At 38.3% G+C, this 224,434-nt stretch overlaps 22 protein-coding genes, 1 long non-coding RNA gene and 1 other non-coding gene across 31 annotated transcripts in view; 13 read left to right on the top strand and 11 right to left on the bottom strand.

The window, feature by feature from the left end:
* LOC136250342 (multidrug resistance-associated protein 1-like) overlaps positions 1 to 32,903 on the top strand; it is a 44,863-nt gene extending 11,960 nt beyond the window's left edge. Inside the window, exons 2-34 of one of the 3 annotated variants that reach the window (XM_066042533.1) lie at positions 2,776 to 3,084; positions 3,136 to 4,538; positions 5,250 to 5,660; positions 5,711 to 5,789; positions 5,846 to 5,924; positions 5,973 to 6,006; positions 18,647 to 18,838; positions 24,435 to 24,563; positions 24,886 to 25,023; positions 25,136 to 25,261; positions 25,315 to 25,376; positions 26,028 to 26,159; positions 26,213 to 26,467; positions 26,516 to 26,693; positions 26,909 to 27,163; positions 27,402 to 27,605; positions 27,660 to 27,894; positions 28,031 to 28,103; positions 28,231 to 28,357; positions 28,398 to 28,574; positions 29,202 to 29,369; positions 29,428 to 29,605; positions 29,668 to 29,731; positions 29,782 to 29,920; positions 29,973 to 30,142; positions 30,693 to 31,047; positions 31,102 to 31,301; positions 31,521 to 31,659; positions 31,704 to 31,805; positions 31,872 to 32,018; positions 32,083 to 32,408; positions 32,458 to 32,652; positions 32,699 to 32,903. In XM_066042533.1, coding sequence (XP_065898605.1) covers positions 18,836 to 18,838; positions 24,435 to 24,563; positions 24,886 to 25,023; positions 25,136 to 25,261; positions 25,315 to 25,376; positions 26,028 to 26,159; positions 26,213 to 26,467; positions 26,516 to 26,693; positions 26,909 to 27,163; positions 27,402 to 27,605; positions 27,660 to 27,894; positions 28,031 to 28,103; positions 28,231 to 28,357; positions 28,398 to 28,574; positions 29,202 to 29,369; positions 29,428 to 29,605; positions 29,668 to 29,731; positions 29,782 to 29,920; positions 29,973 to 30,142; positions 30,693 to 31,047; positions 31,102 to 31,301; positions 31,521 to 31,659; positions 31,704 to 31,805; positions 31,872 to 32,018; positions 32,083 to 32,408; positions 32,458 to 32,652; positions 32,699 to 32,807 — 4,386 coding nt within the window. In that variant the 5' untranslated portion in view covers positions 2,776 to 3,084; positions 3,136 to 4,538; positions 5,250 to 5,660; ... (2 more) ...; positions 5,973 to 6,006; positions 18,647 to 18,835 and the 3' untranslated portion in view covers positions 32,808 to 32,903. Of the gene's footprint in view, positions 1 to 2,775; positions 3,085 to 3,135; positions 4,539 to 5,249; positions 5,661 to 5,710; positions 5,790 to 5,845; positions 5,925 to 5,972; positions 6,007 to 9,986; positions 10,127 to 16,370; positions 16,551 to 18,646; positions 18,839 to 24,434; positions 24,564 to 24,885; positions 25,024 to 25,135; positions 25,262 to 25,314; positions 25,377 to 26,027; positions 26,160 to 26,212; positions 26,468 to 26,515; positions 26,694 to 26,908; positions 27,164 to 27,401; positions 27,606 to 27,659; positions 27,895 to 28,030; positions 28,104 to 28,230; positions 28,358 to 28,397; positions 28,575 to 29,201; positions 29,370 to 29,427; positions 29,606 to 29,667; positions 29,732 to 29,781; positions 29,921 to 29,972; positions 30,143 to 30,692; positions 31,048 to 31,101; positions 31,302 to 31,520; positions 31,660 to 31,703; positions 31,806 to 31,871; positions 32,019 to 32,082; positions 32,409 to 32,457; positions 32,653 to 32,698 lie in introns of those variants that run through there. The other 2 variants (XM_066042534.1, XM_066042532.1) reach the window with 2 other exon arrangements.
* LOC136248418 (NACHT, LRR and PYD domains-containing protein 3-like) lies at positions 1,289 to 3,584 on the top strand. The gene is made up of 3 exons (XM_066040200.1): positions 1,289 to 1,355; positions 2,776 to 3,084; positions 3,136 to 3,584. The coding sequence occupies exons 1-3, from the start codon at positions 1,289 to 1,291 to the stop codon at positions 3,582 to 3,584; spliced, it is 825 nt and encodes a 274-aa protein (XP_065896272.1).
* Positions 32,904 to 36,691: 3,788 nt separating the features above from the next.
* Positions 36,692 to 48,460, top strand: LOC136250344 (multidrug resistance-associated protein 1-like). The gene is made up of 28 exons (XM_066042536.1): positions 36,692 to 36,830; positions 37,767 to 37,958; positions 39,937 to 40,065; positions 40,263 to 40,400; positions 40,507 to 40,632; positions 40,682 to 40,743; positions 41,170 to 41,298; positions 41,353 to 41,604; positions 41,807 to 41,984; positions 42,555 to 42,809; positions 43,259 to 43,462; positions 43,522 to 43,756; positions 44,102 to 44,174; positions 44,258 to 44,384; positions 44,431 to 44,607; positions 45,066 to 45,233; positions 45,289 to 45,466; positions 45,526 to 45,589; positions 45,640 to 45,769; positions 45,822 to 45,991; positions 46,159 to 46,513; positions 46,567 to 46,766; positions 47,016 to 47,154; positions 47,199 to 47,300; positions 47,354 to 47,500; positions 47,565 to 47,890; positions 47,936 to 48,130; positions 48,177 to 48,460. Exons 1-28 carry the CDS (start codon positions 36,774 to 36,776, stop codon positions 48,283 to 48,285), a joined length of 4,617 nt encoding a protein of 1,538 aa, XP_065898608.1. The 5' UTR covers positions 36,692 to 36,773; the 3' UTR covers positions 48,286 to 48,460.
* Positions 48,461 to 52,130: 3,670 nt separating this feature from the next.
* LOC136250343 (multidrug resistance-associated protein 1-like) lies at positions 52,131 to 63,603 on the top strand. The gene is made up of 28 exons (XM_066042535.1): positions 52,131 to 52,278; positions 53,707 to 53,898; positions 54,034 to 54,162; positions 54,326 to 54,463; positions 55,162 to 55,287; positions 55,336 to 55,397; positions 55,617 to 55,745; positions 55,796 to 56,044; positions 56,184 to 56,361; positions 57,398 to 57,652; positions 57,794 to 57,997; positions 58,047 to 58,281; positions 58,330 to 58,402; positions 58,484 to 58,610; positions 58,657 to 58,833; positions 58,958 to 59,125; positions 59,171 to 59,354; positions 59,421 to 59,490; positions 59,539 to 59,662; positions 59,769 to 59,938; positions 60,057 to 60,411; positions 60,468 to 60,667; positions 62,188 to 62,326; positions 62,370 to 62,471; positions 62,525 to 62,671; positions 62,736 to 63,061; positions 63,111 to 63,305; positions 63,355 to 63,603. Exons 1-28 carry the CDS (start codon positions 52,216 to 52,218, stop codon positions 63,461 to 63,463), a joined length of 4,626 nt encoding a protein of 1,541 aa, XP_065898607.1. The 5' UTR covers positions 52,131 to 52,215; the 3' UTR covers positions 63,464 to 63,603.
* Positions 63,604 to 65,241: 1,638 nt separating this feature from the next.
* On the bottom strand, positions 65,242 to 84,519 carry LOC136250331 (multidrug resistance-associated protein 1-like). The gene is made up of 28 exons (XM_066042522.1): positions 84,267 to 84,519; positions 82,739 to 82,930; positions 78,439 to 78,567; positions 78,153 to 78,290; positions 77,939 to 78,064; positions 77,824 to 77,885; positions 77,098 to 77,226; positions 76,777 to 77,040; positions 76,201 to 76,378; positions 71,845 to 72,099; positions 70,768 to 70,971; positions 70,481 to 70,715; positions 70,364 to 70,436; positions 70,141 to 70,267; positions 69,901 to 70,077; positions 69,363 to 69,530; positions 69,129 to 69,306; positions 69,004 to 69,067; positions 68,815 to 68,953; positions 68,593 to 68,762; positions 68,127 to 68,481; positions 67,874 to 68,073; positions 67,517 to 67,655; positions 67,371 to 67,472; positions 66,117 to 66,263; positions 65,727 to 66,052; positions 65,474 to 65,668; positions 65,242 to 65,427 (listed from the first exon to the last, which is right to left on the bottom strand). The coding sequence occupies exons 1-28, from the start codon at positions 84,321 to 84,323 to the stop codon at positions 65,319 to 65,321; spliced, it is 4,638 nt and encodes a 1,545-aa protein (XP_065898594.1). The 5' UTR covers positions 84,324 to 84,519; the 3' UTR covers positions 65,242 to 65,318.
* A 5,430-nt stretch (positions 84,520 to 89,949) lies between these two features.
* LOC136250326 (UPF0193 protein EVG1 homolog) lies at positions 89,950 to 92,102 on the top strand. The gene is made up of 6 exons (XM_066042518.1): positions 89,950 to 90,109; positions 90,170 to 90,232; positions 90,286 to 90,474; positions 91,022 to 91,159; positions 91,791 to 91,891; positions 91,945 to 92,102. The coding sequence occupies exons 1-6, from the start codon at positions 90,019 to 90,021 to the stop codon at positions 92,008 to 92,010; spliced, it is 648 nt and encodes a 215-aa protein (XP_065898590.1). The 5' UTR covers positions 89,950 to 90,018; the 3' UTR covers positions 92,011 to 92,102.
* A 3-nt stretch (positions 92,103 to 92,105) lies between these two features.
* LOC136250322 (uncharacterized) lies at positions 92,106 to 97,043 on the top strand. Its single transcript, XM_066042514.1, has 13 exons — positions 92,106 to 92,145; positions 92,198 to 92,260; positions 92,349 to 93,596; positions 93,879 to 94,037; positions 94,237 to 94,316; positions 94,462 to 94,518; positions 94,764 to 94,889; positions 95,251 to 95,382; positions 95,430 to 95,529; positions 95,862 to 95,900; positions 96,223 to 96,377; positions 96,642 to 96,763; positions 96,833 to 97,043. The coding sequence occupies exons 1-13, from the start codon at positions 92,125 to 92,127 to the stop codon at positions 96,946 to 96,948; spliced, it is 2,418 nt and encodes an 805-aa protein (XP_065898586.1). The 5' UTR covers positions 92,106 to 92,124; the 3' UTR covers positions 96,949 to 97,043.
* LOC136250330 (protein BUD31 homolog) lies at positions 97,029 to 104,417 on the bottom strand. Its single transcript, XM_066042521.1, has 5 exons — positions 104,257 to 104,417; positions 104,133 to 104,190; positions 102,492 to 102,556; positions 102,374 to 102,438; positions 97,029 to 97,346 (listed from the first exon to the last, which is right to left on the bottom strand). The coding sequence occupies exons 1-5, from the start codon at positions 104,348 to 104,350 to the stop codon at positions 97,194 to 97,196; spliced, it is 435 nt and encodes a 144-aa protein (XP_065898593.1). The 5' UTR covers positions 104,351 to 104,417; the 3' UTR covers positions 97,029 to 97,193.
* Positions 104,418 to 104,435: 18 nt separating this feature from the next.
* Positions 104,436 to 105,198, top strand: LOC136250329 (small ribosomal subunit protein uS4). The gene is made up of 2 exons (XM_066042520.1): positions 104,436 to 104,894; positions 104,946 to 105,198. Exons 1-2 carry the CDS (start codon positions 104,497 to 104,499, stop codon positions 105,118 to 105,120), a joined length of 573 nt encoding a protein of 190 aa, XP_065898592.1. The 5' UTR covers positions 104,436 to 104,496; the 3' UTR covers positions 105,121 to 105,198.
* On the bottom strand, positions 105,131 to 106,957 carry LOC136250325 (cleavage and polyadenylation specificity factor subunit 4-like). Its single transcript, XM_066042517.1, has 8 exons — positions 106,776 to 106,957; positions 106,449 to 106,652; positions 106,299 to 106,394; positions 106,150 to 106,243; positions 105,743 to 105,812; positions 105,469 to 105,642; positions 105,390 to 105,419; positions 105,131 to 105,340 (listed from the first exon to the last, which is right to left on the bottom strand). The coding sequence occupies exons 1-8, from the start codon at positions 106,876 to 106,878 to the stop codon at positions 105,206 to 105,208; spliced, it is 906 nt and encodes a 301-aa protein (XP_065898589.1). The 5' UTR covers positions 106,879 to 106,957; the 3' UTR covers positions 105,131 to 105,205.
* On the top strand, positions 106,868 to 111,649 carry LOC136250328 (28 kDa heat- and acid-stable phosphoprotein-like). Its single transcript, XM_066042519.1, has 6 exons — positions 106,868 to 107,013; positions 107,064 to 107,152; positions 108,928 to 109,098; positions 110,656 to 110,789; positions 111,318 to 111,469; positions 111,516 to 111,649. The coding sequence occupies exons 1-6, from the start codon at positions 107,004 to 107,006 to the stop codon at positions 111,554 to 111,556; spliced, it is 597 nt and encodes a 198-aa protein (XP_065898591.1). The 5' UTR covers positions 106,868 to 107,003; the 3' UTR covers positions 111,557 to 111,649.
* On the bottom strand, positions 111,598 to 113,403 carry LOC136250324 (protein polyglycylase TTLL10-like). Its single transcript, XM_066042516.1, has 4 exons — positions 113,312 to 113,403; positions 112,231 to 113,265; positions 111,930 to 112,087; positions 111,598 to 111,882 (listed from the first exon to the last, which is right to left on the bottom strand). The coding sequence occupies exons 2-4, from the start codon at positions 113,060 to 113,062 to the stop codon at positions 111,718 to 111,720; spliced, it is 1,155 nt and encodes a 384-aa protein (XP_065898588.1). The 5' UTR covers positions 113,063 to 113,265; positions 113,312 to 113,403; the 3' UTR covers positions 111,598 to 111,717.
* A 2-nt stretch (positions 113,404 to 113,405) lies between these two features.
* Positions 113,406 to 115,000, bottom strand: LOC136250323 (tubulin glycylase 3A-like). Its single transcript, XM_066042515.1, has 3 exons — positions 113,889 to 115,000; positions 113,699 to 113,844; positions 113,406 to 113,650 (listed from the first exon to the last, which is right to left on the bottom strand). Exons 1-3 carry the CDS (start codon positions 114,949 to 114,951, stop codon positions 113,480 to 113,482), a joined length of 1,380 nt encoding a protein of 459 aa, XP_065898587.1. The 5' UTR covers positions 114,952 to 115,000; the 3' UTR covers positions 113,406 to 113,479.
* Positions 115,001 to 122,830: 7,830 nt separating this feature from the next.
* Positions 122,831 to 126,650, bottom strand: LOC136251846 (polyglutamylase complex subunit TTLL1-like). The gene is made up of 3 exons (XM_066044248.1): positions 125,506 to 126,650; positions 124,487 to 124,632; positions 122,831 to 123,168 (listed from the first exon to the last, which is right to left on the bottom strand). Exons 1-3 carry the CDS (start codon positions 126,632 to 126,634, stop codon positions 123,001 to 123,003), a joined length of 1,443 nt encoding a protein of 480 aa, XP_065900320.1. The 5' UTR covers positions 126,635 to 126,650; the 3' UTR covers positions 122,831 to 123,000.
* An 11,008-nt stretch (positions 126,651 to 137,658) lies between these two features.
* Positions 137,659 to 141,638, bottom strand: LOC136251845 (protein polyglycylase TTLL10-like). The gene is made up of 3 exons (XM_066044247.1): positions 140,451 to 141,638; positions 138,173 to 138,318; positions 137,659 to 138,123 (listed from the first exon to the last, which is right to left on the bottom strand). The coding sequence occupies exon 1, from the start codon at positions 141,575 to 141,577 to the stop codon at positions 140,516 to 140,518; it is 1,062 nt and encodes a 353-aa protein (XP_065900319.1). The 5' UTR covers positions 141,578 to 141,638; the 3' UTR covers positions 137,659 to 138,123; positions 138,173 to 138,318; positions 140,451 to 140,515.
* Positions 141,639 to 150,657: 9,019 nt separating this feature from the next.
* Positions 150,658 to 152,482, bottom strand: LOC136251844 (polyglutamylase complex subunit TTLL1-like). Its single transcript, XM_066044246.1, has 3 exons — positions 151,347 to 152,482; positions 150,894 to 151,027; positions 150,658 to 150,843 (listed from the first exon to the last, which is right to left on the bottom strand). Exons 1-3 carry the CDS (start codon positions 152,452 to 152,454, stop codon positions 150,676 to 150,678), a joined length of 1,410 nt encoding a protein of 469 aa, XP_065900318.1. The 5' UTR covers positions 152,455 to 152,482; the 3' UTR covers positions 150,658 to 150,675.
* Positions 152,483 to 160,576: 8,094 nt separating this feature from the next.
* LOC136250321 (uncharacterized) lies at positions 160,577 to 163,537 on the bottom strand. The gene is made up of 2 exons (XR_010698495.1): positions 160,894 to 163,537; positions 160,577 to 160,844 (listed from the first exon to the last, which is right to left on the bottom strand). It is a non-coding gene; the product is annotated as an uncharacterized lncRNA (long non-coding RNA).
* A 74-nt stretch (positions 163,538 to 163,611) lies between these two features.
* Positions 163,612 to 165,001, bottom strand: LOC136250318 (actin, cytoplasmic). Its single transcript, XM_066042511.1, has 2 exons — positions 164,672 to 165,001; positions 163,612 to 164,612 (listed from the first exon to the last, which is right to left on the bottom strand). Exons 1-2 carry the CDS (start codon positions 164,924 to 164,926, stop codon positions 163,737 to 163,739), a joined length of 1,131 nt encoding a protein of 376 aa, XP_065898583.1. The 5' UTR covers positions 164,927 to 165,001; the 3' UTR covers positions 163,612 to 163,736.
* On the bottom strand, positions 164,830 to 174,659 carry LOC136250319 (developmentally-regulated GTP-binding protein 2-like). Of its 2 annotated transcripts, XM_066042512.1 has the most exons (15): positions 174,531 to 174,659; positions 174,275 to 174,363; positions 173,982 to 174,053; positions 171,896 to 171,985; positions 170,793 to 170,853; positions 170,648 to 170,738; positions 169,641 to 169,713; positions 169,479 to 169,569; positions 169,057 to 169,101; positions 168,788 to 168,840; positions 168,096 to 168,172; positions 167,955 to 168,043; positions 167,841 to 167,905; positions 167,243 to 167,296; positions 164,830 to 167,199 (listed from the first exon to the last, which is right to left on the bottom strand). In XM_066042512.1, exons 1-15 carry the CDS (start codon positions 174,592 to 174,594, stop codon positions 167,113 to 167,115), a joined length of 1,101 nt encoding a protein of 366 aa, XP_065898584.1. In that variant the 5' UTR covers positions 174,595 to 174,659; the 3' UTR covers positions 164,830 to 167,112. The 2 variants fall into 2 exon arrangements, with proteins under 2 accessions (XP_065898584.1, XP_065898585.1); XM_066042513.1 differs by lacking the exon at positions 174,531 to 174,659 and having other exon boundaries at positions 174,224 to 174,358.
* LOC136250317 (fascin-like) lies at positions 165,191 to 167,072 on the top strand. The gene is made up of 2 exons (XM_066042510.1): positions 165,191 to 165,511; positions 165,675 to 167,072. Exons 1-2 carry the CDS (start codon positions 165,310 to 165,312, stop codon positions 166,952 to 166,954), a joined length of 1,482 nt encoding a protein of 493 aa, XP_065898582.1. The 5' UTR covers positions 165,191 to 165,309; the 3' UTR covers positions 166,955 to 167,072.
* On the top strand, positions 174,659 to 193,374 carry LOC136250316 (unconventional myosin-XV-like). Its single transcript, XM_066042509.1, has 61 exons — positions 174,659 to 174,759; positions 174,959 to 174,985; positions 175,038 to 175,148; positions 176,125 to 176,204; positions 176,254 to 176,317; positions 176,372 to 176,481; positions 176,830 to 176,904; positions 176,952 to 177,048; positions 177,100 to 177,206; positions 177,257 to 177,434; positions 177,592 to 177,675; positions 177,723 to 177,800; positions 178,049 to 178,165; positions 178,555 to 178,613; positions 178,665 to 178,788; positions 178,842 to 178,937; positions 179,843 to 179,974; positions 180,548 to 180,673; positions 180,726 to 180,803; positions 181,012 to 181,166; positions 181,483 to 181,528; positions 181,576 to 181,700; positions 181,796 to 181,922; positions 181,972 to 182,058; positions 182,124 to 182,212; positions 182,264 to 182,348; positions 182,409 to 182,586; positions 182,646 to 182,782; positions 182,830 to 183,006; positions 183,057 to 183,217; positions 183,822 to 183,985; positions 184,031 to 184,103; positions 184,163 to 184,348; positions 184,404 to 184,588; positions 185,114 to 185,844; positions 185,896 to 185,955; positions 186,011 to 186,086; positions 186,137 to 186,249; positions 188,003 to 188,115; positions 188,164 to 188,251; positions 188,299 to 188,349; positions 188,392 to 188,503; positions 188,558 to 188,655; positions 188,704 to 188,745; positions 188,809 to 188,945; positions 189,115 to 189,185; positions 189,229 to 189,293; positions 189,348 to 189,426; positions 190,434 to 190,507; positions 190,570 to 190,652; positions 190,706 to 190,836; positions 190,887 to 190,981; positions 191,033 to 191,110; positions 191,167 to 191,263; positions 191,313 to 191,473; positions 191,520 to 191,653; positions 192,025 to 192,161; positions 192,630 to 192,679; positions 192,727 to 192,810; positions 192,941 to 193,075; positions 193,128 to 193,374. The coding sequence occupies exons 1-61, from the start codon at positions 174,757 to 174,759 to the stop codon at positions 193,239 to 193,241; spliced, it is 6,930 nt and encodes a 2,309-aa protein (XP_065898581.1). The 5' UTR covers positions 174,659 to 174,756; the 3' UTR covers positions 193,242 to 193,374.
* Trnav-uac (transfer RNA valine (anticodon UAC)) lies at positions 183,547 to 183,619 on the top strand. Its single transcript has one exon. It is a non-coding gene; the product is annotated as a tRNA-Val (tRNA).
* Positions 193,375 to 196,349: 2,975 nt separating the features above from the next.
* On the top strand, positions 196,350 to 207,918 carry LOC136250315 (unconventional myosin-XV-like). Of its 4 annotated transcripts, XM_066042507.1 has the most exons (16): positions 196,357 to 196,497; positions 196,553 to 196,627; positions 203,664 to 203,730; positions 204,689 to 204,752; positions 205,118 to 205,200; positions 205,254 to 205,384; positions 205,435 to 205,529; positions 205,581 to 205,658; positions 205,715 to 205,811; positions 205,861 to 206,021; positions 206,068 to 206,201; positions 206,570 to 206,708; positions 207,190 to 207,239; positions 207,287 to 207,370; positions 207,501 to 207,602; positions 207,662 to 207,917. In XM_066042507.1, the coding sequence occupies exons 2-12, from the start codon at positions 196,621 to 196,623 to the stop codon at positions 206,607 to 206,609; spliced, it is 957 nt and encodes a 318-aa protein (XP_065898579.1). In that variant the 5' UTR covers positions 196,357 to 196,497; positions 196,553 to 196,620; the 3' UTR covers positions 206,610 to 206,708; positions 207,190 to 207,239; positions 207,287 to 207,370; positions 207,501 to 207,602; positions 207,662 to 207,917. The 4 variants fall into 4 exon arrangements, with proteins under 4 accessions (XP_065898578.1, XP_065898577.1, XP_065898579.1 ...); XM_066042508.1 differs by lacking the exon at positions 203,664 to 203,730 and having other exon boundaries at positions 207,662 to 207,916; XM_066042506.1 differs by lacking the exons at positions 196,553 to 196,627; positions 203,664 to 203,730 and having other exon boundaries at positions 196,350 to 196,497; positions 207,671 to 207,918.
* A 9,405-nt stretch (positions 207,919 to 217,323) lies between these two features.
* Positions 217,324 to 224,199, top strand: LOC136250314 (unconventional myosin-XV-like). Of its 2 annotated transcripts, XM_066042502.1 has the most exons (15): positions 217,324 to 217,940; positions 218,032 to 218,092; positions 218,680 to 218,823; positions 218,875 to 218,934; positions 219,469 to 219,513; positions 220,054 to 220,166; positions 220,215 to 220,382; positions 220,557 to 220,713; positions 220,774 to 220,852; positions 222,535 to 222,671; positions 222,717 to 222,750; positions 222,810 to 222,891; positions 222,975 to 223,099; positions 223,152 to 223,252; positions 223,303 to 224,199. In XM_066042502.1, exons 10-14 carry the CDS (start codon positions 222,668 to 222,670, stop codon positions 223,237 to 223,239), a joined length of 333 nt encoding a protein of 110 aa, XP_065898574.1. In that variant the 5' UTR covers positions 217,324 to 217,940; positions 218,032 to 218,092; positions 218,680 to 218,823; positions 218,875 to 218,934; positions 219,469 to 219,513; positions 220,054 to 220,166; positions 220,215 to 220,382; positions 220,557 to 220,713; positions 220,774 to 220,852; positions 222,535 to 222,667; the 3' UTR covers positions 223,240 to 223,252; positions 223,303 to 224,199. The 2 variants fall into 2 exon arrangements, with proteins under 2 accessions (XP_065898574.1, XP_065898575.1); XM_066042503.1 differs by having other exon boundaries at positions 222,717 to 222,766; positions 223,152 to 224,199.
* The last annotated feature ends 235 nt before the right edge of the window (positions 224,200 to 224,434 follow it).

Raw genomic sequence — 224,434 nt, 5'->3', positions numbered from 1 at the left:
ATGAAGCTATAAATAGGATTTTATTTTACATAACTTACGTGATATAATATATTTTGGTAAAGGATAACTAGCTATTATTGTTGTGACCATTTTTTTTTTTTGCTCTTCAACTTTTTTCAGCAAGGTGCCCCCCCCCCCCCCCCCCCCCCCTCTTTCCAGACTCTGGATCCGCCCCTGGTTCTGGATACGCCTCTGCACATCAAAGATACGTGACTGAAACCGTGTACAGTAGCTAATAGATATATAATATTATATAGCTATACGTAGCTAAAGCAATTATAGTTTGGTATATATTATATTATATTTTATATTTATTTATTGATTAGCAAACACCCCGACAGCTAATGTACACGGTACGTACACATAAGTGCCTAGTTTAAGTTATACAATAACATAAGTGCCTATACAATAATGATTAGTACTAAGTTACAATAAGTGCTAAGTTACAATAGGTGTTAGGTTACAATTAGTGCTAAATTACAGTAAGTGGTAAGTTACAATAAGTGCTAGAATTACAATGAGTACTAAATTACAGCGAGTGCTAAGTTACAATAAATACAATAAGTGCTAAGTTACAGTTATAAAGTAGGAGTAGTTGATCGTTTAAATGTTTCAAGATCAATGGTAGATAGATTTGGATACATAGATCGTTCCAATGGGGAATAGTTCTGGGTAGGAATGATAGAGATACGTGTTTACTGAAGATTGTATATGATTAAATTTCTGATCATGATGGGCTCTGGTAGCAGTTTGATTTAATGGATGGCAGACAGCGATTTGGGACCAGTAATAAATGATTAACTATCTTGTACAATAGGATGAGGCGTGCTTGCTTTCTGCGTTCTTGTAAAGATAGCCAATTTAGTTCATTTAACATGTCCTGTGATACTGTCATGGTAGTGTCTGTTCCAAGGCTTATTTAAGACAAAATGAGCAGCTCGATGTTGAATCATTTCAAGTTTAGAGATGTCATTTGGTGGTGTGGGTCGCAGATGGCACAACAATATTCGATAGATGGTAGCAGAAATTGTTTGTAGGCATATTCTTTGAAGTGTTTATGACAGGAATGTAAATTTCGCTTTAGGAAACCAAGTAATCGATTTGCTTTGTTGCATATGTAGTTAATGTGATCGTGCCATGAAAGTTTATTGTTCAAGTAAACTCCAAGATAATTAATCTTTTCTACTGATTTCAAGGGCACTCCATTCATTTGATATGTAAATGTTTTGTGGTATAGGCGCCAACTTCTTCAGCAACTATTTGTCACTTGTAGAAGTACAAAGTAAAGATGGTAGCTACTCCACCAGTATATTCGCTAACTGCTGAGGACGAACTGTCTCCAGACTTTGACTTTGGTTAAGTTGGTAGTATATAGGTATTATTTTTGTCACTTAGTATAGTTATAGTCACAGCAAGTAGTGACAAGTGGCTTAATTATCTTTAGCATTGACATTTATAACCCGGACCAGTTTTGCTAGGGTAGGACCATTTTTGTTGTCATAGCTGGTCCGCCGACCATTTATGTCGAACATATGCGGTCCGGCCGGACCGTTTCAGTAGTATGCACCCGACCAAATATTTTGTTACAGACCACTAACTAATGTTTAGTTAATGGTTATCTATTTCAGTGGTAGCCTAGACGATGGCTAGTGGGGAAATGAGCTTGCAGGAACACCAGATCTAGAGAGCGTTAACTAAAAACCGCAAATTTATTGTTGATAATCTGGACGCTGACGATGTGATTGATTGACGAGCTAATTCAGGAGAGGATGATTGGCCTTAATGCTGCGCAACGGGTACAACTGGTGGGGATGAGTACAGTGGACAATCAAATTGTTGTTGATCAACTAAGTATCGATGGACCAGGCGCGCTGGAGAAGTTTGTGAGATTTTGAGGAGGAACAAACGACAAGCGTTCATAGCAGAAGAATTGACTCCTTAACACAGTGGGAATACAAGTGGCTTATGACCTTTAGTCCAATTAAATGTGAATTCCTACGAATAACAAACAAGATAAATATCATACCATTTACTTACCACATTGACAACTCCACATCCAAGAAGTCACTCATGCTAAATATCTCGGTAGGTGTAGTCATTGATTAACTGAATGAACACACAAAACAAGTTGCTAGTAAAGCCACCAGAATTAATACATTCCTACATCGTAATCTTTATCAATGCCCTCCCGCAATTAAATGTAATATTTATAAGCAATGGTTCGCGCTATTATGGAGTATGCTTCCTCAGTCTGGGACCCACACACATGTGTTAATATTAATCAATTAGAAGCTGTACAGAGATCTACCGCAAGAATGTGCTATAAAGACTTTTCTAGACTCTCCAGTGTTTCCACAATGTTAACTGATCTTAATCTACCCACCCTGCAGAGCAGAAGGAAAAAATTAAAATTACAAATGCTGTATAAAATCATTCATCGTTTAGCTGATATTCCAGATGATTATTTAACTCCCATTCCCTCCTTTTTACTAAGTGGCTATTTTAATCAACTAAATACTAGAGTGGACAGTTTTAAATTTTCCTTCTTCCCTTCCGTGATTAAACTATGGAATAATCTACCCCAGAACATTGTTAACGTTCCCACATACACTGAGTTTTGTAATGATTTGGACACTTTTATAATTACACCTGTGCATTATAATCATACATGATTCCTGCACAGTACACAATATAATATAATAATAATAATAATTGGAGAAATGTTAGTAAGAAGCCATACAACATTACATCGTGTCATTTTTACTCAACTGACAGGTGTCCATTCAACTACAAACAAACCTCCTACTGGGAAGTACAGTCCAATAGGTGTTAGCAGGTTACAAGCGAGGTACCTCAGATACTTGTCCTCTGATTGGCCACACTATTACGTTCGACTGGCTCTGGTGAAACAAGGAGAAAAGGTGGAAAGAGCAGATAAGAACTTGGAAGAGATAACAAGACTAACACTACAAGGACAAGTTGACAAAATATTGTTGAAGAAGGAACAACTTGGTGAGCTAAGGAACATCTTCCACTACCAGAACAAACCTTGTCCTCGACTGATACTAATAATGGGAGGCCCAGGTGAGTATTACAAAGTATTCATGTAATATGAGTTATATTATAATCGTGCAGGTATAGGCAAGACAACCCTTGCCAATGAGATCTGTGTGAAGTGGGCTAAGAGGGATGGGTTTTTAGCTGAGGACTTTGATATTGTGATCCTGATACCATTAAGGTCAGTCCAACAAAGGTCAATTAAAGAAGTGATGATGGAGCACATTGGAAAGGAGACATACAAGCAAGTGAAGAAATCAGCAGGTAGCAGATGTTTAGTGATCCTAGAAGGATTGGATGAGATGGCAGCTGAACGTCGAAAGAATGATCCTTTTTTAGTACGTGTGGTGAAGGAGTGTACATTGTTGGAGGAAGCCACAATAATGATCACATCAAGACCACATGCTTGTGAGAAGATAGACGCAGGCAGGAAAGTAGAAGTGGTAGGCTTTGGTAAAGAAGAAATTCTAGAGTTTGTGGAGAAGTCATTTACCAACGATGTGAAATGTGTTGAGGAGTTTTTATAGCAGTTGAAGGAGTATCCTCATTTAGAGAGTTTGTCATATGTGCCTATGGATTTAGAGATGATAGTTGATATATTTGAGTGTAGTGAGAAGAAACTTCCATCCACCATTACACAACTGTACCAACTGTTCATTGTGATGACACTAGAGAGACAAGTTAGGAAGGAGAATGAGAGGAAGCAAGTGTGTTCAACTGTAGCAGCAGCTAATAGTGTTGAGGAGAAATTGCCAAAAGTATTAACAGGTGTTCCCAAAGAAGTAGTGAGGACATTATTGTTATTGTGTAGGTTAGCTTATTGTAGTTTCTTTGACTAGTACTCTGAAAGAGGATGGACTAAGTGGAAGGATCCAAAGATCATCTTTACTGTGGTATAGAGGTGACAGCTGAGTGGGACGGGTATGGCCTTTTCAAAGCTACACACACTCGCCATTTACCTACTAACACTATCACATACAATTTTTCACACTTAACCATCCAGGAGTTTTTGTGTGCTGTTTATATTTCAACATTATTACAAGAAGAACAGCAACATCTACTGAGTGAACACTTTAGGGACTATCCTAATGTTTTCATATTTTTGTGTGGAGTAACAGGGTCAATGTCCAGTGAAATGATCCAGTTTGTATTTTCTGGAGAATATAGTGATTGTATAACAGCAGTGAAGTGTTTGTATGAGAGTCAACAAACTAGTCCACTTCAACCAGTTACACCCATCAGATTGGAGATAAGAGGCAGTTTACTACCTTACAATATTGTGTGTATCTCCCACGTGATGTCATATTATCCAGTTTCAGAGTTGCACATGTTAGAGTGTCAAATTGGAGACAAAGAAGCTGAATTGTTAGTAAAGCATTACTCCAACAAGAATGCTACACCACTGGAAGTGTTACACCTCAGGCACAATAATGATCTCACTAGTGATGGGCTGGTACACATAATGAAGATTGTGAAGACAAGTAAGTCCCACTGTTAATAGCTGTTGATACACTGAGTGACCATTGTGTGTTAGTGAATTGACCACACCTCACTATATGTGTTTGTGATGTCTACGTACTGTTATCATTACAGGTAGTGCTTCATTAAGAGTGTTAAAATTTCGTGTTAATCCTAATATCAGTGATGATGGGATGTCATTAATATCGAGTGAACTCCAATACAATAACATTCTGATTGAGCTGAGCGTACCAGTCTGTGGATTAACAGCAAAAGGTAGCCTCAGAGGAGGTTGGATGTGCTTTAAGTGCCACCTAGCCTTAATTGCATTGCGGATTAATTTGGTATTTCACATGACCCTTAATAGTCACAATGCAAAACTGAAAAACAATGGGCGTTAGATATTTAGATCAAGCTTCACATAAGTTTCAAAGCAATTATTTTGTTTTCTAAAAATCGCTTGAGTTCTGATTGAGTGAAATTAATAAGTCACAGTTTGGTGCATGCAACTTCACCAGACTTGTCACATACATATTCTATAAATGAAACAATGATATACTTCACTGAGATCAATGTACTCAATAAAACAAATTTTGTATAATTTGTTTTGAAACATGTCCAGCCTCCTCTGAGGCAGTCTGGTAGTGTTTGGAATTACAATGTAACAAACTGTGTTGTGGTTAATTTATATGGTTTCCTATCATAATTGATTATTGCTGTTATGATCACTACAGGTGCCATTTGTATCAGTGAATTGTTTATGGGGAAGTGTTCTCGATCTACAAGTCCTTGAGATGAAAAGCAACAGTATTGGTAATGATGGCATCGCTGCTATTGCAGGAGCACTTAGTAACAGTCAGATTAGGGAACTGAATGTTAGGGAGTGTGACATTACTCTTACTGGAGCAAGATCACTTGCAGAAGGATTATTAGTCAACAACAGTGTTAGAATATTAGATGTGTCAGGTAATTCCATCACTGTGGAGGGAGCTCGTCTGATACTACAGTCAGCTGTGAACAATGGAGTCTGTCAAGAAGTTGTTATTTATGATAAAGTGTTCAGTAAACTAAGGGGTGATGAAGACTACCGGAATGATGATGAAGTGAAGAGGATGATGATCACATTGGAACAGAGGAAGATAGTGGTAATAAGAGGTTGTGCTGCATGTTGTAATACAGATTGTAATGGTAACAGACATCAAGACAAAAGGAGACCACAGAGCAGGAAAAGTGGTGAAGAATATGTCACATGTAGTGAAGTTGATGACCAACTTGTAAGACAAGAGGTTGTGTTGTGTGATATACATATTGATTGTTGTCATGGTAATAGCAGTTGCAACAAGAGAACACACAACACAATACTAATAGTGAAAATGATGATCAACTTGTAAGACAAGATGAGACCACAGGTAGGAGGTTGTGTTGTGTGATGTGGTAATGTATTACCATGACAACAGGTCAGAATGTCCAAGGAAATAGTGGAAAATTCAGGTATGAGTGTGTGTATCACTGTTGTCATGGTGATTATTGTTGTCACGGTAATAGGACACATCAATGCACTTAATTGAATGACTTGATTACTGATTGATTGATTGATCAGTATGTCATGGTTACTTTAATGTAGAGATCAACACATGTACATGATAATCTCCCAGCCTGTTTCTTACCTTTAAGATAGCACCTGCCTTAGCATTAATTTTCCAAGCATCATGGACCAGAGTACATGCCAGAGGTCTGGAAGCAGCTGCAGGCTTCAGTTGTTCCTGTCAGATCCCTGTAACTACTCACCTGTATATGCACTAAAATAATAGAACATATTGTCTACTAAAATATGTAATAGTTATACCACGGGCACGAGTGATTTGCCTGACATACGCACAAGCCCGAGGGCGAGTGCGTATATACAGACAAAGCACGAGTGCCCGTGGTATAACTAATATGTTCTACTTTAGCATGCAGACTTGCTCAATTGGCAAAATGTTTAGTTACTATACCCTTCTCTTATATAGGGAACCAAGTAGGCTGTGATTGTGGGATTGAATTTTGCCAAACAAACTGTGATCGTGGGATTCAATTTTAATACATCAAACAGTAGTTTGATTTTACTTTTGCTAATATAGCAATGTTAAGAGACTAGTGTTAATTATGTTACTTTAATCACTACATTTACAAAAGCAAAAAAACCTGCTATTGATGTATTAAAATTGAATCCCATAATCACAGCTTGTTTGGCAAAATTCAAACCCACAATCACAGCTTGCTTGCTTCCCTATATATGAGAAGAGAGATAAAGTATAACCAGTGTTGGGCAAGTTACTTTGTAAAAGTAACTAGTTACATATTACATATTACTTGCAACTGAACTATTTAGTTACAGTTACATATTACCCATAAAATAAAGTAACTGTAATAATATTACATATTATATTACTTTGTGTCCACAGCCTTAAGCTGTCACGTGTGAAACTATCACCTTATCACATGACATGATTGCGCTGTTGGTCAATATGCAAATTTTGGTTATAAGTAAGAAGCTGGTGAATAAGCTTCATTCAGTAGGCCTCGCTACTTCGCTGTGGCTGAGCATTACTCAGAGGATAACTAACGAGATTAGTAACTTCGTTACTTGTAGTAATAATATTACGTAATATTAGATTCGTTACAGTAACTATATTACTTAGGTAACGCACTACATTTGTAAGTAAAGTAGCTTGCGTTATATTACCTGTTTTTATAGCGTATTTCGTTATATTACTTTGTTACCACAAAAGTAATAATATTACGTAACGCGTTACATAAGTAGCGCGTTACTCCCAACACTGAGTATAACATCAAAGAAGTCTAATGATTTCTGGATATAGTGTGTACTCCTATTAGGCGTGCAACGTACTGACTTAATGAGATATATGCACTGGTACAGTGCATATATCTCGTTAAAGCAGTGGGCTTAACGAGATATACACACTGGTACAGTGCATATATCTCGTTAAAGCAGTGGGCTTAACGAGATATACACACTGGTACAGTGCATATATCTCATTAACTTTTCTGAACCAGTGCAATATGTGATATACATGCACTGGCTTTCCTTTGATCTGAGGTGTGAAAGTGGTACATATATATATATATATATATATATTACTATTATTCATTTGTAATTGCTCTGTCAGCAATGGCGATATATATATATATATCAAAACATTTGTAAAGATATGAAGTCACAGTGATGAATTTGAACAGCATGGATTTCATATGAATAGAAGCTGTGATACCCACTTAATTACCACTGTTAATGACTGCTGAATGTCTAAATAGAGGAGGCCATAACTGTTGACTTCAGCAAGGCATTTGATAAAGTCTCACACACCCATTTATACCAGAAACTCTCTCATACTTTCATTATGGAATTGGCTCCAAGGTTTTCTAACCAACAGATCTCGAAGTTGACAACATAACAAGTCATGCCACTCACGTACTTCCAGGCATGCCACAAGGAACTGTGTTAGCTCCCCTATTGTTTCCAATATAATAATATCAATGATCTCCCCCTGTTGTTCATAACAGAGTAAGACTCTATGCTGATGAGTGATGATGTCCTGTTGTTTTACTCGAAGGAGGACACTGCAGTGAGACTTGGATGCCCTTGAAAATAGACCATCAAGTGACAAATGCCTTTCAACCCCTCTAAGTGTACAAAAATAGTCCAACATCACAGATTGTCCTATAAGAGAAATCACAACTACCAAGTATCTTGGAGCATTAATTGACCCATAAACTTTCAGGGAATAATCATATACAGCCATATAATTATTGCAAATAAGGCTGCACAAGTAAATAGTTTTTTTGTATCGTAATTTAAGACAATGGCCCTCATGCATTATGTTACAACTTACAAGTCAAATGGTTTGCCCAATTCTTGAATATGCCTCTTCTGTCTAGGATACCCATGCTAATGTAAACATTCAAATTTAAGGCATGAATTTGTTCAAAGATGCATTGGTAGATTTTGCTTAAATGATTTCTCTCCATATTCCAGAAGGAGCATTATGTACAAGATAATCAATGGAAATTTACATATCTCCTCCAACCCCTTGATCCCCAATCAATGTAATTCAAGAAATGGATATTAGTTTTATCCAACTACATGCTAGAATAGACTCTTATAAGTTCTCCTTTTCCCTCCACTGTAATGGAACCTCCTCCCCTCTGTAATTAACTCCCCCTCTCTTAATCAGTTTTGTAATATGATTAATACCCGTGTCCTATAATCTCTTGATTTCTGCACAGTAATAAATATAAATAAATAAAGTGTATATTACACCTTGTGTGATCATGTCAGTGAAAATGGGCTATGCACCCTCAACTCTTTTCCCCAAAAGATTGAGGTACTCTAATAGAGCAGTCAGCCACTTAAGTGATTACTTGATTAACCTGTAACAACTGTCTAAAATCCTTTCTATTTATTTCCTGGAGATATCTCTATACTTGTAATAGTCATATCTTCATTGGCTAAAAGAAGCCATTCCCACATTCTGCAGCAAGCACACCCCTTCACAATGCCTCAGGACATACGTAATTAAGGCTAATTATCCAAAGAAGCACAATTTCAGACAAATTATCCAAAGAAGCACAATTTCAATTTCTGAGCTATATTGCACGTATCAGATAGCTGTGTGACATCTTTAACCAGGATGTAGGACCAGGCGGGATCAGGTGTCCTACAGACTTCAGCATTTGCACTGCAAAGCCTTAATAAATATGTGTTGTAATTACAGCAGCAGATATAAGCACCCACGCTTATAATCCAGCGGAAGGTCAGATGTAGTCTGTTCAAAAGAGAGCTGCTAGATATGTAATGTCCGATTTTAACAGATACAGCAGTGTTAGTGAAATGTTATGTGGGACAGCTTGAAGAAGAGACGAGATATTCAGTCTCTATGTGTTCTTTATAAAATCTTAAATGGTTTAATAGACGTTTCACTCCCAGAATGCATGATTAATAATTATCTCTCTTATCACTAGAGGTCACAACAAAAGATTTGTTACAATATATTCGACAGTTAATAGCTACAAGTTCAGCTTTCTTCCACGAGTAATCCCTCAGTGGAATGCTTTACCAAGTGTCACTATCAATGCACCAACTCTACAAAATTCTCTACATTTGTACACCAGTGATCTCTTCAATTACTTAATTATTTATACTTAATTAATTTACTTACTTACATTCTAATTTAATTTGTAACCAATCATTGTACTATGCTCATGCATATGAGTCTTACAATTATTTATAAAATATAATAATTATACAATCAAGTAGTAATAATAATAATAATAGTCTACTATCAGTGCAGCATGCATGCATAGCTTTACAGAAATTGTCAGAAACCGTTTCTGCCCATATAGCTAGGTCTATGCACTCATCAGACAATGGTTTACGCATAGATAAATAGACGCCTCAATACCATGTGGGTGGCATCACGTGACCTGTCTCACTGAAAATCGCTGCATTGCCAGTCCTCAGTAACCAGTGGCACTGTCATGGTCAGTTATAGTAATGGCAATTGAACGAGAACTTTCTAGTGGATTGTGTCGGAGTTATGATGTTTTCTGGGTAAGAATGGAAGTGTAAATACCGGTAGCTATGTGTGCAAGTTTAAGGAAAATAAGTTCGATTAATAGGGGTCATAGAAAAAAAAAGTAGGGAAACAAGGGAAGTCACCTACACCTGCAGATATGCTAGCGAACACGATTTAACCCCTAATCCAGTCAATATACCCAAGACCTAGTCTCGCGTAGCCAGACCACTACTTTACTTTTGTGTGTGGGTAGTCTCGCATGCCAGACGGGTTGTGTGGGGACGGTTATTTGTCGCCCCCACACCGGCAAACCGTCTGCCGCACGCGAGACTATAGTGTGGGGGTGGAAAAAGTAGAGTCTGGTGCACCTACATTAAGAAATCTGTGTAACGTTCCACTGCAGTCAGGGTGAATGTTGATTGCTGCTGATTGGCGAAGCCCTAAGCTTCTTAGACCTGTTAGAAAGTGTGGGCCACTGTAGCTGAAGGGCGCGCGGGACGCCTAAGAAGTTTAGGGCTTCGCCAATCGGCAGCAATAAACAATCATCTTGACTGGAACGTTATATAGAATTCTTAACGCAGTGTACCGGACCCTTCCCCCCCGACGCCCACACAAAAGAAAAAAAGCGGTCTGGCTATGCGAGACTACGGCACTGAATTAGGGAATTAGTATCCGTAAGGCCACTCCAACAAAATTCCTTATTTCCCATTTCATTGGCCTCGAAAATACGTACATGCGGGCAGGCGGTCCATTATCCATTATTCATTATAGATATTTCCACAAATTTTTAAAATTTATAGCTAACGTACAGGTAAGAATACAGTAGAAATATTTAGGGTCCGCAACACGAAAAATTGATATCCTCCAATCAACTACCTAACTATTGTCATGTGTTAGGCTAAGTGTAACTTGAATAACACCAGCGTGCCAGCCAAGTTTGTCATTTTCTTCTGGTAGAAAACGATACAAACGTCTTGAAATCACGTGATTTTTCGTTGCAGCGGTTCGTAGGGTTCTTCGTATACCACGATATTCACTCTCAACATTGTTCAAGTAGTCTATCATCAACTCAAAGTATCGGTGGTTTGATTTCATTGGTCAGTTTCTGGTGGCAGCACGATCTGTGCGCCTTTTTGGCGACAAACAAAATGTTTCTTCCTCTGGAGCACAGGACAAGCAGAGCAGCAACTGCGCCGTGGGTCAGCAATTACCAGTACTAGGTAAAGTACCTCCATGTGGAGTATGGTTATAATTGAAGGTTGTTAGCCATCTGGCTGAGCCATCTATATGCTGAAATTTGGCCAAAATGACGTGATTTTTGGAAACAAATACCAGAATTGTTGATAAATCAGTGTAACAGTTTCCAAAAGCAAGAATACGAAGTTTATAAACACCTAACAATACAGCTATCTTACTCAGTAAACACATAGAGCAATCCAATGTATGAAATAAGCACTGACGTGATCGAAATTCAAATCGCGTAAATACCCATGAAATTGCTTTCATTTCTGAAAAGGAACCTTGAAGTGCACTCCTTTTGTAAATATTTATGTTAACTGTTCACTCAAGTGTGGTCTGGGCCAGTGCAGGTGTGTCTTGTACTGTGATGGCATCATAGGGAGAGTCTTAGACTGCTGGGCTAATCGAGATGCTGAACCTAATGCATACAAACTTGATTTCAAGTGATTTTAAGGTCATTGGAATAAATTATGACTGTATTTTCAGCGATTTGAATTTCAATCACGTCAGTGCTTATTTCATACATTGGATTGCTCTATGCGTTTACTGAGCAAGATAGCTGTATTGTTAGGTGTTTATAAACTTCGTATTCTTGCTTTTGGAAACTGTTACACTGATTTATCAACAATTCTGGTATTTGTTTCCAAAAATCACATCATTTTGGCCAAATTTCAGCATATAGATGGCTCAGCCAGATGGCTAACAACCTTCAATTATAACCATACTCCGTGTGCAGGTACTTTACCTAGTACTGGTCATTGCTGACCCACAGCGCAGTTGCTGCTCTGCTTGTCCTGTGCTCCAGAGGAAGAAACATTTTGTTTGTCGCCAAAAAGGCGCACAGATCGTGCTGTCACCAGAAACTGACCAATGAAATCAAACCACCGATACTTTGAGTTGATGATAGACTACTTGAACAATGTTGAGAGTGAATATCATGGCATACGAAGAACCCTACGAACCGCTGCAACAAAAAATCACATGATTTCAAGACGTTTGTATCGTTTTCTACCAGAAGAAAGTGACAAACTTGGCTGGCACGCTGGTGTTATTCAAGTTACACTTAGCCTAACACATGACAATAGCTAGGTAGTTGATTGGAGGATATCGATTTTTCGCGTTGTGGACCCTAGCTAAGAACCTGAACAGTGAAAAGCTAGCTAAATGGGCTTTTTGAATACTAAACTAGTTATTGCTATGCAATCACAGGTAAATAATGAATAAAATGTTTGGTTGACAGCAATAATGAATGACCATGCGGGAAGAGAATCTGCATGCGGGCGGGAAATGGAAACAATGAATTTTCTTGGAGTGGCCTAAGAATACAGTAGAAATATTTAAACTAAGAACTTTAACAGTGAAAAGCTAGCTAAAAGGGCTTTCTGAATGCTAAAATAGTTACTGCTATACTGCCTATGCAGTCACAGGATAAATAATGAATATTGACAGCAATACTAGATCTATCTATAGCAACACTAAAGAGACAGTTAAACAACATCTTCTGGGCCATGTTCACTTCAAACTTTGATGACAATAATTACTGTACTTATCATGTTGTATGTCCTTGTCATAGGTGTAGTTCCACCCCAATTACCCCTTTGTTAATTAATTAGTTTACTTGTAATTTTTAGTTGCTCCCTTGTAATCTTAACTTATAATTGGGTGCTGATAGCTCTTATCAGCACACCAGCTGCTGTATTTTATAGTCTAGTTTAGTTTTATACCAACCCCCCAGTTTGTATCCATGTCTTTCAGCAGCAAAATCACAATAATAATAATAATAATAATAATAATAATAATAATGAATGACCATGCAGGAAGAGAATCAGCATGTGGGCAGGAAATGGGAAACAATGAATTTTCTAGGAGTGGCTTAATCTATGTAATATAGTGTATAATTCGTAATTGTAACATAGTAACTTAGTATCTGTAATATGTGTGATATAATATTGTATAATTCGTAATTGTAACGCAGTAATGTACTGTAATATTGTGTGATTGTACATCCTAGGCATATCAGCTGTGCTGCCTGCCTAGTAATTAATAATAAAGAATAAAGATTAAATGTTCACTAGTATATCTGCAGGTGTAGGCAACCTCCCTTGTTTCCCTACTTTTTTTTTCTATGATCCCTAATCGAACTTAAAATTTCTAATTTTTCCTTGAACTTGTTTGTTTACTTTTTTTGTAACATTATTATGACTGGTGAACCCACGCATACCGCATCAAAAGAAAGGATGGCACCAGAATTAATGTTTTAGTCTGAACGTGTGCCCCAGGTATCAAAAACTGCTTTGAAAGTGCAGTGGCCATTACACTTTGCTTTCAGCTATGTTCAGCCCATTACACAGCACTACAGACGAAAAACAGTAGAAGAAGTGCCTCTGCAACAATCTAGTTACTACGAAAATATGACGATTCGTGCACCTTGTAACAAAATATTTGGTCCGGGTGCATAATTGGTCCGGCCGGACTAAACATGTCTTGCATAAATGGTCCGGGCAGACCAAATGTGACAATAAAAGTAGTCCTACCGAAACAAAAATGGTCCGGGTCGAGAATCTAGTTGTAACTTGCTGCTTCACGTCTACAAATCACTTTTTATAACCATCTATGGTGTCTTTCCATTTAGGAACAAAGGTTAACCTTTGTTTCTAAATGGTTAACCATTAACCTTTAATGGTTAGCCATTAACCATTAACCTTTGTTAGTTGCAAACCATTTAGAAACAAAGGTTAAGGTGATAGATGTTAGTGTCACAAACAAAATATGTACAGGAAAGTTTTACCCTGATAACAGAAAGCCGATATATCTGAACATCCCACAACATGAATATGCTATAGGTGCATTTCTTCAAGCAGGAAATCACTGGGTGTTATATTATGTATAAATGCAAGGACGTTCACTACAACTTATTTGGATCCAAAAGGAGAGAAGAATGTGATGAAGTGTCAATTAGGAAAGCATTGGGGAAACTTTGGAAATATTCAGCATGCACAAGGAAACTGGAAAAAGACTAAATGTAAATGGAATGTGGTGTCAATGCAGCATTGCCTGCAGAGTTCGAGGGATAATTCCTCCTGTGGAGTATATGTCATGATGTTTGCAGAGTGTATTATACAAAGGTAGCCATTACCAACCACGTGCAAAATGAGTGATATCTCAAAGCTTCGTAATAATTAGCATTGTTTTAGTAATGCATTTGACTTTAGTTTTAGTTATAGCTGTAGGTAGAAAAAAGTTTTAATTAAAAGTTTTAGTTTTAGTTACCACCATTGATATATTTTAGTTATAGTTTTAGTTTAAGATGTTAGATTTTTATAGTTTTAGTTAAAGTTTTAGTTTTAGTTGCCATCTTTAATACATTTTAGTTGTAGTTTTAGATCTTAGATTTCAAGAGTTTTAGTTTCAGTTATCCATACAGTACCATATAAAACAAGTACCATAGTACCAAGAATAAATAATGGAAGAGTCTTGATAGTACTAAATATGATCATTTGGTCTTTTCTGGCCAAAAATATCACTGCTGCATGTATACCCACATGGCTTTTGGATGTAGATACAAATATGTAAGTCAGTTTAAATGTTTGTTGCAATGATGGAGTTTAAACAAGGTTAATGTTGGGAGGCATGCAATGATGTTACTTACTGACAGCTTGTAGTTGATGACCAGCTGCAGGTAGATGCAATAGGGTAAATGGGTTTCACAATGCAAAGTAGGCAGGAAATGGTGAGCATTATTATAATCAGGATAACTCCATTATAATCAGGATAACTCTCAATAGCATGTGACAGAAAAGAGTGCACAAATGGCCACATGGAAAGTTGGAAAAAGTCTGTCCCCACCCAAAGCCCACCCCTAGATCTAGGAGACTACATTCAAAATATGTGTATATTATTGTGAATATATAAGCAGTGCAATTAATAATAAAACAAACAAAAATTATAAACTAAATTGATAAATAATAAATAAATAAAAGATACATGTCAGGTTGGCGGAGGATATGCACCCACATGCGAGTCTCATGGGGTAGACTTTGCCCCATTCCACGAGTTGCCTCCAACCCAAAGGTTAGCTTGAAGTGCTGGACAGTGCAGGGTTTCATTAGGATTGGTAGGATGACGTTAGAAATTCCTGTGGCGTCAACTATAGGAGAACTGTGGAACCCTGCACAACTTATCAAAACAACCACCATCACTAGACAGTGGTGGACAAGTGCCACATGGCAAACAATGTTTGTGTTATTGTATTGAGTGATAAAAATTACACACCTGCATGCAAATTTAAAAGCATAATAAGTCTGCTTGTTTGTTGCAGCAAAACATTTTCTGAAAATACAAGATACACAATGTGGCAATTAAGGTGCCAAGATAGACATGGTAAGCACAAGATCAACAGAATGTACTAAGGTACCAAGCAAGTACCAAAACAATTGTAGTAAATATGAAGCAGTCAGTGCATACCACTCTTCAATAATTTGATGCAACCCACCATGTTTGGTTTATGCAATAATGAATGCAGCAGCTTACCTACATGATTTTTTGTCAAAAAACAAGTGTAATGCAGTGCACATGATTTCAATAATAAAACTCTTAATATTAAACTCTGTGATAGTTTAAGTTAGCTGCGTCCTGCTTGACAACATTGCAGTAGTAACTTTTTTAGCATTAAACCATTGTGATGAAATATCTTTATAGCAAAACACTTTTAGTTATTTTATATACAGATAGTATGTGTATAGTGAATAATTAGCTAATATAGCAAGGTACTTTAGTTTTAGTTTTAAACAATTATATGTTGGTAGTAAGTACTTTTAGTTTTAATTATTTGTATACTTGGCAAGTACTTTTAGTTTCAGTTATTTGTAAACATTAAATGATATTTTATAACTTTCTGCGTAAAAATTGAGGCAGCTGTAGTTTTAGTCTTTTGACAAATCAGAAAAACTTAAGTATTAGTTTCAGATAACTAAAAGTAAAAGTCCTAACTAAAACCACTTACTAGTAATAACATGGCAATTGAGCTACTTAATGTTTCAGAATCACTGGATAATTTTGTCATGCTTGTGGAATGCAAGATATGGACAGTGGTTGGATCAGATGTGATAATTGTGAATGGTGGTACCAATTGAAATGCGTAAACAAAAACGTGTGCCAGCAACTCACAATTGAAGAAGCAAAGACATCAAATTTCAGTGGACCTTGGTGCACAAAAACTGGGTATATACATTTAAGTGCATATAATATTATGCTTATACAGTGTTAGTAACACATGCATGACATAGCTACCTCCTCAGAAATTGATTATATGTGCCGCTGATTCTTCTGCAATACTATACAGTCAGCAGAAATTGTCTTTGATTTAATTTATATTATATCTACACCAACAATAAATCACATGGTTTGAGCTATAGCTAGCTATCTCATGAAACACTGTGTAGTTCTGCTAAGGAGTTTTAATTTTATAATAATACTGTTAAATAGTAATTAGGCTTGGATAATTTTTGACCACTATAGTTATGCTGGAATGGTTATAGCATAGATGTAGAGAGCATGCCTTGTATATGCCTTCGATTATAGCTATAAGTGTGTATGCGAACATGGACCATTTTTGTTCAGCCCGGACCATTTTGTACTGGCATAACTGGTCCCAGTGGACCAATTATGTAAGCACATGTGGTCCGGCTGGACCATTTGTGACATCAAAAATGGTCCGCCCAGACCTTATATGCCCGGACCACTTGTGTGTTGACAGCCCCCAACTCTCAATTACTGCCTTGAAAGTTTTGCCACAGTGGTGTACAAGAGAATAGCCACTCTGCTGTCAGAAAAAGTGGGCAATCTTACAGCAAGACCCTGTACTGGCTAAGATGTAAACTGAGTTTTTCCCTACTCTGAGCAGCCATCACTTGTTTGAGAGGTTCTAGATTTTCCTACCACCACTATGGCTTCAAAGAGTCTGCGGCTATTGACCTTGTGTGCGCAGAGAGTAGGATCAGTTCATTTACTTGAATCTTAAATATTAGTCTCTTTGTGTGTTTTTATTTGCTTGTTTGTTTTTATGCTGAAGCAGAGTTGTAAGTTACTGCGGTAATAAAAAAAATAAATTTAAAAAGTGCAGCGGCCATCACGCTTCACTTTCAGCAACGTATGTTCACCCCGTTACACAGCGTTACAAATGAAGAACAGTGTTAGAATCGTATGCAATCAGTCCAGTCACCACAGAAAATACAGACAATTCCTGTTTACAAATGTACTGTAGGGAAGCCATGCATCGCGCTACTGCAAATCGACACTTGGCTGTCAGCATGGGACGCAAAGGAGTAAGTCCATGATGCGTGCATTGTACATACTGTGGTATGCCAAAAGGCGCATCTCAGGATGAAGCGACGTCGAACAGTGAAAAAATCAAGCCCATAGCCTTAGCCGTTATCAAGGTACGCTGCAGGCAGGCAGTTAGTCAGTAGAAAATTCCATTAAATAATTAGTTTTTTTTAATTTTGTAACAATTTATTGGAAGCCTTTAGGATCATACTGAAGGCACTTTTGGGCTTGGTTATACCTAACCAATACTGCCAAGGTGCGTTGTGAAGCTGGTTTTTGGGTGAATTCTTTGGCTAGGAAAACCCAAATCTCCATGATCCACGAATATATTATTATGTCCGCGCATATACAGGTACCGGTAAATATCCATTTGCAAAAAAAGCTGGAGTTGGTATCTTCAGAAATTTATAATTAAATTATGCATACCATTTGTTGTATTTATCCTCGATAGAGTTTCACTTAGTATAAATTATGCACCTATAATTGCTTGTTGTTTGAACCCCACCTATTGCATCGTTTTTTTGGGGTTTTTTTGCCTCAATTTGGCTTACCACAAGTGAACATTTTGTATATGGTATATTGATAAGAAACAAATTTCACTGCAGAATTATGTCTGTGACTACGGTCAATATTGATTTTGATGGTTGTGAATATTTCCTTGTCTTCCATTTATTTCAGCATGTTAGTGCTCTATTTATTTATTCACATAGATTTTGACCACTCTAGAAAAAGTGCTTGACTGCTGCCTCTGCCTGTCTGTTGACCATCAATTTTTACCATGGTCACAGATCACAGTACTGTGGTTAAGGAGTGACATCCCCTTTGTAGCAAGAGTTTATAATATATTATGTGATTCCCACCTACTGTAAATCTGAAACATTTGTATATACTTTCATGAATTGTATACCGGAAACATTATAGTAAATTTTCACAACTGGGAAGGGATGCTCAACACAGAACTGGTTCATTACATGTCTTATGATATTTCACAGCCACACCGTAGACCTGACTACGTAGGAGTCAATGATACATGGCATGATGAGGTGGACTTGTCACAATGTTTTCAGGACACAGCAGTCCTCTACTCCATCTGTGTCATCTTCTGGCTATTAGCTGCCTTGAGGTTTGTGTTTCTTGCAAGACGTCCTCCACTGTCATACAGCTGGCTGAGTGTGACAAAGATGGTAAGTTATGTAATTACAGTTGCAGTTCAATGGGCAGATTATATGGTATGGGTGGCACATCAGGAGACAACAAGGTTGTTCAATTTATAGTAGTAGTAGTAGTAGTAGTAGTAGTGGTAGTGGTAGTGGTAGTAGTAGTAGTAGTTGATATTGTTCCAATTGTGTTCGGCCACACAGGTGTCATTTCAAAACATCAATGGCAGCATTTGAAGAAGATCCCATTCTTTAATGACTTTGTTTTTGATAATCTTCAGAAGGCAGCATTATTAGGAACTATTGCTATAATGAGATCTATTAATTTTTCTTGTGTAACATAGGTATTTTTACCTGTTATACAATGTGTGTCTGTACAAATGTACAAGTGTAATGAAACCAAAGTAGTAAGCAGTAGTAGTAGTAGTAGTAGTAGTAGTAGTAGTAGTAGTAGTAGTAGTAGTAGTAGTAGTAGTAGTAGTAGTAGTAGTAGTAGTAGTAGTAGTAGTAGTAGTAGTAGTAGTAGTAGTAGTAGTAGTAGTAGTAGTAGTAGTAGTAGTAGTAGTAGTAGTAGTAGTAGTAGTAGTAGTAGTAGTAGTAGTAGTAGTAGTAGTAGTAGTAGTAGTAGTAGTAGTAGTAGTAGTAGTAGTAGTAGTAGTAGTAGTAGTAGTAGTAGTAGTAGTAGTAGTAGTAGTAGTAGTAGTAGTAGTAGTAGTAGTAGTAGTAGTAGTAGTAGTAGTAGTAGTAGTAGTAGTAGTAGTAGTAGTAGTAGTAGTAGTAGTAGTAGTAGTAGTAGTAGTAGTAGTAGTAGTAGTAGTAGTAGTAGTAGTAGTAGTAGTAGTAGTAGTAGTAGTAGTAGTAGTAGTAGTAGTAGTAGTAGTAGTAGTAGTAGTAGTAGTAGTAGTAGTAGTAGTAGTACTATTGGCAAGTTACTTGTAGAGCTTGTCTGCTGAACTGCCGAGCGATGCTCGTTCTGTTACAAAACCAGTTCGCGGGAGGCGCCCCTGGTCCCGTCTGGAGAATGTCGAGCTGATGTGGTGCTACTACGAGGCAAGAGCTGATGGCAGAGGCTATCAGAAGAGACTGAAGACATTATGGGATAACCGTAACCCGGATAAATCATTTCGCACTGAAAACAATTTAGCTTGTCAAGCTCGTGCGATTATTAACTCGAAGCTGCTATCTGATCATGAGTTACAGGATATACAGCAGCACCAAAGAGCAGATGATGAACAATTACCAAATGAAAGTAAACTTGAAACATCCCCGGAGGGCTCATTGCAAATGAGAGATACTTCTATTGATGCTGTGTTGCGTCCTGTGCCATTGGAGGACGAGCCAAGTGAGTTTGTACAGTTAGTGGGCTGTGTGGAGGACTGTTTGTCTGATGTTACTATTACTGAGGAGCTGAAAATTGCGTTTAAGCGGTTACATAGCTGTCTTTTAGAGATTGACACTTTGGACCTTGCTGAGAGGCAGGCATTGCCAAAATTGATTGACAACAAAGTTGGTAAGAAGTGGCTACACATGATGAATAAGTGTATAGATGAATGTGTTCAGAAACAAATTATTTCAATCTCTCAGTGTGATTGTTTAATATATGCAGGTGCAATGGCAGTCATCAGGTTGTCTGGCCAACATGTTGAAAAAGGTGGGAGGAGGGGTCGACAGGATGTTTGGAAACTCCGTCTGGAGTCACAGATAAAGAAATTTAGAAAGCACATATCACAACTGTTGGCTATCCATCAATCTCCTGTGTTAACTGCTCGATTACGACATTTGAAAGCTCACTTGTTTAAACTCTATCATATAATGGATAACCCAACTTTTTTAATTGCTATAGAAACATTGAAACAGAAAGTAACTAGCTTAGCTACTAGAATACGGAGATACCAGACTAGATTACTTAGATTTTGGCAAAACAACACCTTCAGGAGAAATCAGAAAGTGTTCTATCGCAGTTTTAGTCCTGATTCTAAACATAATTACGTTGGAACTCCTGATAATTTAGACCTGATAACCTTTTGGAAAAGTATTTTTGAACGAAACGCTTCTGCTAACTTGGATGGCTCCTGGCTGACGCAATTAAAGGAAAAGTTTAATAAGGAAAATATACTTGATGGAGCCATACCAGCTATAACATCAGAGGTGTTTGCTGCTGCTATTCGCAAATTGAGGAATTGGGCTTCTCCAGGTCCTGATGGCATCCAGGGATTCTGGTGGAAGCGGTTCTCCTCGGTTCATGACTTTTTGTGTAGTGACTTTCACAAGTTACTTGTAGGGGACATGGCTATACCTCATTGGTTCCCCATTGGTCGGACCTTGTTAATTCCAAAGTGTCATGATTTGTCTAACCCCCAGAACTATCGACCAATTACCTGTCTAAATATTGTTTATAAACTATGGACCAGCTGTCTTACCTTTCTGGTATCTCAACATTGTGAACACCATCAACTTATCCACCCTGCTCAGAAAGGATGTTGCAGAGGCCAGTATGGATGTGCTGATCACCTTCTATTGACTAATAGTGTATGGCGTCAAGTGAGATGTAAAAACAGATCCCTGGCTGTTGCCTGGATTGATTATAAAAAAGCATATGACTCTGTCCCACACAACTGGCTTCTGGAGTGCATGCGTTTGTTTAACTTTCCACCTGTACTGGTGGCTTGCTTGGAGAGATTGTTGCCATTGTGGAGGACCACTTTATATTTACAACTACCTAAAAGTGCCACAACACAATTATCCAAAGTGTCTGTTAAGTGTGGTATTTTTCAAGGAGACACCCTGAGTCCATTGTTATTTTGCTTGGCTCTAAACCCACTTAGTTATTTGTTAGATGCTCTTAAGGGATATAAGATGTCTTCAAGGTCGAATTTAACACATCTGATGTATATGGATGACATTAAACTATTTGCACAGAATGATAAGTGTTTACAGCCGCTTATAGACATTGTCAGAAAGTTTTCTGATGACATTCAAATGCAGTTTGGATTCCAAAAATGTGCCAAGATGTCTGCAACCAGAGGGAAAATTGGTCTGACTGGGCCTTTACCAACTCTAGATAATGTGATTAATGAACTCGATTATGGCCAAACCTATCGATACCTGGGGTTTCCTGAGGCTGGCGGTATTGATCATGCTGCTAGCAAGTCAATTATAACTACTGAACTTCACAGACGATTGAAACTGGTATGGGGATCTTTGCTTTGTGGGCCACTTAAAGTGCGTGCTACCAACAGCTTTTGCATTCCGTTGCTCTCTTACGGATTTGGTATTGTTGACTGGACCAAAACGGAGATTGCCCAGTTCGATATCACTGTCCGTAAGGTACTTACTGCTGCCAATAGCCATCATCCACGTGCGGCTGTTGAAAGGTTGTACTTGACTCGTAGAATGGGGGGAAGAGGTTTAGTGAACATTGAACAACTTTATCAACGACGTTTGGTTTTATTGGCCCACCATCTGCGGGCATCGAGGGATGATTTTGTACAGGCCTGCTGTGAGCTGATGTTGCAGAGTCCCTCACGTAGGTCTGTATTTTCTATGGCTGATGATGTTGCTTCTTCACTAGCTTTATGTGATGTGTTGAATTTTAGCTCGGACCAGTTAAGGACCGCTGTGGTAACTTCTCAGAGGAAGAAACTTTTGAACACATTGTATGCCAAACCATTGCATGGTAAATTCTTTACATGGGTACATTCATCCGTTATTAACACTGCACGTAGTTTTCGATGGTTGCAGTGTTCGATGCATGGTGAGTCCGAGAGCAGCATATTTGCTATCCAAGATCAGGTCTTATGTACAAGATCTTATCAGGCCAAAATAATGAAAATACCTGTCCAATCCATTTTGTGTCGTTTGTGTCAGGAGCAGGAAGAGTCAATTCAACATCTGTTATCTGGCTGCCCTGCACTTGCATCAACAAGCTATCTTCGTCGACATGACATGGTGGGCCGGGTTCTCCATTGGCATCTGAGTAAGTGTTTCAAGTTACCATTATCTGCTAAGCACTGGTATGACCATCAGCCCTTGCCGGTGGTTGAGAATGATTCTGCAAAGGTCCTATGGGACTTTAGTTTACAAACTGATGTTCATGTTCCTTCGAATCGACCTGACCTTGTACTGTTCCTGAAACATGAACATAGAATAATGTTTTTTGAAGTATCTTGTCCTGCGGACGTTAATGTACCTAATAAGGAGCAGGAGAAACTAACCAAATACCAACCACTTATCCGGGAGTTTTCTGAGTGTCATGGTCAGCCTGTTAGCATCATACCTGTTGTTTTTGGTCATTCAGGTGTGGTGTCAGTTAATCAACAGGATTACTTGAAGCAAATCCCAAATTACAATGAGAACTTGTTTAATAGCCTCCAGAAAGCTGCTATCTTGGGGACCGTAAACATCTTAACATCTTTGAACATTGGCTGTACTTAGGCTTATGCTTGTATTGTCATTGTATTTCTGTACATACTGTACATGTGTGTCAATTCATTTGAATGAAAAGTAGTAGTAGTAGTAGTAGTAGTAGTAGTAGTAGTAGTAGTAGTAGTAGTAGTAGTAGTAGTAGTAGTAGTAGTAGTAGTAGTAGTAGTAGTAGTAGTAGTAGTAGTAGTAGTAGTAGTAGTAGTAGTAGTAGTAGTAGTAGTAGTAGTAGTAGTAGTAGTAGTAGTAGTAGTAGTAGTAGTAGTAGTAGTAGTAGTAGTAGTAGTAGTAGTAGTAGTAGTAGTAGTAGTAGTAGTAGTAGTAGTAGTAGTAGTAGTAGTAGTAGTAGTAGTAGTAGTAGTAGTAGTAGTAGTAGTAGTAGTAGTAGTAGTAGTAGTAGTAGTAGTAGTAGTAGTAGTAGTCCCAAACTAACAAACTAACAATTGTACATGTGTTTTTTTATGAATGAAAATTCGTAGTAGTAGTAGTAGGCAGAGGTGGAGCATTAATAATACCCTATATACAAGTATGGCTACCAATCACCAGCATGTCAGAAACAATGGTCACCTGTCTTATAAAAGCACTTTGTCATAGTAACAATGTCAGGTAAGTTTAAACACAACTAAGGTGTACTACATTACCTCAGTAATAGGACCACTTCATTATTGAGGCCAAATAAGCGGCCTATTACAGCGTTTGAAACCGAGTCACTACTGCTGACCCAGATGACCTGATGATAAAAATCCGAGTCAGACCGGGATGTGACCCTTAAACTGAGGCATGGGCTATTAGCTATGTTTTGGACATTTGTCTATTGGCGTAGAAGTATAGTCACAGTGTATATTGCAGGACAGTATAGTACTGATCTACACATGATCACCTTAAGTAGCTGTGTTTTTAAGTCTAAATATATGATATGGCTACTAAATCAAATGTTACACAGAAAACCTGAGGCCACTTTCCTTTATGGTTGCATTAATGAAGTTTTCAATACAAAGGCCACCTCATTAATGGGATCTCTTATTTTAGGTCAAATAGGTGGCTCTGTTAACAAAGTGTTAATTTTTATGATGTAAATTTAATGAGCAGTTATCCTAACTAACAATCTCTGCTTCACTTTGTAGTGTTGTGAAGGTCTCTGGGCCTCCAGAAGTGGTTGACTAGCAAGTGTTTGTTTATAAAGCATGGTTTTTTGTTCTAGGTGTTATGTTGTATGATGATGATAACATCATTGTGTGATCTGGTGAAGACTGTGATGGACTGGCTTAAGGACAGTGATAATGTACCCAATTACCAGTTAATATCTCCCATCATCCTGTTGATTTCTGCAGTAAGTGTGCGTGCGTGCGTGCGTGCGTGCGTGCGTGCGTGCGTGCGTGCGTGCGTGCGTGCGTGCGTGCGTGCGTGCGTGCGTGCGTGCGTGCGTGCGTGCGTGCGTGCGTGCATGTGGTGTAGTATCTGTTTCCTTGAGCAAGAAACTATTTTTACTAATATCACTCCACATAACAGATGAGGGATCAGGATAATTATTTAGCACCTGAGCAGTGCACAAGTCATGTATATGGCAGGCAGAGGCTGTACTTTTGCTTTGCTTGTGTGCATGCATACACCTATTATTTCCATGTGCACATTTTACTGCTTGTCACATGTAGGCACTAATGATAGCAGTGATAACAAGTGAGATACGTCAAGGTATCCCATCTTCTGGAATCCAGTTCTGTTTCTGGGGAGCACTAGTTGTGTATGCTAGTATTAAACTGCGTAGTCTCATCTTAGTGAGCCAAGACCAGGTACAGCTTTCAACTATAGTTCCAGGATTTTGTACTTCTTTTTTATTGTGAAATATGTATTGAAGTGTGGAGTAGTTGTTTTATTAATGGTTGCCTTTTTTTTTTGCAACAGAGTGAAGTGGAAGATGTGTTTCGTTTTGTCACCTTTATCATCAACTTTGTTGTCTTTCTGGTTCAGTTTGTACTGAGCACTGTTTCAGACAAACGGTCAAAATATCAGCTTGTTGGAGAAGATAATGTAAGGGGAATACCCTATAGTGGTATAGGCAAGAATATTTACAATTTTCACAGAATCCTAGTCCAGAGTTGTCATCAAGTTTCTTGTCCTACTTGACCTGGTGGTGGTTGAATGGGTATGGAAACTGTGTTGTGATTGTATTATAAGTGTGAGCCAGGGATTGGTATGCTGGAGGGAGCTTTGTTGCAATTGCAAATGTCTGTGTAGCTAGGAGCTGAAGCCTCCACTCTAATAGAACAGTCATATCAAGTGGTCTAGTGCAGCTGAGGAGTATGATTACACATCAACTATAGAAATTATTTACTCATGCAAAGACATAAGGAAACACTTGTCAGCACATAATAATTACCTTATATATATTATAGCTGGAAAGTTTGGCTGGAGGAAAGTTTGGCAGATTTGGCGAGTGAGTGGTGTTTCACCAAACTTATAGTGAATTTGCCGCAATAGGATTTGACGAGAAAAGGTTTGGCAAATTTGTTAGTAGAAAATGCAGATATGTATCGGAGAAATGATTTGGCGGATAAGTTTTTCCCGCCAAGCTTTCCAGTAGCTATGCAGTATTTGACATGAATGCTTAGTACACATGTATGTTTTTAGTGTAGAAGTTTCCACAATGGCATTGTTAACTTGCAATGGCAATTTTCAGGCAAAATGGCTGCCATAGTTAATCTTACAAGGCTAACTTTTAAAAACCTACTGTGAGAACATGCCCTCCAGACCCCTACCAAGAATCTGCTTCACATGTTGCATGTACATTCCACAGGATGATCATTACTGGATGGCGTAGAGCCCTCCAGAACTCAGACTTGTGGTCACTCAATCCTAATGATAGGTCAGAAACATTGGCTCCAAAACTGGCAGAGAATTGGCAGAAACAAATGAACAAAACAACAAGGTCAACAATTGATGATGTAATGATGACTGTTATGATGTAATGTCTATTAATAGAACTACTTATCATTCTGACTACACACCATCTCCTGAAGATGATACTGAAGTTTTTGAGCTATCTCCAACTCATGCTTTAATAGATGATAATAATTTTGCATCAACTGGTACAAGAGAGCAACCTGCTAAACAAGCGACATCAAAGCCATCATTGTTTCTGGCTATGTGCCAGACATATGCACTACCTTTTTTGGTAGCCGGATTTCTCAAGGTCATCACAGATTTGCTGAATTTTGTTGGGCCACTAATACTAAAGTATGAGCTAGTTTTTCCAACATATGTAACATTGTTTGCTTGTCTCAGGTTACTGATAGAGTATACTAAGGATTCTGATGAACCGACATGGAAGGGATACTTCTATGCCTTCTTATTGTTTATAACTGCCATAATGCAGTCACTGGTGTTGCAACACTATTTCCATCGTTCATTTTTGCTTGGTATGCACTTGAAGACTGCTGTCATTTCTCTTGTTTATAACAAGGTGATTGATTGTATACTGTTGGAGGCTATTGTAATCTCCACTGTGTCCTAAATGTTATACAGTTGTGGGGGGGCGAAGGAAATGACGTCTCGTGGTGCACATGTACCCTGTACTGTGCAATTAGTTCCAACTGCCATGAAATTAGGGTTTTTAAAAGCAATGCTACTTAAAGATGTTTGCGTTGTATTAAATGCTAATGTGTGTTCCTTGTTTAGTCACTACGACTTAGCAGTAGTGCCCGACAACAAAGTACAGTAGGAGAGATAGCCAACTTGATGTCCATCGATGCTCAACGTTTCATGGACTTGATGTCCTACCTTCACCTCATCTGGTCAGCTCCATTTCAGATCATACTGGCTATCATCTTCCTTTATTTCACAATGGGACCATCTGTGTTTGCTGGTGTGGCAGTGATGATATTGATGATACCATTCTATGCTGTTATAGCATCTATTAGTAGAAGATTACAGGTATACTGCCAAGCAGTTAGTGAGAAAATGTGGCTTATTTTTTGGTGATATTTTTGGGCAAGATAGTCCAAGCCTCCGCGATCCCTACAATACAGTAGCGTATGATGAACAATGGTGATATAGCGAAGTTTTATTAACTTCTAGAATTCTAACTTGTCTATGCACACACTACAAAGTGTGAATACATAATGTGCCTCATGGTGTGAACTCACAGTTTACCTTATTGTTTGTCACTTAGGTTAAACAGATGGCACAGAAAGATCGTCGTATTCGTATAATGAATGAAATACTGAATGGTATTAAAGTGATCAAATTGTATGCATGGGAGGACCACTTTGAGAAGGATGTAGGGAACATACGAAACAAAGAGTTGTCAATCTTAAAACAAACTGCATATTTAAACATTGGAGGATCGTTTAGTTGGAAATGTGCGCCATTCATGGTAATCCGTCTTATACGTACTTTGCTATAAATGTTTTCAATTTTCTTTTTAAAGGTATCTCTAGCAACTTTTGGGATATTTGTTCTTACTAGTGATGAAAGTCTGACAGCTGAAAGAGCTTTTGTGGCACTGTCACTGTTCAATATTCTTCGATTTCCAATGTCCATGCTTCCACGTCTGATCTCCAGTATTATACAGGCCAGTGTGTCACTGAAGAGATTGACCACCTTCTTACAGAATGATGAACTTGATCCTGATAATGTACACAACATTGAGGAAACAACTGTTGGTATGGTAACTGTAGGGGAATCTGGGCCACCTCGACCCAGGCTCAGGCATTTACAATATTACATGCTTACTACAAATAATGACATCAAGATGTACTAATAAGCCCCTGGCATGATGATGTCATTGTGTTGCTATAGGTGATGAAGATGCTGTAGTCATACAAAATGGGAGTTTTACATGGGATAAGACTGAAAACACTATTTTGGAAAAGTGTGTGTAATATTTGTTTATGTGTGCATGGCAGTGTATGTATGTATGTATGTATGTATGTGTCTCTTTTATGTGAATGTGATGTACTAGTGTTAGTAGGTCACTTTGTTACTGTTCTTATTCACAGTATCAATCTGAACATCAAACCTGGCCAGTTGGTGGCAGTAGTGGGTCATGTGGGAGCTGGCAAGTCATCACTCATATCAGCTCTCCTTGGAGAAATGGAGAAGATTACTGGACATGTCATAGTCAAGGTAATTTGGTGTGTTTACAAATGTTATTAATTTTGATTAGGGACATGTGGCTTATGTCCCACAACAAGCATGGATACAGAATGCAACAGTACAGGATAATATTTTGTTTGGGAAACCACACAATACAGTACTGTATGACTCAGTCATTGATTGTTGTGCTCTTGGACCTGACCTGGAGATCTTACCAGGAAGAGATCTGGCAGAAATTGGAGAAAAGGTTACTACATTATAGGGTTGGGCAATATTTAATTTGTGACATGCGATTATTCATGAGCTACGTATTTAATGTGATTATTGCAATGTTCTTGTGAAAATTGAAACATAACCCAAATAATTATTGCTATGCAATAATATTGCGAAGGCCATAACATGTTCCAAACTAAATAAGAAACCAAAACTTTAAGTTGTGGCAAGTTTTCCTCAAACCAGCAATTAATTTTCTGTGTTGTACCAAAATTTACCCTTGTGTAAGAAGCATGGTTCCTACACGTGTAGGGCAACATTAAGAAATTTTGTAGGAAATATTCCCACACTGTTGAATTTTGTAATAAAAATTCCTACACTGTAAGAAGATGTCTTACTCTTTGTGCCATCTGTAGGAATCTTTCTTACAAAATTCAACAGTGTAGGAATATTTCCTACAAAATTCTGCAAAATTTTCAATAAAGCACTACACATGTAGGAACCATGCTTTCTACACAAGTGTAAAATTCCTTCCTGCACTTTACCCCAAAATTATGATTTCTTATTTAATTTGGAATAATTATGTTCTATATAATGTGATAATTCTATTGTGGGATGGACACACACGCACACACACTTGTAAGGACAGTTTCCATTACAGGGTATTAATCTTAGTGGAGGTCAAAAGCAGAGAGTGAGCATGGCCAGAGCAGTTTATCAAGAAGCTGATGTTTACTATTTTGATGATCCTTTATCAGCTGTTGACTCTCATGTTGGAAAACACATCTTTGACCAAGTGATTGGACCACAGGGTCTGCTGAAGGAAAAGGTACTAGAATATTTTAAGAGTAATATACCATTCTATTGTTTGCCTTCCTATCTTTCAGGCGAGAGTATTTGTCACTCATAGGTTGTCATACCTACCACAATGTGATGTAATTGTTACCATAGAGAATGGTAGGATCAGTGAGATGGGTGCCTATGCTGAACTGATTGACAACAATGGAGCTTTTGCTGAGTTTGTGCGTGCCTATGCCTCAATAGAAGTGGAAGAGGAAGAAGCAGGTATCAATACTTAAGTTGTATTATCAAGTTGATGACTAAAAAATTGCTTTCTCGTTGCATAGAAGCAAAAGCATGTGTAGGAAGTATCGAGGATTTACTAGAAGCACAAGCTTCAGCAGAAAATTTGTAAGAGAAACTGATCTAATGGTGGATATCTATATGATTTAACATTGTAGACTTGAAGGGGAATCCTCAACAGTCGACGATACAGAACTGAACATTCAGTCTGACCAGCCAAAATCATTGGAAGAAAATCAAGGAGATGTGAAGAAGACTTCTCAACTTGTTCGAGAGGAAAAGGCTAAGAGTGGTAACGTATGGATATAGATCTGGTCATCTACTTACTCAATAGTTTACTGCTCTGTAGGTTAAACTATCAGTGATATGGGAGTATATCAAGTCATGTACTTTTATTATGGGGTTCCTTACACTAATCTTATATATTGGCTATAATGGCTCTTCAGTGGGATCCAGCATTTGGCTGGCTAAATGGAGCACTGATGAAGACAATGGACCTGGAAACATGACCCATTCTACGTTAGTGTGTCACTTTGTAAACAACTTATATGCAATGGATACCTGTGTAAACTCCAAGGGTGTATACACAGACATCTTTGTTATGTAAAACCCATATTGTATGATGTACTGTATTGGGGGGAAAGTAAATTAGTTTGCTTGACAATGTGGGAAGTCCTGCAGCAGCCCACCTTCTTTCACAAGCCATGCCCACTTAATGGGATTGTATATCTCTGCCTGTAGTCATACATGGAGCTACACCCATTTATCAGTATGGTGTGTTGCAGAAGTCGGAAAGCATCCAGGAAGCCATGTCTATTGCTGTGTGTGCATTTATATGGCATTGCCATGTGTATATATGTGGACAAATGCAGCTTGTTTATGTATACAGCTAAGCGCTTTGGAAGGCATTGCCATACTTTTGTCCGCTGTGAAAATTAACTGTGAATAAATTTGTTTACCCTCTACCGCAAAAGTTTCATCCATTAAAACTTCCCTCTGGATGGTATGTCCTTCATTCAGGATGCATTTTGTTTACTGATGGTAGCTGTTATTTGTTTGTCTCTTATAGTGGTGAATATCTGGGGATATATGCTGTGTTTGGAGCAGCTCAAAGTGTCCTTGCAATATGTTCATCATTCTGTCTTGCAATGGCTGGCATCTTTGCTTCAAGACTGATCCACAATCGACTATTGGTGAACATCCTACGACTACCAATGTCATTCTTTGATACTACACCATCTGGAAGAATTCTGAATAGATTCTCAAAAGACATTTACACAATTGATGAAATGATTCCCAAGTCCCTCATATCGTTTCTTTTTACTTTCTTTGCTGTTATAAATATTTTAGTTGTAGTCAGCTATGCCACTCCACTATTCATGGTTGTAATCCTACCTCTATCAGTTCTTTATTTGTTAATTCAGGTAACAGACATGTAATTAATGAAGTAGTAACTTACAGTTTGTTTTTTGTTGCAGCGGTTTTATGTGGCCACTTCACGTCAGCTAAAAAGACTGGAGTCCATCCGCAGGTCACCAATCTACACACACTTCCAAGAGACTCTTCTTGGCTTGTCTAGTATTAGAGCATATCGACATCAAGAGAGGTTTATTATGGAGAGTGAGCACAGAGTAGATGAAAATCAAGCAGCGTACTACCCTGGAATCTGTTCCAACAGGTACACTGTTCATCTGCTACTTGTGCTGAAAACTGAACCATCATCTATTTTACTGTATCTCTAAAATAAAAACAATTCATTTACAAAATGTTTTACAGGTGGCTGGATGATCAATACTGCCAACTAACAATAGAAACATTTTTTACAACGTGTGTCTGTGTGTGCATATAGGATTGTGAGCTTATAGCTCTTTACAATGTAAACTGTTTCATTCTGTAGATGGTTATCCATTCAATTAGAGTTAATTGGCAACTTGATAATTTTATTTGCTGCATTGTTTGCTGTGATAGAGCGTAACTCTAGTGGTGATGGTATTGATCCTGGTTTGGTTGGTCTCTCAATTTCCTATGCCTTACAGGTAAGCATTTCAAGTCAGGCTAGCTGTAATATTTTGTTGTATAGGTGACTCAGTCACTGAGTTGGATTGTCAGAATGACCAGTGAACTAGAGGCCAATATAGTAGCTGTAGAGAGGACTAAAGAATATGCTGAAGTGACTAATGAGGTTTGTAGTGCAATAGAGTGCGAGTATGTGTGTGTTGTGGTGTACTATTTGTGATGTGTTCAATAGGCACCAGCCATTGTTTATGATCATCGTCCACCTCATAATTGGCCAAGTACAGGCAGGGTTCAGTTTGAACGATATTCCACTAGGTATAGAGAGGGACTTGATCTGGTGCTTAAGGAGGTGACCTGTAACATCAGAGGTGGAGAAAAGGTGACTAGTTAGATGATGAAACTACAACTAACACTGTTACCTCCTAACTATGTACATTTTGTAGGTTGGCATTGTTGGCAGAACAGGAGCTGGCAAGTCTTCAATGACATTGGGACTGTTCCGGATCATTGAGGCAGCTGGGGGCTCCATCATAATTGATGATCACAGCATTGCTACATTTGGGTTACAAGACCTTCGGTCACGCATCACTATCATTCCACAAGACCCTGTGTTATTTGCTGACACATTACGGGCCAATTTGGACCCTTTTGACAAGTATACAGATAATGAAGTGTGGAAATGTCTTGAGAGTGCACACTTGAAAGAATGCGTATTGTCATTGGATGATCAGTTAAGTCATCAGATTGCTGAGGGTGGAGAGAACTTGAGGTGAGAATTGGTATTGCTGCACCTAAACAGAGGTTTCTTGTCATGATAGTGTTGGACAACGTCAGTTAGTGTGTCTGGGTCGAGCCCTGCTACGCAAGACCAAGGTACTGGTCCTGGATGAGACCACAGCTGCTGTGGATATGGAAACTGATGATCTAATCCAACGTACAATCAGGACAGAGTTTGCAGATTGTACAGTAATCACCATAGCCCATCGCCTCAATACCATCATGGATTATGACAGGTAGGGAATCCTCTTAACTGATCTGATGTGATAGTGTTGTTTTCAGAATTCTTGTTCTTGAGGCAGGAAGGGTAGTTGAGTTTGGTAGTCCAAAAGAACTCTTAGAGAATAAAGAAAAATTCTATGAGATGGTTAAAGCTGCTGGACTTGTTTAGATATCACCTTAATCATATACATCATTGTGACACATGGTTATTAGGAATTGTGTTATCATTATGTCTATTGGAATGACAAGGCATCAAGTGTTGTTATTATTATTATGGGGTGTTATATAAACCCTTGGTATATAGCACCTTACAATTATACCATGCCAAGTAACAGTGCAATAGGCTGAATTCAGTGGCCATCCTTTGGCTAACATGTTTTGTAGCGGAATTGAGTTCTATGTTTTCTTACACATCTAGCTGCCAGGTCCCTGTAGCCACTGGCAAATTAACTTTACAATGGTACTATCTTGAACAAGGACAATTTCTTGAGCAAGTCAACCACAAGAAATCTGATTCTGACACCAGTTTGGTGCTATCAAGAGTATATAATGTGGTATACTCTTGGTGCTATATATAGCCTTAAATTTCAAGTATGTACATAGCCAAGTACATAACTAGGCACCATGCCTAGATGGCTTTGTGAGTCAACTCCACTATATTTGACATTAGAGAGGATAAAGATATTACTTTTCCACAGCAAATGAATAATTTTCTCAATGGCTAGCTTTTTAAAAAATGCGACCAGAAAGAGCAAATTAATTGTGTTAGTAAAAAGGTTTGAGCATAATTATGAGCATTTTTAAGTGCTACAGCATAGCATTTAATATAGGGAAACTTAAAAGCATATACGTATAATAGTCTGGTGCCAACAATATAATATTTTTATTATCATGGCTATACTATGTACATGCATGTGTAATCAAATCACTATTACATTGTTATAACATCTCATTTAAGAGAATCAATTTCTGAGTCAGATGAAATCCTCTTCATCATTCCGCTGAAATCATGTTCATTTTCCTCCACTTCTTCCTGCTATCCTTAGGTCAGGTGCATGTAGACATATGACAATGGAAGGCTATGGTCAGTGCTTGATCAAGAGTATTATATCTCTTAAATCTGTAAGTAGCTATTTAACAATACAGTGAAAATAACTTAAAATATATCTCAAAGGCTCTAAAATCTGATATTTTTTTCCTGAGACGTGTCCCCAGAATAATAAACATGCTTGTTGCATATTTCAAAATTCAAAGTTGGCCCCCTAACGTTTTGACCTACTCCACCATGCATCCCATTTACTACTTCCAGCCATATCCAATCAATGAAAGGTAATCCTTCAAGGATGTATAGAGTTGTTTTATGTCAACTACTGTGTAGGGTTTTCACAAGGCAAGAAGTACTGGTGCAAACAGTCTGTATTCAGAAGACAAAGACAAAATTAATGAATGCACTGGCATGATCTTTTATTATTGGATACCTTCAGCACAAGCTGGCCACGTACAGAGCCACTTTGGTTCACATAACAGAGAAGTGGATGGTGTCAGCCTTTGACTGGTCTGGCAAAGCTGCACTGTCTAGGTCCACATTCTTTACAGATATATAGCTGCCAATCAATTTTTGTGGTTGCTGATCCTACTAGCTGGTGTCTCTTTAAATGCTCTGGCAGAAGGAGGAGATGACCCAATTTCTTGAGGATGTGTGCTTTAGTTATGTATACCTAAGTACAATTCATTTAACAATCTTACATGTGGGATGGAATCAAATGCTTTGCAGAAGTATTATATATGACACCCATACTATCACCATGCATGCACTCTAAAGAACGCTAGTCAACTTATAAGAAACACTTGAGTTGTGTTTTACATGGTCTACATGGCACAAACGTGTGTTATACTTCAGTTCATAGGCGGTGGAGACAGGGGAGGCATCCCACCCCCCACTTTTATGCCGGGGACACTGTTGGCAAGCAAAGATCGAAATACTCTAATAGAACAGTTAGGATCTGGATACTCTAATAGAGAAGTCACAGTATTCAGAGAAGCAGTGTAGCAAGCTACTTAGCTACGTATGTGTAGTTATATATAATTGGTGGAGAACAGCTATTGTCAGCAGACTGTGACCTTTTGTTTTTTGTTTTTTTTTGGTCTCTGGCCTCACTCTTTGGCCTGCTCCACCGCCCCTGCTTCAGTTATTAACTTGTTGGTCATGACAGGGGCGGATCCAGGGGGGGGGGGGGGGGGGGGGCTTTGGGGGCTGAAGCCCCCCCCCTTCATATTTAGGCTTTACTTGATCAATATGCTGAGTATTATAATGAAATTTTGTCTTAGCATAATTATATGATCACTAATAATACAAATACTCATAAAACCACCTTATAAACGTCTTTCCAAGGTATTATCAGTGGATTTATGCTAAAATTTATGCAACAAGGACCCGGATCAGCAATGGAGGTTTACAAGATCGAGATACTCTAATAGAGCAGTCAGCTAACTACTCTAATAGAACATTCACTGGAAACATGTAGTTGGTTCTGTTATGGAATTTTTCCAAATCTGCCTGCACCTATACATGCAATGAAATGAATTGGTCTGTTTAAAGGGCTTCATTCATCTACTTGTGTATGACAATACTTAATTCAGGTTCACAATTTCCATTGAAAATGCTCTCAGATTCAATCTTGTATTGTTCAAATTTCAAAATTTTCCACTTTCAACATTATTATTCTAACATGCACCTATTTCAGTGTTGTGCAATTGTGAGAGGGGTGCATCATGTACTTGGTTGTCTGTACCTACCCAAACTTTTCCATTAGCAAAATGCTTCAGAGAGCCATACCTATAATCTAAAGGCAGTATATAAAATATCTACAGGCAGAAAATATTATGAATTTTATGTGGAAATGTCTCCAAATTGCAGTGTTTTAGCATCTATTTTTCAAAATTTTCCTGGGGGGGCATGCCCCCAGACCCCCCTAGCAGGGGCGGATCCAGAGTTTCGAAAGAGGAGGGGCACCTTTCTGAAAAACAGTTGAAGACCAAAAAAACTTGCTGAAAACCAGTTGAAGACCGAAAAAAAAAAAAAAAAAAAAAAAAAAAAAAAAAAAAAAGGTCACAACAATAATAGCTAGTTATCCTTACCTACTATCTACTATATCACGTCTGTTATGTAAAATAAAATCCTATTTGTAGCTTCATAGGTAAGCTACACTGCCTCATGAACATTGTGACTGCTTTATTAGAGTAATTGACTGCTCTATTAGAGTATATCGATCTTGTATGCAATTTCTTGAAGGGGGGGGGGGGGGGGGGGGGGGGGGGGGGCATTTGCCCCAAATGCCCCATCCTGGATCCGCCACTGCCTAGTTCCAGCATGCTTCGCATGCTGGGAAGTGTGCTTCGCTACCTCTACCCAAGAGATTAGTACCTTGAGTTAGCCCCCCCCCCCCCCCCTTTTTATAAATCCTAGATCCGCCCCTGCATGAGGTGGTCAGTTGAGCATGAATCTTTGATCACAGATTCAAAGACATCATATCATGCAAACGAGTCACTGGCTGACGCTCGGGACACTGAATGCATGGCTCTGCCGATCATGAGATCCATTCTTATACATGAGCAGACCTCCAATCCAATGGAAGCACTCCTATCTCAAATGAATGTTAAAAATATTAGTCAGTTGCACTAAAAATATTACATTGGCATTGAACACTGATTTGTAATAGCTATAGCTAGCTAAATGTCAATTATTTTGTAACTGATACCACATGGGAATATATACTGAGCCACTAAGCTGGCATTGACTATTACCGGCAACGCATGAGTTCTGTAGCTAGCTAGCTATGTCGTGTCAGTTATAATTAGCTATGTGTTGTAAGGTTGCAGCAATCAACAGATATAAGCGCCCGCGCTTATAATTTAAGCCCTATCCGCAGATGAGGGGTCTGCTACCAGTGCAGCACGAGTACATGTAGCTCTACAGAAAATTTCACTCACTCAGAAATCATTTCTGTCCATACACATCCCATCAGACAAAGGTTTACGCCTCAATATCATGTGAGTGAAGTCACGTGATCTGAAATCACTACATTGCCAGTCCTCGCTAATCAGTGCAGTGGCAGTGTCGTGATCAGTTATAGTGATGGCAATTGAACAAGAACTTTCCAGTGGATTGTGTCTGAGTTATGATATTTTCTGGGTAAGTATTATAATCAGAGTATTTAATGTCCGCGCATGCTACAGGTAAATATCCCCTTGCCAGAAAAGCTGTGTTAATTAAGCCTCGAGTCGGGCCCAGATCATCTTCAGAAATACACACCTTGTATTTCTGTATGTAACAACAATTTTCAATGGAGTTTCACGAATTTTAATTATGCGTCCATAGCTACAATTGCTTGTTGAACCCCGCCTAGTGCATCGGTTTTATTGAGGTTTTTTTTTTTTTCTGCCTCAGTTTGGCTTACCACAAGTGGGTATTTTGTACACAAAAGGTATATGGTATGTGTATCTCAAGAAACAAATGCTTATAAGGTTAAAATATGAGGTTCCACTGCGGCATTATGATCTATGATCATGATCACATTATTCAGTGTTATTTGTGTACTTGTATGTGTGGGTGGTGTAATGTATGCTATTGTCTTGCTTTGTGTTTATCTTGTATATTCTTGTATGCTTAGTTGTTGTTTTTGGATTTTTGTATCAAGGAGGAACGGCACTGTGCCGATTGTTGTCAGTATAAATAATAAATCATCAAATCATCATCCATGTATGGTCAATATTGATTTTGATGATTGTACCTTGATTTCCATTTATTTCAGTATGTTAGTACACTGTTACAGATTTTGACCACTCCAGAAAAAGAGCTTGACTTGTTGCCCCTACTTGAAGTTGCCTGTCTGTTGACCATCAATTTTTACCATGGTCACAGATCATAGTACAGTGGTTATGGAGTGACACCCCCTTTTGTAGCAAGAGTTTATATGAACTCTTGTTTGTAGTGATTCCCACCTACTGTAAATCTGAAACATTTGTATAGACTATAAACTTTCATGAATTGTATACTAGAAACATTATCATATAATAAATTTTCACCGGGATGCTCAACATAGAACTGATGTTTTATGATATTTCATAGCCACACCATAGACCTGACTACATAGGAGTCAATGATACATGGCATGATGAGGTGGACTTGTCACAGTGTTTTCAGGACACAGCAGTCCTCTACTCCATCTGTGTCATCTTCTGGTTATTAGCTGCTTTGAGGTTTGTGTTTCTTGCAAGACGTCCTCCATTGTCATACAGCTGGCTGAGTGTGACCAAGATGGTAAGTTGTGTAACTACAGTTACTGTTCAAGGTACGGGGTATGTATGGCACATAGGCAGCAAAATGTGACCGGATCTGCGAAAACTGGACACAATCGTGCATTTTTTGAAATTCCTGTTTATTAAATATTTATAATCTACTTAGCCAAGTGTACCATCTAGCAAAGTTTCAGCCTCATAGGCCAATAACTTTCGGAGTTACAGCCCTACAAAGTAGCAACAACAGAAAAGTCGATTTGCACAGCAAGTATAGGAAAAATAAATTACAGGCACTTACTAAAACTATTGTAACTTACGAACGGATTGACATACTGAGCTGAAATTTTGACCATTGTGTTTGCCATGAATAGGGGAATCACTTACTGGGTACTTTTTATCACCTTTCTTTACTGCATACAAAGGAAACATTCATGAAGAAAAATTGATCACACATGATTGCTTTGACATGCTGTAAACAAACACTCATAATTTGCATATCCTTGGGTCTACTGCAACGAAACAAAAAATTTTCCAACTCTTGAGTAGGCGAATAAGATGATATCCAGGTTTATTTTCCTTCACTAAGATAAAGGCGTTCAAAAAATTTACGGAATTTTTTCAATAATACACAAGTTTTTCACCCATTGTATTCTTTATACTGTACATTTATGCTTGTGCGATTGTGTCGGGTTTTCACAGATCCAGTCATAAATATGGATTCAAGCATACCTACTGACTGCAATACAACTGATACATACATGAGCGTGACTACAGCCTACAAACACTAATCCTGATAAGTGAGTGTGGCTTGTGAAAGAAAGCTGGGCTGCAGCAGGACTAGACTATGACACGTCACCATCATCAAAATCAATTCATTTCACATGTGATCCATGATCCAATCTGGGTCAGACCCGGTTGACCTTGATGCTTTGATGTTGTCCTATTATTGAGGCTTCGCTCTACTTGAGGAAATGATTTATGGAATATGTGAAATATTACACGTATATATATTCCTTGGATGTGTTTTACTGAAGTGGATTGCAGAGGAGTGAAAGACGATAATGTAGTAATGTTATCTGTGGATATTTTCTATATGTCACTATGGAGGTTGTTAGCCTGCCAGCAACTATGAGGTGACTAAAGTTGCTTGCTTGTTAAGTCCTTGGGTACAGTTCTGTAAAGAGTACAGTAGAATACAGTTAAAGTACAAGTAAGTACTGTCCTTGGCAATTGAGAATTTCTGCATCATTTGTCCTGTGTGTAGTGTGTCTTGCAGTACATGCATATGAACTCTTGCTTAACAGCATAGTATAGAAAGAAACATGTACATGTTATAAATACAGTTCTCATAGATGTGCCATGGCATGGCAAAATCACGCCACCTCGTTGTAGTGACAAGGTCTAATGAGTCCAGGTGTATATTCCATTTTATTTTTAATGTATGTTAATATGATCCTTGTTTGTAAGGCCAGTGGCCACATACTGCAGGACCAATCCAATAAAACTAATACAACATTCCCTTAGTAAGCAACCATTACATGAGTAATTAGTATGTGTGATGATTAAGAAAAGTTTTAACACTACTTTACATAATCATCTGTTTGCCACAATAATTTGCTGCATGTGACTGTTCTATTAGAGTATCTCAATCTTTCATCCAAGATCTGCATTGCTCAGTGTCCAATTTAAGTATTGAAACTGTACTAATTTTTCGTACGTTATGCTTAGTGCTTTTATAGTCTATTGTGATATAGCTGATACATAGCTAATTACAGAAAACCTGTGGCCACTTTCCTTTGTGGCCACATCAATGAAATTTTCAATAGTAGGCCTAAGGTCGCCTCATTAATGGGATCACATATTTTAGGTCACGTAGGACCTGTTAAAAAGGTTTGCTAATTTTTTAGGTAAAGCTGGTCCAGCAATTCACAGCCTGCAGAAGTAGTTGACTAGCAATGGATGTTAAGTGTTTGCATACTATCGCATGTTTTTTGTTATAGGTGTTATGTTGTGTGGTGATGGTGACATCATTGTGTGATCTGGTGAAGACTGTGATGGACTGGCTTAAGGACAATGATAATGTACCCAATTACCAGTTAATATCTCCCATAGTCCTGTTGATTTCTGCAGTAAGTGTGTGTTGTGTGCATCTGTGTGTGTGTTGTGTGCATCTGTGTGTGTGTTGTGTGCATCTGTGTGTGTGTGTGTGTGTGTGTGTGTGTGTGTGTGTGTGTGTGTGTGTGTGTGTGTGTGTGTGTGTGTGTGTGTGTGTGTGTGTGTGTGTGTGGTGTATGCCTGATTTACATTGTGTTATCACACCCTGTAGGCACTAATGATAGCAGTGATAACAAGTGAGATACGTCAAGGTATCCCATCTTCTGGAATCCAGTTCTGTTTCTGGGGAGCACTAGTTGTGTATGCTAGTATTAAACTGCGTAGTCTCATCTTAGTAAGCCGAGATCAGGTACAGTTTTCAACTATTGTTCCAGGATTTTGTACTTCTTTTCCTTACTAAAGTGTGGAATAGTTATTTTATTTCAAGTTGCCTTTTTTTTCTTTTTTTACAACAGAGTGAAGTGGAAGATGTGTTTCGTTTTGTCACCTTTATCATCAACTTTGCTGTCTTTCTGGTTCAGATTGTACTGAGCACTGTTTCTGACAAACGATCAAAATATCAGCTCATTGGAGAAGACAGTGTAAGGGAATATCCTGTAATGGTATTGCAAATATTTACAATTCTCACAGAATCCTAGTCCAGAGTTGTCATCAAGTTTCTTGTCGTACTTGACCTGGTGGTGGTTGAATGGGTATGGAAACTGTGTTGTGATTGTATGGTGGGTATGGACCTGAGATTGTTATACTGAAAGAATGTGAAAGAGCTTCAGGAAAGGGCTGAAGCCCTCACTCTAATAGAACAGTCATATAGTACTCCTATTAAATGGTCGAGTGTTCACAACAAATATAGAAATTGTTTTTTGTTTTTTTTTCCTTTAATTTTCTGATGAGTGTCTGTTTATTAGTTACTTTATGTGTTTGGTATATATCCAAGTTTTTTTAGTATTGAAGTTTACAATAAGGTTGTTACTTACACTGGTAATTTTCAGTTAAAATGACCACATTCAATTTAAGGAGGATAAATTTTGAAAATGTTTCTGTGGGAGCATGAACCCTAACAAGAGTATGCTTGGATGTACATTGTATAAATCCTATTAAGTGGTATCTATTTCTCCCAGGATGATCATTACTGGATGGCGTAGAGCCCTCCAGAACTCAGACTTGTGGTCACTCAATCCTAATGATAGGTCACAAACGTTGGCTCCAAAATTGGCAGAGAATTGGCAGAAACAAATGAACAAAACAAGGTCAACAACTGATGATGTAATAATGACAAATATAAATGTAATGTCTATTAATAGAACTAGTTATCATTCTAACTACACACAATTTCCTGAAGATGATTCTGAGTCTTTTGTACTATCTCCTACTCATGCTTTAATAGATGATAATAATTTTGAGTTTGAAACACCACCTGCTACAGGAAAACAAACCACTTCAAAGCCGTCACTGTTACTGGCAATGTGTCAGACATATGGACTGTCGTTTTTGGCAGCTGGATTTCTCAAGATGATCACAGATTTGCTGAATTTTGTCGGGCCACAAGTACTAAAGTAAGAATTTGTTTTGAAGTATGTTTAATCCAACCACCACAAAGTGAATGTTCAATGTCTCTGGCCTACTAACAAACAACTAAATAGTATAGAGAATTTTAAAACTAGGACCTTAGTGTACAGTGACCAGATTAAGACAGATCTCATTAAATTGATTATATGTGGAGTTATAAGTGTGTAACACATTGTCTGCTTGTCTCAGGTTACTGATAGAGTATACTAAGGATTCTGATGAACCGACATGGAAGGGATACTTCTACGCCTTCTTGTTGTTTGCAACTGCCATAATGCAGTCACTGGTGTTGCAGCACTATTTCCATCGTTCCTTTTTGCTCGGTATGCACTTGAAGACCGCTGTCATTTCTCTTGTTTATAACAAGGTGATCACATAATGTAAAGATTGTTATATACTTTGCATATGATTTGTTTCTGCGTGTAGTAGTCATGTTTGTTTGTGATTTATAAGATTGCAGCAAATTGTATACCATGAAGTTTTAAGACCCACCACTTTAGCATCTAATCCACATGTGATGAAATGTTTTATGAATGTCTTGGTCCTTGGCAGTTATTGTTCTTGATCTCTAAAACTGTTTACAAAGCCTATTTATTTGCGAAGGTTCTTGCATAGTGAAACTTCTTTCTCCACTAGGTGCTTATAGATACACATAGAGGTATATAGAAATCCTTCATTTATAATCTGTGATTAGAAAGCCCTAGAATTGAGTTGTTTGTTTGTTCTATACATTGTTGTGTGCAACAAAGAACTTCATCTACTTTTAAATTGCTTGCGTACTGTGGAACATCCAGTACTACAGCATGAAACCTTCACAACATTTGTGTCCATGACTACTAAAATCCTATACTAATATGATATGTGTTGTGTCAGTGACTGCTGTTGTACGCATGTGCTACCATTAACACACACCATATTACACATGTTCATTGTTTAGTCTCTCCGACTTAGCAGCAGTGCCCGACAGCAGAGTACAGTTGGAGAGATAGTCAACTTGATGTCCATTGATGCTCAACGTTTCATGGACCTGATGTCCTACCTTCACCTCATCTGGTCAGCTCCATTTCAGATCATACTGGCTATCATCTTCCTCTACATCACAATGGGACCATCTGTGTTTGCTGGTGTGGCAGTGATGATATTGATGATACCATTCAATGCTGTTATAGCATCTATTAGTAGAAGATTACAGGTAAGAAACCATGGCCAGAATAATACACGTGATACTGTGTCACTGTTAGACAGTCACACCTACCCAGTAAAACACTGGGAAACTTGTGCACTGTTCAGTTATTAGAGCCAATATAGATAAATGTTCCTGGGGCAGCGGCAGCAGAAGCAGCAGCAGCACAAACAGTCCACAGAATAATGTATCATGTGACTCACTAGTGAAAGCATGGGCACTTGAATTCCCACCCGGACTTTCCCATTATGTGACAGTTAACATTCACCAGGTCACTGGGTAGACACACACACACACACACACACACACACACGCGCGCGCACACACACACACACACACGCGCGCGCACACACACACACACACACACACACGCGCGCGCGCACACACACGCACACACACACTAATAAAAGTTGTGTCACACAGTGTGAATTCACAAGTTATGTTTGTTTATCACTTAGATCAAGCAGATGGCACAGAAAGATTGTCGTATTCGTATAATGAATGAAATACTGAATGGTATTAAAGTGATCAAATTGTATGCATGGGAGGACCACTTTCAGAAGGATGTAGGGAACATACGAAACAAAGAGTTGTCAATCTTAAAACAAACTGCATATTTAAACATTGGAGAATCATTTAGTTGGACATGTGCACCATTCATGGTAATCATCTTAATTTGCTGTACAGAATATAAATACTCTATGCTTTTTTTTCTCTAAAGGTATCGTTAGCAACTTTTGGAACTTTTGTGCTTACTAGTGATGAAAGTCTGACAGCTGAAAGAGCTTTTGTTGCACTGTCGCTGTTCAATATTCTGCAATTCCCAATCTCAATGCTGCCGTATCTGATCTCCAGTATTGTACAGGCCAGTGTGTCACTGAAGAGATTGACCACCTTCTTACAGAATGATGAACTTGATCCTGATAATGTGCACAACATTGAGGAAACAACTGTTGGTATGGTTACTGTAGGGGCATAGCCAAAACCTGGCCTATCACACTGGGCCCATCAATAATGTTAACTGCTAGCAAAATCAGGATACCCTAATAAAGCAGTCACCCTTAATATAACAGTCAATTTTTACTGGTGCTATTCTCAGATTCAATTTTGTAGAGACCAACATTTCAAAAATTTTCAGATCACCCTAGGCTTGCTTCTTGTTAAGAGTGCTTAGCACACCAAAGTACACATTCTCTCCTAATAATTATTGCTTAGCTATAATTTCATTTCCTGGAATCACAAACTCTGGCTAAGCCGCCTGGGTGACTGTGTATGATGATGTCACTGATGTGTTGCTATAGGTAATGAGGATGTTGTAGTCATACAAGATGGATGTTTTGCATGGGATAAAACTGGAAGCACTATTTTAGAAAAGTGTGTGTAATGCTCTGTGTGTGTGTGTGTATGTGAATGTCGTAAGTGTTAGTAGGTCACTTTGTTACTGTTCTTATTCACAGTATCAATCTGAACATCAAACCTGGTCAGTTAGTGGCAGTAGTGGGTCAAGTGGGAGCTGGAAAGTCATCACTTATATCAGCTCTCCTTGGAGAAATGGAGAAGATTGAAGGCCATGTCATAGTCAAGGTAGGTCTAGCAAGTTACTGCTTGTTTATAACATACTTATTATTAGGGACATGTGGCTTATGTCCCACAACAAGCATGGATACAGAATGCAACAGTACAGGATAATATTTTGTTTGGGAAGCCACACAATACAGTACTGTATGACTCAATCATTGATTGTTGTGCTCTTGGACCTGACCTGGAGATCTTACCAGGAAGAGATCTGGCAGAAATTGGAGAAAAGGTTGCACTGCAAACATGCACGCACTCACACTTTCAGCTGTCATCTACATTGTGTGGTTCATGTTGACTCGTGATATCAATGCCCTGAACAAGTAGTAGCAGTGATGTAAATTGTATTGTAAGTATTGTGATCTAGTGTTTTATTCTAGGACTAGTGCTCATAAGGAGTGTGTCACAGGTGATAATCATAGACAGTTGCCATTTGCTAGTCCTAGGTCTCCATTAAAATAGTGGGGCAATGTGGGTGAAATCCTTACTCAAGGAACAGTGCATTAACTGAGACCATTTCATTACTAGATCACTGCCAATGCTCTGGCCACTTGAATACTATAGCCTCACACACAAACACACACACACACACACACACACACACACACACACACACACACACACACACACACACACACACACACACACACACACACACACACACACTTATAAGGACAGTTTCCATTACAGGGTATTAATCTTAGTGGAGGTCAAAAGCAGAGAGTGAGCATGGCCAGAGCAGTTTATCAAGAAGCTGATGTTTACTATTTTGATGATCCTTTATCAGCTGTTGACTCTCATGTTGGAAAACACATCTTTGACCAAGTGATTGGACCACAGGGTCTGCTGAAGGGAAAGGTAAGATACATCAAATTGTCAAGAATTAATATACCATTTAATCTCCGTATTTCAGACGAGAATATTTGTCACTCATGGGTTGTCATACCTACCACAATGTGATGTAATTGTTACCATAGAGAATGGTAGGATCAGTGAGATGGGTGCCTATGCTGAACTGATTGACAACAATGGAGCTTTTGCTGAGTTTGTGCGTACCTATGCCTCAATGGAAGTGGAAGAGGATGAAACAGGTATTCTACTTAAGTTATGTCTGAGTGTTATGACTAAAAATTTCCCTCGTGTTGTACAGAAGCACAAGCGTACACAGGAAGCATCGAGGATTTACTAGAAGCACAAGTATCAGCAGAAAATTTGTAAGAGAAACTGATCTAATGGTGGATATCTATATGATTTAACATTATAGACTTGAAGGGGAACCCTTGACAGTCGATAATGCAAAACTGAACATTCAGTCTGATCAGCCAAAGTCTTTGGAGGAAGATGACAAGAAGACTTCCCAACTTGTTCAAGAAGAAAAGGCTGAGAGTGGAAATGTATGAGTGTAGATCTGGTCCTCTTCTTACTCAATAGTTTACTGCTCTACAGGTTAAACTATCAGTGATATGGGAGTATATCAAGTCATGTACTTTATTAATGGGATTCCTTACACTAATCTTCAATATTGGCTATAATGGTGCTTCAGTGGGATCCAACATTTGGCTGGCTAAATGGAGCACTGATGAAGACAATGGACCTGGAAACATGACCCATTCCACGTTAGTGTGTCACTCTGTTAATGATTTTATACATAGTTCATGTGCACATACTCTCTGGGGGGTAGAGAGGTATATAATAACATTTTTGTTATGTGAAGTTTTATTTTGTGTGTGTTTGGCCTCTATGTAGTTTTGCTGATTGATCAAGGTTTTGTTCTGTTTTATAGTGGCGAATATCTAGGAATATATGCTGTATTTGGAGTAGCTCAAACCATCCTTGCAATTTGTGCTTCATTCTGTCTTGCAATGGCTGGCATCTTTGCTTCAAGACTGATCCACAATCGACTATTGGTGAACATCCTACGACTACCAATGTCATTCTTTGATACTACACCATCTGGTAGAATTTTGAATAGATTCTCAAAAGACATTTACACAATTGATGAGACAATACCACGCTGTTTATCAGAATTTCTTCTAACTTTCTTTGAAGTTATAGACACCATAGTCATAGTCAGCTATGTAACTCCACTATTCATGGTTGTCATCCTACCTTTATCAGTTCTTTATTTATTAATTCAGGTAACTGACATGTAATTAATAAAATAGTACTTACAGCAAGTTTTTTGTTGCAGCGGTTTTATGTGGCCACTTCACGTCAGCTAAAAAGACTGGAGTCCATCCGCAGGTCACCAATCTATACACACTTCCAAGAGACTCTTCTTGGCTTGTCTAGTATTAGAGCATATCGACATCAAGAGAGGTTTATTATGGAGAGTGAGCACATAGTGGATGAAAATCAAGCAGCGTACTACCCTGGAATCTGTTCCAACAGGTGCATTGTTCATCTGCTACTTGTGCTACAGCAGTATCATGTATTTTGCTCTAATGTGTATTAAATTTTTAAATCATAGACCTTATGTAGAAGACACCATTTTGTTAAAAAGATACTAGGCAAGAGATTGCCGACAACACTGTAATAGTGGATAAAGTTCGGTATTTAAATTGATTTTAAGTTGGTAGTACACCCATACTACCAGTATCTGTACTAGAGTATAACAGTACACACTGTTTCTTTGTTTAGGTGGTTGGCCATTCGGTTGGAATTGATAGGCAACTTGATAATTTTATTTGCTGCATTATTTGCTGTGATAGAGCGTAACTCTAGTGGTGGTGGTTTTGATCCTGGCATGGCTGGTCTCTCCATTTCCTATGCCTTAAAGGTACCCATCCACGATAGGCTCTAGTTTTAACATTTGGTGTGTAGGTAACCCAATCATTGAATTGGATTGTCCGAATGACCAGTGAACTAGAGGCCAACATAGTAGCTGTAGAGAGGACTAAGGAATATGCTGAAGTGGCTAATGAGGTTTGACTGTGCTAGTATGCTGTGTGATGTACTATTTGTGATGTGTTGAATAGGCACCAGCCATTGTTTATGATCATCGTCCACCTCATAATTGGCCAAGTACAGGCAGGGTCCAGTTTGAACGATACTCCACTAGGTATAGAGAGGGACTTGATCTGGTGCTTAAGGAGGTTACCTGTAACATCAGAGGTGGAGAAAAGGTGACCAATTAGATGATGAAACTACAACTAACACTGTTACCTCCTAACTATGTACATTTTGTAGGTTGGCATTGTTGGCAGAACAGGAGCTGGCAAGTCTTCAATGACATTGGGACTGTTCCGGATCATTGAGGCAGCTGGGGGCTCCATCATAATTGACGATCACAACATTGCTACATTTGGGTTACAAGACCTTCGATCACGCATCACTATCATTCCACAGGACCCTGTGCTATTTGCTGACACATTACGGGCCAATTTGGACCCTTTTGACAAGTACACAGATAATGAAGTGTGGAAATGTCTTGAGAGTGCACACTTGAAAGACTTTGTGTCATCATTGGATGATCAGTTAAGTCATCAGATTGCTGAAGGAGGAGAGAACTTGAGGTGAGTACTGCACATAGAAGGATTTCTTCATATTTATAACAATAGTGTTGGACAACGTCAGTTAGTGTGTCTGGGTCGAGCCCTGCTACGCAAGACCAAGGTACTGGTCCTGGATGAGGCCACAGCTGCTGTGGATATGGAAACTGATGATCTAATCCAGCGTACAATCAGGACAGAGTTTGCTGATTGTACAGTAATCACCATAGCCCATCGCCTCAATACCATCATGGATTATGACAGGTAGGGAATCCTCTTAACTGATCTGTTGTGATATTGTTGTTTTCAGAATTCTTGTTCTTGAGGCAGGAAGGGTAGTTGAGTTTGGTAGTCCTAAAGAACTCTTGGAGAATAAAGAAAAATTCTATGAAATGGTTAAAGCTGCTGGACTTGTTTAGATATCACCTTAATCAAATACATGCTCTGCAATGATCAATATAATTTACAGTGTAATCAAAAATAATCTATTATATCATCAAACTAATGATCTATTGTATTTGTATAGCCTTGTCGTGCCACATGATTAAAATGTAGAAATTGTGTTGTCATTTTCATACAGGGCCAAAACGTCAATATAGGTATCCACTCTTGTTTCTATCAGGTGTTATAATTCTTTACTTAATTGATACTGGGCAAAGTCAAGTACAACTAGTCTTGAATATATTAGTAGAGTAGCTTAGCATCAAATTTTTGAGGAAATCATTACGAAGCACCAGTTTTTTGCATTTTTATAAGGGGTGCCACGCCCCCATTATTGGTCACTAGTTGCAAAAAAAATCTGAATACTCTAATAGAGCAGTCAACCATTAACAGATATATTGTAAATATCTCCTTTAATAAACTGTAGGCCTGTAGCTAATTAAAAACACAATAAGAACAGTCTAAAATGTCATTATAATCCTGGGGAAGATAACCCCAGAATGGCATCCTAATGTTCTGTATTGTTCAAACTTCACTGTAATTTCATTTTCAAATTTACCCTATCCCCCACACTGCACATTAAGAGTATAGGAATAAGAAAAGCAACACTTTCTTTGGCTTCTCTTAAGTTGTTTATTAAGTGTACAGTAAGTCTAATTTTCAACCTGTTTGCCCTTAAACTTGCCAATCTCATGGTAGGACAGCATATTGTAACAGTTTACATCTTTGGTATGCTTCCAACTATGTTTATATGTGACATAATTACGTTGATAATTTAGAAACCTGGGGAATCTAGTTTGTAAGCATTTTTTGAGTTTTTAAAATTACATTAATTCAGCTACTGCATGTCATGGATAGTGTAGCAATTGATTACAACCCCTTGGAGTAGGTCCACCCTGTTATGACAATACATTTTAGATGACACAATAGAGTGTTACTTGAATGGAAAGTCTACAAGGCAACCCAAGATTCAGAAAGATGCATGCAGAAACATACAGTATATTCTCAGCAAACAAATCTATGTACCTGGTTATAATGTAGGTACTTGAATGCAAAGTAGTCAACAGACCGAATTGTCCATGTGGTTACTTCAGAGCTTATGATCCTCCATGCAAACTAGTTTACTAGTGAACATTGTATCACGACAATCTATTCTAAAGTGGTGGTGGCTCTGTGGCACTTAATAAGCTATATGTTACAAACTGTTTTCCACGACCTAACTTGCTTTCAAGGGAATAGCAAGAATGTATATTTGGTGGCAAGTGTATAGTAGCCACCCAAGAAAGCTGTCTAAAATTCCGTGCATCTTTCCCAACACCTTTTAAAGTTTTCAGCAATGTGAAAGATTTAGTATTGTCTCTAGTTCAAAGTACAGTAGTCTTGCCAGCCACCCTGTATTTTATTTCTTTTTGTCATTTGGTTGGGAAAAAAGCTTTGCGATTTGGTCTTTTTTTTCGACCAAATAACAAAAAATACAGGCTGGCTGACTGGCGAGACTAAGTTTAAAGATGCAAGGGTGGGTTGTTCAGCAAATGAACCGAGAAATCTACCCTTGCATTCTTATCATAAAGAGATAAATCTTTTACATTGGTCGAAGCTTTTAAAGGTGCCGGGAATGATGTATAAACCTAATTATGTGTGGGTTGAAAATCAAGTAGTCCCAGTATAGTACATTAACGATATGCCATACACTTGAACGTGTAGTTAGTTTTCCTATTTTATTGAATTATATTTGGCATTCAATATGTACAAACTTGTCAACTGCACTGTGTGCATGAGCTATATACTTTAGCTTGAGACAAAAATTGTGTATTACATAGTCCAAATGCGTGTTGATGCATTGACCACAGCACGGTTGTAAAAATGCATCTTAAACAATGGTATTAACTGTCACTAACTGGTCTAAGAAGGCTACTCAAATTGCACATATGCAAAATTACAGTGTCATTTGCTAATTCATTTGACAAGTCTGTACATATTGAATGCAAAATATAAAATAGGAAAACTACGTAAGTGTATTTTCCCTCATGTTCAAGTGTATGGTATACCGTGAATGTACTATATATGCTGGGGCTGCTGATGGCCATTTTGTTTTCAGCCCATGCAAATTAGGTTTGGTGGGAACCCCTTCTAATATTGACAAGTACGCCATAAAGAACTTGTATACCAAAAATGGTGCTTTTATCTGCTCCGTAACAAAAATTTTGTTAAGCTACCCTACTATATTTGAAGTATGACAATTATCCTTATACTGTCTGACACACTGTATATTGTTGTAGCTATGTAGCAGTTATAAATTTAGAGTCTAGTGTAGTGCTGTGGCTCCATACCACCCTACATTGTGGCAGTGCCACTCTTGTCTAATACCTCCTGCTGCTCATGTGACTTCTACTAATGTCATCTCTAGTAACTATACTCAGTGTGTTAGTGTTTGGATAGTAATAGTTTCTGATAACCTCAGTATTACATCGATCATTGCATAATTTATATGCATGCATGGTTTGCCTGATTTTAACATTTCCAATCAGGTCATGATCAGATATGATATTGCTGGTGCTTCAGTATTGCATGCATTAGAGGTCTCCCTATATTATTATCATTATCACTTACCATCAAGGGCAGGTTCTCCCCTTCAAAAAAACTGAATTCAGTATGCATGTCATGCAGTTGGTGCTGTAATCATGCTTTCATAACTTTGATAACAAAATTCCATAATATAAGTTCTAGCTGTTGAGTACTTCAAGTTAAGCAGCTATATGTATAGCTGTGCATTTTGAGAAGCTTCTGTGATTATTTATAGAACTCGAATGATTTAAATATTACTGGCGTAGTTATTAGGGAATAGCTAATTGTATAGCTGATGGGCAGACAGCACAGGATGGCACGTGCACTAAATACATTGGACCCGGCATTAGTTAACTAAACAAAACCAACAAGTGATATTAGAAATTCCTGTGTGAAAGTTTGGAGTCCCACAGGTATATTGCTGCATGCCCTTAATGTTTCTATTAATTATACTAATGACATTGATGAAAACATCTCTATAGTTCAACTTTTTGCTGATGACTGTGTGGTGAACAGAGTGCTGGATTAATTCAGAACAAGACTCATTATGCCTTCAACCATCATTGGACTGAGAAACGGCTTGATGCAACTAAATACTGACAAATGTGTATAGTGCTAAGATATAATGCAATGTTGTTATATGCTTATCTCATCATTGTAAGCCCACTACTTAGAATATGCAGCCAGTGTCTGAGATAATATTATTATGAATGTTTAAGAAACTGAAAAGTCTGTTTATAGCAGCCGGCAGAGGCAGCAGCAGAGGAAACAGTAGCAGCAGAGGTAACAGCAGTAGCAGCAGCAGAAGAAGAAGAAGCACACGCAAAAACATCGGTTACTGTGCAGCCACACTTATTTAGATCACGGCTACTCGTTTGTTGTTTTTGTTTGCTTGTAGATAGTCAATTTTTTAAGTCAATGTTTCTGTATTGCTTTTTGTATTGTGTATGTGTTTTGGGGACCACCTTGTACAGGCTATAAGCCTTTTGTGTACCCTTTCTTTAGATAAAATTGATAATAATAATAATAATAACAGAGGTAGCTAGTCGCGTGCGCCATCGGCTGGAACACGAGACCAACGGCTGCAGTGAGGAGGTGGTCGGACTTCTCCAAAAATATCGCTACGCGAGATAATCGTGAACTGTACACCACGATAAACAGTCTAAAGTGGGTAAGATTTGTGGAGGCGTTTCGTAATTATAGCTATTTTACGGAATCATGCGTTGCGTTCCGTAAATTATTGTATTACGTATTTTAGGTAATAACTCCGGCTGTAACTAGAGAGTCACAGACACGGAGCATAGGTGGTGGTCTTCAGGCTAAACAGTAACACAGCGCCTTGAATGGTGCGAATCGAGCGAGAGCTTTCTAATGGATTGTGTTTGATGAGTGCCGATGTTTTCTGGGTAAGTGTACTTGTCCGGATACTACGGGTAGTACCGTAGACGTCCGTTTATCAATCTAATCGTAATTTGGTCTTTAAAAAACGCACTTACCTTAAGGCCAACATGTATTAATTCCTTGTTTCCCAAAAGAATGTGTGGGCGGGCAGTTATTATTAATGGATAAAATTTTATTATTTTTGAAAATCACCAAAACTGCAAAAATAAGTATCAGATAGCCATCTGGCTGCCTCAGTCAAGAGAAATGAACCATCTGTAGGGCCAAACAACCTGCAATATAATTGGCTTTGCTTGTGAAAACAGTCGTATTTGTCAGAGATGCCAACCTCTGAACAATTTAGGAGTGAGACCTCAAACACTACCAGCAATGTGGACCAGACTCATGTGCAGCTCCAGGATTTTTGGTAGTGAAGACCAAAAAAAAAAAAGGTCGCTGCATCCTCAAAGTACAAAAATAAGTACTGGTCTGTCCAATTTTAAGCATGGGGCTAATTATGAAGCAGATCAGACGTGAGAAATGCATGAAAGAGTGAGAAACTGAGGGTTAGGCATGAGAGCATGAGATTACTAGCCAAAGAGTGAGACTCACGCCTAATGCGTGAGAGTTGGCATGTCTGATTTGTGTGCTGAGATATGCTAACTTCATAGACAAACGCTGGAAACACAAATTACAAATAATTTTCACATTTCTAATTATTTATAAATACCAGTTACAATAATAATTACCAATGCGGGTAACAAAACTAGACGCAGGCAGGTGACAGAAAACAAGGTATTAACAAATGTTGGCCTAATGTATTATATAAGCTATATCATGGTTTTCAAACATTAGTATTACAGCTGCAATGGCCTAAACTTTCTTAAGCGTAGCCTGAGCTGTTTATCTGAGATCAAAGCATCAGCTTACCTTCATCCATCAATGGAATATGCTGCAGTTGTATGGGACCCGTATCATCAAAACAAAATCCAACAGTTAGAGAAAGAGCAGCTAGATAGGTTCTCAATTGATATAGCTCAGTCACATCTATGATACAGCACCTCTCTTGGCCAATGAAGCCTCCAGTTATGAAGGAGAATAGTAGCTAGATTACAAACTCTCTTTAAGAGAAAGCATCAAGATTACTCACTATCAATATTCCTCCCTATTTTATTTCAATGGAAAGATCGGCCAGGTTATATCATCCAATAGCAAGGCATTTCAATTTCCCAAACTCATCTACTCCTTCACACCAGCAAAGTTTATGCTCCAGAACAATTAAAGATTGGAACAATTTGCTGTCAAATATAATTGAATGCGACATCATTGACTCTTTCTCAATAGAACTTCAAACAGTAACTACATAACTAAATATTGTGATTAAATTGTAACTTTTTCCTGGGCATATCAGCTGTGCAATAATAATAAAATAATTATAAGCATATATTTCACAGCCACACCATAGACCTGACTACATAGGAGTCAATGATACATGGCATGATGAGGTGGACTTGTCACAATGTTTTCAGGACACAGCAGTCCTCTACTCCATCTGTGTCATCTTCTGGCTACTAACTGCCTTGAGGTTTGTGTTTCTTGCAAGACGTCCTCCACTGTCATACAACTGGCTGAACATGATAAAAATAGTGAGTATCATAATGTAATTTTTAGCTAAACATTTCTATTAACACCCGTATTGTAGGAATTTGTTTCTAGACTCCTCCACCACCATGATATTGTAATATGTGTTTTAATACTAGTTACTTAAAGTGCTCCCACAGGTGTTATGTTGTATGGTGATGGTGACATCATTGTGTGATATGGTGAAGACTGTGATGGACTGGCTTAAGGATAGTGATAATGTACCCAATTACCAGCTAATATCTCCCATCATCCTGATGATTTCTGCAGTAAGCGTGTGTGTGTGCGTGTGTTGTGTCTGTGTGTGTGGTGTGTCTGTGTGTGTGGTGTGTCTGTGTGTGTGGTGTGTCTGTGTGTGTGGTGTGTCTGTGTGTGTGTGCTTGTGTTTAGTAAGTATGTATCTAAGCTTACGTATCTTATCACATCGTGTAGGCACTAATGATAGCAGTGATAACAAGTGAGATACGTCAAGGTATCCCATCTTCTGGAATCCAGTTCTGTTTCTGGGGAGCACTAGTTGTGTATGCTAGTATTAAACTGCGTAGTCTCATCTTAATAAGCAAGGACCAGGTACAGTGCATAGTGACAAGTTTGTATACCTGCTAACATGTGTGTACAGTGTGAATATTATACTACTGAGGACACATAGAGAGTGTGCATGTGAAATGTATTACAGCGTAAAAGCAACAATATCTTATAAAAAATACTGAACAAGCATTGATACATTTGTGAGGTCAGAGGGTGAGGAAAATTTGGTGGGAAGAAACTTTAAGCAAATTTGCTACAATATTTTGGCAAGAAAAAGTATGGCAATTTGTTAATAGCAAATACAGATTTGTATTGGATGTATGAATTGGCAGGTTTTAGTTTGGTGAACTCACCAAATCTGCCAAACTTTCCTGGTCATTTATTCAGTGGTTTGATGTAGAACAGAATGTGTTCACTAGGTTGGTGGTTGTATAAACTAGGATAGAGCTCTGTACATGTGGTCAACAGAAGTCCACAAAGTATTGAAACTATGAAAAATTAATATTGAGCTTGTCTTTTTCTTAGTGCTCAATGTTTGTTTTCAACCTAACTTTTCCTACCTAGTGTCTGACAGAGATTCTCATTGATGACCAAGTAAGCATGCTCACCCTATTGAAACATCACAAACAGCAGACTAGCAATGGTTGTTAAGCATTTTTGTACACACCACAATACTTGTGTGCAAACTCTTTATTGCAGAAAATTTACACTACTACTACTTTTTCTTCACATGATAACAGGGTGAAGTGGAAGATGTGTTCCATTTTGTCACTTTCATCATCAACTTTGCTGTCTTTCTGATGCAGCTTGTACTCAGCATGTTGTCAGAGAAGAGATCGGTGTATCAGCTCATTGGGGAAGATGATGTAAGAGGAATACCTGTGATAATTTGACATGAATTACAATACTTTCAGAATCCTAGTCCAGAGTTGACAGCAAGGTTCTTGTCTAACTTGACTTGGTGGTGGCAAAATGGGTATGTATTTGTGTTGCTACATTAATTTCTGTACTATCTGAGCAATATTGCATATGGAAGCACTGAATCAAAACACTCTATTAATGCAGTCAGGCAATAGTAACTACTCTAATAGAACAGTCACTCAGTTGCAATGCTATTCTATATGTAGAAGTAGTTGGTAATAATTGTGATAATGGATACACAACTTAGATAAGTGATTTTTTCCCTTTCTCCCAGGATGATCATTACTGGATGGCGTAGAGCCCTCCAGAACTCAGACTTGTGGTCACTCAATCCTAGAGATAGGTCACAAATAGTGGCACCAAAACTGGCAAAGAATTGGCAGAAACAAGTAGACAAAGCAAGGTTGATGATTCAATGATAACATATTGCATCGTATCTATTGTTTGAAATAGCCATCACAACCAATACATACCAGCATCTTTGAAAGATAACAAACCTTTCGGCGTATCTCCTACTCATCCTATAATAAATGACAATAGTTTTGCATTTGAAATACCACCTGTCACAAGACAGCAAACCACAAGACTAAGGCCATCACTGTTACTTGCATTGTGTCAGACGTATGGACTAACTTTTGGGACGAATGGATTTCTTCAAGTGATCAATGACTTGTTGAGTTTTGTTGGACCACTAATATTAAAGTAAGGAATTACTGAGTATGAAACATACAAACCCAGCTCTAAAAGGAGAACAATGCATATCACTTATTATGAGTAATAATTTATTCATATTTGTAGGTTTGTAACATCATGTCACATTCAGATTGTTTACTTTCTCCAGGTTGTTGATAGAGTATATTAAGGATTCTGATGAGCCTGCCTGGAAGGGATACTTTTATGTCTGCTTGTTATTTGTAGCTTCTGTGGTACAGATACTGGTGTTGCAACAGTACTTTCATCGTTGTCGGTTGCTTGGCATGCACCTGAAGACCTCCATCATCTCCATTGTTTATAACAAGGTGAGTAAGTAGACCATTATTGTCCATGCAAAGACAGGCGAGCTGAGCTGTGAAAAAAAGGTGCGGCGTACAAAACACCTAAGTTGTAAATCAAAGATGGTAGCCAATAGTTAAATGACTGCAATAATGTTAATGTGAATATATCTGCATATGCTTTATTAAGATTAATATTATTGCAGCCATTTCTGGGCATTAATTTCACAACTTTTTTTATACCAGGAGATCAGCTTTTGTATGGATTTCACTTTTTTGAGCTTGCTTTTACCCACACTTCTTCTTATCCTACAGGCACAATGAATATTATTTTTCATTTGTTATTTGTTAATATTTTTGTAATACTCTATCAGAGTGCAGAGGATTTCTGATAAGTGCACATGCTCTACTGTAATTCACTTTTTGCCATTGTAAAATAAATTTTGTATGTGAAATTAATATTTTTCTCAAACATTTTGTACACAACTAGCTATAAATTATAGCTACGTATCTAGCTACTGGATTGGAGCAACAGCTACAGATCACAAGTAAATAGCAGAGTTGAGATACTCTAATACAAACAGTCGCCATGGCATTAAAAAGTGTACGATAAATGTCAATAAAGTTGTCCAGACTGGGGACCTTCACAACTGACCCTTAACCACTAAGCCACCGCTGTCGGTCAATCACTTAATTTCTACCTTATATATCAAAATTCTGCACTTAATGGTGGCAGTGAGTAAAAAAGATTGTCAGGCACGTTCTTTAATGCTTGGCGCGTTTTAATTGAATAGCCAATATTAAGTAAGCCACATAACTTTAGCTCATGAACACTTCATTTGAATCTTTTTTGCATTTGCATAATATTATTTTCTTTGTTCATTTTTTGCATTCCCATGATTGTTGTATACTCACTGAAAGGAGACCAATTGTAAAAATATGGGTGTATGTTTTCAGGTCAGATTAGTAGATAATTTGCTTGGGTGTCACTATACATTCAACTAGATGTGTCTGCTAGTGCACTGTCTATTGCTAGAATCCTAATATATATTTGTATGCTTAGTCACTGAGGCTTAGCAGCAGTGCCCGACAACAGAGTACAGTTGGAGAGATAGTCAACTTGATGTCCATCGATGCTCAACATTTCATGGACCTGATGACGTACCTTCACCTCATCTGGTCAGCTCCATTTCAGATCATACTGGCTACCGTCTTCCTTTATTTCATAATGGGACCATCTGTGTTTGCTGGTGTGGCAGTGATGATATTGATGATACCATTCAATGCTGTTATAGCATCTATTAATAAGAAATTACAGGTAAGAAACTAAAGGGGTTGAATATGATACATACAATACCATATAATATGCCCTTATATGGGAACTGCACCACAGTATATACTAACAGTGTATGTACACACAAAGCTACACACACATACTAAGTCACTGTCTTCAACTTAGGTTAAACAGATGGAACAGAAAGATCGTCGTATTCGAGTGATGAATGAAGTAGTCAGTGGTATTAAAGTGATCAAGTTGTATGCATGGGAGAATCGCTTTCAAAAGGATGTAGAGAACATACGAAAGAAGGAGTTAGCCATCTTAAGACAAATTGCATATTTAAATGTTTTAGAAACGTTCAGTTGGACATCTGTACCCTTCATGGTAACTACCCTACTTTGTTATAAACAGTTTTAATGATATCTTTTTGAAGGTATCTCTAGCAACATTTGGGACATTTGTTTTGACTAGTAATGAAAGTCTGACAGCTGAAAAGGCTTTTGTGGCTTTGTCATTATTCAATATTCTTCGATTTCCAATCTCCATGCTGCCATACCTGATCTCCAGTATTGTACAGGCCAGTGTGTCACTGAAGAGACTAAGCACCTTCTTACAGAATGATGAACTTGATCCTGAAAATGTGCACTCCACTGACGGAACAGCTGTTGGTATGATACGTAGCTGTGTATTATGATGTCACTGATATGTTGTTATAGGTGATGAGGATGTTGTTATTGTACAAGCTGGGAGTTTTGCATGGGATAGGACTGGAAGCACTATTTTAGAAAAGTGTGTGTAGTATGTAACTATCTGTACATAGTACTTCATTCAAGTGTTAGTAGGTCACTTTGTTACTGTTCTTATTCACAGTATCAATTTGAACATCAAACCTGGTCAGTTGGTGGCAGTAGTGGGTCAAGTGGGAGCTGGAAAGTCATCACTCATATCAGCTCTCCTTGGAGAAATGGAGAAAATTGAAGGCCATGTCATAGTCAGGGTAGGTCTAGCAAGTTACTGCTTGTTTATAACATACTTATTATTAGGGACATGTGGCTTATGTCCCACAACAAGCATGGATACAGAATGCAACAGTACAGGATAATATTTTGTTTGGGAAGCCACACAATACAGTACTGTATGACTCGGTCATTGATTGTTGTGCTCTTGGACCTGACCTGGAGATCTTACCAGGAAGAGATCTGGCAGAAATTGGAGAAAAGGTTGCACGTGTGTACAACACATGCACACACACACGCACACACACATACACACACACATACACACACACACACGCGTGCGCACGCGCGCACACACACACACTTATAAGGACAGTTTCCATTACAGGGTATTAATCTTAGTGGAGGTCAAAAGCAGAGAGTGAGCATGGCCAGAGCAATTTATCAAGAAGCTGATGTTTACTATTTTGATGATCCTTTATCAGCTGTTGACTCTCATGTTGGAAAACACATCTTTGACAAAGTGATTGGACCACAGGGTCTGCTGAAGGGAAAGGTAAGATACATACAATTAATATGCTATTTAGTCTCCATATTTCAGACGAGAGTATTTGTCACTCATGGGTTGTCATACCTACCACAGTGTGATGTAATTGTTACCATAGAGAATGGTAGGATCAGTGAGATGGGTGCCTATGCTGAACTGATTGACAACAGTGGAGCTTTTGCTGAGTTTGTGCGTACCTATGCTTCAATGGAGGATAGTGATAAAGAGGGGGAAGCAGGTATTCTACTGGCATAATGCTTCAAAGGTACTTTTATTGAAAAATTGCATATTGTATGTATATTAGTGGGAAGGAATCCTGGATACAGAGACAACCCTCATAATTTGCTAGTAGCACAAACTTCACCAAAAAAATTGTAAGATATTATCTAGTTGCGTATTTTATATTTATGATTCAACACTAGAGTTGATGATACAAAATTGAACATTCAGACTGATCAGTCCAAATCATTGGAAGATAATCAAGGAGATGGAAAGAAGACTGAAACTTTTCAGCTTGTACAAGAAGAAAAGGCTGAGAGTGGAAATGTACGGATTAAGCTCTGGTTTGTTTTTCACATGTTGCATAAATTTGTTGCATTAGTAAAAGGAAGGCCAGAACTACCTAGTGATGCAATGCTACACTGTTTCACAGGTTAAACTATCAGTGATATGGGAGTATATCAAGTCATGTACTTTATTAATGGGATTCCTTACACTAATCTTCAATATTGGTTATAATGGCTGTTCAGTGGGATCCAACATTTGGCTGGCTAAGTGGAGCACTGATGAAGATAATGGACCTAGAAACATGACTCACTCCACGTAAGCAGTTTATGATTGCCACAAAATAAGTTTAGGAAACTTGACTATGTCAAACTTGTATTATGTCTACTTTTGGTACACAATTTACTGCTTGTTTTTTTTTAATTTATTTATTTAGTGGTCAATACCTGGGGGTGTATGCTGCATTTGGAGCAGCTCAAACCATCTTTGTGATGTGTGCTTCATTCTCTCTTGCCATGGGTGGTATTTATGCCTCAAAACTTATTCATAGTCGTCTGCTACTGAACATCCTACGACTACCAATGTCATTCTTTGATACTACACCATCTGGTAGAATTCTGAATAGATTCTCAAAAGACATTTATACAATTGATGAGATGATTCCACAGTCTCTGTCAGAGTTTCTTCTAACTTTCTTTGCTGTTATGGACACTATAATTGTTGTCAGCTATGCTACCCCATTGTTTATAGTTGTCATTGTTCCCTTAACAATTCTGTATTTATTAATTCAGGTAACAAAACTTATCATTGAAATAGTATCTTATAAAAAAACACTTTTTTGTTGCAGCGATTTTTTGTGGCCACTTCACGTCAGCTAAAAAGACTGGAGTCCATCCGCAGGTCACCAATCTACACACACTTCCAAGAGACTCTTCTTGGCTTGTCTAGTATTAGAGCATATCGACATCAAGAGAGGTTTATTATGGAGAGTGAGCACAGAGTGGATGAAAATCAAACAGCTTACTACCCTGGAATCTGTTCCAAAAGGTTTCATCTTTAATCCAATGTGCATTGACTGTATACTATCAAGAGTAAACTATTATTTACTCTTGATACTATGTATGTATAGTTAGAAAATTAAAATTTCAAGAGAGAATTAAAATTTCAAAGAGGAAACATTAATACGTTTATCATGGCTGTATATATCACTGCTGCCACTAACTACTCTTGATGAATTAACCCTTTAAATAAAAATGCTGTACATTTTGCCCCTTTACCAATACAATATTACCTCTGACTAAAAGACAACCTAAAACACTTCCTGGTCCAATAGTGCATGTGCTTCACTGTACATATATGTAAGGAAATTTTTAAACTAGATTTACAAATGATTTTTTACTTTTAGATTTGTTGTTATCAATATGCAGTATGGTACGAGCAGGGTTTGGGTTGACCCATGATAAAATAACCTGCCTCGATTCCCTTCACATGCAATGTTCTGACAATATTGGTTGGGTAAAATCAGATCAACCCGAAACATTTCCATCAAGTTGCTGCAGATTTTTTTTTAATTTTTGGAGTATTCTACTGTCTGCTTGCCTAGCTGATGCATTCGGTCAAAAATATAATGTGCGCACTATTGTCATAATTACCTTTCATCCTTTTTTATACCATATTATAGTAAAGAAAGATAATGATAAGGATTAGTTCTCTGCCAATAGTAGGGCTTCCACTTATGACTAGCATGTAGAATACGGTGTACATGTTTTTGATGTTTCGGATATACAGAACTGTTGTTCTACATTGACAAGAAGTATACATGTGTGTGAGAATATTGTTTAGAGACAAGTGTGTACTTCCAGCACAGTTAACCAGCTAAGTTCAACTGCTTGCATTTCTAAACACATTTCTTTGCTGTGACCAACACTATTCACTGCTATTCCTGTTAGAGATTGTGTTACATCCATTTTGTGTAGTGAAATAGTGTTAGTTAGGGATTTGTTGTCATTATTGCTTTGTGTGCTTTCTGTTTAAGGTATGGTCTTTCAAGTTCAGATAATTGGTGAAGACCCATTTTTGAAAATCTGGTTACATTTTTGCATGATATATAGCAGGGTGTTAGTGGTCATGATATATAGCAGGGTGTTAGTGGTCATGATATATAGCAGGGTGTTAGTGGTCATGATATATAGCAGGGTGTTAGTGGTCATGATATATAGCAGGGTGTTAGTGTGGAAAAAGTTCACAAACAAACAAGTAAATGGAAAACTTAAGAATTTCTAGGAACAATCTATAAAAAGTACTGAAACTAATTGGATTGGAGTACACAGCTAGTACGTATTGTCCGATTACTGCAAAACAATAATAGGAAGTGAGTGTCCCTACTGTGCATCTTGTTTGATTGTTGAAACTCCACAGCACAGTAGGGTTATTACTGCTTATTGCTTTACAGTAATTAGACATTATGTACAGCTTGTTTCAGTACTTTTACTGAGTGCTACATTGTTCCTACATTCCTATTTACCTGTACGTTACTACTTAATGATGGATACAATTTCTTTGTTTAGGTGGTTGGCCGTTCGATTAGAGTTAATTGGCAACTTGATCATTTTATTTGCAGCATTGTTTGCTGTGATAGAGCGTAACTCTAGTGGTGGTGGTATTGATCCTGGTTTGGCTGGTCTCTCAATTTCCTATGCTTTAGAGGTAACTATTCCAACAAAGGTTAACTTTGACAGTTGTTCTGCAGGTGACTGACTCATTGAATTGGCTTGTCAGAATGACCAGTGAACTAGAGGCCAACATAGTAGCTGTAGAGAGGACTAAGGAATATGCTGAAGTGGCTAATGAGGTTTGACTGTGCTAGTATGCTGTGTGATGTACTATTTGTGATGTGTTGAATAGGCACCAGCCATTGTTTATGATCATCGTCCACCTCATAATTGGCCAAGTACAGGCAGGGTCCAGTTTGAACGATATTCCACTAGGTATAGAGAGGGACTTGATCTGGTGCTTAAGGAGGTGACCTGTAACATCAGAGGTGGAGAAAAGGTGACTAGTTAGATGATGAAACTACAACTAACACTGTTACCTCCTAACTATGTACATTTTGTAGGTTGGCATTGTTGGCAGAACAGGAGCTGGCAAGTCTTCAATGACATTGGGACTGTTCCGGATCATTGAGGCAGCTGGAGGCTCCATCATAATTGATGATCACAGCATTGCTACATTTGGATTACAAGACCTTCGGTCACGCATCACCATCATTCCACAGGACCCTGTGTTATTTGCTGACACATTACGGGCCAATTTGGACCCTTTTGACAAGTATACAGATAATGAAGTGTGGAAATGTCTTGAGAGTGCACACTTGAAAGAATACGTATTGTCATTGGATGATCAGTTAAGTCATCAGATTGCTGAAGGAGGAGAGAACTTGAGGTGATAATTGGTATTGCTGCACCTAAACAGAGGTTTCTTGTCATGATAGTGTTGGACAATGTCAGTTAGTGTGTCTGGGTCGAGCCCTGCTACGCAAGACCAAGGTACTGGTCCTGGATGAGGCCACAGCTGCTGTGGATATGGAAACTGATGATCTAATCCAACGTACAATCAGGACAGAGTTTGCTGATTGTACAGTAATCACCATAGCCCATCGCCTCAATACCATCATGGATTATGACAGGTAGGGAATCCTCTTAACTGATATAATGTGAAATTTCTGTTTTACACAGAATTCTTGTTCTTGAGGCAGGAAAGGTAGTTGAGTTTGGTAGTCCTAAAGAACTCTTAGAGAATAAAGAAAGGTTCTATGAGGTGGCTAGAGCTGCTGGACTTGTTTAAATATCACCTTAATCATATACATGCTCTTATAATATATAATTTATTTGTAAATTATCATGACACATGATTATGTAGGAATTGTACTGTCATTTTTTGTACAAACAAATTCAACAGTATAGGCACTCTTGTTGCCATTATAATTTCTTTACTCCTCCACTGCAATTGACACAAGGTAAAGCCAAGTACAAGATATTCTTATTATTACCTCACAGTGTATAAACTAGTCATGTATTAAAAGTATGTATTGTGAAAGCTCCTCATTATTGTCATGGCTAACACTGTGTCTTTTTGCAGTAGCAGTATGGCTAGAGCTATAGTGGTGTGACTCCACTCTCCATCCATTGTAACAGGCAGTGCCACTCTTGTTGTTCCTGTGGCCTTCTACTAATGTCATGTCTGGCTAGTAGTGTGTTAGTATAATCCCATCCCTCCTCCCACCCATTCCAAGGGTAAGCATGCATGTCAACTGTGCTGTATAAAAATGGTTTGTGCTTCCATTTAACCCAAAGGTTTTGATGATCATTATGACCATCATTATGACATCATTTCATTATGAATAAGATGAATGATAATGAATAATGTTAAAGAACATTATGAATAGCTAATCTAAATCATTAAGTATAGCCAGCTGGTCATGCATCAATGATCATAATGCATATTAAATTCCCCTTTAATTGGAGAGGTTCCACCAAACTCAAGAATGTGTTAATAACATGTTGTACATATTACATCCAAGGAATGAGCTGAAGCCATGCAGGAACTCATGATCTGCTTTTCAAGTCACAATAATTTTATTTTTTATTTCATTCCTTCCTACACGAAAAGCAGGTAATAAATTTCAGCTCATTCCTTGATATTTTAATGTCACAACATTTAGAGTAGAGTCAAGAAAGCCAGGTACTAAATGGTGTTGTTATGGTGTCATAAAAGTAAAGCCATCAAAGGTAACTTCAAAAAGTGTTGGTACATGATTTACCTGTAAGGGATCATCCATTATTTTCAGCATTTTCACTTAGCTAGTAGTGTAATAAAATAAAGTCGTTTGTGAAGAAAATGTAACGATTTAGCAGCAGTGCAGTGTGCAGTTAGAAGCTATAGTACTAAATCTGAGATTTCTTTGCTGAGAGTCCAAGGGTTAAGTATAATTTCAACATTTTTTATAGTACACATTTGGGAAGGAGGGAGGGGTTAAGTAACTCTACACTTGTGAAGATGCTGATGATCTCAGGCTAAACTGAGCCAGATGTTTGAAGTCTTACACAACACCTGCATGATACATAATAATATTCCTCTACCATGGATTGAATGTGCTGAATTGCATGATAAAGTGGCTCAGAGTGTAAAGTACTTATTGCTGCAAGAACATTAAACAACTCGCTACTTCCTTTCCTTAAAAGTAACAAAGCAAAGGACTAGAAATCTATCATATTCTTATTAGCTACACATGTACAGAATGGATATTTTCTGTAACTTTTTAATTAAAATTTTTAGTCCAATAGGTACTCCACTGCAGGGCATGCCAATTGGTGCCCAGGCTTATAATTAGTCAGCAAAAAAGAAATCAGGGATGTATAAACATTGTATTTGTCATAGAAAACAAAATTTTTCTGTTGTGAGAAGCAGAGTAACAGATCATTACAGCACTGTATAAAACAGAGGCTGCACTCCTAATAATTGTATCAACGCAACGATCATGAGAATACAAATTGTATATGCGTGTGTGTGCATGTGTACGTATGTGCGTGTCGTGTGCATTAGCATTAAAACTTGCAAAAAAATTGATAAATAAATAAATAAATAATTAAAAACTGGAGTGTGCATATGTGATTATGTGATGGAAATTAAAGCTGCCATTTTAAACAAGTCCAGCATCTTTAACCATACTATAAAATTTTTCTTTATTATCCACAAGTTCTTTAGGAGTACCAAACTCAACTACCTTTCCTGCCTCAAGAACAAGAATTCTAAAAGCAACACTATCATGTTAAATCAGTTAAGAGGATTCCCTACCTGTCATAATCCATGATGGTGTTGAGGCGATGGGCTATGGTGATTACTGTACAATCAGCAAACTCTGTCCTGATTGTACACTGGATTAGATCATCAGTTTCCATATCCACAGCAGCTGTGGCCTCATCCAGGACCAGTACCTTGGTCTTGCGTAGCAGGGCTCGACCCAGACACACTAACTGACGTTGTCCAACACTATTATTACAAATATGAAGAAGCCCTTCTATGTGCAGCAATACCAGTCAGTACTCACCTTAAGTTCTCTCCTCCCTCAGCAATCTGATGAAGTAACTGATCATCTAATGTCAACACAAAGTCTTTCAAGTGTGCGCTCTCAAGACATTTCCACACTTCATTATCTGTGTACTTGTCAAAAGGGTCCAAATTGGCCCGTAATGTGTCAGCAAATAACACAGGGTCCTGTGGAATGATGGTGATGCGTGACCGAAGGTCTTGTAACCCAAATGTAGCAATGCTGTGATCATCAATTATGATGGAGCCCCCAGCTGCCTCAATGATCCGGAACAGTCCCAATGTCATTGAAGACTTGCCAGCTCCTGTTCTGCCAACAATGCCAACCTACAAAATGTACATAGTTAGGAGGTAACAGTGTTAGTTGTAGTTTCATCATCTAACTAGTTACCTTTTCTCCACCTCTGATGTTACAGGTCACCTCCTTAAGCACCAGATCAAGTCCCTCTCTATACCTAGTGGAGTATCGTTCAAACTGGACCCTGCCTGTACTCGGCCAATTATGAGGTGGACGATGATCATAAATAATGGCTGGTGCCTAAAAAATTTGCAAATCAAGTGTACTAAGACAAATGATAGAGTGTCATGTGGGCCTAGAAGCCAGTGTGCCACAGCAGCGAGTTAACAGGAAGAACAATAATGCACTTACATAACTCTGTGCTACTTTCACAAATTTTATAGTGGAAATGCCCAACAACCTTCAGTAATTCACAACTTTGAGCCCAATCACCTTTAAGATACGAGGCCCCAAAAATCAGCTCAGTATTTTTCCTTTTTCACACACTTACAAAAACTGAATTGCCTTGAAATTTGGTTCATGCATGAACAAGATAACTGTCATCATTACATCCATTTCTTGGTTGCCACCATTGATTTCACAACTTTACCATTTTTTTTTGGGGGGGGGGGGGGAGAGAGAGGGACCCTTTTTAATGGTTTCCTGAAATTGGTTTGGCCAAAACTGTGTGTTTGCATGTCTGTCCAACACCCACGTGAGAAAACAGGTTTTGACAGAACTACACAAAATAAACCTTCATTCAATGCATAAAGGCTGTTTACGTACGTACTAAAACTTAACTTTCTGTTTTCATCGTGTTTACTTGAAGGGGGTGTAGCTGGTAACTGAAACCAGGTGAAACAGTTTAGTAGGGGCTAGCCTATGTGCTGTAACAGGCGTATAATGACTGAAAAACAACGTAACAGGTCTTGTAAGTTACCGGGAATGGCATATCTTCTCGAGTTGAAAGGGGGAATATCCCCTTTGCACATGAACAAAAATTAAGAGCAGCCATAAGGCTTTGTGCAGAGAATTCGCATATGACATCACAATAGACAAACTAAACAACAGGTTAAGAAGATACTTTTGTGCGTAATTTGTGGTTCAAAGTGGTTTGTTTGAGTTTTGCTATCTTAGCGATGCATAGCAATGTAATTGATGAATAAAAATAAAAATTGGTGAATTATGAAATACAATAAATGTTAATGTACCGTATGTATCGTTACAAAACAAGGAAATAAATTAATAGCACGCTGTGTGTAATTATAAAGAATTAATAAATTCAAGGGATGGTATTTACTGGGCAACTGGTTTTAGAAATAGCACAGCATCAACTTGTTACAGTTTTGGTGTAGATATTATACAAACCTCATTAGTCACTTCAGCATATTCCTTAGTCCTCTCTACAGCTACTATGTTGGTCTCTAGTTCACTGGTCATTCTGACAATCCAATTCAGCGACTGAGTCACCTATACAACAAAATATTACAGCTATCCTGACTTGAGATGTTTACCTGTAAGGCATAGGAAATGGAGAGACCAGCCAAACCAGGATCAATACCATCACCACTAGAATTACGCTCTATCACAGTAAACAATGCAGCAAATAAAATGATCAAATTGCCAATTAACTCTAATCGAACGGCCAACCATCTAAATAAAGAAAAAACAGAATGAACAAGAATGCAACACAAAGATGAGTTACTCATTTGCATAAATAGATACGAATACTGTAAGTTCAGAAATTTAGAAAGCAAACTATAGTAAAACTCTCAAATACATTTCACTGACAGTCTAGCTGTATTTCTTAACAAATACCATTTCTGAAGGTAATACAGCTTTAAAACGTGGCTAAATCAAATGAACAGCACCTGTTGGAACAGATTCCAGGGTAGTACGCTGCTTGATTTTCATCCACTCTGTGCTCACTCTCCATAATAAACCTCTCTTGATGTCGATATGCTCTAATAGTAGACAAGCCAAGAAGAGTCTCTTGGAAGTGTGTGTAGATTGGTGACCTGCGGATGGACTCCAGTCTTTTTAGCTGACGTGAAGTGGCCACATAAAACCGCTGCAATAAAAAACAAACTGTAAGTTACTACTTCATTAATTACACTCTGTTACCTGAATTAAAACATAAAGAACTGTTAAGGGAAGGATGACAGCCATAAATAGTGGAGTGGCATAGCTGACTACGACTATAGTAGTTAAAACGGTTAAGAAAGTTCGAAGAAATGCTGATAGAGAGCGTGGAATCATTTCATCAATTGTATAAATATCTTTTGAGAATCTATTCAGAATTCTACCAGATGGTGTAGTATCAAAGAATGACATTGGTAGTCGTAGGATGTTCACCAATAGTCGATGGTGGATCAGTCTTGAAGCAAAGATGCCAGCCACGGCAAGAGAGAATGATGAACATATTGCAAGGACACTTTGAGCTGCTCCAAACACAGCATATATCCCCAGATATTCACCACTATAAGACAGACAGACAGACATCAGATTTTAACACAACAAAGATATCTATCTATACACCCATGTAGTTGAATGCTTGAATCCACTAATGCACAACAACATGTACACTAACGTGGAATGGGTCATGTTTCCAGGCCCATTGTCTTCATCAGTGCTCCATTTAGCCAGCCAAATGTTGGATCCCACTGAAGCACCATTATAGCCAATATTGAAGATTAGTGTAAGGAACCCCATAATAAAAGTACATGACTTGATATACTCCCATATCACTGATAGTTTAACCTGTAGAGCAGTAAACTATTGAGTAAGAAGATGGCCAGATCTATATCCTTACATTTCCACTCTCAGCCTTTTCCTCTTGAACAAGTTGAGAAGTCTTCTTCACATCTCCTTGATTTTCTTCCAATGATTTTGGCTGGTCAGACTGAATGTTCAGTTCTGTATCGTCGACTGTTGAGGATTCCCCTTCAAGTCTATAATGTTAAATCATATAGATATCCACCATTAGATCAGTTTCTCTTACAAATTTTCTGCTGAAGCTTGTGCTTCTAGTAAATCCTCGATACTTCCTGTGTACGCTTGCGCTTCTGTAGGGAATTTTTATACTCAAAAGCTTTATAACACACAGACACAACTTAAGTATTATACCGGTTTCTTCTTCCTCCTCCTCCATTGAGGCATAGGTACGCACAAACTCAGCAAAAGCTCCATTGTTGTCAATCAGTTCAGCATAGGCACCCATCTCACTGATCCTACCATTCTCTATGGTAACAATTACATCACATTGTGGTAGGTATGACAACCCATGAGTGACAAATACTCTTGTCTAAAAGATAGGAGGGTAAACAATAGAATAGTATATGACTCTTAATATTCTAGTACCTTTCCCTTTAGCAGACCCTGTGGTCCAATCACTTGATCAAAGATGTGCTTTCCAACATGAGAGTCAACAGCTGATAAAGGATCATCAAAATAGTAAACATCAGCTTCTTGATAAATTGCTCTGGCCATGCTCACTCTCTGCTTTTGACCTCCACTAAGATTAATACCCTGTAAAGGAAATAGTTCGTGTCTGTGTCTGTGACTCCATCCTGCAATAGAATTATCGCATGTATGTAGCCTTCACAATATTCTATTTATTGAATTTTGCAATAATTATCACACTTATCATCTAATTTGGGTCTATTCTGAGCCTTGTATTCAATACAGTTTGTGCATGCTATCGCTAAACATGTCAATTGGTTAACTTGTGGTGTTTGTAAGTTAATTCTCAGTAAAAACAAGCATTCATATTGACAATGCAGACTATCTGGGTTATGTTACAATTTTCACATGCAACATTGCAATAATCACATTACATAGCTCATGAAATAATCGCATGTCACAAATTAAATATTGCTCAACCCTATAATGTAGTAACCTTTTCTCCAATTTCTGCCAAATCTCTTCCTGGTAAGATCTCCAGGTCAGGTCCAAGAGCACAACAATCAATGACTGAGTCATACAGTACTGTATTGTGTGACTTCCCAAACAAAATATTATCCTGTACTGTTGCATTCTGTATCCATGCTTGTTGTGGGACATAAGCCACACGTCCCTAGTCAGAACAAGACCAAAGAGTTGTAAACACAAAAAATTCTTGCTAGGCTGCAAGTTGTACCTTAACTATGACATGGCCTTCAATTTTCTCCATTTCTCCAAGGAGAGCTGATATGAGTGATGACTTGCCAGCTCCCACATGACCCACTACTGCCACCAACTGACCAGGTTTGATGTTCAGATTGATACTGTGAATAAGAACAGTAACAAAGTGACCTACTAACAATTGTACTTGAGATACCACATTGACATGCACACACCCACACACACACAAAGACTCTAACTTTTCTAAAATAGTGCTTCCAGTCCTATCCCATGCAAAACTCCCAGCTTGTACAGTAACAACATCCTCATCACCTATAACAACACATTAGTGACATCATCATACACAGTTACCATACCAACAGTTGTTTCCTCAATGTTGTGTACATTGTCAGGATCAAGTTCATCATTCTTTAAGAAGGCGGTCAGTCTCTTAAGTGACACGCTGGCCTGTACAATACCAGAGATCAAGCGTGGAAACACAGCGATTGGAAATTTGAGAATATTAAACAGTGAGAGTGCCACAAAAGCTCTTTCAGCTGTCAGACTTTCATCACTGGTAGCAACAAACGTCCCAAAAGTTGATAGAGATACCTTTAGAATTGTTAGAGCATTAAACATTATAACAAAAATGTATGGTGATTACCAAAAAGGGAGTACATGCCCAACTAAAAGATTCCACAGTGTTCAAATATGTAATTCGTCTAAAGATGGCTAACTCCTTCTTTCGTATGTTTTCTACATCCTTTTGAAAGTGATCCTCCCATGCATACAACTTGATCACTTTAATACCATTGAGTATTTCGTTCATCAAGCGAATACGACGATCTTTCTGTACCATCTGTTTAACCTAATAAGTGACCAACAGTTAAGTAAAGTCAATTCACACAGTATGGCACAACCATATTTGCACACATGTGTGTGTAGTATGTGGTTATCACATGACTAAGAAAGTTCCATAGATCACAATTCTTCCCAACACGATGCAGTTTACAAAGTATTTCAACAGGAGAGCTTTCAATGGTGGCTCCAGCATAAAGCATTTGGGACATAGAGGGGACATAGGGGCATCTTTCCCACAGCCCTCTCCAACGTGACCAGGTATATCACCACAAAAAATTCAAACACAACTGAGATACTCCAACAGAGCAGTTGATAACTCTAATAGTACAGTCATTTCAATACCATCTGTTTGAATTTTTATTAGTGATTGTTTGCTACTCAACAAGATATTACTGGAACTGTTCCGCTTAGACCACCGAGATGTAATAATGAAAATCTTGCTGTAAAGTCAAGTGTGCAATAACAAAATAGCTAACGATGACTGGCAGCATTTTAGCCTGAGTATGCCCCTCCCCTTGCCGGTTCCTGGATCTGCTGCTTGGCAGTGTACAACAAGACAAATGTGTTGTGTGTGTTGTATCAATAGGGACCCCTGGTGATAACTTGGGAACAAGTCCTTGTCTTGCGCAGTGGATTTATTGCATGACTTTTATTACGTAGATTGTGAAACCTCCTGCAGGTTACAACTTACTAGTACTCAGAAGGATTTTCCTGTGCTAGACTCTGGAACCAGTGTGTGGGTAAGTGACATGTGGCTTAAATTAGCCCTGTATAAAAATCAGAAGTGTCATTATACAGGCTAGTATCAATATTAGAAGTTAGAAATACCCCAGTATAACGTAAGGCATTGAATAAAGCAATACACCAGATAACATTTTACCTGTAATTTCTTATTAATTGATGCTATAACAGCATTGAATGGTATCATCAATATCATCACTGCCACACCAGCAAACACAGATGGTCCCATTGTGATGTAGAGGAAGATGATAGCCAGTATGATCTGAAATGGACAGGACCAAATACAGTGAAGATACGTCATCAGGTCCATGAAACGTTGAGCATCGATGGACATCAAGTTGACTATCTCTCCGACTGTACTCTGTTGTCGGGCACTGCTGCTAAGTCGCAGAGCCTAAGAATGTTAACACAAAATGTGACAAATTGTGTAACAGTACTATCGAGAAAAATTAATGCTGCTAAACTTTTGTTTGTCTGAGATGTGGGTAGTTTAACTACAAATGCCGTATAAGCAGGCAAGTAAAATAGTTGGCGTTTGCTTAATAATTTGCATTTGGTGAGAGCTTAATTTGATGAAAAGCATGTCTAATAAAATAAAATCCCACGTGGCCAGCAGCTAACTACATGGCTTCTCATTTATAAAGATGTACGGACCTTACATTGTTACCTATGTACTGGCCTGCATACACAGAGACTCTTTCATGTGAAACGGAGGATAATTTATCCAGTGCAGCAGCCATCCGAAAAGGAAACGTAGCAATTTTCAGTGCAAAATCTCCACTGTGTGTATCTTTGCTTCCTTACGGCTATAGAGTAGGACCTTAACCTGTGATATCACACAATTGTTTGATTAACTACAGGCTGAGTTTCATTACATTGAAAGCAAATATTTAGTGCCTCCCAAACAGGTAAAAGGCTATCTCACTAGCTATCTTAATTTGCATCAGATTTGACATAATCCTACTTGAGGCTACTTTTCTATTGATATCACCATACTTGACAAGCTTGCTAGATACAACACCCTTGCTTCTTGCTTCACTTGATCTCGTGCCTGTTCACTTGGTTCAAGTATTAGAAACACTAATAATAAAATACGGTGAAATTTTAATTTGGAAATTTTGTAAGTATCTGTCAATCCACGCCAAAATTTCTGCTTATACGATATAGTTCCACCATTCACCTGTCCCTTTGTAGCATTTTAGAAGACCACAGAAACAGGAAGCCAAATTGACGTTGTGAAACCTTACTGGATAAACCAATTAACTGGCCAGTTATCACTTTTTTTGCATAACTGATATCTAAGATATTTACTCAAAAATGTATGTTTTGGGTACTGTCCTCATCCTTTTAACATTGATATCACACTTGCTATAGGTATAATCACTTGGTGACTATCATTTTGGCCAGTAGATGGACAATCTGATAAATTGTACTATAAATTTTAAGGGTATGTACTATGTAGCTTACATGCTAAAAATTGCAGGAAACGTCAGTCAATTCAGTTCACTGGATAACCAACATATGATTTGCTCAGTTATGATATTCTGTCTAGTTTCACAGCTCTAAGCCAAATATGCCAGTAGAGCTGCTGAATGCTATATTAGAGTGTTTACTAGAGTGACTAACCAGTATATTTGAGTACTGTATATATAGTAAAAAAACTTTGGTGGTAAAAAACTTTGGCGAATTTGGTGAATAGCATTACAATCACCAAAGTTTTATCCGCCAATTATTTTTAGCAATCACATGAGCAAATTATGTTGAAAGGATGGGTACTGAAGTATTGCGACAGGTATCATAGGTATTTCCAAGCGTTCCCTTCAATTGTTACGAGGTTCATTGTCCCACAAGAGTTCACGAAAATCCAAACATTGCTCTCAACATTACAAGAACCAGCGAACAATGCTTACACTTTTATGGTAGCTACCACGTCACTACCGGAAAGTGCAAGCGATTAAATGAGCAGCTGTTTCCATCGCGAGTCATCATCCCTCAATGTGAGGGATGAAGACTCGCGATCGAAATGGCTGCCACGCCCCTTAATTGGCGAGTTGCATAATCACTCGCAATTGCGTGTAGCAATGTTGTATTCGGGCGGTACAGTAGTAGCCAACACATAAGTTTCCTATCATTTTATATATAGCCATTCCCAGGCTGACCAGAGATCCATTACAGCTTCAAACCACTCGTCACGGATCGCCACTGTGCTTGGGAAAAGCAGCCATCAAAAGCATACCACTCAAGTCTAGACTATGAAATAGGGCTGGGAGATAATTTAGATAAATAGATAATCTAGATACCTAAATCACCTATCGTAAATTAAATAATGATTTTCATTATAGAGATAATAGTAAATCTCTGTAATCTAGTGTATATCAACCACAGTCAGATGAAAAACCTTTGGAAAGGTATCAAACTAAATGAGGAACAGGTAAAATTTACAAGTACTTTATGTCAAAAAACTGTGCTTACAATATTACATTATTATTGGCCTAAAATGGTTGTCACTTATCAAGATATAGGTTTTAGTATTATCGCACAGCCCTACTATGAAATTTGATCGTTCATTCGTGTAGCTTTGTGTTCTTGGTGATCTGCTGTCACGGGTGATGAGACTGGTTTTTCCTGACCCAGTCACATATTTGCATATATCATAGATTCCCTAAAATTTTGGCATCTTTAAATATTCGGCACTCCCCGTGCTTTGAACGCAATGTGCTCTAAATTTCGGCAAGCGGAAAGAAAGTTTCTATTACAAGCGCGCTAATTTTTTGGCACTTGGAGTACTAGTTGACGAAGGTTTCTTTAGTACTGAGGATTCCCAGTGACCTCACATAATATGCTGGATGAAGCACCAAGTGTGAAATTGTTCACAGAACGAACGTGCCCAACAATATCATCGTGTGACATCACAGCTACCACAAAACGATCTTCGTTTCTGTTCGCAGAATAACATCTCTCCTGGAGCCCACAAACATGATACATCCTCAGATATAATGCTCTGTTAAGTCATGGAACACTTCATGCAGCAACTGGGAGCTAGCGAGATTTAATTAATTATCACGAGATAGCTAGTTTAATAGTATTGATTGTGGTTTCTTTTATTATTAGTGTCGAGTGACTGTATACAAAGCGATGTAGTAATGACATTGATCATCTCTCCTGGATAATGTAGGCAATCACAGTATATAAGTTAGTGATGCAGTGAAGTGAGTGTTGCGCCAGTATCGTCAGTTCCGCCACAAGGCATTCCTGTTGGTCCCTGTACTGAGAAAGAAATCTAGAAAGCAGATCGCAAATAACATAGCCATGAAGTGTAGTCTCGCGTAGCCAGACATTTTTCTTTCTTTTGTGTGGGGGCGGGGAAAGAAAAGGGTCTGGTGAACATAGTATAGCATTGTCGTTGACCTATCCCAAGATTGTGGGGATTCTACTGCGCAGCTTCCGGATTGCTGTTTGGTGCAAATGACATGATCTGCTGCATTTGCGTCCTGTTACCATAGATATTTCATTAGTAGCTATGGTAACAGGATGCAAATAATAGCAAATCACATCATTCGTGCCAATCAACAATCCAGAAGCTGCGCAGTGGAATCCCTACAATCTCGGAATAGGCCAACAACGATGCTATACTATGTTTACCAGACCCTTTTCTTTCCTGCCCCCACACAAAAGAAAGAAAAGGGTCTGGCTACGCAAGACTACCTGAAGTGTGCAGACTGTATTAGGGATAGATCCCTAAAATTCGACAATAACACCGGGTTGGTACATTTTTTTTCCTAATTGTTCGGCCAGACACGAACGGAATTAATTTATTTCTGCTGAATTTTTAGGGAATCTACGGTATCCATACAAAAACAGCCAAGCAGTGAAAAAAGGGTGCGGCCTTCAAAAGCCTAGGTGAATGAAATCAAAGACAGGAGCCAAGAAATGGATGCAATGATAGTAATAAATGTTAATAAAGAACATTAATTAACATTGCAGCCATTTCTTGGCTATCACCTTTGATTTCACAACTTTTTTCACCCAGGCTTTTGAAGGCAACACCCTTTCTTCACTGCTTGGCTGTTTTTGTATTGACTTCACTTTTCTTTGTACTTTATAAGGTCCTATGTCTGGCTTTGGGGTTGATATTTACCAAAATATCTTCTTATCTACAGATACAATGATGACTATTGCAGATTCAATAGAGTACACGGACTTCTACTGATAGAACACACATACGTAGAATGTTCTAGAAGGATGAATTTCTATTTGTAGAACTATAAAATTACAAACTTTTTGCTATTAAGTAGATTTAAGCAAACTTTATGAAGTAGAAATTAAGTGAAGGGAACAGCCGTGATAACAGTGACTCAGTGGTTAAGGATCTGGGTGTTAGGTGTGGAGCACAAATGGTATACAGTACATTGGCCATTACATGCATTTACATATTTAGATACCCGTTACTAACAGAGCACCAAAATAGCCCCACCCACACACATCATGTGATCACCTTGTTATAAACAATAGAAATGATGGAGGTCCTCATGTGCATGCCAAGCAAAAAGCATCGGTGGAAATAATGCTGTAACACCAGTGACTGCATTATAGCAGTCGAAAACAAGAAAAAGGCATAGAAGTATCCCTTCCATGCTGGTTCATCAGAATCCTTAGTATACTCTATCAGTAACCTGAGACAAGCAAACAATGTATACATAGGATATAAATGAAGACATAGGCTGTAATGAATCCTGGATACCTGTCTCAACTTTTCATTGTAAAATCCCACAGTTAGCAGCACACGATATGGTGAAATATGTATTACAGTATTGGGTGAAAATACCTCACACGCATATATATGTTGATAGATACTAGCATTACCTCTCCATAATACGTACAGAAAATTAACAACAGACAAGACATTGACTGTTGGGGCTGGCAAATACCCTGTACAAAATGAAGTGATGTTAGTGCCTGAAGAGCAAAGCAGTGAAAAAGGTGTGGCCTTAAAAAGCCAGGGTTAGGGTAGAGGCCATGAATGGTTACAATGATAATGACACAGCACCATAGTTTGGTATTACGCCCTTACTTCAATACTTGAGGTCCAACAAAATTCAACAAATCATTGATCACTTTTAGAAATCCAGCTGCTAAAAAAGGTAATGCATAAGTCTGGCACATTGCCAGTAACAATGATGGCTTTGATGTAGCTTGTCTTGTGGTCTGCTGCCTTCTAGCATTTGGTGTTTCCATCTCAAAATCAGTATCATTCATTAAAGCACGAGTAGGAGATAATTCAAAAGACTCAGTATCATCTTCAGGAGATTGTGAGTAGCGAGAACAATAACTAGTTCTATTAATAGACATTACATCACATTTGTCATCGTTATTATTATCACCAATTGTTGACCTTGTTTTGTTCAATTGTTTCTGCCAATTCTCTGCCAATTTTGGAGCCAACGTTTCTGACCTATCATTAGGATTGAGTGACCACAAGTCTGAGTTCTGGAGGGCTCTACGCCATCCAGTAATGATCATCCTGGGAGAAAGGAAAAGAGGTCATTTGTCAAATTATCGTACATACTGGGACCGGTTGTGTATCTGCCATCAAGAACTGTTTTCAACCAGTGAACCCTAAACCCATTTGCTTTTCAGGCAATAATAAAAGTGTTTAGATAAGTGAATTGTTCAGATGACTGAAGCCCATACATTTATAAACAGAGCTCTGATTAAATACTCTAATAGAACATACACTTGAACTCAAAATACTGTAAATAGAACAGCCATTTCCAATTTTGAATAAACAAGGGTACGAATAAATGAAGGTTGGATAACCGAGGGTCTAAAGGCCAAGTGATTTTTGATTTAATTGTCCATATAATCTTGCGACTGCTCTATTAGAGTATTAATTGAGTACTGAGCTTACCTTTTAAGGTCCTGAAATTTTCTCTATCAAAATACCTACTGTATACCTAACAATGAACACAATTTGAAGAATGGGCCAAAATAGTAAATATACCGTATGACTCAGCACATACGGTATGGCTCAGCAAATACGGTATGGTTAAACTTTTAAAAGGACTGTTCTGTAGACCATGGTCCCTACCCACAATACAATCACAACACAGTTTCATACCTATTCAACCACCACCAGGTCAAGTTGGACAAGAAACTTGATGTCAACTCTGGACTAGGATTCTGTGAGAATTGTAAGTATTCTTGCTAATACCATAACAGGGTATTCCCCTTACATTATCTTCTCCGATGAGCTGATATTCTGACCGTTTGTCTGAAACAGTGCTCAGCACAAACTGAACCAGAAAGACAGCAAAGTTGATGGTAAACGTGACAAACCGAAAAACATCATCCACTCCACTCTGTTACAAAAAAGACAACTATATGCATATTTCATAATTTTAGTAAGGAAAAGAAGTACAAAATCCTGGAACTATATGCAAATTGTACCTGATCTCGGCTCACTAAGATGAGACTACGCAGTTTAATACTAGCATACACAACTAGTGCTCCCCAGAAACAGAACTGGATTCCAGAAGATGGGATACCTTGACGTATCTCACTTGTTATCACTGCTATCATTAGTGCCTACATGTGACAAGCAGTAAAATGTGTACTGGCGGATACATGGAAATATAGATGTACTCTTATGCACTTGATGTGATCTTCTGCTGCCATCACTGGTCACGCACATGCACACACGCACGCATGCACACACACACACACACACACTTACTGCAGAAATCAACAGGACGATGGGAGATATTAACTGGTAATTGGGTACATTATCACTGTCATTAAGCCAGTCCACCACAGTCTTCACCAGATCACACAATGACATCACCATCACCATACAACATAACACCTGTGACAGAATAGATGCATTTATGCAAAGCTGATGCAATCCATTTTTAGCAATGGAATAGTGTAGTCTTTAACCTGTCTTTTTGGTTGTGATATTTAACAGTTATTTATACTATTTATAATACAGTACTATATCATACTGTATAGTAGGGACCACAAAGGAGTAGGCATGGCCCACCAAATAACATCACCAAAAAACCAGCCTCAATTTTCCCAGATGACAATGAGGCAGTATTAGTTAGGTAAAATTAAGCCCAAACAAACTTTCAGATCAACCCAAAACACTTTCAACAGGTTGCTACGGAATTTTAAAAAATATATTATTTTCTATTGACTGATTACCTGACTAACTTATGCCTTCAGACAAGCGTATCTTGATAACAGCTAAGGCTACGGGTTTAATTTTGTCACTGTTCGATGCTGCTTCGGCCCGAGAGGTGCCTTTTGGTATACCATAGTATACATACAATGTATTCTTCATGGATTTACCAGTGTCCTCCTTGAGCTATGTGTCCCATTCAGTGAAAAGTGTTGATTTGGCAGTAGCATGTGATGGCTTCCCTTCAAAACAGAAATTGTCCATATTTTTCATAGTGGCTATTTTGGTGCTCTTCGAACAGTTCTTGAATAATACTGCTGTGTAATGGGTTGAACATAGCTGACAACAAAACGTAATGGATACTTCACTTTTCAGATGATAATTGGGGCACACGGTGCCATTTCTTTCTTTTGGTATGCGTGGATTGCAGAGGTACTTTTGAAACAGTTGTTGATTCGTACTGCTGTGTAATGAGTTGAACATAGCTGACAATGAAGCATAATGGATACTTCACTTTTCAGATGATAATTGATATAGCTGGTGCATGTGGCGCCATTTTAGATGCAGTATGTGTGAGTTCACCAGTCATAATAATTATTTACAAAAAGTTAACAAACAAGTACAGTGGATCCTCACTTATCCGAACCTCAGTTATCCGAACATCTCGATTATCCGAATGCCAAATGTGACTGTTCTATTAGAGTATTTTGTCATCAGTGTGCATTCTATTAGAGTAAATGACTGTTCTATTAGAGTAGTTGAACGAAGCTCTGTATATAAATCAGTGGGCTTCAGTTATCTGAACAAATTCACTTATCTGAACACTTTTGGCTAATTATAAGAACAAAGTTGTTCGGATAACTGAGGATCCACAGTACACAAAAAAAATTGGAATTTTCAACTAGAGTAGGGACCATAGCACATCGATAAAAAGTACTGAAACAAGTTGGAATAGTGCACGATACTAAATCACAGTAAACAATAAATGTTATATCCCTACTGTGTATTTTTATTATGGTATCCTGAGCACAGTAGGGATATAACACTTCTTATTGTTTTACTGTGATTTAATATGCATTTTATATCCACCCACATACGCATACGTGCACTATTCCAGTTTGTTTCAGTACTTTTATCAATGTGCTATGGTCCCCACTCTAGATAGTTGAAAATTCCAATTTTTTGTGCACTTGTCTTACAGTACGTGTATGTGTGTGTGTGCATGCAATACTCCCACCCACTTTTAATAAAAAAAGAGTTGTTGCTAAGGTGAATTGAAGTTGCAGCTAGAGCAGAGCTGCAAGAAACCCGGAGTGTTCTATTTTGGGTCTTGTCCAGGGAGAAACAGCCAAGAAAAAAGAATGACAGAATTCCTGTAATAATCTACTGGACTCACATTGGAGGTTGGGCTAACAGCTGACACTTGTAACCACAAGTGAAAACTATGTTGTACGCTGGGGAAGATGTGACAACGACACCTGGAAAGGTGGCAAGTTATAATTTTTCTGAAAGGTTTTGTTAGCTGAACATTCACTGTAGTCATAAAAGAATTTAACAACAATAGCCTTACCGAGCAAGCTAGAGGAGGTAGGAAAACTATGCTCAGAACTGGATGAAATGCATCAACTACTTCAAGAGTCAGGAGAGAGAGAATATGGCTATGGAAGAAGTTGAGATGGTGAACTAAAGTCGATAGCCTGAGAGAGGAGGTGAAATGACTGGAGGTGGAAGTCTACAGTGGAGCAAGAGTATGTCCAGGCTAAAGCTCAAGTTGGAAATTATTAAAGCTGTTGAAAAGGAGAGGCACAAATGGCAGGAAACAGACAGTAAGTTGTTGCATGAAGCGAGGAAGCAGCTGAGTAAAGGATAACTGTTCATGTGTTAGGGGCTATAGCACAGCCAATAGTGTCACTGATAAGAGTATTACTAATACTGTGGGAAGTCGGACTAGTGCTGTCTGCAGTGCAGGCACTATTGTAACATTTACACTGGAACTGTCAATGCTGTACCCAATTGGCCATGGAACTCAACATATTCATCAGCATATACTCATGTTGTTATCAGTAACATATGTGCAGTTGCAGGTGAATATGCCAGCCTCTTGTGCTGTTTGCCCTTGGTTTACTGCTAATCATGTCGGTAATAGTTTATAGTTTGTTTGGTAGATCAGTGAGCAGTACAATCCCCACCCCTTTCTATCAAAGTATATATTTATCCAGCTGAGTTAATGATGAGTATTCCACATTTAGGAAAGTTTACCAGGGAGAAGTGGGTGATTTGAGTTGGTAGCATCCACATACCACTGGGATAACCGTACTAAACTAGTTTACCTAATTACAAGGTTAAGGGACCAAGTATTTGCTTTGTATTGGTTGTGTAATACTCACCAGAGGAATGATCATGACACACTTGTAGGAGAATTCAGTCCATTTACAGGCTGTGCAAAGTAGTCTTTTCCATGACAGACCCCTAATGAGAGTGTAGATTTGTATGCCTAAGAATTGCATGTTTTGTTCCAGGAGATCAATTAAAGTAGCTGGTGTTGAAGGAATTAAGTTTCAAACAGTGACTGTCAATAACTAAATTTGAGGAGGCTAAGCTTAGAGATATTTGGTCACTCGATTTCTTCTGTAGTGTCAAAGAAACAGGTATCACTGTCAAGAAGTCATGAATGGATTTAATAGTCAATCTCATGCCAACAATCAAAAGCATTGCTACAACTGTACTGCTACTACTGGACACTTTTCTAGGAATTGCCCAGTATGGGGTAGGGCTGCCTTTCTTGAGTCACAAGGTAGAAGTACCAGTAACCCCTCTAGTGGTACCTCTGGAATTATAGTGCACATACGTATGTACGATGTAACATAGGCAGTGTCATATGCGTACGCATGCAACAGTCCCCGTCCACTTTTAAATAAAAAGAGAGTTGTTGCTAAGGAAAATTGAAGCTGTAGCAGAGTGGAGCTGCAAGAAACCTGGATTGTTACAAGTATTACCCTATATTCTGGCTCTAAGGGCTCGATAAAACAGCAAGAAATTTTATGCTACTTGGCATTAATGTGTAATTTGCGTGGGAGGATCACACGTATAAATTATATGACTACTTGATCACTGGAAAATTGAAGCAATCCAAGTACTTAAGAAAATCACTCTAAGCAAGATGACCCTGCAGGAAGTACTTAAAAGCACTACCTATGCTTGTATGTATAAAATATACAGTAATCGGGGTCAAGGGACATATGTCCAAAAATTCGAACATTCATTCATTAAGGAGATATTTGACAAATGTATTTTACCAACAAACTTACCATGGTTACTAATATAGGCATAGTAAAATAATTATTTAGAAAATTAATTAAGTTGAGTTTAGATTACATTGTATACACTATTTCAACGACAACAGTAAATTTCTGCAAAATGTATGACTGAGATATTAGAAACAAACCTTTGAACATTCGTCTGTTAAATTTACAGAACATTGGAATGTGTAAAATGCACATTCATCCCAGTACTAGTCTCAAGGCAAATACAGTACCTTCACCTCGTGCTGCACGTAGCCACTCGACACACACACTCATGCTGTATTTTCCGTACACACACGTTATTGGTACTAATTCCACAAACTTGCAGGCTAAAAATGATTGTTATGTATAAAGGATAATGTGTCATATAGATAATGTCTTAGATAACATCATCATCTTTCACTCCTCTGTATACCACTTTAAAGGGAAAGTCTAAGTACACTGTAGGTACTAAATCTCTATTACAGACCTTAATTTAATTCTTAAGATGCCATGGACAAATGTCCTCACATATTCACAATTCTAAGGACATAGAGTCAAATTGTACTTACCATCTTGGTCACACTCAGCCAGCTGTATGACAATGGAGGACGTCTTGCAAGAAACACAAACCTCAAGGCAGCTAATAGCCAGAAGATGACACAGATGGAGTAGAGGACTGCTGTGTCCTGGAAACATTGTGACAAGTCCACCTCATCATGCCATGTATCATTGACTCCTATGTAGTCAGGTCTACGGTGTGGCTGTGAAGTATCATAAAACATGTAATAAGGGGTATCACACAGGCTCTGGGTATAAGTCAATCTGCAACCCAAACTCACAGTCAACAATCAAGGTCACAAAATTGTTCTACGGTAAGTCAAAGGTCAAAACAAGACGAAGAGTTCAAAACCCACAATAATTCAAAAACAAGTTTATGGAATTATATGCAACTCTCAACACACAAGGATCTCCAACAAACATGTTCCAGCAGTCAAGTTTCTTTCATAGCTGTTGGTAGCAGGTATCAAGAAAAAGTTACAAGCACAAATGTGCATTGGAAAGGTCAAGTCACAGGACAAACACCAATAATGTTTCAAGTCACAGGTCAAAGTAAAATTTTGCTTGGTCAAGACTTTGACTGACTGCAGTTAAGGTTGCAGATCGACCTACAGTGCGAACCTACATAAATGTCCCTTTACCAGTTTTACCTCCTCCAGGCAGGGGATTTATAGAATTAGTGATAAAACATGTCCCGGGGCCAAATATTTCCCTCTCTAGACATACCACATACCTAGGCCTCACCCTAGGCCAACGTTAGGCTGATTTCTGTATGTGTCCAATTAAATGAATTAAGTAATAGTTAGACTTCAGACCACAGGGATCTAAGTAATTTAAGCAAAGGCACTACTACAGGGCCTGAGGGTTACTAAATTCCTGTGGTCTGAAGTCTAAGTTATTTAGTGTAGTTGTTGTACCTTAACACTGTTGACAGCTGCTTATAACAGAAAAATGTAGCATTAATTAGTAGAAACAAGCCATCACTACACCCATAACAGTCACAGGTTTAAAATTAATTGATGCACAATAAACATGAAAAGGGTCTAAGTAACTTACAAGGGGGTGTCAGTTAGGTATGCGCTGTAGGGAGATCTGCGACCGCGGTCGTCAAAGTCTTGACCGGCCAAAATTTCACTTTGACCTGTGACTAAGAGCCTTTTTCAACCTTTGACCGGTGACCTAGCAACAATATTTCAGTACTTTTCGATTATGGGTCAGAATTTTTCACCCTTGACCATTGACTTGGCACAAATTTGGTGGCCTTGACCTTTGACTTAGACTTTGACCACGGTCGCAGATCTACCTATAGTGAGTGCCTGTATGTCACCCCCTTGATTTAGACACCTCCAAAATCCACCACAAAAAGGGTATAAGTATAGTGGGAGGAGCAGGGAGTGAAGCTAACATTTGGCACGCACAACGAATGGTTGCTACGCACACACACACAAGGAGAGATGTATATTTAGCTACGTGTTCTAAACGTAGCCAATATGGATTACATATTGTACTGAGGCCCGTATTGTAATTACACTGACTTACCCAGAAAGCGTCATCGCTAAGGCACAATCCACCAGAAAGTTCATCTTCAATCGGCATCACTAATTGACCACTCAAGTTTCCAAGTACTGGCCTCTAACTGACCTCTCAAGTTCCGCTAATGGCCTCGTGCAGCTGAGGCCGAGGCTGAGGCCATGCGGCACTTTTCAATCTGCTCATGTGATACCCCGGTTGCGAACTCATCAACTCGAGCGAGAACTTTGTGGTCTGTGTGAAGCTAGGCTAGTAATAAATTCTGTGATGTTACTGTGTATCGTAGTGGATGCTGTAGACGCCTATGCACATAACTTACGTATGATTGCATCATAGATATTAGAGAAACATAATCTCGATTAAAGAATGCGTGTATGATGCAACCTCTGGCTCTGAGATGCCTTTTTTGGTCAAGTCATAGGTATTATCTTACCGAGTACCTACAGTTTAATAGGGCTACCTAACTAGAATTGAAAAGTGCAACTATAGTAAATAAATGTATCATATTATGGTGTAGTATTAGTGTCAAAATAGTACAGTATTTTGGTAGATACAGTGTAATTTTTTTGTGTGCGGGTGAAGCCAGGTGTTGAAATTACAATGAGTCGCACAATTAATTTTTGATGGGTGATGGAATATTTATGAGGGCAGTATAAATAAATTAAAACTGCACATCGATTAATTTCCAAAGGGCGATGAATATTTAATAGCCCTCGCCAAAATTAATATTGAATCGACCTCTTTAAAAATAATTTGCAGCCCTTTAATTAATCATACCGCCCTCAGAAATATTCATCGCCCTATGGAAATTAATCAATGTGCAGTTTTAATTTATTTATACTGCCCTCATAAATATTCCATCACCCATCAAAAATTAATTGTGCAACTCATTGTAATTTCAACACCTGGCTTCACCCACACAAAAAAATTACACTGTATCTACCATAATACTGTACTATTTTGACACTAATACCACACCATATTAAATTCCAGCCTGTTTTTTTTTTTTTTTTTTGGAAATGGATATTTAGCTATATAGCTATATTATTATTCTCGTGCCCAGACCGCTTTTTCTTTTTGTGTGGGGGCAGAGAAAAATATGGTGGTCCTGAAGAGCATTGAACGCTGATCTCAGAAATATATAGTTTGTTGGGTTGGAATTGGCTACTTTGGCATGCAGGCGCTTACGCGCCTCTACTATATGGCACATGCAGTGCTTTAAAAGGTACACCAATTTTATTTCTCCAGGGCTTTAAAGCCAAAAACGGCACAAACTAATTAGGTATTTACATGTTTTATTCAATATTAATACTCTAATAGAGCACACTTTTTTGAGGACCTCTATTCTAATGTACACCCCTAACATCAAATGTATGCGGAATTTTAAGTTAAGTGCTAAACACTGATCAAACACCAGCAGTATGCTTCCACCTACCACAACACAAATTCTCAACCAGGTCATGTAAGATGAGAAACGTAATGACAGCTCTGGACTAGGATTCTATGACAAAAAATTTGTGCTTAATCATTACAAGGTACTCTCGTACATCATCTATAATGGTGATATTGAGAATTTAGGGCTGCACCGATTCTAGTATCAGTATCAGTATTTGGCCAATACTGCTGTTTTCATGAGGTATCGGAATTGGCCAATGTATTCCCACAGGTACTGTTTATCGTGTGTGCCACATGGAGATGGCATCCATCTGTACTAGCCTATTTCACAGGCACAATAAATGCTTGAAAGCACAATGCTAGTAACAACAGACAAAAGTCATTCTTCTATGCTAAAGATTGACATACTCTAATAGAACAGTCAGTAACTCTAATAGAGCAATCAATTCGTCATGACTGTTTTATTAGAGTATTTGTACTGTGACAATGACTTAGTTGACTAGCTGCTGAATTGGTTTGTACTTCTAGTGAGTCTTGTACAATTAGTCACTTCATCATGCACTCATTACAATGAATTGTCCATTATTGTGCTGAAACTTATACAAGAGTACCATGAATTACACAAATAAATAAATAAATTGACATATGGACGAGTTACGTACAATGCACATTACAAATAAACAAGTGCAGTGATGAAATATCTAAGATACTTGGTAATGGTACTTGCACTTACAGATACTTCCAAGGTAAGTACTTGGTACTTGAAGTATTGGTAAAATGTGGAATTGGTACAGCCCTAATTGAGATGCAAGACTGGTCTAAAATTATGCTGAGTACAAACTGAGCCAGAAAGATGATGAAGTTGATAGCAAAAGTGAAACTTGTCAGCCTACAATGTTGTCAGAGTTTATCAAGTTGCATACATAAAGTACAAAGCCACACCTGCATGGTCACAGCTTACTAAGATCAATAATAGCAACAAGAGTTCATAATAATAATTATGGGGGAGAATGTCTAACTGCCATAGTATGAGGTGTATGAGAAACCTGCATGAGGTGTTACTTGCAGCAGTGCTTTTGCTGAATGTACTCCAGTTAGACACTCTCCTCCATACTGAACTCTAGATAATAGCATATACAACTAGCGCTCCCCAGAAACCGGCCTGGATTCCAGAAGATGGGTGTATCTCACTTCAGAGTCACTATCACTGCTATCATTATCACCTATGTGACACAGTACTCTCTACTACATGCACGCACACACACTTACTGCAGAAATCAACAGGATGATGGGAGATATTAGCTGATAATTAAGTACATTATCGCTGTCCTTTAAGCCAATCCTCACCAGATCACACAATGATGTCACCATCACCACACAACATAACACCTATAACAAAAAGAATGAACAATATTATGCAAACACTTTCACATGCATGCAATTTACACAAACACACACGGATCAAGGTATTAAACAAGGAACTACCTTAAAAAGATTCATTAGCTAACAACAGTAGCTGTTCCAGCCACTCAATACTCTGCTTAATGGATAGTTTTATTTGCATTATGATTAGAGTAGTTTGAACTGATGTATACACATACTAAAGTAAATATTGAACATTTTGCATAATAAAATCAGTTTCCTTTTGAATGATTTTGATAAGTTTTCTAGTAGGGCTAAAACAATTGTGTGCATTTAGAATTTGAGCACTCTCTAGTGTTATGATCAAAGTACTCGAAGCAATATATACGCAACATGTTTTATACCAGACTTTACTCACTGCTTTTATTAAAGTACCCATGTAAATGTTGCTGTCAAGCAAAGTACATAAGATTCTTGAATTCCAACCTCAGAAGTGTATATCTCTGAACTTCAATGGTCACTGTATGATTTCCTCCACAATATTCTCAATGGCAGATAGTAATACTATTAATATCTGTAATGTGGACTGCACCAAGTTTCATGGGTTGCACTATCGACAGAGTTGGGGGTAACTAGTTACTTTTGTAACTAAGTTACGTAACGGATTACTTTTAAAGTAACTAGTAATATAACTGGTTACTTGCTTTGTAACTAGTAACTTGTAACTAGGAGTAATTGTCTGAAAAGTAACTAAGTTACAATAGTTACATTGTAACTATAATTAATTATGCTTTAAAAGCAAGATCTCTTCAATTTATGTGCCATATATGCTACAGCCACATTAAGTAGATAGATTTTGTGTATGATTCAGCTTGAGTAACAGACATAGCAATAATCAAAACTGACCTGAAATAACCACAGAATTGTTATTTTAAGTGCACATATGTATTGCATCCCTTACTGATGCATATCTGTGCAAAATTCATGCTACAAAAAAACAAAAAACAAGTCATAATTTATACTACGAAAGTAACTAGTAACTAGAGTACTTAGTTACCTTTTGAAAAGTAACTGTAACTGTAACTAAGTTACATGGAATAAAAGTAACGTGTAACTAGAAACTAGTTACTTTTCTGAAGTAACTACCCCAACTCTGACTATCGGTGTTTCTCCAAATATTGCTCAAGAGACTGCTTCTGCCAACATGAAACAACAAACTTACAGTTCTTACAACACATTAGTAAGTGTTCTATTCAGGGTGAATATAAGATATGGGTTTTTGAAAAACTTCGTGTCTTCTGTTCTACATTTTCATTTTGCTGCTGAGAGGCTTACTGTGTCACCTATTACTTCAGCACAGTCATCAATATTGAAGGTTGTGAAAAGTTGGTTGAACCTCCCCCAAAATTGCACTCCTGGAACTGTTTTTCACCCGGATGTGTTAAATCTCCCCCTTTAATCTCATCTGAAACAGTCAGCTAAGCTGTCATACGTTCTGGGTATTGAGTGATCAGTTGACCCACTGATTGTAGAGCTGTAATATTCTGTACTAGCCAACAGTCCAGATGTCTCTCCTGTTGTCCTTAACTGTTTATCTGCTGCTAAGGCTTCAGTTGCCAATGTCCTCTCTGCTACATTCAAGAACCATGCATGTCATGATTTACGTCGTATTCAAGTTGATTATTGGGAATATCAAAATTTTGAGACTATCACTCTGGAGCAAGCTTGTCCTTTTTGGAAGAGATTGATGTATGGCCTCCCTGAGAAACAGCTATCTTTCTTACTGTGTGCTGGTTGTGACACTCTACCAACTCCTATGAACCTGGCTAGGTGGAACATCATTACTACCCTAAATGTACCCTTTGTCAAACTCTCCAGCCCATAACAAACCATATCTTAACTGGATGTCATGTTGCTCTTGATCAAGGCAGGTATACCTGGAGACTCGGACATGATTCAGTTCTACAGTTTCTCATTCACGGACTCCAACAGCACTTACCTGACAATTATAAACTCTATGCTGACCTTCCAGGATATCTTGCTAGTGTCTGCCCTCCTAGCACCATTCCAACCAATCCTTAGCAGACTTGACTTGGTGTTGGTTACCAATAATTCCATCTGTTTGTTCGAACTAACTATCCCCACCAATACACAGCAACATCTTTTGACTGCTAGAGCTCAGAAGGAAGATTGGTATGGCTGTTTACAATATAACCTTCAGCTTTCTGGGTTATCTGTTAATCTCATTACCATTGAGATTACTGGTTCTTTAGGCCATGCAAACACAATTGCCCAAGTGGCCAATGCTTGTGAAATAACAAAGAAGGCTGTAAGATCCCTGTTTGAGCAGGCTGCTTGCATTCCTATCTCCTGCTCATACAGGATTTTAATTCTAGAGCTTCCCTAGACTGGGATCTATCGGTTTGCCTAAACTGAACTTTTCTGCATACCACAAATATTATTTTTGCATTGTAATTTAATAGTGTAGTCCTGTACTGTCCACGCAGTGCATGGTGCCCCTGAATCTAGACCCCTGTAATTATGTTCTTAACCATAGTTTTAACAAATAAGATGTCTCTCCAGCTCTCACAAGCAATGAGTATCTATCAAGGAAGCTGTAACAAGTAACATCAGCAAATGAGGCAGATCTTTGCACTAGCATTATACACGTCGTGAAATGCAGGCGGATTTGCATAGAACCAACAATTGTTTCTACTGAATGTTCTATTAGAGTAGTTAGGTGACCGCTGTGCAAGCTCATGGCGCCGCCCGCCAAGTTTTTGTGAAGGGATGAAAATCAAGACCAGTTACTCTGTAACTTTTGCATAGAGGGCATCCTGTCCTGAAAAGGTGAGGGGGCACTGTTTTTGATGAACACATCTCGTGACCCACAACAGACGATCATCCAATACAAATTTGAGCGGCTTTCGGAAAAAATTTCAATACACATCTGTCAACCGCGTTACTATGATAAACAAAGCAACAAGATAAGATCTCGGATAAGATGTCGCGTGGCATGCGTGGTGTTGTACCAGGGGGAATAATGTCCCTACCAAAAGTGTCCTACAGCAAGGAGACACAGGAAATGTTAAAACGTAAGTTTCACGCTACTAGTAGACTACAGTACATGCACTGTTAAATATGCGTCAACTTAGTAATGATGGCCGAATCGAAGCTAACAAATTTTCAGCAAAGAAAGTTACAACAGACACTCAAAGGTGACCTCTTTGTCTTGTAAATATGTGAAAATTATTTGCACCGTTTTATTTAGATGGTGCAAGTCTTCCATTAAGATGTAACCCTACTAGTTCCAGTGAAGGGGGTAGGCCTAAGGAGTCTAAGAAGCGCCACGCGCATGCTAAACAGTCTAGATCAGGATTGAGGAGTAAAGAGACTATTGAAACACTACAGCAGTCACAACAGAGCAATAGTGATGGAGTTTACACTCCAACCAGAAACGGTATGGGTCACCGAATACGTTGTATGTACACTACTGCAGCAAGAGTAAATGTAATCAGATTTTGCCTTAATGTCACATTTTACAACTCACCCTGAGACTGAAACTAGACAGACTCCTGACCCCTTGTAATTATATTGTACATGTAATTGTATCAAAATGAGGCATTTCAACTACTGATCTTGATTAGAATCATTAGTACCACTCTGTGAAATATTTTAACAGGTGCACCAGTGCTTTAATGGTGACACAGCAAAGTATAGATTTCTATGCATTTCACATGTAACATTAAGACTGATTTTCCACAAATGATAGATATATGCTACAGATACCTCTATAACTGACATGGTTTGCTGTATCAATAAGACTTTATGCATCAATACAGCATCCTTGCTATAATTTGACACAATTTCATGTCAATGCTAAGACATTTTGACTTGACATCCATGATGTATGTAATATGAGCATCGAATAATTTTTAGCATGTGTGGAAAGTGTATTGTCTTGTCTTTTACATAGACATTAATTTATATGTGTGTTTGTTCCATAGGGTACAATTCAGATGCAGAAAAGACTAGACTACAAAACAGGATGGCATTTGGACAAGATAGTGTGCCAATGGTAGCACCCACTAGGCCAACTCCTCTAGTGGCTGAGGATGAGGAGAATGTCGATCGGTTTGAAGAAGGTAATAAGTCACTTCACCCCTGTCCCCACAGTGATAGAAATAGCAGTCATGAAATAACCATCATCAGCCATCAGTTGTTTTCTGACCATTTTCCAGCATTTACTCAACCATAATTATCTTGAACCAATTAATTATTAGGGAAATCACTGATGACACAGTACAGATCTTTTGACCAATTTCTCCAGCACTCCCTGTGTATCCCAGATGGTAGCCTTATGACCAGGTTTTATAGCCAAACGTGCTGAGCATCTGTAGCTGAATGAAGATCCATGTTATCAAAACCATTTGTTGCTACTATTACTCTTCACTAAAACTAGCCAACCTTTTAGCAACACACAATTGAAGGACCTATACTGACTCTTACAGCACACTGTGATTTTGACTTAATCAGTTGATGACTGTGTCTTTAAATTCTTATTGCTGCAACTGGCAGCTTCTAATGCATTAGTTCTGGTTGGAGCCACTTGAGTGACCCAAAATTTAGTATTTACTCAAAGAACTGAACATGTGTCTCCAATAGTTTTGTGATAGAAAAACTTATATATGTTCACTATGTGTCTGCCTAAATTTTGAAATAATATAGCAGTGTGAAGTGTTATAGTTGTTACTCTTGTGCATTGTAATTTTCCAGTGTTAAAGGAAATAGATGAAAGAAGGGAATTTTTGAGTGAAATGGAGGCAATAGGAAAGGGGAAGGAATATAGGAGTAAAATTCAGACAGAAATATCACAGGTAAATGATGACAACCTAAATGAACGCTGTTTAACTTATTATAATGTCCGCAGAAAATTAAAGAGTTGAAAGACATTGACAAAGAAAGATGCTTAGAAACACTACAAATTGACACATAATGCATTCAGGTTGTAAAAACCATTAATTTTAGTCACCGCGAAATTTTAACACGCGTAATTATATGTGGAACTATTAAAACCCACAATCGGTGTATTTTAAATGTACGCGGGAAAATGAGCGCGACATTAGATGAAGTGAGTTTGATTTTATGCTTTATTTCGCTATGCATCACTCTTGTTGGCCTAGATCATCGCAAAGAAGAAGCGAAAAGAACTGGAAGCTGCCAAAATTGCAGAAAAGCTTGCCAAGGTATAAAACATCGTTATTGCATGGATCCTTCTCAGCTGGTTGAGCAGCTGTGGTCTTGGTTTGCTGATTATAATTGCCTTTTTTCTAGGCCAAGAAATACAAAGAGTTAAAAAGACAACAGCAAAGTTCTGTGTCATCTTCAAACAGTTCTCTCAAACCTTTGTCCACCTCTCCAGCAATAGCTGCTACTGCATCACCTGCTAACCAGGTCCTAGCTGATGGTAAAGAGAATCAACAGGTATGTCAAGCTGAAGTGTCAGGTACAGCAGTGGATATCGAAGAGTCACCTTCAGTGTCAAAGCGATTAAGGAAGTCACGCATCAAGCCAGACTCCCTTAGCCAGGCTGGTAATCTTGTTAGAGACAGTTGTGATCCACACACTCCAATATGGGTGCCAGGATTGTCATATCCTGCTCAATACTGCATCAGACAGACCCGCAGCTTGAGTCAAAAGCTGCAGATGGACGATGTTGACTGTATTGATCTAGATGACTGCATGTTTGGCAGTCAAAGAGTAACTACACCTAAAGTGAAACGAGAGGATAGTGGATCAGAAAATGGCGTCACATCAACTGAAGTTAGTTCTAAGCCACTAAGGAGGAAGTCTGGTAGGAGAGGCAAGAGAAGGAAACAACGACCAAAACAAACAAGCCAGATCATGTCCAACAGTACAGGACTGACTGATAGTAATAATAGTGATGAGATATTATCAGGAGACTGTACAGAACAGCCTGTTGTTCCATTGGAGGATGTATCATTGTGTATGGTGCAGTCACCGACAGATGACAAACTAGTGTTCATGTCACAACAATCCTTAGGGGGTAACAATGACCTGGTTTTGTCACAACAAAAGAACATTGATAATGTGTTTGTACCCTCTACACAACAACTCCCTGGGGGTAACAATGACATGACATCACCATTGACACAGGACCCCACAGAGGACAACAAAGCAACACCCTTTGTACAGCAACCCCTTGTAGGTAATAATGACAGGACAAGACATGGTGATGACATGACATTACCAGTGGCACAACCCCTAGAGGATGACAATAGCATGTCAGTTGATAATTTAATACAAGAACTTACTGGACAACCGTCAACAGATTATGAAAAGGACCTGACCTTATATGGAATAACAGAGTCAATGTTGATGTCACCGGACATGCAGGATGATAGAAACATAGCAGTGGGTGTGGCTGAGCCACAGGAAGCCACTGGGGGTGTGGATGGTTACTGCAGATTTTGGTGTGAACAAACTGACAACCTCAACAATACAGTAGTGGTTTCCAGGAAGGATACATCATCCAGTATTCAGTGTTGTTCTGTATTAAAGGTATGTCCCAATTTTTAGTAGGGTAAACAATTGTGTTAGTACCATAAACTATTTAAAGAAAAAAAATGCTATGAAGTAAAAATATCCTGGCAACAACCATCAAATTGTTAATAGTGAAGACTCATCAAAAGATCATAATAAGAACAATATATTTTGACTCCACAATTCTCATCTCTGAAAAAGGCAGGCTTTATTCTTAGTTTCATGGTGTTTGTTATGGGGTGGCATCGTTTTTTATACAGTTAATTTCGTATCTTTCATCATTGTACTCCGTGTTTACAGCACAGTGTTGATGGTAGAATGGTGCAATTAGAGAGGCTATCCAACATCACATCCAGTACTACTGGTAGTGTGTACCTTACTGTTCTGTTGAGAGGTCATGTTGTTGTGTGGCTGTATCAGTCTGAGTGGTTCCCTCTGTGTCATTGGGCAGTAGAAGAGGTACGTGTCACATGCAGTATGCAACAACATTGCACACACACACACACACACACACACACACACACACACACACACACACACACACACACACACACACACACACACACACACACACACACACACACACACACACACACACACACACACACACACATGCACTACACAAGAACTATTATGACCAGTTCACTTTCTTTCACAGTTGGATGTGACATTTTTCTCTGTTCTCCCATTGGCTGGAGGTGTGGCAGTTTGCACCATAGCAGCATCAGGAGCATGGAGGTGACTTGTAATTTTGTGGGTTTTTTTTGCATTTTAAGCTAGTAGCAATGTGAAATGCTCTAATAAAACATTCACCATGTAAGTATGCTAAGAATGCACAACCATTCCTGTCAATATGGCATTGTATCCACACCTATTCCAACAGAATATCATTCATTCAAGAAGACAGTACTACAAACACTGAAGCCGTTATTACTCACTGGTAAGTGTGGTGTGTAAAATTCTGAAGGTGTGAAATACAGTGGAATCTCTCAAAATGGATCATAAATATTGGCACCTTGATAATTCTTGTTTGTATTAGTGTACACACCTGAAATCAGGACACCTCACTAATAACGGACACTTACTGACTAACCATAATACAGATTCCACTGCTGAAATTTTTAATGCCTTTTTGCATACAATCATATAGTGTACTATTACACGTGCTTGCTTTGTTTCACGTAGCATCTGCAGCAGCTCTTGTGCTGCTAGTGGTGTGGTGTGCTCCTGGACTAATCCTTATAGTGTGTGGATAGCTGCTTCATGTAAGAGTGAGATTGTGCTGTGGATGGTTGAAAATTTCTCTGACAAGTTAGTGCCTGCCAGCAATGTATTGTGAGATCATCCTACAAGGACACTTTGTAGCCTTGAGCTTCTAGTCTATGCTGTGTGGTCTAGACTCTGTTAAGGAGTTTGTTTCATTGTCCACACTTGATCCCGGACACCTTGGGACCAAGTGTCTTTATTACCATGGTCTCCTGATTTTCCAAGTCAGTTTATGTACTACAAGGCTATTTACTGTACTACCTTATATAGATACTGTTTACATTCTGTTAACATACAGTTTAATGGAGAAAAAAAGCCCATTCCTTTCCATTAATGGTACTTAACCATGTCCTACAATACAATGGGGACACAAATGCAGACAACAGTACTGTTTGTTTTGTTGCAGGTTTCATGAGCATGGCACCCTGCCACTTAATGGTGAGGAAGTGTGTTCCCTGTGTGGCATGGAGAACTGTTGCACAACTACCCAGCAGGGGGCGTGGTTAGCTACAGCTACGCCCACCACCATACTGATATAGTGAGTGTACACACTGCCAACCCTCAATGTTACAATATCATTTGTAGTGACGTAAACAGTAGACATTTGCTGCAGCAAGTATCACTAGTCTGCTCCAACAGCAAGGATCCACTGTTCCCCAAGTGCTTACGTGCTATAAGAGAAGATGTAAGAGAACTGTGATGGTACCTGTCTACAGCAGTGAAACCTGTTTATATATCATGGTCACCATAGGGCCAAAATTTGTTATTCGAGTTACGATACACAGTAGGACCTCTAATATCCAAACACCTGTAGGCCATGTCATGTTCACATAGGTGAATTAGCTTTGATAAATTATTTAATTTATGCATGACATTTGGAGTTCCATTCAACTACTGTAATAGAACATACACTTACTGTTACAAAATACAGTCACTTCTATCATGATGCCCCACTGTATTATCTCAATGGCAGGTCTCATTCTGTATAATATACTAGTTGTGTGTTATTTTCTACAGCAATACACCTTCATTGTGTTGGGGTACAAGCGTCAAAAGGTAGGCACTTTTCTATGTTGAATACAGTACAAGTAGAACCACTCTATTCTGGATAACTTGGACCATCCTTGAGTGCCAATTTTTAATGAAGTGTCCGGTCTAAATGTGTGTACACTATACAAGTGGAACCATAAACAAGTGTCCCTGATTATTAGGTGTCCTTATGATGAGAGAGGTGTCCTGGTTTCAGGAGTCTAAATGCATACAATTGTCCGATATCAAGACCATTTAGGTTATACCCTTGATTACATATAAATTTTGCTCTTGTTTGATAGAGGTTTCATTTTACCAATGACCTGATCATGATCATTTCATATTACAGGCCAACACAACTAGTTACAGTGAGGTCGGCTGGTTGGTAGCTGTTGACAACAGTAATGACACAAGGAGATCACATGGGATAACTGACCCTACCCAGTCACCACAATATTCCAAACTGTTGAGAGAATACAAGTTACCTCCTGAGTTTAACAGTAGGTCAGTAATGTGTGTACATTGGAACATTTTATCTACACGTGTGTTTGGATAAGTGATATAAAACACAACTAAAAGAATGTGTCTAAATGGAACAAGCAACTACTCTAATAGAGCAATCATTTAGTCAGGTCCCACTGTGTGTGTGTGTGTGTGTGTGTGCGTGCATACAAACCCTCACAGCCACTGTTAACTTTTATGTGGACTTTTTAGATGCAAGACATTGGTATTGTCAATATTTAAATTTTGTTCGATTATTGTATGCAGTGACGATTTTCACTACTTGAGCTCATCATGTGATCAGCTTGTGGTGGCCACAGCCACACCCCCGAGTGTCTGCAGCTGGGACCAGCTAACTGGTACAATCAATACTACTTGGAACCTTACTGGTGAGTAGCTGTTATAACAATATTGTGAAATATTATAAACCAGTATCACCACTGTCATGTTCTATTCAGATTTCAACACTAAAGACACTAGTAACCTCCTTATACAGAGCAACTCCACCACACTGGTGGTGGGTGATTGTGAAGCTGTGGGCCAGTTGTACATTTATAGGATAGATGATCAATGATGAACAAATCAAACACCTCACACTCCTACATAAAATAGTGTATCTATTTTCAACAGCAAATTGTACATTTTATATATACATTAATTCAAATCTGATTTTTAAGTGTAAAACTGATAATATTTACAATGTATTTATATAATTACACACAAATACAATGTATTACAAACATGAAAAGTAAGAAAGCAACAAAGTTATAAACAATGTGAGATGGTAAATAGTATGAGAGTTGGTATGAGGTTAGTCATCTATCCTGAACAGCCTCTACATCCACAGTGTACACACTCTACGATCTTTCCTTCTTCTAGTTTACTCTTAGGCACTCTACACACACATGATGTGCCAAAGTTGGTGTCCCTAGGTTGGATACAGCGTAGACAGCACAGGTTCTCATATCCTTGCTGTAAAGTGAATAGACACACATGATTGAGCTGGTAAACAAAAACTACAATGGAACCTCTTGGAACAAGATTTTTAGTATGATAACGAGTTTTCTTTTATGTAGCTAGACCTGTTTTGGACAACAAAAACTCCCTTATTTTGGAGACTAATTCTTAATTTTGGGGTTTGCCAAAAGAGGTACTGTGATTTATCATCATACAGTAGTACTGTATATATTAGGGATCACGGAGTTATACACTTTTCTCACAAAAAAATATTGACCAGAAAACCAGCCTCACAATATTTTTATGGTGCCTTGGCAGTATTGGTTAGGTATAACCAAACCCAAAAGTCCCCTCAGTATGACTCAAAGTGCTTCCATTAGCATTGTGTTGCTACGATTTTTTATTCAGTGTTATTTTCTACAGTGCTCACTTATTATCCGAACACTTGGCTATCCAAACAGTAGAAATGACTGCTCTATTAGAGTATTTTGTCTAAGGTGTATGTTCTATTAGAGTATTTTAAGAGGGCTCTGTGTGAATGGGCCTTGATTATTCAAACTTTTGATTATCTGAACATGTCTTGGTCCCAAGGGGGTCAAGGGAGCACTGTACTAACTGGCTGCCTGGTGCCTTCAAACAAGCATAACTCGATAACAGCTAGTGCTATTTTTCACTGCTTGACATTACTTCAGCCTGATGGCATACTGCAGTACACACAATGGATTTTTTCATTTGTTTTCCTTCTTTTTGCTGACAGCATGTTTTGATTGTGATGGCTTCCCAATGTTTGTAACAGGGATCTTCTGTAATGACTAGAGCTGGGCGATATACCGGGATTGTTAGTAATCTGTGATATTTAAGTCTAGTAATGACTGGATTGATTCCAGAGGTGCTTCTCTATTTGTATCACTGTCATTCATATCCCTGTGTAACAGGTAATATAGCTGAAAATGAAGCGTAATGACTTCAGTAATCGATATGTTCAGATAGTTTGGTGTCATTCTTTTCAGGGGTGGCGGAGAAGGGAGGGCAAGGGGGGCTGTAGCCCCTGTGAAAAAAACTTATGGGGCTTAGCCCCCCTAAAATTATCTATATCATATTTAGGGGGGCTAAGCTCCCAAAAAATTTTTCACAGGGGCTGCTGCAGCCCCCCTTCTCCACCGCCCCTGAAAAGAATGACACCAAACTGTCTGAACATACCAATTACTGAAGTCATTACACTTCATTTTCAGCTATGTTACCTGTTACACAATGATATGATACAAATAGAGAAGCACCTCTGGGGGTAACTAGTTACTTTGTAACTAAGTTACATAACTAGTTACTTAATAAAAAGTAACTAGTAATATAACTAGTTACTTGCTTTGTAACTAGTAACTAGTTACAACTGTCTGAAAAGTAACTAAGTTACAATAGTAACTAGTTACAATAGTTACATTGTAACTATAGGTTATTATGCTTTAAAAGCAAGAGCACTTCAATTTTTGTGATACAGCCACATTAAGTAAACACTTTCTGTGTACTTTTCTTCATGAGTATACAGACATAACAGTTGAAACTGAGCTGAAACGGCTACAGAATTGTTATTTTCAGAAAGTGTGCATATAATTATTATTATATAGTTCTCTTCTCCCTTGCTCTGGGCAAAATAATCATGTTACAAAAGTTAATAAACAAGCGTAACTTATTTATGAAAGTAACTAATAACTAGATACTTAGTTACATTTTAAAAAGTAACTATAACTGTAACTGAGTTACATGGGATAAAAGTAACTAGTAACTAGTTACTTTTCTGAAGTAATTACTCCAACTCTGGCTGTGATGGAGAGCCTAGCTCAACAGCATCAATAATTCAAGATACTCTAATAGAGCAGTCAAGATCAAGATACTCTAATAGAGCAGTCACAGTATTCTTAGAGGAGCAGTGTAGCAAGCTACATATGTAGTTATAATTAAGGAGATATAGTTGGTGGAGGGAAACTATTGCCAGCAGACAGTGACCTTTTTTTTTTGGTCTTCGACAGCTAGGCCATGGCATCTAGAAGACCCCCGCCCCCCTTGAGGTGGCGCTGAACTGATTAAGGGCAGCCGTACAAAATTAATTGGATAGCATTTTGTGGTAATGCACGAACAAACGTGGAACCCATAGACCACAGCGAAGCATCTCAGTGCACTAACAAAACCAACTCTTTCAGACCGCCCAGCGTTATACAGAGCGCACACTGACTAGCCACACAGTCTCCTTTCTCGCTAAATAACTTCAAAATTATGTACCACAGACCATCAAAATTTGGTATAGGAAGTGGCTTATCGCTAGGTTGCTCAATGGCCAAGTTATTTTTAAAATCAGCTACAGTTATGTAGGTGTAAAATGAAGGTGTGTTATTTCACGAAACTTTGTATGCTAAACTAAAGCATCACAGGCTATCACAACAGCCTTTTAGGCGTAGATTAAGTTGTGCACTAGCAAAGTTTTGGGCCACCCTAATAGCTCATTGAACGTGTGGGTTTAAACAAATTGTTTTGTGCAGCTGGACTTAATCGGTTCAGCACCACCTTAAATAAATATGTCTCCTCCATCCTTGATTCTTTTGATATGATCCGCATGGGTTCACTAGTCATAATAATGTTCAAAAAGTGAACAAACATATAAGGAGAACTTAGGAATTTTTAGTGCAACTAGGGATCATACAAATAATTAGAAAATGGTATGCATAATATACTTTGATCTTTGGAGGATAATGAGGTCTTTAAAATCCGCTAAGAGACCTGCTGGCAGGTTCTTAAAAAGGTTAGAGACCTGCTAGCAGAAAGATCTCAACCATCACAAATCTCACTTTCCATCATGGATTTGCAATGCTCCCTCCAATCATATTCAGGCTGATAGCCTGCAGTGGGTGACCAGTCACCCAGGCCAACATGTGGTTATCCACTCTATTCATTTTATAGGTGTTCCTAAAACAATTCGATTATAGAATCTAATGTTGTACGTTCGTTCGTTACAATGAATGGAGAAGTCCAGAAATATCACAGAAAATTCTGTTTAGTGCCTATCTGTTTCTAGAGTGTTTTAAGGTTTCGTCTTCTATTGAACAATGGATGGACTTTACTAAAGACCTAAATGGATAAGCTTCCTTGTAGAAATGTTATTTTGTGCTACATGTAATGTGGATGGGGTCTACATTCGACACCGTGCCGGCTGTTCTTTGTACTACTGTGGCGCCACTGAAGGCACTTGTGACAACTCGTTTCCATCGTATAAATCCACCCAAGCTGCTTCTTTAACACATGTGTTCTTTACACTGCTGTGAGCACTGGCTACCACTAACCCGGGTCGACCTTATTGATCACTGCCATTTCCCAGCTGTGTCAGATCTAAGTTAAGGCTTGTGAACTTGTGAAAGGAAGCAGTGCGAGCTTCAATTTTTTCAGCACTGCGACAAAAGCACGTTCAGTCTTCCGCAATTATTTTAACAGTGTGTGACGATTTCAGAACAACATATAACCAATGACTCTACCTATATGCCCATATAAAACGCATACAAATCCACGAAGATCCTCATGCTAGGTCTCTAACCTACACAAAGTAGGAAAACAAGGGAGGTCACCTACACTTGAAGACATACTAGTGGACATTTAATCCCTAATTCAGTCATGGGTATAGACTGAACTAGGGATTAGTATATCTGCAGGTGTACGCAACCTTCCTCGTTCCATTTCTATGATCCATACTCAAACTTAAAATTCCTAATTATTCCATAGCTTACAAAAATGACATTGACAATAAATTAGGTACACATGCACAAACAACACATGAACACTAGGAATTTCAAGTTCAACTATGGATCAGAGAAAAAAACAACAGAAAGTAGTGAACAAGAAAGGTCGTCTACACCTACAGATATACTAGTGGATATTCCTATACTCATGACAGAATTAGGAATTAAAATGTCCACTAGTATATCAAGTGTAGGCAACCATATTTTTTGTTTCACTACTTCAATTAAACTTAATTTTTCCTTGTACTTGTAGATGAAACTACCACAAGTAAAATGTTAATCAAAAACACAATGATACTACCTAACACTGGTGACCATGCACCTTGAAAAATTAGACATTTATTTAGTAACTATACCATGGGATAATAGCCCCAGTAGCTCCACTTCGTATCATACAGTACAGTAGTACCGTATACATGCTTTCCCAAATATCATCCAAAACCCAGCCTTACCTTTCTTTCACGACAGTCTGGCAATATTGGTTAAGCATAATTGAACCACCTCAAACACTTCCAAGAAGTTTCTATGGAATTTTAGAAAAGAATTTTAACTGAATTTTCTGCTAATTGATTTCCTGGTTAACAAAAAAAGTAGAATTGTAGGGGGATGTGGACAGAAAGCAAGAACAGGAATGCCATATACAAGTTGTAGTTTACAGTACAATGCTTCTTTGCAGCATTGTTGGATTATTTCGCAGAAATGATCAAAACACTCTAATAGAGCATTCACATGCATTAAAGCACTTGTGAGAGTAATACAGCACATGTGTTGTGTAGTCCCTAGACCACACCCATGCTTGGGCTTTGTTTTCTATACCAACCTCAAAACAATGCTTCAAGTAATAATCAATACTCTAATTGAACCATCATTTCCAAATTTGGATAACAAGGGTACGGATACACAACGGTTGAGGATCTACTGCGCTAGAAAGATTATAACTTAACGAGGATCTAACAGATAAAGTTGGGCCCACATGAGCCACACAGCACATCAAATTATTGGACTCGGTTATGAGGCACTGGTAACAAGTTCAACAGAAACCTAGTCACTGTTTACCAAACTCATTTAGCATGTACATAGGTAATTTTAGATTTAGCAAACTCCACTCCACAGCACATAACTTGATCTCAGGAATTTTGACAAGACGCTGCCTGGAATTGTTTGTTATACTTAAAATCACATACATTATGCATAGCCCTAAAAATATGAGTATGTAAATGTAGTGCATGTATTGGGTGTCAACACTAAAACGTGTATTACTACCTTTTTCCACTTGGCAATAAGGTTTCTGTCTGCAAATCCTTCATTGAGACAAAATTCTAATAGTTCTGGAACAACAAATACACAATACAAACAGTTATCAACTATATGTGCTGTTTACCTCGGCTGATTGCCTTTCTTCTGTAGAATAAATCATAAACATATCGTGACTTTTGGTGATGTATTCTAAATGGACAACAAGACGGACAGCTTTACAACTACAAACAATAGCTGGACAACAAGACAGAATGACATACACACTCTTAAGATCACAGACTCTATTCTATTACAGTATCTTGCAAAACATGATAAGTTGTAGTTGCTCAATTTATAACAAAGCAAATCCTGCACCTTTTATGCTAGAATATGATTTCCACCCTGTTGTCTAAGTTTTACTAGCACAGCACTAATTATGATGACGATTGGCACAAGTAGGTCTTATAAGTGTACTACCCTGTTAATCTGTATTGAAATGGCTATAATATTGCTACAATGAAATATAGTGGAGAAGTTACAATGGTATTTTATGGCAGAGTGTATATTTGATTACTTTTGTAATACTCTAATAGAGCGCATATTTTTTTGAGGATTTTAATAGAACACACATAGAATGTTCTAGAACAATCTAGGTTTTCCATTGGTAGATCTATCCACACAAAAACAGCCAAACTGTGAAAAATGGTGTGGCCTAAAAAAGCCTGGGTGAAAAAAGTAGTGAAATTAAATCTAGATATTCCATTGGTAGATCTAGGTGAACAACCATGAAAGCAGCGAGTCAGTGGTTAAGGATTTGGGTGCTCAGTATGGAAGTCCTTGGTTCAAACGCTGGTAAAGTTTTTTTTGTGCAGCTTTTTACCCCACGGTGACTGTTATTAGATTATTTCGACCCCGCAATGTACATTTGTTTGGTTTTTGCCTTATAACTCTAAAGCTGTCGATGTGATTTCTTTTAAACCACGAAGGTTTGAGCCATGATGGTTAACCTACACTCATACCAATTTTTAAGTTATTCCCATAAGTGGTTTACCCTGTAAGCGTGACAAGTCGGCCTTTTAAATACAAACAATCGTCCATAGCTCTAGATGACTATTTATCCAATTTGTACCAAACTTTGTACATGATTGTGCCACAATACATTCTTATTACAGTGTACCAAACTTCAAGAAAACCGATTGTAAAGTGTGTGGAAAGAATAATCTAAGCTCGCCAAGCCCCCTAAACCAAGGAAAAAAGAAATTAAGCCGAATTTTGAATGCACGGTTGTGTTTGGCAATCTTGCTCAAATTTGTGTGGGGTGTTGAAGGTGGAGGGCATTTACAGTATTAAAATGATAATTGAGAAGGGAGCATGGAGCTATGTATGCAAGAGAATCGTGTTTTGTTTCTTCCTGTAAATATACTCACAATGCGGCGCGACAGGTTTCTTGGCTACACAACACTACCATGTGTCTTGATGACTATTAATATAACACCCTGTATGCTCCAAATACAATGCATTACCACAGATGATCTTGGAAAAATAATTTCTTTCCACCCAGGGAAAAGTGGCATGGCTGTGCAAGACTAGTATGATCCTTTCCTGAAGCAAGTAGCTATGGGCAACCACACCTCCCTGAACACCCTGTAATTCCCACTACACCAGATGTTTCATTCCCTACCGTCAAAAACATAACTGAGTGACACTTCAGAAGAAAATTACACAGGATGTACATTCTACGATAGTGCATAGATACTGTTATTGATATAAACACTAAAGTACTCACTTAAATATCGGCCAGAGACTTTCTACTTTTCGTTTACCTTCATGTGACTCTGTCTCGGCTGCGTAAGCAAACACAACAGTGAGCATGATTTAGAAAAAAAACTATTTTCGCTATAAACACATACCTTCTCTCATCTTCTGATTCAATTCTTCAAGAGTAGGTTCTATTAGCTCCCATCCTTCGGGCGGTTTCTTCTTGCTACGCCGTACTTTTGGCATGACAAAGCTATATGACTAACGAATGCTCGAAATAAAATTAATTAATAATCGACAATCGTTAAAAAGTGTTTAATTCTTAGTGCGCATGCGCGGAGGCCTCTGCCTCGTGTTGCTTTTGTGGGGTGCATTATTTGGAACAAAGGAACATGCCCAAGACGGTGTGCTCCAAAACATACACGACCCCGCGTCGTCCGTTTGAGAAGGCACGTCTAGATCAAGAGTTGAAGCTAATCGGCCAGTATGGGCTGAGAAACAAGCGTGAAGTTTGGCGTGTGAGGTACACGCTAGCCAAAATCAGGAAGGCCGCTCGAGATCTGTTAACATTAGACGAGAAGAACACCAAACGATTATTCGAGGGAAACGCCTTGTTGAGGAGGCTGGTTAGGATTGGAGTACTGGACGAGAGCAAGATGAAACTCGATTACGTGTTGGGTCTACGACAGGAGGATTTCTTAGAAAGAAGACTACAGACACAAGTTTTTAAACTAGGCCTAGCAAAATCCATACACCACGCCAGAGTACTCATCAGACAAAGGCACATAAGGTATGGCAGAGGTTTGTGTATCTAATGTTTTAATGCTTCTTTGTATTGTAGAGTTAGGAAGCAGGTTGTAAATGTGCCATCATTCATTGTACGACTGGACTCCCAGAAACACATAGATTTCTCCATCAAGAGTCCATTTGGAGGTGGCAGGCCTGGTCGTGTGAAGAGAAAGAATGCCAAGAAAGGACAAGCTGGGTCGGGAGGTGAAGAAGAAGACGAGGATTAATTTGTGAACATTAAAATGACTCAATACTTTATGTGAATATGTTTGAAGAAATATAAAACAACACACAAACAGAAATAATAGGTGCCTAAAGTGTGACTGACGTTACAGTACCAATAGTTTGTATGGTCTGGTTCTGATTGGCATTTATTGTTGTGGTTTCTTGTGCTGCAGCTGCTGCCTGTGCTTGTGATAACAAAATACTCCTATAAGAATTTGGGCACTAGAAAGAAACGAACGATGAGCTTATGTACATGAAAACTAAGGCTTACCATGTTGGCATAATGACCCTTGTTTCCACACTGTAAAGGGAAGTTTGAATGCAACGTCGACATTGTTTGTTGGGCTTACTTTAAAACAGGTTACTTGTTCTAAGGGACGCTTGAGCACCCCTCCTGCAGGCCGGACAATCTGCATCATTGGATTAGGGTTGAATGCTGGTATGGCTACGTTAAAAGCAGGTGTGGGAGCTGGTGCCTCTTGTGTTGTAGCAGCCTGAGAAACTGCTCCTGATAGACCTGGAGCCTGAAATAAATAAGTTGCACAGATTCAACATTAACAGGCAAAAGATCAGTGAAAAAGTGTCTAACCACCCAACATTTAATACACAGCCATTAAAACTTACCCCTGCTGCAATCAACTGATATCGTGCGCTATCAATGAAGGGTGCATTCATTGGAATATCAAACTTGGGACTGTAACAAAACAATCAATTTCATTACCATACTCAAAGTAGAAATGGCTCACATTCACTAGGACACAATGGTTGCAAATGCTCAGTGGAACCCCTCAAAATAACAGTAAAAAATCTCAGGGACTCTGCCCATAATTAACAAGCGAGAACGTTTAAGGTACACTGTAAAATACAGCAACATCCAAAATTATTGAGACCCAAAACCTGCAGTAAGAGGCAAAATGCTGTTGTGACTCATCTAGTATATGCCTACTCTTGTTCATGGCCTACACATTTAGATTCCTAAATTCACTTATATAAGAACAGAGGAGTTCCACTGTACACATATATTTACTGACTGCCTGAATTTACATCGAGGTCCTTCTGGGCAAAAGCCAGTCAAGTAGTTAACACATATAACCCTTCGTACATGTCTGTGTCTGCAGTTAGGCCCTAGGGGAGGGGAGGAGAGAGAGTGACAGGACACAGGACAAACTACATCACTTACCGTGCTTACAGTAGCCTCGGTCATACCAGAAACAATCTTTGACTTTACTTTCTGGATCGACATGTTGATAAGGACAGTCCTTATTGTGGCACTCCCCTATATGTAAATGTGGTAGTTTTTAAATCATGAAACATAAAATGGGAAACTCACCAAATTTAGTGAAGAAGTGACACTCAGGCATCTTGGACATGTCATATTCATGGAGATACTCACAGTCATCACCTTTCTTACACAAGTGCCTTATCCAATGCTTGCACACTATACTAGCTCCAGGCTTGGAGTGTCGGTAGGGACAGTTACCAGCTCGAACACAACTGCCCCTCCGGTAGAACTCGCACAAACTTGACTGAGATTCTATTTAAAACACGTGCAATGCATAACATACTTATACTGCATACAGTATAGGTAAACAAAGCGTAAAATGTGTGACTTTACAAACAATAACTATAGCGGTGCACTTTAAATAGAGTTACATACTGTCCATTCCTGTGAATGGTAAAGACTTAGCTCCCAGCTGTTTAGCTATTGCAATCTCTACGTCAAATTCGTAGTCATCTATCGGCGCCACACGTTCTTGCATCTTGCCAAGTCCTCAACTTGCTCGCTGTGCTCGAATATAATAGAATACCAATCACCAAATTAATTCACGACTGCCTGCCTGCCTGCCTGTCGTGCTAGTGTAGTAGCAGCAGACACTGAACAGACATGCCGAAAGGTAACTAGTGAGCGATACTGAAGTACTTTTACTATTATTATTTCTTGTAGGGAGACATAAGGGAAAGGCTAGACACTACCTCACTGAGGAAGAAGTGAGACAGAAAGAAGAACAAGACAAAAGAGAAGCGGAATGGCGGGTTAGTTGGTGATGTAGTCATTACATATGGTTGTTGAGTATTAGGCCTGTGTACTGCTAGCATGTAGTTAGTCCTGCAGGGCCTTATTCCAAAAAGGAGAGGAATGTATCAATTCACAGAGCTGGCAAGAGAATAGTGAAATATAAGAGACACGCATGCCACACTACACTTTTAGTGTTGCTCTGTGGGCTGTAACTAGTAACATTATTACACATTAAATTTGTTTGTTACAAGCTTTGACAGCCTACAACACCATTTTTTCTCTAGTATAGTTCACCTAAAACATACTTTTGCTGTAGTGTCTTGACCTCAAGGGCACTCCCCATACATTATCTTTGTTCATGTCTGAAACCTTGTCTCCAGTGCTGTCTGGACCCAAAATGCACATGTGCTTTACCCTAAACTCTGTAAATTCAGTAATGTTGGCCTACTCGCACAGTTTTGAAATATTGTGATTAGTGGAGTTACAGGGAATTTAACACTTCTTGCAATTTGGTACGAAATGCATAGTGTAAATGCATACGCATGCGTGTTTTTATAAGCGATTTATCTGGCGCCACAATGGTGGTGGATACCCATATCGTGCCTCAGACTGCTTTGCACACGACAAATTACTTTAACAGGGTGGTAGCATAGGTTATTTCACTTCGAGAATAGTGGAATACAAGTTGATGTTGTGCTACTTCTAAAAACCAGGCGCCAAGCAGCTAGCTAACTCATCTGGAATAACTATAGACAGTATATACTACTATGAATTAACCAACTATGTATTACTACTTTACAATAGGGTAGTTTGATAATATAATTAGCTATTTCTTGTATTTCATAATTCATGAAATATTTGTAATTCGTTCAATTACGTTGCTATGCACTGCTAAGGAAGCGTTTGTTAAATAAACCGCTTTAACCAACATATTACGCACAAAACTATCTTCTAAACTGTTTTATAGTGTGACTAACGTGTTTTTTCCCACAAATTCTCTCGACAAAGCCTCAAAGCTGCTCTTCATTTTCGTTCGCGTACGTAAGGGATACGCCCCCTTTCAACTCAAAGCGATAGGCTATTCCTGGCAGTGTACGAGGCCTGCACCGTTGTTTTTCAGTTGCTAAATGCCTGAAAACCCTCAAGGGGAAGGTAGTCTGAGGAAAGTCACCACACCCGTATTTCAGTCCACCGAAAAGAAACCACCTCAGAGCAAAGTTCACCTGTGCAGAAGTTTAATACAGACTTCATTTCACTTTTACTTCTTACGTAAAAGCTGCTTTTACCGTTATTAAACGATTTTGTTCACGTGGGTGCGTACGGACAAACATAGGTAGATAGGTAGATAGATAGGTACACACACACACTTTTACGGAAACAATTACAGTAAACCAGGCGCACGCCCACAGCCGGCCTTCGGCCAAATTGTAGCATACACTTACTTCGGCCGGCTGTGGGCGTGCGCCTGGTTTAATAAGAGACACGCATGCCACACTACGCATTTCGTACGAAATTGCAAGAAATGTTAAATTCCCTGTAAGTGTATGCTACAATTTGATTGGCATGCCTTCCACAGAATGCGGTCCAGATCATTCCGCAGCACGAAGGTAAGACCCCAGATTAATGATTCATATTTCTCCTTCTACAATATTTTTTGCACATAAAAATAGCCTTGCAAATGTTGCCCCTCAATAAGTTCTAACCATGTATAGCTCTGTGTGTGTGAGCGTGCGTGTGTGTGTGTAGAAAGAAAGGGTTATACCAATTACCACCCATGATAAACTGCACATAGAGGAAAAAGAATTTGGTGGATGATGATGACGACGACGATCAAGATGATGATCAAGATGGCAAGGGTGTTGATCAAGGTGGCAAGGGTGTTGATCAAGATGGCAAGGGTGTTGATCAAGATGATGATGATGATCAATATACAGACTCTGATGACGATGATGATATTGATGAGGTTAATACACTAACCACTCGGGAGCTGTTTTATTTCAGTACTTAGAATAGCATTCTGAATTCCTCTCTACAACTGCAAGAGAGCTATTAAGCTTTCGTAGTTATATTTAGCTCATGAAAAATACAAACTTTTCCTGATTTACATCATATTTTATCATGTTTGCCTTACAGGGCTAGATATTACTTAATTTTTAGCCTTCTTATCATTATGACCTAATCATCATAGTAGCAAGACACATTGGGATTATTAATGTAGTAAATGCATGGATCAGGGGAAGTAGGACAAGCTCATGTGAACTGATGTAAATTATGCAATACACCTTAGTGATAATCTAAAATATTCCATGTGAGCTACATACATAATATCAATGGTGATGTTTGTGGATATTGAGACTTTACGATAGTACGAATTTCATGAAGGCCGTTACAAAAAAATCATCACAATATGATGATACATGGCACTCACTAATTCACCACTAATGGTTCCACCATTTATCAAACAACCACAAACAATTGTCTATGTAGAAGAATGTTTCTTTTTCAGTAACACTAAAAAATCTTATGTAATTTCATTGCCAGTTCACATGAACTTCTCTCAGGAGCTATAAAATTCCAGCTGTATGATTTCCCTAAAATAATAAAACAGGTGTCACACAAAGGACCTTTCTTTTGAGTCATCTCTACCATGTAACAGAAAAGGTGTAAGGATGAAGCCATAGTTCATGCTTCATGTGCCTGATGTGGGGTATATGGCTGACACAGGGTAGGGTAATTTAAGGATGGCAAAATAAAGAATATTAAATTGTAATATCTGTCTGTTTTCTGTTGTGTGTATATGGTGCATGTATACTGACATCTCAAAGTCTACTATGTCTATCAATAAGGAAACCTTGACAATCAGCACACTTGTCGATAGTCCTGTTTGTTTGGTGTTCAGTGCAGTATACACATGTAGACCCCTGAATCAGGACACCTCACCATTATAGAAAAGATGATTGGTCTCCAGTTCCAGTGCTTATAGGCATGTATGTATGCACTATCATAGGGACTCAATGTTCCAAATATTACTGTCATGTCTTATTTTATAATGAGTGCCAAACTAAAATGCGTGTTGAAAAGTGAAGGACATAAATTATTTGCTTATTATTATTTTGTGTCCAAGGGGGTGGGGCAAGACCATGTGAATGCATAATGTTGCACAAGTACTAAAAATATTTCACATAAGCTGAAATAGATCCTGTACAAAAAGTAGAGGAAGGGGCTCAATACATATTTTAGTTTGTTGTTAGCAATAGTGTGATTCACAATTGAAAAACGCTGCTGTTGTGGAGTATTTAGACTTACAATGATGACGATGTGTGGCAGTCATAACTTTAACATCAAAAGTAGTAGTGGTCATCATTGATTGCAATACAATCATTGTTGTTGTATGATCTATTACTTTCAACAGGTAGTATGACTACATTTAATAAAAATCTTTTTGTTAGCGCTTTGTAGTGCACATGGTCTTGTCCTACCTCCCTGTGTATAGTTTTTAAAGTGTTGTGTTACACCTTAGATGTTTCGTAAGGAGAAGAAAAAAGGTGTTGAAGCTCTCATTGAGATTGAGAACCCAAATCGTGTTGTTAAAAAGAACATCAAGGCTAAAGATGCTGATGTAAATGCCAAAGTAGAACTAACTCGCAGAGAACGGTACAGCATTGCATGGGATGAAATCCCATTGTATGTATATCTGTTTAAATGTGCCATGTTTGAGACATGGACCCATACAAGAAAATGACATATTAGAGAATCTATGCACAGACTTGGGTAAATTGTTACTATGAGGGTGATCAGTTAGAATGATTTCTGGCATAAACCAATGAATGAGTAACTGATACGTATGTGAAAGAAGGCACCAGTATTTTCTTCTTGTTGCCATTGTTCTTTAACTCATAGCTCATTACTAACGTGATTTTATGGAAAGTGTTCAGTATGTTATACACCCTGTATAGGAAATCCGTGTGAACTACGGTGATTTGCCTAATAAACACACACCAAGACTGATTTGAGATATACTGTTTTATGGTTTGTATAATTAAATCATCTAGAAACATTTTTCTTGAAAATCTGTCCCTCCAAGGTTTCCTTGCAGGGACAGATAATACCAGTTCACAGATAATACCAGTTTTCCTTGTCACCAGTTTTAATACTTCTGAATGCAATAATTTTGTATTCTAGGGAAGAGGTTGAACGTCAGCAGAAGGAAGCACACTATCGAAAGATGCACGAAAAAGGACTCACAGACGAGGCACAACGTGACCTTGCCAGACTAGCAATCATTAGGAAACAGCGAGAAGAAACAGCTCAAAAGCGCATGCTAGAACAGAAAGGTACAGCCATGAAATATGTCACAATCAATACTACCGTTTCTTATAGCACAAGAAGCAGCAGCAGCAGCAGCATCAAAGAAGAAATGACACATGCAATACCACTATTAAATCTACATGTAACGCCATCATTTTTATTAACTGGTTTTCAAGGTTTTAATAGTTAAAAAGGTGTAAATTTGGCATATCATTTAAAACACACACACACAGAGAAACAGTTCTGGGATGGCTTGATCATTGTAAAGGATTAGTTACTGCACTGGAAAATCTTTACAAGGATTATACTGCTGCCCTGAGCAGTGAGCTGACAGTTCATTGTAGACTAGTTCCCAGCTGCCATATTTTGCACCAGGTTGTAAGTTAACAAACATACTTGGCGAAGAGTGTATCTCCATTTCAAGATCCAATAGCTCATTCTGTTAAAAGAGTACCCTGACTTCAACACAAACTGTAATTTACTTACCGCCATTGCATATGTTTGCTTGTCTAGTTTGGGAGCATTACTAGGCCACAGTGGGTAGTTGTTGGCCTCAATGAACCATATATGGTAGTCTGATGTGATCATGAAGTCTAAGCCCAACAACAAGTAGGTACCTGGCAGTCTTTCATAAGTCCTCATACCTGTAAAATAATTTGTTTCTATGCTTACTGAGCTGCATCACATGTGCATATATGTTGAATAAACACAAGAACTTTACCAATCTGTAGAAGCACACTCATTCTACACACAGAGTACAAACATACATTCCTATCACATGATTTACTTGAATGTAGTAGGAACAATCCAACCTGCTTGACCATTGGTTCCAACTTTTCCTGTACAAATTTATCATCTTGATTTGTGCTCACATTATGAATGTACTGCTGGAGTTCTGAATAAGTCCAGAAATGGTTGCCTGAAACATATCCACTTACATGTGACTGAATATGCGTGTTTGTGAGGTGTGCATTTAATCCAGCATCAGATGAGAATTTGTTTATTGCCACCCTCAAATAGCCAGCATGGTAAAAAACAAAATATGGGTTTGTCCGGGCGATCAAGATATATGCTCTCACATCAAATTTTCTGCCATTCAATAACAATGGATTGGATAGATACTCTTGGGCCAAATATTGAGCTCGCTGATTGTCACATTTTCCAAATTTATCAATAAGAGGTGATAGCTGATAATACATCTCTATGTTTTCCCCTCCATAGCCACCATAGGGCTTGACTATCCACGTGGATTGTGTATTCTTGGAGATGTGAATGAAAAAGTCTAAACATTCTTTTCTTTCACTGAAAAGAAATGTCTTTGGCATTAGCTTGAGGTCGTTCAGCTTACATCCATAAGATTCGACAAAGCTTCTGAAGCCTTTTAGTTGTCTGTTTTTTGGTCCAGTCGCCATGAAAGCTTTTCCAACAGAAGCCACCAGCATGTGCCTAGAAGTGGTTAAGTTCCTGATAAAGCCATGTTCAAGTGCATGTGATGTCCCATATATTATAGTTAAGGCGTCTGCATGCATTAGTCTCTCCAGCCTCGCTGTAGTCGACCCATCCAGTAGCATCTTCCATTGCCAACGTCTTTCTTCACAAACTTCTTTAAACACTTGCATGATTGGCTTCCCATAGAAGAAAAACTCGACATTTCTGAATGATGAAATAGGCGAGATTTGCGTTGATATGGAGGTACAGTCGTACGAGACGTTTGGTTCTTGTCGTTGATTGATAGCGTGCAACAACAAGTCTCTTTTAATGGAGGCGTGTTCAAGGGGATCCGGACGCTCGTACTTCAGCAGTGCAGATGGAGAGGACAGGACTAGATAAGTAGTAATCACAATACAGACACATATACAAGCCCTCACAAGACTCCTGGGTCGTCGAAAGCCTAGCACAGTGACGTACATTATTATCTGCTATTTGGCTTCACGCGCCACATTTTTTGCGTAATTATAAATATTAGCAATGTAATTAGAATTTCTCTCAGCCACAGCAGAAAAATATAAGTCGTAAAAACATTGAAATATTATGCATTATATAGGTTGAATGGGTACATCCCCAAAAGGAATAAAATGATTGCCAGTACATTTGTTAATCAGTTCATTGTAGACTAGTTCCCAGTTGCCATACCTCTCACCAGGTACCAATTTACCAAGCTCATCTGGAGAAGAGTGTATTTCAATTACCAAATCCAACATGTCACTCTGAAATACAACATGTATTAAGAAATGCATACAGAGAGGTTCACTCACTCCCATAGAATATAGTTCTGATATGTCTTTGGGCCATACTGGATTATCATTTGCCTCAACAAACCAAATAAATAGATCATGTGTCACCATAAACTTTAACTCCAACAATAAATAAGTGCCTGGTAGTCTTTCAAACGTATTCATTCCTGTTGGAAAACTAAAAAAGGTTGAATAGTATGCATGAACATACCTGCTTTAAATAAGAGTAATCCTGTCCGCTTAATAAACCGCTCGAGATCCCTCTCAACAAAATAGTCACTGTCAAACGATGTTTCGCTGATATAATCTTGAAAGTCTTCAAAAGACCAGAAGGAATCCAGGGATATGGATAATCCTTCTTTATCTGTGGTACCAGCTACCTTTAGATAACCGGGATGATAAAATACAAAATATGGATCAGTTCTAGCAATTAATAAGTACGCCCGAACATCAAATTTACTGCCACTCAATGACAGTACGTTTGTGAGCTGCTCTTGAATCATAAACTGATTCTCTTTTAGTATAGTTCTAGCTCTACATTTTTCAATTAATAATGACAAATTTTGGCACGCCTCAACTTTATCTCCAACTACCTCATCATAAGGGTGAACGATCCACTTAGAATCAGGATTTTGTGAAGCATACTTTAAAAAATCAATGCAGTCTTTTCTTTCTGAAGCAAGAAAAAATCTAGGAATAATATTTAACATGTGTAAAATAAGTCCATAGGACTTGACTTGTTTTCTAATGTAATTCAGCTGTGACTTTCTGGTACCAAACACAAAGTGTGCTCTAGAAATTGTTGATATCAATACACGTTTTGATCGGGTGATATTTCTGAAAAAGTTGTGCTGAAAAGCAGTTGAACTTTCGTGCACTATGAAAAGAGTTTTGTTAGTGCTCCAATCTTCTAAAATTCCTCTCATAACGTCTGTTCTGTTCTCTCTCTGTTTCCACTTCCAGTGTTTGTTCACACATATCAGTCTAACCACTTCAATTACAGTCTCCTTGAACACACAAACATAACCTACTGGTAGTTCGTTCTCTTTTGGTTCTACCCGTAACAGCTGCACTGGCATTTTAAGTAAGCAGTTAGCGTTTGGTTTAAATCTCATAGTAGTAAACAAGTTCCACCCATCAACTGAAGTAAGGACTGAAGTATTATTCTGTTCATTTTCTCCCATAAACCAGTGACGATTAACGAATAGGTACACAACACAAACACACAGTAGCAAAACGCGCAGAAACCCTCTAGGACTTCGCAAAGTGTGCATTACATGAAACCGGGGCTAACACACGTGGTTGAAAGCGAATTTTTCGGTAAATTTTGCCGCACAGCCACACCCAACGCTATTTTCTTTTCATCATTCATTGTTCAACAGGGAGTCAGAAACCTGAACCTGAGCTGAAAACTATGTTGACTGCAGAAAAAATCCCAGACCAGGTGCATCATTGGTGACTTTTACTGAATATTAATCCACAGACAGCTTGCAGCTAGTCTAGGCAAGTGCCTGAGGAGCCACACAGTTTGGGATCCAGGATTCCTCTGCATTCAGCCAGTACTTAACAATCGTGACTTCTCATTTTTTCATAGGGTTCAAGTTAGGGTTTTTGTGTGGGCGCGAAAACAAGGCTGCTTGGATTGATAAGTGGTTTAATTGTGCCACCATATTAAGAGTCATATAGACTATCTATGGTGCCACCGGCGTGATGTAGAGTCCGCAGAAGTACACTGACACACCCACCTAACTCTACTCAGTGCCCCACTAGCTAGTTTCTTTGTAACAAAACCACCATGATGGCCCGCCAAAATAACGAGTTAGCTAATGAGTTATGCTCAATCTTACTGGAGTCAGTGAAAATCAGTGATCATGAATTAGGTAGAGGAGCATTTGGGATAGTGTTCAAAGCGGAACTTGAATATGATGGAACCACATATGCTGCTCAACAAATACAATCTACTTTAATGAACCCCACCATGGCTGCTCAATATGGGCAAATCATACAAGATGTGTCTCTTTAGTATCGTGGTAGTTACTACACAGTATAAACATGATCATCCAAACATAGTGAAGATGTTAGGTGTGTACTTTCCTATGATGTTCTAGCTACCAGTTCTAGTGATGGAACTGATTGAATACAACTTAAATAGTCCCAGGATATTCCCATGTGCCTGAAGTTGTCAACATGATATTACAAGATGTCGGTAGGAGAGTCCACAGTCAATACCCTCCTGTGATGCATTGTGATCTCAACCCCAAGTGACTAAGAACGTTGTGGCCAAACTGTGTGACTTTTTTGTAATTTCGGCGTGATATCATTCTGAGGCTAGCCCCCTAGCCCCCCCTTTCCACCACCTATGACAACTGGTGATATCATAATTATCCTAAAGGATGCTATAATTTCATGGGTATGTGGGAGGATTACCAGTAACAGGTGAGCTTGCAGGAAATTTCTTCTGATGCTTCCCAATATGATCCTACCTGTCTGAACCTTGCTACTAGCTAATCTGTTTTCATTTCAGTCAATGAAGTAGTGACAATCACATTTAATGCTTCCATGAAGTTGACAGGTGAGGGGTTAATCCTCGTGATGGTTCCACTGTACCTCCAGAATGTGCTGTTATTATCTCTAGTGTTACAGCTGGTTGTAATGTAGACAGGTCACAGTCTCCCTCCCTTCCCTACATATAAAGAATCAACTATGTACTAGCCAGTAGTGGATACTAGCAGGTACTCACATGATTGACTTGACATCACGGTTGCTCGTAAGTTTGCCAAAAAATGATCTTACCTCATCTCATTGAGGAGCTTTCTGACAAGCATTATGCTCAATACTTGGTTGGCATATAGGTAAAGGTAATAAGGCTGCTCTGAAAAAATTCTGTTTCTTTGTCAACAACAAGTGCAGTGAAAAAGAGATAGACTGGCTGAAAAGTACCACCATTAAAGCTGCAATTTCATTGAAAAAAAATCAACCCATTTATTTTCTGAAGTTGAACGAGCACTTTTGCAGTGCAAGGAGCAGGTCAATAATATAATGGTTGAGATAGTTGCAGAAAACACATTTCCAATAGCTGAAAACAGCCCAGATGCTAAGACACTTTCATGACAAACATCTTATCTTGTACTTTAGCCAAATTAAATCTTTGGAGGACTTGTCACTAAACTCTTTAGCTAAGCACATGCATGTTGGACAACTGAAATTCCATAAAGACTACCCTAGTGTAAAGGTTAACAAAGTGCAAGTGGTGGATATTCTGCTGTGTTTCCACCTGGTTGTTTGCATCACTAGAGAACCTTAATTGGTTCAATGAAGAGGGTTATCCATCACTACCAGATAGTGGTGACACTTTCATCGCTCCTTCATTGTTCCTCATGATGATGGGAGGAATCCTCCTAACATCAAACAGGAGAGGATTATCTACTTCAAGTTTGCCAGTGGCTTTATCCCAACCAGTCTCCTCAACCAGTTGATAGCCAATTGTATCTGTCGTAATGTTAAAAGAAATAGTTAACTGTTGTGGTGAGTGAATAAACGTAGTGAGTGTATATAGTTGTTAAGTTCTCCATTGTATGTGTAGGATGAGATGGGGCAAGGTGGGGGAGCAGATCAGGTATATTACATCAGCTGATGTGAGGAGAAGAAGAGTGTCCAGTTAACCATCACTCTGCCAGTGAGAGATGATATGAAGAGTGTTGAAGAGAGAAGGGAACTGATTGATGACATCACTAGATTACTGGATGACATCATGAAGGTGTTCATGCCAGCAGTACCAACAGACAGGGTGAACCATAGTCATCAAGGATAGCCAAAAAAACTCATCAAATGTATTAGTCAGTGAAGCCTCCAGATACTGAACAATAAGACATGGAACTAGCCAGTCAGATGAGAGAACTATCACAAAACACAACTGGTGCAGTAGCTATAATGTGTACACATATATTATAGTGTTATTGACATGTGTTATTAGGTATTCATCAATTGCCAGTTATTTCATGACACACTCAATAAAATGACTGTTGTGACAGGTCATTATCAGAATATGAACAAAGGTGATTGTTAATAATACCAAGAGTATATAATGGGGAGGGTCTCTTGATAATATATATTACAATTCATCACACAGCGTTATAATTGTCCTTAGACTCCAATATGTCATGTGACTGTGTAAATATTACCACAGGTACACAGTGATTATGTCCTACGGACACATTAAGAATGCAGCCATCAAACTGGTACGTACAGTAACTATAGTTGTATGTAGTTGTGATGTGTTCCTTTATTCTAGCTATTAGGCATTATTCAATGTCAAAGAAGGTGTAGTGCAACACACTATGTAGTGTTATAACTGCATGTACACAAGCATTGCACTGTGTTCATATAGTGTGTGCATGTGTATTATGTGATGTTGTTTGATATATCATATAGACTCCTTTTGTTCCCAATTTCCAGAATGTCAAGTCAGCTGCAGCTATTGAGAAAAATATTTGGAAACAGTGTCCCAACTGTCGTATCTATACTGAGAAAAATAATAGTATGTTATTAGTACTGTAGTAGAATAGGCCACCTTTGGGACAAACGTATTGGCCTTCACAATGTGGTAGTCTCAATAATGAGGTCAAATTAAGAGCACTCATGTGGGTGTGGTCTAGGGACCAGGCATGGGGCGAAGTACTTTGGTACTTGTACTTAAGGACATTTAAGTACACCTTCTTGAGTACTTGTACTTATACTTAAATACTTTTTGTACAAATGTAATGTACTTGTACTTATACTTAAGTTCTAAACAATGTACTTAAGGTACTTAAAGTACTTCAAAGTACTTATAAGTACTTTGAAGTACATAAAGTACAATGAAGTCCTTTTACATATGTATAAGTGAAATAAGTTGTAGCTGTATATATATATATATATATATTATATATTGGCTCAAAGATAATATATTCCTGGATTGACATGGTCAGCTTTTGGTTGAAATCACAATTGCTGCATTTGCTCTAAAAACAGGATTTAAAAGGTTTCCCATCTTCTGATTCATTTCTCTGTTGATCTTAGAAATAGTTATACTGCTTTTGGCCTGAAAGATTTAGTTGATCATTATAAGAAGCAGGCAGCTATAGCAGTTAAGAAGAAAGATTATGTCCTGAACAGAAAGTCAAAAATAACGAAGTACACTCACTAAGCAGGTGGATGAATACATTGAAGCTGACGCAGTAACAATGGCTCAAAGTCCAGCAAATAAGATAACCAAAGGAAATATCCTCTGCTTTCAAGGTTGGCAAAAACATCCTAGGAGTACCATCTTCCTCTGTGCCTGTTGAGAGACCCTTTAGCATTGCAGGAAAGGTATTTACTCTTGAAAGATTTCGCCTTACAGATGGCAGATTTTCACAATTTTATTAGGCGCAACCAAAACTACATAAATGCAATCGTGAACACTGTAAACATAATCTGTACTTGTACTTAAATACTTTCAAAAGTACTTGTATTTTATTTAAGTATTTCTCTTAAAACAATGTCATGTACTTGTACTTGTACTTCAACAAATGTCAAAGTACTTGTACTTTACTTCAGTACTTTCACATGTACTTTGCCCCATGCCTGCTAGGGACTATACAACACATGTACTGTATTACTCTCGTAAGTGCTTTAATGCATATAGACCTTATCTGATACACAGATCAATTCATTGTTTGTTTTTTTGGTGACCCCAGGAAGTTGATAATGTAAAACCTGCTCCTGTAGCTAGGTGGCCTATCTAAATATAATCACACATTATTTGTACAATGACCTTTTGCGGTAAATATAATTAAGGTACATGCTCATATTGGACCGGATGATCTACGGGGGCTTAGATTCTTTTTGCACACTTAGCAAAAAAATGCAGACATGTTACTTTATTGCCTCAGACTTTAGCACAAATGAAGAATGCATAAGGTGAATTCATGTACTAAGTATTATGTAGTTATGAATGTGTTTATTCACGTAAAAACATATTGAACTTTGTTACAGGGTAAACCAAGTGTGGGAATAACTTGAAAATTGGTGTGTACATAGGCTGATCATCGTAGCAGTGATTTTTGATGGTTTAAAAGACAATAGAGTTACAGCTACAGAGTTACAAACTAAAAACTAAATGGATTGAGATACTCTAATAGAGCAGTCACTGTGGGGTTAAAAGGTGTACAAAAATGTCAAAAACTCACCAGGATTCAAACCAGGGACCCCCCCATACCTAACACCTGCATTTTTAACCACTGATCACTCGGGTGAATAGCTCACTTAATTTCTACTTTATAAATGAAAATTCTGCTTCTTAGTGTTATATATAAACATTTATAATTTCATTGTTCTACCAATAGAAGTTATAGATTGTTCTAAAACATTCTATGTGTGTTAGAAGTCCTCAAAAAAAGTGCACTCTATTAGAGTACTGCAATAATATTGAAATAAAACATGCAATACAATACTCTATGTTTCTTCAATAATCATCATAGTGTCTGTATAGATAAGGAGGAATGTGAGTAAAAACAAGCCCAAAGTCAACCATATGCTGAATTTTGGGGCCTTATATAGTACAAAACAAAGTGAAATCCACACAAAAACAGCCAAGCAGTGAAAAAATGGTGTGGCCTTTAAAAAACTTGGTTGTGAAGTTGGCTGCAATGATGTAATGCAAGTAAAATAACACGCGTGCACAGCCATTATTAAAATTTATTAGCATTAACATCATTGCAGCCATTTCTTGGCTGCCACCTTCAACTTTTTTCACCCAAGCTTTTTAAAGGCCACACCATTTTTTCAGCTTGGTTGTGTTTGTGTGGATTATCCTCAGAGCAATAGCTACACAGTGAAACCAAGAGTTAATAAAGGAGAGGTATTATTAACTCTTTACAAAGCACTTGGTGTTTTGAAAAAGGTGCACAATGAGACATGAAGAAATCCACAGTAAATACATGTATCAAAAAGGTTCTGAAAAAAAAAACAATGTACAAAAGGGTTGGCTAAACAGAAAAATTAAGTTGAACCTTTGTGGATTCAAACCACCACTCACACAGTACATTGTGGCCTTGATGTGCATGATTTAACCTTTAACCACCAAACCAACTGCATGGATACACATTCAACTAAAAAGTGCTACAAAAGCATGGGCAAGTTGTATAGGTGTTTACTTGTGGTCACGCATGCCGGAGTTTGGCTCTATACACTTGTCTTCAATGGACCGTAGGCGACAAATGGCAGTATTAGAAACTTATAAAAATGGGCAGATGATGAGCATTTCCATAATTGGCACAAAACCACTTCAGAGCTGGTACAGAAAAGTGCACTAATTCAAATGGAATGCAGACAGACAGATGGCTTATATGCAGTATAGGACACTTTCCATTTGTATTGGACCCCTATATTTAATGCTTATTCAAAATGGCTGTGGGTACACTACTGACACAGTATATTATTCTCACATGTATTGTCCATATGTAGATCCTGCCTATTATCATCAAGTTGCTTAGCAGCAAGCTAACGCTTGGTGACATTTACTGCAAGAAACGCTAAAAAGTGTTAGTGTTTTGAAATAGGTGCACATGAGAGAAATGGTGTATGTATATATAGTGGTATGAAAACTTATATACAGTGGAAAAAACTCATACCTGTCCTGTATGTGCAAAACTTCATTTCCTTAGCATTGGTACCTGCCCTATGTGCCACATTCTTACTATAACCTAATGTATAACGGGAACTAATTAAGCTATTAATTTGAAATATCAGCGCCATTCATGTATGCAGCATACTTGGTAATGTCACTTTTAAAGCACATGAGTGTTATGTTATGCCTATGATGCCTGTATGTAGGGTATGTGCAGGTACCAATGCTAGTGTATGTATAAAGTGCTGTGTAATTATTGATCTACTCTTTGTCTCTTTCTCTAGATTGTAACCGTATGACACATACGTGTGCAAGTTTGAGTTTTGTTGGTTGTGCCTCATCCAATGGAATGATAACTCACAGGTTCAGATGAACTGAGGCTAAACTGTAATATCCTATATTAATCAACAATAATTATTATAATGAAATTATATTAATATTGCAGCCGTATATATAATAATATACCTAATTAGGAGGGTTGAACATATAGTAATTGGAGTAACTAGGCTGTGTTTCATTATTAGTGCATGAACTATTAGTTTGTAACAGCGAGCATGTGTGCTTGGCATGTGTGTGTGTGTGTACCTGGTGTAAAAATGCTCAACTGTCCACGTCATAGCAGTTGATAGTCCAGGTGGGACTTCGGGTGCCCACACCCTCAACTGTGAGACATGGTACAGCCTCCTGCAGATTACTAGTCCTGCCCCAGGAGGGTATGCATGCCTGCGCTGACTCATAGCACCTGAGTAGCACACAGGTGCCCCAGTGCTGGCCACTGACACGTATTGGCAGCTGAAGGCTTTGCTTTTGCTTTTTGCATGTGTGTGTGTATGTGTATGTGACCTGCCAATATATACAGTATATATAATTACACAAATTCAAATTTAGTATAGGCAATGGTATAATTATAGCATTGATGCTGCAGGGATAAGCGATACAATACCAGAACAGAAGACATGCACTGATATGCCAGAATTGATATACTCATACTGGGTAAATCACATGATACAGCTATTGTGTTTGATTGACATTTTTATTTGTATATATTTATACAAAAGCATGTTGTATACCTACTTTCCATATATCCTGAGATACCTTGGTATTGTACCAAAACTTGTCTATATACTGAGGAGTTTTATACTGTATCACTGAATATGGACAGAATGACAAAATAGCTTAGTCTTTCATCAGCCTCTCTTGTACATGCAGTCTATTTCTTTCATTTAGTGTTGTGACAACAGAGCTATTAGTCCAGCTGAATATCTTACAGTGCATGACTCATCTATATGTCTCACATAACCTGTGCATGTCCACCTTTTAATCCTATATACCAGTAACGAACAAAGTGATTTAGATGTGTGAGCTCAAAAATCTGCAAAATTTGGATAACTCATTTCTATCATCCTTTTGAGTAAAAAAGCATTTTGCAAATTTTGTGTTTTTGCACTTTAACGCTGCATGTTGTTATAGTATAAAACACATGCAGTAAGCTATATATAGTGCATGAAAAATTGCTTGTATCTTAAAAATTTTACACAATTACAGATCAATGAAAGGAGGAAATTCTGACAGTTTTACAGAATAATGGAATGTCATGAGAGTAACAATATATATATTTTAAAGATACATGCAGCAGCTAGTGATTATGCATCTATTGGTGAAGAAAAATACATGTTTATGACTGTATTGGAAAATCTCTACAAGGATTATACTGATATCCTGAACAGTTAGCTAACAGTTCATTGTAGACTAGTTCCCAGCTGCCATACTTCTCACCAGGTTGTGAGTTAACAAACTTCTCTGGAGAAGAGTGTATTTCAATTACTAAATCCAACATGTCACTCTGCAAAAAAAAAAAGACATAATGACAGCATCTACTAGGAGGGAAGTTAAAATTATTATCAATGTAGCTATTTCTTGGTTGTGACTTTTGGTCATAACCTGGTTTTTTTGAAGGCTATAGCTATACAACTTTCTCATAGCTTGGTTGTTTAGGTATGCATGGACATCATTTCTTTTTGTGGTTACGATAATGCCTTTTCCCTCTGATGGAAATTAATAGTGATTATATATTATTAAACAAAGAATGTTACAGTTGTAGCTAACTATACTTTAATGTTTTGATTGATACATTACAATGCTTAAATGGAGGAGTCCTTTAAGGACTTCTGGTCTAGTGCTAGATTACAGGGTATGTAGATATGCAGTAGAACAAGGTAGAATTCGATAACTGGCAGCATTCGGTGACTCTTTGTATGCATGTGATTTAAATCCATGTAGGGAGACCTTTTCCACAGTTTTTGTAAACTTTAGAAAATTCTGGCTATTTTATTAGAGTACGTATCTTAGTTGTTTGATTTTTAATATGATCTGGATTTTAGGCATTAAATCAATTACTATTCATGTAAAAAAGACTCATTGTCATACCTATAGTATGAACTGTTCAATATGCGAATAATTTGAAAGTTGGTTTGTAGGTATACATTTGCATTTTACAGTGATTGTTTTTAATGCCTGCAAAAGTATTCGAGACTGCCAAAAATGAATTGATCCAAACTTTGAAGGCTTGGGAATTCATCAGGTAATTTTGCTCAAAGCTCAAAGTTAGTACAATGTGGACTACTGAAGCAGTGGCGGATCCAGGGGCCCCCCATCCCTTAAAAAAGAATTGCATAATATATAAGATCAAGATACTCTAATAGAGCAGTCAATCACTCTAATAAAGCAGTCACAGTGTTCATAAGGCAGTGTAGCTTAACTATGAAGCTATGAATAAGGATCTGAATAAGGATCTTTATATACTTTATAGTATATACATTTGGTAAAGGACAGCCATTATTGCTGTGACCTTGTTTTTTTTTGCCTTCAACTTTTCAGCAAAGTGCACCCCCCCTTTCCAAACTCTGGATCTGCCCCTGTGAAGGTGGAGAGCATTTGTATTGTACCAGGACCACATAGCTTTGAATGGGTAAAAATTGGTTTTGTCACAGTCCTCCTTGACATTAGTGTTGTCCACCAGTTTTCTATAGGCCACACAACACACTCCACATGTAATGAACAAATTACTATATTCTTGCCAAAATTCTATCATATTTGTCAAACGATCAAATTTTTCTGCTATATATACACTAACAAAGACTTTACATATAGGTTGTACTCACCCCCATAGTGTATGAATCTGATGCAAAACTAGGCCACATTGGAGTATGGTTAGCCTCAATGAACCACACATGATAATCAGATGTTACCATAAAGTCCAACCCTAACAACAAGTATGTAGCTGGTAGTCTTTCAAATGTTCCTAGTCCTGTATAATGTGGACAAGTATTGAATTATGTATGTACAGATCAGTGCATACACATAATTATATGGAAAAATGACAGTTGCAAATACCAAAGTCATAAACATAAAATTTGGTAAGAAAACTACCAAAATATACAATTGGTGACTGGTGAAATGCATGCATGTAATTAAAATTAATTCCCTCCAAAATTTGTGCTTATGCAGTACAAAATACTTGATCATTGTGATTCATTCGTTATGGCTACCGTATTATAGCCACAAAGGTTGACAAATTTGACGAGTGAGCAGTGTTCAGTTCACCAAACTAAAATCCTCCAAATCTTTTGTCCAATGCAAGTCTGTATTTAGCTGCTAACAAATTTGCCAAACTTATTCTAGCCAAAATCCTATCGTGGCGAATCTCCAAAGTTTCCTCCTGCCAAACTTTCCGGCTATGTGATACTTATGTCCTTGTATGCATAAAAAGCAAGGTTAAAAAAATATCCTTATCACACACACCCTTTTCCAACTGACATCTTGAAAGATGATGCCTCATCAGTGGCAAAGCCAATTGTATAATGCAATAGCCTCCACTCTTCATAAAACATTCTGTTGGAGGAATTTTACTACATAGATTACTACTGTATTCACCGAAATATCCCACCAATATTACCCTGACTGGCTCCAATGTTTCATGTTTTAATCAGTGGCTATAATGAGCAACCAAACAACAGCTGGTTGGTTAATGAAATCACTAAATATAATTCCAATCAAATCATTGGTTTTTTCAATTAGAAATTTTAAAGCTACAGACATATTGTACTATATACCTACAGACTGCAACCATTAATGGGTGCAATCCCAAATTACGTATCAAACCAAAGCATGTATTACTAACCTACTTGTAGTAAGAACAATCCAGTTTGCTTTATTATTGGTTCAAGTTTTGTCTTAACAAACTGATCATTATTGGAGCTGATGTTACTAATGTACTGCTGAAAATTTTCAAACGTCCAGATGTGATCCTCAAGGGTAAATCCTTCAATTTTCTCCTGTATATGAGTGTGAGTTAGGTGTACTTCCCTCCCACCTTCCTCGCTAAGTCTCTTCACTGCCACTCTCAGATAACCAGGATAATAGTACAAGAAATATGGATTAGTTCTAGCAATCAATATGTATGCTCTGATGTCAAACTTTCTCCCGTTAACCAACAATAGATTGGGAAGGTACTCTTGAATAACATAATGTTTTGTGTCATGTTTTTTGCCACAATCCTTGAACCTCTCCAACAATGCTGGAACACGTGGATAAATCTCAATCCCCTTTCCAGTTATTCCACTATATGGCTTGACAATCCACGAGGAATGAGGTCGTTTGGAGATGTAATAATGAAAATCAGAACAATCTTTTACTTCTGAAGCAAGGAAAGATTTTGGGAAAAAATTCAGCTGATCTAAAGTGCAACCAAAAGACTCAGCTAATTTCCTACTGTAAACTATCTGTGACTGTTTTGTGCCTGTCACAATATGAGCCTTTGAAATGGATGATATAAGCACATGTTTAGATTTGGTGATGTTTTTAAAGAAGTCAACTTTAAAAACAGTTGAACTGTCATGAACAATGAACAAAGTGTCACGTGCACTGATCAATTCTCCTAGCCTCTGCATAATATAGGAGTTATTAGTCATCACTTTCCACTTCCAGTGTTTAGCTTCACAAATTAGCCTCACTACATTTATTACAGTCACCTTGAACATGTAGAAACAATTTGGTAATTCTCTTAACGGCAACAGTTGCGCTGGCATAAACGTGCAGTGGCTGGATTTGTTGGATGCAATGTTTGTTGCCACGCCCACTCTACTACTATCTAAAAAGCTGGTAAATAGCACCTCGCTATTCCCAGATGGTAGGTGTCCATCCTTTCCCAGGAGCAACGGAGACAGAACGTAGGCATGGAAGACTAGAAACACGACAATCACACACAATAACACGATGATCCACTTCCTAGGGTTTCCATGAAATTCCATCTAGTGCACGCATCACGAGACCGTATCTTGTATGCGCCGGTCTACAAACTTTACCATTTCACACGTTCGGCATTGGCAGACGATTAAATTTAACATCATTTACATAGCTAATTTGTAAAAGTATCCAGTGAACCATCTTAGTAAGTCTTGGGGATTGCAAACCAAAGAGATGGGTCATCATGGGTCACTATGTATGCAGTGACAGACAATCTCTCAAAATAGCTGAAGAGCATGCAAGTAGCTATATAATGTGGCACAGATCATTATCATACTGCATGGCACTGCTGGCACGAAACTATAGTCATCATGAGCTGTTTGGAAATATAATATCGTTACAGTACAATGTAGCTACTTCAGTATAAACTGTAAACTGCAAGGGCATGCAGTATGGTTCCAACCTGACCACGTCACTCAGTAAGCTATTACTATACTTGCCATACATGTGATGCTCTATAGTTAGCTAGCACTACAAAACTTTTACGTCTAATTGCTGTATGAATGTGTATAGCAGTCTTGTTTTGTTATTTCAGATTTTAGCCAGAGGGATAATATATGTCCATACCGCACTACTTCCATTTCAAAAATGGCAAACTATGTGCATTTTCTATTGTGAAATTAAGTAATGTTCTTGTTAGCATGTATACATAATTATACTAACAACTTGCTTGCATAATGGGACATTTGATGAACGACACATATAGTATGTGACAGTTCTTCTTTATGGCACGCAAACTTCACTGTTATGAAAACTGCCATTCATTCTAATAGCTGAATACATGGTTTATTTTTGTGCTATTATTACTGTACATATTAATTATTCATATTTTGCACTATAGTTATGTTGACACATATATAAATCTGATATATCTTAATTGACACAGCTAAATTTCCATGACTTAAGTTTCTATATGCCTAATGCAGTGGTGTAAGTAACCAGTTATCAGCTATACAGAGTTACTGGATGTGGGGGTTTGGGAGCTGATGCAGTGCCCAGCCACTATAAAATTCAATAGCTCAAAACTCAACAGATTGAGTGTATGTTTCATTGATAGTGGATATTATACTTTGGCCCAGCTAGCTAGTGCAGGGACTATGCATACAAGCATGCATGCATATCCACTGACAAACAATGAAATGATTTATAAACAATTAAAACATTACTACAAGTATGTCAAGCACATCCAATGGATAAGTCTATAAGTACAGGAGCTATCTGTCCCCATGATTAACACCGCAGACTTCACCATGCTGTCACATAGAAGGAGACAAAGATGGAGTATTCCTTTAAAATGCAACCACAATTAATGACTCTATTTGTGAATATAGCAGCATATACCAGTGAAGCAAGGATACAGATTAGATCCACTGCAGCATTGGGGGATCCTGTGATCCTGTCACACAGAGAATGATGGAAGATACACTGACATTATATCAATGTCACCCTGACCTTTCTAAAGAAGGGATTATATTCTGACGCACTAATGAAAAGTAGTGGGTCTTATACATGACAGTTGCTATTGATGTAAACTAGCAATAAGATAGTGTAGGATGTGCACTTAGCGTGTTGTGTGATACATTATATGTATAAGGAATGTGTTCAGTATTTTTTGATAATAATAATATTGTGTATCAACTATGTATAAGCGACATACCAGAAAACAATACATTATATGTGCACGTGCATACTTCTAAACCCTTAGATAATTAAAATTTATGGCCACAACTGATAGTTTTCAATTGTAATAAAGTGGAAATGTATATAGCTACAGTACCAATGAGTATGGTATGTACGAGTTTAGCTGAACCCTGAAAAACAGCTAAAAATTAAAAGTGGATTTTTTCTCAACAGAGTTAACATTTCAACCAACCAGATGATTAGTAGTAAGTAACAGCAAAGGTGTCAACAACAGACATGTATGGTTTGGCTCCATTACAAGTTCGGGAAAGGGCTGTAATGGACACTGTACTTATATAGCTTCCCCATAGGAAATGTATTGAGAAAATTTTGATTAGCCGTAAATATTATTTCAGACATTTGAACAAAAAGATTTTGAAATATTTTTAGCGGGTCAAGCAGTACTACAAATGAGCCAAATTTCAAGATCGTGTGTAATTACATCCATAAGTTATTAAGTGTTTTTGAGGATTCAGCTCAACACGTAAATACTATAATAACAGTCCAGGCTACATCTATGTACTATAGCTAACAAATGAAATAGTGTGATGACGAAATGGATTGTTGTAGAGTTGGTGATAAGCACAGCTATACTACAGTGGAACCTCAGTTATCTGAATCCCTTGGGACCAGGGATGGTCCATAAGTCTGAAAAGTCCATATCTCTGAAACTGTGTATGTAATTGCATGAAGAACATTTTTAAAAATTTCAGTATTATCAACTACCCTAATAGAACAGTCACTACTCTAATAGAGCAGTCATTTTCATACTTCAGTTAGCTGAGAATCGGGATAAGTGGGGTCCGGATAACTGAGGTTCCACTGTATATGTACATAACTGCCAGGTACATGATGATGAAGGAATTATATCCTGCCCGTGCTATACAATGCTTGTATAAATATTGATTCCATGTAGCAACACCAGGCAGACGCTATAAAGTATGTTTATGCCGGTGAACCTGATCTAGGAGGCTATAAACTAGTTGCATTCCTATGGTTACATGTAGCTATGTATAGTATTTGTTATTCACAATTAGCTTGTTCCTGAATTGCTCTCTAGACACATTTGCCTGTCTGTCTGTCTGTCTGTTCAGTGTGATGAGACTTTTACTCTAATAGACAGATACTTCCATCTGCTAGTGGTATATAACCAATTTATGACTGTATTGGAAAGTCTCTACAAGGGTTATACTGATATCCAGAACAGTTAGCTAACAGTTCATTGTAGACTAGTTCCCAGTTACCATACTTCTCACCAGGTTGTAAGTCAACAAACTTGTCTGGAGATGAGTATATTTCGATTACCAAATCCAACACTGATGTCACTCTGCAATAACACCAAGTCATATAGTGAACAACCAAGTGTATTATTCTTACCGACATATTGTATGAGTTAGGCCACAATGGAGTATTATTGGCCTCAATGAACCACACATGATAATCAGATGTCACCATAAAGTCCAATCCTAACAGCAAGTATGTAGCTGGTAGTCTATCAAATGTTCCCAGTCTTGTAAGAAAAAAGGCATTTCAACTAATTTTCCTACGACTCAAGAACCCACACAGATTGTGCATGGCTTAGCTATACCTGTTTGTAGTAAAATATGGCTGTTTGCTTAATTATTGGCTCAAGCCTTTTCTAGTCATTTTTGGAGCTAATGTTAATCAAATCTTGTTGAAAGTCCAGACATGTTCTTCTAGTGAATATCCTTTGATGTTTCCCTGCATGTGTATGTTGGTTAAGTGAGCATCTCTTCCACCAGTTTTACTAAATTTAGTTACTGTCAGCCTTAGAAAACCACGATAGTAGAATACAAAGTATGGGTTAGTTCTAGCAATCAATATGTATGCTCTGATGTCAAACTTTCTCTTATTTAATAGTAGAAGATTAGGAAGGTACTCCTGAATGACGTACTGATTCCTCCAGTTAGACTGATTGCCATGTGTGCCATTAATTATTCTCAATAATGATGACACATTTGGATAAACCCATTTCCACAAATTCCTTTATATGGTTTCAGTAGCCACCTAGATTCGGGCTTATTAGTAACATATGTAACAAAGTATGAGCATTCTTTGATTTCTGAGGAAAGAAATGATTTGGGAATAAACTTCAAATCATCCAAGGTGCATCCAAATGACTTAGCCAGTTTTCTGCTATATATTAGCTGAGAATTCTTTGAGCTGGTGACCTTGTGAGCTTCTGAGATGGTTGATCTTTAAATTTAAATGTACAAAAAGTCATGTAAGTGATTAACTAGCTATATAACTAGATAAATAATCTTTAAAAGAATCTAGATTACAATTACTTAAATCCTCAGATACTAGCATGTGCTCCAGTGATTTCCTTGACGAAGCTGTGATCAAATATATTTGACCTGTCCTGAATTATGTACAGAGAGTCTGTGTAGGTCGACTCCATTAGATGTGGTATCATGGTATTATTAGGTAAGAGAGAGAACCATCATTATTAAATGAGGAAACATGCAAATACATTACAGTGTGATGAGCCCTCGGTCTTGTGCGACCACAGCCAGACTCTTAAAAGAGATCTGTGTGGGCACGGCAAGGTTAAACAAACAAACAAACAAACAAACAAACAAACAAAACAGCCCTAAACCTACATACAATAATAGAAATTTGTTACATTATTACACATAAACTACGCTGTCCACTCACTGCAATTCCTGGCCAAGAAAATTTTCTGTGAGCAGGATATGCACGCCTTAGCAGCATCGTCAAAAGTCTGTCGAATAGAAGACTTGGTGGTGGTTGACGGGTGGATGAAATCAACAAAAGTCTTGAAATTCTGAATACAGCTGGACTGATAGTGTCCTAGCACACTAATTTCAACTGTTTCATAATAGTTGTCAATCCTCAAACGATCAAATTCTGCAAGTAGCTGTAAGTACTCTGTCTTATTTTGCTTCCTAGATCTAGCTGCTTCAATGTGATGTTCAGAGTCCAAGGGACAAGTCAGTTCCAGTAAAGCTACAGAAGATGTTTCAGAATTGTAAACAACAATATCTGGTCTGTAAGAAGTGATCAACAGGTTAGATGGTATAGTTGCTTGAGGACCTTCACTAGCTCGCAATCCTGGTAGGTCAGCATACACATGGATACATGAATAACTGACAAACATGTCCACAAGTCTAGAGGCAAGAAGATGAATCTGGTCATGTCGATATGTATAGCACTGTTGAGTTAATGCCACAGGGCAACCACCTAAGATGTGGGCAGTGGTAGGCCTGGAAGAGTCACATAAAGTGCGTCGCACATCAGACTGAATGCACCGTCTTAAGTTAACTTCAGTTGGTAATGTGTCAGAAGCAGCTCGCAGGAGAAATGAGAGCTGTCCAGGTTGGAATCCTGCCATCAGTCTGTTCCAGGTCTTACACGAATTCTCTAATTTAGCAAAGTCACTGAACTTGGATTGGACTGTTAGTGTCTTTAAATGAGCTTCACAGTTAGACTTAGACGATAACTGCTTTGCTTTGATGTACAATGAGCGAGCAGTTGGGAGAGAAGAAATTTGTTCCCAAGCAGTTATTAGGAGGGAGTAATCAGCATTCTATATTTGCAAAGGAATACTTCCTAGCTGTAACTGTAGTCCTAGCTCTTGAAGTCGAGAATCAGCAGAAGCACTAACACAGGATAATAAACTTAACTTGGCTTCTCTGGAAATATGTGAAATGCTAGGACAGCAAATATCAGGACAATACAGAAGAACTCGAGTTGCACTACGTGGCAGATTTAACCATTTCTTAAGATATCAAGTGGCAGTTGATTCTAATTGTGTAATTGTGGAGTTGGGAACTGCATCTACACAGAGGTTAAAGCGTAGCAAGGAGATGATGTAACTTCTGTATATCCAAAGTTTATATTCTCCACGAATCTGGAGAGAGTCAGTAGCAGACAATAAACTAGTAAGGTGAGTTTTCATCCATGTTTCTGCAACCCTTTTGGTAGCACTTAATGACACACTGATCAATAAGCTTACCCAAAAATTTGGTCTCGCCTTCTACAATGGATCTGGTAGCACCATTGGATAAAGAAATACCCTGAGGAATTATCTTAGTACCATCAAACAGATAAGAAACACATTTAGCTGGCTTGAAAGATAGGTCCAGACTGATCAGTTGCTTTTTATCAAGTGTTTGTAACACTGAGGTGTGGGCATCAAAGTCAGTTGAGATTAAAGTTACATCATCAACATACCCTTTCAATGAATGTTCCTGAGATTTTGCAAACTTAAGGGATTGCTTCCAGTTGGTCTTGCATACAGGTTGGATTATCATGAAGTGGCACAAATTTCCTTACATGCTCTTTTTAGACAGGGCTTCCATTCAACATTCCTGAGGTCAACTACTTCATAAACAATATTCTCACTTTCTTCATGCAGCACAGGCCTCCATTTGTCTCAGACTGATTGACATCACTTATCTATAGACTTGTTACTATTATTAGGCTTTGTAAATATGCGCATGCGTGAATCTAATATATATTAGGTTGGTACAAGGCGCGAACACGTCATTACAAGAAATGTACATTTCTACACATTTGTCAAAAAGTGCTGTTTGTTGTATTAGAGTATTTAAATACTTGCATAAAAACCTATAAATTTAACAAGTTTTTTCAAGCTACCATAATATTACACGTGTAGCATATAAGGGGGTGGGAAGGGAGGGGTGGGTGAGGCACCCACACACAAGAACACATAAAAGTAAAATAACTTGCGATAAGCTTCACGAAAAAGGCAAGGTGTCTTTATTATATCGCCACTACTATGAATTACTTTGTGGGTATACACGTACTTGAAATAAGGTGTTAATAGAAATGAATTGTGTGCTGATTTAAACGTAGTGTGTGTGTGTGTGTGTGTGTGTGTGTGTGTGTGTCAGTCAGTCAGTCATTCAGCCAGTCAGTCAGTCAGTCAGTCAGTCAGTCAGTCAGTCAGTCAGTCAGTCAGTCAGTCAGTCAGTCAGTCAGTCAGTCAGTCAGTCAGTCAGTCAGTCAGTCAGTCAGTCAGTCAGTCAGTCAGTCAGTCAGTCAGTCAGTCAGTCAGTGAGAGAGAGAGAGAGAGAGAGAGAGAGAGTCAGTGAGATGAGTGCTTGCTTGCTAACTTCTTCTTCATACTGTTGTTTGTACGTGTGACCAGTGCCTGCATTCATACATTCATCTGTTATTAATGTCTGCCATAAAATAATGTCATTTATTCCCCAATAGGTTCCTGAAGACTACTGACTTGCAGCTAAACTGACAGCCATTAGATTGACTATAACTAATTATTTATTAATTTTAATTATTTGTGATCACGTGATCCCAATATAATAATAATATACGTATAGTCCTGTCTAAATGGGTTTGCTGCAAAGGAGAGACGCTAAACTGCTGGAATCAAGTTTTCTGTATTGTGCGGCCAGGACCGAGCGCCGCCAGAAATATTAAAAGCTAGACGGTGTGGAGAGAGTAATAACTGAAAACCAGGATTTATCCTTCGTTAACAGAGACGAGATTACGTGCAAACGAAGATGATAAGGAGCTAAGTCTCTTGGATACAGACCCACGTAAGTTCGTGTTGTGCGTAGTGTATTGTGTTTAAAACCATAGATAATATATAAGGTATATATTATCTATGTTAAAACCTATGCATTTCCTAAAGATTTTTAAAATTTAGTTGCCAGCCTTAGACCACCCTCAATCCGACCATTTAAGGTACTGCATGTAATTTTATGGTGCAGGTATTACTTTCAATGCAGAGCCGAGTTAATGTTTAACCTGTAGCTGTAGAATCCCATTCAGCACTGTATATTGTTTTCGCTTCTCAAATATCAAGCCTACGACCCCTGATTTCTTATAATGTATTGCAGCTCGTTATTTTGTCTCCTCTATTTGGGACCTTCAACGGTCATTCAGTGTTATCTAGCCACTATACCTCACACCATTATCACTTTCACTTTCGCCCTTCCAAAAAGGTAGAAGTATAGTGACGTGCTTTTGCGATCTGTGTGGCTGGTATAAAAGTACAGTTAAAGCTGTGAGTTGTGTAGCTACTTTTGCCGAGTATGAAACGTGGTAAATACGTAGCTTTGTGACGTCGGTGGTGCCATGCAGTGGCACAATGTCGTGTGCTTCTTGCATGGGGATTGTGCGGGTTGACAAGGAGTATCCATAAAACAGTAACAAGGCGATGCTAATGTATACCAATGCTCCAAGTGTCTTCCTAGACTGCCGTGCTTTGTACACTTGCATCTTCCTCGTGCCACGCCCCTACAGTGGCCATGCAGTTGTCTTTAATAGGCGCTTAAGTATGAAAATATACTCTAATGGAACAGTCAAATGCTTTGCCACATGTACCACAGGTACATGAATTATTTGGGTTAAGGTGTTCTGTAAAAATGATTCCAATTGTGTTCAGTCATAAATCACTGACCTGATTGTGTCCAGGTATTGATTGGGAGAAGGGTATTCCACAGCCTAGGAAGTCAATTGAAATAGAAGTTATGAATTTTTTTGTTCGTAGAAAATAGCTGAGTTTGTCCTCAAAATGTTGAAGTGATCACTTGGTTAGCACTGTTTGAAGATTTCACAAAACATATAGTAATCAAGACTATACATCAATGGAAGGAGTTTTAATTTAATTAAACGTCTATGTATATATTTTATAATCAGAAGAGTAATCATTCAAAATATACTTAGTGGCACACCTCTGCATGTGTACTCTCTCAAGTGTATGTATGTTACTCTCTCAATAATTTATATGCCTTGGAGCAGATCATCTCTCAGGATAGATCTTTTGATATCTGTACACCAAGATCCCAATGTTTATTTAGATGTTGTAGCATATTGGGACTGTATGATGTTATTAAAACTAAGGAACACACATTTGAGAATTCTAAAGTAGGATTTGTTATAGCTATGGCTCCAGTTGTAGGAATCCAAATCCTTTTGTAAAAGTAGGCTATATATTTGAGAAAGATGCATGATTTTTAATAATTTCGTACCATCAGCAAACTGAAAAAGTTCTGATGAAATGACTTCTGATGGTAAATTCACTGATTAGAACAATAGAGGGTCAAGGATACTTCCTTGTGGAACCCCCAGATAACACTGGTAAAGTATCAGATAGGTACATTATAAACTCTTGGTATTTATAATGTCTGCAATCAGTCACGTATGTAGTTCACTTCCATAAGTTTCCATAGATGCCTATTCTCCACAATTTGGTATATAAGTAATTTGTTATGTTGAACCATGTCAAAAGCCTTTTGGAAGTTGAAGTCTAGCTTTTTAATTGGTGGCCATATATAGACTGCTTCATAGATGTAGTTTAGAAATAATAAGAGCTGTTTGATCTACCCTGAATATAGCCAAATTGAACAGTGGAGATTGTGCCAAGCACATATTAAATTTCACTATAATCTTGTTTTTCCAACACTTTGCAAGCATTAGATAGCAAGGATATAGGACAGTGGTGTAGAGAGCATGCAGTCAATTGCCTTGTAGATTGTGTGAGTTTTACACTCTTGTGATCCACTAGTAGATAAACTTAAGATTGAATAAATAACATAAAGGATGAGACAAAGACACTGCACCGTGTTTATAAGTACTCTAAGACTGATGTTGTCAAAAGCTACCAACTGCTTTGGAGGTGTCTAGAGCCTCAAAAAAACTCAGCTTAAATTGAATGAGTTAATTGTGTTGCTTTAAATACTGAATGGAAATAGCAATTGATAGCTCTGCTTTGGATTAATCACAAGTAGCTGTAAAAGAGTCTAAATAGACTTTGGATGCAATTGATTTAAACTTTGTTTGTACACGTAGTGATAAATCACTAAGGTTGAACCAAAGGCAAAATTATTGATGAGAGAAGTTTCATAGTTTGTCATGTATGGTGCTCTGTTGGAAATGTTCATCAGATTGTATAAGACGGGGGTGAGTGGTAGGTGAGCATCTACATGCTCTTCTCCGAGTACACAAACATTTCATTTGAGATTACTGTTAAACCATGCAAGATATTGTAATTGATATGATTAATACATGGGGATGAACAGAGATATGGCATCGGTTATAGCTGAACTAACAATGTTCCAAATAGACTCTATACATTTGTTAGATCAAAATAGATGAATTGATGTTTTCCATTTCTGTAAGACTCTGCTTTTGAGTACGTATAGTCATAAGACCAATATCTATTATTTAGTGGAGCTGATGAAATAGACAAACATACATGAAAAGTAATTATAAAGTGATCAGAAGAGAGGACAGTATTAGGGGCCAGTTAACAAATCACACATTAATTCATCACTGTTCGTGAGAATAAGATCAAGTATAAATTTCTTCCAACATGGGGGGTTCTTCAATTAATTGAATGAAATTATTGTCAAATTCTAGATCACAAAAATATTTGAATTTTTAGATCCTCCAGAAAAAGTTTCCAGTTTAGCTATAGGCCACATAAACTCAATAATTAGTTTCTCATCCTCCTGTACTCAAAATAGCAGCATGGGAGGGTGGATTTAAATTTTTTTTTTTCTAACTAGATAGCTGAATTAGCTAGCTAAAATGACTCAAAATGCAATTTTCTTAGACTGCTCTAGCAAGTAAAAGGTGCTGATTGGCCTCACTTAGCCACCAGTGGTGTAAAAAATCCTGGATGAAGTAAGAATAACGGCGATGCGGGTGAGGACGAGAAACTAATAATTAAGTTTATGCCAGGCCTTATGCCAGTGAATTGAGATAAATTATTGATGATGTAGTTGAGCTCATTTCAACTCATTAACTATCGTGGGCCAGATTTTTAAATTCTAGAAAAGTGCACTTTTATGTACATACTTAAATGATAGATTATTGATTGTCGATCTCACGCAGAAATGTATAATTTAATATTAGGTTACTTTGGCCTTTACCACAGTATCATACATTTTCTCTCGTGCATTATTACAATGGCACAATTGGAATTATGAAGGTAACAATCTAGTAGTAGCCTGCTTGAAATTGTGACTGCTTTAGGGCTTGCTGGACTCAGTTGTGGTGAGCAAAGATGTTTCAACTAATACATCCAAATCTGTCTAGCATAGTACTAGTGTTGTATACGATAGCTATCAGGTGGCTATCTTATGATTGGAAGTATAATGCAACAGTTCCCAAGGCATGCAGAGTTGAGGTTATGCCATTCACGTATACAATACCAGTGGTTTGTATTTTAGAGTTGCATGCATGGTATCATACAACCATCAGAAAATTATTGTGCAGCTGAAAATTGCTAACCATGCAGCAAAGTAACTATACCCATGCACTTTAAAGTATACTGAATACCTTCCACCTGACAGCATATTATATGGTTTCAGAGTTTTCTTTATACACTACTAACATTTCAAAACAACACAAAACTTACTTAGAACTGATATGCATGATAAAACTAAACAGTGCTCAGTGCCACAGTATTGACAAACCCCATAATGAGTTTTGTCTTTATAGCTCAGATGAGACAATTAAGCTAAACACATGTTGTAATTATGTACTGAGGTTCTATTGAGGAATTTAAGGAGAAAGTCTTAAAAATTCTGATACTGGAATGCCTATGAAAATAATCTGGGAGAAACATAAAGTAATCAGGGAATGAACAGAAGTATCATTTTAACCATGCAATAAGCTATTATGACTGCATTGGAAAATCTTTACAAGGATTATAATCGTGAGCTAACAGTTCATTGTAGACTAGTTCCCAGCTGCCATACTTCTCACCAGGTTGTGAGCTAGCAAACTTCTCTGGAGAAGAGTGTATTTTAATTACTAAATCCAACATGTCACTCTGCAGAACAAACAACATAGCACAGTCAGCCACAGTCAACACTACTCACCCCCATGGTGTAAATAAATGGCACCTCTTTAGGCCACAATGGAGTATGGTTAGCCTCAATGAACCACACATGATAATCAGATGTCACTATAAAGTCCAATCCTAACAACAAGTATGTAGCTGGTAGTCTTTCAAATGTCCGCAATCCTGAAAATAAACAGCTAGATAGCCACAAACAGTCTATCACGTTGCAAGTGAACTTTGATAGTTTGTCTGTTGATTAGGCATGATCTTGGGCATGATAATACAGCATATGTAAAGCACTAATAACAATAACAATATTTCATGGCAATTTTGGCAAAATTGTGCTTTTCATAATAATCATGAAATTTGGCACAGTGCTAGGACAGTCCTTCAGAAAGATTTTGGCCATCTCAGATTTGACCTTTGTTGACCTTTATGGCCACTTTTCTACTGAGAATGGTCCTTTCTATCTCCATTAGGCTTCAAATAAATAGTTAACATCTGCCATAGAATTATAGAGCTCACTCTAAAGAACAACTTGGTTTTTTTTTGAAATCAATAACACATTTTATTCTGAAGTCACAGTCATTTTGTATATATAGCTACCATAAAGTACTTATAATCCTCCCACTCATGCACTTAGTTGAATATGATAGAAAAGTGGTTACAATACCTTACATGCTACTGTTTAGATCTGGTAACACTGAAGTAGTATATACTACTTATTGGAAAACCTGTATGTTGATCTGTTTCCATGGAAACTTAATCACAGTGTCATACAACTAAATTGGATATATAATAACTTCTTACTATAAAATTTCTGGCATGCACCCTGCAGCGGCTGTGTGCCTGCCTGGATGCTTAACGCACGCATAATGGCCTGTATTTCTCAAATACAGACTGCTTTTAGCATTAAAGGTTTTGCTTATATGGGCAAGGAGGATACAAACGTTTACACATAATGGCAACAGGATACCTAGCTATCACTACAAGTATTATCAAAGTCTTTCTAAGAGTGTACTGAGCAGGAATATTAGTTGCCAAAATCATTCTCAGGTTCAATATCAGGTGATCTAATTTTCAAAACAATTCCTGAAGGAGGGAGGGGAGGGGAGGGATACCTCCAGGTTGACCTTTGCATCCTAAGGTATCTATTTCCTAACTATATTGTGTTACTATATAGCACTGATGCCTGCCCCTACAGTGTAGGACTTGCTCTATTATCTCAGACTAGATGGTGACTTGTATGCCAGTAATACATGTGCACAAAAACACATGAACAAATTGCACAAAAAAGTTTAGTCATGTAAAGTTGTGACATTTTGTTGAGGCCACCCCCCCACCTACCTGTAATTTGTTATTTCTGTTGTGAACAGTATCGTTAAAGTGCATTAGAAAGAGTACAAGGCTGATGCTTTGAGTTTTTGGCGATAATTCAGCTTGATTTTTTAGCTTACAAAAAAATTTAATTTACTTTAATCTTTTAATCTATGAAAAAGTGCGTTGGTCAGGCCAGTGAAACAACTAACTAAGTTGATGTGTCCCAAACACCAAATTAAAGCTGCTTGTCTGTGGTTTAATAGGAATCCAGTCAACTGATCAGTGAGTCTACCCTACACACCATATGTGTTGTATAGAATGAACAAAAGTATGCAATGATTTGCAACAACAATATTTGAGTTGTAAGATGGCTGGTGTTTAGTTTTATCAAAAAATCCTCAATAATCAATGTCTTTTTTGGATGTCGAGTAACTGTGAACTATAAAGTAAAATGTATGTACAAAACAGTATGGTCAGAAAAATTTAGTTGGATTTTAAACTAACAACTTCTTGCATGCAAGTCAGGAGTTGAACAACATGGTTTCTAATAACAATTAGCTATGCATTGTTGACATTTTATCACATGTGACTGTTCTATTAGAGTATCTCGATCTTTTGTGCAATTTTTTATGTCTACTTCACAAAAATTGCACCTATTATGCCAGCATTTTGCTCATTGCTTTTACCCACCCATTATGCCAAAAATTTTCCAGTGAAATCAATGCATCCCTAAGCCAGATGATGGGTGCTTCATTTTGATCATTAATCATGTTGACATGCACACTGAGACACTGAAAAGTTAGCAGCATGTTAGACCAACTGAAAGCATTTCATCTTTAGCCTCTTAATTGCAAAAGTCTGGCTACGCCCCTGCTTCAATGATCAAAATCAGTACAGTAAATGTGCTGTTGTTTTTGCCAAAGTGACTTAAAAGATACTTTTCTTTACATCCAACAATTCCCCTCCAATAATTATACTATAAATATACCACTGACCTGCTTGTAGCCAAAACAATCCTGTCTGTTTGATAAATGGCTCAAGTTTTGTCTGAACAAAATAATCAGTCAGAACTTGTGTTACTAATGTATTGCTGAAGTTTATGAAAAGTCCTAAAGTGTTCCTCAGGAGAGAATCCTTCAATGCTCACTTGGATATGGGTATTAGTTAGTTGGGCCTCCCTTCCACCTGCTTCATTAAGTCTGTTAACTGCCACTCTCAGATAACCAGGATGATAGTACAAGAAATATGGATCAGTTCTAGCAATCAATATGTATGCTCTGATGTCAAACTTTCTCCCATTAAGCAATAATAGATTGGGAAGGTATTCTTGAATTATGTACTGGTTTTTTCTCCAACTAGACTTAACACCACACTTGTGATTCAGCCTTGTCACCATTGATGGTGTGTCTTGAAAAATCTCAATGCCATTTCCACAAATTCCGCCATATGGCTTGAGAACCCATTTGGTTTTAAGATATTTTGCAGCATACGAGAAAAAATCAAAACAATCACTTTTATCTGAGGCAAGAAAAGATTTAGGAGAAAATTTTAATTGGTCCAGAGTGCACCCAAATGATTTTACCAATCTTCTGCTGTAAATAAGTTGTGCCATCTTTGTACCAAATATTCTATGAGATTTTGAGATTGTGGCAACCAGCTGATGTTTAGATCCAGTCATTTTCCTGAAGAAGCTATGACGAAAAGCAGTTGGAGTTTCATGAAGTATAAAAAGAGAATTGTTAAATTTCTTCATCTTGAATATGATTGTCTCACTATCTTTTACTACCCTCCATTTCCAGTGTCTATTGCGACAGATTTCCACTATAGGAACCACTGCAGTTATCTTGAACATGTAAAAGCAATCTTGTACTGCTGTTAATGGTAGTAGCTGTGCTGACATACACATCTCACATTTTGATGTGTTGGAAATATATTCGTTTGAAGGATCGGAAAGCATGTACATCTCTAGATCTCTGCTGCTGTTGGGGGCGTGGCGGTACAGATGCGTGATGCTTTCATCGTTGAGCAGAAGTGTACTAGTAGACAGCCAGTAGCCATATGTGAATAGGGACACCACAACGATGCACACTAATGTAGATATCAAACCTTTAAGGTTTAGCATACTTTCTCGTTTAAATTTTTGAGATAATTGGGGCGAGCCTGAGCGCAAGCCCCACGCTAGCGAAAAGTTTCGTAGGGTGAACCATGTACAATAAAAAGCGGAGAAAAACGATTAATTACTTATAATAGCTAACTATTGTATGCATTAAAGTTCGGTGGCTTGACGATTGCTAATTAAAATCGGAAGAATCACAGTATAGTTTACTGACACTCCGAATAAGGCTCGTACGGTAGGGTCAACCATTACAAGTCATTAAAATGGAACAAGAAGAAAGAGTGCTGAAGACGACGGAAGGAGCAATATAGAGCACGGAGAATTCGGGAAACCCCTGAACAGAGACAGCAAAGATTAGCCAGGCGCAGAAAATGGCAGACGAAAACCTAACTTGATATCTATGGGTTATTATTCATCACGTGACGGTTCCTCCAATAGGCTGGTATACGTATATCGAAACTAAACCACTGGGGTTGAATTGGGTAGATTGCACCGTTGAATTAAGCATAAGAAAAGAGTTCGATCGGCACGTATTTTTCGTATTTATTTTAAATGCTTTTTAATGCAGGGTAAACCTGCATTAATGGCCTGTGGGCAACATGTACCCGCAGCCAGGGAAAATATACATACACACAAATTATTACAATATACTTATTACAATTACACACTACTTACACTATTACAGCTATACTAATAATTACAATTGATTGAAGTTGGTGGGGATTGGTTCCCCTAGAGCAACGATAACAAGGACATAGAAAATGGTACGTACAGGCTCTCTCAGATTTAAAGTTGTCAGTAAAATGAGTCCAGAAGTAGTTAGTTATGTGATGCTTGATTATGTTAGTAGATAATGATAGGTCTAAGACTGGTAAACAGTTATAAAGTCTTGCGATTCTGTTAAAGTAAAAATGGTGCTGAGTTGCTGTTGATTTCCTTGGGTGAATTAACTTTTGGTGGGTTCCAGACCTCGTAGTACTGCTAGCAAAAGTGATAATTGATATTAAAGTTATCTGTTGGTGATTTTAAAGATTTTATAAAGAACATTAGGTCATGAAGTTTGTAGGTATACATAAGTGGCAGTATAGATTCATTTGTTGCGGTCTAGATTTGTATGATGAAGTATAGGCATTTAAGATGTATTTAGTAGCTCTACGTTGTATGCATTCTAACATGGTGATATCTTTTATTAGTTGTAGTCTCCATAGTTGTGAACGGTACAGAAGTTGAGATCGAACTAGTGCAATGTATATATAGTTGTTTCTTAGCATTGATACAGATAGTTTTAAAAGTTCATCTGATGAGTCCTAGTGTTTGATAAGCTTTTGTGGATGTAATGTTATAATGTGCTGACCAGTTAAAATTGGATGAGAAAGTTACACCAAAATCTTTGTGTTGTAATGGGGTTTCCATTGATGGTATTAGTTGGATGATCTGTTGTGGTTGTTGGATAAAAGCGAAGGTGAATAAATTTTGATTCATTGAAGAGTAGGTATGATGTGGTGCTCCAGCTAGAAGCATTATTAATATCAGTTTGTAGTTTTCTGGTATCCTCAGTGGATCTGATTACATGAAGGCACTTTGTATCATCAGCAAATATGAAAGGAATTGTAGATCTAATACAATTAGGCAGGTCATTGATAAAGATGACGAACATGCAGTAGAGGTCCTAACACACTCCCTTGAGGAACCCCTGAAAATACATTACATAGCTCAGAATATGAGTCCCTATATTTTGACACATTGATAGCGAGGTTTAAGATAGGCTTCAAACCACTTCCAGGCATTACCAGTTATTCCAATAGACTGTAGTTTCATAAGAAGACATTCATGGGATAACCCCTAGCTTCCCTGTACAAAGCATATGCGCTCACAGTGTTTATTCTAGGGCTGTTAGGGGGGAACTTCCCCCCCTAAAATCTCACAGACTCACTCCTAAAATTGTGACTACTACACTGTACTTAGGTCAAGCTTGTTTTTAAAACGGCATACCAAAAATGCTCTTAGATTCAATCTCAGAGTGGTTAATATGTAAAAATTTCCCAGGTTAAAAATTGCAAACGCAACCTTAAAATGCTCTCAGATTCAGTATCAGATCAATCAATTTTTAAAAATCTGCTAGGGTACATATACAACAAACAAAATTTTATGCATATAGTGATGGCTATTCATCTGAGAGCCCAAGTCTACCCAGTTTTTTCTAACTAGTATGCTTAACTCTCAAAATTGTCCTTAAATTTAATCTCAGCCGGAAAGTGTAATTTGTAGAAATTTCTACTTTCAATGGCACACACAGCCACCATAAATACCCTCCAGATTTAATCTCAGAAAGCCTGATCATATAATCTGGCTTTGCCCAATCACAAAAATCAAAATCAACTGCACTCATGACACAGCCTTAAATGGCTAACCAGTGTTTGGAAACTACTTCAAGTGTTTTACTTAGTTGTGAACTTGGACAACTATATAGCAGACTTTCACCTGGTCACCCCCAAAATTCCTGATTTCCCCCCAAAGGAGAAATCCTAGAATAAACACTGTGCGTTCATGTGTGCGTGTCATACCTCCTCTGTCTAAAATATGACTCAAGATATTATCCTTGACAATAGACTCCATTGTTTTAACTATGGTGGAAGTAAAGCGATAATTTGAAGCAAGATTATGAGGTCCTCTTTTGTGAAAAGGTGTAATATATGTTTTTTCATTTGGTAAAACATTGCTAGTAGTAAGGGATTTACTGTATAAAAGAGACAAAGGAAAACAGATAAAATCTGCTGTACTTTTGATTAATGCAGTTGGCCAACCATCAGGACCAGGAGATTTACTACTTTCTAAGTTTGTAAGTTTAGATAATACCAACTGTGGTGTAATAACCAACTGAATGTGTCAATGATTGAAGGTGAACTATCACTATGAAGTGGTGGAATAAAATCATCTTCAGAAGTAAAACTGAACACTAGAAAAATACTCATTAAACATACTACTGAACCATTTCTGAATGTGAAGATGTAGATGGATCATCAGATTTATGCAACTCTTCAATCGTAGGACGAGTCTTCATCCTAGAGTTAACATTTTCCAAAATGCTTTTGGTTTAGTTCCTTGGACTATACTTGCCATACATATGATGCTCTATAATTACTAGCCATATAGCACTACAAAACTTTCACGGCTAATTGCTGTATGAATGTGTATAGCAGTCTTGTTTTATTATTTCAGATTTTAGCCAGAGGGATAATATATGTCCATACAACACTATTTCCACTTCAAAAAGTGGCAAGTGGTAGCTAGCTAGCTATGTACATTTTCTATTGTGGAATCAAGTAATGCTCTTGTCAGCATGTATGCATAATTATACTAACAACTTGCTTGCATAATGGGACATATGATCAGTGTTGGGCAAGTTACTTTGGAAAAGTAACTAGTTACATATTACTTGCAACTGAACTATTTAGTTACAGTTACATATTACCCATAAAATAAAGTAACTGTAATAATATTACATATTATATTACTTTGTGTCCACAGCCTTAAGCTGTCACGTGTGAAACTACCACCTTATCACGTGACATGATTGCGTTGTTGGACAATGTGCAAATCTTGGTTATAAATGTGAATAAGCTTCATTCAATAAGCCTCGTTACTTTGTTGTGGTTAGGCATTACTCAGAGGATTACAAACGAGTTTAGTAACTTCGTTACTTGTAATAATAATATTACGTAATATTAGACTCGTTACAGTAACTATATTACTTAGGTAACGCGTTACATTTGTAAGTTAAGTAACTTCCGTTATATTACCTGTTTTCATGGCATATTTCGTTATATTACTTTGTTGCCACAAAAGTAATAGTATTACGTATAGCGTTACATAAGTAACGCGTTACTCCCAACACTGCACATGATGAACGACACATAGTATGTCGCAGTTCTTCTTTATGGCACGCAAACTGTTAAAACTGCCATTCATTCTAATACAGAACAAGCATGGTTTATTTTTGTATTATTATTACTGTACTTATTAATTATTTAATGTTTAGTTAGCTAGCACTAGTTATGTTGACACATATATAAATCTGATATATCTTAATTGATACAGCTAAATTTCCATGACTTAAAAGTTTCTATGTCTAATTCAGTGGCGTAACCAAAAGGTGGTTTTTATCAGCTGTACAGAGTTTTTAATTTATTTATTAATGCTTTACAGCACAGGTGCTGAAGGTCTGTAGGACACCTGGTCCTACAGCCTGCTCAAAGACTTTAGCTACATAAGGTGTGTTTGAAAAGTTGGAGAAAGGAGAAAAAATCCATGAATGGACCTAAGTAGCCTCGAACCTGCAGCCATCCGATTTACGCTTGAACGCTTACAGGAGTCTATCAGGAGGTCAGAATGTTTTCTCCTTGTTATTTTCTCCTTGTTATTTTCATGTAACTATATCCATAGTAATTCTAAAGAGTAACTCATTATCTTTAAGTACCCCAAGTAGAACCAAATGGACACTAGTTTATTTATTAATGCTTTACAGCACAAGTGCTGAAGGTCTGTAGGACACCTGGTCCTACAGCCTGCTCAAAGACTTTAGCTACAGTTACCTGATGTGGAGGTTCGGGAGCTGATGCAGCACCCAGTCACTAAAAAATTCAATGGCTCAAAACTCAACAGATTGAGTGTATGCTTCATGTACAAATGCATACATTGTGTGATAGTGGATATTATACACTGGCCCAACTAGCTAGTGCAGGGACTATGCATACAAGCATGCATGCATACCCACTGATAAACAATGAAACGATTTATAAACAATTGAAACATTACTACGTACTATCAAGTATGTCAAGCACATCCAATGGATAAGTATATAAGTACAGGAGCTATCTGTCCCCATGATTAACACCACATACTAACAGTATAAGCTCATGCAAATTTAGTTTTGCATTGTGTATACATTAGTTTTGTTACAATTTCTGGTCTATATTCTTTCCCTATAATGCAATCTAATCAAAAACAGCCAATCTGTAAAAAAAGGAGTGCGGCCCTTGAAAAGGCTATGGTGAAAAAAGATGTGAAATCCAAGGTCAAGACCAAGCGGCACCAAATTCACCTGAATTGTCGCTATTAAAATTTTTACCATTAACCTACCATCACAGCCATTTCTTGGCCGCCACCTTGGATTTCACATCTTTTTTCACCATAGCCTTTTCAAGGGCCGCACTCCTTTTTTCACAGCTTGGCTGTTTTTGATTAGATTTCATTTCTTTTTGTATTTTTATACCCCAACTATGGCCAGCTTTGGGGTTTTTAACCTGTATTTTTTTCTCTACCACAGGAAAAAGAAAAAGATGAAGCAGATTTTATAAATACTTTAACTCATTCTTATTTTATCAGTAAATGGTACAAATTATATGTATAATGCATTATATTTATTACATGTCAATTAATCCCTACAGGATAATTTGCAGTTGATCTCTCTACTGGGTGACTTGAAATGCATGTAGCTGAACTCTCTACAGGGTGATTTGCTTGTACGTAGATGAACTCTTTACAGGATTCTTTCTGCAGGGTGACTTGACTCTAGCTGAACTCTCTGCAGGGTTATCTGTTTGTAGTTGAACTCTCTACAGGGTGATTTGTTTGCAGCTGAACTCTCTACAAGGTAACTTCTTCTAGCTGATCTGTCTACAGGGTGATTTGTTTCTAGCTGGTCTCTCTACAGGGCGATTGGTTTGCAGCTGAATTCTCTACAGGGTGATTTGTTTGCAGCTGAACTCTCTACAAGGTAACTTCTTCTAGCTGAACTGTCTACAGGGTGACTTGTTTCTAGCTGGTCTCTCTACAGGGCGATTGGTTTGTAGCTGAATTCTCTACAGAGTGATTTGTTTGCAGCTGAACTCTCTACATGGTGGTTTCTTTGTAGCTGAACTCTCTAAAAGGTGACTTCTTCTAGCTGAACTCTCTACAGGGTGATCTTTTCATAGCTGAACTCTCTACAGAGTGATCTGTTTGTAGCTGAACTTTCTACAAAGTACAGTATCTTCTTCTAGCTGATCTCTCTAAAGGGTGAATTGTTTGTATTTGAACTCTCTACAGGGTGATCTGTTCGTAGCTGACCTCTCTACAGGGTGATTTGTTTGCAGCTGAACTATCTGCAGGGTGATTCTTTGTAGCTGAACTCTCTACAAGGTAACTTCTTCTAGCTGATCTCTCTACAGGATGACTTGTTTGTAGCTGAACTATCTGCAGGGTGATTCTTTGTAGCTGAACTCTCTACAAGGTGATCCTTCTAGCTGATCTCTCTACAGGATGACTTGTTTCTAGCTGAACTCTCTAAAGGGTGATTTATTTGCAGCTGAACTCTCTACATGATGGTTTCTTTGTAGCTGAACTCTCTACAAAGTAACTTCTTCTAGCTGATCTCTCTACAGGGTGACTTGTTTCTAGCTGATGGGTTATTTGTTTCTAGCTGAACTTTCTACAGGGTGATTTGCTTGCAGCTGAACTTCTACATGATGGTTTCTTTGTAGCTGAACTCTCTACAAGGTGATTTGTTTGCAGCTGAACTCTGTTATTTTGTAGCTGAATTCCTACAAGTTGACTTCTTCCAGCTGATCTCTGTACAGGGTGACTTGTTTCTAACTGAACTCTCTACAAGGTGATTTGTTTGCAGCTGAACTCTCTACATGATGGTTTCTTTGTAGCTGGACTCTCTACAAGGTAACTTCTTCTAGCTGATCTGTCTACAGAGTGACTTGTTTCTAGCTGACTTGTTTCTAGCTGATCTCTCTACAGGGTGATTTGTTTGTAGCTGAACTCTCTACAGAATTATTTGTTTGCATGCAGCTGAACTTTCTGCATGGTGGTTTCTTTGTAGCTGAACTCTCTACAAGGTGACTTCTTCTAGCTGAACTCTCTACAGGGTGGTCTTTTCGTAGCTGAACTCTCTACAGGGTAAGCAGTTAGATTTAGCATGTTTGTAGCAGCCCAATATTTGTTTCTGAAATCCAGCTTTTTCAAAAATCTGATGCGGGCATATTCCCCATGTATTTCTGAAATTTCACTTTCTGTAAAGAAGGATCATGTGCGGGCGGTGGACCAGAAACATAATTACCAATTGGAGTGGTCTAATAGAGCATTCGGCTACGTTTATAACTTACTCCATTAAAGAATTATATTACATTGCAAGTTATTCTGTAGGAAGTTCAGCTACAAGCAGTTAATCTTATAGACAATTCAACTAGAAACAAGTCACCCTGTAGAGAGATCAACTAGAAGATCTCACCTTGTAGAGAGTTCAGCTACAAAGAAACCACTCTGTAGAGAGTTCAGCTATCCACTGCAGCGTTGGGGGATTTTGTGATCTTGTGTGAATGATGGAGGATACACTAACATTATATCAACATCACCCTGACTTTACTAAAGAAGGGACTGTATTCTGACGTAATAATAAAAAGTGTTGGGTCTTATACATGACAGTTGCTATTGATGTAAACTAGCAATAAGATAGTGTAGGATGTGTACTGGACAATCATTAGCGTGTTGTGTGATACATTATATGTATAAGGAATGTGTTCAGTATTTTTTAATAATAATATGTATCAACTATGTATAAGCGACATACCAGAAAACAATACATTATATGTGCACGTGCATACTTCTAAACTCTTAGATAATTAAATTTATGGCCACAGTTGATAGTTTTCAATTGTAATAAAGTGGAAATGTAGATAGTTACAGTACTAAGATCGGTCAATGAGTAATAACAGTCCAGGCTACATCTATGTACTATAGCTAACAAATGAAATAGTGTGATGACTGAAATGGATCATTGTAGAGTTGGTGATAAGCACAACTATACTATAGTGAAACCTCAGTTATCTGAACCCCTTGGGATCAGGGGTGGTCCATAAGTCTAAAAAGTCCGTATCTCTGAAACTGTGCATAAAGAACATTTTTTTAAATTTCAGTATTATCAACTACCCTAATAGAACAGTTACTACTCTAATAGAACGGTCATTTTCATAGTTCAGTTAACCAAGAATACAGATAAGTGGGGTCCGGATAACTGAGGTTCCACTATATTTGTACATAACTACCAGGTGCTATCCTGCCTGTGCTATACATACAATGCTTGTGTAAATATTGATTCCATGTAACAATACCAGGCAAACACTAAAGTATTTTGATGCTGGTGAACCTGATCTAGGAGACTATAAACTAGTAGCATTCCTATGGTTAACTGTAAATTCAAATGAGCACAAATGACCCAAAAATTTTTGGGTTGTTTTACCTGCAATTCAAACAACCGATTTTTTGGTAGTAATGACCCAAGGATGTACTTGGTTATTTTAACTTTGTTAGATATAGTCATATTACCCAGATGCCCTAAAGTCTCTTCAACCTCTAGCCAAGTGTTTGAAATAACCTTGCCATCATGGTCATTTTAACCATCTGTGATAAAATTAACTCACGTCACAAAATATTTGTTTATTTGTTTGTTTACTTTAATTAACAAGTCAGTCATCATTAGTATTATTAACATACATTAATCTATCTATGACACATATTCACAGTAATTGTTACGTACTGCATTTTAATACTTTAAACATACCTGATCTTATGGAGTTTTCAAATTGTATATAAAACCTATGTTCTCCAAGTTCACTTTTGATTGTGGGATGTAACACAAATGTTATAATGGCCAGTGTACTGTAAATTTAACCATGTAGCTGGTCATTTTGTCTGTGCCATAGTAGACTTGACCAAGCACACTGAAATTACCCAAATATGTTATTTCAACATCCTAAGTGAACAGTTATATTGACCTACCTTAGTTATTTTGACTGATTTAGTCCAAAAGCCTACCCTAATTATAACCACTTTTAGATGGTCATTTTAACAAAAAAAAGTTTGTAGTTTAAATTTACCCATGGAGGTTGAATTGATCCATTTGAATTTACTGTGTAGCTATGTATAGTATTTGTTATTCACAATTAGCTTGGTCCTGAATTGCTCTCTAGACACATTTGCCTGTCTGTCTGTCTGTTCATTGTGATGAGACTTTACTCTAATAGACAGATACTTCCATCTGCTAGTGGTATATAACCAATTTATGACTGTATTGGAAAATCTCTACAAGGATTATACTGATATCCTGAACAGTTAGCTAGCAGTTCATTGTAGACTAGTTCCCAGCTGCCATACTTCTCACCAGGTTGTAAGTTAACAAACTTGTCTGGAGATGAGTGTATTTCAATTACCAAATCCAACATGTCACTCTGCAATAACACCAAGGCATATAGTGAACAACCAAGTGTATTATTCTTACCGCCATGTTGTATGAATTAGGCCACAATGGGGTATTATTAGCCTCAATGAACCACACATGATAATCAGATGTCACCATAAAGTCCAACCCTAACAACAAGTACGTAGCTGGTAGTCTTTCAAATGTTCCTAGTCCTGTATGAAAAAAATGCATTTCAAGTTTTCCACTAATTTTTGTTAACTAACATGTGTCTAGTATGTAACTACGTAATAACAACAATATCACCCATAATACAGTGATAACAACAATATCACCCATAATACAGTGATAACAACAATATCACCCATAATACAGTGATAACAACAATATCACCCATAATACAGTGATAACAACAATATCACCCATAATACAGTGATAACAACAATATCACCCATAATACAGTGCAGTACCAGTATAAGCTTTTAAATATAAAACAACAACTCAAGAACCAATTCAAATTGCATTGTGGCCTACCTGCTTGGAGTAAAAATATGGCTGTTTGCTTAATTATTGGCTCAAGCCTTTTCTGAACAAAGTAGTCATTTTTGGAGCTAATGTTGCTCAAATATTGTTGAAATTTATCATAAGTCCAGATATGTTCCTCTAGTGAATATCCTTTGATGTTCCCCTGCAAGTGTATGTTGGTTAAGTGAGCATCTCTTCCACCAGTTTTACTAAATTTAGTTACCGTCAGCCTTAGAAAACCACGATGGTAGAATACAAAGTATGGGTTAGTTCTAGCAATCAATATGTATGCTCTGATGTCAAACTTTCTCCCATTTAATAGTAGAAGATTAGGAAGGTACTCCTGAATGACGTACCGATTTCTCCAGTTAGACTGATTGCCACATGTGCTAATAATTATTCTCAATAATGATGACACATTTGGATAAAGTTTTATCCCATTTCCACAAATTCCTTTATATGGTTTCAGTAGCCACATAGATTCGGGCTTATTAGTAGCATATGTAACAAAGTCTGAACATTCTTTGATTTCTGAGGAAAGAAATGATTTGGGAATAAACTTCAAATCATCCAAGGTGCATCCAAATGACTTAGCCAGTTTTCTGCTATATATTAGCTGAGAATTCTTTGAGCCGGTGACCTTGTGAGCTTCTGAGATGGTTGATACTAGCACGTGTCTTGCTCCAGTGATTTCCTTGATGAAGCTGTGATCAAATATATTTGACCTGTCCTGAATTATGTACAGAGAGTCTGCGTAGGTTGACTCCATTAGATGTGGTATCATGGTATTATTAGGTAGGAACTCCCACTTCCAGCCCTTTGCAGCACAGACCTCCATTATCACTTTCACTTTCGCCCTTCCAAAAAGGTAGAAATAGTGGCGTGCTTTCGCAATCTGTGCTGGTATAAAGGTACAGTTAAAGTTGCGAGTTGTGTAGTTGCTTTTGCTGTGAAACGCGGTAAATAGTTTTGTGACGTCAGTAGTGCCATCGTGTGCTTCTTGCACGAGGACCGCGCGGGTTGACAAGGAGTATCCATACAACAGTAACAAGGCGATGCTAATGTATACCAGTGCTCCAAGTGTCTTCCTAGCCTTCCGTGATTCGTGTACTTGCATCTTCCTCGTGCCACACCCCTACGGTGGCCAGTTGCTTTTAAATAGGCGCTTAATACTCTAATAGAACAGTCAAATACTTTGCCACGTGTCCTGCAGCTCCTCCTTTGCCACAATGCATCAATACCATCTGTCTATAGACGTCACGAGATGCAGAAGAAGTGGGAGTATGCATGGTGACCGAGTTCGTTAGGTGGAGTTAGCTTTTTTGCAGCAACTGCTGGGGGGGCATGGAAAAGAAGCAATCACATTTTATTGCCGGCTCTCAAAACGAAATGCCTTATCTTACAGCAACACGTTGGCATGGCTTCGCATTCACCGTTTACAAGTGAACATATTTTAACTGACCGATCAAACAATTCAGGTTAAACCCATTAGCTAATACTTTAATAATTGTACTAGCTATCTGATTAAAAAAATAAAATTAAAATAAAAATCTGATTGATATTTACAGCTTGCATACCTCACACATGGTCGCGCTCTAGTATATCATTACTTTTTGTCGCAGTCAAGTTAACTCTGCTTTACTTGGATGCACACTTTTTTTACAGCTACTGAGTTGTATATTATATTGATCGGGATCATGTATTGATGAACTCGATAATTTGTAGAAAAAGTAAATGAAAAATTGCAGTCCCATCATAGTAATACAGAAAATTGGTACAGGTTATGTATTATGCTGTATGTGCATATGTGTAAACTTCAAAAACTACAGTGCGTAATGATTAATAGCTTGTACTAGCTATAGTCAACAGTTACTCAAGCACTTGTTTAGCACATGCATACTTTGTGGTAAGTATAATCAGAGGATAGGCAATTATACCTTTAGGTATATATCACCATGTGTTGCAAACATTGGTTGGGTCATCAGAGTCAGAATCACATATCATTTTAACATCAAAAGAGCACCTCCAGTGTAATGAAATGTAAATAATTTTGAGGTAATGTTTTAGGACCAGTATTTCCGATGTTATAGTAAGTATCATGGAATGGATCTTCTTGACAAGCAGCAACTCCATTGCATTTTCCAATCTAGCTTTATTCCACTGCAAAGATTGTAGTAATAAGTATAGCCTTCACTGTCCACAGCAGTCAATGGAGCATATGGGTTGTCTAGATCATGGAGGTTTATCACTGCACCATCACTAGTACTCTTACAAGTACACAAGTCAGTTTGGTCACAAGTTTGAGGAATGGGTGGAGTACTGCATCCATCAGGACAGGCACACATGCTGTAAAGATCGAAATGTCTCCTTGTCATCATTTACTCTAAAGAATGGCTCTTCTCTTTGGCTTTCATCACAAATCAGATTGACAGTACTAGTTGAGATGCCAGTTTCAAAGTTTCCAAGCTATTCATCTTGTTATTCATTGTGAGTTTAGCAGTGTCACTTCTACCTAGCCTGTAATAGACTATCTCCTTGTTTCTTACACACCGAATGTGCATCACAGAAAGGATATATTATTGATGAGCAACTGAAGGGTTGTAGAAAGAGGTTTGTTCTGGATTTGGTCCATCACTCATTGGATTTATTGGATTATCAAGAGAGTGAAGGTTAATTGTACCACTTCCATCTGATTAGCTTTTCTATGTACGCACATATAGCATATAGCGCATAAGGTAAATTTATTGTTGCACAATCTGTTGAAATTATGGAAGTCGTATGACTGCTGTATAGTGAAAGCGACTAGTCACAATCACTTCTGATTTCCCCTTCCCAAAAATCAGATAAACATCCATTTATTTAGAGCATCAACAAGATATCGCACCATCAAAAATGCACATATCATTAAATGGTATAGTGTAGTAAACAGTTACAATGCTGACCTAGCTGGTATAGATAGAGAAAACCAGATTCATAAGCAGTGCTCACTGCTGCACAAGATCACACATAAAAAGAATTTTCAAAAAAGCATGGGATAGGTGGTCATTTTCATTATGGACATTGAAATGTGCATGCACTGATTCACAGTTCAAAATTCATACATTTTAGCTATAGATATATCCATTATAAGCTTTATGATTCATATGATATGTCACTGCCAGTTATAATTAAATATACATTGTATAAGCATGAGGTACATGTACAGGTGGAGTAAGCTACTAGATAATGAGTACTATAGTATGTATATGCATTAGGAATGTTGTAATTGTCTTACAGTGCATATACTGTTTTAATTATTACAGTATTTGTAGGCATATCATTTTAGAATATCTCAATCTTGATATAAATGCTGAGATCCAATGCTGTCAACATGCATGGGATCTTCATGATCCGCCCATGACCACTCTTTCTATATACCCTATGTATAAGGAGGTATATGATACCTGTATTCAAGACATCATGTGATAAGATTATGGAACAGTATTCAAATGCCATGCAGGCAGTGACAATAAACTATAAATTAATTTGCCTGGCCTTACAGGGCTCCTTGGAGTGATGTTGGAGAATTTGAGAACAGTGACCAGGAACAGCTCTCTATGTACATTAATATTGGTTCTAGCTAATAATAGTAGATTGTTCAGTTACGTAGTACATGGTGAGTAAATATGCAAGCTACAAATAACACCTTCCCCCCAATAGTTTGACTGCATGCATGGGGAGGGTTATATAGGCTTTCCTGAAGTCTAATATACAATGTTTGTGAGAGACCTCTCAATATTGTACGTGTACTTGTTAAGGTTCTTTTAGTTTTAACATATGATGATTATATGGTTGCACCACAATTATCTCCAACCCAGTGATACATGTAAAACTGACCATCCTGGCAATGACACTGTCCAGTTCTGAAGTAGTAAATTAATTGATACTCGGGCTTACTACATTTGTGCTCATGAGCAGCTTGGAGAGTTGAATGGGCATGTTAGCATTCAGTCTATTACAGCATGTCAATAGTATATAGCTTTGGGATTAAATGTCAACTGCAGGTCAGAGATGCATATAGCAATAATAATGGAATACGGAAGAAGAATCGGTTATGATGGGTAAGTATTAATAGTTAAAAAGGAAGGGGTGGGGGAGGTGTAGCCCCTTAGACCCCCCCCCCCCCCCCTTCATAAAAAAAATCCACCCCTGACTTGAAGGTGCTGGAGAAGGTCGTTTTATACAAAGGTGCAATTGGAAATTTGAGCACTAAAAGTTTATATTATGGTTGTACAATAAAATGCTCCTTTTGTGATTAGGAATTAGGATTTACTAAATTGCAAATGCTTCAGCTAAAAGGTGGTTAAGGTCTTTCCTATAAGGTGGGAAGCTACTGATTCAGCATTGTTATCATGCCAATATGCAATCCCAATCACCTTACAAAAAAAGCAAGATAGAATTGTCCACCTTAAACAGTATATTATACTCTTTGTTTGTAATTTCTTTGGTATGCATGTTCCAGTTTTATTTTACTGTCACTTAACTCCCAGGTATTTACAAGTTAATTAATGTCTCAGGGAGATTAAGACAGAAATGATGGCCATAAAAGGTCAAATCTGCGATGTCACTATATAAAAAAATTATGTCATGAGGAATACTACTTATGTGGAAAGTGTCATGCTTTATGAAAAAGTGCACAATTTTTTGTGTTGTACTGCTATTATATTTTTGAGCTGTGAGGAAAGTGAACTCTGTTTGTGCCCAATACTCTAACAGGTAGCTAAGTTCAAATCATGTATACTAAAAGTACGTATATCATTGAGCTACGTACATTAAAGCTGACTAGACATAATCCACTAAATCACGTAGTGGATTGTGCAAACAACATTACATAATCCAATTCATTGCACAACACCTTACATCATACACTCCCGTTGCAGGCAAACACAGCTCATAAATATACAGAAAGTTTAAAACTGCAAATTTACTTGCCTTGTGCAAAGGTGCTTGACAATAATCTTACTAAAAACACTAAAAATGCAACCACAGCAATCTATGTTGCAATTCTATTCTTTTCACAGGAGAGAGCAATGCCTCCTTTCAGAATTATTTATGTTACACTCCTCCAATCTGCCTTAATTTGTGTGCTGAAACTGGGCCAACCATCCATGTCTCACACGACATGCAGGTGAGGTTCAGGAGGGTGGGTGTGCATGAGACATGATACAGTAACCTGCAGGGTAGCACCTCAGGAGAAATTACTGGTCTGAAGGCTTTACTTTGCTTTGCATGTATGTGTGTGTGTATGTGCGTGCGTGCGTGCGTGCGTGTGTGTACTTGCTTGTGCTGGTGTGTGTGCTTGCTTGTGCTGGCGTGTGTGTGTGTGCGTGTACTTGCTTGTGCTGGTGTGTGTGTGTGTGTGTGTCTGTGTGTGTGTCTCTGTGTGTGTGTGTGTGTGTGTGTGTGTGTGTGCTTGCTTGTGCTGGTGTGTGTGTGTGTGCTTGCTTGCTTGTGCTGGTGTGTGTGTGTGTGCGTGCGCATGTGTGCAACCAAGCACATGATATACATAAATATATATTCCCAGCAGTATCTCTAAAGGAAGAATCTATATAGAGGGGACATGAATCCTCTTGAAAGTTTCCTTAAAAAGATTGAGATATATTCTAATAGAGCAGTCTATTATACTCTAATAGAGCAGTCATATAAATAACCATGTATTAACAGATTTGTAATGTAAGAAGGACAGCGGCGGAGGAAGTAGTTGATATGAGGGGGGGCTCCGCTGAGCTGACCCAGACTTATTTCTATAGTTTGGTAAGGTGAGACCAAAAAAAAAAAAAAAAGGTCACAACCAACTGACAAGAGCTTTCCACCTCACCAGCTACCATTTCTAGCTGATAAACTACATAAAAATCCTTACATAGCTCGCTACACACTGACTACTTTATTAGAGTGACTGCTCTATTAGAGTATCTCGATCTTTATCACGGTTTTCAGCCCCACTCCAAGAAAGATAATTTCGGTGTGATATCATTCTGAGGGGGGGCTTTAGCCCCCTACCCCCCCCCCCCCTTTCCGCCGCCTATGAAGAAGGAACTTTATCGTTGGAAGCAATCAAATGATTTAATTTAGATTTCAAAGTTTTTTCAGCAAGGATATAATATTTCTAGACCAGACATTGTAGCATTATAATTAGAAGTATATTTGACTGCTCTATTAGAGTATTTAAGAAAACTTTCAAGAGGGTCTATGTCCCCTTCTGTAGACACTTCCTTGAGAGACAAATGTAGGTTTTATGTTGTTGTGCTGTATACGTATGCTAGCTAGTGTAAGAGTGTTACTCACTCATTTTTGTGTTCCCAAACTAATTAGTGTATTAGGTTCTGTGGGAAACTCAAAGTGGGGTTTCCCAACACCCTAAACCTCCCTATGCCCCTGCTGTGGTAGTCTTGTCAACTGCATGCATGCTTTGGTATTAATTAGAGTTGTGGACTTTTACACCAAAAGTAGTTAGCCACATGCACATACCGCGCATGCACTGTAACATAATTCAAAACCTCACTAAATAAGACCACTTCATGTACTGTAACAATCGATGCCACATTTTTAATGAACTCAGCATTCCCCCCCATGTGATACATTCCAGTCCATGCATGGTTCTATTGCTATAGAAAGCAAAGAGTAATATAATTACTACATACTTGCATATAACAACTCACAGTACAGGCTTATATACACTGTAAAAATTCAAAAGTATGAAATTGATTCCAAAGGGATGGCTCCTGTGGCAACTTGAGTATGAGGGTCATACTTGGTTGCCATGCACAGGAGCCATCCCTTTGGTATCAATTCATACTTTTGAATTCACAGTATAGGATCATATACAGGGAATGTAACTTCCGTAGACAAACATACTGTGAAGGAGTATTAAGATATCTGTCATTAATTCAAAGCTGACAGCCTACAGCTGCAAGTTGGAGTATTGACAGACTGTCTTCTAAGTTATAAATGTATGTGCACCTGCTTTTCTGTAATTTGCTTGCATATAGCTACTGTTTTATATTGTCGATGTCTAATACGAGGAAAGAGCATACACATAATATGTTACATGTCCTCCAAATCTCTACTATACATCTGCTGTGATTTTCAAATTCTAGACTACACAATATACACTTGGGAAATGTGGTATATACATATGTACAGCATTACAAACAGTTAAATATACAGTATACATACATACATACATACATCAGTGGCGGATCCAGACGGGTTTCTGGGGTTTCGACAGAAACCCCCTTTTTAAATTTAGCTTAGTGGCATTCTCATTACATAAACATTGTTGAATTGACAATTTGTCATAGCAAACAACTATATACCAGTAGCATGCATGCAGTTGCATTTAACTAACACCATTTATAGCTATTAAACCATCAGTAACACTTCATTTTTCATCTCCACTACATTACAAACGATCGAGATACTCTAATAGAGCAGTCAAGTAACTACTCTAATAGAGCAATCAAAGCCACAGCTTGTAGTCACCATATTTGCCCTGTATAGTTAGCTATAGTATTTAGTAATTATTTACAGATTAAAGGGACAATGCGCTGTACAAGCATCACAAGATTTTGTTGGGCCCCAAAATAGTCAGATGTTGTAAACAGCACATTTTCCCTTTAAAGTATTGAATTTATTGTAATCGCTAACAAAAATCAGCTCAAAATTTTCCAGAGAATTGTTATCAGATGCCTTATTTAGCTATACCGATTTTCAGAAACCCCCTTTTAAAAATCTTAGATCCGCCACTGTACATATGCATATACATGTATGTATAGAACCCCTGACTGTTAACTTATTCAGTCATGCAGACACATAGCTGTATACAGTACACATTATTATTAGCTAACACTTTACAGTGACCAGCACTGAAGGTCTGACAGCAACATGTGCTGCAGCCTTAGGATTACCTAACCTGATTTCAAGGACTTAGATTTAATGACTTATAACTGATAAGGTGTAACAGAAAAGGGGCCAAGTATGGAAAAAAATCCCTCCAACCCCAGGATTCGAACTGCAGGTCACCCAATGTATACTATGACATGCACTGAGCTGGCACATTAGCAGCTACAAGATGTAACAAGGATAACAGAGCATCCAATGCCTACATTCCTGCTGACCAGGCTGATGATTAATAAATGGTTACTTTCTTGGTGTATTCCAAGGAATCGAGATAATCACTCATAAAATGTCCATTCTGTTCCATCTTTCCCAATCACACAACTTCTGTTAAAAGATGTTCTTGTGCCTGTTGTTCATTGAGAAAAGTGACGAGACAGTCCATGTAACTATTCAAATATACTCATTGTAAAGTGCTATAATTTTTACAAGAAATGCTAAGTCCAATATACCTAAGTTGTATACTGCATAAAGTTTACAGTTAACCCAATGTATGAATTGCAACATCATGTATGATCCTGATGAAACCTCTACCAGATATGCCACTACATAAAAATCTCAGAAAACTAAGAAGAGGACACATATACGTACAACAATAACCTTTTTCTATTTCAACATGGAAGATATTTATTAATGAAAGGTCCGGTTCTTGATGGTAAAACAAATGAATTAACTGTTAGATAAGCACCACAGCAATGTGGTGATATTCTGAATTGCATTATGTACAGTACTACATCTAGCTTTTCCATGATGAAAGCAGGAGTATATTGAGTCCAAAGGATTTATCAGTGGCGGATACTGGGGGTTGCAATGGTTTCAGCCGAAACCCCCTCTGAAAATAGCGCGTGCCCCAAATTTATTTACAATTTGTGTGGATGACGATTCACGATTGTGTAGGTGAAAACATCATCACCAAGAGTTATAGAGTATTATATTTAGGTTTTCTACTGGCCAAACTTCTTAAGTTTGCTCAGCATTACATCGTTCAACAGCAGGTAATTACTTTTTTTTGGTTTTTGACTTAAAGCTAGGCTGAAGTTACAATTCCATGGTGGAACTCCCCTTTCAAAAAGTCTGGATTTGCCCCTGACAGTTATTGAAAACTTCCTCAACCTGAAACTTCCTCTGAAAATTTCTAGATCCGCTACTGTTTATTGTACCCCTGGTAAGAAAAAAAATCTGTTCTGAAATTAATACACAATCTGTCTGGCTGTGATGTAAAATTGGTCTGCTTGGAACCATAGCTATAAAGCTGTACTGCTTGATATAGAATATTGTTATCACCCCTATAGAACTACATTCAGTTGTCTGGAGTAATTCACCATAAAAAGATATCATGTATTATACATGCGTAAGTTATAAAGTGAATTTTAAAGTAAATTCACTATGAGTGTTTATTTTTGGTCATGACTGTATTGGAAAGTCTCTACAAGGATTATACTGATATCCTGAACAGTTAGCTAGCAGTTCATTGTAGACTAGTTCCCAGCTGCCATACTTCTCACCAGGTTGTGAGTTAACAAACTTGTCAGAAGAAAAGTGTATTTCAATTACTAAATCCAACATGTCACTCTGCAGAACAAACAACATAGCACAGTCAGCTACAGTCAACACTACTCACCCCCATGGTGTAAATAAAAGGCACCTCTTTAGGCCACATTGGAGTATGGTTAGCCTCAATGAACCACACATGATAATTAGATGTCACCATAAAGTCCAACCCTAACAACAAGTATGTAGCTGGTAGTCTTTCAAATGTTTCTAGTCCTAAAATGTAGCATGACTTTCTAAAATACCATTACATTTATATTGCTAAGTAGTGACCCTCACAGCAAAACCTCTCGCATAGTTTGCACTAGTATACTTTTTAACATACAAAAATAGGTGAAATTATGCATGCCATAAAGAAACACACCAGTTTTAATCGAGACATTGTTTAGGGAGCACACATACCATTGAGGCCACAAGAACAAAAGAGAAACGCCCTCATACTTGTATGTGCCAGTAAATACAGGGCTATAACTGCACCTTGGTGAATTTGACAATGCATGGTGAACATTTTAGGCCAAATTCCAAGTCCGCAGACCAAAGTAACAAAATAAGTTACGGTTGCGAATTAAATAAAGCACCTGTAATTTCATACTATCGTACTGTCTATCTAGCACTATATTTCCAAAACCTCTACTCACCATAACTTTGATAACCAACTGTGGATAATACTGAGAAAATGAAAGAAATTTGGAAATTGTGCAAACTATTTGGTTTTTGTTGGGACAGTCACAAATAATATAGGGATCTCCCCAAAACAAAATGGAATCCCCAAAAAGACTACTGTCAAAAGTCACACAGAACTATTTTACATAACCTCCACAGTCGGGTGTCAACCATGATCAAGCAGACTGGCCAGATCAAAAAAATCACTTCTCGTTATTGTATTAGTGCTTTTGCGTAGGTTTGCTAAGACTCTGCCTCTTGTTTTTGTTTTCTAATTACATGGGCCCTATAAATGCCAAAACGGTTAGGCAAGAACAAATGAGTTATACCCAATACACTTTTTTCATCAACCATCTAGTACAACCAATCCGTCAAGAAACAGAGCACTGCCACTATACTCTCTTAATGATTTGTTATGTGGGATAGCTTCACCTCAGATATTGCAACAGTGAGATATAAAATACTCTAATAAAGCAGTCACCCTAATATGACAACCAGGTAAATTATACAACAGCAGTCACATGTAGCCATCTTTCATAAAGATGCTGGCAGATGTTCGTGGCTCAGTAACGCCATGGCATGTTCATAACTGGATAGTTCTAAAGTCTGTGCTGTTTTATCAGTTAGCTATATACCAAAATGGTATTAAAGGGTTTGTGCACTAAAGAGACATGAAGTATAATGAAAATCCCTATTTTGGCATTGAAAACAAATCAACATCATTAAAGTGATTTCACATGTAACTCCATCATTTGCATTGCATACAAGACAGCTTTCCTGGTGCATCACCAGAACTGTACAGTAGGGTTATCTGGCAACTCTAGCTACTACCGACCAGTGTGGGCATGGCTTATTACAGTGTATGTTGAGGATCCTATGGTCCACGAAAGCATTTTAACGACAAGACTTCATCGTTTGTGAAAGTGGTGTAACCATGATAAGTGTTGAATACATTCACCAGGGAGCATGAATAGTGAACGAGACAAGTGGCATGTGCAAATTGCTCTAGTCCCTCTCTCCAAAACCAAAAGGACTAAGCACACAAAATTTTGAGTCATAACTAATTCATTGCCTGCTTGTAGTAAGAACAATCCAGTTTGCTTTATTATTGGTTTCAGTCTTGTCTTAACAAACTGATCCTTATTGGAGCTGATGTTACTAATGTACTGCTGAAATCTTATCAAACATCCAGAAGTGATCGTCAGAGGAAAACCCTTCAGAGTGTTAGTTAGATGGGCCTCCCTGGCTAAGTCTGTTCACTGCCACTCTAAGATAACCAGTATGATAGTACAAGAAATATGGATCAGTTCTAGCAATCAATATGTATGCTCTGATGTCAAACTTTAATCAACAATAGATCAGAAAGATACTCTTGAATTATATACTGAAACATTTTGTTGTCTTCACAAACATTGATCTTTTCCAATAATTGCAGCAACTCCTTGTAAACTTAATTCCTTTACCGAACACCCCAACATAAGGTTTGGCAAGCCAAACAGAATTATGTTGCTTAGCGGCATAGATAACAAAATCATAACAGTCTTCACTGTCGCTACTAAGAAAAGATGTGGGCATAATATTTAACAGGTCTAAACTGCAACCAAAAGACTTGGCGTATTTCCTACTGTAAACAAGTTGTGATCGTTTTGTACCTGTCACTTCATGAGCTCTAGAAATTGCTGCTATTAGTACATTTTGGGATTTAGTAATGTTCCTGAATGCATGAAAACCAGTAGAAAAAGAATGTTCATAAATTATGAGCAGTAAATCTGCAAACATCTTCTCCTCTGATAGTATTAAGCTAGCATTATTAACTTGCTGGCTGCTGTCAATGACACTAAGTAGAGTTGGTCCATAATAACTGAAGTAACAATGGACTTCTTGAATGGCAGCAATTGAGTGCAGCTGTTAGTAGCATTTCTCGCTGACTCCACGTGTTGTAAAGATATTCCAATATTTTCGGTCGTGTATTCCCGTGGAATATCGACTGATAAAGGAGTCACGAAAGTTGCGTACACCATTAGCTGAACAATACTTGCACTTACTACAGTACACACGAACCCTGAAACTAGGTATAAACGTGCAACGCCCTCTTTACCTGCACACACCCCTCTTTGACATCCAGTAGTATTATTATAATTAATAATATTTATATGAAACTACAGTGCATCATAATTTTTTTTGTACAATATTTTTATGCAAGTCGACTTCAAGCAGAAAACCTAACTAATTCAATGTATGTTCAGTTCTTTAGAAGCACTTGCGGTGGACGATGGCTGGGCCAGACTCATCATACTCTTGCTTGCTGATCCACATCTGTTGGAAGGTTGACAGGGAGGCCAAGATGGAGCCACCGATCCATACAGAGTATTTTCGCTCTGGTGGAGCAATGATCTTGATCTTCATTGTGGGTGGTGCCAGAGCAGTGATCTCCTTCTGCATTCTGTCAGCAATTCCTGGGTACATGGTACTACCTCCAGACAACACAGTGTTGGCATACAGATCTTTACGGATGTCTACGTCACACTTCATGATGGAGTTGTAGCAGGTTTCGTGGATACCAGCAGATTCCATTCCCAAGAAGGATGGTTGGAAGAGAGCCTCAGGGCAACGGAATCGCTCATTACCAATGGTGATCACTTGACCATCAGGAAGCTCATAACTCTTCTCCATGCTTGAACTGCTAGCAGCGGTCTGCATCTCTTGCTCAAAGTCCAATGCAACATAGCACAACTTCTCCTTGATGTCACGGACGATTTCACGTTCAGCAGTGGTGGTGAAGGAGTAACCTCTCTCGGTCAAGATCTTCATCAGGTAGTCGGTTAGATCACGTCCTGCCAAATCCAAACGGAGGATGGCATGAGGAAGGGCATAACCTTCATAGATGGGAACGGTGTGGGACACTCCATCTCCAGAATCAAACACAATTCCAGTAGTACGACCAGATGCATACAATGACAACACAGCCTGGATGGCTACATACATGGCTGGTGTGTTGAAGGTCTCAAACATGATCTGGGTCATCTTTTCTCGGTTGGCCTTGGGGTTGAGGGGAGCCTCTGTCAGCAACACTGGGTGCTCTTCTGGTGCCACACGGAGTTCATTGTAGAAAGTGTGATGCCAGATCTAAAAGGAAAACCACAAAGGTTAACAATTGTTTCCACAAAACAAGCTTGCGGTATTACCTTCTCCATATCATCCCAGTTAGTGACGATTCCGTGCTCGATGGGGTACTTCAAGGTGAGGATACCACGCTTGCTCTGAGCCTCATCTCCTACGTATGAATCCTTTTGGCCCATACCAACCATGACTCCCTGATGACGAGGTCTTCCAACGATGGATGGAAAAACAGCCCTGGGAGCATCATCACCGGCAAAGCCAGCCTTGCACATACCAGAACCATTGTCCACAACGAGAGCGGCTACGTCGTCGTCACACATTTTCAATGGAGAATTCAGAGACAGAAAAACTCACAACAACTCGTTCAACGCAAATGCAGAACAGGCAGAATTCAGGCGGACTCGCTGATTTACTGGTACGATCGTGTGCCACGCCCACTCCGTTTTCTGAATTTATGCCCAAAAAAGGAAAAGTTTGTGAGCTGCTACAATCTGATTGGCTATTTCTTAGATACAATCGAAGATCGAAAGATTTTTACGTCATACTGCGGTAGCCAATCGAAACGTGTTCTAGCACGATCGGTGACACACCCTTTTTCGGTTACCCACCACGCCCTTCGAACGTGCTTCTGTTCGAGGACTCCATTTTTATTCGCTAACTTGGTGTACGTGCTAGTTCGGCTGTCGTTTGCTGTCAAGAAATAATGGCTCAAGGAGGCGGCTTCAACGAGACGCTGAAATGGACCATGGGTCTGATCAATTCAGCTGGAAAGTACCTAACGGCTGAAACTTTCCAGTTCAAGTTGACAGCAAATGGAACATCAATGCGAAAGAAGCAGATTTTCACCTTGGAGCGTGTGGATGCAAGCCTTGTTGCCCTTAAAAGCAGTCTGGGACGTTACCTAAGTAAGTAAAGCTTCTTTGCTTCTGTATTGGCTTCGTTATGTTGTGTCTGCTTCTTTGCGATTGATTTCAAGTGATTTTTACTGCATTGTTTGGTCTAAAAAGCATTAGTCCTATTTATAGCTAATATATTTGGACCGTTGTCAATGGTGTTTACATTTCATAGGCTGTGATATTGATGGGAAGGTGTCATGTTCTGCTGAAGAAGTTGGCAATGAGCAGCAATTTGAAATGGAGACCCAACCAGATGGCAGAGTGGCTATCCGTAGTGCAGCACATGGCCGATACTTTGGAGGAACCGGGGACCAGCTGAATGCTACACCAAAAGAAGTCTCTGCCACCACTCTTTGGACCATGCACATGGCCATGCACCCTCAAATCAACCTTCGCAATGTCAACCGCAAGACCTATGCTCATCTAAAAGGAGCTGAGGTGTGCGTTAATGAAGAAATCCCATGGGGAGCTGATGCTATGATAGTGCTGGAGTTCCACGAAGGAAGATATGCTCTTCGGCTTTTCAACAAGAAGTACCTTACTCGTACTGGAGGCCTTACTGACAATCTCAGCGATGACTCTCTCTACATTTTGGTGTTCCGTGATGCCCAAGTTGCTTTCCGTGATTGTAAAGGCAAATACCTCACTGCAGTTGGTGCTTCGGCTACAATGCAATCTCGTAAAGATACAATTGGTAAAGATGAGCTGTTTGTTCTTGAAGACAGCCACCCTCAGTGCACCTTGCTGGCTGCTGCTGCCAAAAAATATGCTTCAATTCGATCATCCCAAGAGGTGAAGGCAAACCAAACAAGCGTCACTGATGCCGAAGTGTTCCAACTAGAAGCTGCTGATCGTACTGACAGGAGTGGCAAAGTCAAGTGGGCCATTCATTGCAACAATAAGAAGTATTGGAACTGTGAGTCGAGCAATGTAGTCGCTGATTCAGCCGATCCCACTAAACCAACATCACAATTTGACATCGAATGGAGCAAGGATAAAGTAGCCTTGATTGCATCCAATGGCAAGTACGTGGTCAGAAAAGCCAACGGTCAACTGGCTGCCTCTGGTGTTGAAGCCAATGAAGACGCCTTTTTTGTTTTTGAAATGATCAACCGTCCCATCTTGGTATTGCGTGGAGAGTATGGGTTTGTTGGCACGAAGGGTGCCGCTGCTACGTTGGAATGCAACAGGTCCCAGTATGATGTCTTTGAAGTTGAGTGCAAGGAAGGTGAATATTTCTTCTCCAAAGATGGCAAGTTTTGGAAACTAGAAGATGGAGACAGCACAATTACTTGCAGCAGTGCACAGCCAGTCCCCTACACAATCGAGCTGCGTGCCCACACACACATGTGCATCAGAGCTTCGAATGACAACTACATCGCAGGAGAACAACACGGGGGCTTCAAGGCCAGCAAGAATGTCGTCGATAACTCCACCTTATGGGAGTACTAAGAACTGTTGGAGAAATACATGTGAACCGTACTGCAATAGAACAATGTACCATATTCTAGTTTCTGTGTAGTTTTTTTTTGCATTTCCTTGTGATGCAAAATAACATTCTTTAAAATTATTTAATGCAAAATAATTAAACATTATGGGATGCATGAGTCTCATTTCTTAAATACTTGAATGACATCTTCGTCCTGCATTTGATGGTGCATTCCAACTCTTTGAGGGCTATACTTTGTACTGGTGCCCTGTGGAATAAGTAAACTAATACTTCAGTAGGTAGGCACTCACCCATACTAAAGCATACTTGAATTGATCAACGAGTGATCTGTGAATTCCATGACACTGCAAAGGTCGGAAAGTACAAGTAATTACAACACAGAGTCAATTATTACTGTCTGACATAGGCCATTTGTCAGGCAAATATCATGTATGGCCGACCATAATGGAACCTGCCCGACAAAATCAAAATAGAAGAAAGTTGTAGAGTTTTTATAGTGAAGTATTGTCAATAATAGCAAACACAATTTGACAACAATGATTGTATTATTATTTTAGATTGAGTCACTCTATTCTGTCAATGTATTGTAAGGATTTCCCTATTATGACGAATAGGTAATGCTTTAAGTTGCCTGACATTTTCACTGGGATTTGAAAAAAATTATAATTGTCTCTGCAACAGTTCATCTGCAACACCAACAGACTTTCAAATTACCCCTGTGTAAGGTGAATTTTTAAAATGAAACATTCCTTGAAACAAAAATTTCTGACCATATATGTGGTGACAATTTTTTGTACACAGTCAATGATTTTCAGTATATAGAAGGGAGTTCATGCAAGTGGCTCGACACAATATTTAGTGATGGATATTAATGCACATGTGACTTACAACGTGTTCTACTGTGCTGTTCTTTCTGAGAATTAGAGCATGGCCAGGCAACAAATCCGGAGGCTCTGAAGACATTCAAATAACACACGACACTTCAAAACTACATCAACGCACCTCCCCTTCTTTTTGTATATACTCTAATTAATGCCAAATGTTCCCATAGTTTCTCCAATAGGTACAGCAGATTCAGATCCAACTCACAACTGCACAAGAAGACGATTGTTAAAATTGACTATATTATGGCATCTGTTTTACCTTATGACAACTGAGTAAGGCTGATGGGCCAATCTATCCACCTCTTCCAATGATATTTGATCAATTTTATTGTAACACTAGAACACAATCATATAACCAATAAACTTTACTGTAGTATACAATGGCAACATGTACATTTTGCCACACAAGTGAATTCCTTGTCAGACCACTGTGGCCTTATTTAGAAGCGAGCTCAAGTTGTTTATGTAGGTTAAGATGGTACAATACACATGGACAAATTGGGTAAATAGGCTTTAAAAGAATGTGCCATGTAGTGTAATCTGTAAGGACTTATATGCTGGCTGGGCATGCCACAAGATGATTTGAACCACACAAGCACTGTGTATGGATTGTGTATGGATTCTGTTAGCCTTTACATAATCTACAATGGGTCACTAAAGCTGACCAAATGATTAATGAGGAATGCAGGCCCATCTGGCTTAGATTATACATGAGATCACGTTTCACTGGGACAACCGTCCATGAAAAAAGCTAATGCCATGATGGAAAAGAGTATTCTATTTCATGTTAAGTATGAGATAAGCCTGTGGTAGCCACAAGATTCATGTCCAATATCACAAGCCACAATACAAGCTTGACAAATTGGTCAACTGAGTGGCTGAAATTTAGAACAACAAATAAAAACAGATCAATCAAAGTGCCAACAACAACAACAACACATAAAAACTAACATATATACACTTTAAGTAGACTCTGTTTCCAAGAATGACATCTATAAAGTCATCTAGATGAAAAGGAAAATTTTAACAAATTTAATTGAGCATGTAAACATAATAAAGCACATAGTGAGCATGTGTGTGTTTGTGTGTGCGTGTGTGTGTGTGCGTGTGTGTTTGTGCGTGTGTGTGTTTGTGTGCGTGTGTGTGCGTGCGTGCGTGTGTGTGTGTGTGCATGCATGTGTACACAGGTATGTATAGTACATACTACATAGACACTTCACCTGCAGTACAGTCTTCACGAAATATCACTTCTGCATTAAATATTTCTGACACCAGTCAAGACATCAAAAACAGCATGAATATTGTACACACTATTGCATTGCATTCACCAAAATACAAACACATTACACATGTACACTACAGACTCAAAGAGATACAGATACCCCCCCCCCCCCCCCCCCCACACACACACGCACACCACACACACACACAGAGACACAGACACACAACGTACACAAAAACAGCTGATGCTCATTACAGTGTGAACAAGGGAGTTACAACCAAACCTAATGAGGCAATCAACCACACTACCCTAAAACGATTAAAACTTACAAATGTGATAACTCACAATATGTTACTACTCCTTCAACACAAACTATGTACACTGCACATGTACACTGCACATCCACACACTAAAGGATACTATATTCATGTAGGATCAATTGGGCCATTTTCTCTGACATCTTAACTAGCTGTACCATAGAAGTGATGGATATCCCCCCTCCCTTCTTTTGCTATAGCAACAGTAAACACAAGCCATGCATAAGGGTCTGCTGAAAAAATGGCAGGAACATTTGTGTCTAACTTTGAAGTAAACGTTTGGGGGAAGCCTGTTCATTCTAATGCCAACTGTCTCCAGTTCTTTTTCTAGCAGTGTTCTGTAAAGAGAAAAATGTAGCATAATAAATAACTATCCAACCAACATTTGGCTGGTTCATACAGGGGGTGTGTATATACAGTACTGTACACGTACAAATTTTCTAGGGACATAATTTTGCGGTTGTTTGGTTTTCTGCAAAATTGTCGTCCTTGAAAATTAATGATTATCAGGGATAGCTCTATGCTCTCTAATAGGCAACCTCAGTGAAGAACGAGTGAACCTTGAAAATAAAACCATGAAAATCCTGAAATTTGTCAATCCATGAAAATTACGTACCTCAAAAAGTTGTACGTATACAGTACATTTCAATGACGTCACTAGTATCTCTATCTAGCAATGCAAATGATATGCCTTACACAAGCTGATCCTAACCATATATGGAAATGGTTAGGGATGCATGAAATAGTCAAACTAGTTTGTTAAATGCTTGAATGGTCACCATGGAAATGTAAAGACATACTACATAAAATGCATACATGTTGTCCAATTTCCACTTTCTGTGTTGGGTCAACATGACTATACTAGTACGAATAACTCGTGGCAACACACTACATTCCAACAATTTGAGTACAGTGGATTTCTCTATGCTGGATACTTTAAGGGCCAAGTAAAACCTAGTCTCGTTTTTTTTCCCCTTTTGTATTTGGGTGGGGGAGAATTAAAGGTCTGTGATCATTTGGAGGATTGCAAACAAGCCGTGAACAAATGTTTTCTTGTTCCTTGCACATTCTGCAGCTACTGAGTGATTTCACGACAGGTGCACGAAAAACTTCCTCCCCACCCAAATACAAAAGGGGTCTGGGGCATTTGGGCACAATACTAAGAGTGAGGTGTCTGGTTTAAATGTGTGTACACTTATACAAACAGGACCATGGACAAGTGCAAGGTGCCCACATTTCAGGATGGTGTTTAAGAGGTCACAATGTACATACTTTTGTATCTCCCCTTTTGTGGCGTCAAGCATCATCAAAACCAAATCAGCGGTCCTGGCCACTGCGATAACTTGTCTTCCCCTACCCTTGCCTGTCAAAGGAATACAAATGGATACAAACGAGTGCAAACGGCTGTCTGTCTTACCATGAGCAGCACCTTCAATAATTCCCGGTAAGTCTAGTAACTGTATATTGGCATCTTTGTACTAGAAGAGATACACATTAATCCTACTAGGGATGCATAAGAAGGTAGTCACACTATTGACACTAAAATGTTTGAATGCAGGGGAAAAAACCCCACATGTATGTCTTGGGTAGAGAAGCCTGACAAATGACCCAAAATATTAGAATTGTTTTAGTATTTGATGTAAAACACTTCACTAATTGTTAAACTGTGTGTACATAAACAGAACTACTCAATCATGATGTTTTGTCAATTACGTGACAAGATTAACACCAAACTGAAGAGGTGGTTATTAAAGTTTCGATAGACAAGGAACACACACAATCTAGTGGGATAATAGTATGGCAATACAGTGAGATGAGGTACAACAGTTCCACCTATATAGAAAGGCCACTTCTCTACAGTGTAGCGGCAATTTTTAAAAAAAATGTCTAAAATAGCTACCACCTGTTTAATGTAATATCCTCAGACTGAGGAGAATGGTCACGCGTCATCAACATCAAATGTTTTTTTCAGCCATCCAAAATGTTGTGTGGCTTTCCTAGCTAAAGAAACAAGCACTACATTAACACATTTCTCATGAGGGTGACAAAACAATTTTCACCAAAAGGTACCAATTTAAAATGCCTTGTTTGGTTGTGCAATTAATACATGACATTACATCATACTGGAGGGCTAGGATGTGCATTAACATAAATGTTTTTTTAGCTAACTGTAACGAAGCAGGGACAATTTACATTTGGTACATTCGTGATGGTTATATGTGGATGCTTGCCATATATAGTATGTGTGACTGCCCACCAGTGTAAACTCTAAAATGCAACAGAGCACTTGAGAGTTTTTCTTTACGGTACTGTCCTTTTACCACAAGTTTAATTTGACACACTCCTTCACAAAACTTTCCCACTAACACATTAAATCCATACTTTATGAAATTCATTATATAAGCTGGCAGCAGTGACATGCTGACCAGAATACCATACAATTACAGCACTACCAAGCCATTTCCTCTGTGAATATATTTCTAGTCTAAAATATTTCCTGCCACATATTAAGTCACTCACATTTATCACTCCAGGTATGCACATTAGTGTGGTGAACTCATAAGCAGCTGATTCACTGTGAGTAGCGGTGACTTTATTTAGTAATGTTGACTAGAATGGAACAGACAGTACAAATAAAATTATATAAGGGGGTGGCGACACCACAAAATGCGGACACCTTGACAACCAGGACACCTTACCACTCTGAAACATGTACAAATGTGACAAAATAGTTCAACTATTAGACTTTTAGATTCACTCATAATTAGATCACAAATAATCCAATAAGGATCCTGTGTGTCTATCTGACATGTATTATACCACATGATTACCAATTTAAAATTTATGATGCCCACTCTGATTGATGAATAAGCTGCATAATAGTTAGTGGAATGTGGTTGTCAAGGTTCAGATCACTTATTACCAGTGATACCACAAAAGCTCATGTCAATAAACCACTTTCATTATCATGCATGCATACATGCTGTGTGTGTGTGTGTGTGTGTGTGTGTGTGTGTGTGTGTGTGTGTGTGTGTGTGTGTGTGTGTGTGTGTGTGTGTGTGTGTGTGTGTGTGTGTGTGTGTGTGTGTGTGTGTGTGTGTGTGTGTGCGCGCGCATGTAGTCTCGCATGGCCAGACTGCTTTTTTTTCCATGTATTGGTGAGGAAAAGGGTTTGGTGCAACTCCAATAGCTGTTTACTTCTGAGCCGCTAATTGAATAATGTTTTTATTTATTTTTATTTATTTATTAATACTTTACAGCACAAGTGCTGATGTTGGCCACAAAGGAGGTGCCAGTAACGTTAGTAAGTAAACTCGAGATGGCTTCGATCTGTTTATCCTTTAAATGAATCTTAATTTGCTCCGATGTCACTTTTTAGTGTCTTGGAAGTTCATCCTCATCGTGTAACAAAACTCACAACTGGACCAGGAGTGTACAAATATTTTCACGTCATCATTGGTTTACTGATGTCATTGGTGCCTCCTTTGCTGCCAATGTTATTCAATTAGCGTCCCCAGAGTTTGGGGACGCTGGGGACGGCTCAGAAGTAAACAGCTATTGGAGTTGCACCAGACCCCTTTTCCCCACCCAATACAGAAAAAAGCGGTCTGGCCACGCGAGACTAGCGTGTGTGTGTGTGTATGTGTGGCGCTTGACAACACAACCATACACTCTTGGACCAAACACCACATACTCAACAACAAAGCAAACACATATTTCACACTACACTGACGCTCTACACTCATAAGGGTCACATCAGGTTACACTAAAACTCCCACAGTATTAACAACTACATGGGATTCCATGTGGCTCAATATCGTATCAGAAAAACTTCACCATATAAGGTAAACCAATAGACATCACTCATTAGCCTAATAGTCCAGTCAATGCTGATCTTGTAAAGTGATAAATGCATAATTGTTCAACTATGTGGTGAAAATGGCATTAAGAATGATTACCATCATACAACCCAATAGCGACAATCTGTAACCAGTTTTCTTCACTCAAATGTTAGTACATATAAGGAATTGTCATGGAAACAGTATAAAGATGGACAGAATACAGTGTAATGACAGTATGAGATTACTAAGATTTCAAGTGTGTTTGAGAACCTGAAATTGAGTAGAACAAACCAAGGGCAAATATGGATGATACATGTTAAACAGCTGATTAAAACATGGAAACCATATTGCCAGCCCATAGTGACATTTATACAATTGATACTTCATGGTATGAAGCTTGACCACTGTCCTACCTGTCCCAAAACATTAGTTACTAGCACATCATGACGATAAAGAAATAAACTTTACCACAAACACATATAGCCATATGAACAGGTTACTGATTGTCAACTATATTTTCTCAGAGGCACCTGATACCCTAGTGCATACATTTTGAAGTTCCAGCCAGGGGTATTTTATTGTCTGGTTGTATAGAGTAGATCTTCTGGGCCTTCCAATGTATGCTATTAGTCCCCTAAACTTTAGTATTTCAAGAAATTCTAAGGGGGGCACATGCTGTACGTACTATGGACTGTGGCAAACATACAGACTGCTTTATAAGGAAGAATAAAATGTAGGGCTTCTCCTATAGCACTCAAACTAACCTTTCCAACTGAAGGAAACCCAATTAATGCCACCCTAGCATCACCTGACTTCATCACATCAAACCCGTCACCCTATGCAGTTTAAAAATATGTGCACAGTGAAATAGAGTACATGGCAATGAACAGCACTACTATAGGATAACTGTACAAAATGGAACTTGTTAATGTGGACACTTAAAAAAAAGAGGACACTCGCATCATTTCACACCTTTAGGATTTTAGCTAAGTTTTAGGACACTTACATGGTATCCACACTACACAGGTTCCACTGTATTAAAGAACTGCACTCAAACCTTCGCTCCAGCTGTCTTGGGTCCTTCCAGTAGTTGGGACCGATACTTTGCTAATTTTGCCTTCAGTAATCCCAAGTGATATTCAGTAGCTAAGGAAATCAATAAGTCCATAAATCAAGCAGTAATTACAACTTCTTAACTATAGCAAGCTGGCCTCTTAGAGATATAAGCACACATTTGACTTAACTAGAAAGTATACCGCTATAAAATGACGCAAAGAGTGACTTACAAATAATGATGTATGTGAACGCCTTACCTTTGTTCCTTTGTGTCCTAGCAATTTCTCGCTCAATTTCCTGAATCTTTTCTAGTATTCCCATTTTTGCTCTACACGTAGATTGTTCTTATTAACGCTCATTGATGCGTATGCGCACAGGTGTTTTCCCTCTCTTAATAATGCGCACCTAGCGACCACAGCTGAGACACTCCCCGCAAAAAGAATGTTTTTGCACGTCTAGCCCACAGGTTATTGTTAAAGGAAGATGGTAAGTTTGCGGCTTGTATTGCTAACAGGTACTGCATTTTGACACTCGTTTACCCCTTCCGTGCGAGACGTAACAACTATTTTTCACGTATGCGTGTGCACAACACACACCCTTCACTATGCACAGGCAAATAGTGCCGTTGCAGGAATTATAGCTGTTTACAATAGAGTGCGTTATTATTGCTCCCTTCTTTCAATAGGCTCAACATAAAATGGATAACCAGCCTGTAAGTACTCCATGATAGTTCATAGGTAGTTCTAAATGTGTGTGGTCTGTAGGGAGGGCTGGTGTGGTACCAAGGAGCATCAGGGTACCTGCTTCCTGGAGTAATACATGCTGTTCGTGGAGATAATGTATCTTTACAGAATGAATGGGATCCCACATCTGAGGTATGTACTGGACGTGTAGGTCACTGTGTGTGTGCGTGCTTTGTTATTTGTAATTTTGCTTGTTTGACCATTTTTGTGCGTGCGTGCGTGCGTGCGTGCGTGCGTGCGTGCGTGCGTGCGTGCGTGCGTGCGTGTGTGTGTGTGAGAGAGAGAGAGAGAGAGAGGCAGCATATATAGCCAACTAGCTAGAGCACCAGCCTGGTAATCTAAAGAGTTTACTGAGGTTTGATGCCCAGTTATTTCCAGTTGAGATAGTTAGAAAAGTCTGCAATGTCAATATGAGTTTTCACTGAGAATAAGTTTACAAATACAACTACCTTGATTACAAACCAATTGATATGGTTAGCAATAATATGTCAGTATGAAATATGAGGCACAAGGTAAGGCAATAACTGTCATAATTATTGCAAAACGTGATAAACATTGCCTATGGGACAATATTGTGAAGGCTGAATATATGTGATAATTGTATTGCGGGCACATATTGACGATTTATTGAAACATTGTTCAACCCTACTACCACTCTACATAAATGGAGACCTGGTGTTGACTGGAAAAGCAGCCCACCCAGCTGTAACTGTTCATGCCTCATACAATGGGTGAAGGGTCCAGGTGGGATTTCGGGTGCCTACATAAATAAACACACACTTAATTACATTTGTGATACATGCATATTGTCAGTGGAGTATAGCTATACCATTAACAGTAACCAAGGTAGCTGTCTCAATAAAAGTTAGGAAACTGAAAAGAATTCAGCACTGCAAAAGATCAAGGTACTCTAATAGAGCAGTCACCTACCTTCAACTCTAATAAAGCAGTCAGGTTTGCCTTGCCTTCTAAAGTTGTAGTGCACAGGTCTGGTTCACTGGTGGGTGTCACCATGTTATATAGCATGGTAGCTGAAGGCTTTGTAGTGTGTCTATGTACACAGATATCAATATCATTACATTACTTTCACATCACAACTCCTATGTAGCTACTGAATTTTTCATTCAACACTCTCAAGCAACGTTCTAGCACAACTGATGAAGGTGTTGAAGACATGATACAACTAAAGTATGATATAATTAGTGATCACTTTACAAAACTAGTCCTTCCTAACTAGTGACCTACATGAAGGAGGACTGATCTACAACATCAAGAAGAGATACCTCCAACGGCACATATATGTGAGCAATGAAAAATTATTATGTTGATGTTATTAGTAATGGTTGAATCATTAGACCTACACTGGCAGTATTCTTGTAGCAGTTAACCCTTATCAGATGTTCAATATGTATGGGGTGGATGTAGTGCGTGAATATGAAGGACAAATTATTGGAAAGCTTCCACCGTAAGTTATCAATTGCGTTGTTGTGTTTTGTGGTCAGAAAATATTATGGTTTGCAGTGTGTACATGTACTTTGTAACATACAAATACATTTGATATGCTGTAATTTCTAAGTAATTAAGTAAGTGTACATTGGCTGTTTGTTGGTAATTTATAGTAATTGATTAATCAATGATTTTGTTGCCATTATTGGCTGAATGCAGCCATATAGCAACCTAAGTTAGCTAGAGAGGACTAAGAAAAGTCCAAAAGTGCAGCTATCTACAGAGTTAATAGAGAAATAAAGTAATCCACTTGTCTGCATGAGTGTTGTTGATGAGGGATTTTAATATTGACCTTTGCTCCCAATAGACACATATTTGCTCTGGGCAATGCAGCTTACTCTCACATGAGAATTACTAATGAAAATCAGTGTATGATTGTAAGGTAGGTCAGCTGAATATCTCGTAGTTGTGTGAGCCTGTCCTCAACAGTGGTGAGAGTGGAGCTGGGAAGACCGAGTCAACCAAATTACTGATGCAATATTTAGCAGCTGTAAATAAAGCTTCTAGTAACCTTATTAGTGAACAGGTTAGAATATTGTATTTAACTGCATTTGATTTCATTTGTGTAATATTTCAGATTCTTGAGGCTAACCCATTGCTCGAGTCATTTGGTAATGCTAAAACAGTAAAGAACAACAATTCTAGCCGGTTTGGAAAATATCTTGAAATTTTCTTCAACAAAGAGTATGTTTGCATAGATAATATTTCATCAAATTATCAATTCTCCATGGCAGTGGTGTCATAGCAGGAGCAAAAGTGTCGCAGTATTTATTGGAACGATCCAGGATAGTTTTCCAAGCTCCTGATGAGCGTAATTATCATGTCTTTTATGAGATGTTGACTGGTCTACCACAGGCTGAGCTGGCCAACTATGGACTAGGTAGTGTTGAGGACTATTTCTACCTTAACCAAGTAAGTTGTGTGGTGTTAAAGTTGTTTATTGAAAATGACTGCTCAATTAAAGTATTTTGTTATTATTTAAGGTACAAATGTGTATGTTTTATTAGGGTTCTTTATATACACTTATATGCTTTCATTCAATTCATTGCTCTATTATTTGCATGAATAGGGCAAAGCTTGTAGTATTAAGAGTAAAGATGAAGCACAGGATTTCAGCAGGCTCACATCAGCCATGGAAGTGCTAGGAATGCAGGTTGATGGTAGTTAGGTTGTAATTGTTATTTCATAATTTCATTTCAGAGCAAGGAGAAGCAGTCATTATTTAGAATATTGGCAGCTGTTCTTCAGTTAGGAAACATGTTCTTTGGAGCATATGATGTTAGTGAATGTTATTAATGTGTTCTGAAAGTTTTAGCTACCCTATTCTTAAATCTTTTAGCTGAATTGCAATGGAATAGAGTAATTGTCATTGTCATTTTAAGTATTAACCATCTTGTTATACAGTGCAGCCACACATCCCAAAGGCACATTTCACAGTTTAAGGCCATATTATGGGTCTCTTATTAATGAGGCTTCCCTGTGTCGTGTGATATTTGTTTGTTTTACTATGTGCAAAATTTATACAGAAAAATGGCCAGGAGGCAGCAGTGATAGAGTCCCCTCCAGAGACGCTACAGTCCATTGGGAACCTACTGGGAGGACCACCAGACAAATATGAATTATCAATTACCAACAAGATTACGGTGAGGAATAATAAACTCATACCCATAAGCAAACTGCTTAAAATAAAGCTATACATAACCTCTTGAATGAGACTGATCACCTCATTATTAAGACCATGACTTTTGACAATAGTACATGAAAGATAGAAGCTGTAGAGTTTAATTTTAAAGGTCAAGCCAATTATGGCAATTCATATAGTAGTATTACAATAGCAGTCAGCCATTGGTTATTTTCTCAATTAAAATTCAGTTTGGCTAATTGTAATTGTCAATGTGGAGCTATTGATACTCTACAAAAAAATGCTGTGAACATGTAACTTCAGTCTTATATAACTCGGTCAGTTTTTACGTCCTTTAAAAATTGCCTATGGTAATAAATACATTAAATTTACTTATAATTATGTTACCAGATGACCAGAGGTGAGATGTTCTACTCACCCAACAGTGTAGAACAAACACTAGACACAAGGTATGTCAGCTATACACCTTACTGTACTCTAACACATTGACCACCTGATAGAGATGCTTTAGCAAAGATCCTTTATGTCCGTCTGTTCTCATGGTTGGTGAAATGGATTAACAAGATCATCAATAAGGCAGGGGTGCACTCATCAATTGCTGTGTTAGATATTTTTGGATTTGAGGTATAGTGTATCTGTCATGGTGTATACCATCGATGACTGGTGTGCTTGTGTAGGACTTTAAGATCAATAGCTTTGAGCAGTTGTGTATCAACTTTGCCAATGAGAATCTTCAATTTTACTTCAACCAGTACATCTTCAAATTAGAACAGGTTACATATATATATATTGTGTGTGTGTGTTGTGTGTGTGTGTGTGTGTGTGTGTGTGTGTGTGTGTATGTGTGTGTGTGTGTGTATGTGTGTGTGTGTGTGTGTGTGTGTGTAAGGTGTAGTTTTAGTGCTAATTGGGGATAATAAACGGTATATAGCAGGTGTGGTCTAGTGGGAATCTTTGAAATTAATTATGAGACATATATATGGTACAGCCCCATCTACAGTGTTATCCCAGATATTCTTTGAGCGGTGGCAGTGCAATGACACAGCTTAAGGACCTTGCTTTGTATTTTGCTTTGACTCACTTCCTTTGAAGACACATGGTAATGTATTGTGCAGCCAAGGAAGCCAGTGCTGCACAGTTAACAGGCAAGTATGGTAGGAATTTGGTATGTGTAAGTATGTAACTTGGTCCCACAATGTTTTCTGTGAAAATTCTGTAAGGGTAAGACACCTTTCATACCAAATATATTAGTCAGTCCAGTAGTCTCTGAGATACATTGTACTTTTGTTTTTTTTTACCAACAATATGCAGCATAATTGATCCAATATTCATATAGAGTGGCTATTGTACTGGCAAGTTACACATGATTTTCAACAAGATACAGTGAAATTTTTGTCACACTTACTGAGCCAACCACTTATAGCATTTTATTGTGGTACAACCCCTCTTGAATGGAATTACAATCTGATATAATGCAAAAACCAAAGAGCATGTATACTGCAGCAACAGTGTATCAATATGTCTACTCTAATATAACAGTCACTCAGAATTTACAAAATGAAGAACTTAATTCTTGCTACCAACTAAAACGTTACACCTTTTTGTCACTACTTGGCTGTCTCAGTACATATATATATATAGTATGTATGTGTTTAAGTCCTACTTGGTTTGTGTGTAGGAGGAATACAGTAGAGAGAAGATTAGTTGGCAGATGATTGATTTCAATGACAACCAGGGTTGCCTGGATCTTATCAATAAGAAGCCAATGGGGATTTTCCAGCTGCTAGATGAAGAGTGTAACTTTCCTAAGGTAACGTGAGGATCCACTCTATATATCCCCACAGCCCCACATTTTGTCCTGGACTTAACCCTGTTTCTTGTAGCCACCACTGTTCTAAACCTGGGCACATCCCTGTATACCCATACACATGTGGTGCACGCATGCCCTGGATACATGTGTTCATTATACATTCATACACACAGACCACATAATGCATACAGACAGCTACAGATATGCTTATTATCTGAAAAAGGTAACAGAATAGTTGAAGCTTATTCAACTGATTTATAATACTCTAATGGAGCATATATCGCTTTCACTCAAAATATTCTAGTCATTTTCAATATCATATAAGTACAGTGGTCCTTATCTCTTTGGGCCCTAGGTGTGTCAGATTATGGAAAGTTTGGATAAACAAAGCCCATACATTTATAAACAGAGCTCAGTTAAAATACTCTATCAGACTACAATTTAGGTAAAATACTCTAATAGAACAGTCAATTTCACAGTTCAGATAACAGACCCTTCAGATAATCAATGGCTGAATAATGGATGGACCACTGTATAACCAATTGTCTACAGCACCTATCACTCTCCATGTAGGCAACTGATGAATCATTTTTGGAGAAGTGTCATCAACAACATGCTGGGAATCCATACTACGTGAAGCCTAAACAACGTATTCCAGTATTATCCATTAACCATTATGCTGGTCAAGTGAAGTACCAGGTACTAACAAGTATACATATGATATTTCAACATTACATATATACATTTGCAGGTTGCTACTTTTCTTGATAAGAACAAAGATGCAGTGAGACCTGATTTGTTGGAACTGCTTCAAGGAAGTACCTGCAAGGTTAGTGTAGTGTGCGTGTGCGTGCGCGCGCACGTGTGTGTGTGTGTGTGTGTGTGTGTGTGTGTGTGTGTGTGTGCGTATGTGCATGTGTGAGTATGTGTAAGTGCATGTGTACACACATCCAGTACATGTTTCACACACACACACACGCACGCACGCATGCACGCACGCACACACACACACACACACTTGTATACATCTTCTCCAGGTTATAGCAGAATTATTCAAAGAGGAAGATGATGACACCAGTACAGGTGCAGGTTCAGTATCTAGGAAGGGTGGGGCTCCCACCCGCAAGAGGTCTCCAACAGTAGCAGCAATATTTTCTCAATCACTGAGTGTACTCATCCAGGAGATGTCGAAGTAAGGTCACATGTAATATGGGCAAGTGAATTTTATGATTTTTCTCAAGTAGAATATTACATTGTCCACCTAGGCCTATTAACAAACTAAAGTTTGGCAAATTAGCATGTCAAGCAGTTTGTCAGATAAAACTAGTGTTCACCATTATTTTAGCTGTATGGCACAACAACTGTATGCTTTATTAAAGTAATTAATTTAGAGAGGAACATTACAAAACTATTATTTTTTCTGATTATTAATGAATAGAAGCAACCACGATACATACTGTATAAGCTGCTTATTTTGTGAAAAAGTAACACCCCTGGCATTCCCATAGGTGTCATCCTTTCTTTGTACGCTGCATCAAGCCCAACAATTCAAAGGTTAGATATAGTGATGATGTGATATAGTACTACCAGTAGTGGTGTAGTCACCTAACATGTTTGAGGAGGAGATGGTGATGGATCAGTTACGCTACTCTGGAATGTTGGAGACTATCCGTATTAGAAGATCAGGTTATCCTATCAGATTGAACTTCAAGTGTTTTGTCGATAGGTATGTGTGCGTGCGTGCATGCGTGTGTACATGCGTGTGGGCGTGTGTGTGTGTATGTGTGCATAATGGATACACGTCCTACCTACATTTTATAGATATGGAGTTATTGGTTTGCTAAAGACAACTACACAAGAACCAGATGATATTTCTAAGGAGAAGTGTATAAAGATCCTCCAGTCCTCTAAAGTACAGTCATCAGGCTTTCAAATTGGAAAAACCAAAGTACCCAACCTATAGAGTAAACACTTTTATATGTATTTTGTGTCTACAGATTTTCTTAAGAGAAAAGACAGAACAACGGCTTGATAATACCAGAGCTGTCCTATTGACTGGTTATATAGTAAATATTCAGAAACAGGTATAGCATAATTATTATGTTTTTGTAAAAGAATTTCATGATCATTATATTGCTTGTGTGTATAGATACGTGGGTTTCTAGCAAGAAAGAAATACTTGAAGATCCTTGCTGCTACAAAGGTGATACAGCGCTATTCCAAGACTTTTATTGCCAGGTCTGCTATCTTAAATAGACATTGTGGCTAACAATATACATAATTTTACAGAAAACAGTTTCTCAAGATCAGAAAAAGTACCATCATTATCCAATCATTGTGCCGTATGAAGAAAGAACGAAAGATTTATATGAATGTCAGTATTCAAGACAGGTTTTATGATATTCTTGTAGACACTTTCAATTGGTTGTAACAGATGTTACTGAAAAAGCGTTTTAAAGAGCAAGCTATAATGCAAGAAATCAGTGAAGAAGCACCACCACCCATCGACATTGCCACTTTAGAAGTCCCAACTGGAGAGGGATCAGCCTTGGTCAATGTGTCCCACTTAGTAATACCAGCTGAATTAGCTGTGATCATACAAGCCCTTTCTGGTTAGTTGATTGTTGCTGAGATATTTCTTCAAGTGATTAATGTTTTATTGTAATTTAAGGATGGAAGAATGCTAACTGGACAAGTGGTTTACAGCTTGTTCAGGGGCCAGTGGTTGATCTTCAGCTAGTTCTACAGGACCTCCCAGATGATATTGATTCTTGTACTTTCAGCAAATTTTCCAATACTTATTTTCAGGTAATTTGTTTTGCATAGTAACACTGTGGTATTTCATTATCCCATAGGAGGGTTATGACTTTGCAATGGCTCTTGAGCCATTGCCATCATCACTACTAAGACTGAAGTCAGAAAAAGATGCTGCTACTGCTGTTGACATGTTTAAAATGGTCATGAGGTTTATGGGTGATATCAGCCTAACTGGCATTAAGGAGTTAGTATTAGGAAACTACATCATTTATATGGTATTATATGACATACCCTAAACTGTGTGTGCTACAGATACTTATTTTAGGGGTTGGTTAGTAGTGATCTTGGAGAGGAACTGTTAGCCCAGCTGTGTAATCAAACATGGTGTAATGGAGATGAGTCTAATCTCAAGCGGGGTTGGCTTCTGATTGCTCTATGCTTGGGTTGCATTCCACCCTCAAAGAGGTTGAACAAGTATCTGCTTAAGTAAGTATCCAGTTGTCAGTGATTCATTGTTGTAGTGGTTATTACATCTATTTTACACATAGAAAGTCAGACGAGCCATAACTTTTTGAGTTGCTAAATTTGGGCTTTAGTACTACACAATTATTACATTTTTACTTTAGCAAGCATCTAGCGTAGCAAGTCAGTGGTTCACATCTGCTTTTCATGCAGAAGTTCTGAGTTCAAATCCCAGATGAGCTGCAAACTTTTTATTCATAATTTGGTTTGGTTGCACCGCCATTTTCAGATTGTTTTTTTCTTTTTTCTTGTTTACTTAAGTAAGTATGGAATGGTGTTTCACTTGTGTCAGTGGTTCATTGGTGTAGTGGTTATCACATCTGCTTTACACGCAGAAGGTCCTGGGTTCAATCCCTAGATGAGCCATGAGTTTTCTTTCTTTTTTTTTGTAATGTAATAACATGATTATTTTTCCTTGTCAACTTACAGTAAGCATCCTGAATGTGTGCCAATGGTTCACTTGTGAAGAGGTTATTACATCTGCTTTACATGCAGAAGGTCTTGGGTTGGATTCCCAGATTAGCCTTTTAATATAACAGTATTACGATTTTTATTTTTATCTTCTTAGCTATGTGTCAAGTTATGCTTACAATGGATACAAGGCATTCTGCCAAAGAAAACTGCTACAGACATCTCCAAAAGATATCCCTAGGGTTTTTCCTCCATGCTTCCTAGAGTGGCAGTCTGCTAGAGCTTTTGAAGGCATGTCCCTACCATTCTCTTATCCATTGGGTATGAAACAAAGTATTAAAATTAATACAAGAGAGTTTCTTACAGGAGAGAAGGGTAATTTTGCTTTGGATTCATGGACAACTGCAGCAGAAATTGCAGAGAAACTAGCACAGCACAAGTAAGTGCATTATAACTTATATATATATATATAAATGTCTTCTCTTTTTTTGTACTAAGGGGGGTGACATCGCTTGAAGGATGGTCACTATCTGTAGAAGATGATCAGATGCGACAAGATCTTGCTGGACATGGTTACATACTGGACGCAATATCTATGATGGAGACCCCGCCACATTTCCCAAGTCAACCATCGCATCACCTTGTGTACCAGTATGGCCAGCCAAAACAAAAGTCTACTCGCAGGTATGCACACTGTCAGAATAATTATGTGTTCTAGGTGAATTATACATATACACAGAGATAGTGTAGCTTTACCTCCTGTGAATGCTGAACAAGATGTAATGAATAACTTCTTGGATCAACTATTCCAACCAATGTTGGATGAAGAAATTGATCCTGATACCTTAGCTGATGCTATCAAAGGAGGTGGAGGCAAAGGAGATGGAAAAGGAACAACTTCATCACCTCCTGGACAGTCATCAGGTGGGTCTTCAGCCCCACCTCCTGCTCCCCCACCCCCTCCCTTTCCATCATCATTAATAGCACCTCCTACTACTCTCCCACCCCCTCCAAGCACAGCTCCACCCCCTCCCCCTACACTCCCTACAAGCAAGCTACCAGCTCCACTCACTGCTCCAAAGCCCAAGAAATCCTTAACTCCATCCCTGCTTCCACTACTTGGTGCTCCACCCACATCATCAGCTCCTCCCCCTCCTCCACCCCCTCCTCTGCTTCCTGGAGGCAAGCTTCCAGCTCCATCCACTGCTTCAAAGTCCCCAGCACCGCTCACTGCTCCAAAACTTAGTGCATCCCCAGCTCCACCCCTTCCTCCAGCACTAAGTACTCCACCCCTTCAGCCAAGTTCAGTTCCTCCCCCTCCTCCACCCCCTCCCCCACTTCCTGTAGAGAAACCTCCAGCTCCAACCACTGCTGCAAAGCCAAACAAACCCTCCATCCCATCTACTACACCAATTCTAGACGTTAAGCAAAAATTGTCTTCACATGTAGCTGAAATTGTTCCAGCACAACAGAGTGGTGCATCATCCCAGCAAGTTATGACAGCTAGTGGCTCTGCTACAAGTCAAGTGGTCACTGCAACACAACAGATCTCACGTTCACAGACAGTCCTCACCAAACAAGTAACTGTTGTACAATCACAGCACTCAGGATCTTCCATTACATCAAAACATAATCTTCCAATATCACCACTAGTTTCCAGTTCCAGTGTTAACAACAACAGTCCTGTAGATATAGAAAGTTTAATAGTACCCCCACCACCAGATTTTATGGGGGAAGAGTCTGCTGGTGTTACTCCAGCCACTAGTCAAACAAGAATGCAACAGATGGTGGAATCTAAGAAGGAGGTTACACAAGCATCTTCACAGGTAGTCCAGAAAAGAAAAATCAGCAGACAGATGACCCCTGATGCAGACTCAGTAGACATTGTTGAACCCATTCCTTCTAGAGTAATGGTCCGCAAGTTATCAAAGCAGTTGGAACAGCAAATACAATTTTTGTCTCCAAATAGTGTTCAGCGTAGAGCCAGCATGAAGGTTGCTCGCACCAAATCACTTTACAGACCTGGGACAAAAGTTACTGCTCATGCTGCAGTCAGAACTGTTGATCCTGAGAAGAATATACCACCTCGTCCTGCCCAAAATATATCAGTATATGATCCCATCAAGACCTCCACTACTTCATACAAAGACCCTGCCTGGAACTTTATTTTACGCAAAGAGGTAACAAAACCCTTCAAGGAATCTATAAATATTTGACCACTTTTATTACAGTATTTTACACCATTGGAGAGAGTAGATGACCCCAAGATGATAGAATTAGTGTTTCATCAAGTAAGATTATTGTACTGGCTATTGTAATAAATGTATATCAACACATATGCACTAGGTTGTAGTGGACTTGTTCTCTAACACATGTGTGAGATTATCTGTTAAGGAGAAGCAAACTATCAAGCAATGGCTTGGTTAGTTGTTATTATAATATCATTGTGAAATGTCAATTTATAATATTTAGATCAACGTAGCATCACTCCAGAGCGTTGCTATGTGGACAATGATGGTATGAAGCAGTTGGTTGAACTAGCTAGAAAATGTGATTGTTACTTTGCCAGATTGTTTGCTGTTAAGGTACAGTAAGCATATTTAATTGTGAAATTTCTCATACTAATTAATACCTCAAGATCAAGGTCTTCCTTCTCAACTTGATTTTATTTCTTGAGCAATAGTAGATTACTGCATGCATGGATTGTACTAGTATTATGTTTAAAAATTGTTAATTCAAAAAATAGGGATCTATGCAATGCAATGTAGTGAAACAAAAGATGAATGATGGTATTACAGCATAGTTCAGTGGGAAGTCCCTACTTTGACACTGAGCAAAATTATAGCTAATGTGCCAAAGTAGGGACTTTCCCATCAAGCTATGCTGTAATACCATCATTCATCTCTTGTTTCACTACTTTTTATTGCATAGATCCCTACTTCATTTTTGAATTAACAATTTTTAAAAATACTAGTTTGTTTAGTTTTGTTGTTGTAGCACAGCTAGTTACAGTGTAACTTGTGAGCTAGTAAGTTCCTGTACAGCTTATTAAAGTACGTACTGTGCCAAAATTGGAAGCACATAAGCCCGTAGTAGCTTGCATAACTTACCTTTGATCCAGGGGTGTATCCAGGGGGGGATTCAAAGGGTTCCATGGAACCCCGTTTTTGTAAGAGTCTTTCACTCGAGATACTCTAATAGAGCAGTCACAGTATTCTTTAAAGGAGCAGTATAGCAAACCATCTATGTAGCTATAAATATACCTAGCTGGTGAGGGGCAGCTATTGTCAGCAGGTAATGACCTCTTTTTTTTGACCTTCAACTCACAGCTAGGCTGAAGTTGCAATTCCAGAGTGGAACCCCCTTTCAAAAAGTCTGGATCCACCCCTGTGATCGTAATAGCAGTGGCGCTCAGATCTATGACCTGTCTCAGTATGATGGTCCGCATTCTATTCACCTGGGCCGGAAGTTGTTCGAACAAACAAGCCCTTTCAGTTGTCTGGGACTTAGTCTCGACTAACAGGATGAAGTAATACAATTTCCACTCGAGTACTATCCAATCACTTGCTCGATCTCGTCGTCTGGCACTGAGTGGCTGAGTCAGTGTATTCAGAGGAACAAGCCGTCGAGTATTAGTCTGTCTATTAAGTAAGAAATTTCTTCGTTGATTGCAGTCCAGGTGTTGGCAAAAGTAGAAGTGACAATTCAGCAGCCTTCACATGCAGCACTTGAAACCCTGCTCTTTCAGCAGCATAAGCACTTTCTGAAATAATTTTGTGGTGTCTGCAGAAAAATGTTGATACGAAAAATTAATGCCTCGGTATGGTTTCGATGCTTGAAGAAGAAGTCAACCAACCTGATTGAAGATAAAAGGAAAGACAAGGTGCACAGGGTGTACACTCGTTGGGACCCCAAAAGGCACATCCCACTGGTGAGTTTGTTGTTGTGACGTAAAATGATGACCGTGCGCTGCTTTGTTTGGGCTCTAGGCTTGCAACTGTGGTCAGTGAGTGAATGAGTGAGTGAGATGAAATTTCGAGTTTTGGAGATTTTTAGTGTTTTCTTGTTTTAATGCTGTATTTCATGTTAGATGGACTAATATTATTCCATAAAGGTGATTTTCATGGTGTAAGATGTCTCTAGGATGATTTTAAAGGTGGCATTTTAGGTGGCGCACGTCATTTCTGGGGGATCCTTACTTAAACAGTACTACCATACTGTTTGATACATCTAACCTCATAGTTTAATAAATTGAAAGTAGCATTAATTTCTGCACGAATTACCAGTTGCCAAAAAGTTATTTGCAGTCCTATTAAGATATGTGACTATCATTGACAGGATAAAAACAAGGATGGTAATACTGTGACTCATGTTGGAGTAACTCACATCGGCGTACTAATCATTACACAATCAACAGCAGGAGACCTGCTGGAGGTCACTGAGAAATATAGGCAAGCCAGATATATGATTAACTCAATGCCACATGTTTATTCATGCAGTTTTGATGCCATTCATGATATAAACACAGAGAAGGATGAGTGTAAGATCATTCTCAAGAATAAGAAACTTAAATTCAAGACACCACATGTAAGCATACAACATCATCTAATGTGTTAGTTATTATGAATACACAGGCTAGTCAGCTATCATCTCTCATCAATTCTCAAATAACAGAGCTCACAAAGGTACTATAAGCATTTTGTTCATTTTATTACTGTGTGTCTCAGGAAGTACACTTTGCTCTTGCTCTGTTTGACTATTTCACAAAAGAGGCATCACTGTTGTCCTTCCCTGGAGGTGCCGTTATTAAGATAATACCCAAGGAAGGTGTAGATGAAGGTAGATAGAGACCACTAGTTGTACATACTCTAATAGAGTCTACCACATCTATAGGGTGGATGTATGGAGAATATGAAGGAAGCCATGGCAGTTTCCCAACTGAATATGTCCAGTCCATAGTTGGCCTACGTGCTACTAAAGAAGCTATCGAAGTATATTATTCATTTCTGTATATAATTTTGTAAACTTGTTTATTTTAGAGAGCTAGAGTAGTTGCCTCTGACAAGAAATCAAAAATAATGGTCAGTTACAATTTGTTGTATTAGCTATTAATTAAATTTTGTTGTTGTTGTTGCTAACTTTAGTCCAAAGTTGTTAGCACTTCAAGTGTGGCTCCAAGCAAATCAAACCTCTCCAGTACTGCTATTGCCAGAGAAGGCTCTGAAGGGAAACTATCCATGATGAAATTTGCTATGGAACATTTCAGACAAGGCCAGGAAAGGTGACATTATAATGTAACTACATCGTACTGTATATCTGACTACAATGAAACAAATGAGGATACCTGCATAAATAATCCAAACACTTAATTAGGGTCTTAAAGTATAAGAATATTTTTGCCCTAAGGAATCCATATTAAACAGTCTACTCCCATAACTCATATATTTCAGGGTGGATTTACAGCGTAAGATGGAAGGAACTTTGAGAGGTCTGAAATTCATGGGCACCATCAGAGGAAAGAGTTAGTATATTTATAGCATAAATTGTAATTATTTGGTGTGCAGGTCAATTGAAGACAAAGCAGTCATGGACTTGGTCAGATATTGCTGACCTGGTAAAATTCTCCAAGGTAAAGTTGGGGGACTAAATGGTGTACTATTAGTTGTGTATGTCTACTATACAGTCTCCACTGCCAGTATCCTTACTGAAGTTGGATTCTACTAACTTACAACTGAACAAATTGGCTGTGGAGTGTTTCCTAAGTGAGTGACAATTAATTTTGTATATACTGTGTATGTGTAAATGCACACATGCATGCACGCACGTGTGTGTGTGTGTGTGTGTGTGTGTGTGTGTGTGTGTGTGTGTGTGTGTGTGTGTGTGTGTGTGTGTGTGTATTGTAATGAGGCAGCAATCAGTGGTTGGAACACTGGCTTGGTAATCACAAAGTCCCAGGTTTGATGTCCAGTTGTACCCAGTTGCTGTTGTTGATGTTTGCTTACTCCAGTATACCCGGCTCAATTAATGAGGACCTGGTGTACTGATAAATACTAACTGTCCATGTTTTACATAATGAGTGAGGTTCAAGTGAGACTTTAACTGCTCACACTTTCGTCTTAGAGACAGGGTACTATAGAGGTTATATGTTTGACATCACACTAAATATTTTCCATATAATTACAGGTTATCTTTGTGAATACGTGAGGTAAGAGTGAGTTGCAAGCCGAAGAACGCTGGTGAAAATAAGAAAGCTGTAGAGCATTTGTTGTGTTATTCATATTGCTTCGCAGCTGGAAGAAACAGGGCCATTAAACTCCAGCTGCTCACTGGCTTGTACTGCCAGTCCCCTCTATTCCAGTTCTTCAATTGGCTATTAGTATAACTAACTCACTCTGTGTAGCGATTCCCCCAAGTCTTTCTTAAATTGTGCAAAAATCGCAAAAAGTTTCAATTTCTCGCATGGGTCCCATTGATTTATGCCTCAAAAACATGGTGGCTAGTAACCGTTACTAACTTAAAATGACGTAAACGGATAACCTCTGCATGAAATTTACCTGCATTGACTCATAACACCTGACTCATGCCAGTTTTTCACTGGGTATTCAGTGAAACAAGAGTTTGCTTATGTTTTAACATATGTGGAAGCACTTTGGGGGGGGGGGGGGGGGGGGGGGTACATAGTTAATTTAATGCATGGATACCTGCATCTATATACAAGGAACCATGCACACACATTACTAAACATTTAATGTGCAACACTCATTCATAGACATCATGAAGTTCATGGGAGATTACATGAGTAAAGGAAAGAGTGAGAAGGAACTGGTGATGGCTATTCTCAAGGTGCTGTCCACACTAGCTATATATGGTCACTCACAACTTTGACCATTCTGTATGATTTATAGGCAGCCCGTGAACACCCTGAACTACAGGATGAGATCTATTGTCAACTGGTGAAACAGACCACCAGCAATAAGAGCAGTAAGAAGTGAGTATAATGCACTACATGGTCAGGTTGTACTGTGTGTCATGGTCCACTAGTGATAGTTGTGAGCGTGGGTGGAAATTGTTAGTCATCTGTACTGGATACCTTAACTGTTCAGAGCTGCTACTGCCTTATATGTTGAGCTACCTACAAGCTAACAGTTCTGACTCTAAGAGAGAATTCCATGGTACCACACAGCTAGTGTATGCACACATTGCTTATAACTTTATTTTATAGCAATGGCCAGCATGTGTGATTCTAACTTAAGGAAGACAATCAGATATGGTGGAAGGAAGAATCCACCAGGGGAAGAAGAGATAGAAGCAATAATAGTAGGATGTCTTATGATTGCTGTTGTGTTAAGACAGTTTGGTGTCCAATAGGTGGGTCGTTTTGTAAAACGTCAAGTCATCCACTTGCCTGGAGATGACAGTAAAGTATTGAGAGTTAGAATATGTACTGTAAGTCTGTCTGTCTTCATATCTTGCTATATTTTACATTTTATGTAACTGTATAGACCTCATATGATTTACTAAAGGAATTATGTACTATGCTCAACCTATTGGGAGAATCTGACATTGAAGAATTTGGTATACATGCTGACCTAGGGAAGCGTAAGTGTGCTGCTAGTAGCTATAGTGTTGTACTAATCAGCTTATACAGACACACTACCATTGCCTATTTCACCACACGAGTACGTACAAGATGTGTGTGCCATGTTGGACAGTCAGAACCTCAACTACAAGTTGTGCTTTCAGAAGTTGATGTGGTTCAATTCATGGAATTTGGAGAACTCATTATATAGCAGTGTACTCTATCATCAGGTAGAATTGAGACTGTACTGATGAAGGTTATGTGGCTTTCATTTAGGCTGTGCCTGATTTCATGAGAGCACATCTTGTTCAACTGGATGGGGGAGTGATGTCACAACAGTTGATGGATACTGTCTGTTTGTTAGCTGCACTCCAACATAGAGCACGAGGAGAGACTGATCTTCCTTCACTGTTAGTAGTGAATGTACTGTGTGGTGTTTTCTTGCGGTACATTATGTGGCTACATGTATGTGTTCCACTGCATGTGGAAACAGATGCTTTAGTGGGATATCACTTATGATGTCCATGTCTCACAAACAGATGAAGTTCAGGTGGGACTTTAGTAGGTTTTTTCACATGCGAGACATTATGGAACAGCCTCTTGCGGAGTACCAGTCCTATATACCTCCAGGAGAATTGACTCATAGTACCTGAGTAGTGCACATGTGGCCCATTGTTTTACTGGGTAGGCATGATCATGTATATGACAGTCAAAGTCTTCAGATTTTTGTGTACATAGTGCATTACAAATGTTTGTAATATGTATGCTGTATACCATGTAGCAAGCAGACAGCCAAGTTAATACCACCATCAGTATCACGACAATTCAAACCACAACAATGGCTGGATAAAGTACAACTTCACTTCCAGTCCACTGCACAACACTTAACAGTGAAAGGTGCAAGGGACAAATTCATGGGTAGGTAATATGTAAACACATTATAGTTAAAGCACTCCCGCATGTGTGTACAGAAAATGCACCACAAGGGGGAGTGTTGAGAGGCTAATACAGCATGAGGCAAAGCCAAGTACTGTATATTAGTCTCAAGACACACACTCTTCCGAGTGCTGTATTTTTGTACACACAAGCACGGCAGTGCCTTAAGTGTTAATTATTATACTGGTTATCTTGTTTGGAGTGTTCATCAATTATACTGCTGGTGATCAGACTATCTGTTTATAATTATGATGTATTGTATAGCAAACTGGTGGGGTTGTTTTCGTAACGTTCCTGTACTGTAATTTCCACATGACTACTATATTAGCCCACGTATTGTATCTGCTCAATCATGTACTATGATACTTTATGGTAACTATGGTACACTTCAGCACTTTGATCCTCCCACACAAAGTACAATATACTGTTCTTATGATCCTACTTTTGTAGATGTCATAATGAAATTTCCAATGTATGCCTCAAGATTCTTCCCTATCATGGTAAGAATTACTTGTAAGTGATGACCTTATGTACTATCCATACACAGAGTGTTTCACATCCTAAAGTGGTGGGAGAATGTATACTAGCTGTGAACAGGAATGGTCTATTCTTCCTCAGCAGCAAAACTAGAGTATGTTAACCCAACAATGTGTTACACTCACTTAATTGTACCATCTAAACATAAATAAAAGGGATTTATCACTGAACCCACATGTGGTTTGTGGTTACATAACTAATGACTGTCATTGTTCACCTCATAGGAGAGTTTGCTATCATTTCCCTTCCATGAGATAGTCTCTACTAGAAAGTTGAGGTCTCACTCAGGAAGACAATATATTGACCTAAAGTGTGGCAACCTCATGGTACAGCGTGTCATCAGGTGTGAAACACCTTATGTAAGCTTGTATGTTACCACTAGTACATCTTGTAACACTAGTACACACACAGGGTCGTGAGATTGCTCCACTTATCAGTAGCTATGTTAAGGCAAGGTTACAGGAACAACGTAAAGAAGATGATATTAAGGGTGTTGTGAGAGGATCATCCATGTACTTAGCATAAAATACGTGACATGTACATAAACAGTTATACAGACAGATATTTGCAATAGTCAAACTAATGCTAACACGTATGTATCTATAACAAATCCTGATTGAAAACCATCATTATTAAATGAGAGAATGTAATACACTAAGTATATGACAAACCTCAGTCACATGCGACCTCAAAGACTGGTTCAAAAGTGAAGCCAATGTGGGCATGGCAAGGGTGAGAAATACAAAAACATTATATGCTATAACTACATCTAAAGTTAATTATAAATTACAAGATACAGTGAGTTCTAAGTAGGACGTAGCTACTCCCTGCAGTCCTGTGCCATAAATATCTTTTGAAATGCTGTGATGCAAATTTTTGAGGCACTATCCAGAATTATGGTAAGAAAATGGAGGACATTCTTGAAAGAAAATTGTTCGTATATAATTTACCACCACAGTAATTTGAGGGTTTCATAGTAGTCAGGAATTTTCAGCTCATCTATATAGTTGATAGTATTTGCTGGTACTCTACCTTACTTTGTTTATGAGAACAAACCTGTTGTATTGGATATTTCAATACATCCATCAAATGGCTGGTCTCTCTTGACTGGTAAATCTGTTATTACTCACCTATTTAATAGTAAAATTCAGGATGTACTGTTATTAAATTTTTTGCATGTATATAGATCAGTGGGTGCTGAATGCAAACTTTTCTTTGTCTTGCTACCTATTCTATATATACCTATTATTTTTGTACAGTATCAAGGGCAATACCTATACAGTGGTCCCTTGATTATCCGGCCATCGATTTATCCAAACAGTGAAGTGACTGTTCTATTAGAGTATTTTTTGTGTGTTCCATTAGAGTAATTTAACAGGCTCTGTCTATAAATGAATGGGCTTCTATTATCTGAACTTTTTGATTATCTGAACCAGTGCTGATCTGAACACACTCAGGGCCCAATGAGTTGAGGGAGCACTGTATTTAGTAATACCAAGGTATTATTTTAAAAATATACCGAATAAGGATTTTTGGCAATACCACAAAACCCTGCTTGAGATCTGTCACTATGTACAGAAAGTTTTACATCCCAAAGTGGTGGGATGACAGCTACAAGCTGTGAACAAAAACGATCCGTTTTTCAGAACTATAGAAACAATAGACCTTGTGCATTCTAAGGCGTGGTCAGGAAAAAACTGGAAAAAAGTTGCTACGGCTTCAAGTTTCACAATAGTTTACGAGAAAAGTGAGGGCAAAAGTACCAAGTGTTCTATTACAAAAACCTTCCCTAAGCGGAATAATTTGCCATGCTGCAAGTATGTTATATATATGTACTTTTACCTAGTAACTTACTTTGTACCAGCAATACTCTATCTTTCAGTACGATTCCTTTGTATTAGCATTTTAAAGTTTCCTAGGCAAAGAATGCATATGTATTTTGCCCTCAAAAAATGGTGGATGCATTATTTTGATGATGTAATAAAGTGCCACGCCCTAGCACGCACATGGTCTATAGTTAATTGTACATTACATTAACTGTGCTATGTCAGCATTAATAGGGACTGTTTGTGGTTACACATTTTTTTTACCACTACCTGTATGTGGAAGTTCTTGATGCATGCAGTCTCTACTAGGTCTCAGTACACTTGACCTAGTGTGGCAACCTCATAGTATACAGCATGTCATCAGCTGTGAAACACCTTATGTAAGCTTTTGTCACCACCAGTACACCTTGTAACACAGGCTCATGGTATTGCTCCACTGACCAGTAGTTATGTTAAGGCAAAGTTACAGGACAAACATACTTCTATTTAATTTTTAATTTATTATTATTAGAGCTTTACAGTGGCCAGCACTGAACATTGACATGGCTATACAAAATATACAGATAGCAGGTATTGCAAAATTCACATACAAAAATATATCTGGTGCATACAAATGTACTTAAACATTCAGTTTACAAACACTAGGGCTTACGGTTCTCTTGACAGTAAAATAAAAAAAAGTCTTGCAATCCCTTGTGTTTCAGTTTTTGTAGAGCATCATTAAAGGTATTCACATTAGCAGAAGACCCTCTTGTGTCGAACCAGACACGGATTATCTGGTATAATAGTTCTTTGGTATTTTGGTCAGAATAGTCCTGTTTAATGTGGGCATAGTCAATCTCAGATAGCCCAAGACATCTAGCAAAATCTTGGTAATACCCTGGGTGAAGCTTTAAAACAACAAAATCACCCACAAATTTACGAATCAATTCCTCCTGGCTGTTACATTCTGCTATACCGGTTGGACTAGGAAACAAATCCTTGAGTTCGTCAGTAGCAGATTTTTGTTTCTTACATGTGCCTGGTGGGGTCAGTGGCATCGAAACCTTGTAATCTGCAGTAGCAATGTCAGGAATAAGTGCGGCTACTGCATCAACCAGGGATTGAGAGCTGTGTAGTTCATCTTCGAATAACGCTTTTTTGACATCAGCTGGCTTGTAGTTACACGGTATATTTTCTATATTCAAAGCTACAATAACAGTGTCCTTTGGCAGAACATCAATCGGGATACCCAAATTTACTAACACTTGAACGTCGTATCGTCGAGATCTCTTTCGCGAATTCCCTAGGCTGTTACGGCATTCTGAGACTGCAGTAGCTGGGTAAACCATTTTTGTTCTCTTTGGTAGTAAGAAAGGCTTCAATTTCACATCTTCATTAGAAGTTTCACGCAACGTTTCTATCGAAATCAGTTCATTTAGTTTAGCCTTTACACACGAACATGATGCTGCTGTTGCGAACATGATTACTTGGCTACATTCAAGAAAAGACAATACTCTAAACAAGGGAGACATCGCGTTTTCAGTGTATCCTATCCTAGCAGTCACAACTCCAACAGCTCCATTGCATTGTATTTTATACATGGGAATCGTCCGGAAGTCCTCGGGAAGATCGCTTGTCATGTCTTCACAACTGTAGCGGCTTGATACTTGGTCTGCTTGATCAACATCAGGAAGGATAAAAGCAAAATCAAACTTATCATCTACCGATGTTGTCGCCATGATAAAGGTAGTAAGGTAACAATACAGTTTGAAGGGTTTGAACTTTTCCCGCCCAGGGTTCGTATTTAATTTTGTTTTGGCGCCAAAATCGGATATCCAGACTAGTATACTCTTCTTGGATAAGGTCACACCTTTAAAAACAATCATGTTGTGCGTCAGTTTTCAGTGCTGGGTTGTGCCATTTCAACGACAACCAAGTTTGCTGCTTGTCTCGTTCTTTGTGGAATGGAGCAGGTATAAGATTGTAAATCACGTGATATAAACGATTTATTGTTTCATGCACACTCAGGCCTTAAATGATATCTTTGAGTACATTGATGTGTGAAATACATATATGAAAGAACTGCCTATCATGACATGTTAGGTAAGCTTTCTGTGACATCATGCACCCAGCTCACACCCACTGTACCACACATGTACCGTATTTACTTGATTTGTGCCACACCCTTGAATAGTACCGCAGTGTGGTATTATTCAAAGGTCTTTATCCTTGTTTCTGAAAATACTTTTAACCCTTTGGCTCCTATGTTAATAAAGAAAAGAGTTCCGTTAAACGTGAAAGCCAATATATTGGCTTTCATTACATGCATGCGTTCAAACACACGTATCTCGTAAACGAAATATCCCATGAATATACGGTTTGGACCACACTACTCTGTGGTTAATGGGTAATACCCTAAGCTTTATCCGAACATTGTAGCATGATTGAGCGTGAAGTAAGGCCAACATGCGTTTGAAAGAATTTTCGGCTGTTTTTAAGACGATAATTGCTACGATACTACCTGTCATAAAGGAGAGGCGGAATAAAGAAGGTTAGTAAAAGTTATATGATGTTGTAGATCTATCCTTTGTGAGTAGTTTAGCACAAACCACGAAGGAATAGGTTGTTCCTACATGGTGTAACAGGAGCCCAAATTTATATGTCAAAACGCGTGTTTTTTGTAAAAAACTTTCGTTTTTAAGAACCAAAGCCAAAGTATTGGCTTTAGGGTTAATTGTACCACACCCTCGAATAGTACCGTACTATACTTTCCTAATTACTCTTTACTAGTGCTCTCATACCTTTAGTTATCTTGATTTAAGAAAGGCATTGTCCTGGTAAAACTTCAACGGCTGTCACATAATTGAAATTCCAGATATTAGTTAGTAAATTGACCACGTATCATGAGGCATGACAAGGTTGTGCTACAAGGACTTGAGTGAAAGAAAGGTCCTGGATAGAAGAAATAAGTAGCAACGTGTTGTGATTGTTTTATGAAACTACAGTATGGAATAGCTATAGTAGTAGCAGGTTTAAAATATTAGTAGTGCACCCTCGAATAATACCACAGTGCGGCACTATTCGAAGGGTTTTATCCTTATTTTTGAGCAAAAAAAATAGTACCCCTGGGACACAAATTGAGTAAATACGGTAACCTAGGTGTGAAAGCCAGTGCCATTCTGCCAGTGCTGTTCTGTTGCTGGTGTTATTGAGCTGTCCAGCATGTGCTGGGGGTAGTAGTAAGAGCAGTCCATCTATCTAGGAAAAAAATTGCTACACAGTAATTATACAGTACGGTTACAGTACTATATATTAAGGCCACTATTTGGTGATTTTCTGTAAAAATTCCAAATGTAGAGAGTGGGCAGGTGGGTCAATACAATTACTCTCTAGGACCTGATACTCACTGCATAACAGGCAATTAGCTAAGTTAGGTATCCTCTTTAGCAAGCTCTTTAGATGTAGCTACATATAGTTCTTCGTCCTGTTCATAATGTGATCAGTTCCACTCAAGGATCAACTTCTTACTTGTGAACTTCATCCAATCTTTCACATTTCTTGGCTAGCTAAACAATGCACAAGGTAGCTACTGTGTGAGTGTAGCAATCTTGTAAACTGAACTGCACATCTGCAATATTTGGTTAATCAGATGAAATAATGGTTAAATCTTTAATAATGGGGAAATATGTGATGGGGAAATATGTGAGGCAGCAAAGATACATGTGGGCACTGATGAAGAACAGAAAAATCATTAAATAGTGGCCTTAGGAATGATGATTCCTGTGATAAATATTAGCCGGAAACCGGTGATGCATTGCCGTGACAGCATTAGAATCAAACCCAAACCACCTTTCATGTTTCTGATAAGACATTAGAAAACCTATTTAACAGATTTTTTTTTTACTTGACTGCCTGATGCCTTCAGACAACATACCTTGATTACGGCAAATACCATGTGCTTGATTTTTTTCACTATTAGACATCAATTTCTCCTGACACATGTAAGGAGGTACAATGCATTCATCATGGAGTGTCCAAAGCCGTAGCTATGCAGACTTATCTGGGTAGGTTCTTTTAGAAGAAAAGTGGACCTTTTGATGCCCAGGGAAATTTTTTGAAAATAGATACTAAAAGGTTGAATGTGGTGGCATTTCTGTATAACTGGACTTTTGCTATGAAAATTTGGACTTGTATACTAAAATTGTGGACCTTTTTTTTTCCAAGAGGGTGGTTCTTTGGAACTCCCCGAACTCCCTGGTGTCCCATTTCTTTTCCCCAGTAGTGCAAACTTGTCAACTTGCAAATGTGGCCTTGCATGTAATCTACATAACTTTTTGCACCACACCTACAACAGCACTTGCAATTGTGTTGTAAAGCCTCATAACTTTAATAAGCTATACCAAAGAGTACATGTACTCTGGATTAAAGTAAAAGTGATTTTAGTTTATGTGAAGATGGAATACCTATCAATAACAACTTATGATGATGCGGTTTTTATTTTAGTAGTATATAGTAGATAAACTAACCACTATTCTGGAGGAGATAATTAAGTGATGGCTAAAGGCTGTTTTTCATATAGCCTGTGCATTGCCTGCAATTACTACCAGGGTATTGACGGGGGGCACTGTAACAAATATGGAAAATACCTCGCCGGTATCGCAAACGACTGTGCCACAGCCACCGTAAAAGTTGAGGGGAGTTCAACCTTCCTGGCTCTTCCGGCACGCAGGCAGGAAGATTTTTTATGGAAGCAAACACTGCAGGCAGACGCCAGCAATGTTCAACACGAAGAAACTAAGCATGGCGGTGCCTATGAGTATACCACGCTTCATAGAGTGTCACTAAAACACCTGTAACATGTTGTGTTGTAACAAATTAAGGCGTACCTTTGCTGCCAACCACAGCAAGTCCGTAGACACTCTGACTCAGGCAATAACGCAGGCAGTTTGTGGCTATATGGAAACCAGCCTTAAGGAAATAATTAAGTGTTTGGCAGGGAGGGTGCACCAGGGTAGTATGTTGTGGAGCAGGGGTCTAGTGGGTATAGTCCCCTAAACACTGAAGCTATTTCAAATGTTTCAGAACTAAAAAAATTGGTTTTATGCACAAATTTTTGAATCATACTGCTTTCTACATTAATCAAGAGTTGTGTTAGGGATAAGTGACAGTCATGAGTAGTTCAGCTACTGTAGCTGTAGCTATTATTGTGGACCGAAAGAATAGCGTACACAAGACCATTTGTATTTTGTTTACAAAATACTCTTAGCAGACTAATTGTGCCCATGTATGGGATAGTGCTGGAGGATTCTCAATAGTGTTATATATGTGGTGACTATTCTACAAATACACAAAAAAAAATTTTCAACTATAGTAGGGACCATAGCACATCAATAAAAAGTACTGAAACAAGCTGGAGTAGTGCACAATATTAAATCACAGTAAAACAATAAGTGTTATATCCCTACTGTGCATTTCCATTATGGTATGTAGGGATATTAACAGTTTGTGTAGGTTAGAGACCTGGCACGAAGATCCGAGGGCGTGGTCTCTAACCGACTTTAAAAATGTATGTATTTTATATGGGCATATAGGTGGAGTCATTGTGGGATTGAGTTATATGTCATATTGAAATCGTCACACAATGTTAAAATAATCATGGAAGACTGAATATGGTTTTGTCGAAGTGTTGAAAAAATCGAAACTCGCACTGCTTCCTTTCACAAGTTAGACTTGAGCTGGGAAACGGCAGTGATCAATTGTAATGTCTAGACAGGTTAGCAGTAGCCAGTGCCTATGGTGTCAGTAAAGAACACGTGTGGATTTATACAATGAGAACGAGTTGTCACAAGTTGTGCCTTCATTGGCACCACAGTGGCACGAAGAACAGGCACAGTTTCGAGTGAGGTTTTGAATATGGACATGCCCACATTACACGTAGTGCAAAATAATGTTTCTACAAGTTTAGGTCTTAGTAAAGTCCATCCATAAGATGAAAACAGACTAAACACTCTAGAAACAAATGGGCACTAAGCAGATTTTCTGTGATATTTCTGGACTTCTCCATTCATCGTAACAAATGTACGTACAACATTACATTGTACCTCCCATAATTGAATTCCTTTAGGCATATCTATAAAATGAATAGAGTGGTTAACTACATGTTGGCCTGGGTGACTGGTTGCCCACTGCAGGCTATCGGCCTGATTATGCTTGGAGAGAGCATTGCAAATCCATGATCGAAAGTGAGATTTGTGATGCTTGAGGTCTTTTCTGCTAGCAGGTCTCTTAGTAGATTTTAAAGACCTCATTATCCTCCAAAGATCATATTATGCATACCATTTTCTAATTATTGTTTTTCTGTGATTTAACATTGTGTACTTGTTTCAGTACTTTTTATCAATGTGTTATGCTCCCCACTCTAATTGAAAATTTCAAATTTTTTTGTGTACTTGTTTGTTAACTTTTTTTGTAAAATAAAATGACTGGCGAATCCACGTATACCGCATCAAAAGCAAAAATGGTGCCACACACCCCAGCAATCAATTATCATCTGAAAAGTGAAGTATTTATTATGCTTTGTTGTCAGCTATGTTCAACCCGTTTAATTTTAATTTAATTTGTTTAATGCACATACCTCATAATTGAGTGTTGTGTACATGTGAAAAGATGTAAACTTAAAATTACTGCTGTCTATAAAGATGAGTTACACAGCATTACGAATCAAGAACTGTTTGAAGAACCTCTGCAATCAAAGTAGCCACTATGAAAAATACAAACGATTTTCCATTAAGAAGGGAAACCATCATGTGCTACTGCCAAATTGACACTTGCTGTCAGCAAAGATGAACAGGACACAAAGGAGGACACTGGTAAGTCCATGAAGAATGCGTTTTATGTACTGTGATATGCCAAAAGGCACCTCTAGTGTTGGGCCAAAGCGACATTGAACAGTGAAAAAATCAAATCTGTAGTTATCGAGTTATGCTTGTCTGAAGGCATAGAAAACTCCGTTTAATATATATATATATGTTTTAAAAAGTCCATAGCAACTTGTTGAAAGTGTTTTGGGCTGAACTGAAGGCTTGGCTTTACCTAACCAATACTGCTTCATTGTCATCAGTGGAAAGTGAGGCTGGTTTTTTGGTAATGTTTTTTCATGGGCTATGCCCACACCTTTGTTGTCCCTGCTATACAGTACTATCGCATTGTATGATTAGAGTTTTTTACTTTTTACTAACTGCTCTATCAAGACACACGATAGTGTGTCGTGCCCGGTGCGCAACACCCATGAGTATATTGACAGGAAGAACAAAAATGCAATTTTTGCACCTCCATAGCTCTGTGCTGCCTTGATGAAACAAGACGATTTTTGCTGTGGACACGCCCTCCAACTTCAGTACCCCACATACCAAATTTGAGTGAAATCGCTTCAGGCATTCCCAAGATATGCGACTTCAAAAATTGGCTTAGTTTCTTCATTTTTTTTCTTATTTTTCTTCCTCTTTTCGCACACTTACAAAAACTGCTATAAAATGCAAACACTATATCCAATTACCTTGAAATTTGGCACACAGAAAGGGGGTATAAAGACACATCTCGGTACCAACTTTGGCTGGAATACGATAAACAAGCAGAGTTATTAGCGATTATTCGCGAAAAATAACACCAATATGTTGTCACGCCTACAAGGTAAACCGCTTATGAGAAGAAGCTGAAAATTGGTGGGTGAATAGGTTAACTATTGAACCTCAAACCTTTTGTGGTTTGAAAGAAATCGAGCTAAAAACCAGGAAGATACAACGAAAAAACCAACAGTGTGTAACAATTATGCAATCGAGATTAGCTAATAAAAAAAAAAACGACTACTTGTCACACCTACCAGAAAAACCGCTTGGGGTAATGCTTTGAAAATTGATGTACAGATGGAGTAATCATCTTAGAAAGGCTCTTCAATGGTGTAGAAGTATCAGACTTAAAGCCACGGAGTTATAACACGAAATCCAACTTGGTGTAGCAAGTGTGAGATCGAGATACTCTAATAGAGCAGTCATCCTAATAGAGCAGTCACCCTGAAGAGAATACAAGAGATCAGCTAGAAATAAATAACCTGTATAGAGATCAGCTACAAACAAATCACCCTGTAGAGAGTTCAGTAACAAACAATTCACTCTGTAGATAGATCAACTAGAAGAAGTTACCTTGTAGGGAGTTCAACTACAGAAAGAGATAGTTCAGCTAGAAGAAGTCACCTTGTATAGAGTTCAGCCACAAAGAAACCACCATGTAGAGAGTTCAGCTACAAACAAGTCACCCTGTAGAGAGATGAACTACAAATAAATCACCCTGTATAGAGAGATCAGCTAGAAGAAGTTACCTTGTAGAGAGTTCAACTACAAAAAAAACTGTCATGTAGAAAGTTCAGCTGCAAACATATCACCCTGTAGAGAGATCAGCTAGAAGAAGTTATCTTGTAGAGAGTTCAGCTACAAACAATTCACCCTGTACAGAGATCAACTAGAAGAAGTTACCTTGTATAGAGTTCAGCTACAAACAAATCACCCTGTAGAAAGATCAGCTAGAAGAAGTTACCTTGTAGAGTGTTCAGTTACAAAGAAACAACCATGTAGATAATTCTGTAATAAATATTCGAATTATTTATATATATATATAAATTGTACATTTACTGATAAAATCAGAAGTGTTTAAAATACTTAACATCTGCTTCATCTTTTTTTCCTCCTGTGGTAAAGAAAAAAAGATAGGTTAATAGGCCGGCTTTGGGGTATACAAATGCAAAAAGAAGTGAAATCTAATCCAAAACAGCCAAGCTGTAAAAAAAGAGTGTGGCCCTCAAAAAGGCTATGGTGAAAAAAGATGTGAAATCCAAGGTGGCGGAAGCGGCACCAAAATTCACCTGAATTATCGTTATTAAAATTTTTACCATTAACCTACCATCACAGCCATTTCTTGGCCGCCACCTTGGATTTCACATCTTTTTTTCACCATAGCCTTTTTGAGGGCCGCACTCTTTTTTTACAGCTTGGCTGTTTTGGATTAGATTAAACTATCTCGATCTTTATGTTTGTTTGTTTTTTTTGTGGTGGACGTGGGCATTCCCCTATCCCTCCCTCCCTCCCAGATCCGCCACTGCAATGGGTGAGGTTCAGGCAAGACTTTGACTGCTCACACTTTCATCTAGGAAACAGGTACTATATAGTCCTGTAATCCTGTATGAGATTTTCCTGCATTGACTCAAAGCACCCTACTCATGCCAATGTTTCACTGGGTATTCATGACCATGTGTATGTGGCAATGAGACAAGAGTTTGCTTCTTATGCTTTAGGAGTAGTTGGAAAAGGCGGCTACGGTCGGACGCAGACACGGACAAAGGCATTTTCAAAAAGCACTTTTACATTTATATAACAGTTATTTTTCATACCTAATGCTGTTTTTATAGCAGTCTTCGCTTCCAGACCCAGGCGTCGATCTTTTCATAGCGCTTATCCATTTATAAACGCATGTGCGAAGGATAGACTAGCATTCTAAAGGCCATTATAGTGTTGTATACGTACTCTAGAAATCTAATTCAGAGTCACAGAGATTAATCTAGCATCTCCCAACTTAATCTCGTAGGCCAGGTCCTTGAAACCCTCAACACTCGGTATAAGCACCTGCTCCTTGTACTAAAAGGCGTAAGATTGTGGATTTGGCCTGCTAAGCTAAGTTGCATGGGGCATACAAGCTAATCTCTACAACTATATAACTATGTATTAGACTTTAGAGCATGTGTACAACACTATATGGTCTTTGGTATGCTGTGGAGTGCTGGTTTAGTCCTTCGCACGTGCGCTTATAAATGGATAAGCGCTATGAAAGGATTGGCGCCTGGGTCTGGAAGCAAAGACTGCTGTAATAACAGCGTTAGGTATGAGAAATAACTGTTATACAAATGTAAAAGTGCTATTTGAAAATGTCCACGTCCGTGTCCGCGCCCGACCGTATCCGCCTTTTCCAACTACCCTATGCTTTAGTGTGTGTGGGAGCATTTGGGGGGGGGGGGGGGGGGGGGGTGTGGGGCGCATAGTTAATTAATACATGGATACCTTCATCCCTGCATCTATACAAGGAGCCCATGCTTACACATTATATTTACTGTATTCATAGACATCATGAAGTTCATGGGAGTAAAGGAAAGAGTGAGAAGGAACTGGTGATGGCTATACTCAAGGTACTGTCCACATTAGCTCAGGGGCGTAGGAAGATATTTAACTTATGGGTACCCAGTGGTAAAGCTGAAGACCAAAAAAAAAAAAAAAAAGAAAGGTCACAAGCTGATAGCAATGGATAATCAAAATCAATAATTATAACTACATAGTTGACTACACAACTTCTCTGAACGAATACTGTGACTGCTTTACTAGAGTCATAGTATCTCGATCGTTTTAGTAATATATAAAACAGTATGCTGACACCTGTTAGTTATGCCACTGGAAATATTTATCGGTGCCCAAGCACCCATGGCACCCATGCTTCCTATGCCCCTGTAGTTATATATGGTCACTCACAACTTGGACCACACTGTATAATTTATAGGCAGCCCGTGAACACCCTGAACTACAGGATGAGATCTATTATCAACTGGTGAAACAGACCACCAGCAATAAGAGCAGTAAGAAGTGAGTATAATGCACTACATGGTCAGGTTGTACTGTGTGTCATGGTCCAATAGTGATAGTTGTGAGCGTGGGTGGAAATTGTTAGTTATCTGTACTGGATACCTTAACTGTTCAGAGTTGCTACTGCCTTATCTGTTGAGCTACTTACAAGCTAACAGTTCTGACTCTAAGAGAGAATTCCATGGTACCACACAGCTAGTGTATGCACACATTGCTTATAACTTTATTTTATAGCAATGGCCAGCATGTGTGATTCTAACTTAAGGAAGACAGTCAGATATGGTGGAAGGAAGAATCCACCAGGGGAAGAAGAGATAGAAGCAATAATAGTAGGATGTCTTATGATTGCTGTTGTGGTAAGACAGTTTGGTGTCCAATAGGTGGGCCGTTTTGTAAAACGTCAAGTCATCCACTTGCCTGGAGATGACAGTAAAGTATTGAGAGTTAGAATATGTACTGTAAGTCTGTCTGTCTTCATATCTTGCTATATTTTACATTTTATGAAACTGTATAGACCTCATATGATTTACTAAAGGAATTATGTACCATGCTCAACCTATTGGGAGAATCTGACATTGAAGAATTTGGTATACATGCTGACCTAGGGAAGCGTAAGTGTGCTGCTAGTAGCTATAGTGTTGTACTAATCAGCTTATACAGACACACTACCATTGCCCTTATCACCACACGAGTATGTGCAAGATGTGTGTGCCATGTTGGACAGTCAGAACCTCAACTACAAGTTGTGCTTTCAGAAGTTGATGTGGTTCAATTCATGGAATTTGGAGAACTCGTTATATAGCAGTGTACTCTATCATCAGGTAGAATTGAGACTGTACTGATGGAGGTTATGTGGCTTTCATTTAGGCTGTGCCTGATTTCATGAGAGCACATCTTGTTCAACTGGATGGGGGAGTGATGTCACAACAGTTGATGGATACTGTCTGTTTGTTAGCTGCACTCCAACATAGAGCACGAGGAGAGACTGATCTTCCTTCACTGTTAGTAGTGAATGTACTGTGTGGTGTTTTCTTGCGGTACATTATGTGGCTACATGTATGTGTTCCACTGCATGTGGAAACAGATGCTTTAGTGGGATATCACTTATGATGTCCATGTCTCACAAACAGATGAAGTTCAGGTAGGACTTTAGGTTTTTTCACATGCGAGACATTATGGAACAGCCTCTTGCGGAGTACCAGTCCTATATACCTCCAAGAGATTTGACTCATAGCACCTGAGTAGTGTACATGTGGCCCATTGTTTCACTGGGTAGGCATGATCATGTATATGACAGTCAAAGTCTTCAGATTTTTGTGTACATAGTGCATTACAAGTGTTTGTAATATATATGCTGTATACCATGTAGCAAGCAGACAGCCAAGTTAATACCACCATCAGTATCATGACAATTCAAACCACAACAGTGGCCGGATAAAGTACTTCATTTCCAGTCCACTGCACAGCACAGCACTTGGCAGTGAAAGGAGTAAGGGACAAATTCATGGGTAGGTAATATGTAAACACATTATAGTTAAAGCGCTCCCACATTTGTGTACAGAAAATGCACCACAAGGGGGAGTGTCGAGAGGCTAATGCAGCATGAGGCAAAGCCAAGTACTGTCAAGACACACTAAGTGCTGTACTTTTGTATACACACAAGCACAGGCAGTGCCTTAAGTGTTAATTATATTGTACTTGTACTGGTCATCTTGTTTGGAGTGTTCATCAATTAAACTGCTTCAATTTTTGGTGATCAGACTATCTGTTTATATGATGTATTGTGTATAGCAAACTGGTGGGATTGTTTTCGTAACTTTCCTGTACTACATTTTCCACATGACTGTACTATATTTGCCCAAGTACGATATCTGCTCAATTACGCATTATGAGCAGACACAATACTTTATGGTAACTATGGTACACTTCACCACTTTGATCCTCCCACGCAAAGTACAATATACTGTTCTTATGATCCTACTTTTGTAGATGTCATAATGAAGTTTCCAATGTATGCCTCAAGATTCTTCCCTATCATGGTAAGAAATACTTGTAAGTGATGACCTTATGTACTATCCATACACAGAGTGTTTCACATCCTAAAGTGGTGGGAGAATGTTTACTAGCTGTGAACAAGAATGGTTTGTTCTTCCTCAGCAACAAAACTAGAGTATGTTAACCCAACAATGTGTTATTCTCACTTAATTGTACCATCTAAGCATAAATAAAAGGGATTTATCACTGAACCCACATATGGTTTGTGGTTACATAACTAATGACTGTCATTGTTCACCTCATAGGAGAGTTTGCTATCATTTCCCTTCCATGAGATAGTCTCTACTAGAAAGTCGAGGTCTCACTCAGGAAGACAATATATTGACCTAAAGTGTGGCAACCTCATGGTACGTGAAACACCTTATGTAAATTTGTATGTCACCGCTAGTACATCTTGTAACACTAGTACACACAGGGTCGTGAGATTGCTCCACTTATCAGTAGCTACGTTAAGGCAAGGTTACAGGAACAACGTAAAGAAGATGATATCAAGGGTGTTGTGAGAGGATCATCCATGTACTTAGCATAAAATACTTTCAGTGACATGTACATATATGAAAATATAAGTTATATAATAGACAGATTATTCGGAAATTTCAATTGCAGTATTTATCAAATTAAAGCTAACATGCATGTATCTACAACAAATCACTCATCACACTCCTCACTGCAAAACAATTGTAGACAGTTATCTTGCAATTCTTTGTGTTTCATAGATCTAAGGGCAGCATTAAAGTTTTCTGCAGTAGCATCAGTCCCTTTCTTCTCATACCATTTGTTTACAATGTTAATGATTTGCATTGTTCACTAGGATTTTTATGGTGACAGTTATACTCAACGTTTTCGTACTCAGTATCAGTTAATCCAAGTGATAATGCAAATTGTTTTAGTCTTTGTGGGCTAAGAGATGATATGACACAATCTCGTACAAATTTGTTTACAAGTTTCTTTGTTTCTTTAGTGGTACGGGGAAACTTTCAGGTAGTTTACCTTCTAAAAGTGCCTCACTTTGTTTTTGTTTCCTGTGGGAGGTATGTGGTGGGGTCAATATCGGCACGATGTCATGGTCAACTGTTGGTGTTATTATAGGAATGAAATGGGCAACAGCATCAACTAAAGCTTGAGAATGTTCAGTATTAATCAGTGATTTTCTAACATCAACTGGCAAGCAATTTTATTTACATTAACAGCCAGGATAATTATTTCAATAGTAGGATGCTTCAGGGAGGGAATGGGAATGTTCAAGTTCACCAACACTTGCACTAGGGTTTTGGAGTGTCGAGAGAGCAGAATGGGCTTCCCAGGACATCGGGAGACTGCTGTGGCTGGTAATGCTTTCCGGTCGATAAAACTTTAATTCCACCTTTTCCTCTGAGATGTCATACAGTGTATCAATTGATATCAACTCAGTTAGCCCAGCCTCCACATGCACACTTGCAAGAGACAGCAGTCACGATCATGAATATTGGACCTCGTACAATCGAAGATACAGAGTAGATACTGCATTTGAAGTGTATCCGAGAACCTTTTATGAACCTTATCAATACATACTGTCCTGAGATCATTTTTGGTTCAGAATCTTGGCTAAATTCAGATATTTCATCTAGTGAAATATTCCCAACAGGTTACAATGTTTGCTGTAAAGATCGTCCGATGGTCATGGTGGTGTTTTTGTGGCATGTCACCAGTCCCTCATCTCCTCTGCTGTAGATATACCTGACAACACTTCTTAGTGTTTAACAACACGTTCCTTGATTTTCTCAATAACAACGGTCTAATACAAATGGTGGACTTTCCTACTAGAGGCAACAACATTTTAGATATTTTTATCACTAATCGACCTGCTGCCATGCAGTCATGTGAAACTATTGGGGGTATAAATGACCATGAAGCTGTTCTTACTAAGGCTTCCATAAACATTCACCTCTAAGACCCCTCCAAGAGACTAATTTATTTGTGGTCAAAAGCAGACTTTAACGTCATCAGACAGAATATACAGTCACTCATTCAAGATTACAGTCCAACTACTCAGTCTCCACCTCTGTCAATGTGCTATGGAACATGTACAAATTTGCTGACATTTGTGATTCTTGTCTGAAGTTAATACCAACCAAAACTTCTTCAAAATTCAATCAACCCTGGATCACTAATCATGTCAAACGGCTCACTCGTAGGAAGCAGCGAGCGTACAATCATGCATGACTGACAAATCACTGAGATGATTGGTCATCTTACTATGACATCAAAAGACTTATGCAACGAGAGTGCCATAAGGCCTTTAACAATGGGTCATTCCATGCCAAATCAACATGAAATTGACATGACCTCTTCCGATTTTTATATAATTTGGTACACACAAAGACTCAATTGAGGAACTACTCCACACCAAATTTCAGACCATTTGACTAATTACCTTTAGAGATATGACCGCTCAAAGTTTGAGGAAAATACTTGATCTGATTTACAGGTAACCATAAAAACCATCATAACTTGTGTTTGGCTTGACCTATGAACTTGTGGTTTGCTTCATGGGAAAGGATATTAAATTGTCTTCGGAATGATATATAAGCATTGCTATTTACTTCAAAGGTAAGGTCTAACCAGAAAAAAGTAATTTTTTCTTTGATCTTAATTTCCAAGGAAAGGGTAGTTTTAAATAACTTCATATTTTGAATACAAACTCTTTACATGTATACCTTTCACTACTGTAAGTTTCAAGTTGGGACCACAATCAGAAAGTACAATACAGTACCAAATTCTTATGTGGAGCAATATAGCATGCAATATTGAAATTTTTGTAGATCACAATTTTCCAAGTAGTTATTTGTACAAGTTTTGTACTCCATCCTGATATGTATATAACAACACAAACAGAGCAAACCAGGAAGGGACAAATCGACTAATAAAAGTTTTGCAAAAAAAACTGTAGGAAAATTACATAAACAGTTATGCTGGTATGCATATTTTCATTACAATCTTTATGAGTACATTGGCAACTGATAACACAGAACTTGTCATTTAACAAAAGAATTCTGATGTAAACACATTACTGTTCTACATTACCAAAAAAATCAATTTTCATAAAACTAATTAATTAAAACTATAATTTTTTTTTGCTTTTTTGCAAATCGTCCAAAAGTTTACTTACCTCTTGCACAGACTACACATGCCTTACAAGTCCCTTTTGTGATTAAGAATGAAAATGCTTCAGTGGAAGTATGAAGACTTTATTTATTTGCTGTCATAGCGATGTAAGCTGATGTAAGCAATAGATGATGTAAGTAATAGTCTGTCACATATAAAACAGATAGGAAAGTGCTCTATAGCTATCAGTTATCCTTTACTATTTTTTGAAGCATGACACAGAAGCAGTGGGCTAATAGTTGTTGTAATCCTTTTAACAATCAAAGGCACAGGAAATCTAGCTTAAGACCAGTTTTACCTTGGATGGGTAAAAAAATTCCTACTCTCACTCTTGAAGAGAAGATATGTGATAACTGCAGAAAAAAACTGTCAGAAATGGAAATAGCTCAGTATGAATCAAGTGATGATGATTTTCAACATCAGGATCTGAAGAGCGTTAACAAAGGCTTAGCTTTAATTGGAGGTTTGGTGATTGTCTCCAATGTTGACCTATCTACAGACACCCACTGCTTGTACTGGATATTATCAATAAAGTTGTCATCAAAAATTTCATTTAAGTAATCTTTGAGGTTTGAGATTCCTGGGCAATATTCACAAGTTTTTAAATAACAAGCAGGCTGTGGTGGATTACATATGACAAGTGCAACACAGTAAGCATAATGCTGTAAGTGAATTTCTGATTTAGCAGTGAGTGTTTACCAGCAATCAACATCAATTTTGTGTTTTGATGGATGGTGCAGACACACACAGCATGTGCCCTACTACCTCCAGCTAGAACACAGTTCTTAAGACGCAATTCAGCAAATTTAGAAAATCCAACCTTTTCAGTGGAAAATTGATTTTTAGATTTCCTAAAAGTAATCGTTTTTGAATTGAAATTCCCTGGCCACCAACTTTAATCGATACACAATCTTTCTTGCCGGGCATCACTTGACTGATATCATCAGACTCGTAAAAAGTTTAAACTAAAATTTTTGTGTCATCATTTAAGCCATGGCATTGAATTGGGTTAGGCATGGATGAAATCCCTCCTGATTTAACTAAGCCTTTTGCTTTATGAACCATGTAATTGGAGGCCTTAAACTCGTTTTCTATTCTTTTGATGCTCTGGCTCATTGGAAGTAGAGTCAAAATTTGTACCTTTACACTTTTCTCTTCTGTTTCATGGAATTTTATCTTCAGCTGCTTAACCATTTCACTTTCATCATTGTCATCATTGTTAACCTTACCTCCAAGTATAGATTCATGAAAAGCACTTGATTTTATCTAACTTTTTCTTAGGATACCGTGCACCTGGTAGTAACTTACTTTTTACAACTGGTGATTCTGCAGATGACTTTGTAGACTCATTTTGCGACCAGATTAAACTTTTAATACCTCATTCATTCATTGCCAAACAGCAGTCCCTATATCAGACAGATACCATGTCAAACCTGATGCCTGGTCATTTCCTAGTAATATGTGACTTTTCAGACAACTATTCCTTTGTATTGCAAGATGCAGCCCAAGGATTTCATTGGAATAATTCACAAGCAACATTGCACCCATTTGTGGCATACTACAAAAAATCAGGAGAGTTGCAACACATCAGCTTTGTTATAATATCTGATTGCTTGTATCATGACACTATTGCTGTACATTGCAATTCCTTCAAGAAAAGTTTTTGAAAGTAGACAAGATATTTTATTTTTCAGATGGATCAGCTGTCCAGTACAAAAACAGAAAAAAATTCTTGAATCTGTGTTATCACAAATCAGATTTTGGAGTACATGCTGAATGACATTTTTATGCTACATCACATGGGAAAGGACCAAGTGATGGAATTGGTGGCACCGTAAAATGACTAGCTGCTAAAACAAGTTTACAGAGACCATATAATTTGCAAATCATGACTCCACATCAACTCTTTGAATGGGCAGCTGAAAATTTAAAAAGCTTGCATTTTAAATACTGTACAACAAATGACTACAGTGAAGAAGAAACGTACTTAGGGGAAAGGCTAAAAGTAAGTAGAACTATATATTCCTGGTACACAAAAACACAACTGCTTTATCCCATTAAGCAATTCTATCGTTCTAACAAAGAAGTTTTCAAATTCAAGTGTTGGTAAAGAGGAAAAAGTTATCCTTGTGAGTAATGATGAAAGTACAGGATTTGTCACAGCTGTGTATAAAAAGAAATAGCAGTTGGGTTGTGTTTTCCAAGAACATCAGGATGACAGAAAAGTTAGCATTAATATTTTAATACAATTATCCAGCCAGAGAAACAGTTATTTTAGTTTCTATTGATGATATCCTCACAAAAATTGACCCAAGAACCAGTTACGGACGAATTTATACTATCTCAAAAGAAGAAACTAAAGCAGCTACAGAGCAATTCAAGTACATGTTAAAAACTGCAAGTTAAATTACCATGCTTCTTCAGATATTGAAATTATAATAGTAATTTATTAATTTTAATCATATTGCTACTACATAACACTTAAAATGTATTTTAAAAACCAATGTTGTCAATAATGTCCCAACTTGAAACTTACAGTAGTGAAAGGTATACATGTAAAGAGTTTGTATTCAAAATATGAAGTTAATTAAAACTACCTTTTCTTTGGAAATTAAGATCAAAGAAAAAATTACTTTTTTGTGGTTAGACCTTACCTTTGAAGTAAATAGCAACGCTTATATATCATTCCGAAGAGAATTTAATATCCTTTCCCATAAAGCAAACCACAAGTTCATAGGTCAAGTCAAACACAAGTTATGATGGTTTTTATGGTTACCTGTAAATCAGATCAAGTATTTTCCTCAAACTTTGAGCGGTCATATCTCTAAAGGTAATTAGTCAAATGGTCTGAAATTTGGTGTGGAGTAGTTCCTCAATTGAGTCTTTGTGTGTACCAAGTTATATAAAAATCGGAAGAGGTCATGTCAATTTCATGTTGATTTGGCATGGAATGACCCCAATAACACATCTAGCTTTATTGATGCAGAAAACAATTGCACAAAGAAATTGCGGTCCTTTATTAAAAGCAGGCGGCTTGACCAAACTAGTATTGGCCCGATTAACTACAGAAGAGAAACCCACACTGACTCATTATCCAAGCTAATACATTCGCTGATTACTTTTCATCAGTTTATGCTCAAGATGATTTGTCTAACATTCCCACTCTTGAAGGTGAACCGCTTCCTGATATCCAACAAATCCACATACACCTAGAAGGTGTCACTCAACTATTGCTTAATCTAAAACCCTACAAGGCTGCAGGTCCTGACAACCTACCATCTTACTTCCTTAAAGAGGTTGCAAATGAGATTGCCCCTTCCCTGTGTTTGATTTTCCAGGCCTCGTTGAACCAGGGGTTGCTACCTGACATCTGGAAATCTGCTTCAGTTGTCCCTATATACAAGAAAGGTAAAAAAGATGATCCCAGCAACTACCAACCAATTTTACTAACTTGTATTTGCTCCAAAATACTAGAACATGTTATATACTCTTGCATATTCGAACATTTAGACTGCCATCAAGTTTTAACAGAGCAACAGAATGGATTCCAACAGCATAGGAGCTGTGTAACTCAATTGATTACAACAACACATGACTTTGCCCAGTGTCTGAATGAAAGAGGACAATGTGACGTGTTACTGTTGGATTTTTGCAAAGCTTTCGACAAAGTTCCCCATTCCTGACTATTTTACAAGTTACATCACTATGGTATCAGAGGCACTCTGCTTAAGAATTTTGTTAGTAACCGTTCACAAAGAGTAATCCTAATAAACAAAGCTCTTCATCTGATGTTCTTTCTGGTGTTCCACAGGGCACTGTTTTAGCCCCCTTGTTATTTCTCTTGTTTATTAATGACATCCCTTTACAAGTACAAAGTTAGATCAGACTATATCCTGATGATGTCATTCTTTACCATAATATATATATTCCATAGAAGATTGTTATGTATTACAGAGAGATCTTGATCTTCTCACAAAATGGTCACACAAATGGCAGATGATATTTAATCCTAAGAAGTGTGAATTTTTAAGGATTTCTAACAAAAAGAACATCATACCTAACATCTATTATATTGACAACCACTCAATAAAGGAAGTCACCCATGCCAAATATCTCGGAGTAATATTTGATCAGACCTTTTCTTGGAATGAACATATAAAGCAGATAGCAAGCAAAGCCACCAAAGTCAACACCTTCTTACATCACAACTTATACCACTGTCTTGTTAATACCAAACTTAACTTACAAAGCTATGGTGAGACCGGTAATAGATTATGCTTCTCCTGTATGAGACCCCCACACACCTACCAACACAAATCTTCTAGAAGCAGTTCAACGATTGGCAGCAAGGTTGTGTTACAAGGACTACTCTTGATTCTCAAGTGTTTCATTAATGTTAACTTACCTACCCTAAAAAGCAGGAGGAACAGAGCCAAATTACAGATGATGTATAAAATCACTAACAACCTGGTGTGTATTCCAAATGATTGTTTGATTCCTATTCCACCCTTCTTGAGAAATGGCTACTTCAACCAGCTAGATACCAGAATTGATAGTTTCAAATTTTCCTTTTCCCCTCAACGATCCGGCAGGCTGTGGAGCTCAATCCCCCCGGTCTCGTACAGTCAACCCCCCCCCACACACACACACATGATCAGTTTTGCACCCTCTTAGATAATTATCACAATCACACCTGTGCGTTATAATCACATTGATTTCTGTACAGCACATAAATATTCACAGTACACAACTAAGTACTAAAGATAGTACAAAATGCGGTTAAAATTACGTCATTAATTTAATAATGAATGAATAAATAATGTTTGAGAAAACTACAAGTCCTAAGGTTTTGCACTCATTGGGAATAGAATCCACGTTGTATGAAGAGACAATCGTATAATGGGCAGGTGTTATCGTGGAGGTGATAGAAACAGAGACCAGCAATGTGGACTAGACTCAAGTACAGTTCCAGGATTTTTGGTAGTGAAGACCAAAAAAAAAAAAAAAAAGGTCGCTTCATGCTCAAAGCACATAAATCACAGAGCTGTCCAATTTTAAGTACAGGGCTACTTATGAAGTAGATCAGGCGTGAGAATAGTCTCGCGTGGCCAGACCGCTTTTTTTTCTCTTTGTCATTGGGTAGGGAGAAAAAAGGGTCTGGAACAGTTCGAATCCCACAATCGTCTTGACACGTCACGAGGCTACGTCACAGGTATGCAACCCATGCGCTTAAACTCCATTGTAACAAGAATGCCACAGCATAACAATAAACAAAGACTTAGCTTACCTAAACAACTAACAATCGATTCAATCTATTATCGCCTCAAAGACAGCCTTAGATGCTGATAGGTTTATACATACGCGCTTGTAATTGATTGACGCAAGCGGCTACTATTTGAAAACACATCACGTTTCTTTGGTTAACACCCCCGAATTAACCGGGGAGTGCCAAGACGAGTGTGGGATTCGAATTGTTCCAGACCCTTTTTTCTCCCTACCCAATGACAAAGAAAAAAAAGCGGTCTGGCCACGCGAGACTAGCGTGAGAAATACGTGAGAACTAAGCTGAAAGAGTGAGAAACAGAGGGTTAGGCGTGAAATTACTAGCCAAAGAGTGAGACTTACGCCTAATGCGTGAGAGTTGGTATGTCTGAAGAAACGTACGACAATCCTATTTAACTTAATGCCAATCAAAGCAGTTAGCACGTGACGCCCACTATTAATAGATCAGGTGGCGAACTACTGTGTTTGAAAGTGGGCGACAGTGACTCTTTCGATTGGAAGACGAGTGGTTGCTACTCCTGCTTACTAAATGTTATTGGAAGTTACTATACTAATCACTGGAGGCGGCCCCGGCTGGAGGTTAGTTTGTGTTGGTTAAAACACTTTGATAGTCTTGTTTCTTTATAGTCTCGCATAATTAGGCTACCTTCACTCGTGTATGGGATGGGAGAAAGCCTCACCTGACAAGCTCTCCTCATAGCTCTCCACCTGCAGCCTTTTAGTGCCAGGAGTACCCAGATTGATCACTGATATGGGCCCTGAGAAACTGCCAAATTGCATCCCACATACTGAACGCTGATGGAGAGAACAAACAACATACAGAAAATATGCCCTTAAGCTGTTAATTGCTATGTGCATGGTTGTGCTTGCTATTAACTGCTATTATTATATGTAGCTAAAGTCTGCCGTCATTGGCAATGTTCCACATACTTGCACACACTGACACAGAGTCAATTACTGCCTGACATAGGCCATTTGTCAGGCAAGTATTATGCATGGCCAACCATTATGGATCCTGCCTGACAAAATGTCAGATCAAAATAGAAGGAAGTTAGGGGGTTTTATAGTGAAGCAATGTATTGTAAGGATTTCCAATGAAATGTGTAAAACAGTAGCATATCAATGTCATTAGGTTGTCTGACATTTTCACTTGGATTTGAAAAACTGAAATATATAATTGTCTCTGCACTGACATATCCATGAAATTCTGGTATTGTATTTCAGCCACATTTGCTCTCCAATTCTTTTTTTTTGGTCTTTCAGCATATCTACGGCATCATGTGATCATTTTGGTACAAATGACCCAGCTCATGTTAAATATATACATAACTCAGATATCAGTTGTAGGCGACAGACAGTTGAAATACTCTGCTTTTATCCCAATCTTACTGTGGTCTGCTAATACATCCCTTATGTATATGTGCCAGTCAATTCCTCTAGAATTGTATTACTATGCATCTTTTCTACCTGCATGTACTGTGGTCGCCATGCACTGTTTATACATGCCCCATTAGTAGGTAGTCCCGTTGGTGATTGTACTTGGTTGTATTTGCCCCGGGCCTAGATAAATAATAATAATATCCAGGTGCATATGTTACGATACCAATATGTCCATTGCATCTTATCAGATACTTATGTTTTGGGTGTTCGCTGGCATGATAGTTGAAGCGATTTGCAATTTGCAGTGACTCTTCGTCATTTGCTACAATGATAGCGAAGCTGTGACACCTGAATCTTGAACTGGACTCCATGTTTTTCTTGATACTGCAAGTAAACCTTTCATTTACTGTCAAACTCTTGCGCACAATATCATTGGCCAGAGTCTTCTCCTACACAAAGCACTGTTTGTCATATCATTCCATACACACAGTCATAGTGAGGTAGTTTGCTGATAGTAATTAGTCTACCGTGGCTGTTTCTACAGGGCTAGCTGTCCTGCAGCTGTGCAGTCCCAATCGGATCCAGCACGGCAACTTTACATCACTCATGTGATTAATGTTAAGTAAATACCTCTTATTGAAGCCCTTCTATTGGGATGTGTGTTGTAGATCAACACACTCACAAACATTATGCGCTATACAGATTGCACTGAAGAATAACAGTGGTTCGTACTACTACTGCTACATGAAGGTCACCTATAAGTTTGTTGATCTATTCCTATGGGTGGTTTGTACCTATTTTTGAAATTCTAGCTACTGATCACAGTGCAGCAGGCTTGCTACTTATTCATTCAGAAGCTGATTTCTGCATCTTTGCAGGTACTTTTCAATTTTAGTTTTTCATGCTGTTCCCCAACTCCATATCTTTTTTTTTCAATTCAATTATTTGCTTTATTGTGCAATGTTACAGGTGTACATGATTACACAACAATAAAAGGGAGTTAGTGTACAATTGCACTAAAGGTGATCTGGTAAGTACCAGACCACAGAACTTAAGAGTAAAATTATGTATTTATTTTTACTTATATAATTGTAATTAGCTGCTAAGTGTACCAAAGTTGGTGGCTGGGGTGTTTGGAGCAGATGCTACAAGGACATGTAAAATGGTTGTCTGGATCAAAGTTTCTCATAAAATGTTGCCATAGGATTTTAGTTAACTGAAATTTAATGAATCTTGGTGCTGTAGCCATAGCCGGTGACTCTGAGTGCTATTTGTATAGATGAGGTTGTCCCAGATCCCTTCTTTCAGATACCCAACACTTTGTGTGGCTTTCCTAGCTAAGAAACAAATGTGACCTGCTGAGCAAAACCAGTCATTTTGCACATCCGTTTTATTGCTTCTGTGTAAAGGAGTGAACAGCCAAAGTTAGCTTTCGCGATGAATAGTCTTAGAGTCATGATCAATTGCCAGTTCATGGTGAACTGACTGAGCCAAACCTGTCTTTGTAGCTTGTGAATTATGATCGAGTTATGATGAATTGAATAAGTGTCTGGCTGTTATTTAATTATTTGCCGCATTGTTGTACGAACCAAATTTATTCCTGTTCCAACTGTCTAGTGCTCTTCTTACAACTGAAACAAGCTACAAAGATGGGTTTGGCTATGCTGCAGTCAGAACTGCTGATCCTGAGAATATATCACCTCGTCCTGCCCAGAAGATACATACAAAGACCCTACCTGGAACTTTATTTTATGCAAAGAGGTAACAAAATCCTTCAAGAAATTTACAAATATTAGACCACTTTTAGTACAGTATTTTACACCATTGGAGAGAGTAGATGACCCCAAGATGATAGAATTAGTGTTTCATCAAGTAAGCTCTTTGATTATTGCACTGGCTATTGTAATAAGTGTATCAACACATGTCTGTTAAGGAGAAGCAAACTATCCAGCAAGGCCTAATGTATTTCGCGGACTGGACTCGCGGACTGGACTCACGCACTGAACTAGAAACAGCTTTTAAACAATAATCCAGGCATTATCCATCTCTTGCAACACTGGAGACACCACTATCGAGTTACAACTGCTGTTACTGCTCTTCCTTACAAGTTAACAAACTAGCGTGTGAACTAATGTATTAGAATACACTTACGATACACGAGTACTAGCAGTGATAAAGTGTGATAGAGGCTATTGTTGTAGCTTAGATGTTTTTCCTTTGTTGCTCCAGTACTTAGCACTAGTGTTAGGACTGTAGTGATGAGTCAGTTTATTTGCATAGCCCCATATCAACTCTCTGGGCGGTGCCACCTGTAGCTACCCTGCTAAGAAATATTGCCATCAAGCAATGGCTTGGTTAGTTGTACGTTACTAATATCATTGTGAAATGTCAATTTATAATAATTAGATCAACGTAGCATCACTCCAGACCGTTGCAATGTGGACAATGATGGCATGTGTAGAGAACTAGACAGTATATAAGTTAGTATTGTAATTTAGGCCTCCTTTTGATAGCATGTATTTAGGTATTGTTATGCGCATGCGTGTATGTATGTACGACGTAACGTATTAAGATGGCGAACGTGTAGGCACGTGGCGTGTTAGTACTCACGGATTCATCGAACCCCGCTACGAATACGATATTAGTTGATACTAACTTATATACTGTCTAGTTCTCTACAGCATGAAGCAGTTGGTTGAACAAGCTAGAAAATGTGATTGTTACTTTGCCAGATTGTTTGCTGTTAAGGTACAGTGAGCATATTTGAATGTGAAATTTCTCATACTAAATGATACCTCAAGATCAAGGTCTTCCTTCACAACTTGATTTTATTTCTTGAGCAATAGTAGATTACTGCATGCATGGATTGTATACATCTAGCCTCATAGTTTAATAAATTGAAAATAGCATTGTTTTTTACACGAATTAGCTACCAGTTTCCAAAAAATTTATTTGCAGTCCTATTAAGAGATGTGACTGTATCATTGACAGGATAAAAACAAGGATGGTAATACTGTAACTCACATTGGAGTATCTCACATCAGCGTACTAATTATTATACAATCAACAGCAGGAGACCTGCTGGAGGTCACTGAGAGATATAGGCAAGTCAGATATATGATTAGCTCAATACTACATGTTTATTCATGCAGTTTTGATACCATCCTAAAGTAGCCTTAGTCTAAGAACTTTAGTCTAAAGTTGTTAGCACTGCAAGTGTGGCTCCAAGCAAATCAAACTGCTATTGCCAGAGAAGGCTCTGAAGGGAAACTATCCATGATGAAATTTGCTATGGAACATTTCAGTCAAGGTCAGGAAAGGTAACATTATATTGTAACTACAACGTACTGCATGTCTGACTACAAGTTGGGGTTCCAAAGTATTGGAATATTAATGCACCTTGGTTGTCTGGATATTATTGGTTGTCTCCAAGGAATCCATATTGTGCAGTCTACTCCCACTGTACATTGACTTAGCTAACTCATACATTTCAGGGCAGATTTGCAGCATAAGATGGAAGACCTGAAATTCATGGGCACCAACAGAGGAAAGAGTTAGTATATTTGCAGCATAAATTGTATTTTTGGTGTGCAGGTCAATTGAAGACAAAGCAGTTGGTCAGATATTGCTGACCTGGTGAAATTCTCCAAGGTAAAGTGGGGGGACTAAATGGTGTACTATCAGTTGTGTATGTGACTGTATCCACTACAGTCTCCACTACCAGTATCCTTACTGAAGTTGGATTTTACAAACTTACAAGTGAACAAATTGGCTGTGAAATGTTTCCTAAGTGAGTGACAACAAGAGTTCATAATATAATATATACTGAGGAGAGTATCCCACTCTCATATACCCCTGTACAAGGGGGTGTCACGTAGGTACGCGCTGTAGGTAGATCTGCGACCGCGGTCAAAGTCTTGACTGGCTGAAATTTCGCTTTGACTTGTGACTAAGAGCCTTTTTCGACCTCTGACCGGTGACTTAACGACGATATTTCAGCACTTTTCGATTGTGGGTTGGAAGCTTTTACCCTTGACCGTTGAATTGGCACAATTTAGGTGGCCTTGACCTTTGACTTAGACTTTGACTGTGGTCGCAGATCTACCTACAGTGAGTGCCTGTGTGTCACCCCCTTGCTGTAGAAGGGCGTATCATGAAGTTATGACGTAACGACAAGATGTTGTGGTTTGTGACGTATGAGTAGCCGTAAAAGTGCAAGAATCGCTAGCACCATTTCAAATGTATACAAAGCGGTTTTAACCCATGAAAGAAAGATTGTAGTTCGGTGAGAAACGCTTAGAGCTGGAGAAAATTCAGTTGCTAGCGACGTTGTTAGGCACGCATTCAATCGATACCGTGTTCAACCATAGGTATATTATCTATGGGGTATATTATCTATGGTTCAACTAATGACATCATTAATTATACAAAGAAAAACGGACGAACTCAGAAGTGCTACGTCATAACTTTATGATACACCCTTCTACAGGGGTATATGAGAGTAGGATACTCCCCTCAGTATATATATATATTATGAACTCTTGGTGACAATTAAATAGTTTACTCTTTGTATGTACTCTTTGTGTGTGTGTGTCCGTGTGTAGTAAAACATGGACAGTTGGGCATTTGCTTCCCTAGTTAACACCAGGTACCCACTGATGTAACAGCTGGGTGGGCTTCTTCACTAGGTCACCATTCTATAGCTGAATAAGCAATGTGAGTAACACTTGATTTAACTGGGCATCAATCCTGGAACCTTTTGAATACTACACCAATGTTCTAGCCACTTGGACTTGGCTATGCTGCCTCACACACACACACCCCACACACACGCGAGCACGTACACACACATGTATGCATGCACGCACGCACGCACGCACGCACGCACACAGAGAGAGCAGTGTTGGGGTTGTTTGGGTTCTCCATGACGCCTCCTGAAGGATAATAATCCTGACCCAGGATGATTTGCCTGCACAAGGCTGGAGTGCCTGATTAGTGCACAGGCATCCCAGTGCTGGTTCTGTGGGTAACACCAGAGGCTTTGTGTGTATGTGCGTGTTCCATTGTATAGGGAAACAAATGTTTTAACTGTCTAGTGGAATAACACTTATAATATCCATGTCTCACATAAGTGGGTGAGGTCCAAGTGGGACTTCAGATACCCACACCTTCACCCATGAGATATGGTACATTCTACTATGGTCTACAGCACCTGAATAGCACAGATAGCCCAGGATAGGCATAAGGTGTTTTACATTGTGTGTGTGGTGCGTATATATTTATGTACTAGATAAGACACTACCACGAGTGCTATACAGGAAATATAGCACTCAAAGAGTGATCTTGAGACGAAATATAGCACTTCACCTCGAGCTATATTTGTCTCTCGCCCACTCTTTTTGTGCTATATTTCCTATATATATATATGTACAGATATGCATGTATGTAATATGTATGCTGTGTACTATGTAGCAAGAAGACAGCAATGTTAATACCACCATCAGTATCATGATAATTCAAACCACAACAATGGTTGGATAAAGTACAACTTCACTTCCAATCCACTGCACAACATTTAGCAGTGAAGGGTGCAAGAGACAAATTCATGGGTAGGTAATATTTAGACATACTATTCTATGAACCTATTTTTGTAGATTTCATAATGAAGTTTCCAATGTATGGCTCAAGGTTCTTCCCTGTCATGGTAAATACAGATTACATTATTATTATGTGCCATCCATACACAGTGTTTCACATCCTAAAGTGGTGGGAGAATGTATACTAGCTGTGAACAGGAATGGTCTGTTCTTCCTCAGCAACAAAACTAGAGTATGTTAATCCAACAGCTTACATAAAAGGGACTTTCATGGTATATGGTTACATAACTAATGGCTGTCATGTTCACCTCATAGGAGAGTTTGCTATCGTCTCCCTTCCATGAGATAGTCTCTACTAGAAAGTTGAGGTCTTACTCAGGAAGACAATATACTGACCTAAAGTGTGGCAACCTCATGGTACAGCATGTGAAACACCTTATGTAAGCTTGTATGTCACCACTACTACATCTTGTAACACTAGTACACACACAGGGTTGTGAGATTGCTCCACTTATCAGTAGCTATGTTAAGGCAAGGTTACAGGAACAATGTAAAGAAGATGATATTAAGGGTGTTGTGAGAGGATCATCCATGTACTTAGCGTAAAATACTTTTATCAGTGACATGTACATATATAATACAGGTAGCAACAACACAGGTATTGCAAACTCAGAAAATTCTTACATATAAAAATATATCCATATACGTCTGATGAATTGATATAAATGGGATATAATTGGTGTATTAATTCAGAGTTACAGTGAAAAAAGTGGCTCTTTGCAGTAAAAAAAGAACTTTTCCTGTAATCCTTTGTGCATTTCCAAAGCACTATAGAAACTATTGATGTTAGCGTGAGATTCTTGCTCGTAGAACCATCTATGCATTATCTGGTACAATCGCCCTGTAGTACTTTGGTGATGTTCATTGTGAGTGTAGTTGTCATTTAACCCAAGACATCTTGCAAAATGCGGATACGAATTTGGATCAAGCTCTACTACGACATGATCCTTCACAAAGTTGTCAATCAATGTTTTTTGTGCAGTCCATTCTATAGCAGTTAAGCAGGGCATAGTATGATTCTTTCTGGATGACTCTTCAGGAAATTTTTGCTTTTGACATGTTGGTGGTGGGGTTATTGGCATATTAAATATAGGTGGTTCACTCATATTAATCACAGATGCAGAGTTCTGTTCTCCATACATCAATAGGCTTTTCTCCAAACGCTCTGCTATAAAACTTTGTCTCTGACCTTTTCTCAAGATCATACTAAACTTTTCCATCGCACCTGGCCCAGCAGTGGAAAGTTGATCACAGATAATTCGGTTCTTGTATTCTCTAGTCATAGTCGGTAATTGTACTCGCTGGGCCGCACTCCGGCCTACAATTCGCTCCTGAATTAACTCATCAATCACATCATCCGCCTCCAGGTGTTTAACAAGAAAGTCGTGATTATCAGTCAAAACTTGCTTGGTAATATCCAAGTTCTTCTCGGTGAGGTCCGTCAGTGCCGCCATAATAGGGGCGGAAAAAACTTCAAAAATGTGCGCGTTACTTATTGCCGCCGTAGCTCAAATATATCACGTGATCATTTCTACGCTGCGAAATTAAAGGAACCATAGATAATATATCTATGAAAGAACCCAGCTTCTAGCGATGGTTGTTTTTGTAACGAGAATGAAAGTGTAATATCATTAACAGGATGGTCACCTAAGTATCACAAGAGGTGGGAAAAGTATAGTCTGGCGTAGCCGACCCGCGCGCGTAGCGCGAGGGTC

The sequence above is a fragment of the Dysidea avara genome, chromosome 3, assembly GCF_963678975.1.
Source record: "Dysidea avara chromosome 3, odDysAvar1.4, whole genome shotgun sequence".
Lineage (NCBI taxonomy): Eukaryota > Metazoa > Porifera > Demospongiae > Dictyoceratida > Dysideidae > Dysidea > Dysidea avara.
Note: the sequence above shows the minus strand (reverse complement) of the source record. Positions and strands in the feature narration are given on the sequence as shown.

Excerpts from the sequence above, each read along its gene's own strand:
- LOC136250331 (XM_066042522.1), bottom strand. The coding sequence starts at position 84,323 with ATGCCGATTGAAGATGAACTTTCTGGTGGATTGTGCCTTAGCGATGAC. Across the intron at positions 68,482-68,592 it reads GGAAACATGACCCATTCCAC|TGGTGAATATCTGGGGATAT; the intron begins GTTAGTGTACAT and ends TCTGTCTTATAG. Across the intron at positions 66,264-67,370 it reads ATGCTGAAGTGACTAATGAG|GCACCAGCCATTATTTATGA; the intron begins GTTTGTATAATA and ends CAAATTTTTTAG.
- LOC136250329 (XM_066042520.1), top strand. The coding sequence starts at position 104,497 with ATGCCCAAGACGGTGTGCTCCAAAACATACACGACCCCGCGTCGTCCG. Across the intron at positions 104,895-104,945 it reads ATCAGACAAAGGCACATAAG|AGTTAGGAAGCAGGTTGTAA; the intron begins GTATGGCAGAGG and ends TTTGTATTGTAG.
- LOC136250315 (XM_066042506.1), top strand. The coding sequence starts at position 196,409 with ATGTTGTGCGTCAGTTTTCAGTGCTGGGTTGTGCCATTTCAACGACAA. Across the intron at positions 205,385-205,434 it reads CTCTAAGAGAGAATTCCATG|CAATGGCCAGCATGTGTGAT; the intron begins GTACCACACAGC and ends TTTATTTTATAG. Across the intron at positions 205,812-205,860 it reads ACATGCTGACCTAGGGAAGC|ACACACTACCATTGCCCTTA; the intron begins GTAAGTGTGCTG and ends CAGCTTATACAG.
- LOC136250314 (XM_066042502.1), top strand. Across the intron at positions 222,751-222,809 it reads TTTCCAATGTATGGCTCAAG|TGTTTCACATCCTAAAGTGG; the intron begins GTTCTTCCCTGT and ends ATCCATACACAG. Across the intron at positions 223,100-223,151 it reads CAGCATGTGAAACACCTTAT|GGTTGTGAGATTGCTCCACT; the intron begins GTAAGCTTGTAT and ends GTACACACACAG.
- LOC136250319 (XM_066042512.1), bottom strand. The coding sequence starts at position 174,594 with ATGGGAATACTAGAAAAGATTCAGGAAATTGAGCGAGAAATTGCTAGG. Across the intron at positions 168,841-169,056 it reads TCGTGAAGACTGTACTGCAG|ATGACTTTATAGATGTCATT; the intron begins GTGAAGTGTCTA and ends CTTTTCATCTAG. Across the intron at positions 167,200-167,242 it reads TCAAGTATGCTTTAGTATGG|GGCACCAGTACAAAGTATAG; the intron begins GTGAGTGCCTAC and ends CTTATTCCACAG.
- LOC136248418 (XM_066040200.1), top strand. The coding sequence starts at position 1,289 with ATGGTAGCTACTCCACCAGTATATTCGCTAACTGCTGAGGACGAACTG. Across the intron at positions 1,356-2,775 it reads GTCTCCAGACTTTGACTTTG|GTGTCCATTCAACTACAAAC; the intron begins GTTAAGTTGGTA and ends CTCAACTGACAG. Across the intron at positions 3,085-3,135 it reads ACTAATAATGGGAGGCCCAG|GTATAGGCAAGACAACCCTT; the intron begins GTGAGTATTACA and ends ATAATCGTGCAG.
- LOC136250316 (XM_066042509.1), top strand. Across the intron at positions 182,783-182,829 it reads TTTCCAATACTTATTTTCAG|GAGGGTTATGACTTTGCAAT; the intron begins GTAATTTGTTTT and ends ATTATCCCATAG. Across the intron at positions 185,956-186,010 it reads TAGAATTAGTGTTTCATCAA|GTTGTAGTGGACTTGTTCTC; the intron begins GTAAGATTATTG and ends CATATGCACTAG.
- LOC136250325 (XM_066042517.1), bottom strand. The coding sequence starts at position 106,878 with ATGCAAGAACGTGTGGCGCCGATAGATGACTACGAATTTGACGTAGAG. Across the intron at positions 106,244-106,298 it reads CCGAGGCTACTGTAAGCACG|GGCCTAACTGCAGACACAGA; the intron begins GTAAGTGATGTA and ends CCCCTCCCCTAG. Across the intron at positions 105,341-105,389 it reads AGGGTCATTATGCCAACATG|TGCCCAAATTCTTATAGGAG; the intron begins GTAAGCCTTAGT and ends GTTTCTTTCTAG.
- LOC136250330 (XM_066042521.1), bottom strand. The coding sequence starts at position 104,350 with ATGCCAAAAGTACGGCGTAGCAAGAAGAAACCGCCCGAAGGATGGGAG. Across the intron at positions 102,557-104,132 it reads AGTCTCTGGCCGATATTTAA|AATACATCACCAAAAGTCAC; the intron begins GTGAGTACTTTA and ends TTGTCCATTTAG. Across the intron at positions 102,439-102,491 it reads AAGAAAGGCAATCAGCCGAG|AACTATTAGAATTTTGTCTC; the intron begins GTAAACAGCACA and ends TTGTTGTTCCAG.
- LOC136250324 (XM_066042516.1), bottom strand. The coding sequence starts at position 113,062 with ATGCAAGTGTTTAAAGAAGTTTGTGAAGAAAGACGTTGGCAATGGAAG. Across the intron at positions 112,088-112,230 it reads ATTGTTCCTACTACATTCAA|GTATGAGGACTTATGAAAGA; the intron begins GTAAATCATGTG and ends ATTATTTTACAG. Across the intron at positions 111,883-111,929 it reads AGCAAACATATGCAATGGCG|AATGAGCTATTGGATCTTGA; the intron begins GTAAGTAAATTA and ends CTCTTTTAACAG.
- LOC136250323 (XM_066042515.1), bottom strand. The coding sequence starts at position 114,951 with ATGCACACTTTGCGAAGTCCTAGAGGGTTTCTGCGCGTTTTGCTACTG. Across the intron at positions 113,845-113,888 it reads ATTACTCTTATTTAAAGCAG|GAATGAATACGTTTGAAAGA; the intron begins GTATGTTCATGC and ends GTTTTCCAACAG. Across the intron at positions 113,651-113,698 it reads CAGAACTATATTCTATGGGA|AGTGACATGTTGGATTTGGT; the intron begins GTGAGTGAACCT and ends GTTGTATTTCAG.
- LOC136251846 (XM_066044248.1), bottom strand. The coding sequence starts at position 126,634 with ATGGAATTTCATGGAAACCCTAGGAAGTGGATCATCGTGTTATTGTGT. Across the intron at positions 124,633-125,505 it reads ATTGTTCTTACTACAAGTAG|GACTAGGAACATTTGAAAGA; the intron begins GTTAGTAATACA and ends CACATTATACAG. Across the intron at positions 123,169-124,486 it reads CAGATTCATACACTATGGGG|AGTGACATGTTGGATTTAGT; the intron begins GTGAGTACAACC and ends TTTTTTTTGCAG.
- LOC136251845 (XM_066044247.1), bottom strand. The coding sequence starts at position 141,577 with ATGCTAAACCTTAAAGGTTTGATATCTACATTAGTGTGCATCGTTGTG.
- LOC136250326 (XM_066042518.1), top strand. The coding sequence starts at position 90,019 with ATGTCGCGTGGCATGCGTGGTGTTGTACCAGGGGGAATAATGTCCCTA. Across the intron at positions 91,160-91,790 it reads TGTCGATCGGTTTGAAGAAG|TGTTAAAGGAAATAGATGAA; the intron begins GTAATAAGTCAC and ends GTAATTTTCCAG. Across the intron at positions 91,892-91,944 it reads TTCAGACAGAAATATCACAG|AAAATTAAAGAGTTGAAAGA; the intron begins GTAAATGATGAC and ends TAATGTCCGCAG.
- LOC136250322 (XM_066042514.1), top strand. The coding sequence starts at position 92,125 with ATGAGCGCGACATTAGATGAA. Across the intron at positions 92,261-92,348 it reads TTGCAGAAAAGCTTGCCAAG|GCCAAGAAATACAAAGAGTT; the intron begins GTATAAAACATC and ends CCTTTTTTCTAG. Across the intron at positions 95,901-96,222 it reads TGGGGTACAAGCGTCAAAAG|GCCAACACAACTAGTTACAG; the intron begins GTAGGCACTTTT and ends TTCATATTACAG.
- LOC136251844 (XM_066044246.1), bottom strand. The coding sequence starts at position 152,454 with ATGCAAGTACACGAATCACGGAAGGCTAGGAAGACACTTGGAGCACTG. Across the intron at positions 151,028-151,346 it reads CATATTTTTACTCCAAGCAG|GACTAGGAACATTTGAAAGA; the intron begins GTAGGCCACAAT and ends TTTTTCATACAG. Across the intron at positions 150,844-150,893 it reads CTAATTCATACAACATGGCG|AGTGACATGTTGGATTTGGT; the intron begins GTAAGAATAATA and ends GTGTTATTGCAG.
- LOC136250317 (XM_066042510.1), top strand. The coding sequence starts at position 165,310 with ATGGCTCAAGGAGGCGGCTTCAACGAGACGCTGAAATGGACCATGGGT. Across the intron at positions 165,512-165,674 it reads CAGTCTGGGACGTTACCTAA|GCTGTGATATTGATGGGAAG; the intron begins GTAAGTAAAGCT and ends TACATTTCATAG.
- LOC136250328 (XM_066042519.1), top strand. Across the intron at positions 107,153-108,927 it reads AAAGAGAAGCGGAATGGCGG|AGGAAAAAGAATTTGGTGGA; the intron begins GTTAGTTGGTGA and ends AACTGCACATAG. Across the intron at positions 109,099-110,655 it reads ACGATGATGATATTGATGAG|ATGTTTCGTAAGGAGAAGAA; the intron begins GTTAATACACTA and ends GTTACACCTTAG.
- LOC136250318 (XM_066042511.1), bottom strand. The coding sequence starts at position 164,926 with ATGTGTGACGACGACGTAGCCGCTCTCGTTGTGGACAATGGTTCTGGT. Across the intron at positions 164,613-164,671 it reads ACTGGGATGATATGGAGAAG|ATCTGGCATCACACTTTCTA; the intron begins GTAATACCGCAA and ends TTTTCCTTTTAG.
- LOC136250343 (XM_066042535.1), top strand. The coding sequence starts at position 52,216 with ATGGTGCGAATCGAGCGAGAGCTTTCTAATGGATTGTGTTTGATGAGT. Across the intron at positions 55,398-55,616 it reads ACTTGGTGGTGGCAAAATGG|GATGATCATTACTGGATGGC; the intron begins GTATGTATTTGT and ends CCTTTCTCCCAG. Across the intron at positions 59,491-59,538 it reads CAAACTTCACCAAAAAAATT|AGTTGATGATACAAAATTGA; the intron begins GTAAGATATTAT and ends ATTCAACACTAG.
- LOC136250344 (XM_066042536.1), top strand. The coding sequence starts at position 36,774 with ATGGCAATTGAACAAGAACTTTCCAGTGGATTGTGTCTGAGTTATGAT. Across the intron at positions 44,175-44,257 it reads GGAAGCACTATTTTAGAAAA|TATCAATCTGAACATCAAAC; the intron begins GTGTGTGTAATG and ends TCTTATTCACAG. Across the intron at positions 45,992-46,158 it reads GGAAACATGACCCATTCCAC|TGGCGAATATCTAGGAATAT; the intron begins GTTAGTGTGTCA and ends TCTGTTTTATAG.